The 288,358-nt window shown below is 38.4% G+C and overlaps 18 protein-coding genes and 3 pseudogenes across 18 annotated transcripts; 18 read left to right on the top strand and 3 right to left on the bottom strand.

The window, feature by feature from the left end:
• The first annotated feature begins 4,834 nt into the window (after positions 1 to 4,834).
• Positions 4,835 to 7,402, top strand: LOC146332295 (odorant receptor 131-2-like). Its single transcript, XM_084746113.1, has 2 exons — positions 4,835 to 4,996; positions 6,615 to 7,402. Exons 1-2 carry the CDS (start codon positions 4,847 to 4,849, stop codon positions 7,380 to 7,382), a joined length of 918 nt encoding a protein of 305 aa, XP_084602239.1. The 5' UTR covers positions 4,835 to 4,846; the 3' UTR covers positions 7,383 to 7,402.
• Positions 7,403 to 10,831: 3,429 nt separating this feature from the next.
• On the top strand, positions 10,832 to 12,276 carry LOC146332294 (odorant receptor 131-2-like). Its single transcript, XM_084746101.1, has 2 exons — positions 10,832 to 10,984; positions 11,509 to 12,276. Exons 1-2 carry the CDS (start codon positions 10,835 to 10,837, stop codon positions 12,274 to 12,276), a joined length of 918 nt encoding a protein of 305 aa, XP_084602227.1. The 5' UTR covers positions 10,832 to 10,834.
• A 3,670-nt stretch (positions 12,277 to 15,946) lies between these two features.
• Positions 15,947 to 17,326, top strand: LOC146332293 (odorant receptor 131-2-like). The gene is made up of 2 exons (XM_084746089.1): positions 15,947 to 16,111; positions 16,330 to 17,326. The coding sequence occupies exons 1-2, from the start codon at positions 15,962 to 15,964 to the stop codon at positions 17,080 to 17,082; spliced, it is 903 nt and encodes a 300-aa protein (XP_084602215.1). The 5' UTR covers positions 15,947 to 15,961; the 3' UTR covers positions 17,083 to 17,326.
• Positions 17,327 to 22,490: 5,164 nt separating this feature from the next.
• Positions 22,491 to 24,027, top strand: LOC146332292 (odorant receptor 131-2-like). Its single transcript, XM_084746078.1, has 2 exons — positions 22,491 to 22,770; positions 23,041 to 24,027. Exons 1-2 carry the CDS (start codon positions 22,621 to 22,623, stop codon positions 23,791 to 23,793), a joined length of 903 nt encoding a protein of 300 aa, XP_084602204.1. The 5' UTR covers positions 22,491 to 22,620; the 3' UTR covers positions 23,794 to 24,027.
• Positions 24,028 to 32,003: 7,976 nt separating this feature from the next.
• Positions 32,004 to 32,947, top strand: LOC146332291 (odorant receptor 131-2-like). The gene has a single exon (XM_084746055.1). The coding sequence runs from the start codon at positions 32,010 to 32,012 to the stop codon at positions 32,751 to 32,753; it is 744 nt and encodes a 247-aa protein (XP_084602181.1). The 5' UTR covers positions 32,004 to 32,009; the 3' UTR covers positions 32,754 to 32,947.
• Positions 32,948 to 39,488: 6,541 nt separating this feature from the next.
• LOC146332290 (odorant receptor 131-2-like) lies at positions 39,489 to 41,971 on the top strand (annotated as a pseudogene).
• A 1,873-nt stretch (positions 41,972 to 43,844) lies between these two features.
• LOC146332289 (odorant receptor 131-2-like) lies at positions 43,845 to 46,960 on the top strand. Its single transcript, XM_084746042.1, has 2 exons — positions 43,845 to 44,000; positions 45,800 to 46,960. The coding sequence occupies exons 1-2, from the start codon at positions 43,845 to 43,847 to the stop codon at positions 46,598 to 46,600; spliced, it is 957 nt and encodes a 318-aa protein (XP_084602168.1). The 3' UTR covers positions 46,601 to 46,960.
• A 1,599-nt stretch (positions 46,961 to 48,559) lies between these two features.
• Positions 48,560 to 50,209, top strand: LOC146332288 (odorant receptor 131-2-like; annotated as a pseudogene).
• Positions 50,210 to 52,549: 2,340 nt separating this feature from the next.
• LOC146332287 (odorant receptor 131-2-like) lies at positions 52,550 to 53,939 on the top strand (annotated as a pseudogene).
• A 4,117-nt stretch (positions 53,940 to 58,056) lies between these two features.
• On the top strand, positions 58,057 to 59,255 carry LOC146332286 (odorant receptor 131-2-like). Its single transcript, XM_084746030.1, has 2 exons — positions 58,057 to 58,209; positions 58,335 to 59,255. Exons 1-2 carry the CDS (start codon positions 58,057 to 58,059, stop codon positions 59,091 to 59,093), a joined length of 912 nt encoding a protein of 303 aa, XP_084602156.1. The 3' UTR covers positions 59,094 to 59,255.
• Positions 59,256 to 63,941: 4,686 nt separating this feature from the next.
• Positions 63,942 to 66,221, top strand: LOC146332285 (odorant receptor 131-2-like). Its single transcript, XM_084743564.1, has 2 exons — positions 63,942 to 64,139; positions 65,400 to 66,221. The coding sequence occupies exons 1-2, from the start codon at positions 63,942 to 63,944 to the stop codon at positions 66,219 to 66,221; spliced, it is 1,020 nt and encodes a 339-aa protein (XP_084599690.1).
• Positions 66,222 to 69,278: 3,057 nt separating this feature from the next.
• On the top strand, positions 69,279 to 71,901 carry LOC146332284 (odorant receptor 131-2-like). The gene is made up of 3 exons (XM_084746020.1): positions 69,279 to 69,326; positions 70,322 to 70,441; positions 71,086 to 71,901. The coding sequence occupies exons 1-3, from the start codon at positions 69,279 to 69,281 to the stop codon at positions 71,899 to 71,901; spliced, it is 984 nt and encodes a 327-aa protein (XP_084602146.1).
• Positions 71,902 to 75,607: 3,706 nt separating this feature from the next.
• LOC146332283 (odorant receptor 131-2-like) lies at positions 75,608 to 79,171 on the top strand. The gene is made up of 4 exons (XM_084745997.1): positions 75,608 to 75,806; positions 76,022 to 76,160; positions 77,291 to 77,716; positions 78,772 to 79,171. Exons 1-4 carry the CDS (start codon positions 75,613 to 75,615, stop codon positions 79,018 to 79,020), a joined length of 1,008 nt encoding a protein of 335 aa, XP_084602123.1. The 5' UTR covers positions 75,608 to 75,612; the 3' UTR covers positions 79,021 to 79,171.
• A 3,342-nt stretch (positions 79,172 to 82,513) lies between these two features.
• On the top strand, positions 82,514 to 87,460 carry LOC146332282 (odorant receptor 131-2-like). Its single transcript, XM_084746008.1, has 4 exons — positions 82,514 to 82,659; positions 82,886 to 83,026; positions 85,758 to 86,022; positions 86,579 to 87,460. Exons 1-4 carry the CDS (start codon positions 82,514 to 82,516, stop codon positions 86,984 to 86,986), a joined length of 960 nt encoding a protein of 319 aa, XP_084602134.1. The 3' UTR covers positions 86,987 to 87,460.
• A 3,621-nt stretch (positions 87,461 to 91,081) lies between these two features.
• On the top strand, positions 91,082 to 96,231 carry LOC146332281 (odorant receptor 131-2-like). Its single transcript, XM_084745986.1, has 4 exons — positions 91,082 to 91,227; positions 91,461 to 91,601; positions 94,483 to 94,747; positions 95,304 to 96,231. The coding sequence occupies exons 1-4, from the start codon at positions 91,082 to 91,084 to the stop codon at positions 95,709 to 95,711; spliced, it is 960 nt and encodes a 319-aa protein (XP_084602112.1). The 3' UTR covers positions 95,712 to 96,231.
• A 4,632-nt stretch (positions 96,232 to 100,863) lies between these two features.
• LOC146332280 (delayed-rectifier potassium channel regulatory subunit KCNS2) lies at positions 100,864 to 116,720 on the top strand. The gene is made up of 10 exons (XM_084745973.1): positions 100,864 to 101,222; positions 109,412 to 109,588; positions 109,703 to 109,836; positions 110,606 to 110,770; positions 110,887 to 111,058; positions 112,379 to 112,462; positions 112,568 to 112,729; positions 113,247 to 113,330; positions 115,701 to 115,793; positions 116,147 to 116,720. Exons 2-10 carry the CDS (start codon positions 109,418 to 109,420, stop codon positions 116,600 to 116,602), a joined length of 1,521 nt encoding a protein of 506 aa, XP_084602099.1. The 5' UTR covers positions 100,864 to 101,222; positions 109,412 to 109,417; the 3' UTR covers positions 116,603 to 116,720.
• Positions 116,721 to 129,521: 12,801 nt separating this feature from the next.
• Positions 129,522 to 168,973, bottom strand: LOC146332279 (serine/threonine-protein kinase 4-like). Its single transcript, XM_084741129.1, has 11 exons — positions 168,521 to 168,973; positions 161,867 to 161,947; positions 159,828 to 159,956; positions 157,858 to 157,972; positions 157,443 to 157,607; positions 156,503 to 156,670; positions 156,179 to 156,316; positions 155,962 to 156,093; positions 154,310 to 154,508; positions 136,988 to 137,139; positions 129,522 to 130,460 (listed from the first exon to the last, which is right to left on the bottom strand). The coding sequence occupies exons 1-11, from the start codon at positions 168,562 to 168,564 to the stop codon at positions 130,302 to 130,304; spliced, it is 1,482 nt and encodes a 493-aa protein (XP_084597255.1). The 5' UTR covers positions 168,565 to 168,973; the 3' UTR covers positions 129,522 to 130,301.
• Positions 168,974 to 170,759: 1,786 nt separating this feature from the next.
• On the bottom strand, positions 170,760 to 174,688 carry cox6c (cytochrome c oxidase subunit 6C). Its single transcript, XM_084741117.1, has 4 exons — positions 174,558 to 174,688; positions 171,833 to 171,946; positions 171,048 to 171,180; positions 170,760 to 170,891 (listed from the first exon to the last, which is right to left on the bottom strand). Exons 2-3 carry the CDS (start codon positions 171,935 to 171,937, stop codon positions 171,055 to 171,057), a joined length of 231 nt encoding a protein of 76 aa, XP_084597243.1. The 5' UTR covers positions 171,938 to 171,946; positions 174,558 to 174,688; the 3' UTR covers positions 170,760 to 170,891; positions 171,048 to 171,054.
• A 5,772-nt stretch (positions 174,689 to 180,460) lies between these two features.
• angpt4 (angiopoietin 4) lies at positions 180,461 to 252,809 on the bottom strand. Its single transcript, XM_084741139.1, has 10 exons — positions 251,721 to 252,809; positions 198,473 to 198,625; positions 198,275 to 198,396; positions 188,437 to 188,521; positions 187,806 to 187,953; positions 186,857 to 186,969; positions 186,089 to 186,190; positions 185,580 to 185,746; positions 183,578 to 183,711; positions 180,461 to 181,029 (listed from the first exon to the last, which is right to left on the bottom strand). The coding sequence occupies exons 1-10, from the start codon at positions 252,105 to 252,107 to the stop codon at positions 180,869 to 180,871; spliced, it is 1,572 nt and encodes a 523-aa protein (XP_084597265.1). The 5' UTR covers positions 252,108 to 252,809; the 3' UTR covers positions 180,461 to 180,868.
• Positions 252,810 to 272,147: 19,338 nt separating this feature from the next.
• On the top strand, positions 272,148 to 276,562 carry LOC146332276 (uncharacterized). The gene is made up of 6 exons (XM_084741106.1): positions 272,148 to 272,397; positions 272,523 to 272,831; positions 273,372 to 273,434; positions 273,529 to 273,612; positions 273,874 to 273,920; positions 274,993 to 276,562. The coding sequence occupies exons 1-6, from the start codon at positions 272,286 to 272,288 to the stop codon at positions 275,248 to 275,250; spliced, it is 873 nt and encodes a 290-aa protein (XP_084597232.1). The 5' UTR covers positions 272,148 to 272,285; the 3' UTR covers positions 275,251 to 276,562.
• A 1,310-nt stretch (positions 276,563 to 277,872) lies between these two features.
• On the top strand, positions 277,873 to 286,105 carry LOC146332275 (uncharacterized). The gene is made up of 8 exons (XM_084743553.1): positions 277,873 to 278,005; positions 279,272 to 279,564; positions 280,868 to 281,183; positions 281,288 to 281,605; positions 283,736 to 283,801; positions 283,991 to 284,083; positions 284,368 to 284,423; positions 285,850 to 286,105. The coding sequence occupies exons 1-8, from the start codon at positions 277,969 to 277,971 to the stop codon at positions 286,096 to 286,098; spliced, it is 1,428 nt and encodes a 475-aa protein (XP_084599679.1). The 5' UTR covers positions 277,873 to 277,968; the 3' UTR covers positions 286,099 to 286,105.
• Positions 286,106 to 288,358: the final 2,253 nt, after the last annotated feature.

The following is a 288,358-nucleotide window of genomic DNA, read 5'->3' as shown; positions in this document are numbered from 1 at the left end:
GTGAAGCTGACCTCCACCTCGTCATTTTATCCTGGCAGATGTATTGTGAATTCTGTCATAATTAGCACATGAATTCTGGAGTTCTGGCCAAAAACACGGTTTGTGAGGTCACAGTGACCTTTGACCCCCAAATTCTAATCAGTTCATTTTTGAACGTAAGCAGATCTTTAAGCCAGATGTAATGAAAAAAAAAAAGAATCAGTTCATCCTTGAGTCCAAAAGTGCGTTACATCCTATTGCATCCAGCTGTATTTGGTGTGTTAGCCAACAGGTTTTTCTGGCAATTCTGACCCACAATCCTCTGCACAGTCAAAGACACGTCACATGGACGGAGCAGCTGAGAGAGCAGCAGCTCATTAGCTGTGTGCTAAATCACATACTTTTTCTTTTTACTTCAAATTTAATTCAAAGTACTGCAATGCATGTATGAGCAAGAGGGTCAAAGTTTAAGATGCAATGTTATGATGAAGTAGTACGCAAAAATCACGTGCCTACCTCATGAAACAGTACTTATTTTATAAATGTTGCAGTGCGTACTAAAAGTGAAAAGAAAAACTACAATTCTAGCAGATTTGAAGAAACTCCTCCCTGGTGTTCCTGAGTCAGGACGTTCATTAGAACGGGGCGGATGTGAGGTCTCAGTGACCTCTGAGCCCCAAAATCTAATCAGTGGATATTTGAAGAAAATCCCTCAAGATGTTCTTGAGATCTGGCATTCATGAGAGTGGGACAGACGGATGGACAGACGGATGGACAACCTGAAAAGATAAAGCCTCTGGCCACAGCTGTTGCTGCCACAGAGGCATAAAAATGCTCATTACAATTTCCAAAAACTCAAAAATATTCAATCATCATTACAGAAGAGTATTAAAACCTAAATATTCACATTTGGGAGACTTATTCTGGGAGGTATTTTGTTTTTAAAAATTACTTAAATGAACAAAATTACTTTTTATGAACTGATTAATTGGATAAACAACTAATTGCATCATCTTGAATAATAAATTAATTCAATAGTACATTTGATAAATTTAAGATAAACACAAGTTACATGTTTCATAAACACAAATCTTTCCTTGAGCCTGTAAGAATATGAATGATGCAACAACCTCACAGTGAAGTTGTGATCATCACAAAAAAACTTTTAATTGCTCTAAAGGGAAGTTCAGGTTAATTGTTTTCATAGTAAAAGTTCATAAAAGGGCAAACAAGTCCGTCGTGTGAGGAGCAGCACTGTTCTCCATGTGGATTTCCAGCTCATATGTCCACAGAGGATTTTCATTTTTGTTTTGAATCAATGTTGTTAATGTCAGTGAACTTAATCACCTGTTGCTGTTGTTGTTTTTCATTTTCTAAAAAGGCCATTTAAAATTAACTGTCTTAAATATCATAGCTAATAGACTCAACGTCCTAATTACAAATCCTTTTAATGTCAATGATGAGAAACTCTCTCAGAAGACGTATCTAATAAATCCCTTTGATGCTGTGTGTGTGTGTGTGTGTGTGCGCTGCACGCTGCATGATACATAACAAGCAACCCCAGTGTGTGTGACCTTTAACTGAAGGGGTCTAATGAGGGCTGATGAGATGGCTGCTCGTTCTGTTTCCTGCTCTATGACTCACTTCCTGAATACACTGAGGATTGTTGAAAATGTCAGGAGGTCCCAAAAGTCACTTCTCTGGAAAGTTCAACAAAGTCCTGCTTACAGTAAGTTTACTCAGGCCAGTGTAATGTTGTAGGAGTGTGTGGTTTGGGCTGCCACACAGGAGACGTCACAAGTTCTGTTTCTTAACAGAAGAAAGTTCTAGACGGCAAAGCACTGTGGGATAAACTGAGTGATTTCATAACTAAATATTCTGAAAGATTAAGTCAAGTCCAGAGGCAGAACTTCCCCGTCCCTCTAAAATTACAGGTTATAATTTATATGATAATTACACAACTGTTCAACATTTAACCACTGAAGAAGGAAGGATCATATAGGATCAAAAGCAAAAGTAAACCATAAAGTCACACATTTAATCTTATCAAAATAAATTCAGATTTTGTTCTGATATGTGTTAAAGTGTAGTTTTGATGGACTTCAGCCAAATACTGGGTCTTTCAGAACAATAACTATCATGTTTTTTCATGAATATAAAGGACATAAACAAACATCACAAAATGTTGGTATTTTTTGACACATTTCTTGATGAAGATCCTTTAAATCTGGGGATTACAGAATGATGGCTAAGACATTATTGAACGGTACATTTTACAATGAAAAAGTTGTCACTGATGTCTCGCTGACAAACACTGTTTATTAATTATCCAGTTTATATCTTTGCTGTTTCTGTACTGCAGTATCATATATGCCTTTAGTCTGGACATTAATGGGGGAAGCTCTTCTTGCACACATATTCCACAACAACATCAAAAAATGTCAAAATGATCATGATCCAAAAACTACACAACATTAATCGAGACAGGCAGATTATAAGAAGCGTGATTTAAAAGGCCTCAAAACTCTCTGACGCCAAAATGTTGAACCTCAGATGTTTTCGAAACGCACAACAAAAGATAAGCATTTAAGTTTGTTTTTTTTTAATGCTCATCATCATAGGGCCTGTGTATGAAGTTCAACTCCAAACACAGGCCCCAGTTAGTGTCATCCACCAAACACATCTCGACAGTATGAAGTTTCTGTTTAAGTTCTTTATTTGTCAAATATAAAACAGGCTCCCTCCAACAATCCTCTGCAACAACCTTCGAACAATAAATAAGTAAAATCAAAAGAGAATCTAAAGATATTTTTGATCTTTTTGGGGAAAAGAACTATGCGACAACAAACTAGAGCAGTGAGACATTGAAAATGTTTGAAGATCTCTACCAGTTGTTCTGAACACACCTTCAGAGCTCGACCTGGGATGCATTCAGGTTCATCTGCCTCGCATATAATATATGCATGTATATAATCCTTTTCTTTTAAAGGATCTGAACACATCTGCCTGTATATGACTAGCGGGCAGGGGTCCTGAGACCTGAGACTGGTTTTCTTTATAGTCTGTGATAGTTAGCGTTAGTTTGGATCACATGTTTCTGGTGTTGGAGTCCTGGAAGTTGGACTCAGTTTTGTCCCTGTGATGTCTTTTAGCACCGCTGACATCTCTTCAGAGCGCATACCTGGACTTCCTGTATTGTAAGCGTCAGTCCGAGTAAGACTGGCAGACCTGAGGGGATCATGAATGTTAGTACTTGTTGAGACATGTCAAAAAAAATAATAAAATGATAACATCATGGTGGCGCTAGAGGAAGAAGTACTGTACATCCTCTGGGTACCATGAATGTTTGCACGACGTTTGATGGCAGTCCATTCAAAAGATGTTTAGGTTTTCCAGTCCAGACCTCCAGGCTGCTTTAAACATCCACCTTAAACCTAACATTGGAATTAATGTTTTCTTAAAGGACAAAAAAATCCCTCCCTGATGTTTATTTATTTATATATTATTTTTGTACAAAGACATTCATACTTGTAAGCCTTGAACTCCCGAGGCTTTGGCTGATAGCCAATCAGATCATATATAAAGGCCTCGCTCTCTCTCTCTCTCTCTCTGGTCTAAATGGATTAACTGAGGTGAGTCCTGTGCAGTCATTTAATCAGAAACATGTCACAGCAGAAATGAATGAAGTATTGAACCGACAATGATGTGACCTTCTCATCAGTTCATTCATGTTGCTTTGATAGCTCTGACCTGGACTGGTTGGTTGTGAATTGTCAGTTTCTACAGAATGCAATGATAATAATTTTTTACTGCTTTATTTTATTATTTAATGTTGAATGTTATTCTTTTTTCTGATTTTTTTGTGGACATTTTACACTTTAAATTTTCTTTTCCAGATTCCCAGAGCAACAGTCTTCAGTCTGCTGGACGAAGCAATAAGAAAATAAAAGTTAAAAAGTCAAATATAAATAATTTGACAAAGCAACACTAAGGCTAAAGAAGTATGATAATTCCTATGTTGTTTAAAGAACACTGAACGTCACAAGTGATAGACTGATTGAAGAATACAGAACACATACAGAGAAAATAATTACACACAGTACACCTCATATTCTTTTTCATCCTGCATGTTAATTGCTAGATTTTAAATGCTTTCACTTCAATTTAAAATAATACGTTGATTTTTATCTTCTAAGTTGATGCTTTGATCCTGAGCCGGAGGTGAGGTGAGTGCTTCTTTTTCTTGCTGATGGAAGGAAGTAACTTAATTTTGCTCAAGATACGTCCAAACAGTTGCTTTAGAAGTTTTGGTTGTAAAATATTGAGGTTGGCTTAAATTTGCATTTGAATATCTATGATTGATACAGATATAAATGTTACAGAGAAGTGAAAAAAAAAGTGTGGTACTGTCATGAGTTTAAACAGTGTGTATCTTAGATCCCTCTGAAACACATCATAGTATAATAATGTGTACTTATGCTTTAATGAAATTTAATGATTTACACAAGAGTGTGTGGTGAAGTTTGCACTTTTACATATATTCTAACAATTAACTTTATTTTAAATGTATAATGTTTTTTCATTTAGAAGCAATTTCAATTAAACTTTTTCCTCACTTAACAAAAAAGTTATTTTTTTTTAAATAATACTGTTTCTAATAATCAACATGTATATTAAAAATGTTTAGATAATATAAAATATAAGTTTGATAATTTTCCTGGGAATTTCTGATCTTTGAGTTTTGCACATGTTGCAGAAACAGGATTGTCTTACATGTGGGTTAGTGATGCATTTCCATACACTCTTTAATTATTGTCAATATTTTCTATCACCTTTTCTTATTTGTTGGATCTTCAGCCTTTAAGTCATGAACGTGTCGTCTGCCAATGTGACCGTGGTTATCGAGTATCGGGACTCCTTCACTAAAGCCGTGACCAAGAACGTGATCGTTGTGGTTCTCGGCATCTCCATCAACTACATCAATGCAGGCCTCATTCAAACCTTTCGCAAACACGAGGTATGATATCATTTTAATTGTGTACAAACACTTATGATATATTTAATGAATAAATATGCTAGAATTCAGGCTGAGGGACACGGACGAAATCAAATATCAGATATGTTGCATCAGTATTGGAGGGATGACTTGATGCTTTCACAGAATGAGAACACAGTAAGATTTTTAAAAAAAATAATCATCAGTAATGTGAATATAATGAAAAAATGTTTAAAGGCAAATAACAGCTGGAAAAGTTTGATAAGTTCAGAAAATTACATCACTTTACTGTAATGCAGCCTTAAAAATAACAACTCAGTCTAAACTGAAATAAATATATAGTTCAATGATGAGCTGATCCAAGTCCAGTCTGTTCACAAACTAAATTTATGTAGCAGCAGAAGATATTCAGTGTTGACTGAATAAATATCTGACACACTGAAATAACAGGTTTGGCCAATTAAATGTTTATTTCTTGTACTGTAAAACACTTTGAAGCAAAGCATCAGTGAGTAAGAATCAGAGCTATCAGCAGCCTTTGAGCAGTCCTTCATCTGTGTGATGTTTAAAGACCGACTGATAAAAAACTTTTCACAGATATACTGGTATATACTGGTATATACTGGTATATATATATATATAATCATATATACTGGTATTGGATGTGTTCAGTTACACTCAGGGCTCGAAGTCCTGAATTTTATCAACCATGTCAGACTTTATAAGCACTGTCCCAAACAGAAGTTTTTTTCTCACTCAGTACAATAGATTATAACATTACAGGTACAATTTCATAAGTTTTAACAGTGCAATTATTATTTAGACACTTTCATACACCACACATTAGATGACATGTAAGAGAACACTGACAATAGGGATGTAACAATATATCAAACCGAACTACAGCAATACTAAATTGTTAAATTTATTTTATTACGTTATTTTCTAAAATGAGTGCCTGTCATTTTGTTTTGCTTTGTAAGTGTACATTATAATTCACTGTCAAAGACAATTAATGCTTTAATGATTTTTTTGCACATGCTTAAGTCATGGCTGACTGCTTATATTTTAAATAAGAAAGAAAACAGAAGCAGTTTCTGAGTTTCTTTACTGTCCCACCTTTTTGTGTCCTAGGTGCTATTTTTATTGTGGGATATTTCTAATTTTGAGGCTTGGTCATAATGTCACCTTATGTAGTTTGTACATGTATATAGTGTTTAACTTCAAAATGATCTGCCTTGTTCATATCTCGGTCATAATTCTTTAAGCTCTCAAATATCAGTATGTGCTTCCAAAATCGAGTACTGGTCAGTCAATATTTACTACCAGACTAAATATAGTTTCATAAGACATCTGCAAAATATAATATGATGAAGTAAACTGTTTGGAAATTTATAGATATACATAGACTAATGGGAATAGCCTGGCTTTTGTTAATGCAGTCAATCAAATTGTGCCACAGTAGAAATTGTATCGGCATCTCTTCATATTTTTACTGCCTCTCAATGCATATTGTCATAAAGCCAGATTTACAGGTATATTTAATGATTTTTCAGCAGATTGTAAGAAACAGCACAAATATTAAGTCAATGTAATCATGAAGCCAGTATTTGAAAACATGAACTTTTCTTCCCTTCAGATCTTCTACATGAACCCTCGGTATATTCTGTTCTTTCACCTGGTGGTCAACGACATGATCCAAGTCATGCTGACCGTCATGCTGTTCATCATCAGCTACACTGTCTACAAAATAAATGTGTCCATCTGCAGCACCTTCATCCTGCTCGCTCTTTTTGCCACTGAAAACACTCCTCTGAACCTGGCCTGCATGGCCATAGAGTGCTACGTCGCCATCTGCATCCCCCTACGCCACGTGCAGATCTGCACCGTCAAGAGAACGTACGGGCTGATTGGTTTAATCTGGGCGACGAGCATGTTGTCCGTTCTTCCTGACCTGTTCATCACCTTGGCCACGCAGCCTCTGGACTTCTTTCACTCCCGAGTGTTCTGCCTCAGGGAAACTGCCTTTCCGAATCCCCACATTATTAAGAAGAGGGATATCACTTATATTCTATATCTGGTCATAGTTTGGTTTGTTATCTTTTACACTTACTTCAGAATTCTCTTCACTGCAAAAACAGCAAGCAAAGATGCTAAAAAAGCCAGAAACACAATCCTCCTCCATGGTTTTCAGGTGCTGCTGTGTATGGCAACATATGCAGAACCCCTGTTAAAAAATGGTCTGCAGCAGTGGTTTCCTAAGAATTTTTCTGACACCTTGTTTGCTTGTTACATCATCATACAGGTCCTGCCACGATCCATTAGTCCAATCATCTATGGCGTACGAGACAAGACTTTCAGGCAGTACCTGAAAAGGTATCTGTTATGTAAAGTGAGCCCACAGTGAGCAGCAGTTTATGGATTATAATACAGAGGTTTTTCTATTAAATCTATCAAAAATATTAAATGGCATCAGATCCTGGAATCAGATCCAGATTTCTTTTACTTTGTTAGAAACTACGTTTGATCAAAATCAGACTTACTGATACTGAATCTGCTCATTTTTGGTGAGTTTTGCTGACAGTTGTTTAAATAATGGTGCGTTAAAATTAGGGATGATATCAAACCTTAATTTTTTTGGTATGAAGCGCAACATGAGCAGGATATCAAGGGTTTGTCTATTATTATTATTATTATTATTATTATTATTTTTTAACTTAATCTCAGTCATATTATTCATTCAAACACATTCTGGTTTAAATCTCTTTCACTCACACAGGCCCATTTATGGTGTATTTTTCCATTTTTATGTTTGCTTTATGTTTTTTCCAGCTAAATCTTAAAACAATTTTGAATTTGTTCATATGTGTTGTTATCATTTGTCACAAGTATGAACAGTTTGAGAACAATAACCAGCCCTGTTTAAAATGTCAACACACATCAACAGAGAACTACTTTAGCTACAAAAGGTCTTATGTCTTGAAATGATACTTTCAGTTATTAGTTCAGTTATTATTATTACAGCTCCATCACCAAATATTGTTGCCCATTAATGGTAAATGGTTAATCAAATTTATTAGCCCCATTTATACACAGTACAACATATATATATATTTATATATATATAAATATAGAAACATGATCTGTGCCTTTGACCCCTCCTAAGTATTACTGTAGGCATCCAGGAACCAGCTCCAGGTGTAAGCCAGCGCCTTGGTGGGGGGCGCTGACGGGAGGAATAAAAAACAAAACAAACAAACAAACAAACCAAAAAATAAATGCTTTTGGAAAATGTCAAAGTTGTGTTTGTACATGAGGCCTCTGTTCACCTCAAAATCAATACTACATTTTTTTCACCGGCCTGTAGTTCTGTTTACCCCCCCCCAAAAAAGCAAAAAAAAAAAAAAAATCATACGTTACCAAATCTTTTTTCTCTCGATGGCAATAGCGGCTCAGTGCAGATGTTGCGGCAGGTAGCTCCTTCAAATTTTGTTTTGTTCTGTTATTTTTAGCTTTATTGATGAAACATATTCACTATGACAGAAACACACTCAGACACATTGGAAAAAGAAGCGTGGGGTTTGATTTAAGTGCAGTGTAACTTGAGATGATCATCAATGCACACAGGATCTTTCAGCCAGACCAGACGGACGCACCGCCTCTGACCACCCCAGGAGGAGTGGAGGAGAATGGGGACAAGACTAAGAGGGACTCGTGCTGGCCACAAAACTGGAAACCCATTAAATAATTCTGTAGTGCATTTTCTGAATTTGTGTCAGGTTGAGTATAAACAGCAACAAAAGCCCAGGAGTCATTTGGTCTTTTGTGTTGTTAATTCTTTGAGGGCACAAATGATGATAATGTAGTCAACATCTTCACAAGAATTAATGTGAATATGGAGTCCTCCTCTATTCGTGCCAGGGTCTTGCATGTTCCTTTCAGCTAGTATAGATTACCATCCGTCAGTCAAGTGCAACACCATGACCCAGGATGTGGTAGTGGAGCAGGTCTCTGAGGAATAGACTCTGGGTTCCCATTGTTTGGCCAACTCCAGTCCAATTCTGTCCATTTCATTTTACTGATTTGCATTAGCCAGGAGCAGCCTCAAGTCCACGCCGGGTTAGCATGGTTTTAATCCATGCTCTCCTGCTGGCCTGGCTGAGTGTCTGACAGATGCTGTGTGCATTGTTGTCTCAAGGTCCGCTGCTCCTTCATCCAAACCCCACACTTCCTTTTTCAATGCTTACGAGCATAATTCTGTCATACAAAAAATAAAAAAATAAAAACAGATTTAAAGAGAAAGTGGCAAAGTTTGAAGGAGCATCTACATGAGCTGCCGTTATCATGAATATCTGACTGCTACTGTTCACAACAGAAGTATTTCCTGGGTGTGTGTATATATTCATACATAGTATGACTATAAATAATTGTATATATAGTTTTTTTTTTATCTAAATTAATTTTGTACTTTATCCTTTTCCATTCTAAATTTAATTATCTGTATGTTCTATATGTGTGTAACATTAAGGGACTAAAACTTTTTGTGCAACCCTGTGTTGTATAATGTTAACACACACACACACACACACACACACACACACACACACACACACACACACACACACACACACATCAGGGAATTCTGGGATGTCCACACCACTTATAAAATCTGAGATTTTCTCTCGCCATATTGTTTCTTTCTAAATGATCTAACTAAGGTAAGTACCACCTGCTGGGACGTACATGATGCCTCTGAACTGTGTTTAACTTTATGGAAGATATTTAATGTCTGTTAATGTTTATATCTTTTTTTATCTGCTGACCTTTTCTGTTTTAATTTCCCTGATTCCAAGAAAATGATTTTAAATCTGTTCAGTCTAAGATATTTGTTCTAAACTGGAACATGGACAGTTTCAGAGACATGAACGCTGGGCTGATCCTACACAAACATTAATAATGCTGTTTAAAAAACATCTTTTGAATTTGCATTATAAAACATTTTAGGAGGGTTTGGAGAGTGTACAGATTCACTGAACATGAACTGATCTTCTTGCTGAGGTGAGAACTTGTTTCTCAACTTGTTTTCATTATTTGGATCTTAAGCAGGATTTTCCATAAACATTTGGAATTATGTCCAATGTATGTTTCTTTAAATAATCTGGAAATAAAACCTCTAGCTTTGCTGAAAACTGTAATGAAACACAACATTTTAGTGCCAATAAGCAGATGTAAGTCTATTCTCTGATCTTCTGATATTAGATTATAAAACACAAATGAATAATGAGCAGAAAACTTGTTGTAGACAAAAACATAATATGTTGATGAATAAGTTGAGTTGATCAAGGTTGTTTAAACATGAATTCATCAGAAATATGACCAGCGTACAGGTTATCATGCTCCTTGCATCCTTGTTCTGTACGATGCTCAAATAAGTCAAATATTATTGTTCTCATAGATTTATTTTATGTTTTTGATTTACTGAAAAGGTGTTTTTGTGACATTAGTATTCAAGTATTCAGTATTATTTAAAGCTCTGCGTGTTTCACTGATATAATTCTGATCTAAAGAGTAAGTTAACCTGCCTATATTTGCAACTCACTTTTAATGATTATTAATAATGTACATTGATGATGTTTTCCTGTCATTTCCTCAAAAATGCAGATGCATGCTTTTCTTTAAATTTGACAATAGGCCTTCATGTTATATTTCTCTACTCTGTTTTAGTGTTTTTCATCTTCAGGCAGCTGACGCTCTTAAAATCAGTGTCTTTTTATAAGGTAAACTGTTGTAGTTTATGATGACTGTACATATTTAATTAGAACTGAAGAAAATTCATCTTTTCTTTGCAGATTTCAGAAGATGAACGTGTCGTCTGCCAACGTGACGGTGGTTTTAGAGTACCGAGACTCCTTCTCTAAAGCCGTGACCAAGAATGTGATCGTTGTGGTTCTCGGGATCTCCATCAACTACATCAATGCAGGCCTCATTCACACCTTCAGAAGACACCAGGTCTGCTATTTCTGTGACGTGATCACTAACAATTCATTTAATAACAAAATAATCAGCAGCTCTAGAGGAAGCTGTAATGTTGAAGTACCGCCTTTTAAATCACATTTTGATTTAACAGAAATTTGTGGGTTTTAAGTTTGGGTTCATTTTGTATTTGATTCAGAAATCTGACTGGAGGTGAGTGACCTGACCTCCACACAAGGTGGGAGAAAAAAAAGTCCATTCATGCTCTTGAAAAGATTATGAATCAATGCAGAAGAGTCAACTGGAAATTTAAAAACACAATTCTCTATATTATGATCGCCTGCACGGCTGGATGATACACTTATCTTCTGATTCTGCACTATCATGATACTGGGATGCTGATTCAATATGTGTTGCATTGGGATTCTATAAGTAGTGTAATTATGATTAAGATTTATTGTGATTTGCTTTTTTAAGTTTGCATATATATACACATATATATATAGGATTTGCAAACATTTTCCGACACTTTCTAACACCTTCTTCTTCCCACCCTCCAGATCTTCTACATGAATCCACGTTATATTCTTTTCATTCATCTGGTGGTCAACGACATGATCCAAGTGACACTGACTGTCCTCCTGTTTGTCATCAGCTACACCGTCTACAGAATAAATGTCTCCCTCTGTTGCGTCTTCGTGCTGATCGCCCTTTTCACCACTGAAAACACTCCTCTGAACCTGGCTTGCATGGCGGTGGAGTGCTACATCGCCATCTGCGTCCCTCTTCATCATGTACAGATCTGCACCATCAAGAAAACTGTAATTCTGATTGGTTTAATCTGGACAACAACCATGTTTTCTGTTCTTCCTGATCTCTTCATCACTTTGGCCACACAGCCTCTGGACTTCTTTCATTCACGAGTGTTCTGTCTCAGACAAACTGTCTTCCCAAATCCTGTCATCATCAAAAAGAGGGATATGACATATGCAGTGTTTTTAGTTATAGTCTGGATCACCATCTTTTACACTTACTTCAGAATTCTGTTTACTGCAAAAACAGCAAGCAAAGATGCTAAAAAAGCCAGAAACACAATCCTCCTCCATGGTTTTCAGCTGCTGCTGTGTATGGCTTCATATGCGACCCCTCAGCTGAAAGATGCTCTGAGGCAGTGGTTCCCTAAGAATTATACAGACTCCCTCTTCGCTTGTTATATTATTGTACAAATGCTGCCACGATCTATAAGTCCAATCATCTATGGCTTACTCGACAGTACTTTCAGGAAGTACTTGAAAAGGTATCTGTTGTGTAAAATCAGCAAAAATTAATCAACAAACCAAGTTAAAACAAGCAAACTTTCCCTGTGCTTTCATTTGCCTTTACACTATTTAGTTCATTCAGCCAAGTCACATGCAGACAATGTAAAGTTCAGAGAGACACACAGCTCTTATATATGTGTGTAAATCCAAACTTAGAATTGTTAATGTGTAAAGATGGGTATCATTAGGATACTTATCAACACACTTATCAATATTACTTTCCATAATTTGATACAAAAAATAAAGACATCACATGCACATATGTGAAAACCTTTTAGCTGGTGTAACTGGGAACTGTGGTTACGGGCTGTGGTCGTCTTCTGAGCAAAGGAACAGCAGCTAAAATGAGAAAAGCTGTCCTGGTCCACCTTAAACCTTTTGTTTGTGTTGATGTGTGTGAGGGAGACAGAGGGGGAGAGAGGGAGTGTGCAGGGCACAGACTGAGGAGAAGTTCTACTGAATCAGAGAAATAAAACGTTATTTTCTGATTGTTTCACAGCAGTCATGCTCTATGCACAACTAAACGCCCCCACAGGATCCTGTGGCTCATGGCTGCAACCCCTGATTCTGTCATAATATGGCTTTAAGAGCGAATTAACGTTACATAAATACCGATAGCAGCACCATTTGTCCAGAAAAAAAAAAAAAGAAGAAGAAGCTATTGTGTTGCTCAAGTCATGTTTAAGTGGAAATGGCCTGTTGATGTTGTCATGGTTTGTAGTTCTGGGAGTCTTCATAGAACAGGACTGTGCAGGGCTGGTCTATAATACATTAGATATTTACATCTGTCCCAATAAATATAACCATAGATTAGCAATCGGTCCTTGTTAAATGAAATTAAAATGAAATTGTTCTAGATTTTTTGTAAATGTATTCGTACACTCTGTGGTTCTCATGTTTTCTCATGGTCTGTTTCTGATCTGTTTGGTGTCCAGCGTCAAACCAGTATCCAACCAGTATCCAACCAGTATCCAACCAGTATCAATTCAAGTATAATTCTGGTATCAAGTGTCATGACATTAAACTTGGTATCAGTAGCAAAGTTGAAATTATGATATCAGGACAACACTTCATTCTGAGGTAAAAAAAAATAAAATAAATAACAATAAAAGCATGATTTTTAATTTCAGGATATGATACACTAAATGAAAACACGTGTATGAATAATATATTCATTTTTTCTGTTCTATTCTGCCAAAAGACTTTCCTAAATCTTACATACTGGACCTTTAGTTTGCACACACACACCTCTGAACCCTGAGGTGTGTGTGTGCAGCACATTATATATAAAGTCAGAGATTTACTGGAACCATTTTTGTTGGTGTCCTCGTCTAAATGCATCGACTACGGTAAGCACCACCTCCTCCTCACTGCAGTCATATATCTATAATGTCACATCAAATATTACAAACTTGGATAATGAAATGTTCTCATCAGTTAAACTATGTTCCTTTATCATGACTTTTAACTTTCCAGCTGAAACTATATCATCAGGTTCTCATCAGCTCTGTTGTTTGTGCACATAAACAACAAACATGTGGCTTCTGTGTACAAACGCTTATTTATGACAGTTTTTCTTTTAGTGATTGTTATCTATGGTTATAATATTCACCGTTACAGAACCTGAAGCTGAGTGTGCCATTTAAATTCTGTTCTATAACACAATCATTTAACAAGCTGATCATGGAAGTGAAGGACTTGCTTAATTCCAAACATTTAAATTTTGTGATCATGTTGTTTTTACATTATCACACTGTTTTCTCCCATGAGTCTTAATGCATTTATGTCTATTCAAGCGAGTAAAACATTGTTTTTTTATATATATATATTTTAGATTGATGCTCTGATCTTCCTCAGGTGAGCTCTTTCTCTCCTGATATATTTCTATGCAGAATAAAACTTTTCTTTTTCTTACGCCCCACATGTTCTACCAGCTGTGTCTTGTTTCTTCAAATGATTTTTAAAAATTGATCATAAAAGTTGATATCAATGGCAGATGTTGTACTGTTTAAAAATCATTTGATATTATAACAAACATGCAAAATCACTCATTAGTATTTATTACAGTGCAACAGTTTGATGTTAAATGCTAATCAATCCTTGTTCATCAGCAGGTTGTTGCTTCAGCTTAATTTAAACACAGGAAGGGAGTCACACTGTAACTTTGCAAAAACAGGCTGAACCATACAAGTAGGTGATGAAAGACAAACAAGAAACCATCTGGGATTTATAAGAGTAAGTCTTTCTTTTGTAATTGTTGTCACGATGGATCTTATTCTAGATTTTCACCTCTTTGTATATATAAAGACAGTGACATGCACACTTGGCTCTGTGTAGTACAGCTGTTATTTGAACACTACAGGGACAGAAGTGAGATTTTCTGCTGCATTCAGCTGAGAGGAAATGAACTGACACAAACTGCAACTCTTTCAACTGATCTAGTCTCATAAATGTGTCATTTATAACAAAACAGAAGTCTTAAAAAAAAAAAAAAAAATAAATGTGAGACAGTAATTAAAAACTAATGTCCTCTGTTCTGACGTCCACACAAAAGGTTGATATGTTTATAATAGTTTTTTATGGTTACTCTTATGTACATAAGACCCTAACTTGCAAGGTTAGAAGACTATTGTGGATTTGTGTTTACAGAGGTTTTCACATGTTCAAGTTTATGTTCATGTTTCTTTGTGTCAATTTGGCAGTAACAAATATTTTGAACAGAATATAATGTGCTATTTTAAGTGCTTTTTAGATATTTTTTATTTGTCTATATAACAACATTAATATGGATTAGTGGCAATTTTTTATTGCCTTGTGTGCAGGAATACTGACATAGTGATGTTGATTTAAAAAGAGAATTTTAGGAACCAAAGAAATACCAGGATATAGTTAAGAAACATCTCTGAACCACCATTTGGATCTCTCAGGACTTTTTATATGTTATACAGGAGATACAGGATTTCTGCATGAACAGAAATCAGTTTTCTGTTGGGATTTATGGGGTTGACTCCTATTTTCTCACAAAAAGACTGAACTAGAGACGCATTTTTTGGGGATTACATTTAGGTGACTTACAAAACTTTCCTTTCATATGATTCCTTAATATACTTTTAAAGGGAGCTTAACTTCTGTGTAGATTTTTGTGCATGCATTATGAATATATATTAATAAGATGATGATGATGATGATGTGATGCTTTCATGGAAACATAATGATCACATACATGTGATACATAAAGTTTGTGTGTTTGCACCTTAGTGATGCAAATTTAAGATGCTGTGGGATGGAAGTAATGGAAGTAAATGTCTGACTTTCAGAAGAGTCAGTAAACTAAACTGTGTCAGGATGTAAATGTTCTCACTTTAACATGATGACCAGTGGATTACTTGTGTTCTGTAGATCAATAAAAAAAAGTAATTTAAAGAAAAAAGAAGGTAAAAATTGAATTAGAAATAACAGTAGAATATAGCTCTGTGTTCTTTGTAAATAATTAAATTAAAAATATTATTTAGCATTGAATTTATTGCATTTAAAACCAGTGTTGTTAAAATGCCCATTAACCAGTGTTGTCTTACATTTGGTCCAATAGAGTAAATCTGTTGTGTTCTATAATTATTGTGGACATTCTGTTTACTAATTTTTGCATAATCTTATGTTTTTCTTTTCTGTTAGGCTAAACTCCAGCTGTCAAAAGATGAACGTGTCATCTGTGAACGTGACGGTGGTCGGTCGGTACCCTGATTCCTTCTCTAAAGCCATGACCAAGAACGTGATCGTTGTGGTTCTCGGGATCTCCATCAACTACATCAATGCAAGCCTCATTCACACCTTCAGCAGACACCAGGTCTGATTCTCCTTTAATACAATGACACCAGTAATGACTCATTTACTGAAGATATTTGGTAGAATTTAACATTTACACTACACTACATTTACACCTGAGGTTATTTTGGACAAAAAAAATATTATTTGATATGAACATCACAGGGATCATTGTAAAAAATGTGCATAAATGGATATTTCTGTATTCACAGAACTCAATTTTTATGTTCTACCCTCCAGATCTTCTACATGAATCCACGCTATATTCTATTTATTCATCTGGTGGTCAACGACATGATCCAAGTGACACTGTCCATCCTCCTGTTTGTCATCAGCTACACCGTCTACAGAATAAATGTCTCCCTCTGTTGCGTCTTCGTGCTGATCGCCCTTTTCACCACTGAAAACACTCCTCTGAACCTGGCTTGCATGGCGGTGGAGTGTTTCATCGCCATCTGCCTCCCGCTTCATCATGTGCAGATCTGCACCATCAAGAAAACTTTGATTCTGATTGGTTTAATCTGGACAACAACCATGTTTTCTGTTCTTCCTGATCTCTTCATCACTTTGGCCACTCAGCCTCTGGACTTCTTTCATTCACGAGTGTTCTGCCTCAGACAAACTGTCTTCCCAAATCCCGTCATCATCCAAAAGAGGGATATGACATATGTAGTGTTTTTAGTTATAGTCTGGATCACCATCTTTTACACTTACTTCAGAATTCTGTTTACTGCAAAAACAGCAAGCAAAGATGCTAAAAAAGCCAGAAACACAATCCTCCTCCATGGTTTTCAGCTGCTGCTGTGTATGACAACATACGTCGCCCCCCAGTTATTAGATGTTCTGCAGCAGTGGTTCCCTAAGAATTACACAGACTCTCTCTTTGCTTATTATATTGTTGTACAGGTCCTGCCACGATCCATAAGTCCAATCATCTATGGCTTACGAGACAATACTTTCAGGAAGTACTTGAAAAGACATCTGTTGTGTTAAGACACCAAACTGTAAGCAAACATTCAAAAACTTTAGTGCAAAACTCCAGGCTTCACTCTCAGATCATTAAAATCTGTTACACCTTTGTGTAATTCCAAACTCATCTGCATATCTGAGGCGTTGCATTACATCCAGATTCAAGTCAAGTTAGATTTAGTGTCCATTCAGTGTTGGTCACTTCATTGTACAAATATAAAGTGTATAATAAACAGTGAACAGAGCCAACATGATGACACCCATTGATCTGTCAGAGTTTTCACCGTCTGAAAAGTTTTAAATTCATGCTCTGCCTCAGACTTGTGTAATGCTGTCCTCCAACCATTGGGGGCGCTGTATGACTGTGGTTTATGACATTTACATGTGCTGCAGAAAGTTCTTAAGAGACAGCCCTCATCTCCCATGATGCATTGCTTAGTTTAAGCTTGCTAGTTTATGTTTAAGTTTGCTAGTTCATGTTCCAAAATGCCAATATTACTTTTTGTGTTAGTGTTTGTAGTCTGTTTGTTCAGAACATGGTGGTTTCTGTTGGTATTTGTCATTTTTGTGCTGGTTTATTGTTACACCATGAGTGATGTTCACCCCAGCGGTGCTTTCAGTCCATTATTTTGGAATTTGTTTCTTTATGTTGAGTGCCAAGGTGGAAACACCATGAAGTGTGTTATTTAACTTAATTCATGCTGTGAAGCCCAATACAATATCCAGTGAGTGAAATATGTCAATATCGGCCCCCAGTACCAATATCGGATTGGCTGGGTCCCATATCTAACATGCGAGATTGTAGACTGCCACCAACAGAACATTCCTTGCCTCACCCTCCCCTTCCACTTGCAATACGGTATGAAAAACTACAGTGGCCATGAAACCTGCAGAAAACATGCTCAGCCCTCTCTAGAGCCACTGTTTGGTTTGTCTGTTCTGGGCTACTGTAGGAACATAGTGGTTCAAAATGGCGGCCTCTGTGGAAAATGACCTGTTCAGTCAATAACAGCTCATTCTAGAGCAGGGGTCCCTAACTGGCGCACCGTGGTCCAAGTCTGGACCCACACGCCGTCCTATACGGACCCGGACCTATAACCAATAAATTATTAATAAATTTTATTTTTTTACTGGCGCTGGTTTATCTGATCAGGAAACACACAGACCAACTCCAGAGAAGCTGCGTGTGGAGGAGACTGTTGTTAATGACGGAGTTTATTACAACAGAAACTAACGTGATGGTTAATGACATTGACACCAACCAGATGCACTTATAAGATTAAACAACTGTATAAAGAGGCCTGTACGTAAAACAGGAGAGTCTGTGTTTCTCTGTGAGAAACTTTCAGACCTTCTCACAGCAGAGTGAACAGGTGAGGGAGGAGAGGAGGGCAGACTGATCACTAATCAATCACTGATACCGTCGTCCTCTCGGACCGAGTAAAAAAAATAAAAATGCCAAAATTGGTGACAAACCAAACCTGGATGTCCACACAAATAAAGTCTTTGTGTGAAACACTGCAGAGTGAAACATCGTGCTGTTTACAGACAGTCTGCTGTCTGTAGTTTGACAGAGAGACAGAGAGGGTCGTGTCTAGAAGGGAACCCTAGACCTGCGAAAGATCGCGCAAGTTTGATTATTTTAGTAGAAATAACAAACACAAATCTCGCGAGAGTTGTGCAAATAAAGCGTTACCTTCTAGACACGAGCGAAAAAGGTGCGCAGCTCCGAAAATAGAAAATCATGTGGTGGTGTCGATGTTTTTAATGTGGCGGGCCGCCATAAATAAAACTATTCACTGATCCACAGAGAGTCACTGAAACACTGATCACTGACCTGCTGTGATGGAAAAAATACTCACTTACTTAGGTATTTTTTCATTGTGGTATTAGTGTTTTTACTTAATTACAATTTAAATATTTTGCATGTTATTGTTTCCTTTTTTGAAAAATCAACATTTTTATTGCTGTTGTTGTACTTTAATAGTATTCTTATTGTTATTTTTTTTATTACTAAATACAGACCTGCAGACTCATAAGAGGAGAAAAAGGTGTCATGTTGGTAAACCAGTCCCCTGTCCCCTGTCCTCTGGGGGTCTGGGAGCGTCTGTCCTGCTCCAGAAGAAAAATGTTGTGATTTTAACATGTGAACAAAACATCCTGGTGACTGTTTCAGTTAAAAGAGTTAGTTCCATCTTCTGTTTGTGGTTTCTGCAGACATTACTACCTTTACTTTTAGCAAAAGCAAAAGTAATGAAATAGGAAAAAATGCAAAACACGTATTTCTTATCTGATTACTCGTTTAATCGCCAGAATAATCAATAGATTGTGCTTTAATTTTACTGGTTCGGCCCACTTGAGATCAAATTGGGCTGTATGTGGCCCCTGAACCAAACTCAGTTTGACACCCCTGATGTAGACGTTGATACAACTACGACATTATTTCAGTATATATCACTGTCATAACACAAGTTAGACATGCTGTTCTGGACCTTTGCTTTAGGAAATTTTCTCTAACTGGACCTCTTTGAATTTTAGTTGAATACCCCTGTTCTCGAGTAACAGAAACACAACAATTCTTATTTTCAGATGATTATACACTACTGAAAACAGACTTGTCAATATTATATTCCATTTGTGACACAGTCTGCCAATAACTCCTCGTGAATTTTACACACTGGTCCTTTAACATGCAAACACACACCTCTGAATCCTGAGAGGTGTGTTCAAATATAAAACCTGAGATTTACTGGAGTCATTCTGTCTGTGTTTTCGTCTAAATGCATCAACTACGGTAAGCAGCACCTACTGTACACTGCAGCCACATATCTAAAACTGTCACATTCAGTATTACAAACTCTGAGAATGAAATGTTTTCATCACTTAACTGAAGTTCATTCATCATGGACTTTAACTTTATAATACTCATCAGATCTTCAGATACTCAGAGTACATAAAATGGAAAGGCAACAAACGTGGGTTATGTACACACAGGCCTGTCTGTCATGCTTTAATGGTTTCATTTCAATGATTATTAAATGCGATTAATGTCTGTATTGTTGCAGAACCTTTCATGTTGTCAGTCCTCTCTAACATTTATAGAAAACTGTTCTGACTCTGTTGGATGACACTTTTAAAGCTACTGAGTATGATCTTTAAAACTTCTTTGTTGATAAAAGTAATGAACAGGCAGCTCAAATAAATTAATGATCCTTTCTGTGGTTATATTTTTAAGTAGTTTAACTATTAGTAAAACAACAATAGCAAATATTGGACTGTTTTTAAAGCTTCTGATATCATAGATTACACATGCATATTTACTTTGTCCCCACATTTATTATTATACAGTGCAACAGTTTGATGTTAAACTCTAATCCATCCTCATTAATCAGTAGGTTGTTGCACCAGCTTAGTTGTGGAGGAGTTACACTGTCATTTTGTAAAAACAGGTTACAAAATACAAATAATGAGCAATATCAAATTTACATCTTTAAGTCTTTGTAACTGTTTTCATGCTGGATTGACTATAAGACTACATCTCTGTACATATATAAAGACTCTGATATGCACACTTGGTTCTGAGCCGTACAGCTAACATGATTTGAATGATACAGAGACAGACGTGAGATTTTCTGCTTCATTTAACTGAGATGTGAAGAGTTTCTGGAAACACTTAGTTTGTTATAAACATTGTTAATGTGTTGACTTCAGCAGAATCTGTGATGGAAGTTTTCCTGATAGTCTTGTTTGGATTTTGATAATTTATGAAGATATTAAAGTGTGACACTGCCACCCTCACCCCGGTGTAAATAATCAATGAGCAGGACAGAGACAATCAATAAATGATCACTTAATAATGGATGATGTAACAGATAAATAGGGACGTTATCACATGTTAGCTGGTTCACGTATGATAGCATTCATTATTTCTTCAACTAAACAGTCTGCTGGAGGTTGTTTAATATCTGTAACTAGTCACTTCCTCTCTCTTTTTATCCAAAAGATGCAGCAGGTGAAGGTAGTTTAATTTCTGTGTTAATATTTTCTGTGTTAAATGCATTATGAATACTCATATTGTGGTCTGGGTTGACTGGAGACAGTGACATGGCAGGAAAGCTAGTAATTCTTATTTTTACTCTTTATCAACCATTTCTAATGTTACTGACTTTGAATCTTTGTCTGGTATAATGTTCTATGAGCAGAGTAGTGAACAATGTGTACACTGCATAAGAACTTCATAAGATAGTAATGATTGTTCTGGGTATTAAACAAACTCCCTGTTACCAGGAAAACAGAGTTATGGCCTGTGGAAAACTTTAGATTCTGACTGCAAAACCCATGAAAATATACAACACCAATTTCACAAAGGTTGAGAAGTTTTGTAAAATGTAAATAAAAATAGGATGCAATAAAAGAAAAAAAAAAAAACTTCTCAATACAAGGACAAGACATATAAAGGAACAGTTCACCCTAAAATGTAAATTCAATCATTATCTGTCCAAGTTTAGTTTTTTAGTCCAGAAAACACTGCTGGAGTTTCACAGGAAAACAACACTGCAGAATCTCCTAAACAAGTGAAGTGAATGGTGACCAGTTTTCAAAAGGAAAAAAACAAACAGAAGGAAAAAAAAAAGCCTTTTAGGCGACTTTCAAAACTTTCCCTTCATATGATTCCTTAAACCTGGACTATTGCTGGGAACACTTGGTTCTTGGAACAAAAACCTCTGACTGTTGAGGTGTGACTTGAATTTAAAGGGGTTTTCAAGACATTTTATCATTAATGACCATATTTATGTGTAAATCATCAAAGTACAAGAGAAATTATGAATGAGGTAAATGCACAAATATGTGTTGTATTATATTACAACAGTCTGCTGTAGGCTGCTTCATTTCCATCAGTAGTTTTGGTGTTTTTCTCCTTATTTTATCCAAATGATGCCTTGATATGAAGAACAATGACACAACACTGACATTAATATACTTTTAAGGGGAGTTTAATTTCTGTGTAGATTTTTGTGCATGCATTATGAATATATATTAATAAGATGATGATGATGTGATGCTTTCATGGAAACATAATGATCACATACATGTGATACATAAAGTTTGTGTGTTTGCACCTTAGTGATGCAAATTTAAGATGCTGTGGGATGGAAGTAATGGAAGTAAATGTCTGACTTTCAGAAGAGTCAGTAAACTAAACTGTGTCAGGATGTAAATGTTCTCACTTTAACATGATGGCCAGTGGATTACTTGTGTTTTGTAGATCAATAAAAAAAGGTAATTTAAAGAAAAAAGAAGGTAAAAAATGGAATTAGAAATAACAGTAAAATATAGCTCTGTGTTCTTTGTAAATAATTAAATTAAAAATATTATTTAGCATTGAATTTATTGCATTTAAAACCGGTGTTGTTAAAATGTCCATTAACCAGTGTTGTCTTACATTTGGTCCAATAGAGTAAATCTGTTGTGTTCTATAATTATTGTGGACATTCTGTTTACTAATATTTGCATAATCTTATGTTTTTCTTTTCTGTTAGGCTAAACTCCAGCTTTCATTAGATGAACGTGTCATCTGTGAACGTGACGGTGGTCGGTCGGGACCCTGATTCCTTCTCTAAAGCCATGACCAAGAACGTGATCGTTGTGGTTCTCGGGATCTTCATCAACTACATCAATGCAAGCCTCATTCACACCTTCAGCAGACACCAGGTCTGATTCTCCTTTAATACAATGACACCAGTAATGACTCATTTACTGAAGATATTTGGTAGAATTTAACATTTACACTACACTACATTTACACCTGAGGTTATTTTGGACAAAAAAAATAATTATTGTTAAACTGTAAAATATTCTGCTTCCAACAAAAATCTTTGTCACGAGTGTTTGATATGAACATCACAGGGATCATTGTAAAAATTGTGCATAAATGGATATTTCTGTATTCACAGAACTCAATTTTTATGTTCTACCCTCCAGATCTTCTACATGAATCCACGCTATATTCTATTTATTCATCTGGTGGTCAACGACATGATCCAAGTGACACTGACCATCCTCCTGTTTGTCATCAGCTACACCGTCTACAGATTAAATGTCTCCCTCTGTTGCGTCTTCATCCTGATTACTGTTTTCACCACTGAAAACACTCCTCTGAACCTGGCTTGCATGGCGGTGGAGTGTTTCATCGCCATCTGCCTCCCCCTTCATCATGTGCAGATCTGCACCATCAAGAAAACTTTGATTCTAATTGGTTTAATCTGGACAACAAACATGTTTTCTGCTCTTCCTGATCTCTTCATCACTTTGGCCACTCAGCCTCTGGACTTCTTTCATTCACGAGTGTTCTGCCTCAGACGAAATGTCTTCCCAAATCCCGTCATCATCAAAAAGAGGGATATGACATATGTAGTGTTTTTAGTTATAGTCTGGATCACCATCTTTTACACTTACTTCAGAATTCTGTTTACTGCAAAAACAGCAAGCAAAGATGCTAAAAAAGCCAGAAACACAATCCTCCTCCATGGTTTTCAGCTGCTGCTGTGTATGACAACATACGTCGCCCCCCAGTTATTAGATGTTCTGCAGCAGTGGTTCCCTAAGAATTACACAGACTCTCTCTTTGCTTATTATATTGTTGTACAGGTCCTGCCACGATCCATAAGTCCAATCATCTATGGCTTACGAGACAATACTTTCAGGAAGTACTTGAAAAGACATCTGTTGTGTTAAGACACCAAACTGTAAGCAAACATTCAAAAACTTTAGTGCAAAACTCCAGGCTTCACTCCCAGATCATTAAAATCTGTTACACCTTTGTGTAATTCCAAACTCATCTGCATATCTGAGGCGTTGCATTACATCCAGATTCAAGTCAAGTTAGATTTAGTGTCCATTCAGTGTTGGTCACTTCATTGTACAAATATAAAGTGTATAATAAACAGTGAACAGAGCCAACATGATGACACCCATTGATCTGTCAGAGTTTTCACCGTCTGAAAAGTTTTAAATTCATGCTCTGCCTCAGACTTGTGTAATGCCGTCCTCCAACCATTGGGGGCGCTGTATGACTGTGGTTTATGACATTTACATGTGCTGCAGAAAGTTCTTAAGAGACAGCCCTCATCTCCCATGATGCAATGCTTAGTTTAAGTTTGCTAGTTTATGTTTAAGTTTGCTAGTTTATGTTCCAAAATGCCAATATTACTTTTTGTGTTAGTGTTTGTAGTCTGTTTGTTCAGAACATGGTGGTTTCTGTTGGTATTTGTTATTTTTGTGCTGGTTTATTTTTACACCATGAGTGATGTTCACCCCAGCTGTGCTTTCAGTTCATTATTTTGGAATTTGTTTCTTTATGTTGAGTGCCAAGGTGGAAACACCATGAAGTGTGTTATTTAACTTAATTCATGCTGTGAAGCCCAATACAATATCCAGTGAGTGAAATATGTCAATATCGGCACCCAGTACCAATATCGGATTGGCTGGGTCCCATATCTAACATGTGAGATTGTAGACTGCCACCAACAGAACACTCCTTGCCTCACCCTCCCCTTCCACTTGCAATACGGTATGAAAAACTACAGTGGCCATGAAACCTGCAGAAAACATGCTCAGCCCTCTCTAGAGCCACTGTTTGGTTTGTCTGTTCTGGGCTACTGTAGGAACATAGTGGTTCAAAATGGCGGCCTCTGTGGAAAATGACCTGTTCAGTCAATAACTGCTCATTCTAGAGGAACAGAAACACAACAATTCTTATTTTCAGATGATTATACACTACTGAAAACAGACTTGTCAATATTACATTCCATTTGTGACACAGTCTGCCAATAACTCCTCGTGAATTTTACACACTGGTCCTTTAACATGCAAACACACACCTCTGAATCCTGAGAGGTGTGTTCAAATATAAAACCTGAGATTTACTGGAGTCATTCTGTCTGTGTTTTCGTCTAAATGCATCAACTACGGTAAGCAGCACCTACTGTACACTGCAGCCACATATCTAAAACTGTCACATTCAGTATTACAAACTCTGAGAATGAAATGTTTTCATCACTTAACTGAAGTTCATTCATCATTGATTTTAACTTTATAATACTCATCAGATCTTCAGGTACTCAGAGTACATAAAATGGAAAGGCAATAAACGTGGGTTATGTACACACAGGCCTGTCTGTCATGCTTTAATGGTTTCATTTCAATGATTATTAAATGCGATTAATGTCTGTATTGTTGCAGAACTTTTCATGTTGTCAGTCCTCTCTAACATTTATAGAAAACTGTTCTGACTCTGTTGGATGACACTTTTAAAGCTACTGAATATGATCTTTAAAACTTCTTTGTTGATAAAAGTAATGAACAGGCAGCTCAAATAAATGAATGATCCTTTCTGTGGTTATGTTTTTTCCATGATCACACTTTTCCATCCCATGAGTCTTAGTACACTAATGATAATTACAGTAAGTAAAATATTATTTTTTATATTTTAGATTGATGGTGTGATCATCTGCCTGAGGTGAGTTCTTCTTTCTCTCCTGATGTATTCACTATGTTCAGTATTTTTATGCAGAATTAATCTTCATAAATTTACATTTACCACTCAAGTTCTAAACAGTCCAGCTGTGTTTTGTTTCTTCAGATGATTTAGTTGATTTTAAAAATGGCACCCAAATTCAGTAAAACAACAATAGCAAATATTGGACTGTTTTTAAAGCTTCTGATATCATAGATTACACATGCGTATTTACTTTGTCCCCACATTTATTATTATACAGTGCAACAGTTTGATGTTAAACTCTAATCCATCCTCATTAATCAGTAGGTTGTTGCACCAGCTTAGTTGTGGAGGAGCTACACTGTCATTTTGTAAAAACAGGTTACAAAATACAAATAATGAGCAATATCAAATTTACATCTTTAAGTCTTTGTAACTGTTTTCATGCTGGATTGACTATAAGACTACATCTCTGTACATATATAAAGACTCTGATATGCACACTTGGTTCTGAGCCGTACAGCTAACATGATATGAATGATAGAGAGACAGACGTGAGATTTTCTGCTTCATTTAACTGAGATGTGAAGAGTTTCTGGAAACACTTAGTTTGTTATAAACATTGTTAATGTGTTGACTTCAGCAGAATCTTTGATGGAAGTTTTCCTGATAGTCTTGTTTGGATTTTGATAATTTATGAAGATATTAAAGTGTGACACTGCCACCCTCACCCCGGTGTTAATAATCAATGAGCAGGACAGAGACAATCAATAAATGATCACTTAATAATGGATGATGTAACAGATAAATAGGGACTTTATCACATGTTAGCTGGTTCACGTATGATAGCATTCATTATTTCTTCAACTAAACAGTCGGCTGGAGGTTGTTTAATATCTGTAACTAGTCACTTCCTCTCTCTTTTTATCCAAAAGATGCAGCAGGTGAAGGTAGTTTAATTTCTGTGTTAATATTTTCTGTGTTAAATGCATTATGAATACTCATATTGTGGTCTGGGTTGACTGGAGACAGTGACATGGCAGGAAAGCTAGTAATTCTTATTTTTACTCTTTATCAACCATTTCTAATGTTACTGACTTTGAATCTTTGTCTGGTATAATGTTCTATGAGCAGAGTAGTGAACAATGTGTACACTGCATAAGAACTTCATAAGATAGTAATGATTGTTCTGGGTATTGAACTCCCTGTTACCAGGGAAACAGAGTAATGGCCTGTGGAAAACTTTAGATTCTGACTGCAAAACCCATGAAAATATACAACGCAAATTTCATAAAGGTAGAGAAGTTTTGTAAAATGTAAATAAAAATAGGATGCAATAAAACAAAAAAAAAAAATTCACAATACAAGGACAAGACATATAAAGGGACAGTTCACCCTAAAATGTAAATTCAATCATTATCTGTCCAAGTTTAGTTTTTTAGTCCAGAAAACACTGCTGGAGTTTCACAGGAAAACAACACTGCAGAATCTCCTAAACAAGTGAAGTGAATGGTGACCAGTTTTCAAAAGGAAAAAACAAACAGAAGGAAAAAAAAAAAAGCCTTTTAGGCGACTTTCAAAACTTTCCCTTCATATGATTCCTTAAACCTGGACTATTGCTGGGAACACTTGGTTCTTGGAACAAAAACCTCTGATTGTTGAGGTGTGACTTGAATTTAAAGGGGTTTTCAAGAGATTTTATCATTAATGACCATATTTATGTGTAAATCATCAAAGTACAAGAGAAATTATGAATGAGGTAAATGCACAAATATGTGTTGTATTATATTACAACAGTCTGCTGTAGGCTGCTTCAATTCCATCAGTAGTTAGTGGTGTTCTCCGGTTGTCCGGCCATATGTGAGTCCATGCGTCCGTCCTTCCATCACAGATTTTTGTTTGCGCGATAACTTTTGAACGGGTGGACAGATTTGCACCAAATCTTGTGTGCTAACACTCTATAACAGTTAATGAACTGATTAAATTTTGGAGACCAACGCTTTCGAGATGGCCGCAAAATGGCCGCCTGACAGACCTGTCTCTAAAAACACACTTATGCCAATAACTTGGTCAATTTTAAAGCTTTTTTTATATTTGACTTTGATATATTTTTGAATAACTATGTTGGATACTATTAGGTAATAAAGGTAATAACTCTTTCCTTGCAATCTTTTCTCATTAACTGTATACTGTATCAATAGAGCCATAATTCTCAAACTCCTGGGACACTTGCAAATAGGATTTATAATGAATCAATGGTTTCAATCAGGTGTAGGAAACACAAAAAGTCACAGTTGTATGAAACTGTTGCAGGCGGAGGCATCAGAATCGACGCTTTAGCATCAACTTCTACCCGTTTTCATTCTCCTTATTTTATCCAAATGATGCCTTGATATGAAGAACAATGACACAACACTGACATTAATATACTTTTAAGGGGAGTTTAATTTCTGTGTAGATTTTTGTGCATGCATTATGAATATATATTAATAAGATGATGATGATGTGATGCTTTCATGGAAACATAATGATCACATACATGTGATACATAAAGTTTGTGTGTTTGCACCTTAGTGATGCAAATTTAAGATGCTGTGGGATGGAAGTAATGGAAGTAAATGTCTGACTTTAAGAAGAGTCAGTAAACTAAACTGTGTCAGGATGTAAATGTTCTCACTTTAACATGATGGCCAGTGGATTACTTGTGTTTTGTAGATCAATAAAAAAAGGTAATTTAAAGAAAAAATAAGGTAAAAATGGAATTAGAAATAACAGTAAAATATAGCTCTGTGTTCTTTGTAAATAATTAAATTAAAAATATTATTTAGCATTGAATTTATTGCATTTAAAACAGGTGTTGTTAAAATGTCCATTAACCAGTGTTGTCTTACATTTGGTCCAATAGAGTAAATCTGTTGTGTTCTATAATTATTGTGGACATTCTGTTTACTAATATTTGCATAATCCTATGTTTTTCTTTTCTGTTAGGCTAAACTCCAGCTTTCATTAGATGAACGTGTCATCTGTGAACGTGACGGTGGTCGGTCGGGACCCTGATTCCTTCTCTAAAGCCATGACCAAGAACGTGATCGTTGTGGTTCTCGGGATCTTCATCAGCTACATCAATGCAAGCCTCATTCACACCTTCAGCAGACACCAGGTCTGATTCTCCTTTAATACAATGACACCAGTAATGACTCATTTACTGAAGATATTTGGTAGAATTTAACATTAACACTACACTACATTTACACCTGAGGTTGTTTTGGACAAAAAAATTTAATTATTGTTAAACTGTAAAATATTCTGCTTCCAACACAAATCTTTGTCACAAGTGTTTGATATGAACATCAGAGGGATCATTATATGAATGAATGATTTTTTTCTTCTTATTATTATTGTGTCATGCACCAGCAAGTGCCCAGACAAAAACAGGTTTACAAGACACCATTATTTAGATAAAACAGACCAGAAACCAGAAAAACAAAACAAAACAAGAACACAACATAGCTCACAATTAATGTTAATTAAATAAGCTTTCCTGACGCTTTTCCCAAGCTTTAGAAAAAAAAAATTGGCCAACTTATAAACATTAAAATTAAACAGCCATTCCATTCTGTCATCGTCAGAGCAACAGAACATTTCTAGATTTTGAACGGACATTTCATTAAATATAGGTTTTCTTAACTCATCATAATAACAAGGACAATACAAAAGAAAATGTAATTCACTCTCAACTTCCTCCAGATCACACAGCTCACATAACCTGTCATCCTCCTGGATGTTTTTAAATCCACCAACTTCAAGGTTCAGAGGAAGGATTCCTGTTCTCAACTGTGCAACGAAAGACCTCTGACTCCCTGTAAGATTTGCTGTAACATAAAGTTCAGGACCATAATTGTGCTTGATTTGAATATATGTGCGTAATTTTGGTCTTAAAGTATCATTTAACCATTTTGCCTCAAATTTAGCAAGTAACTTTCCTCTAATTATGTTTATGCTACATGTTAAAGTATTACTATACATATATTGTAACTCAGCTTCCTCAAAGATATCATTAATCTCTTTAACACGAGGAGAGTTGTGCAATTTACTCCAGAGAAAAACCTTCTTATTGATCCTGTTTTCTGACATATTAAGCAGACGATTCCAGTCTAATCATCTCACATTTCTGCCTTATTGAACCAGGAATCCAACCCAAATCACCCTGAACAGCCAAAATAGGAGCAAACTTATGAACACCTACAAAAAAAAAAAAAAAAAAAGTGCAGCTCTGTTCTGTATGGAGTCTGATACTTTATCATCTTTAAAGCCCCATATTCCTGAAGCATAATTTAATATAGGGGAGACACACACATCATAAAGTTGTGAGTATGTAGAATATCCAAGATTTTTACATACTTTGAATTTGTTGACAACAGACCCTAATGCTCTCCCAGCTGAATCCACCAGGACTTTAATTCCAACCTCATAAGTCATAAATTCATCAAGAGTAAATCCCAAATATTTATATACCGGTGTATATTCCAGTATCACAGTACGGAGATTCATTATCCTCCCACTTCTTGGAGTCTCCTAAAATGAATAATCTGTGTTTTACTTTGATTTATTGATAACCTCCATCTGTAACACCAGATCATTAGCAAGTTTAACATATTCTGTAAATCATCTTCAGATTCAGCCAGGAGAGCAATATCATCCGCATACAACAAAAAACCCAGAGTTAAATTATCCAGATGTGAACCCAAATTAGATTCTTTGATTTCAAGAGCTAAATCATTAACATATTTCATAAATAAAGTAGGATAAAGGATATCACCTTGTTTAACACCAAAAGGCGTACTAAACCGGTCCGTTTGCATATCATTTACGTCTATGCAAGCAACTGGACAACTGTACAATGATTTTAATGCTTTATAAAATCTGCCGTCCACCCCTGCATTTAAAAGTTTGAATTTAAGTAGATCTCTCTGAACCCAGTCAAAAGCCTTTTGAAAATCAACAAAACATACAAAAGTACATTTATTTTCAGCGAGCCTTGTTCTAACAATTGTTGAAATTGAGTGGATATGGTCAATGCAGGCTCGATTCTTTCTAAAACCATTCTGCTCATCAACTAAAGATTCTGCAGTTTCCAAGTATTTTGTCAGCCTAGCATTCAAAATACTAGAATATAATTTATACACTGTACTAAGAAGACTGATTAGTACTGTAGTTAAGAGGTATTCTTGGATCTTGGATTTCAGCTGATTTTGGAATGGGTTTGATGATGGATTTATACCAAAGAGAAGGAACAACACTATGTTTAAAACAAAATTTAAACAAACAAAAAAAGCACATTTAGAAGAGGTGGTGACTTCAGTGATTCGTTTGCGATGTCCTCCACACCTACGGCTTTCTTCAACGTTGACCTCTCTATAGCAGTTTTCACTTCCTCCAAAGTAATATTGGAATTCAGAAATACATTTGATGAATATCCATCTTGATTCTTAAGTCTCTCCAACTCATCTTTTAAATCACATGCTTCTCTTAAAAAAATATCATCAAAATTAGAAGGAATGTGATTTCCTGAGAATAAATCAGCAAAATTTTGCTCCCATTTTTTAAGTAGAATTCTTTTCTAGTTTGAACAGTACCATTATTTAAGACAACCTCCATACGTATTTTCTGCAACCTCCTAGGTCCCAATTTATTAAGCTCTTTCCAAAACTGTTGTGGATTATTAGTCTTTAAGTAATCAAATCTTATTGACTGACCTCTCCAAAACTTCCTTTTATAGAACTGTACATTCTTATCAAAAAGCAATTGTGCCTGTCTGTATTTATCTCTGAGTTGTTGTCTGTTCAGATAATCATTACACCTTAAAAATTTCCTTTCAGCCACTTTCCTTTCGTTCCACAGCTTTTTAAGATGGGAGTTCCAGTAGGGTTTAAAACACCTTTCTTTCTGATGGGCCTTATATTGATTTGATTTTCTTGATTGGCATTGTTAGGATGTATTTCTGTGACCGGTGTGGGATGTTGTACGCTCCTACATGAAGTGTATGGTAACAGATATATGGCTGGCAGGGTGCCAGTAAGTCTGGTGAACAAGACTTTGTCCATCGTTGGCATATTTGCATGGTCCAAAAATAAACCGGTTATGTATAGTTAGGTAACCCTATATAAGCTGTCACTGTTGGAGTGTTCTTTGTTCATTCCTTCTTACTCTGCATACTGTATGATGTGGAAGAACCCGAGCTCGTATTAAACATTGTTTTCGGATACACCTGTGTCATCTCTTCTTTTGGGGATCCCACGATAATCATCATCGTAACAGGCATGTATCCATTTCCAGAATTAGCATGTTGCAAAACTGATTATACCAGCTATCAACATATAAAAAAATGTGCATAAATGGATATTACTGCATTAAAAGAAGTCAATTTTTATGTTCTACCCTCCAGATCTTCTACATGAATCCACGCTATATCCTATTTATTCATCTGGTGGTCAACGACATGATCCAAGTGACACTGACCGTCCTCCTGTTTGTCATCAGCTACACCGTCTACAGAATAAATGTCTCCCTCTGTTGCGTCTTCATGCTGATCGCCCTTTTCACCACTGAAAACACTCCTCTGAACCTGGCTTGCATGGCGGTGGAGTGTTTCATCGCCATCTGCCTCCCCCTTCATCATGTGCAGATCTGCACCATCAAGAAAACTTTGATTCTGATTGGTTTAATCTGGACAACAACCATGTTTTCTGTTCTTCCTGATCTCTTCATCACTTTGGCCACACAGCCTCTGGACTTCTTTCATTCACGAGTGCTCTGCCTCAGACAAACTGTCTTCTCAAATCCTGTCATCATCAAAAAGAGGGATATGACATATGCAGTGTTTTTAGTTATAGTCTGGATCACTATCTTTTACACTTACTTCAGAATTCTGTTTACTGCAAAAACAGCAAGCAAAGATGCTAAAAAAGCCAGAAACACAATCCTCCTCCATGGTTTTCAGCTGCTGCTGTGTATGACAACATACGTCACGCCCCACTTATTAAATGTTCTGCAGCAGTGGTTCCCTAAGAATTACACAGACTCCATCTTTGTTTATTATATTGTTGTACAGGTGTTGCCAAGATCCATGAGTCCAATCATCTATGGCTTACGAGACAATACTTTCAGGAAGTACTTGAAAAGACATCTGTTGTGTTAAGACACCAAACTGTAAGCAAACATTCAAAAACTTTAGTGCAAAACTCCAGGCTTCACTCCCAGATCATTAAAATCTGTTACACCTTTGTGTAATTCCAAACTCATCTGCATATCTGAGGCGTTGCATTACATCCAGATTCAAGTCAAGTTAGATTTAGTGTCCATTCAGTGTTGGTCACTTCATTGTACAAATATAAAGTGTATAATAAACAGTGAACAGAGCCAACATGATGACACCCATTGATCTGTCAGAGTTTTCACCGTCTGAAAAGTTTTAAATTCATGCTCTGCCTCAGACTTGTGTAATGCCGTCCTCCAACCATTGGGGGCGCTGTATGACTGTGGTTTATGACATTTACATGTGCTGCAGAAAGTTCTTAAGAGACAGCCGTCATCTCCCATGATGCACTGCTTAGTTTAAGTTTGCTAGTTTATGTTCCAAAATGCCAATATTACTTTTTGTGTTAGTGTTTGTAGTCTGTTTGTTCAGAACATGGTGGTTTCTGTTGGTATTTGTCATTTTTGTGCTGGTTTATTGTTACACCATGAGTGATGTTCACCCCAGCTGTGCTTTCAGTTCATTATTTTGGAATTTGTTTCTTTATGTTGAGTGCCAAGGTGGAAACACCATGAAGTGTGTTATTTAACTTAATTCATGCTGTGAAGCCCAATACAATATCCAGTGAGTGAAATATGTCAATATCGGCCCCCACTACCAATATCGGATTGGCTGGGTCCCATATCTAACATGCGAGATTGTAGACTGCCACCAACAGAACATTCCTTGCCTCACCCTCCCCTTCCACTTGCAATACGGTATGAAAAACTACAGTGGCCATGAAACCTGCAGTAAACATGCTCAGCCCTCTCTAGAGCCACTGTTTGGTTTGTCTGTTCTGGGCTACTGTAGGAACATAGTGGTTCAAAATGGCGGCCTCTGTGGAAAATGACCTGTTCAGTCAATAACAGCTCATTCTAGAGGAACAGAAACACAACAATTCTTATTTTCAGATGATTATACACTACTGAAAACAGACTTGTCAATATTATATTCCATTTGTGACACAGTCTGCCAATAACTCCTCGTGAATTTTACACACTGGACCTTTAACATGCAAACACACACACCTCTGAATCCTGAGAGGTGTGTTCAAATATAAAACCTGAGATTTACTGGAGTCATTCTGTCTGTGTTTTCGTCTAAATGCATCAACTACGGTAAGCAGCACCTACTGTACACTGCAGCCACATATCTAAAACTGTCACATTCAGTATTACAAACTCTGAGAATGAAATGTTTTCATCAGTTAACTGAAGTTCATTCTTCATGGATTTTAACTTTATAATACTCATCAGATCTTCAGGTACTCAGAGTACATAAAATGGAAAGGCAACAAACGTGGGTTACGTACACACAGGCCTGTCTGTCATGCTTTAATGGTTTCATTTCAATGATTATTAAATGCGATTAATGTCTGTATTGTTGCAGAACTTTTCATGTTGTCAGTCCTCTCTAACATTTATAGAAAACTGTTCTGACTCTGTTGGATGACACTTTTAAAGCTACTGAATATGATCTTTAAAACTTCTTTGTTGATAAAAGTAATGAACAGGCAGCTCAAATAAATGAATGATCCTTTCTGTGGTTATGTTTTTTCCATGATCACACTTTTCCATCCCATGAGTCTTAGTACACTAATGATAATTACAGTAAGTAAAATATTATTTTTTATATTTTAGATTGATGGTGTGATCATCTGCCTGAGGTGAGTTCTTCTTTCTCTCCTGATGTATTCACTATGTTCAGTATTTTTATGCAGAATTAATCTTCATAAATTTACATTTACCACTCAAGTTCTAAACAGTCCAGCTGTGTTTTGTTTCTTCAGATGATTTAGTTGATTTTAAAAATGGCACCCAAATTCAGTAAAACAACAATAGCAAATATTGGACTGTTTTTAAAGCTTCTGATATCATAGATTACACATGCGTATTTACTTTGTCCCCACATTTATTATTATACAGTGCAACAGTTTGATGTTAAACTCTAATCCATCCTCATTAATCAGTAGGTTGTTGCACCAGCTTAGTTGTGGAGGAGTTACACTGTCATTTTGTAAAAACAGGTTACAAAATACAAATAATGAGCAATATCAAATTTACATCTTTAAGTCTTTGTAACTGTTTTCATGCTGGATTGACTATAAGACTACATCTCTGTACATATATAAAGACTCTGATATGCACACTTGGTTCTGACCCGTACAGCTAACATGATTTGAATGATACAGAGACAGACGTGAGATTTTCTGCTGCATTTAACTGAGATGTGAAGAGTTTCTGGAAACACTTAGTTTGTTATAAACACTGTTAATGTGTTGACTCAGCAGAATCTTTGATGGAAGTTTTCCTGATACTTTTGTTTGGATTTTGATAATTTATTTTAATTTATAATTTATGAACATATTAAAGTGTGACACTGCCACCCTCACCCTGGTGTAAATAATCAATGACCAGGACAGAGACAATCAATAAATGATCACTTAATAATGGATGATGTAACAGATAAATAGGGACTTTATCACATGTTAGCTGGTTCACGTATGATAGCATTCATTATTTCTTCAGCTAAACAGTCGGCTGGAGGTTGTTTAATATCTGTAACTAGTCACTTCCTCTCTCTTTTTATCCAAAAGATGCAGCAGGTGAAAGTAGTTTAATTTCTGTGTTAATATTTTCTGTGTTAAATGCATTATGAATACTCATATTGTGGTCTGGGTTGACTGGAGACAGTGACATGGCAGGAAAGCTAGTAATTCTTATTTTTACTCTTTATCAACCATTTCTAATGTTACTGACTTTGAATCTTTGTCTGGTATAATGTTCTATGAGCACTGCTGTGCTGAAATGGCCCCACAGTTTAGCCATTTTGCTGTGGCTTGTTTACATGTTGCCCTCCGACTGCACCTGTACATGTGCACCTCTCAACAGATATGGGATAAAAACGGGAAGATGGCTCACTCGCCACTAGGGGTGGGCATCGACACCCGGTTCTACTTTAGAACCGGTTCCAAAATTATAATTCCATTGACATCATTAAGAAATTGTATTTTCAGTTCCACTATTGATTCCCACATGTTAATTTAACTCATGCATATGCTTATAGACTTCAGGTTTGCACATACCACTATGAGATTTAACTCTATACAAAGTTATATACAACCCCCTCCTTGAACCACCACCTTACCGTGATGGAGGGGTTTGAGAACCTGAATGATCTTAGGAGCTATGTTGTCGGGGGCTTGTTGCCGCTGGTAGGGTCTCCCAAGGCAAACAGGTCCTAGGTGATGGGTCAGACTAAGAGCGGTTCCAATGCCCCCAATGAATGGTTTGAGATCAGGGATGTCTACATCGCCCGGCTTGCCGTTACCGGGGCCCCACCCTGGAGCCAGGCCCAGAGTTTTGGCTCGCAGGTGAGCGCCTGGTGGCCGGGTCTTTGCCCACGGGACCTGACCGGGCTCAGCCTGAACAAGCGACGTGGGCCCGCCTTCCCGTAGGCCCATCACCTGCGAGAGGGTTCAGAAGGGACCAATGCAGTGTGGTTTGGGTGGCAGTCATGGGTGGGGGCCCCGACGACCCAATCCCAGGACAGGGAATCTGACTGTGGGGACATGGAATGTCACCTCACTGGGGGGGAAGGAACCTGAGCTAGTGCGGGAGGTTGAGCAGTACTGGCTAGAGATAGTCAGGCTCACCTCCACGCACAGTCTGGGCTCTGGAACCCAAATCCTTGAGAGAGGCTGGACTCTTTTCTACTCTGGAGTTGCCCACAGTGAGCGGTGGCGGGCTGGTGTGGGCTTGCTTATAGCCCCCAGCTCAGCCGCCATGTATTGGAATTTTCCCCGGTGACCGAGAGGGTTGTCGCCCTGCGCCTTTGGGTCGGGGACAGGTGCCTCACTGTTGTTTCAGCCTATGGGCCGAACGGCAGTGCAGAGCACTCGGCTTTCTTGGAGACCTTGGGAGGGGTGCTGGAAAGTGCTCTGACTGGGGATTCCGTCGTTCTTCTGGGGGAATTCAACGCCCACGTGGGTGGCGACAGTGTTACCTGGAGGGGTGTGACTGGGAGGAACGCCCCCCCATCTGAACCCAAGTGGTGTTCTGTTATTGGACTTCTCTGCTAGGCACAGTTTGTCCATAACGAACACCATGTTCAAGCATAAGGGTGTCCATCAGTGTATGTGGCATGGGGACGCCCTAGGTCAATGATCGACTTTGTAGTTGTGTCAACTGACCTTCGGCCGTATGCCTTGGACACTTGGGTGAAGAGAAGGGCTGAGCTGTCAACTGATCACCACCTGGTGGTGAGTTGGATCCACTGGCAGAGGAGGAAGCTGGACAGACTTGGCAGGCCCAAACGTATTGTGAGGGTCTGTTGGGAACGTCTGGTGGAACCCTCTGTCAGAGGGGTCTTCAACTCTCACCTCGGGGAGAGGTTTGACAAGATCCCGAGGGAGGCCGAAGACATTGAGTCTGAATGGACCATGTTCTCCACCTCCATTGTTGACGCGGCCATTCGCAGCTATGGCTGTAAGGTCTCCAGTCCCTGTTGCGGCAGCAATCCCCGAACTCGGTGGTGGACACCGGAGGTAAGGGATGCCGTCAGGCTGAAGGACTCTTATCAAGCTTGGTTGGCTCGTGGGACTCCTGAGGCAGCCGACGGGTACCGGCAGGCCATGCACGCTGCGGCCCGGGCGGTTACAGAAGCAAAAGTTCGGGGAGGCCATGGAGGAGGACTACTGGTCGGCCTCGAGGAGATTCTGGCAAACCGTGTGCCGCCTCAGAAGGGGGAAGCAGTACCCTGCCAACACTGTTTACGGTGGTGGTGGGGAGCTGTTGACTTCAATTGGGGATATTGTCGGACGCTGGAAGGAATACTTCAAGGATCTCCTCAATCCCACTGACACGCCTTCCGTAAAGGAAGCAGAGGCTGGGGACCCAGAGGTTGACTCATTCATCACCCAAGCTGAAGTCACTGAGGTAGTTCAGTAGCTCCTCAGTGGCAAGGCACCGGGGATGGGTGGATAAGATCCACCCTGAGTACCTCATGTTGTAGGGCTGTCTTGGTTGACACACCTCTGCAACGTTGCGTGGCAGCTGGGGACAGTGCCTCTGGACTCGCAGACCGGGGTGGTGGTCCCTCTATTTAAGAAGAGGGACTGGAGGGAGTGCTCCAACTATGGGGGGATCACACTCCTCAGCCTCCCTGGGAAAGTCTATTCCAGGGTACTGGAGAGGAGAATCTGGCCGATAGTCGAACCTCGGATCCAGGAGAAACAATGCGGTTTTCGTCCTGGTCGGGGAACAATGGACCAGTTCTATACCCTCCGCAGTGTGCTTGAGGGTTCATGGGAGTTTGCCCAACCAGTCCACATGTGTTTTGTGGACTTGGAGATGGCATTTGACTGTGCGCCTCATGGCATTCTGTGGGAGGTGCTTCGGGAGTATAGAGTTCAGGGCCTCTGCTCAGGGCTGTACGATCTCTGTACGACCGGAACAGGAGCTTGGTTCGCATTGCCAGCAGTAAGTCAGACCTGTTCCTGGTGCATGTTGGACTCTGGCAGGGCTGCCCTTTGTCAACGGTTCTAGGCGCAGCCAGGGGCTGGAGGAGTCCGGTTTGGGGACCACAGGATCTCATCTCTGCTTTTTGCGGATGATGTTGTCCTGTTGGTGCCTTCAAACCAGGACCTTCAGCATGTACTGGGGCAGTTTGCAGCCGAGTGCGAAGCGGCTGGGATGATAACCAGCACCTCCAAGTCCAAGGCCATGGTTCTTGACCGGAAAAAGGTGGCTTGCTCCCTCCAGGTCGGAGGAGAGTTCCTGCCTCTAGTGGAGGAGTTCAAGTATCTCGGGTCTTGTTTACGAGTGGGGGGAGGATGGAGCGTGAGACTGACAGATGGATCAGTGCGGCGGCAGCAGTAATGCAGTTGTTGCTCCAGTCTGTCGTGGGAGAGAAGGAGTTGAGCTGAAAGGCGAAGCTCTCGATTTTCCGGTCAATCTACGTTCCTACCCTCACCTATGGTCATGAACTTTGGGTCATGACTGAAAGAACAAGATCTTGGATACCAGCGGCTGAAATGAGTTTCCTCCGCTGGGTGGCGGAGCACTCCCTTAGAGATAGGGTGAGGAGCTCTGTCACCCGGCAGGAGCTCGGAGTAGAGCCGCTGCTCCTCCACGTCGAGAGGAGCCAGCTGAGGTGGCTAGGGCATCTATATCGGATGCCTCCTGGATGCTTCCCTGGGGAGGTGTTCCGGGCATGCCCCACTGGGAGGAGGCCCCGGCGAAGACCCAGGACACGCTGGAGTGACTATGTCACTCGGCTGGCCTGGGAACCCCTTGGGATCCTCCCGGAAGACCTGGAGAAGTCTCCAGGGAGAGGGAAGTCTGGGCATCCCTGCTTGGACCGCTGCCTCCACGACCCGGCCCCGGATAAGCGGAAGACAATGGATGGATGGATGGACAGAGCAACAACAGTCCCCACCTCCTCACAGCTTCAAAAGCATTTATCCTAAAACAGGTGTTGTTAAATTGTCCAATAATCAGTGGTATCTTACATTTGGTCCAATAAGGTAAATTTGCTGTGTTCTATAATTTTTGTAGACTTTCTTTTCACTAAACCACATCTAATCAACATAATGTTGTGTTTTTCTTTTCTGTTAGGCTAAACTCCAGCTTTCAAAAGATGAACGTCTCATCTGTGAATGTGACAATGGTTGGTCGGCCCCCAGATTCCTTCTCTAAAGCTGTGACCAAGAACGTGATTGTTATGATTCTTGGGATCTCCATCAACTACATCAATGCGGGCCTCATCCACACCTTCAGCAAACACCAGGTCTGTTACTCTTTTGATACAATGACACCCATTTCCTGCTGAGCCTTTCTATGTTGAAAAGAAAACCATTTGAATTTGGTTAGAAGATGCTGCTGGGGGGCCTGTAAACAGGACATATATAGTCACATCTTAGAGGACCAGTGTGTTGGATTTAGTGGCATCTAATTGTGAGTTTGAAGATTACAAACACCACACGTCATCTTCCAGTTCCAAGTGTGTATAAGAACCTACAGTGGTCCTGAAACTGTAAAAGGCCATATCAAGAGCTAATGTTTGGTTTGTCTGATCTGACAGGGGACCTGTACCCCCTGTAGATAAAATTCTATGGAAAACAATGACTTTGTTTTTCAGGTGATTATACACTAATAAAAACATTTCTGCCAGATTCTGCCAACAAGTCCCCATAAATCTTGCACAGTAAACATGTAAGTTAGCAAATGTTAGCTAACAAATTTTCCACAAAACAGCACACTGTAAAGTCTCAGATAAATCAAACATATGATAATCTTACAGACGATGATGAATAATGATGCACTGGTGTAGACTGAACTACCCAACAGAAGGGTGGGGCAACATGGACCAAATCAAAAAAATTTTTGACCAAATAACTCAGTATTGATATTTACTGATATTGCAACAGTATTGTAATGGTGCTTTCACAAAATATAAACACACTGAGATTTTTTTTTTTAACATGTATTTTCTTCTGGCTTTTTTCCCATCTTTAACTGTAAATGACAGCTTAAGATATGACAGTAAAGTGGGAGAAAGTGGGGGAAGATAACAGTCAGACATCTGATGCAGAGGACTCACAGCGTCTGTTCATGGGGCGAACGACTAACTGGGCCAACTGAGCTACCAGGCCACCCACAATGAGATTTTTGATAAATAATCATCAGTAATGTGGATATAATGGCAAAGTGCGAAAAGGCAAATCATAGAAGAGCTACAAAAGTCTATTCAGTTCAGAAAATTACATCTCTTTACTGTAATGCAGCCTTTAAAACCAGGACAAGACAACACATCTGTTATATCATAATATTCGACCAATAGTCTAATACCATGATATTGATTAGGGCTGTGACAATAACCATATTAACGCAATACTGCAGCCATGTGATGCCTACCACAGGGGTTGAGCTCGTCACCATCATCACGGCAAATTTTATTTTGAAAGGTCAATCTCCCGTTGATAGACACCTTAAGATCAGAACTGTCACACAGGTCAGGAACACAGAGTAAAACATCTTGGGATTGATACTGGACAACTAATAACATGCTAACAACATTAATAACAACACTTCAGAACCATGTTGGCTGACAAGTCTGCCAGACAACTATGACAACTGATCACGGTGCAAATAAAATCAAGTTAACAAGAACACTTGGTCGTATCAGGTGTAAATGCAGAGACTATAGATCTCATGTGAGTAGTATCTGTAAATAGGAAAAAAGTTGCCACAAATATTAATCTGATATTTGCTCATGTCGGCGTGGAAAGAATATCCATTATTTTGGCAAACCGATTTTCCCCTTACATGTTGCTTTGTTCTTCCCTCCAGATCTTCTACATGAATCCACGCTATATTCTTTTTATTCATCTGGTGGTCAACGACATGATCCAGTTAATATTGTCCATCTCCCTGTTTGTCATCAGCTACACTGTCCGCAAAATAAATGTCTCCCTCTGTTGCATCCTCACCCTGCTTACTCTTGCCACCATTGAAAACACTCCTCTGAACCTGGCTTGCATGGCGGTGGAGTGTTTCATCGCCATCTGCCTCCCCCTTCGCCATGTGCAGATCTGCACCGTCAAGAAAACTTTAACTCTGATTGGTTTAATCTGGACAACAACCATGTTTCGTGTTCTTCCTGATCTTTTCATCACTTTGGCCACACAGCCTCTGGAATTCTTTCATTCCCAATTGTTCTGCGTCAGAAGAGCTGTGTTCCCAAATCCTGTCATCAGCAAGAAGAGGAATATCACATATTCAGTGCTTTTAGTTATAGTCTGGATCACCATCTTTTACACTTACTTCAGAATTCTGTTTACTGCAAAAACAGCAAGCAAAGATGCTAAAAAAGCCAGAAACACAATCCTCCTCCATGGTTTTCAGCTGCTGCTGTGTATGACAACATACGTCGCCCCCCAGTTATTAGATGTTCTGCAGCAGTGGTTCCCTATGAATTATACAGACTCTCTCTTTGCTTATTATATTGTTGTACAGGTCCTGCCACGATCCATGAGTCCAATCATCTATGGCTTACGAGACAATACTTTCAGGAAGTACTTGAAAAGACGTCTGTTGTGTTAAGACACCAAACTGTAAGCAACCATTCAAAAACTTTATTTGGGTCTTTTCCATCTACGTAAAAGAGAAAGGAGAGCTTTGCACGACTCCAGGCTTCACTTTCATGTAGACAGTGTAAAGCCGTTACACCTTTGTGTAATTCCAAACTCATTTTGGCCTAAAATGTGTTGTATTGTGAGGTCACTGTGACCTTTGCCCTTCAACCACTAAAATCTAATTACATTCTTGAGTCCAAGTTGTAATGTGTGCCAAATTTAAAGACATTCCCTCAAGGTGTTTTTGAGATATTACATTCACAAGAATGGTATGACCAAAAACAATGCATCTGGCCACAGCTGTCTCCAGAATAGAGCCGCATATGTACACAAAGAAAAAAATACAGGCTGATGGGTTGATTAGTTTGCCAGATTAGTTGCGGACAAGTTTCAGGTCTGTTGGTTGTGTATGCAGGCAAGCAAATGACATCATCCCCTCCAGGCTAACGGCTGGCTGAGAGAAATACAGATTGTACAATGAATAGTGGAGGGAGCCACGATGACATCACCCAGTGGTTTGTGGACAATCATTTTGAAATCTCCAGTTTGGCTTTACAGCCGCCGTCATCTTGTTTTTGTGGAACTACCAGTGAAAACAAGCGACCATATTTAGAAGAGAGGGTGGAACCTGAGGAGGATAAGTATTGATATGACTAGCATCATTTTCTCATTAGCTCTCATGCAGTCAGATTTCTTTTTGCAACCAGTGGAGTTGCCCCATGTTGGCCACTAGAAGAAATGCAGATTTAAGGCACTAAAGCATTGACTTTTCTTTTCAGATCCAGAGGCCATGTACACTTGTTATCCTGAGTATGAGACACAAAAATATCAACAAGTTCTGTCAAAATTAAGTGACATAACTTTCTTTGTTTTCTATTCATTAAATTGGAGTGAATAGGTCCAGTTTTTACTAATGACTAATACTGAGGATTTGTGGCTTTTCTCCGTTTTATATCACTTAAAATTGACAGATGAAAACAAAAATGATCATTTCAGCCCCATTAATGACAAATGTGCATCGTAATTGTGTCTTCATTGATGAACTGTTTACTGTTCGTTGGCACATATTTGGTTGGTGAGATTAGTCACCAACTAAGGTGACCAGGCCACTTGCCAACTGCAAAAATGTCCTCTTTTTTTGGACATGTTTTAATTTTTTTAAATTTTTAAACTAGATGAAGAAATGGTATGGTGTCTGCCAAATAAATTATTTCTTCCTCGTGTTCCCTCACCTTAAAAATCTTCTCCTGGTTTGGTTTTAAAACACTGTTGAGATGATCTTTCCTTGGCATCTTATTCATAATATTAGACTGAGGTAAAATTATTATGGCAACACTTGTTATACTGTAACGTCATTTATTCGCCTGCAGCATTGATTAATACATGTTCAGCACCATAGAAAAAGTCAGCTTCAACTTATGTTGTACCTCAGCAGCTCTCCCTTAGAGCAGAAACACTTGTAGGAAAAGAAGTTCCTTTGCTAATGCATACCTTAGAGACCTAACATACACTGAAACTAGGAAACGCAGACCTGGCTGATTCACTGGTCTAACTCTACTATGAGGGTGTGTTTTAGATCAGAGGTACACACGTTCATACTCTGTGTACTCTCTTTATATAAACTCCTGCACAAGCACAATCATATTATAGCAGATTAATCTCCAGATGAGAATCCACAATCTGAGTTCAGTATAAAATCATTTGCTTCACTTGTCAAATTCTAGTTTCATACAAAACGTTACACAAGGGCTTGAATAATTAAGTGTATGCGACCTTGTCAAATGTTTGCTTTGAGATGATCTTCATTTTATGATGTTATGTCTTTTCCTTTTTACACCAGTTCATCAGCTGATGACATGAATTTCACACCAGTGGACAGAAATGTGACAGGAGCTGTGAACTACTTGGACACGTTCCTCGCGGCTCTCGGCAGGAATGTGACCGTCGTCGTTCTGGGCGTCACCATCAGCTACATCAATGCCACTATGGTCCACACATTCAACAAACATCATGTGTGTATTGTGCTTATGTGCTTATGTGTATTATGTTTTGTTTAATGTTTTTTGTTCCATATTATGTCTCTGTTTTACTGTTTGTGCTTGCATCCTTTTGTCCTTTGCATATGTATATCTTTTTTGTTTTTAGTCTGCTTTTGTCTGTGCTTACCTGCTTCTGTGCTTTTGTAAAGTATGTTTTCTTTAATGTTTATGGTTATATGGTCAATGCTTTACTATTTGTGTTTATGTGCTTTTGTCTGAGCTCATCTGCTTTGCCCGTGTCTTTCTGCACATGTATTTGTCTTTTACATGCCATCAGTCTGCTTTTGTCTGTGCTTTTGTGCTCCTGTGGTTTCATAAAGCATGTTTGCTTTAATGTTTTTGGTTATATGGTCAGTGCTTTACTTTTTGTGCTTTTGTCTGCACTTCTGCACATTATCATTTAAAGTTTGAATATATAATCACCCTGCCAGGGACTGCAGATGAAAACATGGACTTAAATAAGATAATTTCTGTGCATTAAATAAAATAAACAAACATACTAGTTTTCATAGTTGGGTGAGGAAGGTAAAGAGGCAGTATGTGTACGATGTTTATGAAGTTGCAAACAGCTCTCTCTCATTTTTTTCTTTGCTTCTCTCTTTTCTTTTCACAAACAGGTGGTTTTAACAGTATTGTGCCATATGTTGAAATTCAAGACACTAAAACAGTTGCCACTCTTTTGCAGTTAATAGTGTTTTCTCACTCCTGCACTCTAAGAGTGTTTTTTTTCTAACCTGCATGTGTATTTGGAGTATTTCCTACAGAAAGCTGAGAGAGAACAGGAGAGGTGAAGCAGCACTTTCTCTCTAGTACAGAACAGAGATAACATGATGGTAGACTGATCTTTATTTACTGTTTGTTCTCATCCACAGTCTGTATGATGAAGTAACAACAGAAACACCAGCATGGTTGAATGTTCACACCCAAATCATGCTTTTTACATTATACAGTACAATGTGCCTCAAAGGACATCAGCAAAAAGTGAGAAGTACCTCTTGTCATTCCTCAAGCGACATATTCAAATAGTCTGATTGTCGATTCAAACTTCAAGATATTCACTTTTCTAGGTCTGCAACTAATGATTATTAACAGTCAATTATTTTCCTGATTAATCAATTAGTTGGTCCATAACATTGTATCAGTGTTCAGTGATATCAGTGATATTTAATTTATTGTCACAGAAGAAGAAAGAGAAGAAGAAATAACAGAATTCTGACCTTTTATTTTCTTAAAAAATGACAGTTTATGATTCTGAGTTTACTATGATGGGAAACAGAGAAAAGCAACACATTCACACACTGGAGAAACTGGAACTAGAAAATAGTTGGTATTTTGTTAATTTACTGAAACAAATTAATCAAAATAATCAATTTTCTAACAGTTGACTAATGAATTAATGGACATTATTTCATTATCAATTAATGTGTCAGTTATTTTCTTGATTAACTGATTAGTTGTTTGGTCTATAAAATGCCAGAAAATGATGAAAAATGTCGATCAGTGTTTCCAAAAGTCTTCAAATGTCTCTTTTTTGTCCACAACCCAAAGAGATTCAGTTTACTCTCAAAGAAGAGTAAAGAAACCAGAAAATATCCACAGCTAAGAAGCTGGAATCAGCTTTAAAAAATGACTAAAATCAATTTATTAATTATATATAAATAGTTGGAGACTGATTTAATAATCGATTCATATTCGATTAATTGTTGTGGTGCTTGAATGGAGTTAGGGATGTTCTGTGTAACGCAATCTCACTTTACATTTGTACAATTTAGATCTTCAAGTCAAACCCTCGCTTCATCCTTTTCATCCACCTGTTGTTCAACGATATGATCCAGCTGACGACCAGCATTTCCCTCTTCATCATCACCTACACCTTCCACACCATCTACGTCTCCGTCTGTTGTCTCCTCATCTTGCCGGCTGTTCTCACCACACAGAACACCCCTCTGAACATAGCTTTCATGGCAGCAGAGTGCTACGTTGCTGTCTGCATTCCCCTCCGCTACAACTACATATGTACAAGCAAAAGAACATACATCGTCATTGGTTTAATGTGGACAATGAGTTCACTTTCTATCATGCCAGATGTTTTCATCCTTTTGGCCACTGAACCTCTGGAGTTCTTAAATTCAAAAGTGATCTGCCACAGGGACTCGGTGTTTAGGAGCACCTACAGTTTAAAGAAGAGGGATGTATCCCACATATTGTTTCTGGTCATGGTTTGGCTCACTCTGTTCTACAGTTACTTCAGAATTGTGTTTGTGGCCAAAGCTGCTGAGGCAGCAGCTAAAAAGGCCAGAAACACTGTCCTCCTTCAAGGCTTTCAGGTGCTGTTGTGCATGATGGTCTATGTGCAGCCTATGTTACGTCAAGGTCTCATGTACTTGTTCCCGGGAAACTTGAGAGTCATATACTTTTTTATTTTCATCATTAACCAAATCCTCCCTCGCCTGGTAAGTCCTATTATCTACGGACTGCGAGACAAAACTTTCAAGAGCTACTTTAAAAGGTATCTTCTATGTACCGTAACCATGAACATCCATCCCACAACAACACTGAAGATAATATCCTAAAATAGTTCTAGGGATTGCAACTGGCAATTATTTTCTTAATCAATTAAAATTGAAAAATGCTGATCAGTATTCCCAAAAGCCCAAGATGACATCCTCACATGTCTTGTTTTGCCAACAACCCAAAGATCTTCAGTTTACTGTCAGAGAGGAGAAAAGAAACCAGAAAAGATTCACTTTAAAGTAGTTGGAATCAGACAATTTTAACTTTTGTTTTCTTAAAATAAGTTACTCAAACTGATAGATCAGTTAATTTTCTTTTAATGACGCATGTATGTGACATACTTTAATAAATGCTGAATGTGAATAATTAACAATACATAATTATTAAAGATTATGTTATTGGCTCAGATGAACCAAATTTGAAATGAGGATGATGCTTGCCTGCCTCAGCTGTCCTGTATAATGACATTTTATTGTTGGTGATCTAAACTTGGACAAGCTTAAAAAAATCAATTCTTAACTATCTCAAATAAACTAAATGGTTCAGTGTCAAATCATTTATGAAATTCTGTTTCTACCGGTTTATGCTGCCATCCAGACGTCTTTTTCAGAGACGTCCCTGATTATTTCAGCGAGACGATGCCAAGACACATTGTGGACGTGTTCCAACAGTGTGTCCACATAGTAAAAGAGTTCAGGAACTAGACTGACCTGCAGGCAGTCCAGACCTGTCTCCCATTGAAAATGTGTGGTGCATTACAAAGCACAAAATACGACAACAGAGACCCCAAACAAGAAAGAGAAAGAATTTCACTTTAAAACTTGTTTCCTCAGTTCACAAACACTGACTGAATGTTAAGAGAAAAGAAGATGTATCACAGTGGGAAACATGATCCTGTCACAACTTTTATGAAATGCCTTGAGTTGAGAATGTGTGTATATTTAAAAAAAAAATTGTTATTAAAGTTTATCTGTTTAAAGATTAAATATCTTGTCTTTGTTCTGTATTAAATTGAAAATATTCAAGAACTTTTTTCAGTTCATTTTTACTGTTTTTATTTTTGTCTTTCACAAAGTCCAAACTTTTTAGGGGTTGTATTTTGGACTGACAGGCTCAAATTATCTAAAGACAGCTGTTGCCCACCTATACACAGCTGAGTAGACGTCACCTCTGGTATTCTGCAGGACTCGTGCATCATCCTACTTAATATAAAGCCATGAAACTGATTTCAGGCTCAGTCTGTGATCAGTGAGGTGGTGACTGAAGTGTACTGACTGAGGTAAGAAAGTCTTTGATGCTGTCATACTGGATTGTTGCAGTACTTTATTATGATGTTGTTCACAGTAACTATAAGCTTTTTGAACAGTTTCTGCATATCATGCTCTTGCATATCACTTTTTATGTAACAATCACTTTTTAACTCCTTCATTTAACATCTCTCTAATTCAATGACTAGCTGGTGAATGTTGTCATTGATATGTCTTTTTAAAACTATAATTCAACATAACATTAGATTCATATTCATTTATCTTGTGTTTGACAATATTATTTTGTACTTGGTTATTTGGAAAACGAATGACATTTTCTCTTTCATGTCAGTGATTTTGCTTGTTGTCAAAATGTGTCTCATTATGAAATAAGATATCTGGGAAACTTTTAAACCCTCAGCTTAAGATGTGACTCCTCATACTAGTGCAGCATGTGATTAACTGTAAAACATTTAAGTCCCATGCAAATATTACAGTTATATTTTTGGGTAAATACATTAAAAGATGTATGTTTTTCTTCTAAGAAAAAAAAGTAGATGAGTTCATTGGTTGTAGGTTTACTTTACTCTCTGAGCATAATTCTTTTAATCATTAATCCAATTGTGGAGTAACTACAAAAACAACCAAATAAAAAGCGCATTTAAAGTATAAATTTAAAGTATAAATTTAAAGTACAACTTTGAACTGACAGTGAAATATTTTTAAATGTTCTTGTCTAACAGAGGCTTTCAGGATCCTCCAATCAGCCCAATGAATTCCTCGTCTCATGATTTTAACTCGTCGAGTCGTCTGAGTTTTCGAGACTCTTACAGCACAGCTGTGGCTAAGAACGTGATTGTTCTGGCTCTCGGCCTGATCATCAACTACATCAATGGTACCCTCATTCACACCTTCAGAAGACATCAGGTCAGAATGCTTTATTGTTGTTTTTATCATTATCATTACAATCATTATTGTTGAGATCATTACTTATCAGTTATTATAATTAGTAGAAGGCGACACCAGCTGAGACGGCTGCAAGAATCAGTCCTAAAACCTACAAATGAGTTGGCATATTAGCACTTCTGATTCCCTCTTCTGGAAGTCAGTGTTGTTTTTGTTTGAGTTTTTCATTATTTGCCTGAAATGAGGACTGTGGTTAACACAAGCTTGAGTGATTTTCACATTTTGATCTATGATATAAAATACGTCAGTAAAAGCAACACTGGTGAATTCTGAGGCTTTGTCTTAAAAGATTCAGTTGCTAATGAGAGGTTAAATGAGACAACATCAGTTGTTGTGGACATTAAACATCAACACACCGAACACTCGTCACTTTACGTTGATAACACAATTGTGATCCATCCTCCACATGGCTGCATGTCCCAGCAGCAGCGTTTCAGAAGTGTAGACATCATTGTATGACATCACAGTATGACATCATTATAAAGACTCCAGGGTCTCTGGTATTTAAAATGAGATTAAACAAAAAAAACGGAAGAAATTCACATGAAGTAGTTCAATTTTAGAACTGACCATAAAGATGTTTTCACTGACTGGTCTTTTCTTTTCTCCCATCCTTCAGATATTTTATGTGAATCCCCGTTACATCCTGTTCATCCACCTGGTGGTCAACGATATGATCCAGTTGACTACAACAATAAGTCTGTTTGTCTTTAGTTACGTCTTCTACAAAATTAATGTTTCTCTTTGTTGCCTCATCATTACCTTAGCGGTCTTCACCACCCTCAACACTCCATTAAATTTAGCTGTCATGGCGGTCGAGTGCTACATCGCTATTTGTTTACCGCTGCGACACGCCGAGTTGTGTACGATCAAAAGAACATATATTCTGATTGGTTGGATTTGGGCCATGAGCGCAGTCTCAACCCTGCCAGACGTCTTTATTATTCTGGCAACAGAGCCTGTACAGTTATTTTATTCCACTATTTTCTGTGGAAAGGATAATTTGTTCCGACATCCCATACACTTAAAAAAGAGGGACGTCTCCTATATAATTTACCTAATCGGCGTTTGGCTCACTCTCCTCTACACTTATTTCAAGATCTTCTTAGCTGCTAAAGACGCTAAAGCTGCAAAATCAGCTGATGGAGATGCAAATAAGGCCAGAAATACAATCCTGCTCCATGGTTTTCAGTTACTCCTCTGTATGCTAACATACATAGCCCATATGTTACAAAAGGCTCTGCTGAATTGGTTTCCTGAATATTTTTTAAGTGTAGTCTTTTTTTGCTATATCACCATCCAGATCTTTCCCAGGTTAGTCAGTCCTGTTGTGTACGGGCTGCGAGACAAGACCTTTAGGCAGCATCTGAAAAAGTATCTGCTGTGTCCAGCGAGAGCGAGCATCAAGCCATAGACTGCAGCAAAATACATGCTACTCTAGTAGATAACTACTAGGTAAATAAAGAAATCTTTAAGTATTTCCAGCTGTGAATGTCACTGAGGAAAATGAGGTTATTGGTATGAAAGAACACTGTCACACACTGAGTACACAACAACGTACTTTGCTGAAGTTTGACAAATTTAGACTGTATCCTATAATATTAATAAACTTTCATGATTCATGGTGACAGTATAAGAGATATGGATCCTGCACTTTGTTTCTGTATGATATATTGTACGCATGTGCCCGTGAAAAAAATTTGCCTTCAGGGGCATTAAACTTTTATTCTGCTCTCTAGTAGTTTGCATAGAAATCCATCCAGTAGCTTCTGAGACATTTCATCCTGAACCACACAACTGCTCCTGATCCATACACTTTAAACTGACTATTCTTGACTTGATTACTTTTAGTCTTCAAGGATGAAATGATTCAAGCCCCCCCCCCACAATTCCCAATTGCAATTTCTTTGTCGTTGCTTGCCGTTTTCTGAAGCCAGCTGAACTTGTTTAAACACTGTATTTGTAGTTTTTTTAATTGTGTATTTCAATATAAATTAATGTGCAATTTCGCAGATGATCATATCGTCATAACTGAGTTATCAGTGTTTGTGTTGGTCGCCACTGAGGGATGTTATGTTATTTTCATCAGCCATGAAGTGTGTAGATACACAGTATAACAGTCACTGAAAAGCTGTGTGTTGTGGTCGCCACCATAGAAAGGAAATTAAAAAATCCCTTCATTACTGCAGCAATGACACCAAAAATAAACGGCCTACCACAGCTTTAAACCGGCCAGTAGGGCCCATGTGATCAACAACGAGGCTAATCTCGTCTGTTGCAGGACACATTTAAGCCTTTAAGCTTTATTTCATGTTATCAACTAAATTTAGGCACAATGTGAGATGAAAAAAATGTTTTTGTTGTCTTTGCTGCCATCTTAAATGTACCTCACTGAGACTATACGAAAACACTTTATTAAAAACTTTGTGCACACTAGACAAGTAAACTTGCACTATATTATACTATGCAATAAAAAAATGTTAAAAACTTGGCAAATCTCCTCTGGTTGCATCCGGCGGTTGTGGCGGCACTGCAGCAGGTACTTCACCATATGTTGACTGGCAGTGATCATGTATGTGCTGCACTGGACCCAACAGATGACAATAAAGTCTCTCCTATGTTATGTCTTGTCTCATATGCATATGTGTGTGTGTGTGTGTGTGTGTGTGTGTGTGTGTGTGTGTGTGTGTTTGGTGGAGCAGCCTCAAATTCTCAAGCCATGATAATATAGTGTTTTTAGTCCTTTTTCAGATACAGTACGTTAGAATTTATGAGGATATATATAATATACATAAATAATTACACATTTCTATGTAAATAAGTATAGTTTTTAGAATTTCACATAAGCCTACATATAGTTAATATAAAGTTTGGACTGACAGGCTCAAATTATCTAAAGACAGCTGTTGCCCACCTATACACAGCTGAGCAGACGTCACCTCTGGTATTCTGCAGGACTCGTGCATCATCCTACTTAATATAAAGCCATGAAACTGATTTCAGGCTCAGTCTGTGATCAGTGAGGTGGTGACTGAAGTGTACTGACTGAGGTAAGAAAGTCTTTGATGCTGTCATACTGGATTGTTGCAGTACTTTATTATGATGTTGTTCACAGTAACTATAAGCTTTTTGAACAGTTTCTGCATATCATGCTCTTGCATATCACTTTTTATGTAACAATCACTTTTTAACTCCTTCATTTAACATCTCTCTAATTCAATGACTAGCTGGTGAATGTTGTCATTGATATGTCTTTTTAAAACTATAATTCAACATAACATTAGATTCATATTGATTTATCTTGTGTTTGACAATATTAATTTGTACTTGGTTATTTGGAAAACGAATGACATTTTCTCTTTCATGTCAGTGATTTTGCTTGTTGTCAAAATGTGTCTCATTATGAAATAAGATATCTGGGAAACTTTTAAACCCTCAGCTTAATATGTGACTCCTCATACTAGTGCAGCATGTGATTAACTGTAAAACATTTAAGTCCCATGCAAATATTACAGTTATATTTTTGGGTAAATACATTAAAGGATGTATGTTTTTCTTCTAAGAAAAAAAAAGTAGATGAGTTCATTGGTTGTAGGTTTACTTTACTCTCTGAGCATAATTCATTAATCCAATTGTGGAATAACTACAAAAACAACAAAATAAAAAGCGCATTTAAAGTATAAATTTAAAGTATAAATTTGAAGTATAAATTTAAAGTACAACTTTGAACTGACAGTGAAATATTTTTAAATGTTCTTGTCTAACAGAGGCTTTCAGGATCCTCCAATCAGCCCAATGAATTCCTCGTCTCACGATTTTAACTCATCGAGTCGTCTGAGTTTTCGAGACTCTTACAGCACAGCTGTGGCCAAGAACGTGATTGTTCTGGTTCTCGGCCTGATCATCAACTACATCAATGGTACCCTCATTCACACCTTCAGAAGACACCAGGTCAGAAATGTGCCTGAAATGAGGTCTGTAGTTAACACAAGCTGGAGAGATTTTCACATTTTGTTCCATCATATGAAATATATCAGTAAATACACCGCTGGTGAATTCTGAAGCTTTTACATGTCTTAAAAAAACTGTTTCTAACGAGAGGCTAAATGAGATGACAGTAGTTGTTGCAAACATTAAACATCAACACGTCAACAGTTTGTTCATAGCCTAATGCTTTTTCTTTTCTCCCTTCTTACACTTCAAAATCATGTGGTGTTTGTTTGTGAAGCTTATCTTGCTGAACGAAACGTGTCAGTATCAAAAAACCTTTGTTTGCCACAGAGCTTATTTTCTGCACCTAATCCAAACTGTTTTCACTGACTGGTCCTTTCTTTTCTCCTCCCCTTCAGATATTTTATGTGAATCCCCGTTACATCCTGTTCATCCACCTGGTGGTCAACGATATGATCCAGCTGACTACAACAATAAGTCTGTTTGTCTTTAGTTACGTCTTTTACAAAATTAATGTTTCTCTTTGTTGCCTCATCATTACCTTAGCGGTCTTCACCACCCTCAACACTCCATTAAATTTAGCTGTCATGGCGGTCGAGTGCTACATCGCTATTTGTTTACCGCTGCGACACGCCGAGTTGTGTACGATCAAAAGAACATATATTCTGATTGGTTGGATCTGGGTCATGAGCGCAGTCTCAACCCTGCCAGACGTCTTTATTATTCTGGCAACAGAGCCTGTACAGTTATTTTATTCCACTATTTTCTGTCAAAGGGATAACTTGTTCAGGCAACCTATACACATAAAAAAGAGGGATGTCTCGTACGTAATTTACCTAATCGGCGTTTGGCTCACTCTCCTCTACACTTATTTCAAGATCTTCTTAGCTGCTAAAGATGCTAAAGCTACAAAATCAGCTGATGGAGATGCAAATAAGGCCAGAAATACAATCCTGCTCCATGGTTTTCAGTTACTCCTCTGTATGCTAACATACATAGCCCATGAGGTACAAAAGGCTCTGCTGAATTGGTTTCCTAAATATTTTTTAAGTGTAGTCTTTTTTTGCTATATCACCATCCAGATCTTTCCCAGGTTAGTCAGTCCTGTTGTGTACGGGCTGCGAGACAAGACCTTTAGGCAGCATCTGAAAAAGTATCTGCTGTGTCCAGCGAGAGCGAGCATCAAGCCATAGACTGCAGCAAAATACATGCTGCTCTAGTAGATAACTACTAGGTAAATAAAGAAATCTAGAAAAAGTATTTCCAGCTGTGAATGTCACTAACAACAGTCAAACCCACACTGAAATTAGCAAATATATGTAGGTTATATTTAGGTTTAAAAGCAGCTAAACCTGCTAAAAACAGGCAACTGACCTTTTCCCACTTCCAGTAGACGAGTTAGCCTGTCAGTTTTGTGTTTTTCTGACGTGTGCTGGAGAGCTGAGGCTCAGCTCATGCACAGCAGCAGAACAGATAGAACATTTTCAAAAGTGACCTCATGTTCAGATATTAGTACTTTTGTAGCTTTGTAGCTTTTGTAGCTGAAACTGAAATTTAGTTTATTTGGTTTCTCTCTCCGTCGCTGTTTGCACTTTCAGATTTCTGCTTTATTTTAATATTTCATGCTCACTTTCAACTGGATAGCTGGTTAACATTTCCTGATTTTGCTGCTTCATAATAAAAGCTTTTAGATAACAAAACAATAGGGGACTTTTATTGTGAAGACAAGAAAAGAGAAGTCAAAGAGTCTCAGCCAAAGAGTTGCTAAAATAGTGTGTCCATGTGGTGTCCAATCAGCCAGTAAATACCTGTGACTACCCAGGAGTGAATGCTGATTGGACACTTTCCCGCCAAAGACAAAAGACAGATTTTAGTGGGTGTTAGTGTTTTTTTTGTTTTTTTTTTTGTTTTTTTGTCCAGTGTAAAAGGAGACTGTGGCCTCATGGTGACAGTGAAGGTGACACGGATCCTATGCTGCGTTTGTGTCTGTCTTTTTGTGCTGGACAACTAACTGTAAAGCAAACTGCCCCTCAAGTTTTGCTTTATTCTCTCCTCTATGAAGCCTTACAAGCATCGGAGTTTGCACAGAAATCCATCTAGTAGCTGTTGAGGCCAGAGCTGGGAATCTCTTGGCTCCTCACAATTCGATTCAAAGGGCTACAATGTGATTATAAAACGATTATCAACGCGTCTCCGTTCATCAAAATGTTGCTCACATTCAGTCATCCCCACCAAAACTCCAGAGGTAGTCAAGTTTACAACACAAACACGACGCAATGTTTACGTTTCACCATCCTATTAGTTCAGCCATAAGGAACATACAGCATGTCTTACAAAATTGCTACAAATGACCAAAATATTGAGAATTGGGTTTTAAATTTCCAACTATTCACTCTTCAGCACTGACTCATAATCAGAAGATAATCACGATGCAACTAAGAACTGAAGTGAAAGTTGGGGTCACCAAAGTCACCAGATTTTATCCTCTGGGCACAATGTACATGGCTACCAAATCCCACAAAAAAATGTTGAAATTGAATCAATCAGCAACTAATTAAGCTACAGATGGTAGAATTTTTTGGTAATTTGTTCAATATATACATATTCTCTCCCTCTCTCTCTCTCTCTCTCTCTCTCACAGACACACAGACACACACACGCACACACCTCATGTAATCATAAAGTCAGGTGTGAGTGTCCTGCTAACATTGCATGCATCATGTAATTTATGTCAGTTTTCTGTTTCAAAGTAAAAGCAGAAAAACACGTTTTTTTGTGCCGACATATTAAAATGTTGTATTTCTGCCTGATGGTCTGGTTATTTTAAGTTTTGTAGTAACTTTATACAGACGCATCTGCCAAATCAATCTATGGTAATTCAAAGAAGTTTTATGTAAAACTTACAGGTTGAAAAGAAAAACTTATGACACCTCCTGCTCAATCTGCATAATTAGTTTCAGGCCGTTGTTAATGCACACTTACTGACGTCTCACAAGCACGCACGCACACACACACACACACACATACACACACACACACACACACACACACACACACACACACACACACACACACACACACACACACACACACACACACACACTCTAAACCCGTGACCGTTCTTGATCCCATGATATTTGTATTTAACTACTATATATCAAGTAACTTCATAAACACGTAACTTACTGTATGTAGCATTGTCCTGAGGTGAGTACATGTTCTTTCTGTGTTATTCTCTGTGTATAAAAACATAATATCTTCATTTATTGCCAATTTTATTTCATCAATATATAAATAGTTTGTGAGTCTCATTCTGTATGTTAGATTTTAGATGTTTACAAGTCTAGGATTAAATATTCAAAATAGTAATGATGTGATTTCTTATTAACATTGTAATTAACATGTTTTATTGCTATCAAAATATTGATTATTACTGTGCTTTTTTCTACACTGTAATACACTACACTGTTAATAACAGCATATGTACAGAGAATAGTCCTTTTTAGACATTTTTACATGCAAGAGCAGGAAAACAGCAGGTGTAATTAAATACTGAATTCCAGTTTGCTGTTATCGTGTATTCTGGCTCACTGACAGCAGAGCCAGCATTAGTCACACGTTATTTCTCACTGTGAACCAGAAAAAGGTTTTATGACATATTTCTTGTTCACAGCAGACTTTATGATTTGTCCTTGTTGTGGCAGGACAGGTACAGGTGTTAGAAAAGTAACATTAATGACGTCTTTGTTCCGTTAAAGTGTCCCAGTAAAGTAATGACAGTGAGCCGTCATGAATAATACATGGACCCTAAAACTGCAGCCGCTAAATGGAATTTATGATTCATTACACTATTCAGACGTAATTTTGTCAAAACGTCTCCTGCGAAAAAGGTCTACAGCAGAGAGCATTAATGAAGCATGCCGCCTTGGCTTTCAAGTATTATCTTATTTAATTTTAAATTACTTCAGTTTTGTTTTATTCCATTTACAGCCATAAGTGTAGAAGACATGAGAAATAATAAAAAAAAAAAACACTGAAAAAATGAATACTGCTCTGAAACAGGAAGACAATACATGAGAAGTGAAATTATGTATCATTGATAAGACTGGTTTAAATGGAAGAGTTGTGTAAATATCAGTGAGAAACTAACAACATACAATCATAACATGACTAAAACTCTGTACTGTTAATAAATAGTCGATGCAAGTGGAATTTATTAATTATACAAGTTACATATAAGTTTTTTTGTTTAATCTTTTATGGCCTATATTAGTCCAAATCTGATTTTGTATTTGCGAGACGATTTCTTTTGTGCAGTTGAGCGCACATAAGAAGAGGGGAGACAAGAACAGAGAGACGCAGGAAAAGCCAAAAGATCTCATGCAAGTAAAACACAGACAGACAACAAAAACAAATGAGACAAAAAACAAAGAGAAACCAAACTACAAGACACAAGATGTCTCCAAACTGTCTTCATTCTTGATATGTGTGGCGTGTGTGTGTGTGTGTGTGTGTGTGTGTCTAGTGTTACACTGAGGCGATGAATAACGTTGGGTGGTAATACAGAATCTGCACAGAGAAAAAAATGCTCCTTTCCAGTTGGTGATTCTTTTCTGCCAGCTGATCTGTAATATTTCTATATTTCGGTTGTCAGATCAGGGTCCTTGGCACACAGCCAGGGGTTCAACGAAAACATTTCAGCCTTGTTCATTTAAATTACTGTGACATTAAAAAAAAAAGATATTTTTCTTTCCAAAAGGCTTCATAGTTCAACAAAGAGCATTTTAATTTTTAAATCCAAAATAGTTTATAGATTGTTTTCTAAGCTAGCAATCTATAACTCATATCCATCTATTTATCTCCAAGTCAAACGTGTTACTCACACGCCACCCATTAATGGTGGAAACATTTATTTTTTTTGTATTTTATGTATCACCATCCTTGAGAATTGGGACAAATCATGTCTTTAAAAATTATTAATACCACCACACTAAATCCAGTTTTTTCAGGTGAAAGTGTGCTCTTTAAGGATGAAATGTTTTCGTTTGCTTTGAATTTTTAAATTTCTAAACTCAAGAAAACACAAGAATTCACAACTTCAAACAATTTAAACCTAAAAACCTAAAACTAAGTACTGCTCAAGCACTGGCATGCTTTCCATTTTTCAACAAATTCATTAAATAATATTACTACGTCGAATTATTTTGAGGGACATACATGAGGGGGTCCGCGGTAGATTTCATTTCTTGCGAGGGGTCCTTGGCAGAGAAAACAACTGAGAACGTCTGCTAGAATTTAATATACGAACGCAGCCAACTGTTGTCTGTGTGTGAAACAGGTTTGAAGGACCCATGAGCTTTTCAAATACTGGCAGGAACGTCACAACATCCATCTATCGTGACACCTTGAGCATCGCTATACTCAAGAATGTGATTACTGTGGCTCTCTGCATCTCCATCAACTATGTCAACGGTACCCTGGTACACACATTCACAAAACACCAGGTCTGAATTCATTTGTGCACAGCTGGAAATTCATTTCATTATTCTAGAAAAAAGCAACATATCGTTTGTGATATATTTTATGATCAGTGACACCGTTTCTAATCACCTCTGTGTTTGCCCTGCAGATTTTCAACATGAACCCTCGATATATCCTGTACATCCACCTGGTGATCAATGATATTATCCTGCTGACCATGTTTACCCTCATTCAGGTCCTGAGTTACATCATATTCACTCTTAACGTCTCCTTATGTATAGTTTTGCTCATGATCGCTATATTTGCAAACCTGAACAATCCCCTGACACTGGCTGTTATGGCAGTAGAGTGTTACATCGCCATATGCTTCCCGCTCCGCCACTCCCAGATCTGTACTGTCAAGAAAACGTATGTTGTCATCGGCCTGATATGGACGATAAGCACACTTTCAATCCTGCCAGATTTATTTGACACACTGGCGACGGAATCCCTGGAATTTTTTCATTCCAGAGTTTTTTGTCTCAGGGAAAATATTTTCAGAAACCCCCGTCTCACAGTGAAGAGAGATATATCTAACATAGTGTTTTTGGTTATTATTTGGCTCACTCTTTTCTACACATACCTCCAGATTCTTTTCACCGCACAGGCGGCCACTGCAGACGCCAAGAAGGCGAGGAACACCGTCCTCCTCCACTGCTTCCAGCTGCTGCTGTGCATGCTCACCTACGTTTTTCATCTTATGATAGAAAGTCTGACGTACTTGTTCCCAAAAGGGGTTCTGGCCATTCGCTTCACGGTTGCAATATTTGTTCAGGTTCTTCCCCGACTCGTCAGTCCAGTTGTTTACGGGCTACGAGACAAAACGTTCAGGAGGTACCTCAAAAGATATCTGCTCTGTACGGGTTAAAACTCGTCCACAAAAAACTCAGAAGAGGTCGTCATCGTCCTGTTTTTGAGTTCATGATGTACGTACACTGTTTTATCTTAAAGTAGAATAAATGTTAAATTCTGTTAAAGACATCAAGACACTGACTGCTGCACTGATTCTGTCTGGATTCTCTTATATTTTCTTTGTATAACCTCCCTGTTTATTTTCATTCATTAAATAAAGTTGGAATTTGTTGTTACCGGTTATTTAAACTACAACAGGATAATTATTTTATTAAATTCTAATAACTGGAGACTGGCCCACGGAGAATATGACCAAAACTGACGTTCATAAAATGAGAAAGTAAATTAAGATCCAATCTCAAAGGGAATTAAGGATCATTAGAATTAATTTAAACTGCAGTCATATTGAACAGACAAGAATAGAAGGACTCAAACACCAGGAGAGGTGCAGAGTAACAAGCAGCAACAGTTGAAAAATCATTTTCTAACTGTGCAGAGCTGTAGTGCTTTGTTCTCTGCAGTCTGTTTGTGCAGTGTCGTACAGAGTCCCAGTATTTTTAAACTTTTCATCTAGATCAGAATTATATGAACAGGATTAAATTTCAAAACTGGGTATTTCAACAGCAGGAGATGTGATCCTGGGAAACAGGACTGGTGATCCACATCAAATGTTGTTTTCAGATATTCAAAACTCCAGGGTGCAGATTAAGATCTGGATGATTCTGAGCAAGATTACAAGTTTTAAAAAACTGTCCCCTGGTGTCCTGTAGTGGTTTCTCTGTAGATTTAGCACAGTTACTCAACATAACACATCATACGATTCATGCAACTTCCAACCCTGTTTCACAAAATTGTTACTGGTATTTTATGGATTAATTGTTTGTCAGTTTTATGACAACATCTCTGGACACGTCTGTTATTTCCTGACACAGTTGAAGTGGGTCATATTAAGCTACTTAATGTTTCCTTTTACCAAAATTCATCAATTAATTCATCTTCTCTTCCAGACATCAGTTCATTCTTTTTATTTATTACTTCAAGCACATTAACCACTGTGATGTCCAGGTCACATTAACCAAATATTTTCTGCCATTGACTGATTTTTCCTAACAATGACGAAAAAATCTGAAGGCCATTTTAATGGTTTTCAACACTGAAGCTGATCTAACAAAACAAGTAGTGTCGGTTGTAGTGAGGAAGAAACTGCTTTAAGTCATAAATAAGATAATAGATAAATATTTAGCTGATTGATCACAGATTCACTACAGGAACTTCATGTATTTCAAGAGAAAAAGGTTTTTTAAAAAATCCATGATGGGAGGGAGAAGCTCAAATGAACTATTTACGTATTTATAAGCTATAGGAACATCCTAATCCAGAGATCTGGAGGGAAAGTGGGAGAGATGAGAGAGACGCCCCACACACCACACCTGAAAGCCCGCAATAAGAAAACAGAGAGAAAGAGCCACTAAACTGCAGTGTGAGGAGTCCTGACTAAATACAGGAATTAGTTACCTGCCATATGCACCATTCACATTTACTCATGTGAAATGATCCCTGTTTGAACACCCTGATTGAACTAAATTGGTGTGTAACATGAAGCCTCACATGCTGTCTGTTCGCTTTGTGTTGAACAAGTGAGACAGATGGATTTTGAGCTGCTGGACTCCCTGATCCTCCCTCACACAAACACCAGATAAGAGGCAGTTTGTTTGAGACTTGAAGCTTGTGCTTTTCATTCTGTTCATTCATGCTTAATTACACACACACACACACACACACACACACACACACACACACACCAACTGGTACTTTATTATAGGGAAGTTGAAATTGCCTACCAGTGCGTCACAACAAATCAAAGTGAATTAAACTCAAATACTCAGAAGCTTGTTGGTATTTTGGTTCTCACCAGTTAAGACGGTTCTCCCAAGAAGAACAAGAGATATTTTTACTGTCCCCCGGGACAACAGGACTTGTGTTTCCTGTTTCCAAAACATTAGTTTCTGTTAATCATGACTACAGCTGTTCCTTAATCATAACTGAGTGGTTATTATTGCAACCTTTAAGTAAGAATTTTTATCCAAACGTTTTCCCAAACTTAACCAAGTTCTTATGGTGCTTAAAATTAAACAGACCTTAACAACAGTGGTGAAAGATCAGATTAGATTTACTGCCTCACACCAGTCAACCAGTCAAGTCTCAGTTTATATCCATGTCCAGACTCATACAGAGTAAGTAGTGAAGACTTTGAAGGAATTTAATAGGGAAGTTCTCACTATACATGTGTTTCCAGTGAATATTTTCCTGTGAGAAACATGCAGTTTTCACTTACAGACTATTTTTACACAGGAGGACAGACGACTGGATTGAGAGCTTCACATTTGTGCCATGTAATGAAATTCAATCCCGGTTTTCCTGAACTCATGCGTTCATGAGAATAAGACGGACACAAGGTCACAGTGACCTTTGACCACCAAAACCAAACCACTTCATCTTTGCGTCAAAGTGGACATTTGAAGAAGTTTGAAGAAGAGCCATTTTGATATACTGTGTTCATGAGAACGGAACGGATGGATGTACAAGCTGACGACAGCGTTTTTATTTTTTATATTGTCCCAGTGACAAATCAGAAAACATCCATGGACCAACGGTGTTGTTTAATTTGGAGGACCAATCACAAACGAGTATCGGTCAAATGACGTGTTACATGTGTGACATGTGAAAGGTGTTGACTGTAGTAACAAACACAATCCTGCAGTGGCTCAGGAGGTGCATTCATTCACTAAATAACCACTGAACCCAAAATTGTCTCCAGAGGCTGTTTCATCGGTGTGTGAGATTATGTGAGCGGGTGAATGTGACATGTAAAAAATAAAAAAGTGCTTTGTGTAGTTTGTGTAAGTCTATTACAATTCCCACAGAGCTTTATTGTCTATTTAAGCTAATTTTTGTGTCTCCCACCTACAAATGTACTTTGTGGTTCAGTATCACTGCTCTCAACAACCTCAGAAGAAGAATGGATGTTGGACTTACATTCACCAGGCTGCACGACTCCAGATGAACACTGCTGCCATCAAGTGTCTACGAAAGAAAGAAGAATGTAGCTGTTAGACTGGTTCTCAGTATCCGTCTCTAGTTACAGCACAGATTTAAAACAATTAGAATCAGGCATCAGACGATGTTCACAGGGATGATGATATTATTGTTGGGTCTAAAAGGATCTTCATCTCTGCACCACAAGTCTGTAACTCAGTTGTGCAACTCTGTGGGAACTCTGAGGGGACAAACTACCTCAAACTACCTCAAACTACCTCAAACACAGAAGGCTCTTAAATCAAGATGTTACCATGGTGGAGGGCTCAGCGGTCGACAACTGTCTGAACGATGCCATCATCCACTGGCCCAACCCTCAAAGAAACAGTTCAACATTTTGGAAAAATTCATTCACATTCTACTACAGTCTGGATTAGCCTAGCTTAGCATTAAAATTAGGAAAACAGCTATCGTAGGTTTGTGCAAGGTGAAAAAATACACGCACAAGCATCTCTGAAACTCACACATTAACACACTGTCCTCTTTGTTTAATCCAGGCCTCCCTTCAGAAGCCAAAGAAAGCTCATGGCCCCCCCACCCATCAATTATTATCAATCATTAATGATAACTGGGGAAGCAACTGATAGAAAAAAAGGGTCAAAGTTGAATTTTAGTGAAATGAAGGTCGGCATGACGACAGCAGCAGACTGCTGTGTGTTTATTTCCCTACATAAATCATGTTCATTTAACTTTGTTTCACTCCATGTTTCTCCCGCGGCCCCGCACCCGTCTGGGATCAAACAAGATCAGACTTTTTAATCCGTCAGGTTTAGAAGCGCTGAAGGCGCATAAATTTGATCAATCTTCATCTCATTCATGTAAAGAAAGCAAACGAGCATCTCTCCCAAAATGTGAAACTATTCCTTTAAAACAAACATACAGTTGAGGACAAAATTATTAAGCCCCGTATGAAATTTAATTTTTTTTTTCAAATTTTTCACAAGAGCTTTTTTAATTTTGACCCTAGTAGTTTTTGGTTTTTGTGAAATAATTTTGTTTCTGTATGCAAAGTAAAATAATGTAAGAATCCGAAATAAAGCTAAGATGTTTAGAAAAGCTCCTTGCTCTGTTAAACAGCACTTTGGAAATACTTTAAAAAAAAAATGAAACTTTCATATGGGGCTAATAATTTCTTCCTTATCTGTATGACAACATGAACACACACACAATATTGGTGAACAAACTCCCAGATGTGTTCAGTTAACAAATATAAACTGTGTGCATCAACACCCACCACACACTGGTGTTAATGTGACGTCCTGCTGGGTAAGTACAGTCTCATCATGCTCACTGTCTTATTGCACTGGACTGATACTGTATGAACTGTGTTACTGTGTCATTATATTAATGATTATAATATGTATTATGATTGTTTCTGTGATTAAGATGTATTATGGACAGATATTGTTGAGTTGCTGTCTGTGTCACACAGGGTACAACTGGAGAGAGAGTAAGTTCTTTTCTGTAATATAAGGAACATTTGGCCTCCTAAAGTGCTCCTGGTTCCTGAGGGGATTATGGTCAATTGTTTTTTTCTGATGAAACTGTACCGTCTGAATAATCTGCCCTGAAACAGAACATAACCAGAACATAATGAAAACTGCATACTGTGTTTTAAAGAAATATCAGGCTAGATTTAGAAAAGAACTATTTATTTCATTGTATATTTGTCACTGTCAGATTTTCAGAGCAAAGAGTTTTCTTTATTTTTGGATCTCCTTTAATCAAATTATTTTTAAACTTTAGAGGTAACAGTCTAATCTAGAAAATGATCTGTGCTTATTTCAGACAGGCTTCAGCCATTTTAGACATGAATCTTTCAGCTGTGAATGGCACCACAACTGTCACTGGATATCAGCGGGACACTTTCACCACAGCTGTGACCAAGAATGTGATCGTCGCAGTCCTCTGCATCTCCATTAACTACATCAACGGCACTCTGGTCCACACCTTCAGAAAACACCAGGTCTGATGGGTTTTTTTTTTTACAGTGAAAATGTGCGGGAAAATAGGAATCAGTGGTCAGCAGAAGAGGGGAATTACAACATGCTCAACTTTGTGCCTCTCTTTTCAAATCCTGTAATTTCACTCTCAGTATTAAACAAACAAGTGTAAAACTTTGAAAGTTATGTACATAACAGATTTAAGAAGTCGCTCTAAAAACTAAATGAAATTAGACGACTAAGACAGCAGTAATTGATGCATTATGTCCCATTTAAATATCTTTGTAAAAAACAAGAAATTTATCACCCTGACACATAAAACAGAAAATAATCAGGACAAAAAGTAACTCCAAGGCCAAACAACATGTCATAGCACTGTTGAATAATTAGCGGTAGAAGAAATATTTTTAAAAAAAGTAGTAATACCAGTGTAGAAATACTCTTTTAAAAGTAAATGTCCAGCTTTCAAAATGACAAACAAAAGTCTCAGCATTAAGTATAATTTAAGTACCAAACGTTCACGTGCTCTTTGTGCAGAATGACCCATTTCAGACTCTTCTTTATTAAATCACTGGTTCATAATGAGTCGTGCATTAATGTTGTCATCACTTTAATCTTGCAGCTTTATTTTTTTGGACTGATATTCTGACTCTGGCAAATAATGTTGTCAAATAAATGTAGAGTAAAAGTATAATACTGGCTTCCAAAATGCAGTTAAGTAGAGGCATAAAATGGAAATACAGTAAAAGTACCTCAATATTTAACTTGTATATAGCACTCTGGAAACATACTTAGTTATATTCCTCCCCTCTGCCACCATACTGTTAGAGCTGCAATGATTAATTGATTATGAATTGATTTCAGCTTGTTAAATGTGAACAGTTTATTTTTTCTTTACTCCTTTGTGACAGTAGACTGAATATATTTGTGTTGTGTGTAAAACAAGATGTTTTAGAAATGGTAGTTGTATTTGCTTGGTATTTGCTCATCATTTATTTATTTCGGGCAAATTTGCTGTAATCATCAGCAAGTAATTGGAATATTTTTTTAAGTTATGGGGTCTGTTGACTCATAACTGACCTCAAAGTCTGATTTTATTATCATTCAGTGCAATGTTTTCTTTTCTTTTTTCCCTTTTTTTTTATTTTTATGATAACAAAACGGCTTGACAAGAAAATGAAAGAACCAAAACTTAAGTTACAGAAAGCAACAAATGTTATAATTAACTAAATCATATACAATACTAATAATCTTTGTTCAATATTAATCTTATTCTCCTTCAGGTCTTCAATTCAACCCCTCGTTACATTCTCTTCATCCACCTGGTGATAAATGACATGATGCAGCTGATCCTGTCAACTCTTCTCCACATCATCAGCTACGCCTTTTACAAAATCAATGTATCCTTCTGCCTCTTCCTGCTCATCATCACCATCCTCACCACCCTCAACACCCCACTGAATCTGGCCGGCATGGCAGTCGAGTGCTACGTCGCCATCTGCATCCCGCTCCGTCACGGACAGATCTGCACCGTCAAGAAAACCTACATTCTGATCGCTTTGATCTGGGTTGCGAGTGCGTTTTCTATCCTCCCTGACCTCTTCGTCCTCCTGGCCACAGAGCCGCTGCAGTTTTTTCACTCTAAACTGTTTTGTGCCAGAGATTTTGTGTTCAGAAGTGCTTACAGCCTGAAGAAGAGGGATGCTTCACATATCGTCTGTCTCACTCTGGTCTGGCTCACACTCGTCTACACTTACTTCAGGATTCTGTTCGCTGCCAAGGAAGCGACTGCAGACATTAAAAAAGCCAGAAACACTATTCTCCTCCATGGTTTCCAGTTGCTGTTATGCATGCTTACTTATGTCCGACCCATGTTTGAACAAGGTCTGCTCTATGTATTGCCAAAACAGTACCTGGCCGTACGCTTTGCCTCTTATGTCATTGTCCAGATCATGCCACGGTTTGTTAGTCCGATTGTCTACGGCCTGCGAGACCAGACCTTCAGGAGGTATGTGAGAAGATACCTGCTCTGTAAAGTGAGCATAAGAAACCACCCAGGAACTGTCACCATGTCACACAGGAGGCCTTCTGCAAAAATGAACTGATTCCACAACACGAACACTACATGTATATTATGTAACACGCAGACAAGAAGACCATTTATCTCTAGAACTGAATGTACTATTGTGTCTAAAATTATTATTGTGCTTTTAATTTTTGTTTATGTTGCAGTCTTGATAGTATTTAAAATAGGTGTGTATCTCACTGACTGAGACGATTCCATACGTATCTTGATACAGAAACTGCCGTAACAGCGAACTGACAGGATTTATCTGCAGTGATTTTGCATGTTGTCATCTCTGTGTCTCACGTGTTCACAGGGCAACCAAAAAACACATGTAAAATAATTGGCTGTTGGTGTATCAATGTTAGCACTTAAGCTAACATTAGAGACTCTTGCCCTGGCTGTTTATGAGCCATGACAGGAGCAAACATGTGGTCTGTCTGTTGCTCCATTATCAAGGAATATATGGAATATGACTGTTTATAAACCGGGCATATTGGTTCCATACTTGCTTTGCATTTAATGCAGTCAAGTGAAACTACCAAACATTTTATCAAACTACTTTCTTATTGTTATTGATGACGTGTCTATTGTGGATCGATATCATATCCATTTAGCCAACAATAAGATAAGATAAAACTTTGCTGATCCCACACCGGGGAAATTCACATGTCACAGCAGCTCAAACAGTAGAGATAAAAAGGAGAGAGTGAAGATAGGATACTAATAAAATACAACAGATTAACAAGCAAACATCTGATTAAATAATGAGTGACTTCAACATTTCTTTTACATATTTGGAGGATATAACAACTTTGATAACTGGGATAGAGCTGAACAAGAAAAACAGCACTCAAGAATGAAGTGCCTCATCCTCTGAACACCACAGGATGGCGACTGTAACACACAAGCTGACAGAAGTACACTGCACCTCTGAACTTTGTCACACTTTGCATTTCATCTGGCTGCTATTCAACTCACTGCTTCAGGCTGCAGACAAAAGCACATATGGTGTTTCATTTGTGAAAGTCTTAATAATGATTGGGGGACAGCGACATATCTGGACAGCCAGTAATTCTTGTTAAGTTCAAATACTCATTACTCTGACAACAACCCTACTGCTGCAGTGTCCCCCTTTGAAATTTCTATTCTGGACCCGAATAACCGTTTGTGTTTCACTTAAATTACAGTTTAAATTAATGCTGACTATTCACAGAATGAGGTTCCTGGTTATGAATCATCAGAAATCATTTATAATCTTTCTTTAAACTGAGCAGTATGTTAATGGAGTTTAGCAAAGAGTGAGACAGGAAGTCACTGAACTACAGTTTGTATTTTCAGAGCAGTGTGCTTGTGTTTTCAGGAAAACAGGATTTGTTTTCTGTTGACAGTTATAAACAGCTGATCAACTTACAGTGGAGACTCGCTCCTGCAGTGTTCCTGCAGCCTAAGCTTCCTCGAGTCTGGGGAAAACAATTTGCATCAACCACAGATCGTAAATTAAATAGGATTTTAACTTATTTAATAAATTGTGTACGGCTCCAACTCATTATTTGGACTGCAGTACTCATTTTGCCATGTGCAGTTGCTACACATTGATCCTTTAAATATACAACCAAATTATTTATACAGTTTGTCAACCGTAAGCGGTGTTATTAACTATCGACAATCTTGCTAACGTGCATTAGCTTTGTGGCTCAAATCTATCTGAAGTCAAACCACAACAAGTGTTGTTCTATTTACTGGAGCAGTGAACATCATTTCCATTGCATGAGAACCTTATAAAATGAACTGATAAACATTTTACTTTATTTTATTTTCTTGTTGTCTGTTCTTCTAGATCAAATGGTTAGTTAACAAGAAAAACAGACAGATTAATAATTAAAATAATAGGCACAGCCATACATTCCTGAATAAATTTGATTAAACTGCTTTTATTTAAGGAGAGTTTTGTAAACAATGACGTCATGGGATGGAACACTGCTACTACAAGTCAAACAACAAAAAATCCTATCAGTGTCGTGAAAATATGAATAAAAGAAAAGTCACATCACAGGATGAAAAACGCTTTGACCTCACTGTCATCCACATCTTCATTAACTATCCTTCATCATCATCATCATCATCATCATCATCATCATCATCATCATCTTCTTCATGTTTTTCCTTTCCCTGACAAACTCTGAGGAGAAAATTAATTAAGCCCTGTTTCAAAGTGTTTATAAGGGCTCATGTGTCAAGCTGTCGGCCCTCTGTGTGTCTGACCTGGACTCAGGTAGGTGGAACAGGATGGAGACGGTGGTGAGGCAGAACCTGACTTTAAAGTCTTTAATATTTAACTCGCTCAAGCAATATGACACTGTGAGTTTGTTCACCTGTTGGTAGTTATTACATACAAATATTTGCATTTTAAGTTTTTAAATCCAGGTTTAAATAATTATAATTCAAATTTAAATGTTTCTTTTGTGTAACTGAATGTACATGTGCTGTAATACTTTGCTTGATTTGAGCAAAAATCTTGTCAGTTTTGTTTCTAATGCCAACATCATACTGCCAGTTTTACAACACTGAGATCATTTGTGATTCATTTCATGTGTTTTGCAGTAAAAAACAACGTATCGTCTCAGTACAAACCTGAAAGCCTTTAAGCACCAGCCTTTGTTAATATAAAATGAATATTCAACTATATTACATGTTTTGACGTTATGTTCAGGTTGGATTGTCGGTGAGGGAGAAAACAAACAGGCTTAGGATGAACAGGGAATAATGTCATTACTCTGCTTGTCATGAAAGTTAATCTGATATTAGATTTAACCTGAGCAATAGATTTAAGAAATGTTTTTTGACAGCATTTCAGAGTAAAATCTTAGTATGTGATTTTCTATACAACAATAAAGTTTACATGCTTTTGAGTTCTTAAATATGCAGTCAAAGTTGTATGCATGCATCATAATAGCACGGTTTTAATACACTGAATTTATTATTAAATTGATTATATTATGCATATTATCGTATCTATCCAGAATAATTCCTTATACATTTATTAATCTGTATTTTGTTTGTATTGTATACTCTCTCTCTCAGGTCTCAGTGAAATATGAGCTCATCAGTGGGTCCTGGAGGCAACGTGACATTTCCTCATCAGGTCTGATGAAAAAAAATGCTTTTTTCTGCCACATTTTAAAATTAATTTTTACATCAATGAAAAGTAGAACTATTTTTAATTTGCTTGTACTGTTACAGTGAAAGTTCCTAGGTCACTATTTAGATATAAATGTCATCACTGCAATTCAAACGTCTGCTACTGTAAGTTTTTTCTTCACTGAATGCATCACACACACACAAGACCCTTAATTCTTGTCAAGACTGAAGCAAACAATTGAAGTTAAATTTGTCATTGTAATTTTCTTAATTGCATCAGGAGCTGCGTGATATAGTAAAAAATCATACTGCAATTAATTTGACTGAAACTGAGATTGCGATATGATTAGTAGGAATGATATTTTTTTGCATCACAATTTTCATTTTTACTGAGAAAAAAAAATTAAAATCATGATGGCGATATATCTGTTGGGCTCTGCAGCAAAATCTGGAGAAGAAGATTTTAGGCCAGTGCATCTCTGCAGCACCACAGTTTCTCATTATAATCCTGTTTTCTCACAAATTTGTTATTTTTTCAAAAACTGCAATTTGGTGATGGTTCTGCGATCTGGATATTGCACTTGGACACATTGCAGTTTTAATAATATTGTGATTAACTGAGCAGCTCTAATCTAATATTAAAAAAATGTCTGATAAATTATGACAATAATCATCGATCCCTGCTGTTCCAAAACAGCTCATATTCACAGAAACAGTATGGCTCAAGATATGAGCTGATGTATGAATTCATGTGTAATTTTCATCAACTTTTACTTTTTTATTGTCTTTAAAAAAACACACATTGTGGCCTTATGATTAAAAAGAAGACATGCATGTTAGTGGACATAATATAAACCAAATATTTGATGTCTGATGCATTTTCAAGTGTAAATTTATAACAGCTGATAGAAACAGTGATGGAGTGAAGATAAATAATGTTTCATTGTATGTAAGTAAGTAACTTCTATTTCTGTCTCTTTGGCTCCCTCTGTTGATCAGTTCATGCTCATCAGAGACACCTACGTCACTGCATTTGTGAAGAACCTGATCGTGGTTCTGGTCTGGCTCGTCCTCAGTTACATCAATGGCACCTTGGTTGCCACCTTTTTCAGACACCAGGTACACACACACACACACACACACACACACACACACACACACACACACACACACACACACACACACACAAACAGACACACACAGACACACACACACACACACACACGCTAAATTAGATGCAGCCCCATAACAAACTGGTTTTCAGACCTGGTCCTGAGGCATTGTAGGGGTCCTCCAGCAAAAGGAGGAATAGACTATTTCAACTTAATCACATTGTTTTGGAAGTTTGAACAACAAAGCTACATAGAGTTGTTTTTTTTTTTTTAAAACACTTTAAAAGGGCTTAAGTTTTCATAAAAAAATAGATTTTAAACAAAGAAGATTATAATAGCACATTTTTATACTTATGTTATCAGTAGAAATTGTTAGTTTAACACGTTTTAAATATTTTAAAATTTAAGTTTGAAGTTGTGAATTCTTTGTTGTTGTTTTTTTATAAATCCTTAAAGAGTAAATTTTCACCACAAAAAATAGAATTAGAGCATTTAGAGTTTTTTTGGTAGGACATTATTTGTCTCAATTCTCAAGAATGGATGTTACACCACAATTAATAATTCATTTTCAGGATGATTAATGATCAACACAGAACTGTGATTGTTAATTAATTGGATCACTACATTTTTTACTCTTTTGTCTTCCTCCAGACGTTTTATGAAGACCCTCGTTACATCCTCTTCATCCACATGGTGATTAATGATGGCATCCAGCTGACCGTCACAATCACACTGTTTGTCCTCAGCTACATTTTCTACAAGATTAACGTCTCTTTCTGCTGCTTCTTCATCCTGGTGGCGGTCTTCACCACCAGAAACACACCAGTCAACTTAGCTAGCATGGCCATAGAGCGCTACATTGCCATCTGTGAGCCTTTACGCCACGCCCAAATCTGCACCGTGAGGAGGACTTACATCGTCATCGGCTTGATCTGGTTTATATGTGTGACTCCAGATATCACAGATCTATTTGTGACTCTGGCAACAGAGTCCCTGAGCTTCTTTCATGGGTCAGTGTTCTGCCTGCGCCAGAATGTGTTCAAAGACCCGATCCTGGCGTACAAAAGACAAGTATTTGATATCCTATACTTCTCCTGTGTGTTTCTGACTCTGGTCTTCACTTATTTGAGGATCGTATTTGCAGCCAGGGCTCTGTCCACAGAGAAGATGTCAGCCCAGAGAGCCAGGAACACCATCCTGCTGCACGGGGCCCAGCTGGCCATGTGCATGCTCTCCTACATCTCCCCCAGCGTGGAGGTTGTCCTGCGTCTCATCTTCCCCGGCCGAATCCTAGAAATCAGATTTGCAAACTACCTGATCGTTTACATCCTGCCCCGCTTCCTGAGTCCAATTATCTACGGTATCAGAGACCAAAAGTTCAGGAGGTACTTCAAGATGTACCTTCTTAACAGCAGGTGCAGGGTCAAACTGCAGACAGTGGAGCCAACGGACAAAGACGGCATGTAACAGAGGGTTTGAATGAAGGTATTCACCTTATTCTTTTTAATATAACTGTAGATTATTGTAAAGAAAATATAATTATTACATTTATTGAGTCATAATTAAGTGTATGAAAATGGTAGCCAGGTAAGGCTAAATAGGATTTATATGTTTTATGTGCATTTGCTGCAATAAAGAATATGGGAAATATAATTGTGCTGTCAGGCTAAGCTGAGCCAACAGAGAAAATTGTCAGATTTCATCTAACCAAGTCTGTAAATATAGAAAATAAACTATAAGATTAATACAGCCAACTGATCTCCAAGCCTGCGATTTGTTGTTGTGATTGTAACTCGACAAATTGTGTATTTTTGGGGCCAATACTGACATCAAAGTTTGGGCATTAAAAAATATGATGGTATTTTATATACACAAACTCATTACACAAACCATGTTGATGTGGATCCCTTACATCCCCTTTTTTGTGACAAAGATACAAAAAGAGGAGGCCTTTTTCTTTTCACAGTTAAGAAATCAATTTGTCAGTGCTCTGTGGTGGACAAACTAAGGTGGGAACTGGTTATAGTGATCATCTATTCTATTCTATCAGGATGAAATTTATGACTATAAAATGATGATTATGAACTTTTTTTTCTTTTTCTTTCGTTCTGCTCCCCCAGTCCAGTTGGTGGCAGTAAAACACAATACAACATGGATGGACTGGATATAAAAAGCGCAAAAACACAAAACAAACTACAGTTTGTACACTACAGGTGAACCCCCTCAAAAACATTTACTTGCCAGCTGTGTGATTTTACGTACTACAGCCAGAAATCACATTGTGTAAGAGGACAATAAACAAAACGATTCTTTTGGTGCTCTGGAGCTTGTGGGCTTGGGCAGAATTAAAGTATGAGGGTGTATCAGGGTATCAAGAAAAGATAGAGAGAGGCTGTAATGTAGTGAGCCGCATGGACCACTAGAGGCCATTTAAGTACTGGAGAACAAGGCAGTGCAGGTGAGCAGACAAACGTCTAGCTAAAAAAATAAAAATAAAAAGCATTTTAGATTTAGTCCTGATGATAAGGTGAGCCGGCAAACACTGACTGGTCAAAGGAGCGTAGCATGTTGATTGCATAACTTTACCAAGAATGAGCGAGTGAGTGGCAGACTGGTTACTGTCTGTGGGATCAACCTGTCAACCTGGTTGATTTACCTTTTAGCTTTGGTTGTGATACCAACTATCAATACAATACCAACAACTTCTATCCATACACAGTGTGTAGAAGTACAGATATCAAACACGTACCAAGTTGTTACAGAGGAGAAGAGGTTCTGGAAGCAGAACACACACGGATCTCCATCTGAAACAGAAGAGAAAACCACAAATTATTTTGTAACAGTTACACAGTATATCTATCACTCAAGATTAAGTTTTGTTCAACAAAATGCTACAAATGCAAATTGATAAAATACCACTTGATTATTAATGTCCTTCTCTATGTCATTTACCAGAGTAGACATCCCAAGGAGCAACATGTTCTGCTTTAGGGATCCATCCACTTCATCATTGTCTAAAATTATACTGCCCACATACAAAAATAGGCAAAAAACCAAATAATGCAACTGTGTCACACTTAAACCAGGGATACTATTTAAATTTAGACTAGTTGGCTAGTCTAAAATTAGGAAAACACTGCAGTAAACAATGTCATGTAGTGCCACCAGCAGCCTGCTCTCTCTGCAGGTCACACGTCGCTCTGCTCGACTGGTTATATACCTGCCCAGTTTACTCTACAACAGCCTAAGTACTTTTAATTTTCTGGATCAAAATATTACGAAATTACATTAATTCAAAACTAAAATCAAATCTTGAATGCACCTGGTTGGACGACACGTTGACCTTCTCTTAAAGTCAAATAGAAAAGAAAAACTTGGTGTGACCTAAAGAAATATGAACTAATGTGTTATTTTACTGCTCATCCTCTTTCCTGCCTGAGGGACCTAAAGTCACTTAAAGCTCATTACCAGGATCCATAACATAACCTGTGACATCATGACCCTAACCATGTCCCTATGACAACCTGATCAATACACACACAGATACACACAGAGGCATTCATACAATCCTTATATATGAGACAACAGGCTGCTTCACGAGGTCACTGACACTGTCAGTGACTCAACAGGTGAGAGGGGGATCTGTCAGTTTATTATCTGTGAATATATTCTCATTCTAATTATCACTGTAATTAATATAATAATAATGTTTACAGAACTTTGGGATACAGCAAATATTGATGTTACATTTTAAAGTCAATGTGTTTCTTTCCTCTTTGTTTTTTAAAAACTGTTTGAAATGGCTTTACACTGAATTATTATTATTATTATTATTATTATTATTATTATTATTATTATTATTATTATTATATTTTTCCTTTATTTCACCAGGCAAGACATTGATATAATAGTTAAGAACAAATTTTTATTTAACAATGGCGACCTGATAATTATGAATATTTAAGTGCAGAATGTGAATCTGAAGCCTTAACAGTGAAACGAGATTTTAATGAGATGTCATTTGCATTTCTCACTCTCATTACAGACTACAGAGCAAATAATTATGAGCTGCTGAATGAAGCAAGACTTAAAGTTTGTGTAAGATAAGTATTAATGCACATTTATACTAAAAAATGTTGTGTTACAGGAGTTTTATCATAGTATTTCTAGTATTACAAATATTAGTTCCACAACACTGCTATGTTAAGGTGTCTTAGATTTTACATTTTGCTATACACCTAATAGCGATTAATCAAACATTAGTTTACTGGTATCATGTCATTTGTCAAAATGAAACCCTCTCAAAAAGCAACAAAATGTGAAACAGCATCCAAATTCTCTGTGTGCCTCAGAGAGCAACTCCCAAACTAACACATTTAAAGTTCTTTAATGTTAAATGTGATTTCTTTGCTCTTCCTGCAGGTTTTGAAGCTTCATTTTAAATCACTGTGAGCCATGAACTCCTGACAAAGTGTGGATGGGATATCTGTGGGTGTAGGTGTGTGCAGGTTAGGATGTTTATATACCTATTATTACTAAATATGTCACTGTAGCTCTGCCTTTCAATTATAATTTTTCCATAACAAAAGGTAGCTAATTTCAGCCTTTCATGCACTTTATGTATCATCTACCCTTAATCCTTGTCCTTAATCTCTCCCTAACTGTACACTGTTTTATGCATACATTGTAAATGCATTTTGTGGGAAAAAAAACAGAAAAATCAACAATTGGCCAATTACCAGACTGAAAGAAAATTAGTTTGCAACTATTCTGATCGATTAATTATTTCGAGCACAGCTGTCAAACATTGACATGCAGCTTCTTAAATGTGAGGATTTGCTGCTTTTCTTTGTAAATGAAGAGTCTGTGGGTTTTGGACTGTTGGTCGGACAAAAGAAGCAATTTGAAGACGTCACTTTGAGCTCTGGGAAATGATGATGAACCTTTTTCACAATCTTTTCACATTTTATAGACTAAATCGTAAACTGTGAAAATAATCAGTAGCTTAATCAATAATGAAAATAATTGTTATTTGCAGTCCTACTCTGATCTGATGATCTTGATATGTGCATTATAGTGCATGTTTGGTATTAAAACACCTAACTAAAGAAAATTATTTGTATTTGTCCCTAAAACTTCAGATTTCATGTCTGTTTTCCTGCAGATTTTGAGGAGGAAATGTTGCTCAACTCGACCTCCTCTGGCCCTCTGGACCTGCTGAGTAATGCCAGCTCTGCACTGACAGGGGGCGCTGTGGCAGTGCCTAAAGACAGTTTCTCTAATGCTCTCACCAAGAACATAGTGGCCATGCTGGTATGGCTGGCCCTCAGTATCATCAATGGCAGCATGGTGCACACCTTCCTACGGCACAGGTAGACACACTGTGAAACTCACATTTCTACTGTTATCTCTGTTCACAGTTTATCTGATAACATCCCCTTCAACCAAACAATTAATGAATTAATGAAAGAAGAAAATGAGCAGATTAATTCATAATTAGCATGATTATTAGTGGCAGTCCTACTTTAATCATATAGTACTCATATTCACACAATCCTTCTCAGCTCTTGTTTATCTTTGACCCTAGTCTCTTCTATGAGAACCCCCGGTACATCATGTTCATCTCCATGGTGATCAATGATGCTCTGCAGCTCAGCCTAGTAACAGCTCTCTATGTGGTCAGCTACATCTTCAGGAAGATCCACGCCTCTGTCTGCTGCTTCCTGGTGAGTCTTTAACACATCAACTTTATGCCCACTGGGTTCTGTTTAACCCCTTTCACACGTTTTGCATGTCAGGTGTGAGCAGACCGGTTCTCCAAAATCACAACACAAGTCCAGACTCCTGACTAAAATCTTTAGGGCTATACTGAATCTTTTTTTTTCTGTAGATGCTTTTAAAAGAAGCTTAAAATGTTTGTCGTCATGTTTTATTATATCATCACCTTAAAAAAAATTTAATTCTTGAACAAAATCCTCAGTTTCAATACAGTAATTTATTGGATTGTAAAGAGCTTGTGTCCAAATAGTGTTTTTCTTAGAAAAGCACTGGATAGCACTGGGATGAAACGCTGGTGAGGTGAGAGAAACAAAAAACACTGCACAGGGTTTTTTGTTTCTATGACATCAATATTTTAGCTTCACAAATGACAAATGATCAATTTTCCTTCTGATTAACTGAATAATTGATTCACCTTTAGATTAAGCAGATGTTCTTCAGTTTAAAAGCATCAGAAAAATATTGGCCTTTTAATGACATCATTTCTATAACATAAATTTTTCAACAATTCAAACACTGAGCCATGGTTATGTGAAACAACAGCTGCTGACAAAGCAGGTGAAAGTATTGTTTTTCTACTTTTTCTCCTTTTTACTCAAGCTGATCAGCATTCGAATGTTGATTTAAAATTCAAATGTCGACTTTATAACCGAAGCTTCACACCATTCAAATACAGCCCTAAAATGTTTAATACGTGGAGGAACATCAAGAAAAGAAAGGAAATAGCAGTTACTATTTTCCCAAACAAGTCAAGTACCTTAAAACACAACATCGTACTACGCCTCACCTATACTGAACTGTCATGTGTGAATTCCTTTTAAACAGTAAACAATAACTAGTGCTGCATTTTCACAAGTTGTGTAACAATATAACCATTAAACACTTAAAAGGTTAAACACTACAACAACTGAGGAGTCCCAATAATAATGAACATGTTCATGTCTTTTATATGAATGTCATGAATTTGAGTATCCGTGGAAACTTTCTGAAACACATATATACAGCTCTCACAAAGCTACAGCCAGGATCTTCATCTCTCCTACTCCTCTTCCCTTAACTTTCACGTCTGACTACTCAGATCATGACAGCCGTCATCACCACCCGCTCCACCCCTCTCATCCTGGCCGGCATGGCTGTGGAGCGCTACATCTCCATCTGCTTCCCCTTGCACTACAGCCAGATGTGCACCGTTCCTCGCACCCTCCTCCTCATTTGTATCATCCTTGTCCTCACTGCCACCCCGCCCATCTCCGACCTCCTCATCACTGTTGTCAATGAGCCTTTTAGTTTCTTCCACACCACCATTTTTTGCGACCACCCGCTGCTCTTTCGCCACCGGTCCATCTACTACAAGAACTGTGTGTTTGATGGGGTCTACCTGTCCTTCGTGGCTCTGACGCTGCTCTACACCTACTGTAAGATCATGCTGGCAGCACGAGCTGCATCGACGGGCCTCGTCTCTGTGAAGAGAGCGAGGAACACTGTGCTGCTTCATGGGCTGCAGGTGAGTACGTCTACGAATTCAACTACACATCTTTGTCAAGAAGGACATTTTTATGTGTCATAACAGGAAAACAAAAGGTGAAACTAATAAGGTTGATGATTAGAGCAATAGCAATTATTCGACTGATCGCTTGCTTGAAATAAAATTAGAACTTAAAACTATTTTGATAACTGATTAATCGTTTCAGTCATTTTTAATGCAAAGCTGCCCAACATTTGCTGGCTCCAGCAGGATTTGCTGCTTTTTTTGGTAAATTCTTTGTCTTTGGACTGTTGGTTGGACAAGAGAAGCAATTTGACGATGCCACTTTGGGCCCTGGAAAATTGTAATGAGCATTTTCCACAGTTTTTGACATTTTATAGACTAAACAATTCATCAATAAATCATTAAATTAATCGGCAGATTAATCGATGAGTGTATAATTGTTGCAGCCCTATTAATGACTCTCTGTTACAATTTGGGGCAGTGTTTGGTTCACTGGAAAAAAAATGGCAGCCTGGTCTTAAACCTTCTCAAATTACAGCTAAATTCTTACACAAAACATGCTTCTGAAAACATTTCAGACATGACATGGTCAATGCAGTAACAGAAAACTGATTCATATTTGATCTGTGTTACCCAGTTTGACAGATTTATCTGAATTTTGTGGGCCTGGTGCATTGTGCTCAAAACGTGATGTCACTGACATGTGACTAACCACATCTGGACCACTGACGCGCCTGTCAATCATTGTAACCTGCCCCATATTAAATAAAAGGTTGTGATTGACCCAATGGGTGGAAATTTGTCTGAATGGGAGGTTGGCCAGACGTATCTGCCAGAGCAAATGAAACATGAGCTCACAGATTCGTCTGGTTCCCACGCTACCCAATGATATTAATTTGTTTAAATAAACTTTCACATTTTGTCTTGTTTGTTGTTTTTTTGCTTGTTTACAAGGTTCAATACTGCATGTTTGTACAAGTTGAAATACCTTAGCAACCTGAAACTCATACAAGTTAATGTTTTGTTGATCATTATAAGTATTATTAAGATTTTTCTGCCCTTTGTTTCAGCTGCTGCTCTGCATGCTTGCCTTTGTGGTTCCTTCGCTTCAGGCTGCTCTCATCTCCCTCTTCCCCCGCTTCAGTCTGGAGATTCGTTACATCTTCTTCCTGGTCGTCTACATCATCCCGCGTTTCATGAGCCCTGTGATCTATGGCTTTCGGGATGAGCAGTTCAGGAAGTACTGGACCCGGTACCTGGCCTGTCAGAGCCAAAGTATCATCAGGGTCAGACCGGTGTTACTGAAAGTGAACCTGTAGGTGAAATAACCACATCAGGTATCCACAACAAGACCAACTGACTGTTGCAGTCACTGCCTTCTGACTAATGAATCCACAGTGACAAGTGTTGAAACTACTGACGGTTTGTCAGAATAAAACTTCTATCACAGTTTACAGAAAGTCTGCTTTGAAAAACTTTAATGCTGATATTTAAATGATCTCAATAAGATCAAAAGAGAGATGGATGAATGGATGTGTGTCAAATATTGTCAAATCTGTTTATAAAGTACCTTCAGTGAAGCATTATAGTAACTGTGATGTTGTAATCTTGCAACTAGGACTGTGTATTGGCAAGAATCGGGATATGTTAAGTATCACAATACAGGGATTACAAGCCAATGTACTGTATTATATATATAGACATAGTAATTTAAATACTGATATTGTATTGCTGTCCAATGTACTATGAAAGATAAATGAGCATTTGGAGAGACAGAACTGGTCTTTTTTTTTTGTCAAACTCTTACATGCCTCCATAATTTTTACACTTCTTATAGTAACAAGAAAAAAATGCTTCTCAAAGCACAGGGCACAAAGTGACTGGACAAGACGTCCTCAAATGTCTTGTTTTATCAGACCAACAGCCCAAAACCCAAGACATTTCAAACAGAATGACATAAAACAGCAAATAATACCACAGGAAAAAGATTTTTTGCTTGAAAAGTAACTTTACTCTGTTTTCTAATCAGTCACTGATCAGCTAATGGTTTCAGCTGTAGAGTCGTCTGTCACTGGATATTATTACTCATCAAACAGCTGAACTTACAAGGAAGGGAACGATGAAAAAGTTTGGTACAGCAAATGGTTAAACTCAGTCCATGGTGCTGAATGTGCACACATTGACACAGCTTCAGCAGGTCCCACTAAAACAAATCTCAGTGAGGGCAAACAAGGCACAGAATAATCTGCATAATCTGTAATCTTGGTTAATTTTCATATGTTTGATTTGATTGGTGTGAGGTGAGAGTGCAGAGTCCAGAAAGGGCTCATTGGAGGGGAGGAACATAGCTTCAGTCAAAAACGTAAAATCACAGTATTCTTCAAAAACAATGGCATGACAACAGGTTTTTAAAATAGCTAATAGCTTCCAATCAGCCCTTCACGAGATGGATTAAGTACACTACACCTGAAGTATCCAAAAAAGCGCCTGACTTATCTTCACCTTTTCTCTGGGGGACTGACCATTTATTATCTGTGGCATGGTAGTGGACTCATCTAACTGGTTGATAATACTCCTTTAAATAAATCCTTATTTGGTTCTCTCCTTTAAGAGACACACTTAGATTAAGTCTAACTATGGACACAAACCACAGGAGATTTATGATAATGAACTTTCAGTTTTATGTTCATGGTAACAATGAGTGCAGCTGCCAGCTGCTTGTGTTGGATCATAATGGGCTGCAACTAACAATTATTTTCACTGTCAATTATTCTGTCCATTCTTTTCTCAATTAATTGTTTAGTCTAAAAAATGTGTGTAAAAATGTTCATTGTTTCCCAAAGCCCAAGATAATGTCCTAAAATGTCTTGTCTTGTCCACAGTCCAAAAATATTCAGTTTACTGTCAGAGAGGAGTGAAGAAACTTGATAGTATTTACATTTAAGAAGCTGAAATCAGTCAATTTTGACTTTTCAAAATGATTAATCGATTATCAAAATAGATGTCAATGGAGCCGCGTCAATTAATCAATTATTAATCAACTATTGAATCAATCAGCAACTATTTTGATAACCGATTAATCATGTTGAGTCATTTTATCCAACAAAAAATGTCCAAATTTTCTGATTTCAGCTTTCAGCTTCTGGTTTCTTTCATCCTTCAGTGCAGTAAACTTAATGTCTTTGGATTGTGGACAAAACAACATTTGAGGATGTCATCCTGGGATCAATCACTAATGACAATAATCAGGAGTTGCAGTCCTAGATGGCAATTGATTAATTAACTAATCAATTAATTGCTGCAGTTCTAAATGGATTAGAAGTTTATTTTATAGCTCCTAAATCAAAGTGTAATTGACATGATATCAGGGCCCAAAGGCTGGTGAAACATGCAAGTGGCCTGTAGATTTGCTTCACTCACCAACCGAAAAAACAATGGCAACCTGTCTGCTAAAATTTGAATATTCATTAGCTATTTGGCCAGTGGACAAACAACTGTGAAACCTGCATAATACATTTAGATGTCAGACTGAAATTGCGATCTACACTCTTCAGTATCTCCATCTCACTCCCCACTTCTCCAAGATAAGATAAGATAAGATAAGAGCATCTCATCTTCCTCCTCTCACTTCTAACGGACAGCTGGTCAGCCCACATCATCATCATCGAAGTAAGTTTAATTTTCTTTATTTAACATTCCCAGTAAAGTTTATGGATGTTAGAATGGCAAGCTCTTTCAGTATTTTAAAAAGAAATTAGACCATTTTTTTATTGGGTTTTAATTTTGAATAATGTAACAGCCTTAACCTTACTTAGTAGCCTCATTTTTATCTGTACTGTTTATTTTTATTTTTTATTCTACTTTTAATTATTGTTTTTTGTTGTTGTTGTTTTACATTTTATTGTTTTAATTTTAATTTTTGCATTTTTTATTTATTCTTTTTTGTATGTGTTCTTTTCTTGTCTGTGTTGTTTTTATGTGAAGGGCTGCATGTTTGTATTAAAGGTGCTATAAGGGCCAAATAAAAGCAGAATAATTTTATATCCTACTTAACACCTTGCCACATCTGAAACAGACAGAAGTGTTGTTATATTTACTATTATATTTATTTTTCTGTGTGAAGAGAAATAACAGTGAGGCTATTGTGCTGATACAGACACTATAGTTTAGAAACATACAGGAACACAACTGAACATTTAATGATTTGAAAGAAATGTTCACCTAAACCTTAACTTAAGATCTGCTACCTTATTCAAAAATATTTTTTTCTTTTTATTTGCTTTGCCTTGATTGTGTCAGTTATTACTACATGGAATGATGAAAAATAAACTGTGAACTCTATTTAGCTTTGGAACATTCAGACTTAACAAAAATATTTTATTTTTGTTCTTGGTAAATCAGAGATAACCGGTGGAATACTTCAATATAAAAATAATCATAGGCACTTATTTTTCTTTTTTTAATAAATCACAACTTAAGTTTTTATTTCAGTCATAGGAAATTATTTAAATTTTATTGTAATTTATTTAATTTTATCTTTGCCAATGTTCCTTAAAATCATTTTAGTTCTTATATTTCTTGTTCATTAGAAATGTTGAGATTGCCAAACGAGAAGTCTAGTCTTTACAAAACATTTTATGTGAAGAAATGAACTAGTAAATTATTGTTTAATCTTAATTATACTCCTTGATTCAGTTGTGAACCTAAACTGAAAAGCGTTTGAATGAGTTAACAGCTGATTTTCCATTTGATCTACGGATTGCATCTATGACTGACTGAACTGAGGTTTGGTTTCTCAGCACAAGGTGTGATATGAACGCATCCCAACGTCTGGACAATTTCAGTAATGCTTTCTCAAAGAACTTCATCACCTTTGCTCTCGGCCTCATCATCAACTGCATCAATGGTGCGTTTGTCTACACCTACTTTAAGAGCCAAGTCTTCCAGCGAGACCCCAGGTGATGCATGGATCGAGAAAACAGATGAGAGTTTAGGCCTTGTAATTTAATATATTTTGCCACATGCTGTGACTGATTTAGTGATTTTAAGTTAGCTGAGCACTGAGTACAAGTTCAATATGTTTTAATCTACTACCATTTTCTTTTCATTATAAACATTTTCCCCTGTCCCGTCTTGTCTCCCTGACTCTTCTTCCTCTGACTGCTCTGCTCTTCTCTCCTGCAGGTATGTGCTTTACATCCATTTGGTGATCAATGACATGATTTTGCTGACAGCCTCTGTGGCTCTGCAGATCATCACCTACACCACTAACCTGAACATGGTTCAATGCTGCATCATGCTGTTCATCTTAGTCACCACAGACAAGTAGGTGTGTGTTTAACACAATTATTTTTCACATGCTTTACGGGGTATTCTGCCAGCAGTACATGTTTTAGTATCTGTGTCTCTCAAGCCTGAATGTCCACTTGACAGGCTAAAGAACCAATCATAATGTTTGTTTACAATAACCTGCAAGTGTAAAATAGAAAGTGTAACTTTCTATTTTCATGATGCTATTTCATCTCATTCATCTAAAATGCATGTTTTATGTTTTCACTAACGTTATGTTGGAGACCTAATTTACCTGTTGGGCCACAGACTAAAAAAAAAAAAAAAAAATGAGCTCATGTTTACCAAAAATTACAAATAGTCTGACCAGTGATGAGATGTCGCCATTGGGTAGATCTGGCTTAAGTATGTGTCCTTAAATGTTACAGTTATGGCTGCAAATGACAACAGATATACATATTTTACTTATATACTTATTTATTTTACATTTACTTAGGCTATATACTACAGATTGAATTGATGAGTCTTGTGGATTTGAAGAGAGCAATATTTGGCTTATATGACTTTAGCTTTCAATCAAAAAAGGCTGTCTGACTGCACAGCTAACCGTGAAAATATTCTAAATACAACATACATTTAAATTGATGTTGACTATTTTTAGGTGTTTAAGTTAAAGGACATTTTTTCTGCTGATCCTGTCCACAGAAGTTCACAGATTAGCTTCCATCTAAGTAATGTCCTCCTCTCTGCTTCTCCAAACTGGAAGCATGTGGACCGCCATCTACTGTTGATAATACACTGACAATGGACAAGTGCCTCATACAACTCCACTTCAAAAAAACATCACATTGTACTTTTAACGTGAGAATAACCGGAAGTTAATGCAATACAATGCTATATTAGTAATGTTGACTGTAAACTTCATTTTAAGACGTTGTATTTAGGAAATTTTAAGATCGTTCAAGACCTGAAATAGAGATTATTGTATTTCAGACTTTATAACATTTTTATCTAGCATAGCTAGACTGACCTGCCAGCTAAAGTATTCTGGTATGTCAGCTAACGTTAGCACACACAGCAGATACTTACAGTAGTTTGACGGTGTGAAGCACTGATCCTCAGAATCTCAGTCTGGATAGTAAATCCTTTTGAAATCTTCATCGCCCTCAATGTTCTACAACAGGACGAGAAAACTCGGGTCAAGTATCCGTAATTACCAACAGATATCACAAACAATAACCTAACAGCATTACCGACCTAATTAACCTTAACGGCCAGCCAAAAAACTCATGGACATGACAAACGGTGGACCGTTAACATGGTTAAGCTAACGGCTGGCTAACAGCAACAGCAGGTGGAGGTAACGCAAAAACAATTACTTCCTTCAAAAAGTCTTCCTGGTTGAGGTGGCATGAGGAGACTTTTGGCGGGCGAGCTTGTTTCTGACATTATACCCTGGTTACATTAGCATTAGCATTAGCATTAGCATCAAATGTTTGCAGCAGAGTTCCAGAAAGCAGCCGATGGACCAAAAGCTGCCTTTACATTTAAGTTCATGTAAGTGTCTCGTGTCGCTGCTCTCTTTTTGACCAAACTTGTTTGTTTGTTTGTTTGTTTGTTTGTTTGAATACATTTTTTTTTCCCCTGATGATAAAGTCATGACCCGCCCTAGTCTGACTGATTGGCTAGTACTCATTGCCTTCATTGGTTTGAATCATTTGGGTTGGGTAGGCACGATGTGTGTGATTGGGTCGAACGAGGGTAAGAATATCAGCGTAAGCCAATCAGAGGCCGAGTAGGGCTAGACATGCCTCGCCTTTCCTGTCCAAGTTAGTTAATGTTTGCAAACGATAGTTAACTAGCCACCTACAAGTTGTTTTAGATTAGCTAGCTTGTAAGGTCGCTTTTTGCTAACATTAACTATCAGATGTAACAAGTCAGGTAATGATTGATGTATGTGAGCTAGCTAGTTAACTAGCATTTTGCTAACATAGCTTACTTAAAATGTAACTGTAAACAGTAACTTTCAGAGGTCCCCCAGCAACAACCTTTGATCATTTTAAAAATTTGCTTTTCCTGTCAACATAGATGAGGCTAGAACATAGCAAATCTAAGTACAGGAAAGAACAAAATTTACCGAGGTTCTCCTGGGAACCAAACTTTCTCAGCTGTTGCTGGAACACAGAGATGCCATGCCAGAAAAAGAAAAAAGATCAGTATCATGGGTGTAAGGTGAAAAGTTTGTTATAACAAGATCTTTTTCACATTATAATAATATTTTCATATTATAATGACATTCAATGGTTCTTTTTTTAATTTTGGGTTTTAAGCAAATTAACACACCTGAAACGGGAGGGCTTTTGGGTCCTCTCAGGTTTTGGGGCAGTTGTCCTCTTTGCACTGTGGTCCAACCTTGCATGGATGTAATACAGTGATTGTTATAGTAAATCACTATATATCCACTACACTAAACCTGTTTAGTTGGAGGCTGCGGTTGAGCTGTTTGAATGTGAAGATATGTGTAATTAAGAATGCAAAAAATTTAATGCACTGTTTAATTGTTCCTGATCAAACCAACACAACAACATTTGAAGCTTCATGTTGTGGTGTGGAATTAAATGAAAGGTCAGGCATGTAAATGTTTTACTGTAAATGTCATGTTCATGTTCTTTTAGTATTTGTAGGTTACAGTGAATCTGTATTTGAAAGAGCTTAAAAAAGTCATAAACAAATTGAATAATGTGTGTTTTTATTTGTTTTGCTCCAGGAACAGCCCTCTGAACCTGGCAGGCATGGCAGTCGAGCGTTACATTGCTGTTTGCCGACCGCTTCATCACGTCCAGATCTGTACTGTGCAGCGAGCCTACGCTTTCATCACGTTGATCTGGGTCACCTCCATCATCCCCGCCCTCACAGATATCATCATCATCCTCGCCACCCAGCCCCTCGCTGTCTTCTCAAAGAGGGTCATCTGTTACCCTTCCTACGTGTACAATACACCATATCACAAGACACAAAATTTGGTTGTTCAGGTGAAATATTAATTGTAATTTCACGGATTTTCTTTCTGATATCAGGCATTTCTGTTTATTGTGTTTTCCACTGACAAGTTTGTGGATGTTTTCATTCCATGGCTTAGTTTTATTGATTTTACTCATGTCAAGTGGCAGATTTAAGGGGACCACCTGTGTGCGGTGGGGTAGCACATTGGTGAAAAACACACATGAAACTATTTAATTATTTAAAGGCACGTAGAGGCCAAATAATTTTCTAGTATGTATGTTAGCTTATGGCATTAATTCTGTTTTCTTCACTAGATGGGCACTTTACTATGTTTTGTCAATTAGAAGGCCACTTTAAAGTGCACTTTACCATGTTTTGTGCATTAGGAGAGCACTTTATAGGTAAGTTTACCACATTTTGTCCACTAGAACTACACTTTATAGGGCACTTTGCCAGGTTTTGTCCAGTGAAAATAAACTTTAGAGGGCACATTTTATCTAGGGGTATCCAAGAGGGAACTTTTGTGTTGTTGTCCCCTTGAGTCAAAAGTAACTGGGCTTTTGTGTCTTCACATCTTCCCCTCAGGTGCTTCTGTTTTCCTTTGTGTACCTGATTCTGATCATCACCTACCTGAAGGTTCTCTGCACTGCTCAGACAGTTTGTGGTTCTAGCCGTGCCTCAGCCAGAAACGCCCGCAACACCATCCTGCTGCACGGAGTCCAGCTCTTCATCTGCATGTTGTCTTTCATCGCTCCCTCCATCAACCTCTTTTTAGTCACCACTTGGCCTCAAGACAGAACCAAGATCCTCTTCACCAGCTACCTGTTTAGCAATGTTCTCCCTCGTCTGCTCAGTCCGCTCATCTACGGCATCAGAGACAAGAAGTTCAGCAGCCACATCAGGCTACACTTTTGCTGTAAATCCTGCAACTCTGGAGAAAAGAGAGTGAACCTGATAGAGCCCCATAAAAGGTCCAAACTGGTGTGGCACTGAATGAATTAAAAGACTACACCTGGGAGTTTGCATGTTTTGGTCCATAACCTGCACTGACCACACTGATTTTGGTGTGAAGTGAAAAGAATGTTATCAGCAATATGTCAAAATATTCATGATTTTCTTATGTGCTAAAACCTGCTCTGATGCCTTCAGGTCCAAATATTACTTTTAAGGGGTAAAAAGTACATTTGGGTTTCAAAGAATTTGTACAAGTTACAATAACATTAATTGACCCTTACTAAGTCCCACCCCTTTTCACTCTGTGCTCCAATAACAGTTGAGCAGGCTTGGTTCCTGTCAGCTTTCTCCCTTACTGTTTCCTGTGCTTTGATATATCATGTGTCATGATGGTTAAAAGTTGTTGCTGTGTAGGGTCGTTACATTAAATGTGGAAATATAAGGAGCACCTTCCCAGCGATCCCGGGTGTGGAGTCACAAATCAAAGCAGGGGGTCTGGAGAGCCTCCCTCATGAGATTGAGTGAACCTGTAGGTGAAATAACCACATCAGGTATCCAAAACAAGACCAACTGACTGTTGCAGTCACTGCCTTCTGACTAATGAATCCACAGTGACAAGTGTTGAAACTACTGACGGTTTTGTCAGAATAAAACTTCTATCACAGTTTACAGAAAGTCTGCTTTGAAAAACTTTAATGCTGATATTTAAATGATCTCAATAAGATCAAAAGAGCAGGAAACACAGATGGATGAATGGATGTGTGTCAAATATTGTCAAATCTGTTTATAAAGTACCTTCAGTGAAGCATTATAGTAACTGTGATGTTGTAATCTTGCAACTAGGACTGTGTATTGGCAAGAATCAGGATATGTTAAGTATCACAATACAGGGATTACAAGCCAATGTACTGTATTATATATATATATATATTTATATGTATATATATATATATATATATATATATATATATATATATATATATATATATATATATATATATATAGATAGATATAGATATATACATATATATATGTATACATATGTATATATACATATGTATATATAGACATAGTAATTTAAATACTGATATTGTATTGCTGTCCAATGTACTATGAAAGATAAATGAGCATTTGGAGAGACAGAACTGGTCTTTTTTTTTGTCAAACTCTTACATGACTCCATAATTTTTACACTTCTTATAGTAACAAGAAAAAAATGCTTCTCAAAGCACAGGGCACAAAGTGACTGGACAAGACGTCTTCAAATGTCTTGTTTTATCAGACCAACAGCCCAAAACCCAAGACATTTCAAACAGAATGACATAAAACAGCAAATAATACCACAGGAAAAAGATTTTTTGCTTGAAAAGTAACTTTACTCTGTTTTCTAATCAGTCACTGATCAGCTAATGGTTTCAGCTGTAGAGTCGTCTGTCACTGGATATTATTACTCATCAAACAGCTGAACTTACAAGGAAGGGAACGATGAAAAAGTTTGGTACAGCAAATGGTTAAACTCAGGCCATGGTGCTGAATGTGCACACATTGACACAGCTTCAGCAGGTCCCACTAAAACAAATCTCAGTGAGGGCAAACAAGGCACAGAATAATCTGCATAATCTGTAATCTTGGTTAACTTTCATATGTTTGATTTGATTGGTGTGAGGTGAGAGTGCAGAGTCCAGAAAGGGCTCATTGGAGGGGAGGAACATAGTCTCAGTCAAAAACGTAAAATCACAGTATTCTTCAAAAACAATGGCATGACAACAGGTTTTTAAAATAGCTAATAGCTTCCAATCAGCCCTTACGAGATGGATTAAGTACACTACACCTGAAGTATCCAAAAAAGCGCCTGACTTATCTTCACTTTTTCTCTGGGGGACTGACCATTTATTATCTGTGGCATGGTAGTGGACTCATCTAACTGGTTGATAATACTCCTTTAAATAAATCCTTATTTGGTTCTCTCCTTTAAGAGACACACTTAGATTAAGTCTAACTATGGACACAAACCACAGGAGATTTATGATAATGAACTTTCAGTTTTATGTTCATGGTAACAATGAGTGCAGCTGCCAGCTGCTTGTGTTGGATCATAATGGGCTGCAACTAACAATTATTTTCATTGTCAATTATTCTGTCCATTCTTTTCTCAATTAATTGTTTAGTCTAAAAACTGCATGTAAAAATGTTCATTGTTGTTTCCCAAAGTCCAAGATAATGTCCTAAAATGTCTTGTCTTGTCCACAGTCCAAAAATATTCAGTTTACTGTCAGAGAGGAGTGAAGAAACTTGATAGTATTTACATTTAAGAAGCTGAAATCAGTGAATTTTGACTTTTCAAAATAATTAATCGATTATCAAAATAGATCTCAGCAACTATTTTGATAACCGATTAATCATGTTGAGTCATTTTATCCAACAAAAAATGTCCAAATTTTCTGATTTCAGCTTTCAGCTTCTGGTTTCTTTCATCCTTCAGTGCAGTAAACTTAATGTCTTTGGATTGTGGACAAAACAACATTTGAGGATGTCATCCTGGGATCAATCACTAATGACAATAATCAGGAGTTGCAGTCCTAGATGGCAATTGATTAATTAACTAATCAATTAATTGCTGCAGTTCTAAATGGATTAGAAGTTTATTTTATAGCTCCTAAATCAAAGTGTAATTGACATGATATCAGGGCCCAAAGGCTGGTGAAACATGCAAGTGGCCTGTAGATTTGCTTCACTCACCAACCGAAAAAACAATGGCAACCTGTCTGCTAAAATTTGAATATTCATTAGCTATTTGGCCAGTGGACAAACAACTGTGAAACCTGCATAATACATTTAGATGTCAGACTGAAATTGCGATCCACACTCTCCAGTATCTCCATCTCACTCCCCACTTCCCCAAGATAAGATAAGATAAGAGCATCTCATCCTGCTCCTCTCACTTCTAACAGACAGCTGGTCAGCCCACATCATCAGCATCGAAGTAAGTTTAATTTTCTTTATTTAACATTCCCAGTAAAGTTTATGGATTTTAGAATGGCAAGCTCTTTCAGTATTTTAAAAAGAAATTAGACCATTTTTTATTGGGTTTTAATTTCGAATAATGTAACAGCCTTAACCTTACTTAGTAGCCTCATTTTTATCTGTACTGTTTATTTTTATTTTTTATTCTACTTGTAATTATTGTTTTTTTGTTTTTGTTTTTTTACATTTTATTGTTTTAATTTTTATTTTTGCATTTTTTATTCATTCTTTTTTATGTGTGTTCATTTCTTGTCTGTGTTGTTTAGAGTTTTTTATGTGAAGGGCTGCATGTTTGTATTAAAGGTGTTATAAGGGCCAAATAAAAGCAGAATAATTTTATATCCTACTTAACACCTTGCCACATCTGAAACAGACAGAAGTGTTGTTATATTTACTATTATATTTATTTTTCTGTGTGAAGAGAAATAACAGTGAGGCTATTGTGCTGATACAGACACTATAGTTTAGAAACATACAGGAACACAACTGAACATTTAATGATTTGAAAGAAATGTTAATCTAAACCTTAACTTAAGATCTGCTACCTTATTCAAAAATATTTTTTTCTTTTAATTTGCTTTGCCTTGATTGTGTCAGTTATTACTACATGGAATGATGAAAAATAAACTGTGAATTCTATTAAGCCTTGGAACATTCAGACTTAACAAAAATATTTTATTTTTGTTCTTGGTAAATCAGAGATAACCGGTGGAATACTTCAATACATATTATTAATCATATGCACTTGTTTTACTTTTTTTTTTTAATAAATCACAACTTAAGTTTTCATTTCAATCGTGAGAAATTATTGAAATTTATTGTAATTTATTTAATTTTATCTTTGCCAATGTTCCTTAAAATAATCTTAGTTTTTATATTTCTTGTTATTATTATTATTATTAGAAATGTTGAGATTGCCAAACGAGAAGTCTAGTCTTTGTAAATCACTTTATGTGAAGAAATGAACTGGTAAATTATTGTTTAATCTCAATTATTAGAACCTAAACTGAAAAGCGTTTGAATGAGTTAACAGCTGATTTTCCATTTGATCTACGGATTGCATCTCTGACTGACTGAACTGAGGTTTGGTTTCTCAGCACAAGGTGTGATATGAACGCATCCCGACGTCTGGACAATTTCAGTAATGCTTTCTCAAAGAACTTCATCACCTTTGCTCTCGGCCTCATCATCAACTGCATCAATGGTGCGTTTGTCTACACCTACTTTAAGAGCCAAGTCTTCCAGCGAGACCCCAGGTGATGCATGGATTGAGAAAACAGATGAGAGTTTAGGCCTTGTAATTTAATATATTTTGCCACATGCTGTGACTGATTTAGTGATTTTAACTTAGCTGGGCACTGAGTACAAGTATAATATGTTTTAATCTACTACCATTTTCTTTTCCTTTTCCTTATAAACTCTGTTCTTGATTAAGTTTTTCCCCGTCCCGTCTCGTCTCGTCTCACTGCTCTGCTCTTCTCTCCTGCAGGTATGTGCTTTACATCCATTTGGTGATCAATGACATGATTTTGCTGACAGCCTCTGTGGCTCTGCAGATCATCACCTACACCACTAACCTGAACATGGTTCAATGCTGCATCTTGCTGTTCATCTTAGTCACTACCAACAAGTAGGTGTGTGTTTGTGTTCAACACAAAGTATTAACACAATTATTTTTCACATGCTTTACGGGGTTTTCTGCCAGCAGTACATGTTTTAGTATCTGTGTCTCTCAAGCCTGAATGTCCACTTGACAGGCTAAAGAACCAATCATAATGTTTGTTTACAATAACGTGTAATGTAAAATAGAAAGTGTAACTTTCTATTTTCATGATGCTATTTCATCTCATTCATCTAAAATGCATGTTTTATGTTTTCACTAACGTTATGTTGGAGACCTAATTTACCTGTTGGGCCACAGACTAAAACAAAAAAAAAAAAGAGCTCATTTTTACCAAAAATTACAAATAGTCTGACCAGTGATGAGATGTCGCCATTGGGTAGATCTGGCTTATCAAAGACGCTAGCAAAGCAGCACATACATAAAATAAGTGCAACATTGGATAAGTCAGACCATTTTGTTTAACTATGTGTCCTTAAATGTTACAGTTATGGCTGCAAATGACAACAGATATACATATTTTACTTATATACTTATTTATTTTACATTTACTTAGGCTATATACTACAGATTGAATTGATGAGTCTTGTGGATTTGAAGAGAGCAATATTTGGCTTATATGACTTTAGCTTTCAATCAAAAAAGGCTGTCTGACTGCACAGCTAACCGTGAAAATATTCTAAATACAACATACATTTAAATTGATGTTGACTATTTTTAGGTGTTTAAGTTAAAGGACATTTTTTCTGCTTATCCTGTCCACAGAAGTTCACAGATTAGCTTCCATCTAAGTAATGTCCTCCTCTCTGCTTCTCCAAACTGGAAGCATGTGGACCGCCATCTACTGTTGGTAAACACTGACAATGGACAAGTGTCTCATACAACTCCACTTCAAAAAAACATCACATTGTATTTTTAATGCGAGAATAACCGGAAGTTAATGCAACTTTAATGCTATATTAGTAATGTTGACTGTAAACTTCATTTTAAGACGTCCTATTTAGGAAATTTTAAGATCGTTCAAGACCTGAAATAGAGATTATTGTATTTCAGACTTTATAACATTTTTATCTAGCATAGCTAGACTGACCTGCCAGCTAAAGTATTCTGGTATGTCAGCTAACGTTAGCACACACAGTAGATACTTACAGTAGTTTGACGGTGTGAAGCACTGATCCTCAGAATCTCAGTCTGGATAGTAAATCCTTTCGAAATCTTCATCGCCCTCAATGTTCTACAACGGGACGAGAAAACTCGGGTCAAGTATCCGTAATTACCAACAATTATCACCAACAGTAACCTAACAGCGTTACCGACCTAATTAACCTTAACGGCCGGCCAAAAAACTCATGGACATGACAAACGGCGGACCGTTAACATGGTTAAGCTAACGGCTGGCTAACAGCAACAGCAGGTGGAGGTAACGCAAAAACAATTACTTCCTTCAAAAAGTCTTCCTGGTTGAGGTGGCATGAGGAGACTTTTGGCGGGCGAGCTTGTTTCTGACGTTATACCCTGGTAGCATTAGCATTAGCATTAGCATTAGCATCAAATGTTTGCAGCAGAGTTCCAGAAAGCAGCCGATGGACCAAAAGCTGCCTTTACATTTAAGTTCATGTAAGTGTCTCGTGTCGCTGCTCTCTTTTTGACCAAACTTGTTTGTTTGTTTGTTTGAATGCATTTTTTTTTCCCCCTGATGATAAAGTCATGACCCGCCCTAGTCTGACTGATTGGCTAGTACTCATTGCCTTCATTGGTTTGAATCATTTGAGTTGGGTAGGCACGATGTGTGTGATTGGGTCGAACGAGGGTAAGAATATCAGGGTAAGCCAATCAGAGGCCGAGTAGGGCTAGACATGCCTCGCCATCCTGGGACAGAAAATCATGTAGGGAAGCAGAACCTTGGCTAAATTTTGCCTTTCCTGTCCAAGTTAGTTAATGTTTGCAAACGATAGTTAACTAGCCACCTACAAGTTGTTTTACTTTAGCTAGCTAGTAAGGTCGCTTTTTGCTAACATTAACTATCAGATGTAACAAGTTAGGCTATGTAGTGATTGATGTTTGTGAGCTAGCTAGTTAACTAGCATTTTGCTAACATAGCTTACTTAAAATGTAACTGTAAACAGTATCTTTCAGAGGCCCCCCAGCAACAACCTTTGACCATTTTAAAAATTTGCTTTTCCTGTCAACATAGATGAGGCTAGAACATAGCAAATCTAAGTACAGGAAAGAACAAAATTTACCGAGGTTCTCCTGGGAACCAAGCTTTCTCAGCTGTTGCTGGAACACAGAGATGCCATGCCAGAAAAAGAAACAAGATGAGTATCATGGGTGTAATGTGAAAAGTTTGTTATAACAAGATGTTTTTCACATCATAATAATATTTTCATATTATAATGACATTCAGTGTTTTTTTTTGTTTTTTTTTTATTTTGGGTTTTAAGCAAATTAACACACCTGAAACGGGAGGGCTTTTGGGCTTTTGGGTCCTCTCAGGTTTTGGGGCAGTTGTCCTCTTTGCACTGTCGTCCAACCTTGCATGGATGTAATACAGTGATTGTTATAGTAAATCACTATATATCCACTATACTAAACCTGTTTAGTTGGAGGCTGCGGTTGAGCTGTTTGAATGTAAAGATATGTGTAATTAAGAATGCAAAAAATTAAATGCACTGTTTAATTGTTCCTGATCAAACCAACACAACAACATTTGAAACTTCATGTTGTGGTGTGGAATTAAATGAAAGGTCAGGCATGTAAATGTTTTACTGTAAATGTCATGTTCACGTTCTTTTAGTATTTGTAGGTTACAGTGAATCTGTATTTGAAAGAGCTTTAAAAAAATCATAAACAAATTGAATAATGTGTGTTTTTATTTGTTTTGCTCCAGGAACAGCCCTCTGAACCTGGCAGGCATGGCAGTCGAGCGTTACATTGCTGTTTGCCGACCGCTTCATCACGCCCAGATCTGTACTGTGCAGCGAGCCTACGCTTTCATCGCGTTGATCTGGGTCACCTCCATCATCCCCGCCCTCACAGATATCATCATCATCCTCGCCACCCAGCCCCTCGCTGTCTTCTCAAAGAGGGTCATCTGTTACCCTTCCTACGTGTACAATACACCATATCACAAGACACAAAATTTGGTTGTTCAGGTGAAATATTAATTGTAATTTCATGGATTTTCTTTCTGATATCAGGCATTTCTGTTTATTGTGTTTTCCACTGACAAGTTTGTGGATGTTTTCATTCCATGGCTTAGTTTTATTGATTTTACTCATGTCAAGTGGCAGATTTAAGGGCACCACCTGTGTGCGGTGGGGTAGCACCTTGGTGAAAAACACACATGGAACTATTTAATTATTTAAAGGCACGTAGAGGCCAAATAATTTTCTAGTGTGTATGTTAGCTTATGGCATTAATTCTGTTTTCTTCACTAGATGGGCACTTTACTATGTTTTGTCAATTAGAAGGCCACTTTAAAGTGCACTTTACCATGTTTTGTGCATTAGGAGAGCACTTTATAGGTTAGTTTACCACATTTTGTCCACTAGAACTACACTTTATAGGGCACTTTGCCAGATTTTGTCCAGTGAAAATAAACTTTAGAGGGCACATTTTATCTAGGGGTATCCAAGAGGGAACTTCTGTGTTGTTGTCCCCTTGAGTCAAAAGTAACTGGGCTTTTGTGTCTTCACATCTTCCCCTCAGGTGCTTCTGTTTTCCTTTGTCTACCTGACTCTGATCATCACCTACCTGAAGGTTCTCTGCACTGCTCAGACAGTTTCTGGTTCTAACCGTGCCTCAGCCAGAAACGCCCGCAACACCATCCTGCTGCACGGAGTCCAGCTCTTCATCTGCATGTTGTCTTTCATCGCGCCCTCCATCAACCTCTTTTTAGTCACCACTTGGCCTCAAGACAGAACCAAGATCCTCTTCACCAGCTACCTGTTTAGCAATGTTCTCCCTCGTCTGCTCAGTCCGCTCATCTACGGCATCAGAGACAAGAAGTTCAGCAGCCACGTCAGACTACACTTTTGCTGTAAATCCTGCAACTCTGTAGAAAAGAGAGTGAACCTGATAGAGCCCCATAATAGGTCCAAACTGGTGTGGCACTGAATGAATTAAAAGACTACACCTGGGAGTTTGCATGTTTTGGTCCATAACCTGCACTGACCACACTGATTTTGGTGTGAAGTGAAAAGAACGTTATCAGCAATATGTCAAAATATTCATGATTTTCTTATGTGCTAAAACCTGCTCTGATGCCTTCAGGTCCAAATATTACTTTTAAGGGGTAAAAAGTACATTTGGGTTTCAAAGAATTTGTACAAGTTACAATAACATTAATTGACCCTTACTAAGTCCCACCCCTTTTCACTCTGTGCTCCAATAACAGTTGAGCAGGCTTGGTTCCTGTCAGCTTTCTCCCTTACTGTTTCCTGTGCTTTGATATATCATGTGTCATGATGGTTAAAAGATGTTTCTGTGTAAAGTCGCTACATTAAATGTGGAAATATAAGGAGCACCTTCCCAGCGATCCCGGGTGTGGGGTCACAAATCAAAGCAGGGGGTCTGGAGAGCCTCCCTCATTAGATTTTGAGTGTCAAACATTTTATTTCCTGGTATTTTCTACTGATTTTGTGCTTTTTATGTATCAGTTTAAAAGTCCTCTGCTACTCTCAACATGAATGCAAAGGAAATAAAGAAACAACGAGAAAAGCACAATTGCATCAGTTATATGAAGGATTCAAACATCAGATCTTAGACATGTATTGGGGGCGTTTTTGACTGGTAATATGGTTGTTTGATTAAATTACATGTCTGTGCAACTACCACAATATCTGATGCTTTAATTTAAAAACTAATATCAGTTGCCTGATGTTACTTATTGTTAGTAAGTTTATTAACATGTCAGTGACGAGGGACTGTAAACTTCATATTCTCTACATAAATGACCGGTGAAGATTTTAGGACAAAAACTTCCAGCAAATGTCCTTCTATATCACTTTATTGCCATGAGAGAGAACACAACATTAAGAAACACACACAATGACAACAGACACTTTAACTGTCAGCATCTCTCCATTAAACAGCCAAACCTCGTATGAAAAAGCATAACAGATTTTTGACACGTGACTGTGAAGTAAATTGTTTAGGTAAAAAGTAAAGGAGGGGGAAACATCGGTCTCCATATTAAGATGCAAAACCAGTATCTGGCCACTAGATGGATCCATCATCACAGACATGCAGGAGTCGATGAAATGAAGCTTCCCCAGATGAAATATCAATTAATGGAAACACTATAGGGTAAAAAAAAAAAAAAAAGCTAATTAATAGATACCACCTCAGTTTATCACTGACATTAAGACACTTACAAAATGTGATCATTTGCATAAATTTCTGAAATGAAATCCGATAATTAAATGAAGGCAGGTTCAAAGTTCATGATTAATTTTGACATATTATCATTATTATTATTATGACATATTAGAAAGGTTTTTACAAAGGGAATTATGGATATCTCTTTTTTTAATCACACAATAAATCAGAAAATATTGTCATCAACTGTAATAAATCAATTTCACTATGTCCTCTTGATATTATGAACAAACCCCTCTGTAAAAACTTTCTGAATATACAAGAAGGGTTTGGTATATTTGGTCTTGGCTGGATTTCTGGCTCATAAATTAGGATTTTTTATGTTTTATTTGTTTGTTTGTTTTTGAGAGAGAGAAAACAGTCTTTAAAGATATACACTGTTAAATTCTGTCAGGTGACCAGGTTAAAAAATATGTGGTTATCAACATAAAATCTCCCCAGTTGATAACTTAGATTAAGACTTTTTTTAAAATGATAACTTTTATTAAATTTTTGCTTAAACATGCAAATGAGGCATTATCAAATCTAACTTTAAATGATGCAAATAGATAAAGTCTAGTTTTAAAAAGTTTTCTACACTAGTCCGTTGTTATGGAAGCAAATTAGACCAAAATCTCAAACTTGATTAGTGCATGAAAAACAATGTTTTGGCCAGAAAATCAATTTATTGTACAAACTGAAGACAGCAAATCATTTAGCTTCCAGTCAATAGTGAAGGAATTCAGTTTAGGTCTGACCTGACAATATATTTCATATCTGTCATTCCTTTACCACGTTTCAGCTGTTCATACTCTTACGAAAGGTTTTCTTCTCATTCATACTGCATATCTGAAACTCCATTCAAATCTTATAATGTTTCATAAGGTTCTTTTAAATCCCATTTATACAAATGAGACCTTTTTTTTCTTTTCCAACAATTCATATTAATTCAGCTGCATACAAAACTATTAAAGCCAGCAGTTCAGTTTGGTGTCACATTTTCAAGAAGCTTTAAAATATTCAATATCTTTCATTCAACTTTTAAAGCCAGGAATGCAGTTCAGTGTCAGCTTTTCAACAGCCAGCATTCACACTCAGTTTCTTCAGAAATGGCTTTCTCCACTTAACAAATACGTGTCTTGTTTTATTGTGTTTTTTTTCCTACTTGTATATTTTATCTTTACTTATTTATTTTTCTCAAATGGAAATTGTAAAATATAAATACATCTAATATTAAAAATATAAATAAAGAATCAATATCTGCCTTTTCAGGAATATTGTGCTGTCTTTTAAAACCTTATAAACAGTGCCTCGTGGTTTCCGGTGGTACAAATTACAACAAAAAGTGTTCAGGCACTTTTGGTGTTTATGCTCTTTTGAGTTTATCTTAGAAAAGTGAAAAGTCAGCTGCACAAGTTAGAGGAAACTTGCTTGCAATGCAGTTTGTCTCTATGGATATAAGCATATTACAGTAATTAAAAACTAAAAGAAATCATGGGTTCATTAAATGACACCTGAGATTTCACAAGATTTTCATTAAGGACCAAACATACACACACTCGAAAAATCCCAGATGTGAGATTGCAGGTATATTACTGTGTACCATAGGAAATATAAAATCCATTTAGAGCCACAGGGCAACTTAAAACTTATTATTGGCTGCAGCAGACTGAGTCTCTGTGGAGATATAAAAAATAAAGACTATAAGATATAATCAAACCTGCTCTAAATTAACCACTGAGTGCTGCAAACACATCGTGAAAAAATCAGTGGTCAGTGGTGTCCCGGACTGAGACCTGCCTGGTGGGTGGGAGGGGAACACAATAACACAAACAGACTAAACAATCCAGGGAGTCATGGACCAGCAACTCCCATGAGGCAACATGTTTTTGCCAGTGGAGTCTGGTGGCTTTGAAGAGAGCGATATAGAGAGACGATAGTCCCTCCCCTTCCGGTGGACCACCATGATGCCTTACGCTGGAAAAAATATGAATGGCCGTCAGTGGCAAGAGAAGATTTTTAGATCCAGTTTGACTTGTGCCACAAATTACAAGTTGTTCAAGTATCAGACTGTTAATGTATGTAATTAAAAAGAAGTAATCTAAGTTACATTATGATGTTTTCCCTCTAAATGCTACGATGCCTGCATGTTTTCGTACAAGGATGTAGTCACAAGACCAGCAGCTCTTACTTGTTCTTTAAACCAGGAGTCGCTGGATAAAACGCTTCAGATAAGATGAAGTTGAGGTGGGGTAAGGTGACGGCCATATTGGTGTTGATGATGTTAACTGTGCGAGACAAAGGTTGTAGTTCACTGAGCGCTTTCACATAAGACTAAACTGAACTACAACAAACCTACCACAAACTGCATTCTTGACTTGTAAAATTATCTTTTAATTTGACAAACATTATATCTGTAATCTATGACACAATTCAAACAGGAACAAAAAATTGTTTGTCTGTCACCACTGACTAACGTTGATGTTTTTTCCAACAGCAGGTCCCACTGAGCACACTGGAAGGGGGCGGGACCTTACCTTTCTATAATGGATGTTTCTGGCTCAACAAAAAGGTCTATCTCCGTAGGGATCCTTCCCATAATGTTGTTAGAAATGCTTGAATAACAATCTGGCAAAACAGGCGCTTTTAGTTGGCAAAATTTGAGCTCAAGGATTATGTCGTAACCGCAGCCTGTTTCATGGTCGATGGCTGAGGCGATCCACTAAACCAATCCCAAAACTTTTTGTACTTGCTTCTCATTTAGACCCCAAAATATGTAAAAAACCAACTTAGGCTGTCCTCGTTTTTAACTTTTCCACCTGGAGTAGTAGCTAACTTAATAACTAGCTAACAGTACTGTTAACAGTAGCTAACTGTAGTTAGCTGAAGACCACCGCTGAGAGCAGAAGACAGACCAACAGAAGTTCAGATGAACCTCAGCAGACGCTGTCGTCTCCTCTGGACTGTTTATTATTGATTTTAAAGTTTTCAACAGAAGAAACTCACTGTTATTCCTCATCATCCAACAGTTCATGTTTGATAGTTTAGTACTTTTCAGTCCTTTTCTACCTGTAGTGGTAGCTAAATAACTAGCTAATGGTAGTGTTAGCTAGCAGTAGGTAAGGGTAGTGCTTTTTTAATTGTTTTTACACAATGGATGATGGATACACCAGAGACTATGTCTGCAATCTTAACCCACTCTCTTTCTTTTATCTCCCGAATTAGCGTGGCTATAAATTTCCCAAAACATCTTTGAATTTTGAAGTTTTGTGCCCATTGTTGTTTTTGCTCCATTTTCATTGTGTTTTACTGAGAAAAAACAAGAGTTAAAAAGTTGTTAGCTCAATAAGATGAGAAAAGTAGTGTCGGTTGCTAAGTAACAGACATAAAAGTTGATAAGCGATGTTTGACTGAGTATTTAGCATTTCCTAGCCTGAGATATAGGATGAAGCTAAGATGCAAATTGGGGAAAATCTTATAATTAATATTAAATCTTTTTTTTTTTATATATGACGTTAAGGCTTAAAATGGAAATTTTCTCTAATTTGGCCCCAAGTTTACAAATACTGAAACTGATTTGAAAGGTATCAGGATGAAGTAAAGCCTTCATTTCTGAAATTCACACTAGAGTATATGCTATGGGTCAGACCACTGAGCAGGATATATGGGGGGGACAGAAACAAAACCTTAAAAAACTGTTGTATTTGTGTGTGATTTTTTTTTTTTTTTTTTAATGGGATGGTCTTATTGATTTTACATACTTTTAATTGGGCTTCATTATTTATTGAGATTTTTTTTTTTTCTTTTTTTTTTTTATGGTAGGGACACATCCTGTTTTTCAGAAGTTGGGGGCGGGACTTGTCCCCTCCGCCCTCGCTCTGATCTGCGCCCGTGCCGATATTGGAGGTATTTCTGGTTCGTGTTCCGGAATGTGACGGAAAAAGCCGAAGACTGCCGGTGAGAGGAGCAGAGCGACCGGCAGAGGTTCAGATGGAGGAAACCTGCGCTCCTACAGCGGACTCTGACATCTCCTCTCTGCCGTGTGTTGTTGGAGGCGGACGGAAGGTTTTTCTTGGAGTTTTTAACTGAAGAAACTCGCTGTGATTTTTTTTTCTCATCGTCCGACGCTTCGTGTTTGTCGCTTTGGTCCTTTTCAGTTGTGAAAGTGTGAAACTTATCAGCGGATCATGGGGTGAAGCTGACCTGTGAGGAGGAGGAGGAGGAGGATGCTGATCCGGTGATGACAGAGTGTCGTGACCAAACTTACAGGTGAGTCTCATAAAACACACAATACCCGAACATGTTCTTATGATCACCCCAAAAACTGTTTATAAAGAGACTTTTACCTCACATAAAGTTCCTCTGTTTCATGTTCACTTCATATGAACGTGTTCCAGTCGTTGTTGTTGTTGAGGTGGATGTTTCCACCGCTGTGATTTCAAGCCGCAGCGCTTCCTTGTGCTGAATTATAGATCAACTTTATTTCTGTATGTGCAGCCTGCAGCTCCCCTGAGAGCTCAGCATGGGCCCGACATGTAATTATAGACATACAGAGAGTCACACTGTCCCACGGTTATTTACTGTCCTATCACTCTTATTTAGTGCTTCTGCAAAATAAAAAAAAAGGGAAATAATAATAAGATGCTCCTAGTTTACCAGTACAGATAATATTGTGGGTCTAAATTGACTGATATCAAATTTTCAATTTCATGGTCATAGCAAAAATTCTCAATATGTACTATATTTTCTTTATTTTACATTATGTATGATGTATCTTGAAGCACATTGAGTTCACACTTGTTGTATGAAATGTGCTATATAAATAAAGTTGACTTGACTTATGAAATCACAGTCCAGACATGATTCAGACAGCCTGAATGTCTTTCCAAATGTAAAAATAACTCTCATAAAGTTTGTTAAAAGTTAGTAGTTCATTCTTGACCTTTGTGAACAGTGTATATAACAAAATAATTTAAATATCTGTGGTGCACTTAGTTCCTAATGAATGAAGAACATGGGATGTGGCTGAAAACTCTGGAAGATTAGGTTATTTAGTTACATAAAGCTGATTCATTTCCATTCATTTTCTCTCAACAGAAGACTAAATTTGTCTAAAATATCAAAGTGTCAAATAACAAATCAAATAACAATAACAAATAACATAATATGAGCATTTTATATATCAAAAGCACCAAAGGTATTTAAAATGTTCTTATTCAAGACCTCAGTTCAGTTCAGTCTTTATTCTCCTGCCTGAAATTTGTCAAGACTGTGTTCAGTGACTTTTTGTACCAGCACAACGTAACTCTGGATTTTTTTTTTCTATTTGCTGTGGTATCAAAAGAGGTATTGAGTATAATTTTTTGTATCAAAGTTTAAAATTCTGGTATTGTGACAACCCTAAAGTCACCTAAAACATTCTTATTAAATGTCTGACATATTTATAAAAGGTTTTGTAATGTTTACATCTGCTGATGATCTTCTTCTCATTCATTGGTGCACATTGTGTTGTTTTCAGAGAAAAAGCTGAGTAAGAGAAAACTGACTGTACACTACCTGCTCAGCAGCAAAGAGCAGACAGACACAGTTAGAGACCAGCTGGTGAACATAGTGGAGCATAAAGCAGCTAAAGAGACAGATATGTCCCTGAAGAGCTGATGGAGACCAAAAACTGAGCTTAAAGAGGGTAAATATTGGATGTAGATTCATCACAAACACAACAAATGAATCATCATGTTGCTCCGTAACTGCTGGATGTGTAAATAAGCAACTGTTTGATTACAAAATCACCATATCAGCTTCAAAGGTGATAATATGTATTGTTATTGCAGGTTTAAGTTAAACCACACTATAATACCACATTATATACAGCAAACTCTCCTTTGTGTCCTGCAGGAAGAATTTTACTTCAAGTATCAGAGTGTAGGACTTAGTGACAACTATAGTAAGTTTGCAGATTGAACTTCACCCTCCCCTTCCAAGCGTGCAGGAGAACGTGCAGCGTACATATACAGCGAAATTCATGCTCAAAGCAAAATGTGTTTCTAGAGCCAGCGTTCGGTTTGTCCGTTCTGGGCTACTGTAGAAACATGGCGGTGCAACATGGAAGTGGAAGAAGACCTGCTCCCTCTGCAGAAAAAAATAACTCATTGTAGGGCGACAAAAACACAATCAGTCTTATTTTCAGGTGATAATACACAAATGAAAACATATTTGTGAATATTATATTACATTTCTGGCTTATTCTTGCACATAAATACTCCTGGACCTTGAAGTAAAAGTACAAATGCATTCACAGAATGTGCAAATGTACATAAAATATAAAAATTAACAGTACAAGAGAATAACCCCATCAGAGTGTTATATTATTGGACTGTTATTATTCATTACTGTGTCGCAGGTTAAGGTGGAGCTGATTGTAACTAGTTTATATACTGTTGGGTCGTTCAGTCTATAAGATTGTATCATATTTTAGTTTGAATCAGCGAATCAGTGAATCATTGGTTTTATACATAAAATATTCAAATATTCAAAGAGATTAAAAAAAAAAAAAGAGCAGAATTTTCAGAGAAATAATTCCCAGCAGAATTCAAGTGTACAGCTGTGTATCATAGCCTGCAATTTATTTTAAAAAATGAATGATAAGTAATGAAACCAAATGGTTGTTTCAGTTCATGTAGCCTATATGAAAGGTTTCAAATCCAAATGTATATTAGCTTAGATGCCACTTGATGTATATTGACATCAAGCAGCTAGGAGCTTTCAGTGCATGGCTAACAAAATCGGGATGCATTCTGGGACATTAAGTGCATGGACACTTAACTTTGGTAATGCAGCACCTGGAGGAAGAGATTATGTAAACTATTACTCTTTTAGTGTGTAGCATGAAATGGAAACACTCAAATAAAGTACAACTATTGCAAAATTGCACTTAAATACACTACTTGAGTAAAATTACTTAGTTAATATTCACCAGCTGTATTTATAAATCCTAGCATGCATCCTACATGCACACCACCTCCATGAAGACAGATTTGTGCTGCCACAACTGTCAGCACTTCATGTGTCCATAAATCACTGAGCTGCAGAGAGAAAAATGTGATTAAATACGAGCAGGAAGAGCGTGAACGATTCAGAGGCAGATGAAGTCAGACCGCGCTGGTTAAAACACCATTAAGTCCATATTAGGTTCACAACTGTCTGTGATTCCTCAGGCCATTTCCTACACTCTGCAATTAGACACCACACATTACATTACAGCTACACTTTACCTGGAAGAAGGCAGGCACTTACTGCTGCCTCCAGATGGACGGATACCCTCAGTCCTGTCAGAGCGAGCAGCTGGGGATGTTTGGACGTTTACACCAGGAGGTATCACTCCGATCAGAAATAAACAAAACAAAAACGAACATGAAAATTATGATCCAGATATCACCTTCACTCCCTGAAACTTCACTTGTTGCTTAGCAATATAAAACCATTTGCCAACTGAACTAAACTGAATTATGTTTCCAGGCACCAATAATATACTGTAAAAAAAAAAAAAAAAAAAAAAAAAAACTATTTTAGGCAACACTGGAAACGTTTGAGGCCTTTGGGCAGAAAAACTCTACATGATGCGTTCAATCTTTGCACAGTTTTAGAGTTTAATGTGAACTTTATTATTTATTCATGTTGAGTGATTTCAGTGTAGTTTTATTGTGACAGTGTGTACACTGTGTGGGTGTTTGTACGGAGAGTACAGTAGATGAGCATGCGTGGGAGTGAGTTGCTGTTTTGGCTGCATCTACTGTATGTGTGTGCTTCTTTTTTTTTTCTCTTACTTGATCACATAGAAACAAGTTGCATCTATGGTTAATAATGGTATGATTATGTACATCAGAGGTTTTCAGATTGTGAAATAGACGACCCAGTTACTTAGTTTCACTCAATTCCTGGATGTCTTTCTGATTTTAAAATAAAAAAATATAGTTATCTTATCCCATACACACCCAACAATTCAACCAATAATATTGTTGTTTAACATAAAGTCAGACTTCACCAAATATATAAAAAAGTTCTTGCGTTTATTAGTTTTTGACTCCGGGAAAGTGGGAAAACCGGTAAAATTGACCAGTGTTAACATTTGCTATCAGATGTAGGGCTGCAACTAACTGTTATTTTCATTATCGATTAATCTGTTGGTTATTTTCCTGATTGATTGAGTTTGTTGTCTGGTCCATAAAATGTCAGATAATGGTAAAAAATGTTGGCCAAATGTTTCCCAAAGCTCAAGGTAACGTCGTCGAATAGATGCAATAAATAAGAATTCAAGGTACAATACAGACTACAGTAAATCCAGGAGCCTACCACAATAGAAGCAGTAAGAACACTGCAGAGTAGAAAATACAATATGAAATACACAATAAGTACCTAATAAAGTGACCAAGTTACCAGTGCAGATACAGATACATTTTTTAAAAAATGACAGCAAACAAACAAACAGACTTAACTAGGTTTTCCAACAGTTATGAACTTTTATTTTCAGATTTTTGTGGTTGCTTAAAGCTATAATATGGATCATTTTTGCTTTAAAATCGTAATAATATGTTATATATTTTGTTGAGTTGTTTACTTCAGTTATCCTAAATGTTTTCAACAACGTTCAAACACAGAAATCTGCAATTTATTCAAGGAAACAGACAAAATATTCAAACGTGGACTCGTTCAATCTGCAGAGATCTAAAGTCCAGTAAAAGCTTTTTGGCTCTCAACCAATGAACACTGTGTTTTGTAGTTAACATTAAAATGTCCAGTACATCAAATTAGTGTCTGCTGGTCTCGTCCTAGAAGTGCATTTAGCAGAGTAGATGAAATTAGAGCCACTACTACATCACAAAGAGGAAGCTCAGAAAATAAAACGAAGGCTCCTCCTTGTCAGAAAGTCTTCGTGGAGGTTCTGGTGATTGCTGACTCAGCCTGAGATGAAGAAAGATGAAGAGGACGACGTCTGAGTCACATCAGAGACAGAATCCAGTCAGAAACTGTGTTCCAAACTAAACTGCAAGCTCAGTGTCAAATACTGAAAATCTGTAGTAAAAGGAGGAGGCTGATATGATTCTGTGTTTTTATACTTTAAACAAATTTGATGAAAGGTCCAAACCAACAGTGTGTTGACTGGTTTCTCCACCTCGTCTGTGGCCCTCAGTCCAAAGACTTTTGGCTCCAACTGAGACATAATTCTTCAAGAACAGCTCAGAAATATAAGTAAATTAAAAAAAAAAAAGGTTCAGCAATTTCCTAAAACAGCTGCTCATGTAGTTTTTAACAAACATTACTCAACACCAGCCCATTTTTATTCCCAAGTCGTCAAACATCGGACTGCTGGGAAAAAACACAAACAACAGAACAACACCATCCTCCTGCAAGGAGGGGAAACCAAGATACAATACAAAATCCCTCATGACCCAGGTCATAACTGTTTATAACTGTTTATTAAGTCATATTTTGTCACATGTAATTTATAATATGATATTAGGTTGTAACCGTTAATTATTGTCCCAATGGAGTGACCTCGATCAGTTAGAAAAGTTATTTATTAGCATTAACTCGACCTGGACGATGTAGCCGAAGTACCTATCATGATAGTGAAGTTTGAGATCAGTCGATATGATAAGTTATTGATCGTGTAGGATGTAACTAACGACATGTTTTGTACTCAAAAGGATGGAAGCAACTGAGGTGATAAATGAGTGAATGTCGCAATATGTTTGATCAAATACCTCAATATTACAACAGTAATGTAGGGATGACTATTGGTGCTTTCACAAAATGTTAAACCAATGAGATTTCTTCTATAAATAATCATCAGTAATGTGGATATAATGACTAACTAGGCGAAGGCAAATAATAGAACAGCTAGAACAGTCTAGTAAGTTCAGAAAATTACTTCATTTTACTATAATGCCACCTTTAAAACCAGGAAAAGTAGCATTAACCCTCATAACAAGTCAGGTGATGCTTAATTTTAGAGAATGCAGCATTACAACCTAAAATCTCATAAACACACCAAAGACTTTTCCTAAAATATAAACCGAGTGGGTTTAGTAGTAGAAGTAGAGTTACCTTTCACGTTTGTTCAGGTAGGCTACAGGGAAACAAAAAGAGGTGGGACCCAAATACAGACAGCAGGAGCAGAGCTGAAGCAGTTCAATGAATTTAGTCCCAGAAGTGTAAAATTCTTACAGGGTGGTGAGGCAGGTAAAGGTTAAGTCCAGATGAAAGCTGTCCAATCAGGCAAACAGATCTGTAAAGGTCAAGGCAATATACAAAGTACAAAAAAAAAAACGAAAAAACAGGCCAAGGTCCAAGGAAACAAGGCAGAGATCCAAAAACACTGAGAAGTGAACACTAACAAAGGCTGGAACGCTTCACACGAAGGACAAGGACGAACCGGTGACAAAGAGAGGGACGCACACTGTTAAAAGACGGTTAATGACAGACAGGTGAAACCAATCAGCAATCAGGGAAACACAAAAAGACAGGAAGTAAAGCAAACCAAGACACATGAGGCTCTTTCAACATAAAACAGGAAATATTCTGATACCAGTACTGGAAAATGCCTCAGATTTTATTGACCCTGATATAGGACCCTCGTCATCCTGTGTAACTTTTTTCTGCCAGGATGGTGAAGTCATGTTTTATGGCGTTCACTCTCCAGGACAAACATCCATACAGGGTTGGAAAATAAAAATAAAAGTATTTTTTTAACACACTGGTATGTAATTTAATGTAATTTTGAGTTCTTGTAACATGTTATTTTGATGTACTGCCATGTTCCTGTAAAGCACTTTGAGCCGCCTTCTGTCTGAATGATGCTGTATTAATAAACTTGTCTTGCGTTTCATTTGCTCTGACAGACACAGACTTGCTGTTGTGAATTAGTCTGGTGATGTCAGGGTAGGAAATAACGAAACTAGAACCCAAAACCATGATATATACCTAAAACAAAACTGCAACAGCTTCGATGTTCACCGTGTGTGAAAAAGTCTTTTTGTCAGCATCTCATACAGACGCTGAAGTTGTGCATCAGAGTTGTGTCAAAATAAATGACAGTTTCATGGTCATGAAAGAAGAGAGAGATTTGTTTTCACAGCCAGCACAGCAGAAACAGGGCTTTATTTTCATACTCGATTAATCAGTGGATAATTTTATTGATTAATTGATTAATAGTTGCCTAAAAATGTCAGAAAATGGTGAAAAAAGGTTGATCAGTTTTTCTGATGACGTCCTCAAATGTCTTGTTTTGGCCACAACCAAAAGATATTCAGTTTACTGTCAAAGAAAAGCAAAGAGACGCTCTAAGCGGTTTATTGATTATCAAAATAGCTGGCAATTAATTTAATAATCGATTAATAATCGATCAGTTGTTGTGGCTCTACACAGAAACATCAGGTCAACAGCAGCATTTTCAAATGTGTGGCTCATTGATTGATGTGTTATGGACAACGATGGAGCTTTATGGCACAGAGGCTTTATTTGTCCATTTTCATACACAACATCTCCAGAAAAAGATTTTCAAAATATTGATATTTTGACATTTGTGTTCGTGACATGTTTGTGTCAAACTGTTGTATCAAATAAATGTCTGATATGACACAAAGTTGAAACGAACCACAGTTTCAGTGTTACTCACACTGTGGTGATGGTTTACAGTGTCTGTCCTGTAACTGAATCAGCATGAGGAGGATTAAATGTCCTCAGAACGTCCATCAATAAATACTCACTGAAATTTAAATATGAATTTCCCTCGTTGTGTTTCCCTGCACAGTGTTTCCTCGCTGAGGTAAAGTGGAGGGACACGAAAATAAAGTCAGAATTTCCTCCTGAAATGACTGTAACTTTGGAGGAAAAATGGATTGTAGCCTCATATAAACTTCATATTAACTTTGAAATATATTTTGACACAGAGGACCACCGGTTGTTTTGAATCTTCTCAGTTCTAAATACGGACATTTTCAGCTCGTACTCTCACAGTTTCCCAGAATCCAAAGCGGCGTCTTCAAACTGCTTCATTTGTGCAACCAGCAGCTGAAAACCCGATCTAATGTTCTGATGGATCAATCATTAATCCATTAATCATTGCAGCCTAATTTAGACTGAAGTTTTAAAAAGCAGAAACTTCTTTCACATGAATGTCTGTCAGTTAAAAAGTAACTAATAATTCAAGTATTTTTTTTGAAGAATACGTTACAGTTTTACTTAAGTATTTACTTGTAACTGAGTAATATTTTAGTCATGTAAGAGTACTTGTACTACAGATTTTCAGGATTCTGTCTGCCGCTGGTTTTAAGTTAAACTAAAACTTAAATGTCCAAAAACAAATGATCACTCCTTAAAATGTGAAACGATCTATTTTTTGCTTTGTCTGTGTTGCTTCTGTTTCTATATTCGTCTCTGCTGCGTCTCCGCTGCTGAAGGTAACCATGGTGAAGGAGAGTCTGCCCAGCTGGGTCCACCAGGACTCTGACGAGGGTCTCGTCCACGTCAACGTCGGCGGTCTGAAGAGGAGCCTCTGTTCCAGCACGCTGAAGAAATTCCCCGACACCAGACTGGGAAAACTGCTGGCGTGTGATTCAGAGGAAGATATTCTGCAGGTTAGCTCCACTGGTTGCGAGGAGGAACTTTCTCCCTTCTTTAATTTTTAAAAACTCATAATGTCCACCTTTCCTTCGCCCTCCTTCTCCTCCTGCTCTTCCTCCTTCCTGTAGGTGTGTGATGACTATGACGTGCAGGAGAAGGAGTTTTATTTTGATAGGAATCCCGGCCTCTTCCCTTATGTCCTCCACTTTTACCAAACCGGCAAACTTCACATCATGGAGGAGCTGTGTGTCTTCTCCTTCAGGTCTGTCCGTCTCATGTTTAACATCCATTCACCGGCAAACTAGTGACCACATTATCCCCAGACTGCCTGGAAAAATCACAGAATTTTGATAGTTGTTGAGTGATGAGGAAACTTTCTTGTGGCCTCTTGTAAATTCAGCATTAAATGCAAAACATTAAGATGTTTCTTTTCTTTTTCTTTTTCTTGTTTCATGTAGCTACTCCATGATCATTTTTAACCGATTTCACCATTTACACTGAATTTATGAAAGAACTGGTGGTAAACAACAAATTTTAAAAATACAGTAGACAGTAACCAACGTGGGTTATTTCCTTTTCACCCTTGGACAAAGTTGGTGAGCTCTGAAAAACTTCTAATTTATTTGGGCCTTCTTGTAAATGTGTTAAATATTATACATTTTAATGTATAAGTTAGGTTATTTCAAGTTATTTCTCTCTTTGTGTAAAAAACATTGCATCCTGCTGTTGGGCCACCGGTTAAAAACAACAAAGCACTTGGTCTTTGCAAACAGAAATGATGTAGCTGTGTGATGGAGCAGTACACAGAGCGGTCAAGGGGTCGGTCAGGTGATTTAACAAAATGGACAAGACAGATTTACCTTCTCAGCACCAACTTTACCGTCAGATGGTGTTTTTATTGACTGACTTCTTTATAGAGAATGGTGGGATTGTCATACTGTCGTATTCACTTTTAATTTCATAATTTAAAGCCCTGTTAAACTGCATCTGTTGAGAAAATGAACTTTATTTGACTTCTGTTCCCGACACAGTCAGGAGATCGAGTACTGGGGCATCAACGAGTTCTTCCTGGACAGTTGCTGCAGTTACCGTTACCACGACCGCAAGCTGGAGAGCAGCCGGCACCGCAGCTGGGACGACGAGAGCGACGTCAGCAGCATCGACACATCGATGGACGAGATCTCTGACCTGAACAGGTGAGAGGCCGTGGAAGTCTGTGGGATTGTCAGTAACCGTGCAGTCCCACTCACATCACTCCACTCCTCTGTCTTTGTGCGAAGAGTTAACCCCTCGTCTTCCTCCGCCCACACAGAGACATGCAGCGTTTCCAGGAGGTGCGTTATGGGAACATCAGGAAGTGTCTGTGGCTGACGCTGGAGAACCCCGGATACTCCATCCCCAGCAAGCTCTTCAGTCTGGTCTCCATCGGCGTGGTGCTCACATCCATCGCCACCATGTGCATCAACAGCATCCCAGAGTATCAGGTTGGTACAGACAGAGGTGGACAGATACACACCGGTGGAAGTTAGTTATTATACAACTCCAATTTCTAAAAACGTGTTTAAAATGTAAATAAAAACAGTATGCAGTGATTTGCAAAAAGCCTGAGCTCATCTGAGATGGAAAAGTGTGCTGTGGTCTGACGAGTCCACGTTTCAGATGGTTGAGGTGCAACAGTGACGATATGTGACAGGCAGCGGAGACCAAGTAGACAAAAAGGGTTAATATCCAGCCTTGATGTTAAATAATTGAAGAGTTTTATCATGCGGTGCTGGTGGCAGAGTAATATGTGAGGAGATTTGTCCCTGGTGGGACAGCAGGACGAAACAGTCTCATATATTAAAGTTGTCTCCCTCTGGTCAGCCGGAGCTGCAGGGCGGCGCAGACATTCGAAGGCCTGATGCAGGACATGGCAGGGGTCCTGTGTGATGCAGTGGGCTTTCAGGAGCGTTTGTGCTGTAAGATCAGAGATCAGACGGGGTTGGTCTGTGATTTTAGAGCAGGTTTTCAGCTCTGGAGGTGTTTCTTGTTTTGGATTGTGATTGAGAGCACAGCTGCTGCAGTTTGCTTCAAAAATCAAACAGCTTCTCTGAGTCTCATCTGAACACATGATACATGTTTTGAGATTCACTATGATCATCTTTATTAATGTACAACAACCATAAATCTGCTTAGAAAACTTAAAACTGCTCACAGTTTATTCAGCATGCTTTTAATGGTGTCAAATTACCAAACTGAGGTGGGATGATGGAGGAGCACAGCTGTCTTGATTTTGTTTAAAGGGAAAATTTGTCACTTTCCATGTGGATGTCCAGTCAGTGTTGGTGTTAAATGTCGTCATTTGAATCAATAAATTCTTTATTTCTCAGTAAATCTACATCCAGTGATGTCACAGTGATGTCACTGGTGTTAAGGAAGAACTACAGGATATTTCAGTTTGTATTCCAGGGTGCAATCCTAATGTTCCCATAAAGCCTTCAGGTATTCAGGAAATTAAAGGATAAGCAGAATAACAAGTGAACTGAACAAACTGTGCAGCATCATGAACCTCTTTAAATTTGACCCCAGGTCTACAGTCTTGATGTCTGACCACATTATTGATTTCATTGTAAAATAAAAATAAAAATAAGCTGAAAATCCTGAAATTATGAGAGTGTGTTCGTTCAGTCTGATTACAGTTCACTCATCCCAGACGTTTCAATGTCAGCTGTGAGGAGAGTTTATGAATATCAAGCAGGATAAAAACCAAATGTGTGACTGAAAACAGCTGCAGACGTGCTCGCTAACTTTCTCTTGTCTCTCAGACCTTTGACAGCGAGGGGAAGCCGCTGGAGGACGCGACCATGCAGGCTCTGGAGGTGTTCTGCACCTGCTGGTTCACCTTCGAGGTGAGCAGAGAAGCACGGTGTGGAGTGAATGTACTGCTGACGCGTGCAAAGATTTCAGTAAACACAGATGGAAACGGACTGCTGAGTATTTTCTCTGTGTTCGAGGTGGTGACGCGGCTGCTGCTCGCACCAAACAGGAAGAAGTTCTTCCATCATCCTCTGAACATCATCGACATGGTGTCTGTGGCTCCGATCTACATCATCCTGGTCTTTGACCTGACTCTGGGATCAGAGTCTGAACTGGGAGACCTGGGACGACTCATACAGGTTTTTTTTTTTCTACCAGGGTGGACGTGTGTGATGACCATGACAGGTTATCTGTTCATTTTCTCTGCCTGAGCTCCACTGATGCAGACAGGGCTGCGTGTCGTTTGAAATCAGACCGATGACGGTGGTGTCATCTGCAAACATAATTAAATTAAATGATAAGAGTTTTCTTTATGTCAGGGCTGCAGTCATGTGTGTCCAGTGTGAACATATACATATTTTTGAGCCTGCTAAGACTTTATTTTGATAGGACAGCTGAAGTTAGGGCTTGAAGGAGGAGAGAGTGTTGGGATGACATGCAGCAAAGAGCTGCAGGCTTGAACTGAAGCCACGGCTGCTGCAGACCGACAGCCTCAACGCACAGGAAGCACAATCTGTCCCTGTCACCAGAGTTACCGCTGTGTCGTCAAAGTTACCTTCTTTTTTTATGTTTTTATGAGAAAGATGGAAGGAAATGCACCTTTCTCTGTCTCTTACTCTTCATCATTTCCCTCACCTCTCTGTGTGTTTGTCTCAGGTGTTCAGGTTGATGAGGATCTTCAGAGTTTTGAAGTTGGCCCGACACTCGACAGGACTGCGGTCACTCGGCGCGACTCTCCGGGTGAGTCAGGACTCCCTCTGCTGCTCCCACATGTTTCTTTTATAGTTTCTGTAACCTCTGACTTCCAGACTCGAGGCAGAAACACACTGACATTAACCAACCGAAGGAAACTCTCAGGAAAATGAAAATAATATGATTATTTTTCATTTTCTTTGTGACATTTTGTGTTGACCTTTGTGTAGACGCAGCAGATGGATTGTGAGCAGATGTAGATCTGAAGGTCTGAGCTCTGTAACACATTTAAGGGTGGAAAACTATTATTACAGTTTCTTGGAAGAAATTATTTAGTTATTCATATGTATACACATATATGACTGTTTGCTGTTAGTTCAGTCAGACATTTTGTGGTTTGACGTGTGAAGAGTTTCAGTTGCAGCAGCAGATTCTGTGCAGCTCCTGCAGGATTTCATCACGTTCTCCTCCTGCAGGATTTCATCCCGTTCTCCTCCTGCAGGATTTCATCACGTTCTCCTCCTGCAGGATTTCATCCCGTTCTCCTCCTGCAGGATTTCATCCCGTTCTCCTCCTGCAGGATTTCATCATGTTCTCCTCCTGCATGATTTCATCACGTTCTCGTCCTGCAGGATTTCATCACGTTCTCCTCCTGCAGGATTTCATCACGTTCTCCTCCCTCGACATGAGAAGTAAATAATGTGAGAGCAGAGCAGCAGGTCGTGTTACAGTCTCATCTGTCATAACAGAGCGTTATCAGAGGATCACACGTCATTACGCAGGAGTTGTAAAGTAAATAGATAAATCATTGTCTTAAATAATTTGTTTTAAACTTTTTTAAAAAGAGGCTGATTTACTGGATTTAGGAGAAGATTGCAGCGGCCACTTTAGTAAAAGCTCCTGATTCGTGAGTGAAATGCTGAGAGGTTTTTAGTTTCTGCCCTGAATAACAACTAATGTAAAAGCCTAAACACAAGACATTAGTTTAAATTTGATCTAAAGTACCTCTGGACACAGTGACGGAGGTTTGAATCACGACTGATGTCCACACAATGATAAAGCTTTAACATCAGACTTTAAAATATGAATATTTAAAAGAATGAGGTTCATTCAGTCATAGATTTACTTAAATGTTGGTTGTAGACAGAGGAGCTCTCTCTCTGCACTGATAAAACAACATCTGTACAGATAAAGCATCAGGATCAGAAAGACTTTATTGATCTGTGGGGGGGGGGGGGGGTGGGCAGAGATGAGCTCATGTTACAGTTGCCCCTAATGAAGACTAAAAATATATATTAACTATGGAGAAATAAATGAAAATGATGTTAGAGTATGAACATCACAGGGCTGCAGCTAATAGTTGTTTTCGTCGTTGGTTAATCTCAATTATTCAACTATTTTCTCAATTAATCGATTCGTTGTTTGATCAGAAAATACTGATCAGTGTTTCTCTAAGTCCAAGATGACGTTCTGAAATGTCTTGTTTTGTCCTCAATCCAAAAATATTCAGTTTACTGTCAGACAGGAGTAAAGAAATATTCACATTTCTGCAAGCTTTTTTCTTTAAACAAATTACTTAAATTGATAAATCAATTATCAAAATAGTTTGGTGATTAGTTTTATAGTTAGCAACGAATTGATTAATAGTTGCAAAATATTAATGTAAAAATAATAATACAACAAAAGTAAATAAAATTAGAAGTACGTAAAAATGTTCCATTATAGTTACAGTACTTTTTTGTATCTTATATTTGAATCACCTGATTTAAAAATAACTATATAACTATACTGTATGAATTATTTTTAATTCAGCAGTCTAAACAATATGTTGTAAATCTTTTATCTCTAAGTGGAATTTTATAAAGGCCGTATAAAAATATGGAAATTTATTGTTTTTGTTTTACCTTTAAAAGGAAAAAATAAAGTAACAAATAAAGTAAAATTATCTGAAATATTTAGCGTTAAACATCGTGGCATTAATGGAATTATCAAGTCATTTTACTTTTAGGAGAGACTGAACTGAATGTTCTTCTTCTCTGGTGTCTTTAGAGAGTCTCTGGAGGGAGGCTGGATAACAGGAGGAATTATTTCAAATCTTCTCTTCTCTTCTCTTCTCTTCTCTTCTCTTCTCTTCTCTTCTCTTCTCTTCTCTTCTCGTTTTAAAAGAAAGACAGGACAAAAAGAAAGAACATCCCAACATGATTTCTTAAAAAGATGATCTGTGCAGCAGGAAGGAACATGAAACGTGGTCTGACTTATATTTTTGTGCTGAGGTAAAGACGAGCCTCACTTGGTTTATGATAAACATGCAGAGGGATCAGAGGAATAAGACGGTGGATTTTAAAATGAGCGTTCTGGTCACCTGCTCTGTTCCTGACCTGTTCTAACGTGCTGCGTTCCTCCATCTTGTATCTGCAGCACAGTTACCGTGAGGTCGGGATCCTGCTGCTCTACCTGGCTGTCGGAGTGTCCGTCTTCTCTGGTATCGCTTACACCGCTGAATATGAGGAGGTAAAGTTTGACTGATGATACTTGACTGTCTGTTCCTTCACACTACACAGGGTTTCATGTAAATGTTTTATTTTAATTATTTTTAATTTGTCATGATGCCTGTTATTCTTATTTCAGCCAGTGAGGTTTTGTTAGACTCATAGTTTCCTGTCTGTTTCTAAAACACACATGACACATATATATTGATTTTGGTCGGTGTGAACGCAGAGGTTTTATTTGTCTGCAGCTAATCCTGCATTTAGCCTAAAAGTTTTTCACATTTATGATTGTGATCATTTCTGAAACACCTGGACCGGCCTGTTTTCCACCGACTGCTGACTCCTCGCTCCTCTGTCTGTCTGTCTCTGCTCCAGGATGTGGGTCTGGACACCATCCCGGCCTGCTGGTGGTGGGGGACGGTGAGCATGACCACGGTGGGCTACGGGGACGTGGTGCCCGTCACGGTGGCGGGGAAGCTGGCGGCCAGCGGCTGCATCCTGGGCGGCACCCTGGTGGTGGCGCTGCCCATCACCATCATCTTCAACAAGTTCTCCCACTTCTACCGGAGACAGAAAGCTCTGGAGGCGTCGGTGAGGAACAACAACCGCAGGAAGCTGAGGCTGAGCTGCGAGAAGGAGCCGGAGGAGGACGAGGAGGACGAGGAGGAGGGATCGGACGGGGACAGCCGGTGTCTGGACGATGATGACATCGATGACATCGAGGAGGACGATATAGATTACGAGGATGAAGGAGGTGTAATCAATTATAGCTACGTTGAACATCCGTCATTCACGTCTATACTGAAGAGGAAGGAGCTGCATCAGCTGTGAGGAGCAGCGACAGAGTTTCAGACTCAGATCTAAAGTTCAAATCACTTTAAAACCAGTGTGATTCAGACCAGATTCATATTTGATCATGAAACTTCTGATCTGAGGCCACAGACAGTGTGAACTGGACTCCATGATGAAGACTGTCATCAAAACACTTTGACTGAACAGTGAAGACAAGAACTCAAGAACGCAGCAGTTTGTATAAATGCTTCTGAAAATAAAAGTTCGAGGCTCCGCAGTGTAAATGTCTAACATCAGCGAGGTGGACGATGACCCTGAGTCTTCCATGACAGACTGTTCTGACATGATGTGCTGCAGTTTGTTCTCAGTCGTTCGTGCATGTCGGATGTTTCAGGTTTGATTTATTTCTGTGCTTAAAAAAACATGAATGTGAAGAATCACAGAGAGAAAACAAAAGGTCAAAGACTGAAGTGAAATAGCATGTACGCAAATGAAGTTAGCAGAATAAAAAAAGATGATGATGAAAAAACTGTGAAAAGTACTTTTTGTGGGGGAGGTAGAGAGAAGAGAGATTTAATGATAACAGCAGTAAATTTTCTGCTGCACTGACCTGCTGCAAGTTTCATGTCTGTTACACTTCAGAAGACATTTATCATCATCAGGTGTCGCCTCAAATTTCCTGCATGAATGCATGCGACAAAAAGATTAAAGCTCCATTTATGCTCTACATCAGACACACAGTTTGTGGATACGGACCAAATGGAGCAGAACCTGTGGTAGACGTTTGGGCAGCGTAGCCAACAGTTCAAACAAGACACGACCACAGCACATGAAGAAGAGGTGTTGAAACGCCTAAAGTATTGGAAATGATGTTTGTTGTCAAGTAGTTATTGAAAAGAATTCTCCATCCACATGTTGTAATGTATTTAATGTCCGCACAGATCACGGCTTTCTACAACGCTGCCTCCATTTTTTTCTTTTTCTGAAGAGGTTCATCATTACAGCCTCCTCCTGCGTCACCGTGTTTGTTGTTGTCAGAAACTTTTGATTCTACTTCTTCTTCTTCTGGGTAATTTTTCACCCTGGGCAGCGCCCTCTAGTGGAAGCATTGCTTAACATTCATGCCAACGTAAAGGATGCTGACTGTGGACAGTGACGGTTACATGGTTTGAAACGTTCGTATCAAATGTTGGACATGAAGGGAGTTTAAATGAGCCTTAAGGGGCCGTTCAGGTGTTGCATCTAAAAATGGCAGCGGTGGCGAACCTGCTGTTGGGCCACATTTACAATCTTGCTAAAACGGAAAAGTTTTTCCTTTGCCTTTTTAAAAAGTTCTCAGTTCAGATGACAGTGTTGTGATTACGCTGTAGTATGGATGCCCGGCCAGTACAAAATGCATTTGTGCACAAATACTTTCCTCTAATGGATAAAGGTGAATATAATTATCTGCTCTTCCTTTCAAATGGATGTTGTTTAGTCCTGGGACTGAAATGGTGAAGCAGCTCCTGCAGAGCTGATCGGTTGATTCTCGTCACATGACCAGTGGCATCCATGTTGCTTTTCAGAAAAGTTGAGATTTTTCCAAATCTTTCAGCCACAGACATACAAAACATCTGCAACATCTGGACAGCAAGAGTCCACAGCAGGAGAGTTTCCAGACTTTTTTGACTGACTTTATGCAGGAGCTGCATGAAGTGTGTGCATGTTCGCATATGTGCACAGTCACACACACACTCACATGCCATTTTATCAAACATTACAGTTTCTTAGAATTTCTTACATTCCTGTTTTTACTGTAAAAAAAAAATAAAATAATTAGTCCAACAAAGACCAGTCACAACACAACAGAGTAAAAATATAAATAAAAATAGAATATAAAACTTCTATACTTTATTCTTTAAGTCCTTAAAAAGAAATAATGCCTTCTTTGTACGTCTTTACTCAGCTGTGAGACACATCCACTGAACTCCACCCTAAAAAATAAAAGCAGACAACAAACAAAACAATGTACAAAAATAATGCACATTTAAAAATACTTGTCAAACCGTTGGTTCAAACTGATGTCCCGCCTCTCACTGTACAGATAACCAATGGGGTGGCACTCTGGGAGGCCGGTAACCCCCCCCCCCGTGTAGAAACACCCCTGGTCCACAGTCAGACAGTCAGCGGCTCTGTGAGGCTCTTCTCAGTCAGAGTGGTGCTTTGAGCTAAATTCATGTCAGTGTTCTCACACTGTCAATACTAACATGATGTTTTCCATCAGCAGGGAACACGAAGTGCAGCTGAGGCCGATGATGACATCATTATTTATGTCATAAACCAAAATACCACGAGGCGCATTTCTGACCTGAAAATGGCAGAAAATGAAAAGTCAGGATCACCGGAGTAATTACCTGCACCTCATCCTGAGGCGATCACGAACGTCTGAACCCGTTTTCACGACAGTCCATCTAACAGCTGTTGACATGTCAGTCTAGACTAGAAGTGGTGGACGTATGGACAGACGCTGTCGTCCTCAGAGCTGCTGTTAGCAAACTAAAAACAGGAACATCATCACTGAACCTAATTTTACCACCAACAGCATCAGAGGTTTATTTAAAGAAAGCCTCTGAGAAAGAGAACCAGAAACAGAGGAGAAACTACAGGAAGTGTTTCACTGTCTAATGTTTCCGTGAAGAGTGAAACCTGACATATTCTGCAGGGTTTGACAGAAACACCTGGACGAGTTCAGTTCTGTCTGCAGGAAGCTGAAGCGTCAGTGGCGTCGTGCCACAGAGTTGGTTTACAGGATGACTTTGGGTGAACGTCCTCTGTGTTTACTGGATGATGGATCACACCTGTCAAACTGTCATTTAACATCATCCATGATCCCACAAACTGGACGGACGCTCGCTGTGGACGACAAGCTGCTGCTCTGAGCGTCAACCGACACAACAACACAACACGTCCTCCTCAGCTCACGTCTTTCGTTTCATTTAGTTTCTTTTACTTAAATCTGCTTCGTCAGTTTTACACTTTTTACTGAAGTGCTGTGAGCCTCAGTCAGACTCTGATAATGAGTCTGTTGTGCCCCAAAGTCATGACTAGCAGATGCACCAGAATGCTAAGTGTAGTTAGCATCTTTTATTTATTTATTGTTGTTTGTCACTCTCTGTTTGGGCTGCACAATTAATCACAATCGCAATAAAATCGCAATATGACCAAGTGCAATATCAAATCGCAGAACCAGAACCAAATCGCAGTTGTTGTTTTTTTTAAAAAGGATAATACATTATGAGGTGCTGTAGCTCTGCAGAGATGATCTGACATTAAAATCTTTTTCTCCAGATGAAAGAAAACGTGTTTGTTTAGTTCAAACCTCAATAAATATCACATCATCATGATTTTAATGTTTGTTTTTCAGTGAACATGAAAATTGTAATGATCATTTCCACTCATCACATATCGCAATCACAATTTCAGTCAAAATAACCCAAGTATGACTTTTTCTTTTTTTTTATCAAATGGTGCAGCTCTACTCTGAACTGATGGTCTGATCTGATCTGGACGTCTTTGTTTGTTTGCAGATTTGAGAGCGATTGGCTTTTGAATTGTGACAAACCAAATCTGCCTCCAGAGAATGTTTGAACACAGACATCTCTCTGTTCAGAAGAGGAATGTCAGTATAGTGAAAGTCAGACATTTTACACAGGGGAGAAAAAAAATACATTTTTGAGTGGAGGGGATCTTTAAAACCTAAAAATTGTGTCTGGAAACCACTGAGGAAAAGGAAAATCTGTTTTTTAATCTCCTGATTGGGGTGAACGGACCCTTTGTTGTTCTGAGAGATGATGATGAGGAAAACTATGATAATAAACCTTAATTATAAAGTGATTTTCTTAACAATGTTAGGAGGTGCTTCACGAAAAGACAAAATACAATAAAACTAGACAGAGAAGACGTGGGACTGAGAGACGAGGAGGACACACAGCAAAGGATCAGAGGCAGGAACTGAACCACTGAACGCTGCTGAGGACTGATCACCTCTGGACGTGGACTGAAGACTCAGCAAACCAGCTGAGCTGCTGTGGCACCCAGAATAAAACAATAATAAAATAAAATAAAAAATTAAATTCACACAGACATATTTTATTTTCAAATTATATTTTAAGAAGAGATTTAAAAGCAGTGACAGATTTAGGAACCTAATCTCAGCAGGGAAGTCATTTTTGTCTTCAGTCACCAGTCGGTTCTGGGAACCAGAAAGACAAAATCAGCTGATCGAACAGGGAACCCAGGGGTTAGTAACCTGCATCCTCGATATAATTAGTGAGCTGATCATGTAAAGCTTTCAGTATCAACAATGAAAATTTAAAAATCTTCACAAAAACTCAGTGCAGGGCGTCCAGAGTTAAAGCGATATGATTTTGTTTTCTTGCAGCATTTTGAAGCTGCTGCAGGCGACAGAGTGAAGCCTGAGCGACGCCTGTGTGGAGGTTATTACAGAAATCTGGGTGGGTGTAAAAATAAAGACGTGGAATGACATCAAGACGCTCTGCAGCTCAGCTTGTGTTTCACATAATGGATGTTCACACAGGGCGAATCTTCTGGCAGCTTTCCTTCCTATGTGAGAGAAAAGATGATGTTAAACCAGTCTGAAGCTCCGTCAGGACGAGTCAGAGCTCAGAGAGCTGATATCTGTCGGAGAAGGAAAAGAAGAAGAAGAAAAGAAAAGAAACCGAGCACTTTAAGTTTTTATTATGATTTGACAAACCCTCGTCTGATGTTTCTCTGCTGTGACACACAGCTCAGTGTGTCTCAAGATGAGAGAAAGTGTTTGGAATTATGTAGAAAAAATATATTTTTGTTCAGATAAACTCCTGCACGTTGAGAGCAAAAGAAATAAACCATCAGAATCACAATATAAAAACAGATCGAGGCGGTTTTAGACCAGCAGCTCCTCTGTTCTGTGAGGTGAAAAGGAGTTTGGTTGGTTTGGAGAGGCTCATATTTGGCTCACATGTATTTGACTTTTCCCAACAGAAAAAAAAACTTTCTGACAGGAAGGTAAAGCTGTGAAAATATTATAAATATAGCGCACACTTAAAAACTGATATTCACTTTTTTAGGTGTTGCTTCCTGCACTGGTTCTCCTGCTGCTTCTCCAAACTTTGAGAAAACTTTCAGTGCTCATCATCCGTTATTACGATGTTCATCGGCAGCGGTGTTACTGTGATTCACGTCTGTCTTCTAGTTTTCAGTTAATGTGCTGTGAAACCGGAGAACAGGGGACCTGGAGGAGGTCAAGTTCTGCTCAGGGCCCCAAAAGTGTTTGTTCTGGCCGAGAGCCTCCGGGGGCCGCGGCTCCAAACTGAGTACAGGAAGTTTTAAATGTCAGGTGTCGATATCTGAAGTGAGTCTCTGGTATTGATCCGCCTCTCTGTTAATACCCCGATGATACACAAAGGCAGTTTATTTTTATTGAAGAATGTGTTTACCTCTTTAAAAAACATTAATAAATATCTGCTTTCTGCCTCAGCTGATGTTTCAACTGAAGAGTGATATTATAGGAGTAAAAAAAAACACACCGTCTCTTTACTTCTTACAGTTACTTCCTTGAGTATTTAAAGATTCTCTCAGGTGTTATGAGCAGACGGATGAACCACCTTCATGTTGCATGAAGCCGCAGTCAAGTCTGAATTATGTCTAATAATGTCAATAAATCTGATTGTCTTTATTTAGAAATACACATTATGTCCCAAATATGGAGCTGTTTCCTGATAATGTTGTGGAAAAAACTTCTGCGACCACACACACACACACACACACACGCACACACACACACACACACACACACACACACACACACACACACACCCTGTTTTATTTTGGGTTGAGGGAAACGGCACACTGCAGATCAGATTCGTTGCCGGCTGATTAAAAATTCATCTCTGTTATTTTGGCAGACACAAACTCTCGACGTGGTGAAAAATAAGAAAAAAGGGAAACGAGCCTCAGAAGTTTCTGTGTGTTTGATGGATGTGATGAGACCAGAGGAAACTTTCAGAAACGACAGTTCAGTCGGTTTGTCCTCCGGTCGGGACGGAGGAAGAAGAGTGAGGAAGAATCACAGACAGAAAGGTGAAAAACACCGACTTCAGCTGCTGAAACGTCTCTGGTGTTAATATAAATATCTATGTAAGAAAAATGATCCAATCAAAGCTCCTCAGTTACATTTATCTGACAGTGATAGTTACTATTTACTTGACAAATAGGGATTTATACAAACAGCAGAATATATTATTATTAGACGTGTTTTAAAGTTTCCTCAGTTTTTATTTATTTCTTTATTAGACAAGCAAACAGAAACAAATAAAATACACAAACCAAACATCAGTGATCTCAAACATTTGCACGACTTGCACTGCATACTTTAAGGCATAATATAAACTTCAGAAACTGAGTGAAGCACGAGTCAGGCATCATACAGGAGGTGTGCAAAACATGAGAGGAGCTGACAGCAGATCAAACATGCCTGATCAAAGTTTGCACAGAGAAACGGGACGGCGAGACGTTTTTTTCACTTCCATTCACCAAAATCACGAAGCTGCGGCTGCAATGAAACAGTAAGCTGAGACCGAGGTTTACTGTAAATCTGTAAAAGGTCGAAAAACAAAGTTCTATCAATTTGTTCTGTTCATTATTTGTTCACTTTTTCAGACGTCACAGTTTTATATGGAACCAGATGACAGTTTTTATATTTAGACTGAACACAGAATAAAACATGAACAAGTGAAACACCTGCAGGGACGACGAGAAATAATCAAAGATATCTGAGCTACTGAGGATGTGCTATGATGAATAAATGAATAAATTAAACATTTAAGCAGCCTAAACAGTGGTAACACTTGACAGGATTAATCATTTCACTCCATGTTTCAGCAGGTTTTTAGACGGATACAGAAACCGAGAACAGCTGAGTTTGTAATCATCTTTTTTTTTTTTTATTGGCATCAATGTTTTCTCGTGAAAACAGATTCATTTATGTCGTTATCTCAAGATCACAGGATAATTATGTTTATCTTGTGATAACAAAGCTGGTTTTCTCTGGAACTGTGAAGTTAATTTATCTCATTATCTTGAGAAAACAAACTGGATTCTGTAGGATAATGAGATAATTTATCATAAGAACACTTGTTTAATAATTATGTAGTTATCTCGAGATAACAAAACTTTTTTTTTTCGTTAATTTATCTTATCGTTATGAGAAAACTTTTCTTCTTTTTTTGTTTTCTAGAGATCAAAGCATAATTATTTAATTACTTCAAAATAACAAAACTTGTTTTTCTCTGGGATTGACAGGATAATTTAGTTATGACAAAATAATAAAATTTGTTTCATTGCATTATGAGTTCATTTATCTGATTATCTGGGGAAAAAATGATTTCTCAGGATAACAAGACAGTTTTCTTGAGATAATGAGAAATGAGAACTTGACTTGTCGCCTCTGATCTGATAAATGTTACAGGAAAGACACAACCGTTAGTTTTCTCTCTTGATGTCGGGTTGATTATCTTGTAATCTTGAGACAACGAAGCTCGTTTTCTCTGGACGTTTAATTTCAGTATCTTGAGAAAAAAAAGGTGTTTTTTTTTCAGGACGAGAAAATTTATCACAAATAAACAACTTGTATTCTTGAGATCACTGGACGATTATTTAGTTATCTCAAGATTCACACCATTACAGGTTTATTTATCTCATAATCTGGAGAAGGGAAGGCGTTGATTTCTCAGGATAATAAGACAATTTATAAACGACAAAACAACTTTTGCTTTTTCATCTAAGAGGAAACAAGCTTTTGTTTTTTCTTGTGATAATGGGTTGATTATAATGTTATCTTGAGAAAACAAAGCTCATTTTCTGCACTAACAAAATAATTGACTTGTGATTTTGAGATTACGGCAATGAAAAAAAAGAAAAACACTGAACACGGCCGTCCTCGGCTTCTGTTTGTTGTAACCGATTAAATAAATCAGAGCCTCACGAAGTGGTTTTGCTACTGAAACATCCTCTTTATGAAGAAATCTTTTCTCTGTGTTCTCTACAAAGAACCATTTGAACACCCTGAAATTAAAGCACAGTTAAACGTCGTCCAGGTGTTTTCACTGTGCTGCTGGTTTTAGCACAGTTCGGTCATTGTTGGTCCAGTTTGCGGCTCTGAACTGTCCCGACCTTCCCGTCATGCTGCTGAACAAGAACTGAGGGTCTGAACAAACCTACAAAAACCTGCAGAGGCTTCATTTATCACCAGTTTATGAGGCTGTGTTCAGAGTTCAGACAATCAGAGAAAACATTTACAAGTCAACTTTGTCAAAAGAAGGCAGAAAACAAACAAACAAAGGTTCATGTTCAAATTGATTCAAAAACATCTGAACAGTTTCTGTTCTTCTCCAGTGATTTCGACTAAATTTCTGATGAGTCACTTTTCCATCAGCAGCACGACAATCAAACATTATTTTCAATATTCTTCCCTTTTTCATGATACCACACCGCAGCCATGCTTGCAATTATTCTTTATAATGCTGTTATGTTGAGATCACAAGTTAATAACTAAGTTTCTCAAGATGACAAAGCTTGTTTTATTGTGATGACTTGTTGAATCTATCTTGTTATCATGAGAAAACAAACAGCTGTGAGGCTGCAGTCAGGTGAATTTTCTAAAATGACGAGGACTGATCTGAGTTTGATCTCCAGCAGAAAGACAAAAACCAGTTTCTGCTTGTGTTCTTAACTGTTAACAAGCAAACATCAGATTGTTTCAGTGTTTCCACAGTGGGTTCTAACCTGCTCCTTATGTTCTAGTTTTGCAAAGTTTTGCACACTTGCTTCGACCCTGAGATCCTGGATGTTTCCGTTTCCCTCCAGTCAGCAGTTGACATGGACCACGAAAGACTGATTCACATCTTATGTTTAACTGCAGCCTTTTTATAGGAATATCCTCAAAAAGACGAGGTTGGGAAGGAAAAACAGGAGCCACTGCAAGTCTCAAGTAAGTAAACAAACAAATAAACAACTCACTTCAACCATAGACAGTATATTAAATACATTTTTAATATACAGTCTTTGGCTGCAGTAGTTACTTTTGGACGCTCAGTTGCTACATATCGCTACTTTAGCTAATTTTTTGTGCTCCATTTGCTTAAGTTTGCTCACTGTACACGAGGACGAGTTTATAAGACCTAACCTGAGCCGTCAGATGGTTTGTTACACAGAAACAGCTGGGAAGTCCTCCTTAGAAACTGTTTGGAGAAGGGCCGGCACTTTCAAATAAGACTTGGCAGGTGGCTGCACCACTTTTGGTGCAGAAACAAACAGATAGCTTGAAGCTTGGGAAGATGGATTCTGATCTTCTGCATCCAGCTGCCTGACAAGCTAAGACCCTGCCTGATGTCAAACCTTTTGTTTTGTCATGGTAACAGGTTGATTATATCGTTATCTCAAGGAAACCACATTAAAAAATAATTGCAGGCAAGGCTGTACTCGGCTTCCATCGTATAAATTCAGCAGAACCAGTTTCTATATTAGATCACTGTTCAAAAAAACAAAACAGCAGAACATCAAAAACTGACAAAATAAGGCAGAAAGAAAAAAAAATCCCTTTTGCTTTGCTTGTAACAAAGAACAGAAAATGAAAAATGAATTGTGCTCATCATGAGTCACAGAGTCCTGCACACAAAGAAGTCACAGAACAAGTCTGAGGGTTAATACAGCATTTTGTTTTCAGCTCTGGACTTTAACCACACAATGTGCAGCTGTAGGGTTTCTCCTCGATTCTGAACCGTTGATAACAGTTTAATAACTTAATGAGTCTCGTTTTTGTGGCTTGAACCCTTCAGCTGATCAAATGAATCACAATATACAGAAACAGTCCAGTGGTGCTCATATATACACGGACGTGACTCTTTGTGTGAAGGATCTCCAAACTATCTACAGTCATTTCTCATCACTACCGTCATTATTTTACACCCCTGAGGAGTTTTATGACCTGAGAAGCTGGTTTTCATTCTGACACACGTCCCTGTGATCAAAACTGAACCGTCTCCTAGCTGACGTGTAACCACTAAACCTATGTATAAAAATATAAATCCTCCCTTATGTTTTGTGCTGGATGGATGGATGGATGGATGGATGGATGGATGGATGGATGGATGGATATGGATGGACGGATGGATGGATGAATCTACCATGTATGAAAAACGAGCGGCTGAGTTGCTCCGAGGAATGTTTTCGAAGTAAAGTTGGATCAGACCTGGGTCGACGCCAGCTTTTAGCCCGCAGCTTCTTGGCACTTTATTTTTTTTAGGGGGCAATCTCGTTTGGTCCGCTGTGCCAAATCAAACTAATAAATCCAGGAAATAAAAGCTTTGTTGAATCCGTTCCATCTATTTGTCGACCCAGGTCTTTGTTTGTAGCTTAGTCAGGAAGAAAAACAGATGGTCGACACTAAAATGAAAACACAAATTAAACACTAAGAAGGACACAGCGGAGATTAAACGAAGGCAGGTCACAACGGGTTTCAGATCAATTTCCCTTAAAACATTTTGCTTCATGCAGTTTTATAAACTTGCAACTTCAACATAATTTAAAGTCCAGTTTGAGATATTAAACATTCAAACGCAGGTGTGTTTGTTTTTGTCTGTTTTGATCCCTTTAAATGAAGCAACGTCCACCGACACTTCAGTCGTTTATCAGTAACAACCAAATCTACAAAAAAGTTATTATTAGACTTGAGGAGGTAAAAATGTGCCACCAATTTAAGAAATTAAGTTTATAGGACCATCTGAAAAATAAAGGTAACCTTCCTTTTTAGCATTCATAATTATATAAACATTTATAACACTCTACATTGTCTTTAAGCAGACATGACTGTAAATGTCAACAAGTATAACTCCTGTGTAAATGGAAGCTGGTGTGTAATCAGAAAATGAAAGATAATACAGTAAAACAGTTTTCATCATTTAAAATATGTCTTCATATGAGAAGTTTTAATTGTTGACAAATACTGCACATTAATAAAGTCTTGATGTCTGTTTAAAACTACATTATAAAGTGTTATAAAACATTTAAATGTTTATATGCTGCTTATAAATGTTAGACGGGGACAGTTTCAGTTGTCTATCAAATTATTATTATTATTATTGTTCTGTTGTTCTTTTCTGCACTGACATTTCATCCTGTGAGATTCACCGACTGTTGGATACAAAATCAACATTTTCATTAATGACGACTCGACGTTTATCTGTGGAATCTGAATATTTGTCTTTAAGTCAGACCAGGACATCAAACCTCCAGTTAGATCCACGATGAGGAAGAAGAGGACGACATAATTATATAAAACAAAGTATTAATCCTCAACAGCTGCCTGAAAAGATCAATCATCATCATCATCATCATCATCATCATCATCATCATCATCATCATCATCATCATCATCCAGCCCTCAAGTGTAACTTGAGTAAATGAGATGTTCTAGAACAGGGGTGCCCAATACGTCGATCGCGATCGACTGGTCGATCGCAAAGGTAGTGCGGGTAGATCGCATGCCATTCAACAAGAAAATTAGATGTTAGCCTATCATCCATCCCCAGTATGGCATTTGCCACTTGACTGATGTACAGGGCAGCCAGTGTGAGACATAGCCGCGGGAACATATTCTCAGCAGGGGGGGGGGCTGAGAAAAAAAAAAGCTCTGCGCTGCACTCGCAACTCCCTGCATTGATAATAATGATTAAAAAATACCCGCACAGTAATTAAGACTGCAAAAATCTGTCTGTATAACTGTCCATGGTGCCGATCACCTTGTCAACCATAAACAATTTGTCACGGCTGCTGTCCATGTCACTGTGGTGCTGAACTCTGTGTGTAAAGGCGCCGTGTGCTGCGCGGCGGCAGCATTAGAAAAGAAAAGTGTCTGACCGGCGTCACACAACTCCAAATGTGGCTTTCCTCTCCGGGTTGGCGCTGATGAAGCTCCTCATTAGGCTGCCAATGTCCAGACTGTCCAAAACATCTCCATGAACATGAAACAAACAACGCGATCGCCGTCCTCAATATAATGGAGCCATCTCCATTTGCTAAACCAGCTCGCACTGAATGACCGACAAAACGTTTCTTTACCAAATGACCTTCCCGGAAATGTGAAGCTAGTTGTTTGGTGCGGTGCCTCTGAAATACTAGCATTTTGACCTGGGACGTTAGCTTGAGTTGCAGGTGCACAGCTGATGTCCCGGTCCCGGGGGTCACAATCTGGGGGTGCTGCTGGTGTCTTGATCATTTTCGGGGTGGGTGGACTCCTCATTTTTAATGTAGGTAGATCATTTTGACTTGGTCATTTTAAAAGTAACTCGCAAGCCGAAAAAGTGTGGGCACCCCTGTTCTAGAAGGAAAAACAGAATTATTCAATTGACTCTTTATATTAGCTGAACTTTTTCTTAAAACTGATGAAGCTTCATTTATCAGTCGTCTTTACTGAAATATTTCTGCTGTTTGGCTCAACGCTGTTTTCCACCAACATGGAACTGGTTCCATTATGGTCTGCATAACTAATTTTGGACCTTTTGGAGCATTCTGACCAAAAATAAATAGGTTTGGAACCTGAAAAGTTGCTTCCCTCCTGACCTGAACTGTGATCAGAAGTGAGCGAGTCGTGTTCTACAGGTGGTTCCACTTAAAACTGGTGGAAACGCAGGCTGGCTTTCTCGGTAGCACCAAGGTTCCAAGATTCTTGATGGAATCGGTTCAAGAATTTGGTGGAAAAAGGAAATCTGAGGATGAATTATTACCACAGACTTCAGCAACAGCTGCATATTCAGCACAGTGTTTAGAAAAAACAAGAGAACATGTACCGGATTTAAAAAAAAATTAGGTTTCAGAAGCAACTTTGACAGGGAAAGGTTCTAAAGCTTCAAGTGAGGAACCTGCTGGATGTTAAGAACCTCTCACATGCTAAATGATAAAGATGTTCTCTCTTTTGAGCGACTCACCAAAACTCAACATGGCTGTCAGGAAATCTGTGGTTCTAACTTTGATCCGTGTTTTTAGAACCTGCAGCTTCAAATTGACCAAAATATTCTAACTAGAGGAGGCAGATATGTGCTGGAACAAACTAATAATCTGCATTTTCAGCCTTTTGTGCGCTTCACAAACTTTCAGAATGATTGATTTTTAGACTAAACACGTCCAGACTGGAGCACTGAGAAGTCCAGCAGCAGCAGGAAACAGACGAGTACCTAAACTGAACACTCAGTAGTTAAAATGTTGTTGTACCACAAGATTAAGAAAAAAAAAACTAAAAGACATCTGACAATCATCACTGTGGTTTAAAAAATGAAGAGGAAGAAACTTGCGCGTCCAGATGAGCTGCTGATGAGACCAGAATGAAACCAGAAATACAAAAATGTTCTTGAAGAGTCCAGATGATCTCGAGAAGGCAGAATAAACATGGATCTCAAATCAAACAGACACTCTGATAATAGAACCGCTCTTTTTTCTTCTTCAGCAGTTTGACATCCAAGGTGAGGCTCATCAGAACCCTCGCAGTTTTCCAAATCACCACGTCACATCCAACCGTGGCGAATCGTCCCCATGTCCATTATTTTCATTATTTTTTTTTGTCTTATTGACATTTCACAGAACTTCTGCAGAGAACACGAGAGACAGAACATCCAGCTGTAGCTGCGAGGAGCTCGGCAGCTCCTTCTCAGAAGTTCTGCTGCCGTCGTTTTTTGGCCTCGATGGCGTCCAGGATGGGCTGTCTCTTGGCCTGGTAGCGCTGACGGATCTCCTCGATCTCCTGCTCCATCTGAGGGTCCAGAGAGGCCAGACGCAGACGCAGCTCCTCCACCGACCACGTACTCACCTGCACACAGATCAGCTTCATTATTATCTGTCATACAACACATCAAACACACAAACACTGAACAGAAGAGCTACAACTATACCATCAATCAATTAGTTGACAGACAGAACATCAATAGGAATTATTTTATATGAAATAAAACTTAATAAATCTTATTTCTAGCTTATCAAGTGTGAGGATTTTCAGCTTTTCTCTTTCTTACGTGATAATGAACTGAATATTTTGTGTTTTTACTGTAAATCTGGCAAAAAAAAACAAGCGCTTACAAGATGTCAACTTAAGTTTTAGGAAATTATAACAGATTATTTTTTAACTTTATGCTGAACAAATGAGGACATATTCAAACTTTTTCTATTTTTTTTTCATGTTGGTCACGATGTCGGTCGATCTATAAACAAACCCTGAAGGGCAGAAAATCAGTATCATCATTTTGATATGCTTGTTAAATATGAAATGTTAAGTTTTGTAGCTCAGTTTAGTATTCAGATGTATGTTTGTTGCATAAGAAACCAAGGAAGAGATTTATTCATCTTCACTCTCATTCGAGGGGAGACCTCAGTGTCCCTAAACGCAGCACCGCCTTAATATTTGTACTCGGCTCCGTGTTAATTCCTATGAAATGTGTTATTTGTGTGTTTTATCTTTTCCTTTCACCTGTCCAGGGACGACAGGTGGAAAGTAGCTCATAAGATAAAAGCAGGCTCAGGAAGTATCAAAGTATTACTGTATACCAGGTTTTTATAAATCCCAGAGGAATCATTTTCAATACGATCATCATGAACAAACCTTTTTTTTTATTGAGGGAAAATAAAAATATAAAATTAAATTAATTTATTACGATAGGGAACTCAGCCAACAGAAGATTTATGTGGAGGTGGAAAAGAAATAATCGGCTGGTCAGCCGAGGTCTCCCTGCTAATTGATTTAATATAACTAGATATGGAAACTGGAAAATGTTGCCACACATAACTTGATTTTAACATGACTTATTCCAGCTATAAAAGTAGTTTATTAGCCACATGATACATCTGAAAATCATCTCCGTTCAGACAATCGATGTGCTTGTATCCACAGTAATAAGTGCCATCGGGTCCTTTAACAATAATCTATGGAATAAGGGCGTTTATTTCCTGTGTATTCATTCATCTATGCACCATAGTATTTAAACGCAGCAAGATTTGTCTAAGAAGGCTGATTACATATGAGACACAAAGCATTATAAGCTAGACAATGTCATATGTATCATATGTGACTCCTATCACCAGCTTTTAATTTGTTTTTTCACACAAATACTGTCTGTATTTTGTACATAGTCTCAGGTAGAAATGAATTTAACAAACTAAACTGAGCTAAACTAAAACGCTACATGAGATCCCTCAGGTCCTGCTGTCACTCACAGCCGACCAAACTTCAGCTGTTACGTCTCCGGATGGAGACCAACAGTCTGTATTATCAGACGGTTACACAACGACTGCAGTCAAACAGCTTTACAAGTTTGTCGACGCGCGCAGTGAAGAATCACATGATGAAAATCTTTTCTGAAATTTTCAACAAATGTCTCACTTCCATTAGCAGCTGTTCTCTAGAGCTTGTTGTCACTTTCTGTTTTAAACGGCAAGAATGAACTCAACGTGGACGAGAGGTCCTTTAAGTGCTCAGACAAATTCAATATTTTAACATCTACATTTTCTATTACAACTGGATAAAGTCTCTCTGTGGATGAAGAAGATCATGTAATATGACAGAAAGCCTCAGAAAAGCTACACAATGGACTTTGAGATGAAATTATTTTGTCAACTGCTGTTTCTAAGGTCAAGAATGAACTTTGAAGTTCAGAATTACCAACACAAAGTCTTCTACAAACGAATACAACCTTTAAAATAAGAGGATTCTTTATTAAAATGTGCAGTTTATCTACTGTCATCATCATGTTTCATGTGGAGCTTCAACAAACTCAACTGGTATCCAAGTAAACACTGAATCACTTTCTCATATTCTGCTCACTGGTTTCATACAAGTTACAAATTCACAGATCCTGTTTCAAAAATCTTAAAAAGTGACTACTGGAGAGTTTATATCACCTTTAAACGAGACGTTTGTACCTCAGAAGAGGATATGAAGCCAGTTAAGCTTCTGATCTAATGACTTCTCTTCCTTGTTTACGATCCTGCAGCAGAGGATTTCATGACTTGGAGCCCAAAGATCAATCGGTACCGAGTCCATTAATGGACACTTAAGAAAATCTTTACCACGACCTAAGAATTCCTCATTCATGACGTGACAGCGATAATCAAGGTGTCTGATAAGTGGATCTATTCTCGTGGCTTTCAGAGGCTTCATCTATTGACATTTATTCAATCTCGCTGCCTCTGTGCTGCGGGCCTCAGATAGGGACCTGATGCCTGCTTTAGCTCTTCCCCGAGGGATTCCCCCTCTCAGCTTTTACCAGCAGCACTCCGCTCTACAGCTATTTATTACCCACAATCAATGGAGCTAAAATAACACTGGCGTCCTCGTCCACGAGACGGATAAGCGTGAGGACAGAATGGAAGATCCTACAACTGGACTACACCAGGGTCAAAGTAGAACAGACACCAAGGGACAAAACATCAGATCACTTTTAAACCGATTAATATTTGTGTTAACGTGTGGAAACTTTTACATTAATCACAATTTACACCATCAGTAACTCTGAAAGTAAAATATAAAAATCCTCAGGGCTGATTATAGATCTGATCTCTGTTACCACATCTACCCAATAAGAAGAAGCATTAGGACACTGTCAAAAATTTGAAAATGACCTCCAGAAATCCAGAAGGCCTGACAACATTAACATGATATCAATATTTCATTTTTAAAATATCATGAATACCATAAAAACTGATATACTGCGATACGTCTAGTTTGAACCTGCAGCCTGGGATTTAACCTTCAGTCAGGATGTGTTCCATGAGACTACGTCTCCTTGAGTTGTATTCTGAGGAGACATCTGAGGAGAGAGGAATGAGGAAAGGAGGAGGATGTGATGGTGGAAAAAGCAAACCAATATGGGAAAAATAAAAATAGAGAAAAGGAAAGAGGACAGAATGGACCGGTTGAGGGAGACTGGTTGTTGTGCGTCTGTCTCTCATAAATAATGGAGGTTAGTGCTTTTCCACCACATGTTCTGTGCTGCATTGTCACACCACTCAACCGGTTAAAGCATAAAGCACAGATACAATGGTAAATATTAGACAAGGCAGCTAAATGTAAGTTTAAAATGCTACAGAGCATAGAAACATATATGAAGGATTTCTCCTGGACTACACCCCCTTACCCTGACCTGAGAGTCTAGAGGTAAAATAGTGAGAGAATGAGACAATAGAAGTAAATTTATGAACCACAAACTGATGGAAATGAGTTTTCAACCAGCCCACAGGACAATGTTCTTGTTAACTACATTTAAAGACACACATCTGGTAGCGAAATATAAAAATAGCAACGTAGACGGATCTAAAATTAAACACTGTCAGCACGAAGCTGTCAACAAGCTGCCTCAAAGTATTAAACATCCCAGAAGAAATTAACTTCTTATCCTCACATTTGCAAGTCTAATGGAACAATAAATCCCCTCAAGTGGGATTTATGTCGTCCAGTGAAGCCTGTTTGATTTGACACTAACTGCCTGCTGTTCAAAATGGTGCAGTAAAGCACACCAATATTTTGGGTTTTACTTCCACCGTTAAACATTATTCCAAGTTCCTGCTGTCTTTGCACCGACGTCACAAGTTACAGCGGTAAACGTCAGACTGTTTCTGCACCAGAAAATTCATTTTACTCAACCGTGAGCCTCAAAAGAAAACACATAGTTTTGAAACAACCGGAACACCAGAAGATGTCAAACTTGAACCAGAACAAAAACATAGGAGACTGATTAGTGGTGATGTGAATAAACATCTATAACAGATTTGTTCATTACTACAATGCAATGTAACTGGTTAAGTATCTTTTTGTTGTTTTGCTGTGTTTTTGTTGTTTAAATATTTATTTATTTTACAGATTATACTAGAAAAAAATCCTTTAAATCCTGAAATACCTGAATACTGGTTCAGAGATGAGAAGCACTTTATAACTCTGTGTGTGTCCATACATATATAATTTATTATATAACTGAATATATAGTGTGGTGTGTGTGACACCTATTAAATCCGACAGTGTGTTGGTGTCACAGCAATGTGAGATGTACATATTGAAGATGATTCTGTGTGTGTGTGTGTGTGTGTGTGTGTGTGTGTGTGTGTGTGTGTGTGTTTTCACAGTGAACACTTACAGTATTAAAGATCCAGGAGAACAAGAGTAAAAACCAGGGTCAGCCAGCGGTTAACTGTCACTGTCTGTTAGTGTGACACGTTGAAATGCACACTGGCACAGATCAGTCTCAATAGGTCCATGTCACACTGCACACACACACACACACAAACGCAGGCCTGCACGCACGTACACACGCACTTTTGAGGACATTAAAGAGACTAAATGGCTGTCAACACCAAGAATGATAACTGACAATAACTAGAAAGATTGTTTGTTCAAACTCTAGACTGCAACTTTATAGTTCTGGTGCCATTATTGCTATTGCAGTAGAATCTGCAGAAAGAAAGTATTCCTTACAGGAAACTGCTCACATCACACACACACACACACACACACACACACACACACACACACACACACACACACACACACACACACACACACACACACACACCAATAACAATTATAAAGCTACACAAGTTATTTTACGGAAACATACTGATGTACTAATGACAACAAGCTGATAAATAATTGTAGAATTCAACATTTCACAGCCTTTAAACTCTACTTCACCACTGCTAAACCCCCAACAATAATTTCTGGAAAAATCAAGAAATGTTTTCGTTGTTGTTTTATGAACAAAGGTTTATTGTTCTGATATCTCTTGCGGCAGCAGCAGATGAGACAGATGAGGCTCCGGTGCCCTCTGAATATCTAAAGCTGAAGAGGCAGCCGGGTGGTCTGGTAAGAGCAACCACCTCGGATTTAAAGGTCACATATTTAATATTTAATTCCAGCAGCAGCAGCCATTAGTCCTGCTTAAATGTCCTTGAGCAAGACAAACAACCGCTGCTTTTTCACTCACTGTAATATGCTTTCTACAGAGGCATCAGCTTACTGCACCAAAATGTAAAAGCATAGCAGAGCCAGAGCAAAGACCGCAAAGTTAGTCAGACAGAGGTGGCATGTAAACAACTGGTTTTTGTTTTTTTAAACCACTATTCATATCAACAAAACTAAAACTGAGAGAGGGGCCTGTTTGTGGAATGACAAAAATTTATAGTGGAAAAATATTTCATTTAATTTAAATAATGTGATTTAATACGTTTTGAAGGTTTAAGATGTGTTTAGTCTGACAAATCAGAGACAAAACCACAGAAAAAAAACGGGACAGGAGCCAGAATCTGAACAGACATGAAGATAATTAGACCTGATCCAAAACAAAGTCGACCCAAACAGACATGTTGCATCCCAAACATTTTTCTGTTTTGATTATGACACAGTGTGATCAGAGGTTACAGCGAGTTCATGTGGATTTATTCAGGTTTTGGACACGCTGACATGAGCGAGACCTTCCTCGACCTGATTAGACTGAATATGAAGTTGAGTCAGTCTGACTTGCATGCCTGGTAATAATTATTCAGAATGAGGGATGTGATGGCATGAAATTTTCACACTACAACTTTTGTGGCCAAAAATATCACAGAAAACTGTACTGACTGTCCATATTTTCAGTCAAATCAGATGTGGCCATTCAGTTCCATAAAACTCTACATCAGCCTACATGTGAGTGTTTTACCAGCAAGACTCGGGTTTTAAAGCCTTCTTTGTCATCGGTGGTGTGAAAACATCAGATTTTCACAAAGTCAGAGAAATTATAAGTGTGCATTCTCCTATAGTTCAGCTATAAATTGTTAGAACAGTGGAAACATGAACCAAGATGTTTTTGTTTGTCTGAATAAAGATTCGATAGTTTGTCTTTATGTATTATAAGAAAATAATGATTCAATTTTAAGCCCACAGCCAAAATGTGGTAGCACAAACTATTCAACCGGTAATTAAACAGTTCTACTGAAATATTTTGTTTTGCAGAAATCTATGAGTGAGACATACAGGTGGAATTCACTGTAAACTAACCCGAGTCAGTGTTAAACTGAGTGACCAAGTAACAGTTTACCAACTCAACAAGTCCTTAGTTTGGAGATCTTTTAGTCTTAAACACAGAAAGACAATCAGCAGAAATCCAGTTCAAGGGATCAGAATTGGATCAGAACAGAAAAAAAGTGGATCAGTGATCTTTAAACACAATCAAGCAGCTAATGAAGACAGGAGCGCCGTGCTCTGTCGCCTGAAAACAGCAAGTAAAACTCTTGCTGATGTTGTTACCATCAGAATATATCACCATGGTATCCAGTAAACACACACACACAGACACACACACTGTATTTCTAACTCACCACTTGAAGGTCTCCTTCAGCGGGCAGTTTGCGGTTGTCTGCGTTGTTTTCTCCTCTTCCTCCTCCATCATTGTGACTGTTGGCCTCCTTCTCCTTCTGCTCAAAGTACTCGAGGAAGGACGGCTTGGCCGGCTGCATCGTCTCGTCTCTCCCTGTAACACATACAATCAACATTTACTTTGTAAAAGCAGTGATACTGGAGAGAAAACATGTTTACAGCTAATATTAATATTATTACAGAGGCACACACACAAGAGTTAAGGTTATGGCAGCAAAACATGACATAAACTTAACAGTGGACACTTCATAATACATTATTTATTTCAAATAAGTTTCAGAGTGAACACACAGTGACACTGAACCACAGTCCCACTCGTACATGGAGTCCCTGCTGCTTCTCTGCAGGAGGAGAGAGTTAGAAAAACAGGTTGGCTGGATTTAATACTTGTAGATGAGGTGATAAAAGGCTCTCTGTGTTCAAACATGGGAGATATTTTGTCTTTAACAGCAGTGCTGTATTTAGTTGCAGCTACATTGGCAGCTATAATTAGAGTGAAATATTTTTGATCACATTATTTGTGCTTCTTTTCACCTACTCTGCTCTCTCTCTCTCCTTATTTAGAAGCTTCCTGAAGTAAAGGATAATAAGGCATTCCTCAGTCAAACAGTCACATTATGACTCAAGATAAGAGAAAATTATTTTGAGATTACAGAGTACATAATAATTCAAACAAACATGGTGCCTATAAAAAGTTCTCCTGGTCTCCCTCTGACTTTTTATAGTTTTATGGTGAAGACAGACCTCCTGTTGTTTGCACTCAGCATTTAATGGATGTTTGATTGACCTGTCATTAAAATTTTCTTCCCTGTTATTCAGTATCAAAAACTCTAGTTACATCTACTGAGATTTAATGTTGTAACAAATATAAAACATGAAAAGGTCCAAAAGGTGCTGAATATTTTTATAAGCACTAAGCATGCTTACATGTCACCGATCTACGGCAACAGCTAAGAGCCGTCCACACCAAGATCGAAAAATATTAACAACACCAATGACGGAGTGACAATTCACACTGATGAACAGTAACGGTCTATAAACAGTGATACCTGCGCCGTGTGCAGCAGATTAGGAAAATGAAATGACTGGTTACTGCTGTACGTCGTGCAGATAAACAAAAACAAAACCAGAAGAAGATGAGTTTACAAAGTTCTTCAAAGACAAGAGAAGTTAGGAAAAACTTGAGCTGCAAGGATTAATTGATTATTAAATTAATCCGCAACTATTTAGGTAATCTATTGATCAGTTTTAGTAATCTTTTAAGAAAAAAAAAAAAAAAGAAAATTCTCTAATTTCAGCTTCTTAAAAGGGACGATTTTCTGGTTTCTTGAATGACATTTCTTCATGACATTGAGCTGAATATTTCTGGATCATGGACAAACCAAGACATTTGAGGACGTCAGCTTGAACTTTGGGAAACATTGATCAGCATTTCTCACCATTTTATGATATTTAATAAATCAACCACTACTAAATTAATCTAGAAAGAAATCAACAGATTAATTGATGGTGAAAATAATCTTTAGTTGCAGCCGTTGGAAAAACCAACGCTCTGTTTTGAAAGTTGTCGTCTTTTGAGGATAAATGCTATTAATACTTTCATGTGAGTCGACATCAGTTTAACGTTGTCCTGTAACAGTCAGAGGACATCAGTGAGGACCAAATGAACTTCAGAGACCCCAAAGTAGGTCACCTAAAGAGTTTCCTAAATCCCATCAATCATCTTAAATAAAAGAGGAAGCTTACAGTCATAAACTGATATTATGAGCATTTCTGCAACATTATTTCATAGAAAAATGACCCTGAAATGAAACTAATTGATGCTTCCAATCCAAGTCACTGATGCAGTAAATGCAAATTCAGATGGATTCTGAATGGATGTCAGTTTTTTCAATCACTCTGTCATTCTTTCATGGTTGTGGCGTGGACCCTGCCATCGACTTTAATTAGAATGATTTTTTAAAACAATGTATCTATGGTTAATGTTATCGTTACTGTTCTTGATGTGGACGGTCCTTCAGTCCCTTTCCATGTCAAATGGTGAGATTATTTTCCTCTCTGAATGTTTTTTCTGTTGCTTTAGCAACATAAACACAAGTTTTTGTATACAAGTACACTCACTACAGCCTCTGTATGTCTGCTAAATATCAGTTACAAGCCAGTGCTTCGCATCTAAAAAAGTACAGTGATAAATGACAATACTGGCAAATACTGAAGGGGAGCAGCAGCATTTTACATAAGCAGACTAAAATGAAATGTTGAGTGTTTAAATTAAGACAGCACAGTGAAACAAGTGTACAAACTTTCTTCAACCAAAAGATCTGAGAACAAAAACAAATGTCAGTAAGTGTCCCTGAATCCTCAACAGTAAGTCTTAACACTGCAGTCCAACCTGAGCAGGAATGGGCAAACATAAAGACAATCTCCCTTCTGGGATCAATAAAACGTTGCATTATTAAAGCCGCGATAAGTACAAACTAGATTACCATAATATATCTGTGCTAACTTGATACATGAGTTGATCAATACCGGTGAGTCCTTTGACCAGCTGCTGAGATCTGAGACTTTTAAAACTCATTTTCAATGAAAAAAAAAGTCAATAAAGGCTTCATCATATCAGTGGTCTACAAGACATTAAACAGACACACCAGGTCAGAGTTGAATTCATGCTGATGTGAGAGGACAACATGTGACTGAATCAGTTTGGAAGTTAACAGAATGGGTTTTCTGGTACCTTCAGCCTCTATCCTGCTAAATGAATAAAATACAGCTTATTAATAATAATGACATGGTTTAAAAATGACTCTTAATCATCATGTCCTTTCAGCTGATTTCTAATAATCGACAACTGTTATAACGGTGCTTCATTCAATTATATTCACAAAGGTGTTAAAACTCAGAACTACAGTTTGTCCAGTCTGTCTCACTTTGCAGTAACTTTCATGACATTTTAACTGATATTTATAATCAAACATACAATGGCTGCACTTCCCCTTTTTTTTTTATAATCAATAATAATTATAGGGAGGGTCAAAAGTACCAAACTCTCCCAAAAAACACAACTAAGAAGAGAATCGGCACAATGGGAGGTACAACTTGTTCAAATATGCAAAAATCATTCATAACAGTGGTTTACTTGAAAACTATATGCCTAAAAATATTACTTTCAGTCATGTCTCTTAATAAAATATGAGAACTTCAAATAGGATAACATCCTAAATACTTAATGAAATGGAGAAGTAAATATATCTTACTACAATGTTATGTTTGTTTTTCTCTGTGGATGAGTTTAAAGTCGAGATGAAATGAAAAATGCCCTTTTAGATCACATTCTCACTTATATTGTGCACTCATTTTAACAATATAGGCCAAAAGATAGAAAAAAATCAACTTTGTATTCTTACATCAAAATCCATCAAGTTTTCTGGCTGTAAAACAAAATATGACTTGTGCCTACAAAGGCTTGACCAGCCAATCATATCAGACATCAGTCAATCTTTGACACAGAGCTAAGATTCATTAGTTAGTGAACTAGCAACAGCATGGAGGTAAGTGGGGTTATGACACGCCCACGTTTCAACATTCAAATCAAATTCCTCCCAACGTTATGCTCCATCTGCCTGTCCTGATTCTGATGACGTGGAAATGTGCCATGATACAGAAGCTAAATATGGTAGAAATGCTGTTTCATCTGCACAGAGGAGAGGAAGCTCCAGAACTTCCAGCCGGTTTCACCAACAAGCTAACAGGTTAACCGCAGCAGCTACAACATGTAAGGTGACAGCCAATCACCTGCATAATCAGATCTTGGTACAAACATGCTGCATGCTTATTTGCTCACTGACACTGATGAGATTTACTCTGCAGGTAATGAAATTCTGTTTTGAATGACGAAAGATTTTTCAATACTCGATAAGATCAAATTCAGCACTCAAGTCTGACACATGAAGAAGAGTATGTATGTTTGAGTGTGTTGATGTATGTAAACATGAACGGAAAAGACACCGACTATAGAGATAATTAGTGTGTAAAATTACTGAGATAATACTTGGTTCATTGAACAAATTCAGCTTTAATTTTACCTGAGTGAGTTCATGAGTGTGTGTGGAGTGAATCGATGAGAGCATCAGTGTAGTTCGGTGTTTGATTCATGGTTTTAATAAGCTGCTGTGGTGTTACAGAGGCTGAAGTTTTCACTCCTACAGAACAGGGAGCTCTCACACAGCCACATTATGAATGGAGTGAAAACAGGTGCCGTTTCTATTTTTTCATATGCTTGACTTTCTATTATGGTCGATTAGATTGACCCTCACTGTATTATGTAATGAACTTATTCACAGATTTATTGCATCTCACTCTCCCCAGCGTTGTTTTAATTTGACAGTATAGCCCTCTGTTAGCCCACAGGAGAGGGGAAAATCTGATGTCACAGCGAAAGGAAATTACAGCTGGTTTATGTGGCAATAAAATAGATTTATTGCCAATAATCGGGTTATATAAATGGACAAGGAATAACTGGATTGTGACTCAAGAGTTCAATAAAAACATACATTGTGATCCATCAGATTGTGCAGCTTTTACATTAGATAGATCAAAAGCACTTAAATGGTCTTTATTGCATTAAATGACTAAAATCTCTTTTGTTTGCTCCCTGAAGAGTTCAGAGTGTGGGGTCCACAAATGATTCACGAGGCAGTTTCTATATCCTCATCATGGACAGTAGATGCTTGTCAACACAAGCTTTTATAGCCTGGACTCTCTGTGACCAAGAATGTCTAAATTTTGTGCAGAAGTATGTGCTTTCAAAATAAAACTCCAAAAATTCACAAAATACAATACTTGTTTCTTTCAAGGTTGGGGCTGTGTATTAGCAAGAATCTGGTGATATGATACATATGATGATGTCGAAGTTATGATTCTATCGATATGATTCTAGAAATTACTAATAATATTACATACTATGAAAAGCACACCATCATATGTATTAACATTTGAGTTTAAAAAGTTTTTTAATGCAATCAGCAGTGGAGATAAATGAGAAACACAACACGAAATGAACCACTGTCCTGAATCTTTTCATTAGGGCTGCACAATTAATCAGGATTTTCTCAAAATCACAATATGGCTTTTTGCAATTTTCAAATCACAGGAGGTGCAACAGTCGTCAAATAAATGAATATCATGAGGCAGAGATGTTCTGTGCTACGAATCAGATTCTACAGACTTCAGAAAACATCTTTATTTAGTACAGATTCCTGCAAAAATAAAAATCCCACCACAGTCATTTTAACGTTTTTCCATCAAAATAAGAATAATGATCTAAAAATTATCATTACCTCTAATATCGCAAATCATATCTAAGTTGCTATATCAGTCGAAATAATTGCAATAAGATATTTTTCTAAAAATCCTTCAGCCCTACTTTGCATGTATCACAATATCATGATACAGTGTTTTTAGAATCGATACAGGATCACAATACGCAACACCATGATACTCTGTATTTAGCCATATTTTCCTAAACCCCAATTCAAGGGGGGCTGCACCCCAAAAAACAATGGCACTCAAACATCTTTACAGAGTGATAGATGCCAATGCATCAGCACTCGCAAATGTATGCAACACCATTAATGTTACAAATGTCGCTGAAATCCTGAGGAAACGTCTGTTTCCTTCTGCTGCTGTGTACCATTACAAGAGTTAGATATTTATTTTTGAGTGCTGATGACTTAATTTTCTGTTTTGTTTCATAGTCTGTCGGCACACTGGTGATCAAAGCTGCTTAATTTGTTGGAACCTTATATTTGTCAGAATCTGTCAGCTTTGTGTATTCTTATCTCTGTAATGATGATTGACGCAGACACGCTGTCCCTCATCACATCTCATCACTGATCTCACTCGTGGCTCTGCAGTTTGATTTTGTTTGAGCACAAAGTTAATTTAAAGTCTAGTATCCTTCTGCCTGTAAAATTATCAACAACTGTTTATTCTACATTTCAGCTGCCAGGTGCCTCTGTACTGGACCTCGGAGAAGTCACTGTTTATGGAAACCAGTTACAGTTTTCCCAATATGGAGTTTTTTCCCCAGCGTAATCAGATAAAAGAAGGACAGACCCATAAAAATCTAACATCTCTATGATTCTAGTTCGGTATCTGCTGTTGTTGGGGAACTTGAGCAATTATCTGACTGGTCAAAGACTTTTTCCAACTGTGCTTCGCATTCCTATAAACTGTGACCTGCTGTGCTTGGTTGGTTGCTATGCCAACTCCCATGTGGAGGCAAGCAAGCTACTGATCAGTGTGTCTTCTGTTTTTATACTTCTGCATGTATACATCCTTGTAATATATTCCTGTCACATGTTGGTAACTGCTATACTGGTGTTCTCATTACTGTGATGATTAGTATGAATGTCACACGTCTCGGAGAGGAAAAGGTTAAGGGTAAGAAAAGCCCACACGGTTATTAAAGTGAGATCAACCATGTTGTAAAGACGAGCACAAAACCATTCTGCGTCTTTACAGTCTCACAGTTCCAGAGTTGGGAAAGTTACTGTTTCCTTCTTTCAGATAATTTGTCTGTTATGTAACTTAGTTAAAGAAGTGTTAAACCAGCTTCTGTTCAAACAGGCTTTGTCTAAAACCACATAGCCACAACATGAGTAAGTGTTAGACTGCTAAGTTTTTAAATGGACTCCCACACTATGAGAAGTTTCGGAACATGATTTTTCACTTTAAACTTCAGCCTAAGACATCTCTGAGAACATAAAGTTAAGCACTTTGACTTGCGAGTACGTTAAGGGACACTTGATCTGTTTGATTTTACATGGTACAGGTCCAATTTTAATGCAGCCTAGTTTAAATCATTTATAACACCCACCAGGCAAACTTTGAATACAGCAAACTTGAGCAGATACTCTAATGTGTTGATTCCACCAGGCACGACCGGAGCAGACTGTGGCCGCTGACGACTCTCGTGAGTCCATCAGAAGTGCATTCAAGAAGTGTCCCAGAAGTCTCTCTGCACTCTGCTTCAAATACATGCCTTGTCTATTTTTGACAGAAACTGCATCAAGATGCACAGAGCAGATCGAATGGGTCAGGAAGTCAGACAGACGATGGCACAGAACATCTGGACAGTTTTCAAAATAAAACACCCTGCTCGCCAGACCCGACTACAAAACAAACAAACAAACAAAAAAAAATCTAAAAAGTTAAGCGCCTCTGTGACTATAATGTGACATTCAGATAATCGGCCGATTCCGATTTCCGATTTTTTGAAGGGTCTCACCTACCGATTCCAATTTTGGCCGATTTTCAGTCTTTCTAAGAACTGTAAATGACAGCATTCACAAACATTTTTGCAACTTTTCTTGTAAAAATTAAATTGGATGTTCATAATAAGACACTGACTATTAAATATTCATTAAATACTATTTAAATTTTCTCCAAAGTCCTCCAGGTTACAGCCAGGCCTTACTATAGTTTTATATTAAGATTATGAATCGGGTGAACGTGACTTCGCAGAACGCGATTTCACATGATCTCCTGTGGAAGCAGATGTAAACAAACCGGAGACTGACGCAGTGCAACAGTTAAGACACAGAAGTTAAACGGGTCTGGATGAGAAAATGTTTGAGGAGACACATCAACACAGGTTGTTTATTCTTCAGCCAGAACAGGAGGTGAGATTTTAACTGTCCCTCTGTGAACAGCAGTCTGCTGCTGGCTAACATTAGCCTGAAGAACTAGAGAGTTTATGGCTGTTCTGCGACATTGTCAGCTGCTCTGTCTTGTTGTAGACTGTCTGTCTTCTCCTTATCCTGTTCTTAGAATCTGTCACTTACACCAGCTTTAAGCAAGCATGTGTCTGAGTGTGTGTAGCTGTTATCAGCGCCTAGTCCAATTACTAGTCTAATTACAGATTTATTCTCAGTAGCTGTAATGTTTGCTTCCATGTATTTTGTAATTTCATTAAATATCCAAGTGGACATTTGTGCCTTTTTTACAATATTGCAGTGTGTGCCATTTGGATATTACACTTTGCTATATTGAGATTTAGACAATATATTGATTAATTGTGTAGCCCTACCCTCAACACATTTGGTCCAAATCCCATCTCTGTTTAACTGAGAGACACCTGCCTTTTGATGAGTGAAGGAACAGATCTATATTTGCTAAAGCAAACTAGAAAAATAAGTCTGTGACGTGACAAACTGAGAGTGCCGAGTGAACTGAGGAGGAGGGGAAGAAATGAGACTCCTCTCTCAGTTGCATGAATACTTTCCGTGACCTTTTCTCAGTCTGCAAGTGAATATTCTATTTTTTCTCGCAGCATATGTTTGATCAGTAAACAGAGGAGACGGACAAAAAGATGAGGGGAGCTGAAAGATGCTTCAAAAGTCAAGAGGTTGATTCAGATTTGTGATGTATTGATTTACCAGCTGAGCCACAGCCACACCATTTCCCCCCTTTTTTTTTAAATAATAAAATCATCTGTTTGACAGATCTCATTCAGGCCTTTGTCCATTTTCCACATTCTTACAGCAGACAGTTAAGACTGCATGATGAGCGAACGGAAAACAGAAGCGCTCGAGTCTTTTTACTGGAAGCAACTATTGACAGTATAAATAAACAGTGACAGAGCCTCTGAAGCCAATGGAGACGCACCTTAAACCTGCTTTCTTTCTCATGGCCAGCAGGGGGCGACTCCTCTGACTGCAAAAAGACTGATGATACAGTTTGTACCTTCATGAGATAATTAAGCTACTTCTCAGTTGATTTATGACCTCAGTAAACAGTTTAGTCTCATGTGCTTGTTTATGAAAATAAATTATGATCCCACTTAGGGTAGAGCTAAAACAATGAATCAATTATTAATCAACTGTTAAATTAATCAACAACTATTTTGATAACTGATTAATTGTTTTGAGTGATATTCTAAGAAAAACACACACAAAATCTCTGATTTCAGCTTTTCAAATGTTATCTATCTATCTTTGGGTTGTGGATAAAACAATACATTTGAGGATGTTATCTTAGACTTGATCAACTTTTTTTTCACCACTTTCTGTCATTCAACCAAAAAATTAATAAAATAATTGACAAAATGATCAAAACATTGATCGATAATGAAAATAACTGTTAGTTTCAGCGCTAATTTACAGTAAAATAGACAATAAATCAGGATATACTTTAGGGTGGGGCTACCATGTGACTGACAAGTCATTCTCTGCGAACACACAGGGCTCACAAAACTCAGATCAAACTCTAAAACATGCAGACTGTAGGACGTGTTGACCACCTTTTTCTCACTAATATTTTCAGAAACATACTTCAGTTTAGTTGTAATACAAGAAACTTTGTGACCAGGCAGACTGTAATTTTTTCCTGCTGAACAGATGAGCCAAAACCAAACAATGCCCAAGTCACAGTCTGTTAGTGACAAGCTCCACACTCTCGTTTGTGCTGCATGTACTCGGACTGTGACCCCCATAATGTCAAACTCGGCTTCAAAATGGTAGTTCACAAATCAATGTGAGAGGTCACGGTGGGTTTTAAACTTAGAAGCAACATTTAAGAAAAGTATTTTATTGTGGATGGGTTAGTGCTGTCACAGTACTGGAATTTCTAACTTCAATACAATACCTTGAAAAACATCAATATTCAATACCATTTTTGATATAACCATACCAAAATTGATACAACTTTGAGGGCATAAAAGTTTTTATTTTTAGTAAAAGTTAAATATAATAAGGCTTCTTTCTATTTAGATTGAGCCTTTAAAAATAACTACATTACCTAATTATTAATAAATCTTGGAAATTACAGCACACTAATTAATGTACTATATCCCTGCACACTAAGGTTTTAAAAGACCACCTGATTAATTGATTAGACCCATGCCAAAGGGCCACAACAAATAAAAAAAAAAAAAAAAGTTTTGGTCATTACTGTTTGTCACCCACTGACAAGCCCATTATTTTGTTGTCTCTGCTCAGACACCGACTCGCTCTCCTCTCCGTCTTGCTTTTTCCGACCGGTCACCTCACAGCAGTCACGTCACTGTGGGGAGCTGACATAGTTGCGTTTACTTCAATTAAAAAGTATAAATGTTGCTTTATCTTGGTGAAACTTTTCAAGGTTTTAAATGAAGATAGACCCCGTGCTATGAAGACATCCCAAGCGACTCAGATGAAGCCGCCTCTTTTTTTTTGACAGGATTTAACACTTATAATGATGCAGACAAATGAGGTGGCGGACATGTTCAACCGGAGGAACTACAGGGTGTCAGCTGGACTCATTAATATAATTTTGATACAAGCCTCCGTATGATTAAAGTCTGCAACTCCAGCAGCGTTACTGTTTTGTTCTGCAGTGTCTAAACCAGGCTGAACATAAACCACAAGTTTAGGAAAGTACAGCTTCTACACAGTTTGAACTTAAAATGAAGGAGGAACCAGAGTGGACTCTAGAGAAGACGATCATCTGCTCCTGCTCCTTCAACAAAACAAAGTTAAACTTTAATAAAGTAAAGAGAGCTGTGCAGGTACATGAAACTATTAAATCGTTTTAACTAGAGCCCCACAAGACGAGGGTAAATGAAAATACTCCACTGCATTTACACTGAGGTTGTGCAAAATTCACTTTACTGTTTGTACTTGTTCTGTTTATTGTAAAAACAAAGACGGTGTCATAGCAGAGTGAGACGTTTAAGCATTTGAAGATTAGAGAACTTTGTCGAGGCTCAGAGAGATGGAAAACTCAATTTAAATAATTCATTTATGTCAATATAATAATTCCATCTACGTGCATCTCACTTCACTGATGGCTGCTGGTGTTTGTGAAAGAGTAACATCAGAGAAATGACATAACTGCGTCTACATTTTTGCTTTTGCTGCTGTTTTGTGCGTCTGTCTCACTGTTGAAGCAACAACAGAAGAACAAAACTATATTTTTAAATAAAACCCTAAAATATAACCTAAGCTTAGATTCTGTAAATTTCTGACACTTTAAAATAAAGTAATACTTCTCTCATTAACACACATCAAAAGAGATTAAGCTATTATTACTTTTTGAGACCAAATCAAAGCCTGTGACTGGACATTTATAAAAAGAGTGTCTGACTCAGCAAAGAGACGTGGTCTTAATCAGATCTGTGACATCTGAGAAAACTTTAATAATCAGAGAAGAAAACACCAAAGGAAATAAATTAAGTGAAATAAATGAAATGTTCAGTCGCCTGCTGGTTGTTCAGACACATTCAGTTATTATCCCTACTGCTATTAGTATTAAACAGGCCGGTTTCCTTTGTGCTCCAGAAATATACATTTAAATAACTGAATGATTATAATAAACATAACGATTTATGCTGGTCAAAGAGGAAAATCTTTAGTCGTGTCCTAATTTTTTAGACAGGAGTACAGAGGACTGATATTGAGCTGAACACTATGATGTCACAATGAAGGTGAACTTTTTTATAACAAACGTCATCACCTGATCATTTTATCCTCTTAGATATTTGTGTAAAGCTGCATAATAATTAGAATCTCAAGTTATGGGAAAAAATGTGTTTTGTAACACTGATCTTTGACCACCTAATTCTAGACCAAGTGAACGTTTGCACCAAGTTTGTAAAAAAAATTTCCAGGTATTCCTGAGATATTGTGTTCCCAAAAATGTGATAGAGTTGAGGTCACAGTGACCCCTGACCTTTAAGAACCAAAGTGCCATCAGTTCATCATTATGTTCAAGTGCACATTTGTGCCAAGTTTGAAGAAATTCCAGTAAAAGGCACCGCTGTTCTGTTTACGGTCATAGAGGGTTAGAAATCTCTAATCGATTGTTAGCATAGTTGGAGATTAATCTAAGAATCAATAATAATGGATTATTTGTTGCAGATCTACAATGGATCTGCACATTTCATTGTACCTTAGACCTTGTGTTTACCTACATACATGACTAATAAAACCCAATTTGAACTACAGTTGAACATCTGTACTTTAATTTTAGATACTTTTAGATGCAATCAAAACAGAACTTTAACCATTTTTAGGGCATATAAAGCTGTTTCACTAAATCAGAGGTTTTCACTCTATAATGAGCACCTAATGAGACGTGAAATAAATACACTGTGTGATGTGAAACCAACAAGATGAGTGGAGGTGTTCTGAAAGCAACTGGAAGTCAGTAATGGTGGTTTGGCGTTCATTTTTCCCTCTTATCAGCACAGTGGGTGGCACCAGCAGCAGCAGCGATACATCACTAATGGAGGTAATTTCTCATCATCTGAGGCTAGCATGCTAGCTAATGATAGCACGCAAAGGTTCCACCTGGAAACCTTTCAGGGGGTTCTACCTCGACCCCAACATCATACCTTAAAACATCTGTGGAAACATCCTGTGAAAGATTCCACAGAGAACAATTCTGCGGTGTAATGGTTCCACCCACAATCCTCTTTGGGTGCTTTATCTAGAACCTTTCTACATTCTAAGGCGGCAACAAGAACCTGCCCAGGGGGTTTGATTAAAAACCCTTTTATTCCAATGGTTTAATCTAGAACCCACACAGTTTATATTCCAGGGGTTTTATCTATACTTTTTACACAAGTTTAACCCATGATCATTTTGTCTTCTCAGGGTTCTACAAAAGAACCAGTTTATATTCTACATATAAGGCGAGAACACATGTAAAATGAACTGATTAAAGAGATTCCAGGTACATCTGGATTTAAAGTACCATTTGAAACACGGGTTGACATTTGAACATTTGACAGTGAGAATCTTTTAACACTCATGCCTTCAACAATCCTTGAATAACTTTTTTCAAAAAGGGTTCTTTGGATGAAAAGCGTTCTTAATGAAAATTCTGATGAACCCTTTCTTCAAATAAGGGTTCTTCAAAAGCAAATGGTTCTAGGTTGAACCTCAGCCCATTAGGAACTCTTATTTCTTGGAGTGTATTGCAGAGGACAGTGAGAGATGAGCGTGACAGACCATGGTTCCTAGTGAGTGAGGGTTAGAGGCTAATCAGTGTAAATTAAAAGCCTTTTTATCATTTGGTACCATTAGGGAGGATCAATATCTGATCTAATGTCTTATCTCAATCCTCAAGGCTCCTTCAGCATCAGATTGTGGTCATTAGTTTGGGACATGCATGCACGCACTCAGGCAACACAGGCATCACACAACAGACACACACACACACACACACACACACACACACACACACACACACACACACACACACACACACACACACACACACACAAACAAACACACAACTGAAGGGTACAGGGGTTCTAATGAAATTATGAACTCTAAGTGTTCCTGTGTTAATGCGGTTTGAACTGCCAGCAGTGGAGATCCATACTAACTCAATAGAAGGACATCAGACAGCAGACTCTGTGTGTGTGTGTGTGTGTGTGTGTGTGTGTGTGTGTGTGTCTGTGTGTATCCACTGTGTTTGTTTTGTGTATGTATGCATCTCTCTGCGTCCACTGTATTCAGCTTAATGTCTCATATAGATCATATAGATCTATAGATGTGTAATATTGTGTCTCATATGTCAACTAGTGTGTGCATGTATGAGTACATTAATCTGTTCTTTCTATTCGATCATCCTATATGTGTGCGTCCATTTGAAACCAGTGATAGTAATTAGAGCCAGATATATTGATCAGCCGATGTCCTCAGCCTGATATTGGCCTAGCACAGCTGTATCAGTACTGCTGTATATGTTATATTTTTTGTTTTTAACATTTTTTTTCATTACAAATTGCAGCTTCTGTGGAATTTAGCATGGTGAACATGAAAGCAAGCGACAAGAGAGAAACTTAAATTCACAATTTGAGCTGTTGTATTTCTCTGTTTGAAAAAGGAAAATAGGTGTGAGAATATTTAATTTCTTGACAGTTTGTAAGTTTATTTTGTTTATTGGGTGTAGTGAACATACACAGCATATGTAATATAGTGAATAAATAAATCTCCCAGCTGAGACTTGAGAGGATGGGAGGAGGTGGGAGGGGGGATGAAGATAACGCCAATCACCGATGGACAGGCTGATGATGGTCTGTTGGAAAACTTTAACATATTGCCCAACATGACCAACTATTAGCCATTGAAAAACCCATATCGGTTGATCATTAATCACCCTCATTAATTACCCAGGTGTTTAGCTCACCTGTATGTTTGGCTCGTTACACTGTGGTTCAGCATTACTTCAGACTATCTGACTGTTTCAGCAGGGCGGGAGATTCCCCCCACTCACCATCCAAATGCTGCTTATTCCTGTCAGTGGCTGTTACGAGGCCCATGTGGCTTAAACATAAATCACTAGATGTCGCGTAGGAGTTTCAATATTGTGACATAAACTTACAGAGTAGCTTTGTTTTTATCAGCGAAGTGCAACAAGCATCAGTTGTGTGCATTACTGGAGTCACAGAGAGCAAAAGAAAATATACACACATCCACAAACTCAATGTGCTGTAGTGTCTCGTTGGGGTTAATTCTTTGTGTATAAAAACAAACACATAAAACACACCCACAGACTGCCAGCACTGATGAACACAGTCCAACTCTTCCAAAAGCACCCAATACATCCAACGCTTACAACTCCCACGCTGCAAAACGGCTCCAACAGACTGAAGCAGCACCAACATTAACTCTCAATAAATGACACACTCCGGCAGAAGATAATGTATTCGCTGTATTAAAAGGGATTCTAACATAAGTTTGTCAACTCTGCCAGACACCAAATCTTCAGAAGGTGTTTGGGCTCACAGGACCAAAGCTGGTTTACTATTAAAGTCAAGAAATATCACATGATCATCACATTTACCAGATGTTTACATTCATTTGGAGAATATATCAGTGAAAAGGGTACTACAATGTGTAAACCATGTTTGTTGTTAATTACTATTTTTAGTTGTTACTATTTTTACAGTGGGATAAAAAAAATGTACCATCTTGAATTTTCTTTTATGTGCTGAAGTGAAACTTTGCTACTTGTACTGTTACCTGTTACCATCACGGAACTTGCTTAAGGTAATTAATCACACAGGAGGTGGTAAATGTATTACGGCTGACAACCTTTGATTGGTCATTATGTGTTTTCTGTCCAAATTCTCATTGGTCAGACAATCGCTGGTGTAACTTTAATAAGGAGAGAAGTGCTTCTTAATCCATTGTTGTTGAGGGTGGGACACACACGGACCTGATGTGTTTTATTTCAGAGTGATAGGCTGTTTACTGAACACTTACTGGCTCCAGACTAATAGACACCCTGTCAGAGAAACAGCACAAATCACTACATCAGCTCTGACCTCAGAAGAGCTGGGGGGATAAAAGTTTATTTCTGATCATAATGTGTGTTGATTTTATCAGTGAGGATGGCTGATAACTGATAGATCAATATAAGCTGTCTGTGACCCGACGTCAAACTTAAAGCTGTAATTTTTTTCATGTTTCATGTTGAATTAAAGCTTATTTTGCAGGTTATCCTGTAATTTGGCACTAGCATGTTGTGAAGGTGGCTATACTCCCACAAGATGAGACCATATTGGACTATGTGACATAAATATAATACTGAGGGACGATTAAAAGTCTTATTTGAAACAACTAAATAATGAGAGTAGGTTGGATGCTAACAACTCTTTTGGATGTCGCTTTTTGTGGAAGCTTTTACTGCAGCATGAGCTGCGTTAGCTTTGTTTGTATATAGGAGCCCGTGTGACTCTTGTCACCAGCGTGTATGTGTGTGTGATGATGCTGTATGTAATGCTAAGTTTATTTGATACACATACCCTGAAGGTAACGCTGTAGCTACATGTGTAAAAGAAATGGTCAAACTGCAGGAAATCATTTGCTTGGCAACACCCTGTAACTTTGATTAGCACCATTTAGGCCTCCATGTAGAGTTCACTCAGTGCACTGTGGCTGATTTAGTTCATACAGACATAACATGACAAGGTTTTGTTTGATTGACTACAGCTTTATAATGCCTTCATTACTGACTTAGAAGTTGATGACCTAAAGTGAGGTGGGAACTCCAAACAAATTCACCAGCCTCTGTCTTGGTTACACAGACTGAAAAACACCAACAGCACTCTGGTCCAGGGGACAAGAGGTCATAACCACTAATCTACAGACTCCTTTCCACCCTGAAAAACATTTTTCAACTTTTGGTGAAGACAAAAGGTGAGAACAGAAACAACTGCGGAAATGATCAGCCACTGTTGCTGGTGGACCTGCTGGCTTGTAGCACACGTACATGAAGATAAAGTACAGTCACACACACACCCCAAATTGATCCTCCAGTTCACAGGTAAGTCGAGGAACCACCCTGTGTGTTATGGCCACAGTGTGCCCTCTAGTGGATACAAAAGAACCTGCACAGCTGAACTTTTAAAAACAGACTATATCATACACACCACATCAACAGAATATTTCTCTGTTTGTGTTTCTATGTTCTGGAAAAAAAATGATCCCAGTTAAAAACATTTACTGCTAGAAATGTTAAACAGCTATGGACTGTTGCACTTATTGAATCTCTTTGATTAAGAACATCAGACTGTAATTATAACATCTATTTTAACTAACTGAACTTGATTTTCATTGGCTCTTGATGGTCAGCAGTGCACAACAACTACAGCACTTGTTCAGTAATATGTTTGATATGATTAGACCAACTCCAAACAGTGTGTGGACAAATGGTGGCAATTTAAAGGGCGGGTCCATCATTTTTGGGGTTTTTGAGGGTTTTATTTCAATCTTCAGATTCTCAGTAGTATTCATTATGTGTTCATTTTGGCATCAAAACGCTATGTTTCTGAGCTGTGATGTGACGTAGGTGTCTGCATGATGACATTGTTATATAAACCCCCGAGATTGAGGAAGCAGCACATAAAATATGGGAGGAGAGCATCAGCTGAGTGAGCGTTTCCATTTGAAAAACCCAGAAAAGAACAAAGATGGAATCACCCTTTCAGTGACTTAGAATTAAATTCAGACCTTGAATTTCAAACACAGATTTACACTCTATCAAAAGGGCCAGATGAGGTGACAATCATTTGTTTTAAATAGTGTCAGCATGTTCCTCATCAGCTGGTTCCTCTTACACTTTTTTCAGTAAACTAGAAGTCAATTCCTCATCGTTTGTCATGATGACCTATATTTGTGTGGAACATCTCTACAAACATACATCTGCAGAGGATTCATTTATGACACACATGATAAACACAGCATGAGAGTGTACCTAAAGGGTCTTACTTTTCATAGTACCAGCTTCTTCCTCATCCTCATCATCAGAGTTGATGACCATGGTGCCCAGTTGTGACTGCATGGTCCCCATGTCGTCGTGTTCCACCATAGTCCGTGCCGTACTACCCAGTGAACCCGCAGCCCGGATGGTTCCTGAGTCGCCGCTTCCTGCCCGCACCATCGTCCCCTGGTCCACCTCATCCTCGTCCTGAAACACAGACGGTAAAACAACACCTAAATAATAACACATCGAGTGAACACTAATCATGACGTGCTTTCATGTCCTGTTTCTTACAGAGCATCTTCTGTCTGGACACTAAACCCACAAAAATCTGAAAAATTTAAAGTAGATTTTCTCAAGTCACTAAAACAAAAATATGTATGAATCTAATATTTTTTTGTTTTTCTTCAACCTCTTTGATTGTTTATATTTTCTTGTTGTTGCTATTTTTTGGTGACAACTTAGTTTTTGTTTTTATTACAAGCTACAACTGTATTTTCACTAATTTCTGATCTTCATATTTGGCCTTTTGCCTTTTCTTGTTTTATTAATACATCTAATTCTTCTTTTGATTTTGTTTTTTTCACTCTTATGTTTTCCTGTGGGCCCCAACAAAAAAAGCAGCTAATTTAATTTTCTGAATCTACAACTACTATCAAGAGCAAATATCATTTTATTAAAATGTCAATTTGTTTAAGTGTGAAGAGTTAAAAAATCTGCTGCAAATTAACTATGATTGTCATTATCTCAATTAAAGGACAAGTGTGTAGGATTTGGTGGCATCTAGTGGTGAGCTTGCAGACTGTAAACATCTTGCCTCACTTTCCCCTTACAAACATGTAAGACAAACCACAGTAACCACAAAAGACGTGGGAAACACAAAAAGCCAGAGTTTGGTTTGTCTGCTTTCGGCTCCTGGAGTAACATGGTGGTTCCCTCTGAGGAAGAGGACCTGCACCCTCTGTGGATACACAGGTAACAATACCACAACAATTCTTGGTGATTATAGACCAAGGTGTGGCCTCGAGCCACAGATCTGATGACTTGAGACTCTACGTTAATGCTGCAAATCTGACAGCATCCAATCAAGTTGCAGCAGACAACCATGAAGAGCTAAAGTTACTGTGCTCTACTGATAAAAAAATGATACCAAAGCTAATTTCATAAAAAAAAAAAAAAAAAAACCTGTGGGTCAAAAATTACAGATGGCGACGCAACAACTTCCAAATTTGTTTCACATTTTAAATTGCATGAAGAACCTAAGTCGAGGCTAATATTAGCACAGAAAGTTAATTCTTAGGTAATGCTAGCTTAACAGCTTTGTAAATTTTCAAACAAACGAGGCTGGAAATTCACTGTTACATTACGACTTCAGAGTCAAAACTGAAAGTTTAGGACGCAAGACTTAAGTGCATGGACGTGAAAGTTACCTGTGATGAGTTCTAGTTACTTGTTTTATAAACTTATTCAGGTAAACGGATGTAGTTGAGAGCTTGTTGTTTTTCTGTTGGCATTTTAGCGTGGAGGCAGAACATTTTTCATCAACATAAAAGAAAATTTTGCATCAGTTTCAACTTCTGTTCTCCACCACAGCAGACGACACCTTCTCGATTCAACAGTTTTACTCCTATTTCATTATTATGATTGTTGTTGTGTGTACCGAATTGTCATCATCCTCTGCATCCTGTTCTCTCTGTTCTGCTTCTTCCTGTCTCTTCAGTTTGATCTCCATGGCGTCTGTGATCAGGGCTCTGAGGATGGAGTTGGGCTTCGCTGACTTGATGAACGGATGCTGAAGGGGAGAGAGAAAGATTAAATTCAAGAGAAAGGTGCAAACACATTTTTAAATTTCCTTAGAAGCAACTGAAGATTGTTACCTGTAACAGCTGCGTGGCAGTTGCCCTGTTTTCTGGGTTTTTCACCAAACACTGGCTGACAAAGTCTCGAAATGACTGAGACCACTGATCTGGGTTCCTGAATGTTGGGGGAGGGTTGGTGGGAATCATGAAGATGGCCTGGAAGAGGAAACAAAATTCAGTACACCCAAGACAAGAGTGAAGCACTTACCATAACTAATAATACATTTTTCCCCTCACAAAACATCTCTGCACACAAATATACAGTAATTTGTCTTTACAAACACTGAACGCCAACACAAGCTCTTTCATTCACACACAAAGACACTGTACAGACTCTCTCACCCTCATGGGATGTATGTCAGCGTAGGGCGGTTTCCCTTCAGCCATCTCTATAGCTGTTATCCCCAGAGACCAGATATCAGCCACACAGTTGTAGCCGATCTCCTGTATGACCTCTGGAGCCATCCAGAACGGTGTACCGATGACCGTGTTTCGTTTCGCCATGGTGTCCTGACAAAGGGAGGAGGAGACAGAAAATGATGGAGGAGAGATCTGGTCATGCTGTCACTACTGGTACAAAAATGATACCTGATACCTCTTTCAATTCCACGACAAAAAGAAAAACAGAACTAGGTACAGAAAAAATGATATGCTTTGCTATTTTGCTATGCTTCAAGTCAAACTTCCAGCAGGAAAATAAAGACTGAGCTGAACTGAGGTTTTAAATGAGCCCTTGGATCTTTTCTTTTTTATAATTTCAGTATTTTCAATACTATTCATGGTTAGCATTAGGGATGTTAATGATTGATCATCAATAGTCAATTAAAATGTATTACTCAATAATTAATCAACAGCCTAGAAATAGTTGTAATTGGACCTCATTTGACATTGTTTTGTCTGGAAAGTTAAACTTAAAATGAGAAAACAAAATGAGAACAAATGGAAATGTGTATTTTGCATCTTAATAATTAATTAAATATCAATTGTTCAACTGTCAGTTAAGAAGAAGGCAAAAATTTTGCAAACCTGGTAATGATGTATTGTTTTAAACAATGTGGTGTGGAAAGGTATTGAAGGTACTTTTGACAACTTTACTGTGGAGAACTTCTCAAGATGTCAACAAAACAAAACAAAAGGACACAGGATATGTTTACAGAAGATAAGTGACTGATGTTGCACGACCCGACACACTGCTGCATCTATTTCTCCTCTCTCACTAAGCAAAATAAAATAAACACAAAGTATACATACATACATACATACATATTGAATTTTCACTCACTGTGAGTTGTCCAGCAACTCCAAAGTCTGCCAGTTTGGCCTGACCCTCTGTGTTCAGCAGGATGTTGCCTGCTTTGATGTCTCTGTGGATTTTTCTCATGAAGTGAAGATACTCCAGACCCTTCAGGGTGGACTGCACGATGGTGGCTATCTCCTCCTCTGTTAGCTACAACACACACACACACACACACACACACACACACACACACACACACACACACACACACACACACACACACACACACACACACACACACAATGAGTGACATATCAAAGTACTGTCAGTTACATCAAAGTATGCAAACAGACACATAAACACACACTTCAGTACAGTAACACTCACTTACAGATATACTCTGGGCTCTATACAAACTGTGTACATGAGTGTATGTGTGTGTGTTTGAGTATTATATTACCGTTTTGTTGCGTATTCGGATGATATCAGACACCGATCCAGCTCCACAATATTCCATAACTATCCACAGGTCACTGTTTTTGAAGTAGCTGCCGTAGTACCGCACTACATGGGGACTGAACACACAGAGATATGATGAGATGACAGTTAGATATACTGTTGAAGACTGTGGTCATTTTTTATTCATTTCAGCCAGTTTAGTTGGTTGACTACAGAGCATTGTCATCCAACCTTCCACCACACTATCAGTTATATTTATTTGTATATCAACAACAAGACAAATTCAAAGTACTTTAAACAGGACATGCAAGGCAAAAGATATGAAACAAAACACAAGGCAATATAAAAACCTACAGTGAAGCACTGCACTGCAGTACAGTGCAGTGCAAGATATGAATAAATGCTCCCAAGTTTAGCTTAATAAAAGGCAGTGGCAAACAAAAGTTTACGCCCCAATATAAAGGAACAGAGGAGTGGGAGTTTGTTGCAGAGATGTGGAACATAAAAAATGAATGCAGCTTCTTGTTTAGTTTGAACTCTGAGGACAGTAAGCAGATCTGATCCCAGAGGTTGAGATGATTCATTATTACAGCGCAGTGGATCAGAAATGTATCTGGACCAAAACAGTTCAGTGTTTTATAAGGTGAGTATCTGGACTGAAGATAATATGATCCCAGGGCTCAACAACAGGCCTCACCTGTTTACCTGGGGCAAATAAAATACATGTCGGGCAAGTAAATCTGGCAACTTACTTGGCTGGCAGGGCATGTGGTTAAAAAGACAAACTATTTGATAATATGTTAAGATTTCTTGTTTTTCTTTGTTATCATATCAAACAGAATATGTTTGGGTTTTAGACTGACAAAATGAGACATTTAAAGACATCACATTGGGCTTTGAAAAACTAGGATGGACATTTTTCGCTAAAGAAAAACAGTTCAGACCTAAATTAAACATGACAATTAACTTAAACAGTCTTCTTGATGTGGCGACTGAACTGCAGCATGACATGGCTGCAGCTCGTTAAAGGAAAAGCTCACAACTTTTCAGGTCTGTCTTGAAATAATAATCAGGTGCTCACATGAACATTGCACAAAGTAGATACCAATAATATCTTTCAAGTTCACTGTCATTTTAGAATAAAAGTGTTTCCCTTGAGCTGTCAGTACTGTAAAAAGTATCTGTTTCTTTCTCTTGAACTAAAACAGCTGACAAATATGTGGAATAAGTTTGTAATTTAAAGGACAAAGTCACAAACAGCAGTAAAAGTGTAGCTCAACAGTATCTTTTCCCGCTGTGCTGACTAATGTGCAACATTCCTGCCTTGAAGAGGTTGTGCAAAAGGTGTTTGTGTTTGTGTTGTACATGTCATAGTTTAAGACTAGTTTCTCCAAACAATAAAATGAGGCATGCTGTTTCAAGCTTTTGGTTTTACTTTAAAATTACCATCAGGGAAAAACATCTGATTACTTGGTAAACCGAAGTTAAGCTACTGGTCTCATAGAGCGACACAAGTCATCACCACACCTAACCAACATTCACAGCATTATGTAAGCCGAAAAAACTGGTTTTAAAGCAAAACTGAAAGCTTCAAACAGTTTGTTAAAATCTCTCTGCCATTGTTGGGAGATTCTTTTCTCACACAAATAACTTTGCTTCCTTGGTACATTTACAGCCACAATCAAAGACACTGTGCTGCAGTGTTTCCCCTAAAGGTTTACTGTAATAACAGCCACTTGGTTGGGAGGAGTTGGGGATGTTCGCTTCTGGGAAAACCCCAAAAATAACCGAACGAGACTGTTTGTTTGATGTCTGATTCCAAGTCTGTGATAATCTACAGTTCGACAGAGGTAGCTAACCTCTGCAAAACGTGAGCGGAAAACCTCCAACAACATATAGTGCAAAGTTTTGTCACATTAGTGTTGCTGAACGTACACATTTGTTTTCACATAAAACCATTCATACATGTACCTGTTACACTGCTGCATGATGGAGATTTCCTTGATGATCTCCTGAAGATCAGACTCCACAGGAACTTGTTTGATGGCTACAATCTCCCCAGTCTCTTTATAATTAGCTTTAAACACACAGCCATACGACCTGCAGAGACACAAACAGAGAGTTTAAACAGGTTGTGTTGATGTTGTGAATGGACCTGTGACCAATAAAACACTGGTCACACGTCAGTCTATAAGCAACCTGATCTTGAGCTGGCAACACTGGATTATACACTTGAATCTCAATGATATTCTGAATTCTCTGTAACTTAAAAGCAGCACAAATCTTTTTTTTTTTTCTGAAATCCTACTGTCAACCAACAAATAAAACTCATAAACCCTATGACAATAACAACTATTACTTGTTAAAAGTTTCCATGTAGCACAATTGTTTTTATTAAGCACATGATTTGAGTTACATTATTGCTTTAAACAAAATCAACTACAGCAGGAGTAACATTCGAAGAAAACAGGAGGAAAAAAATGTTTGTTCATTCATTAAGTCTATAATGGAGACAGAATTTTCTCTGTAGCCGACAAATATTCATGTATGTGTCTGATTCCCAAAATGTGGGCCCATCATCTTACAGTCATCGGAGCTGTGATTAAATGTTTGGACGGGCCTCAGAAGTTTTTCAGATTTCAAACTGGGCCGTGACATTCTTCAGTTTGGGACTGACTGATGAAAGTGGTTAGGGTTATTATTATTTTTACACAAGTTTACATTTGAATTTTAAAATGACCATACTCATCATACACTGTGAAATCAACATTTGTTTCAAAATTATTAAGTTCTCTATTTTAAATATTACAACATTCTCATTGACTAAAGCTTAACTAAACTTGACACTAATCCCATGATCAAAAATGTGACAAAGTCAAATCTACCATATTGACCTGAATATAAGAAGACGACATCTTTGTCTTACATTTAAAAAAGTGGCGGTGGTATTATATTCAGGGACAATATATTTATACAATTCACAACAGCAGATACTTATTCTTCAGTAGAAAAGGCAAATGTTTGTCAGCCCTGTAAGTTTTTATTTAGTCCAGTTGAACTTATAGGAGTCTTTGAATGAATGTTGTTTTTGGTGGAGATAAATTTGTGACGAGTAAAAATGGGTCTTAAGTGTGTCTCTACATCTTTACTGTCTTAACTTAAGTATTGCATGTTTCACTTTCACAACAGAAAAGGCTTCGAGGAGGACTGCTTGTTAATATCTATTAAAACAGGTGTTGGAAAAGATTTTCTCATATTCAGTCCAATATGATGTGTTTTACTTAAAGGAGTAAATCAGGATGTGGAGTAAACCTGAATGTGAGCAGCAGTCAGTGCAGAGGTCTTCCTTTATGCTGTTAAGCTGCTGTGTGTTACACAGGTTTTATGCATGAGGAAGTAACTATCAGTTGTGAACATCTGTCACTTTGTCCTTTCCTGTAGCTGCTCTGGATTATTCTCTCACCATTTTCATTTTCACACATCTTCTGAGTTTGATCTCACCTGCACAAACTAAGTGAAAGTGTAATAATGCTCAAAGGATCCAACAAACAACTTTAAACAGACCTGGTGTGAATATCAGTCTCATTGACATCAGTGTGGATCATGATTGGCTCGTGTTACAGACTGAAACTACACACAGAGTGCGAGCTACAGTCACTGCAGGGTTTTTAATAGTGCTAGCTGTTAAAAAATGACAACAGTAACACACACGCACACAGCCACAGCGTCAATCAGCCGCTCAGAACAGGAAGTGCGTTGAGAAACAGGATATGAAGAGGCAGTGTTTATGTTGATGGGCACCGGAGAAGGGAGGAGCTGAACGAAGCGGGAGAAGAAATGAGACAGAGATCGAAAGAGAATGAGTGACAGAGAAAGTTTGGAAGAGAGAAAGAGGAAATACGAGTTGATTAACACAAACACTGAGATCCCATTTAAATTCAGACAGACAGAAATGTGGAAATACAGGCGTTTCCATCAATCAGGACTGTGTCACCCATTGTCTGACTCACCCTTCACCCAGCTTCTCCAGGACATCAAAGACTTCCTCTGGCTGCTTGGTGAGACTGTCCTCACTCAGCTTCTTCAACTGTCTGTGAGGACAGAAAGACACAGGAGATGAAGGTGGTGAAGAATGGACGAGAGAGGAGACTGAAGAGGACACTGTACCTTTTCAGTTAGGGTTGTAACTAACAACTATCCTCACTGTTGATTATTTTCTCGATTAATCGATTAGTTATTTGGTCAATAAAATGTCAATAAAATGGTGAAAATTGTCAATGTTTCCCAAAACCTAAGATGACATCCTCAAATGTAATCTGAGGAACAAGATAAATGAAGGTAAATGAAGGAATTAAACGGTCAATAACACCAACAGATATTCTTGTTTCAAGAGTCAGAGAGTTACCAACATTATAAATATTAGCCAGGCAGAAGATTTAATTCATCCTCCTTTTTCAGGTGCAGCCGTTCACATCTGCTGTCTCCTGGAGTGTGAGCGGAACAACAAAATGCCTCCAGATGTTTGATAAGCCAAGATAAAAATAGTCTGCGTATACTAACAAAAATAGATCTAAACGAGTCTTAGATGCAGGCTGTGATAAGCCAGTCTTAGGATGACTACAGGAAGACAGAAGGAAATATCAAATTAACAAAATCAAACTGCTGCTCCACTTGTTCTGACTGTCTGATTGTAGAAGCCTGTTATTTCAGTATTTAAGTCTCCCTTTTTCCCCATATGTACAATGTTAGATATTCCTGCCTTTTCGTGACAAAAGCTTGTAGGAAGTAACAGAAAATGTAGTTAGAGAAGAGTGGAGCAGGTGAATTAAGGATTTATTTTGACCAAACAAGAGTTGATGATTGTTGGAAGAGTGGACAGACTAACAAAGACAGTTTAAGTGAGTTTTAATGTTGAGTTTAAATGTGTTTTTGATGAAGGGTTAATGAGCCAATTAAGCTCATGTTAGTTTGGTAAAAGAGAGAAAGTTAAATTCAGAATGTGATTGGTTGTATTTTTTCTGTTTAAAAAAGGAAAATAGCTGTGAGATTATTTAATTTATTCAAAGTATGCGGGTTCATTTTGTTTATTGGACTCAGTGAACGTACGCGACCCAAATGACAGAGGTGACATCACTCGATTCAATATATCAGACTTCACACAGCTCCCTCTGGAGACACCAAAGGCTTTAAACTTTTTTCACATATACAGTAGCCCTGTAAGCAGACTTTAATGCTTCAACTTCACATTTAAAGATGAATACTGCATGCTTTTCTGTTTTCTATCTACCAGTTACCTGGGATTATAGTTACTGTTGTTGCTTTTTAAAACAAATTAGTATGCTTGAAGAAGAAAAATGGAAAAGGAGAAAGAAAAAGAGAGTGCAAATCTGAAATGCTCTGAAACCCATCTGTCATCAACCAGTCTTTTTATTTATCTGTCAGGTGGTCAGTTGATAGCAAAGCTGTGTCAATTGGACTTTCTTTAAAGGCCCTGGGTTATATTTTATACTCTGTCCAGCGCAGCCGTATGCCAAACTGCTCAGTGTATCAACCTCAAACCACAAGCCACAGAAGAAAGAGAGAGAGAGAGAGTTGAGCATTGAAATGCTAATCTTCCGGAGCAGCCCATAATCTGCATTTCAAGTGGACTCTCTGAACTTCTGCAAATGCCTGTGTGTATCTGCTGTGGCTCAAAGCGCTGGACACACCAAGTGTTTACATTTCTAAATATAAAATGCTCAAAGTTTTTCTTGTTTCTGTTTCAAGTTCGTCTGTCATACTTCCAAGAATTCTGCCACATTTCCATTGATCCAACTCTACAGTTAGTATCTGATGGTTATAATACTGTTCCTCTATCATACATGAGTCAGTAACACTGGTAAAAATACTAAAATAAAAAGGAGCCATTTGAATTTTTGGATGACAGTAATGTTAATTTACTAAAATGTTAAACTGTGATATAGAAAAATATCAATGTCCTGGCAAAAACAAAGAATACCATTTATATTACAACTCTTAATCTATGGATGATTTAAGCCACTACAATGAGTTTTTAACTGGTTATAAAACACTAGTTAATTTAATGTGAACACATGCAAACAAGACCATCCACAAGAAGACTGGCTGTTTCTGCCTGGTTATTCTTGACTGTATAGTTATTCTACCTGCTGCCAGATTGAATTCTCCTTGAAATCAGATAAAACAAGCTGTGTTTACATTTTTCAGCAGAAGTTACAGTTAGTATGTTATCCTGGTAAAGGGAGACGGGACGAACAGGATTTTTATTTAGATAATTTTATTTCTGATGTTATATTTTGTGGTTATTACAGAGGAAAAAACGTCACTTTGGTCTCAAAAATCAGCAAAAGATTAAAGTTCCTTGTTGTAGCTTCAAAACAAATAATATTAGTGTTTGAGAAGAAGCTCTTCAGACATTGAAAAGCACTGAGGGATCAGTGCCTATTATGGCTGCAACTGAGGATTATTTTCATAGTCGGTTAATTGGTTGATTATTTCCTTGATTAATTGCTTGATACTTCTTTGTTTTAAATGTCAGAAAATCGTGAGAAATGTCAATCAGTGTTTTCAAAACTTGAGATGACATCCTCAAATGCCTTGTTTTTCTCACAACTCAAAGATATTCAGTTTGCTGTGACAGAGGAGTGAAGAAGACAAAAAAAATGTTCATATTTAAAAAGCTGAAATAAGATCATTTGGACTTTTTACTCAAACCGATTAACTGATTCTCAAAATATCTGGTGAATAATTTAATAATTGATAAATCCCCAAAACTTCTTTCCATACATTAAGACTTAAGTGACCAGACTGAGGTACAGCCACTGTTTAACTTGACTCTTTAAAGGCCTGGAAGAAGCTGCTGACTGATATTTTGGGCCATTTAAGCATTCAATCCCCCCCCCCCCCCCCTTTTTTTTAAATATCGCTTTACCTTTTATTAAAACAGTTTGGGCGAGGCGTTTCAGGATGCAAACAAATTAAATTAGGTATATTCGATATCTAAATAAAGCTCCCTCAACATAAAGGGATAAAAAGATGTAAAACCTCCTACATCAACTTCATGAGGAAACAGTGGAGGAGTGAGTCGGTATGATAATAACAGAGCAGTGTGTTTTACTGGCATCCTCCTGATAAGTGGACAGAATAGGAACTCTTCAGTTCCTACTGTCAATCACAATGAAACAAACTGAGCAAACAAACAAGTTTCTAAACTAAACAATAAACTGGCAGTACACCTCTTTTAATGACCCTCCTGTCACAACTTTTCAATGCATTATCATCAAAAACTTGGCTTGTTTTTAGTGTTATTTTCTTACTTTTGTGTCACCAATCACCATACTAATAATTTTCATGGATTTCTGATCTGGATTAAGCATTTTGTGGAGTGTCCTGAAATCTTACGTTTGTCCTGTTGTAGTCTTACCTTCTTATAAAAATAGAAATTATCAATATATTTGGTTTATTTGCTTAAATAAAACACATATTTTCTCTTAGAGCCCAGCCAATAAGCAGGATTCTCACAGTTTTAACAGCAGAGATCACACACACACGCACACACACACACACACACAGCAAAAAACATTTATCTACTGAGTCTACAGTTTAAGTAATCATCTCCTCACTAAATTGCTCATGAGGTAAGATGTGTCATAATCTTACCACCTCCGCTAAACAATTTCCTGGGGGAAATCCTGACCAGGGCGGCAGCTAATGATTAGGCTGATATTCATGAATGTTTGACCTGCCAATTGTTTTTTGACTGACTGTTTTTTCCCTCTAAATTTCTTCTTTTATGCTTTATGATGCCTCATATAATGTGACTGTCTAGCATTGTGTAGCATTGTACCCGAGACAAATTCCCCCTCTGAGACAATCAAGTTTATTCTATTCTATTTTGTTTGATTAATATTTTTAAATCAGACTGATAGACCCAGATATTTAGTTTGCTATCCTGTATAACAGACGTTTTTTATTTATGGGAATAATAGCTGCTAATTAATTTTCTACCAGTGCGCTTACACTAATCATGAGGATTAACCCGCTGGTGAAAAATCCCAACAACAGTAAGACCAAAAACACCAGGATGATTTTGAAGTTAGTACACTGTATTCATATAATCAAGAGTTTAAACACAACACATAATGAACCACTGCCACAAATCTTTGCATGTGTCCTGATATCACAGTGTTGATTCAATATGTGCTGCGATTCTATAAGTATTGTTTACGATTTATTGTGATTTTTTTTTTTTTTTAACATACCCGAGTAATCACACACCACACATGTGAAGTCAAATGGATCCATTTCTAAAGATATTATTAAAGCGATGCTTATTTTTGTCAGCGCGTTAAAAGAGACTTCTGATTATGAGTTAGCATCCAGCTAATGGACTAACTGCTAGTTAATTATATATATAAAAAAACTGATTCTGCAATCCAAAAAAAATCAATACAGGAATCATAAAAAAGAATCACTTTCTTCCTCCAACATCTGATAAAACTGGTCTTAAAAAATTACAATATCCTAGAAAAGTTATCATGACAGGTCTATTTATAGTCTTGTCTTGGATTAAACATCTCCACAGGAGCGGTGTTGCACACATGACAGCTAACTTAGTCACATACCAGAGTACAAACTGACACACACAATGCAGGGATGATAAGTCTCAAATCCATTATTTATACTCCGTCTGATTCAATTCAGCTGTTCCTTTATCTGAACTCTTTCCGCTGCCCTAATTTTTCTGCCACAAAACCTGCTGTGGTCTCTGATGCCGTCGCCATGGAAACCCATCAGACAACCTGTCAGACCCATGGCTTTAAACACATACAACACAACACATGCAGCTGACTGATGAACGTGAATTACTGAGCCTCTGTGCACTCAGAGCTGATTCAGTTTAAACCTGTAGAGATTAAAGCAGCTCAGTCAAACAGAGTTAAGGCATTAAACTGGATCAGCTGAGCTTTGACAGTGACAAAGCTCAGGGATTTGACACAAGAGATCAAGAAACATGCTGACTCAATAAGAGGTGGACTTGTGTAACTTATAACAGGTTTTTATCCACTTCTACTTTTTTATGTCCAAGAAAAGAATGAGACAGAAACTAGACCAGTTACCTGAACACTGGCCTTTAATGGTATTTATACATCTAGATTGTTTTGGTGTGAGTTGAAAGGTTTTGGAGAAATTGGCTGTGGAGATATCTGCCTTCTTTCAATATAACAGAACTAGATGGTACTCAGATTCTGGTGCTCAAAGCATCAAAAAATACATTTATAAACTCAAAAGCATTGTCTCTTTCCAGAAATCATGACCTAGTTACTCAAGATAATCTTGAGACCTTGTGAGCAGTTTCATGTAGGAACTATTTTCTGTCTGCCAAACTACATCCACTAACCGTGCACTGGGCAGAAGAAATCATGCACCTACTCATGGATGAGAGGCTCCTGTTCGTGACAGTGCAGGATGTTATCATTAATTGTGCTCTCCTTGGATGAGCTGTAACCTCCCCTCCTCTTCCTTCTGCACAGTGATTCGGTTGGAAAGTTTTGGCAGAACGAAAATAGTCCCTTCATGAAACTGCACGCAATAACGTCTGAGGATTGGGGTTGCTCTGATACCGATGCCAGTGTCAGAAAATGCCTCAGATACAGACAGCAGGCATCTGTGCACTGATCTGATACCACATGATTTATTGGTACTGAAACAGGACCCTGCTACTTCCCAATGAATTCCCCTATGTCTAATTTTCTGGTCAGTGGAGAAGAGAAACGGCAGTTTTACTTCGGCATCAGATCGCCTTGCAAATTCCATGTTTTTGTAGGCAGCTTGTGGCAAACAGAAAGTCCCCGGAGACATAGTCAGGAGAAAAATAATCCACTTGATTCTGCATTTCCCTATCAAAGTTTCTCCAGAAGTTCCTGGCTGATGCTACATACCTGACTGATCAACCATTAATACTGTAAATACCCAATAGATTTATCAATACATGTCAATCTAAACATTTGAAATGGTTTCAATACAAGTTTTCTGCAGTATCAATATAACAATACCAGCTGCACTTCCTCACTCTCTCTTCAAATGCACTTTTTTGGTGCTTAAGAACAACAGGACTAGTGCCATTTAGTCCCATTATACTGGAGAGAGGGCAGACAGCTGATATCTCCAAAACTCTGCAACTCACACCAAAACAATCTAGATGGATAAATAGCACAACAAATAAGAGAAAAATGATGTATTTTTGATTTGGGGATGAGCTGTCCCTTTAAATCTAAGGCTCTCGTGGAAACCTGAAGTGTTCTGGTAGTAACCTCAGCTTCATGACAGCTGTCATAAAATATTAATTAAATAAAATATATTTCATTCACAGAACAGCACAACTCATGAAGTCTGTGTTAAGACAACTCGAGATGAACTCAAGAGAAGAACTTCTAAAGATGATTCAGTTTTACATGATTTTCTCAATAACCAGCCTGTTTTCTTTGGGACTCAGTTATATAATGTAACAAGCAATGAAGTGTCTATGAGCAGCTATAAGGCTTCAGATCTTCAGCCCACCACCATGTACCTTCACCCAGACAGCAGACAGATAAAATCAATGAAGATGTCAGATATCAACCCGTGTGTTTTTAGCTTCACGTTACCTGCGAGGGTGATTCCTCATCTGTACTTTGTCCTTGTTCTCCATGTTGTCCTCTTCGGTAAACTCGAGAGTCCTTTCAACCGTCTGTGGTCAAACGTGACCAAGCTTGTCAACGTTAACAAACCTCACACTCACAGCGAACAGTAACAGACCTCCGTCTGCTAGCTCGCTAACTGGCTAACAGCAGCTAGCACGGCAGCTAGCACAGCAGCTAACAGCCGTTAGCCCGTCGGTTCAGTTACAGCAGCGTCTCTCTGGTAGCCGCCAAAAACACACCGTCCGTTTATCATTTTGTAAGACGAGATCTACACACTGAACAGACTTCTCCCGGCTGCCGTATCCTCCCCGCTGGGATCATCCTCCTCCCGTGTCCGGACAACTTTGGACTTGTTTGACAAACCGCCTGGCAGCCGCTGTGACATCCAGTTGAACAAACCAGGAAGAGTAGTGAAGACGAGTGGGCAGGAAGGCGGTCCAGACAAAGACTGCAGTGAGGGACACCGGCAACAGGGGGCGACACACACTGACAACAACATCAACTGTGAGTGCACAAAGGTTATTAGAGTAAACTAAAACTAAACTAAAACTCATTATGACGTGGCTTTATTTAACACTCGATTCTAATTGGTCAGTTACAACATTCTAAGGTCCGTTACTTCTTTATAACAGACCGTTGCTATGAAGAACAATCCGTTGCTATGGACACAGTTCTGATCATAGACTGTGAAGGAACAATAAAATCATTGTTGAATCAACAAAATCATTTTTAAATTAAAATTTTGTGTCACATTAATGGGTGCCATTTTTTTGTAAGTAACCATGTAATAAGCAGGATAAACATACAGTGAGCAGATCATTATTGCAGGACTCTGAAAACAAACAAACAAAAAAACCCCAAAACGATGCAATGCAGAAAGGAAATTTAATTAGCAGACCTTTTTTCACAGCATCCTTATTAATATAAAATAGTAAACACAGGTGTTACCAGTGGCATTAATTAAGGTCTAGTTCCAATTAGTGTAGCAGAGCCTTTCCAGTGAAACAACATGCACAATAGCAGCATCCTGACTCTGTTTGACCTGCATGGAACAAAATCTTAATGAGTATCCTTGGTAACACCTGTGTTTACTCCACTCTTGCATATCAAAATGGCTGCTGTGAAAAAGTTTTATTCATATAAACAAACAAAAAGAAATTTGCTGTTTGAATCTGTTTATTTTCATTGTATCACTGGTGTACACTATTGCCCAACAATGCACAAAGGTAACACACTCACAGCTGCAAAAATTTAATTAATAAAAGATTTTAGTGCAGCACAGCTCCACAAAGATCTAACAAAATATAAAATGGTGCCGTTTTTACTTGTTTTCTGAATTTATGCATTTCTTTTATGTCCTGTTTTTAACACCATTATGTTGTTTTTAGAGCACTTTTGGTTGCGTGTAATGGATGAAAGGGACAATACCAATAAGTTATTGCAATAAATCTTTGTGTCAAGTATAATTGGAATTCCAATTCCAATTAGAAGACATACTTTGGGGATAGTTTCTTGATGTCTATCAATAATAATGTTATAACAGATGTATTTCAGTGTATAATAGAGTGAAATTTCTGGTTCTGGTTTTCATATTATTTTTACCAGTACTAACTAGAAAAAACAACAACATATTCAACACAAAAAAATTGTTTCTTACTGTACACTTTTAATATGCTGTATGGCATTAGAACACACTACTTGTTGTGAATGTTGTCAGTGCTGCACAGCCTGGACGTTCTTATTCCTCTATTTTAAGTTTTAATAAGAAATAAGTCAGCTTGATGTAATATTTCGCACCACTATTACACAAACAGTACATAATCAGTTATTATGTAATAGACACTGTAGCATATAAGGCACTAAGAAGTACGAGAAACCTTTTCCACTGCAGCCAATTTGACATTAAACAAGAGTCAACAGATGTTTGCAATGACACAAATCGCGATTCAATTTAATTCAGGTCAAACAGTCAAAGTGCTGCTGTTCTGCATGTTGGTTCACTGGAAATGTTCTGCTACACTAAATGGAACAGGATCTTCATCAGTGCCGACAGTAAAACCTGTGTTTATACTACTATATCATATCAATATGGCTGTCGTGAAAAAGCCATATTGGATTATTAAACAACACCAGATTATTTGAAAATGTACCACTAGTGTTTCAAAAAAAAGAAAAAAAAAACAGGACAAAGACAGAGGGGCTGTTACATTAATATAATATTTTATTTAGAGGAACAAAACAGCATAGCGATGTTCACATCTAACCAGTAAATAATATCCAAGGGGCGAGAAGGAACTTCATCCTCAGACCAGGAATGAACCACGGTGAAGAAGAGCTGGAGAAGGAAACACGACAATCAGATACAGAAAGATTCAACTGGATGCAATACTGACATGTTTACAACATGATCTGAATCTTGCACTGAGTTCTGGCACTGCATGAGACTCTCAATAAACTTGAACTTCACTTCACAGATGTTTTTGTGACTCACAGGGGTCTTACTCCCCGGAGGGCCGCACGCTCTCAAAGATACCAGCTTCTCTCATGGCGTTGAACTCTTTGACGGCGTCGTACTGCTTGTAGAAGTCAGCGTAGGCCTGTTTCCTGGGCTCTGTCACTGTGTACTGTGAGAAACAAGAGACATGTCTTAGTCTGTTTGCAGTTTAAATCAAAATCACAAAAGAGGGCAGAGCTAATATTCTCAAACAGAGGAGATCTGTGAGTGTTTCAGACAGTTTTCCTGCATTTTGTCAGCAGCCATTTCAAGATCTACGACTGGTCAAATGATGATGGGGGGGTTCAACATGTAGATTGTATTACATTCTTCAGGTGTACCTAACAAACTGACAACATAGTATGTAATAATTTGGTCAACAAAAACTACTAAACAGCAACAATTTCAAAACAATTTCTTGCTTTGGAATTTGTCTGCTGAGGTACAGGTTGGCTAAGATGTTGATATTTGTTAACAAAACTGAAGTAGGGCTGAACAACTTTGAGAAAATACCTGATTGCAATTATTTTGGCTGATACTGAAATTTAGATATGATTTGTGATATTAGAACGTTTACATTTTATTAATATTCTCATTTTCATGCAGAAACATCCACAGCAAGACAATATTTATTTAAAACAACATTTTGACAAACAGTTTCCCTTTTCAGCAATTACTGTGAATTTGAAGCACTCCCATCATCATGTCCATCAGGTGACATTTTTTAATCTGAACAGCTTCATCAGAATGATGGTTTTAGTGCATTTGTCTCCTCCTCTCACCTTGAACGCAACTGCAGTCACGAGAGACAGAGTGAAAGCAATGGGCAGGTGAAACCTCAGGCGCTTTCCCAGCAGACCCCTCATCACAGGCTTTGGCAGAGACATGGTGGATCACTAGTAGGGGACACAAAAAGACAAAAATCAAGAGATCTGTGCAGTCAATATTACAACACCAAACCACTCAGACACAGAATGACTGGACTCGCCACTAACTGTACTGTACAAGTAATGGTGAAAATTCTGTCAAGATGTTATCATATGAGTTGCAGATTACAGATAACAGCTAGCAGAGGTGATGTTGTCAATGACCTAAGATTCTAGTTAAAATGGTAAATGGACTACACTGATACTAGGACTGAAAAAATATTTAATTTCGATTATTTTGACCGATATTGCAACTGTGATAAAATTTGCAATATTGGAGGTAATGATCATTTTGACACTATTCTCATTTTGATCGAAAAACAAGTCAAAATGACTATGGTGTCATTTTTTTAGCAGGACTCTGAAAGAAATGAAGATTTTTGTCTATAGAATCTGATTTGTAAGACAGGACATCTTTGCCTCATGACATTCATTCAAAAGTTTTTTGACACACATTTTGCCTTTATCAAATATTGCACCTCCTGTGATTTTAAAAAAATGCAGAAAGCCCAATTGTGATTTTGATAAATTTTGGATTAATTGTGCAGCCCTAACTGATAAACTGCTTTTCTACCTTAAGGTAAATAACACTCTTTACAACAAGCATCAGCCTCACACACACACACACACACACACACACACACACACACACACACACACACACACACACACACACCTCCAATGTAAGGCACTGTCTGTCTAGTCTATCAGGAGCAACTTGGGGTTCACTGTTTTGCCCAAGGACACTTTGTGGACGGGAGGAGACGGGGATCAGTCAGCCAAGATTAGATCAGTTAACATCCCTGGATTTTTGATCCCAATACTCGGATCAATATTTGCAGGTTTTAAAAAGTTGATAATGACATAAACTCATTGTTTTTCTTTTAAAACATGAACACTCTCAATATGGACCCTTGTTTGTTTTTATTGTGGCGAAAATATTCACAAGGTGGCGCATTTTACAGCTTAAAAATGAACTTATCAGTGCTCTACAGTGGAACATATATAATAGGGACACTATTTCTAAATTTAATCAGACCTAGTTTGGTATTATTGTACTGCAATTTCTTGTTACCTGTCAGCCAACATTATCAACAATGTATCTACAAGTGGTTCATTTATGGATCTACCTCTGTTTAACAAAGAACATTATATTGGTTTCAAGTTTTGCATCACAATTAAGACACAGGAACGCAGCAGTGTTTTCCATCTCATTCTGTGTCAAGAGATTTATTTCAATCATATGCTCTTTAATTAAAATGTTGCAAAGTGTCACACATTATTGCCTGAGTAACAGTTTGACACAACTGACTGTCCACTTGTTTTCTGCAGTGACTGTGGATGAATTTGAGATAATGAACCCCTGAGTTTGTCAAATCTGCAGTCAGTGTTCTAAGTTGAGGTAAATGAACCTGTGAAGACATTTCATCTGTGTCCCGCAACTAAGCCTGTCAAAAGTATTGATACTTAAATGCCATGTGTTTAAGACCTCAGAATATTCATTAATAATATTATTGATTGACCTCAGTTCAGTCTTTTTGTAAACAATATTATTGTATGTCTACTCTACATATTTTAATATATTTTAATGTCCAGCTGTGAGTGACTGCTTCTTCATGCCTGGCCATCATTTTCACATTACACATGATTTTTTAAAGATCATATCATCTTCTTCCGACTGAATTTTGTGTGAAATAGTCCAATAGTGACGTCCTAAATATCACAAAATTATGAAAAATTAGTTAGTGCATCACATGAACTGATCGTGGATTTTCTTTGCGACATGACTTTGCAAACATTCAGGCACTGGCTGCGTCCCAAAGGTCAATTTAACTCTACTTACCTCGAAGTAGGCAAGGCATGTTTTTAAAATTCTGATTGAACTACATTTTATTTTCTTGAAACACTTACAGGACAGTGTTACAGTCAGATATCTTGCTGTGATTAATAACATATTAATATTGACCGACAGAACTAAGCAATGTGTCCCTGACGGCAGAGCGCCATCAAACACCGTTGCCAAGTCAGGTCAGCAACTGTCGTGGGACCTTAACTTCCTGGAACATGTGTCCTGTATTACACGGTAGTATTACACATTATATACAAACCGTCAGTTTGATACTAACAAATATTAACATGAAGGGGACACAGCGAGTTATAGCGGTCATAGTTGTGGTGTACGGTCAAAGTAACATAATGTCATACACAAAATCCGATAGTAAAAGCTTCATCTCATCGTGTTATATTAGCTTTTTTATTCATTAAAATAAATGCAAAATTAAAACATCGTTACTAACGTACTGCAAACGTAGCACTGTCGTTTCATTTAACGTTATAGTTAATAAAGGCAGCGGGCTTTCAGTTAGCATTAAGCTAATGTAGAGTAACGGACAGACAGCAAGATAAGCTAACATTAGCTAGCTCGACACAGCTAAGCTAACAGGCTGCGACACAAGAGGAAGGACGCAAAATTCCGGAACAATGTTCAAACCCGGAGTCCATCGCTGATCTGAAAAGGCTATAAGCTATAATGTGAATTCAACACACATGTCTTAATAGTTTAATTTGATGGAATACTCACAAGTTGGACCGACGACCTTCACAGAAACCGCTAACACACAGTTCGACTGCCTTTCTCTACCGGAAGAGACTCTACTGGAGCCACGGAGGAACAAAATTAAATACTGAGAAAGCGAAGTCATGTCAGGGCAGCTGAGGTCATGGAAACCGAAGACAGGCTGCATTTAAACAAACAAACTCCTGCGTTTAAATAGACGAAACAAGTATTCAGAGTGACAGTATCAAAACCATATATACGTGTTTGTATATTTAATCATGGGTTTTTATCAGTGGTCGACATACTGTACAATGTTGACGTATTTGTTCTTGACTTTAGTATTTACACTATGTGTTGTCTCCACGATATTTCATATAGAAATATTGTACTTTTTACTGCACCACGTAAATAATATTTTATGATGCAGCACTAGTAATTCATACATTTGTACCCTTAATAAGTCAAATTGGTTCCACACAGACAAACTATAACATTAAAATGAACTAAAAATCAGCCCAATATAATATTCTATAATAATGTGACACTGAAATGCGCCATTTTTCATCACAAGTACTGAGTAAATGAGTAATATTACTTGTAATTGGATACTTTTAGACCATAGTATTTCTACTTTTACATAAGAAAATACATACCATACATGCCATCATGGTATGTATACCATTAGGGTTGGTTGTTGCAGGTAACTGTACATATATTCCAGGGTTGGAAGGATTACTTTAGAAATGTATTCTGATACAGTTACTATTTACCTGTGATGAAATGTAGTCAGTAATGTAATTAGAATATCACAATATTAAAGTAAAGTAACTTGATTACTTTCCATTACTTTTGGATTACCTGAATATAAAATATGGTGAAATTGTTTAATCTAATATAGTTAGGAGTTGCAACTAATGATTATTTTCATCATCAATTAATCAGTCGATTATTTTGTCGAGTGATTGGTTAGTTGTTGGTTCATGAAATGTCAGAAACTGGTGAAAAATGTTGATCAAAGTCTAAGATGACGTCCTCAAATGTCTTGTTTTGTCCAAAACTCAAAAATTTTCAGTTTACTGTCAGAGAGGAGTAAAGAAACCAGAAAATTATCAAATTTGGACTTTTTTAAATTAAAATATGACTCAAAATGATTATTTGATTATCAAAATAGATGCAGATTAATTTAAGAATCTATTAATAATAGATTAGTTGTGTTTTATGTGTAAAAGTGTTTTGAGTTTGCTGTTAGATTTATTATTTTGTTCACTTGTTCCTTCCTTTGTAGTGTGCAAATTATTGATTTATTGATTGATTTAAAGTAAAAAAAAAAAAAAAAAGGAATAATTTTTCACTGGAGGCCATGATAATGAATTGGCAGCTGTGTGTACACTGTGCATCTCAGTATATCGTTTTTTATAATAAAATTCTAATCCTACTAATAATCCCCATCTGTATTAAATGTATCTGTAATTTGACTGGATCTTTTTTAAAATTTTTAATTGTAATGGAATAGTTACCTTTTTGTATCCAGATTATGTCTTCCTGTAACATGTAATCTGTTACTCCCTAAACCTGATCTATAGACACATTTGTGGCCAGAAATAAACTGAGATTCAGTTTTGCATCCTGCAAACTGGATGTGTGATGTGCTGTAATGACACAGTTTGACCACAAGAGGGAGGCAGAGTGAAACTCAACTGACCTCAGAGTCACACTGACCTTTGACCTGTTTTTTACTAAGTCTTAATTGATGACATGCAAGAGTGTGTGTTTAAAGTGTGGATGCACTATAATGATAAGTCTCTTCAGGTGATAACTGATACCAATATGTAAAATATCAGAAACTTTTGGTAACTTTCTGCCTCTAATTTCTCTCTGTGGTTATTTAAAATGTTGTAGTTTTAATAACTGCAATAAACACATTGAAAGTGTTGCTTTATCAATATTTTGTAAAGTTATTGATGAAAGATTGTTAATCATACATGAAATGCATTTGTGAGGTTAGCTGAAATGTAATTACACGTGTGACAAATGATATTGACAATACTGCACACATGTAATATACTGTAGCTTCAGGATAGAATACTTATATTTTACATAAGGAAATAACATTGGTTCAAAAGTAATTTACTTACCTCCAATTTATCTCAAATATCAAATATATTCATGATAATACTTAAACTGCAGCCTCCAAATGTTATATGAGACATGTATCATATACTCTAAAGGACAAAATGCCATCAGTAAATATTTATGAAAACTGATTTTGTGTGTTTAACAGTTATCAGCTGAGAGAAGGAGAAACACTGACACACGACACCACGTCAGACCGACTTTATTAACATATTTTATTGTACAAAATACTGCAGACTGTTTACAGTTGAGTGGACAAGCTTTGCTACAAAAACGCAGTAAAGTAAAAAACACAAGTTTAAACCTGAAAAAGTTACATTTGTTAATGTTCGCAGTATTTAAACAGCTTCGACACAGAACAACAAACAACCGACTGTAACAATGAGAGCAAAGATTATTTCACTCCACCTGTCCGCAACTTCACCACCTTCTGTTCCATAAAGTGCATTTTAATACGGTGAAGAACAGACGTCTTTATTCTGACAAACAACCTGCAAAGAAGTTCACAGGCTTCATGAACAAAACTGTGCTGACGGCTGTTTAAACGAGAATGCTGCAGGATTTCATCAAGATAATTTAAGCTGATGTGGAAATGGCAGTAAAAATGGTTCAGAACATTCATTTATGCACAAATGAACTCTTCCCAGAATTTATTGATAAGGCCTGTTGTGACTTGGGTCGTGAAGGTTTTTAAAAAGTAGGTCCCTGGTAAAAAAAAAAAAAAAAGTTTTGGAAACACTGCTGTAGACCCTTGCAAGGGTAAGGAAGCCACACACCTCAGTGAGAACTACAGAGGAAGACTCATCCTCCCAGGATGGACAGACAGGCAACAGATGTCTTGTGTACAGAAAGCAACTAACTTCACCATTTGGACAAGTGTTAAAAAATAGTTAAACACAGTTAAGGAGTTACCATTCATACCATTTTCAATATGTAAAGATGTTTGTTGCTTCACATCTGTGACACTCTGTGTCTTTGTTCTGACTCATTTACTTTTTATTAAACATGACAATTAACTTTAGTTTTGCTACCAAAAAAATACAACTATTTGTATTTGGGGCAAGTAAAAAGTGACTTTGGGCAAGTAAACGAATGTCATAAAAGTTAAAAGAAGCACACATTCAAGTTTCCCATAAGATGAATCCTACTGAACATCATTCAGCGCCACCTGCAGGTTGACATTTCTGGTTTTAGAGTGAAATGTCTCAATAACTCTTGGATGAGATGCCATGAAATTTTGTACATTCATATTCTCCTCAGGAAAAACTGCAAGAACCTGGACCTCTATCACTATCATCAACACTGTAGTATTGTAGAAGTATGGAGCTCATTAATAGGTGCACCCTTGGCTTAGGTTTAGGAAGAGTTTTCTTTACATTGAGACACCGAAACTACTTGGTTAGGTTTAGGAAAAGATCAAGGGCTGAATTAAAATAAGTATGTTGCATAAGTACCAGTAACCAAAGGATGAACGGTGTATAAACAGCAACAAAAGTCCATGTTGACATCAGGGTGGAGGACAGGTTCAAACGTGGGACTCTTCCACAGGAGCCTGAGGTTTGACTCCTGTTTGAAGCAAAGTTATTTTAACTCAAAACATGATTTATTTCCCTGTTCTGCCATCCATGAATATCCCAATCAATCAATCACTTTGCGATCTTTTGCATGTGAATTATGAACAGGAACACGGGCACAAAGAAAGTTCCATCAACCTCAGCTGTACCTTTTGCTTAGTGCTAATTAGCAAATGTTAGCATGCTAACAGTCTAAACCCAAGATGGTGAACAACCAATATTATATCTGCTTCATATCATATCATTGTGAGCATATTAGCATGTCAATGTTAGCATTGAGCTAAAAAAAAAAGTGCTGTTCATGTAGCTGCTTGCATGAAGGTAGAGTCTTTGTATTTGTTTTGTTTGGTTGACCACAGCACCGTATACAATACATTCAAAAACATGTTTACCTTTCATGGTTAGAAAACCTGCTGACACCTTTAATGCTAACTGTTAGCTGATACAAGCAGAATATGGTGTTTCTGCCTCCACTGACGTTGTGTATTAACACGCTGAAGTTGTTGGTAACTGTATCAGGCAGTAAATATCTGTTTATGCTCTTTTTTCTGTAATATGAAAGCAGTTTGATAAATGACACAAACAGTCTGTCAGTCACTTAATGGATGAGTGTGTCAGATTTGTCAGTCCGTCCTTCTGTAAACTCACCAGAGAGAGAGAGAGAGACCGAGCTGATTATTGAGTCTCATTCCCGCGTTGTAAAATATCAACGTCTTGGGTTGGTAAAGCGCCCGAGCTCAGCAAAATAATGAGAAAACAAGAAGGTATGAGCTTCCTATAACTCATTCGTATGAGTTCCATGAGAGTGTGAGTGTTTGAAAAGATAAAACATAGAGTCCAATAAAAAAAAAACAAAAAAACAATGAAATAATCATGTTGTTTGGATCAGGAAGATAATTTAAACAACATTTCTCTGCTTCAGAATCCGGACCCCTGTGGTTTGATTTCTTCTTGTGTTTCATTCCTTTTTTTTTACAGCTTTATAGCTCATTGTCCGGACAAACATCCAAGTAATGATTAACTTGAATTTTTCTGTCCATTTCCTCCTTTCTTTCTGCCTTAGTTGCTTCCTTCCATCCTTCTGTGTTCATAAATACAGAGCAGAGGCTGCAGTATGTTGATTAAAAGTGAAAGTGTTGCTTGCTGTTTTTTTTCCAGAATGATAATTAAAACCATAATGTCAAATGTCTCACCAACTGTCCGTCCTTCAGTCATTCATCATTTATTTTGTACAAGTCTGTTTGTCTTTGCTTTCATTAACAGTCAGGAGAATATGAGCTGTCGTTTGTTAAAGCATCTCAAACATCCATAAATCACAATCATCTCTGTGGTCGAGAGAAAAAATTTCGGGTCGTCTTCAGATCGATCCTCAGCGTGGCTTCGACTTCTTCACCAGATCGATCAGATTCTTTTATTTCTGGAGCTAAAAGGATTCACACACCGCTTTTATCTTTCACACATAAAAATGTTAATTAATGTGCATAAAGTTTCACGTCTGTTTGCTTCATTAAAGGAAGTCAAATTGAAAGTAAAGCATTGTAGAGCATCCAAACAGCACAGTTCACCTTTTATTATTGATTCCTTTGCTTGAATTTCTGTTCTTTGTGACCTGTCTCACTTTCTCATGTTCAACCATTTTATTATTGTACACTGAATGAAAGCAAGACAGAGAAATAATCCACAGCCATCGTCTGCATCTGTAACAGCAACCACCATATTTGTCTGGTTGTTTTCCCACACTGGTCACGGCGTTTTGATTCCCATGGTGTCATCATGGTAGACAGACAGGTTTCAATGGGGTGGAGGGACCACGGTGCGTTCAAACCCTCGATCCCCAGTGGAAGGACCATCCAGATGTGGGACAAGAGGACTGTTCTGTCTGTGGGTCGTTCTACGTCTAATCCAAGAGATGCTTCACAGTCATGGAACCATGAAGCTGCCAGTATTCTCCATCAGAGGTGCTTGTTGGATTGTTTTTATGACTTCAGAAAGTCCACGACTTCCAAAACACCTCTGAAGCAGACACTCTCCTGTTTGTGTGCTACGTGTGAAAAATGGCAAATTTAGAAAATGTGTCAGGACATTTTTCAGAGTGCTTCTGCTGTGGCTGCGCAGGGTTTGCAGTTCAATCCCAAACTGTTGAAGTGACACTGACTTTTGCTCCAGATGGTTTGACCAGAATCTTTGTGTGTGAATAGGTGAATAAGAGAACAAACGTCTATATAAAAACAGCCTTTTGCTGTCCAACAACATGTGAATTTGTTCTTTTCTTCCATAACCAGACCCTCGTGGATCCAGTGTCGGTTATGGAAAGGAGGAGACAAAAACAATACATCCAGTAAGACTTTCAATGGCATGAAAGTGGGACAGAGGGGCGTTCATGACTCAATATGTCCATAAATCTGAGGATCTGCTTTGTTTGAAGTTGTGGGGTTGTACCATTGAAGGGTTGTGAGTTTTGAAGTCAGACTGTAGGATCATACCATTGTGTTGCTGCAGCCGAGGCGTGTTTCACATCATCAGGACGGTATTTTGGAGGGCTGTTGGAAGCCATAGGGTCGTACCATCATGATACTGGAGGGTCCTAAGGCTGAGGAACATACCATTATGGGGGCGGAGTGGGTGTTGTTAGAAGTCATAGGGTCGTACCATCATGGAGGTGGAGTGCAGGGAGTAGCTGGGGCCTCTGAAGTGGTGCCACTTGATGCCGTTGAGCTTCCTGATGTTGTGGCCGACCGTGTAGTAAATACCGTTCAGGTTGGAGAAACCACAAGCGTCAAACCACCAACCTAAAGAGAGACATGGAGGAGGACAAAGAGGACGATGAGTCGTGTGAGACGACGAAGGACACGAAGAAGAGGAGGGGAAGGAGGGAGGGAGAAGAGATGGAAAAGGAGGAGGGATGAACGGACAAATGAGAGATAATAAAGAACATTTGGCTTTGGAAAAAGAAAAGAAGGAAGAATATTGTGATCCTGCTGAGATTGATGGATTAGATTCCTGTGGACAAAACAACAGGGATCCAAAAATACAGAAATACAGAAAATGTTTCTCTCATTATCTACATTTCTCTGGCTCCAACACAAACTCTTGTGGTCTCTCTCTGTAGTCATCCCGTACCTCTTTTTTTTTTTGTCTGTTTCACTCTTTTTGACTCTTATTGGACCAAATGAGTGGAAGAGAAGACTCTTCCACTCATTTGGTATTTTTCTAACTGTCATTTCCTTTCCTCATCACCTTTCCTCCCTCTTTTCATTGGCAATTTTCCGACTCTTTCTGAATTCCAGGGTTCCTTCACATTTTCTGAAGAAAATAGGGTCAATTACATATTTATATACATAAACATGCTCAAACTGTTTAAACCAGATGTTATTGTTCTATAAACAACCAAAATTATGTTTAAAGACAGAATTCTACAGAAGGGAAACAAGTTAAAGGAAAACACAACAAAGTTTAATGTTTCAAAATGTGTCACCTGTCTGTAAGAGGACGTGGCCTCCTATCAGAGCTGCAACTATTAATCAATTAATCAGTTATTTATTGAAATTAAATTAATCACCAACAATTTTTCTAATTGAGATATAAGAAAAAAAGTCCAAATTCTCTAACTTCAGTTTCTTAAATGTGAATATTTTCTGGTGTCTTTACTCCTCTGTGACAGAAAACTGAATATCTTTTGAGTTGTGGACAAATCAAGACATTTGAGGACGTCATCCTCAAGACTTTATGAACCAAACAACTAATCGATTTGTGGAGAAAATGATCAACACATAAGTCTACAGTTTTTCAAGTGACAAGATTGTGATGGGCTTCATTAATCAATTAATTGTTTTGAGTCAGTTTTTAAGGGGAAAGAATTCTCTGATTTCAGCTATTTCTTAAAATAATGCAATCAATATTTCAAGCAGTTTCAAGCACTTTATCCAAAATCCAACCCCTGACAACACTACATTAAAATTCAAGCATTTTCAAGGATTTCCAGCACCTGTAAGAACCCTGGAATTCAGTTCAAGACTCTATTTAGATTCAGATTATCCATGTAATGAATGGGTACATCAATCAAAATAGATTGTTTGTCACTGCCTGTAATTACGACCCAAATGTTTGTTACAAAATCGACTAATGAGGGTGATGAGGATTTAACCAGGTAAAAGACAACTGTAGGGACAGATCATGGGACAGTTAACCCCGAAATAAAAAATACACATTATCCATCTAGATTTTTGTGGTGTGAGATGCAGAGTTTTGGAGATATCTCTTTACAGAAATAATTATTCAAGATAATCCACAGACCTTGTTCTGAGCAGTTTCATGTAGGGACTACTTTTTTCTGCATTAGAATCTACCAGAACTACTTTTTTTTTATCTAATAGAAAGAAAGTAGTTCCTCCACTGCTCACAGTGAGGTCTGTGGATGATCTTGATTAATCGGGTCATGATTTCTGGGAAAGAGACACTGATGTTGAATTTTTCACACGTACTCTCTTGGCACTTTGAGCACCACAAGCCGAGTTCCATTCAGTTCCATTATACTGGCGAGAAGGCAGACATCTTTATGGCTGATATCTCCTAAACTCTGCGACTCACACCAAAACAATCTAGATACATAAACAGCAGATTTCAAACGACTCGCTGACTAATGGTGACCATCGGAGTCTGTTCCCTCAGAGAGCTCTGAGGTTTTGCTGGAACAATTAGCTGTAATTGTCGACCGCGGCCCGTCGAGGGGAGGCTGAGGAGAACTAAAGAGCTGTTTGTGTTGGCGCTGACACAAGGTGGAGGGCGACAGAGACGGATGTTTGACGGACCAGAGCTTCTGAGAACTCATGTGGCTTATTTTGATCCTCCAACAGCAAAATATGCGTTTTTGGAATCATCGATTATTTTCTTATTTAGTGTGATTTATGACAGAGAGATATTATTTAATGGCTTTTTAATAAACTTGGACGTATCATTTTTGTGGTTCCACCCAGTGAAATCACATGTGAATCAGATATTTACTAGACATTTTGCCTCTCTGGGGGACCATCACCTTATTGTGGTGGAGAGGTTATGAAGAGGAGAGGCCATGAACCTGGGAGCTGTATTGTCTGGAGCCTAGTGCTCCTGGTAGGGTCTCCCATGGCAAACTGGTCTCAGGCGAGGGTCCAGACTAAGAATGGTCCAAAGACCCCATGGAAAAGCAAGGAAGGAGTGCTGTGACCCTGCCTGGAGGAAGCCCAGGGCCCCCGTCTGGAGCCAGACCCGGAAGGGGGGCCCGACAGTGAGCGCCTGGTGGCTGAGCACACTACTGAGGAGAGGAGAGGAGAGGAGAGGAGAGGAGAGGAGAGGCGTTACCTCCAGTGAGCATCAGGGCACATTTGCAGTGGTCACAGTTGTCGTTGTCCTGGTCTCGGGTGCTGAAGCCGGTCCCGTGGGTCGCCAGGCTGCTCTGCCTCCCCGCTGTGCCGCTATAACCTCTCAGATACAACCTGAGAGAGGAGACGAGGTGAGAGAGGAGCTGGCTGATGAAAGGAACAGACTGTTTCTATGGATAACAGACCGTTACTATGAGGAACAGACTGTTGCTATGTATAACAGACTGTTGCGATATACAACAGACTGTTGCTAAGTATAACATACCGTTGCTATGAGGAACAGACTGTTTCTATGGATAACAGATCGTTACTATGAGGAACAGACTGTTGCTATGAGGAACAGACTGTTTCTATGGATAACAGACCGTTACTATGAGGAACAGACTGTTGCTATGTATAACAGACCGTTGCTATGAGGAACAGACTGTTTCTATGGATAACAGATCATTACTATGAGGAACAGACTGTTTCTATGGATAACAGACCGTTACTATGAGGAACAGACTGTTTCTATGGATAACAGACCGTTACTATGAGGAACAGACTGTTTCTATGGATAACAGATCATTACTATGAGGAACAGACTGTTTCTATGGATAACAGACTATTACTATGAGGAACAGACTGTTGCTATGTATAACAGACCGTTGCAATATATAACAGACTGTTGCTAAGTATAACAGACCGTTGCTATGAGGAACAGACTGTTTCTATGGATAACAGACTGTTGCTATGAGGAACAGATTGTTGCTATGGATAACAGACCGTTGCTATATATAACAGACTGTTGCTAAGTATAACAGACCGTTGCTATGAGGAACAGACTGTTTCTATGGATAACAGACTGTTGCTATGAGGAACAGATTGTTGCTATGGACAGAGTTCGGATCATAGAATCTTGAGGAATAATAAACTCATTTTTAAATCAACAAAATCAGTTTACATTTAAATCATGTGTGTCATTTTTTGTCAGTAGCCATGTGATAATCAGGGTTATGTGCAGTGAGCAGGTCATTGTTCTGAAATACATCAGCCTGTCAGGGTTTAGGGATTTTTCCATAACGACCTGCTCACTGTACATTATCCCTTGTGTTTGAATGTGTATGATGTGTATGTGACTGTGTGTATGTATAACTGTGTTAGCGTCTGTATATATTCTATAAATATTCAATCATGATTTTGAGTAAAAATGTGTAAAAATTGTGTCTTTATATCAGCATGTGTAAATGTATCAGTATCAGATGAACATTTATGATTAGCTGATTAATAGATTAGTTGATCAACAATCAAGGAGAGAAGCAGAGGGAGGATTTGCTGCTTTTCTCATATGTGATAATAAACTGAACAGTTGCAGGCTTTAGAAAACTGTACATTTTTCACTACTTTCTGTCATTTTAGACCAAACAAGGAATCGTTTAGATGAAAAATAATTGGCAAATTAATCAATATGAAAAAAAAATGCTAGTTGCAGCCCTGAACATCAGAATTAATAAAAACAAGAATCACCACAAGTAAGTTTAAAAAGTCCTGCACATTAAAACTGACACATAATAAAATAAAAATACTGAAGTCTTTGCAGCAAAACAGGCTTAAAAAATAAAAGCACTCATGAAACTCTTAACTGTATTACTGGATTATTATTACAGGTATGACTGATGCATTGACAGGTAAGTAGCAATTTAATGTTTAATGCGATTGAAGTGGAGTTAATTTTAATATATGACTGTACACAGTAGGTAGTATAGTCTTTAATATTAAATAATAATAATTATACTTTAGAAACTGATCTGATATATTAAACATCATAAACGTGTGTTGACAGTGTTTCTCTTGCTGCCACAAGGGGGAGACAAAAGTTACACACTGCAGGTTTAAGCAAAACTGTATTTACTTTCCACCATCGGTGTGTTTGTTGCCATGTCTGTATCGGTTTGTGGTGTGTGTGTGTGTGTGTGTGTGTGTGTGCTGCTGATGTCCGTTACCTGTACTGCTGTCTCTCACTGGTCAGTGTGAATCGGTCGTACTGGGAGTAGGCGGAGTTTCCCTCCCAGTCCTTCAGCTCCACCCTCAGAGAGTACTGACTCTGACTGGTCAGCAGGTGCAGAGCTTCATTACCCAGCCAGTGTTCACCCAACACGTCCCCGAAACCCTGCGGGAGGAACACACCTTTACCACAACAGCTCTGACCTCAGTCCTGTTCCCTCCCAGGTTCTGTTCTCCCACCTGTCCCAGTTATCAGACTCACACATCCACCTGCTCACCTGTTCCTCATTCTCCAACCAACCTGCCAGTATTAAACCAATAACTTTTCACCAGACAGTCTCCAGTTGTCAGTGTTGTTTTGTGTGTTTGAATGAATCTGTACTGGTCTGTCTGACTGGACCTTTTATCTGCCCCGTTCCCATTAATCTATGGATTCTTGGCTGCTTCTGTTTGGACTGCTGCCTTCGCCTGTAAATAAACTTTCTGTATCAACCAGAGACAAACTGACCATTTTGTATTCCCTCCAGCTCCTCTGAAAGTCCACACTGCCGTTAAATCTCTGCTGGAAGACCGTCCAGCCTCCACCGGCTGTCTGCATGTCACAGTACACCTTGAAGAGAAGACAAAGAAAGTCTTGATGCTTTGAATTTGAGTTAATTACTTGTTAAAGTGAGCTGGGGTCATCTAGATCATGTCAAAATTAAATTAAAACTGTTTTATATGATTGTATCAAATTGCTCCTTCCAATAATCATCATCATCAGCATGCTGTATCAAGTTTCACAGTGTTGAGCCTCCTGTGAGGAATCAGCTGGTTGAATCAGCTGACTGCGTTAAAAAATATTAAAACTTTATTTGATCACGAAGCCTCGTGTGTCTCCAAACATCTGTGACTATGGAAGCATATTTCGGCCAATATGATGGAAAAAAGAGCATCCTACAACTATAATGAGAAACTTTGTTGAAATAATGGCTTAGAATCCAAAGTAATGTTTTAGTATTTCAAAATAATGGTTTCTCAAAACAACCTGCATGCTAAGTCATTATTTTGAGATACTAACTCAAATATTTTTAAGATAGGGGAGAGCGGGGGCAGCTGTAACCTTTTTTTTGTTTAATTTCCATTCATAACTCTCAGACTACTTGAAATACACGAGTCATCTTTTGATATGAGAAACATATTTGTACAATAAGTGATAATAAAATGAATATTCTTTCATCAATAAGGACAAAACTGAAATATTAAATGTGACTGGAATGAGTGACGTTCATCGTACCTGAACAGGTTCAGACCGGTTCCCGATGTAGATGTGATACAGACCGCTGACAAAGTGACCGGCCTTATAAGCATCTGCACAGTCTCTCCACATCTGGCTCCTGGGAGGAGATCCTGAACACACACATGAACACACACATACATTTAGGGACAAAAGACAAAAGTCCATATTTGACGAAAATTAGAGTCTGTCTTCAAGAAATAAATGTGAGTCTCTGTAATGTCAGTAAAAGTGACCTAAATCATTGTGTATGTGTGTGTTCAGGATCCACAGAATCCAAATATGTTATTCAGGAAAGCACAGATGAAAACAGATATTTCTTCTGTCCGAACTTGCTTGTTATTATTTGGGAAAAAAAATACATGCAGAAGCAAAGCAGAAGTACAAATATTTGTGTAAAAAAAAAAAGACTCTGGCAGAAGTATTGATTCAACTTCTTTACTGCGGCAAAAGTGAAAAAGTTCAGACTCTGAAATAAACTCATAGTATAAAAGCAAAAGAACAACTTAGCTAACTGACCCTTGTCTTTTCTGTTCTGCGGTCGAGTCTCCTTCTGTTTGTAATTTTTTGGATTTATAAAAAAAAAGTTAAGCCTCTTATTGTACAATTCCCTCCAGTTTAATGGGTGACTGTGGGATTCATTTAATTAAATGTACTTAAAAATAAAAAATAAAAAAACAGAAAGAGTTAAAAATCAGTATGAGGATGTGGAGACACATTCTGTTAAATAAATTAATTATATGTCAACATTAAATCAACGTGATGCTTTGAAGGAACAACAGTTGGACTGCTGGTGAATATTAGGTTAGAAAATAAAACATTTGCCTGATTTAACGTGACTTTTATTATAAACCACGCCCACTTCTGGTCTTCAGTCCGAACACAGACACAGATGATGTGTGTGTGTGTGTGTGTGTGTGTGTGTGTGTGTGTGTGTGTGTGTGTGTACCTGTAGTCGTGGCCACCATGTTAATGAGTGTGTGCACAGACTCCATCAGCTGCGCCTGCTGCCTCTGCAGAGCCGTGTTGTTGCTGCTGGCGACTCTCAGCTGACGCTCCAAAGACTCGATGGCCGCCATCTGAGTCCTGACGACAGACTGAGGGAGAAAGATTCACTGTGTGCCGACAGTCTGGACCTCAAACATCAGATTTATGACCGTAACACACCAGCTGTTTCTTTAATCTGTCTGCTCATCCACCCGTGAAAGTGAGGTCTTGATTATCCTTTCTGGCTTTTAATTTTTCATATTTTATGTCTTCTACTTTTACAGATTTTATATTTTGTTTGATTTACACTCCAGCCAGCTGTGGATAAAGTGGTTTGAATTCAAACAATAAAATAAATCTTCTGCACACTTCGATCTGTACAATTTACATTTATGAGGTCAGACACTCGCTCTTCATCCTGTTCACTGAAAACTTGGCCTCATAAATGTAAAACACATGGTGACTGATTCAAATAAAATGTCCCTAAAGTAATCCTGACAATATTTATAGCCCATAATTAATATATACAGTTATTATTTACACAGACACCTGTGCAAACAGACATACAGATGTGATTTCTATTGACTGTCTACCTGCAGCCTGTTCTTCTCCTGCCTCATGTCCTCCAGCTCTCCTTTCTGCTGAGACTCCAACTTCTGAACTTTACTCTCCAAACGACTGAAATAAAGACACACAAAGACAAAAACACACAGACCTTTAGACAATCACAGTAGCAGATTCACATGATATGTGATTGAGATGTTTTCTACTGTAGATCACATAAACATCCACTCAAAATGCTCTTCTTTTGTGTGTTTTTAGTGTCACTGAGCATTTTTCTTCTACAACATGATATGATATCAAGATACTTTGACGTTTTAATGATAAAACCATTAAATTCTACTTTATTGAAATATGTTGTTTTGTCAGCACCACTGTCAGCGGGACAACACTGTTTGTCTGTCTCTTCCAAAACTGTTAAAAGTCACTTTTGGAAAAATAAATCATTTTATGATGAAACAATAGAATGGTTATGGTTTGGTTATGGTTCAAGCACACTGTGGTTTTGGTTAAAACTAAAAATTTGTTGTGGGGATCTTTGCTGTCATGGTAACAATAACAAACTTGTGGTTAAAGTCTCCCTGAAGATCTCGCCTCTGCTGACCTCCAGTGGTTTAACTCTTCACCTGGCTGCAGTGATGTGACCCTCTGTGACATCACTGCTGGGTGTGGTCACAGGTGCAACAAAGCACATTTCTCATCGCACACATCAGTGATGTTGGGTTTTGCCGGAGGTGAAACAGCTACGAAACTTTCAGCAAAACACCTGGTGCTAAAATTCTCTTTAAATGTTTTTTTTTAACCTATTTTCCCATGTTACTGCGTCTAAGTGACTCATGGGAACAACAGTTCAACAGTTTTTGACACTGATTCAGTATTGAGGGAGAGACCTGGAGCCAGCTGAGATGAACCTGAGATCATCCCTCCAGGTAACTGCACATCATCAGATTACACCCACCAGAAGACCAGACTCCATTAACAAAAAGCAGTCATTTTTACCTCTCTTTACTGGTACTTTATTGGTACTTCAACCAGTTTTTAATGCTATAAGTCTTTCCCTGCCAATGATGAGATATTCCCTCAATTGCTGTTTTCACTGCCAGTTGGTAGGTGACAATGTGACAGATCATCTGACCACCAGAATTCAGCAGCAGAAGAAGAAGATGTCATGTAGAATGAAAACACAAACGAAGAGTGAGGCTGCTGGCGCTGCAGCCGAGGCAGAAAGCACTCCAGCCCCAAGGCCTCTCGGACAAAGTGTTTCGGGGGGGGCCCGAGCACAAGAACAACAAGCAAATGTGCCGTTTTGCCATCTTCGTTTTGCCTTCATTTTTAGACCTCCCACCCATGGCCACACAGAACAGGCGCAAGTTCATTTACTACTTTGCAGACGTGGCAAAAATGTCAACTGTGCCGGTGTAAGACAGCAAAGCCACCTGCGCCTCCAACGCATGACTTTGCACCAGATATAAGTTAGAGCCCAGTGTGTTTGACGCTGAATGTAAACAGAACTTTTGTTGGTTTATAAGAAAAGGACCTGAGTTTTTTTTTAACCTGTCCATCCAGTCCGACCTCCTCCCTTTATCGCTCTATAAAACCATCACTGGACCTCCGCTTTTGTTGACCGAAAGAGGGTTTTAACACTTGAACATAAGCGTATGTCATGTTCGGGCACCTGCTGAAATCACTGATGCTGTTTCATCAGTAAACTGATTTTAGTTTCAGTTCTGCAGAAGAAAAGAGAAAATTATTTTTTCTAGGTCTTCTTGTCTGATGTTCAACAGTCATTCATGTTAAAATGCAAAACCATAGAGGAGACAGAGATACTTGTTTTTACACATGGAGAAGTAAAATGCTAAACGGATGCATTATTCTCTCTCATCTCTCACTAAACTTGTAAAACGTATTATATTTATCCACTTGCTAACACACAGTGCAGACAGACACTCTGTGGCAGCTGGATAAAGGCATTCTGTGAAATGTAGGAAATAAATTATGAACAAGTGTAGAAGGCAGGTTGGGAGAAAACGGGTACACCAAAAAGTAAATCACAGTATGTCATCACAGAATCCCTCCTGGAATGTATCATATTAACATTAAATTGTTTAACATGAATGCTGTGTGTGTGTGTGTGTGTGTGTGTCAGAGGGAGGACACACACATCCCAACTATTTATACAACAAATCTGTCTGTAATGGAGCAGAGGTTGTAACTCCAGAGTTACTCCCTCTTGTTAGAGAAGCCGTAAAAACAGCGAAGTAAAGATTAATAACCTGACCATCATTCTTTCTGCCAGAGCGGACCACAGACCACGTTATCTGTGCAGCTGAACCAGCAGAACAGCTGCTGAAAATAGACTCCGGCCCACAGTTAGATCAACAACGTCTGAGCCAAATGAATGAAACCTGATGAAGGAGTGGCCGACGCTTCACAGGAGAATATGGGACACTGAAAGTGGCTGAATGTCCAGTTCACGCTCGCTCCTCTGCCTCTGAGTGCACAGAACAGAATTTAGGGCAGCGGATCTGCAGGAGTTGGGTGGGAAAATTTCTTCTCTAACGTTTCCCAGAATAAGTCACAATCTGTGTGTGTGTGTGTGTGTGTGTGTGTGTTTTAAATATGGCTTAGACTAAATTAGACTGATTTATTTTTAAGGAGTCATGTGGTTTACACTGATTTTCACGCAGATTCGATCCAAATCCTCATGCATCCAAAAGTTGTTTTTTCCTGCTGCAAGTAGACAATAATCACTGGTGTTTACAGTAAACCAAGTGTCTATTTGACCGGTTCACCCCAAAAATGCTTCCTGTTGAAGGATGAATGTGCAGAATTTAGCGGCATCTAGTGGTGAGCCTGCAGACTGCAAACACCTCTCAGAGATACTGACTGTAGTTGCACTACACAGAGATTTGAGACTTGACCTGGATTCATCCTCAAAAGACTTCAGAACTGACTTCAGACTTGAGATTTGGGACTTGTAAATAATCTTTATATGACACATGAGCAAATCTGCAGCTGCTGTGAGATTTGTCAAAACCTTTGGCTTTAATAACTTCACACACGTCCCAAACAAACAAGCCACTAAATGCAACATCTGCAGGGCCAACGCATGTTGGTTCGACCACATCAAACCACGTTGTTAGCTGAATATTTGGCAAAGATTGAGTGTTTCTTTGTTTGTCACACTTGTTCATAGAGTGCAGCCTTAATTTCACCTTCTCCAGCTTTGCACAGAGAAATTACAGCAGCTTCTTGTTGTAATCCTACTCTTTCATTACCTGGTTACTCAGACTTGACGTGGACAAAAAATTACATGAAAAGGCTGCATCTAAAACCAGTGCTTGGTCTGTCTGTTCCGGGCTCCTGTAGAAACATGACGGTGTAACAAAAAACACAACAATCCAGCATAATACTTATGCAAATTCTGTCAATAAATACCCTTAAATCTTACATGGTAGACCTTTAAGATAAAAATGTGCTGAAATTGATCTTCTGATGCTACACCAAAGTAATTAGAACAAGACTGAGAGTTTACAGCCATGCTAGCATCTCTGCAAAGCTGTGCTTTGCACTGAATGACAACACGCTCACAGTGATGATGCTAACATGTTGACATTTAGCTGGTAAAATGTTTGACATTTTTATTGTAGTTTAGCATGTTAGCATGCTAACATTTGCCACAACAAGAAGGCATATGGTCCTGGGCCATTAAAGAGTTACGTCAAGCCCGTAAATACAATCGGCCAGTTGCCCAATTGGTGCTCAGAAAATTTTTTAAAAATCACTTAATTTCAATAATTTTCCAGGCATCGCTCCAAGAGTGATGTTACAGGGTCTACTCATGAATCTGTCTTCATGCAAATGTGTTTTAGGCAAAGTCACACAGACAGGAGTTGAAAGACAAAAAATATTCACCATAAATATTCAAAGTATTCATTTATCAGAAAACCATATGATTTGATACGTCCAGATTTACCGTGCAGTTAGCTGTAAGTACCCAACAAATCCGACAACTTGGACTGTTTCTTAAAGGAACAGAGAATTATTGGAAAATGTCACTTGAAAGCTGAGAGAAAAGCAGCCACATTTCTGTGTCAGATGGCAGAAAAGGCAGCTGAAAACCTATTGGCAGTTTCATATAGAGTGAGTTAAATTTTCCTCAGGGACAGTAGAAGTTTTGTTTGGGCAGGTAGATTCTTGACCCACGTTGTGAGTGGCAAAAAAGTTTTACTGTTCGACCCTGACTTGGGATTAAACATAAAGTCCAGATGAGACTGATGGGAACGTGATTAGTTTTGCAGGAAAAGTTGGAGGATCACAAAGTTATTACAAGTCATCCTGAGGGAGACGAGAAAATCTGAACCAAATTTCATGTCAATCCATCTGATAGATGCTGAAATATTTCACTCAAAACGAACACACATTTACAGTAAATACAAGGTTTAGGTCCCATTATCCTCCTGTAGTTCAGTGATGTATGTTCAGTAGATTAACACCCAGAGATGTAATGTGAGATGTGTTAATAATAAGAACTTTTCTAACTGAACTGTACAACCAGTTTGTGTTGAAGTGTCGCTGACGAGACTCAGACACGACCCTCCATCATCCTCTCATGTGCAGCTGTATCACGGAGCTCTTTTACACGTATGAGTGATATCATTTTACATCTGTAGGTGAGACTTTGGTCAAATTAAGAGCTGAAACTCACCATCAGCTCCTGGTTCTGATCGCTTCAATATGCTGACCTGCACGTGAACGAGGAGACGTCGTTTACCGTGATGGAGACTGATGAGGAGTCACTGATCGCTGTGCTGCTGCTGCGGTTTGTACGTGTGTGTTTGTGTGTAGATTAATGAGTGTGCACGTCACCAACTACATGCAGACTGCATGTGTGTGTGTGTGTGAGTGTGTGTGTGTGTGTGCAAGCTGAGAATGTAAAGTGTTTGTTTCATATTAGGATTTCAGAAGTTTTAACTCAGAACATCTAAACATTACAACCTGGAACTTTTTAAATATAAAACTCCTTGTAGAAGCTTTTAGGACATTACATGAGTCACATAACGTTAAACAGGGTTAATGTGGTAAAACAGTCACAGCCTGGTGAGTTTTAGGCAACAAAACCACTTGGTTAGGTTCGTCACGTCACGTCTGGCAACAGAGGTATGATGGACCACAACAGCTTGTCAGTCCACCAACAGTTTTGATCGCGTCCTGAGTCCAGTCAACGTGTTTAATAGCTTGCAGCCACAGATGCTGCCGATTGCTCTTCAACGGTCGTGATCCTGTCTAAAATCCTGTACAATGTAAGTCGGCCAGCAGAGTACCGATTCTGACAGCTGAACACACAGTAACCAGACATGTTGGTGATTTTGATGCTGGTAAAACATCTGATTCAAAGTTTGCAGGTTGGTAACTCCTCTGGGCCAGAACACTAGTTCAGTTGCTGAAATGTGTGCGCAGCTTTTTGATGACGTCTGCTGTAAAAAGGCCTAAATGCCAGTTTATTCTCACACAGCCGACATACGACCTTATTATCATTTTATACATGAAAATACTGAAGCAACGCCGTGATTTTAAAATATCAATAAACAGATTTACTGACTAGTATTTCTGGTGCCGACAAGCGAGGGTTGTGATGTTTAATTGATTTGACGACTAATTGTAACCAGATGGTTTGTTACACAGAACCATCTGGGAAGTCATCCTTAGAAACTGTTTGGAAAAGGGCAGGCACTTTCAAACAACACTTGGCAGGTGACTGGATGAACCGTTTGTCTCTCACGTCTAACACAGGGGCTAATTTCAACCGATCAGATCAACAAAGATCATGTGTACCAAACATCAGGTAAATCTGAAGCCGGTCTGGAGAAGAGTGAAAACATCTTTTCCATGGAGGAGTCTTCAGTTTTGTTCTTCTTTCAATAAAGAAATACTCTCCAGTTCTGATATAACTGATGCAATTACAGTATCTACGCTGACCTCTTCGTGAGCCGTCATTTATTCGAGACGAGTCGTTTCCATAGATACTTCTCGCTGTCGTCACACCTAAAAACACACCTGTAGCTGCAACTAGTCCCTCCAAGGATGCTGATTGGCTGCACCAGTTTTGGTGCGGAGACAAACTGATAACTTGAAGTCTGGCAAGATGGATTCACAACGTCAGACTAGTTGCACACATCCCTAATAATAACTACGGCCACTAGAGTTCACTGCCAGATGAATATGTTTTTCTGATGAGAGTTAAATGTTGTAAAACTACAACAGGGGAATGAAAGAAAATCATAAGTCCAGTGTGTTCGGTAAAGCATCTAACTTTCTAAGTAACTAACTAAAGAGCATTTTCAGATTTTCTACAGACTGAGTGTGTTGGACATTTCCAAGTCTTTGTCCCCTTTTATCTGGAAAGAAAAACTAAAACCTCAGCAGAGCCGTCGGGTTTCAAGAGCACTACTGAGAATTTATGTATTCACACACATTTTAATAGCAGTGTTGCAACTGTTTCATAGCTCAATAAAGAAAAAAATGCAAGATTCTCAGGTGAAAATCCTGTAGCAGCCCTCATCATGTGGGTCATCACACAAAGACCTGGCTTTTATTTTGGAAACAGTTTAATTGACCCGTTCCACCAAATTTAATTCTGGTTATGTACATGAAATAATCAGAACCAGCTCTCTGAACAGCAGCATGTTATAAACAGGATTTCGTTTTTATGTTTTCAGGTAAATTAAAGGATTAAATTCTCTGTGGTTGAGAAAATGTTCCTACCTCTGAGGCTTTTACAGCCTTTTAAAACACACAGGATTATCTCAAGAATGCTAATCCGAATTAAAACGAGACTCTTGTTCTTATTCTCTTATTTGTTGATTTTCAAATTGCAGAAAATTGCACATGCCTGCTCGTGAGCTGGAGCCATATTTTAGTGAAATATGATGAGAACAAACTGGACACAGAGAGAGAAACTTCATACTGAATCATCACAGCTATGACTGATTCCCGGCCGAGATCGTATTCAGTCCAGCAGCTCTCCCTCGAGTGGGATGTTGCTTCATCCAGATAGAAACAGGATCCCAATATTAAATCATTTTGATCCTTTATAAGCACAGCAATCCCACTGCAGTCTGAAAACAGAGACAGATAATTTTATTGGTTTAACAGATACAGATACAAACAATGACGCCTCTGTCTGCCTCTAGTTTCTGCCCAGGATGACAAACCAAACACTGCTTCCAACCAAACACTGCTTCCAGACACGGCCTTTCGTACTTCTCATAGGTTTCGTGGTCACCGTAGGTTCTCCAACACATTTGGAAGGGGAGGGTGAGGATGTGTTTGCAGGCTACATGCTACTAAATCCCACACACTGGTCCTTTAATTTGCTTCCCTGTTGTCTCTGAAGGCGTTTTCACACCTGCCTCGTTTGGTCCTTTTAAAACGGACTGTGGTCTGTTTGCCCGTTTAGTCTGGTTCGTTTGGGCAAACCTGGAACCCTGGTGCGGACAAAACAACTGGACTGATTCCATCTGAAAAGGTGGGTCTCTGTGCGGTTTCACACGGACTTTGGTGTGGTTCATCTGTGGTTTTGAAAGCAAACGAACCAACAACAGGACTTTATGACAGCAGATGTGATTTTAGGTCGATTTCAAGAGCGAGACTGCCAATAAATCCATCAGCTGATCGCTGATGACTCCTTCTTTTTCATCCTGTTTCTATCTGTCAGTTATTATTCATAACATGCCACGATTTGCTTAATACTGCTTATAAATGGTTATTTTCTTTTGAGCTGAAATATACACATCTGAAGCATTAAAGTGCTGCGTAAACCTCGTCAGTCGCGGGAATCTGATTTTCCTATGTGGGTCCTGAAGAGGCAGGAAGACAACCACCAAAACTGTCCAATCAACAGGTTACCTGTCAGTCTGTAAAACTGCATGTTTCCTCTTCTTGGACTGGTTCTAAAAACTCTTTTTTTCCCCTATTGATCAGGACCAAATGAACTGAACGCCCTAAAACAACAAAACAACCCCGAAACTTGTGCACACATGAAACGTATCAAGGTTTTGATTCCAGCTGTAACAGCAACATTTAAATATCATAAATACAACAAATATTAAAACGTATTTATTTTGGGGTGCATATTTTGCTGTCCTTATTATTATGAAAAAAACCAACAGTGGTGGCAACCAAAGACTGAGAATTTGGTACCAATTTCCCAAAACTGTTACGGTTGAGCCCCGACAACCGCAACCATCTGTTCAGTCGGTATGTTAGGAACAGACAATGACGGTAAAACACCCACCGATACAAGTCTGAGTCTGAATGATGTGAGACTAAACTTCCCCTGAAATCCTCTGCAGCTGCTGTTACTCTGTTCTTACCGTACATGAAGACGTGTGCTTTAATTAATGAAGTATGTTTGTATCCACTGACACAGAGAGGAGACACTCACACACAGTGAAAAAATACCGTTTCCCTCTTTCTGTGTCACTCTCTCACACACACTCACACACACACTCACACACACACTCTCTCTCTCTCTCTCTCTGTGTTTGCATTATATCTGTTACTGTAAACAGAGAACACGCTTGATAATTACTCTGCGTGTTTTACAGCTCGGTCCAAGTTCACCTCACGATGAAAAATAGTGAAAATATTGTGATTCCAAATACTGGCGTGTCTCGCAGCAACAGCTGTGGACGTATTTCCATCATCTCTAATGACTTGCTTGTATTTCAAATAGTCTCACTGTTAAGTTGTGAAATAAAGCTGATAAGGCTCTTTTCTTTTTTTTCTTTTCTCCTCTCGGGGTCGACTCATATTTGGGTCAGAGGAGGGGAGATGTAATTTTACACAAGTAATTCAACTTTCTAGTGGAAAAAAAAACATCAGATACAAATTAATGTTTAAAGCAGAATATTTGTAAATGTCTAAAATATATCTGGCTGGGATTTTTTACAATACAAGCTATCTGTCAAATCTCATTTGACCTAAAAAAAAAAAGCCCTAAAATCTTCTTCTATTAGTTAACAGTATCCTGGCTGCAAAACAGTGCTGCAACAATTAATTGATTAATAATTGATTATTACATTAATCACCTACTGTTTTGATAGGCTAATCAGTTTGAGTAAATTAGCAGAGAGATAACAGGAAATTGGATAGGGAAGATTATTTTTTCTTCAGAAAAATAAAAAAGTAAAATATGTTCTGTTGTTTGTTGCTTGTCCACCAGCTGATTTGAGTGTTTCTGTGTGATTCTGTCTGCAACTCAATTTCCATGTAAGCTACAATCAACTTCATCATATTTAATTCCTGTATATATATATATAAATAAATTCCTACTGTATATTCAATTGTTAACATTTTCATATATTTTTTACTGGAGATGTTTAAAATTTCAACAAAAGAAAAATATGCTCTTTCAGAATACGCATCACTGAATGAACATGGCAGATGTCAGCAGATGCATCTAAAAAAAAAGTCACCACAAGTAGTTTTTAACTGATTATCAAACAGTCTCAGTTTAATACTGATGCCTCTATACGACCTACGACCTATGAGAGGATTTCCATATAGTTATACTTATTTGCTGCCACTGGGTTGGATTCTCCTTGAAATCAGATGAAATCTGTTTACATTTTCCCAGTCAAATGTTATGGTGAGTGGTATGTTAGCCTGTTGAACAGAATTTTTGGTTATTACACTGGAAACACTACGGCGACAGGAAGTCATGCTTCCACTTGGCAGTAAGTAGGAGAAAGACACCTAAAACAGTGTCTCATGCTTCACTCTGTTACTCTTAAATTGTCACTTTAAAACATTACTGAGTGTCTCAGATCCAGCAGGACTCTGAGGTAGAAACTTTTACTGTCCTACCTGTTCTTGGCTCGTAGCTGACTGATCTCAGACGTCTGCAGCAGCAGCTCTTTCTCCAGCTTGTTGGTGGACAGAGAGTTCTCCAGGAGCTGGATCTCTATTCGAGACGTGTGGTTCAGCACCTGGTGCAAGAAACGACATTAAACCCAAGAGTTCTGCCTTCGAGTCACAATATCAGACAAACAGGCAGCTCCTTACTTTTGCTTCGACCACGTTGAGTTTGCGCGTCTGCTCCGCCGTGTGTGTGAGGAGGTTCGTTCCGATCTCCAGCATGGTGGCTGTTTGGTTGTGAACGTGTGGTGGTATGTTAGCGACGTCCGGCTTCATGCTCCTCTGAATGACATTCTCCAACTGAAGAGAAGATAAACAGAGGATTGAAATTGTGTTTCTCTCAGACCATCTGACCAATGTTTGCTGGGATGTAAGCAAGCTTTAGTCTAAGTGAAAGTTATATAATGTATGCAGCTGTCAGGTAACTTTACATAAACACAAGGTTCTTGTTTTAAAACGTGTCAGATGGAAACATTAAAACAGCTGGAGACAGACTTCTCGGCTGACTCAAGGAGTTAGCATTAGCTTACATCAGCCAGCTACACGAATGAAATCTGCCTGTTAAGACGACAAAATCCACCGTCGTCGGCTAGAAATGACAAGCTGCTTTTGTTTAAGTCTCTAATGTTTCAAAGACCTCGTGTTTCAACAGTTACTCCCAATTTTGATGTTAAATTTGTTTGAGTTTGGAAGACAGTAACTAAGGAGGGCGGGGCTTAATGAAGGGTCATTTGTGATCCCTCAAATACTTCAGCACCCCAGACATACAGATAGACATGTAATATTTACATGGGATATTTGGTAATATTTTGTGGTCATATGAATCATGGTTAATGTTGAACCTGCACAGCTCAGGAAAAACAGACAAACAGAACAAAGAAGAGACTTTATGATGTCTAGCCACAGTACATAGTAAATGTAGTGATTTGAGTCTTTCCAGAAACTCAGCATCGACATACTGCACTCTGAGCGCTGAAACCACCCACTCAGTTCACCAAATCAAACATGTATAATCAAACATGTCAGGAGGTCTGGTATATAAAGATGTAGGTCTCTCCATCTCTGGGAATATCAAGCCATGCCAACCCGCAGTGCCATGCTGCGACCTTTAACAGCTGAAAAATAAATAATCCATCCATCCAGCCATCTCTTCGTCCCTCGGACTCCACGTCTTCAGGATATCAGTGCCACTGAGAAGCACAGGGAGTTGATAAATATACCGCTGCACCAACAAACAGATTGGTCCCAGCGGGACGGCCGGTCACCAATGAGCCTGTTTGATGAGTCAGTGGGAGGGGAAGTTCAGGACAGAACACATTAGAGTCTGGTGTGGATCAGTTTTCTCTAATGAATCCTGACACAAAACTCAAATTTAATCATTTTAACTTTGAGGAGCAGAAGACGTTTTGTGAGAATTCACCACTTTTTTAAGTCAAGTGTTGAAAACTGAGTCATCATAGAGTCCTCAGTCCACTTTTACACTTAACAGACACTTAACATTGTGTGGAGGCAATTAAGGCTCGTCTTGGGAATGAAGGCGGCCTGTGTACACTTTATAAATCTTACTGATAGTCGACACGCTGCTGCATCAATAACAAGCGTCCAAAATGAATCACGAGAGCTGGACTCCAGAGTGAGATTCGTGAGCTCGCAGCCAGTAACATGTATAGTTTATTATATCACACTGACATACGTGCCACTGTGATTTTTATAGTTCTTGCATTTTCTTCTTATGACTATAATTAAAAGGATAGTTCACCCAAAAGTGAAAATTCAGTCATTATCTACTCGCCGTCCTGCTGATCAACGGACGGGTTTAATTCTTTAGTCCACAAAACACTGCTGGAGTTTCACAGGAAAACAGCGTTGCAGAATCTCCAATTTATGTGAAAGGTGACCAGTTTTCAAATGTAATGAGGGTGAGTAGATATTAACTAAATTTTAATTAACTATCCCTTTAACAACATAATCCTTGAATCCAAATGTTATTAAATTTGGACTAGACTCCTCCATGATCACTCTCAGGGGTTTGCCGGGTTTGTGCATGCTGCACCAGAAAATCACCCAATCATGTTTCAACAACAAAACAAAACTTGAAATGCAAATATTTAATTAAAAAAAAAGTATTTTCCAGTCGTCTCTCTCAAGTGAAAGTCAAGTCACAAGTCTTGAATTTCAGGTCATGTCTTTTAGGTCAAGCAAGTTTCAAGTCCTCAAATTTGTGACTCCAGTGAAGTCATGTGACTCGAGTCCCCCACCTTTGCTCTGTAGCTATAAATGGCTCTTTTTAAGGTAATGAAATCACAATTATATTTATTTTCAGGTGATTATACACTAATGAAAACATACTTCTGAAGATAATTTTCCATTTGTGCAATATTCTGCCAATAAATCCCACTAAATCTCACATGCTGGATATCTAAATGTGTTTGTTATGACTGCTGAAGTCTGACAGCTGATTCATTTTTCACAAGTGCTGACTAATCCTACGTTGTTTTCATGGTTTTATTCCTTTCAGCCGCTGATCTTATCCCAGTTGATTGACTTTATCATATTCATCACTCTTCATGCACGCTGACGGCACTATTACTCATTTTCACCGGCCAATTAAAGTTACTCAAGAGTTATTATGTTTAGTCTGCTTCAATTCAGCTTCGGATCAAAAAGCATCGCTCTGTTCAATCAGAAAATGATTTTATGAGCAGCGAGATACGCATCACAGTGGTCGCAAATCAAAGTGGCCTTTTGGAAGGACTTTTGTGTGAGTGCATAAACCGGGCCAACCTGGAACAAGGACAGGAAAGTTAATCAAACAATCACAAACAGGGAGAAAATAGCTGGAACGAGCCGGTTCGTTTCTCCCTCCTGCTCTGCTTCCTGAGATGCTGCACAGATTAAACTTTGACGAAAGCCAAAATCTCCACCTGGCTCCAACCAGCAGAGAGACGGAGGGGGGAATAAAGGCACAAAATAGCTGCAACATCTCTTTGAATATACAGAATGAGCAGAAAAATGCTACTAGAGAGGGAGAAAATAAAGACTGAAGATACAAAAAGGAAGAAAAGCAAAGTTCAGCAGATTCTTGTTTTGGTCTTTCTTTTGTTATTTTTTTTGTTGAGTCTCTGGAGATGCAATGTGCTGACTTTTTAATTGACCCTTATTTCCTGCTGCAGGATTAGAACTACACACTCACACACACACAGAGAAACTGGCATACATTCATACACACATGCACACACACACTCACAATTATAAACTCCACAAGCCGACCAACGAGCTCTGCTGTGACTACGCAGACGGGACCACGTATGGAGGGCTTGTTTCTGAGATGCTAACTCAAACCACATGTTGGCTTCGCTGTGATCTGGCCCTCTGGGTGACTTCACAGAGGGAGGGGAGGGGTGGGGGGGCCGGGTCACCAAACAGCCCCGATAACAAGACTGACGCACAGGCAAGTAGCACCGATAGGGATCTGGGGTAACAAGTGCATGGTGGGTTGCTGGAGTGTGTCGTGATCTGAGCTGGCAGCTCTGGACTCGGGAAGGTCAGCGTGAGACTGAACTCGCCACACAGTCAGTGGCAGTTTGGACAAACAGCTAAAAATGACCCAAGTTTATGTTTAGAGCCAAACAGAAAGTGGAGTGGAGGTCAGTTTAGTTGATGAATTTATGAAGTGTTACCATCAGAGAGCAGCGTTTTCATCCTGCTTATTTTCCCACCGCCGTCAAAGTAACCCCTCATCTAGACCGCAGTAACAACCTCGTTCACGCCACACTGAAGCATCTGTCTATAAAACACCAGCAGCAAATGAGCAGCCAAACTTTCTGTGCAGTTTTCCTTCAATATGTGCATATATGCATATGACTGTGGTATAATCACAGCGGTGAGTGTTTGCACAGCGGGCGTGGATGTGCATAAAAGAGAGAAAAGAAAAAAGACAGTGCTGGTTGCTGCACTCAGAACAGGCAGGTGATGGCGCCCGAGCAGAGTCATTAAAGTTTAGCAGAGAAGTTGTCTAGTGGCAGTGAATGTACAGTTTGCTCACAAAATAAACACCACAGAACAAGCTGTCTGTTTCCCAGCTGCTGGGTGAAGTGAAGGGAGAGACTGTGGGATTAAACCAGAGCAGACGGAGCTGCACTTTACTCTGCCCAGGTTACAAAATGTGGATGTTTTCAGTGCCTTTTATTGGGCACCAACCTCACGTACTGTCGAAAAAATAGACTTGAAGTCTAAATAAATGCTTCTGGTCTTGTGAATGGATGTGGGATGTGAAGCACACAGAGCTGGTGCAGATGGATGCGTGGAATAAAATGAGTGTCTTTCTGTTGTGTGAGACATGCAAGTGAAAAACGTGTCTGAAACACTCGCGGTCGAGACAGATGCTTGTTGCCTAACTAAATTTTTTAAAGGGTAAAACTACCCAGACTTCCTTTGCAAAACTGTAATCTTTATGACTTTATTATATTCTTCATGCAAACTCAAGAGAAGCAAAATAAAACTCACCAAACTCATCTTGGTTCATCTTTCCACTGTTCCAACAATCACCACATTTAGTTTGGTTGGTTTTGGTTGTTTGGTTTATTCACAGCTTTAGATGTGAAAATATCAGGAGATGAGTGAGGCGGAGTTTGGACATCAGAGAAGCAGCGGGGTGAAACGGCGTGTTGAGACAGAATATTTTCACATCCAACTCTGTGAATTAAGAGTTTATTTAAACCAAACCAGAGTTGGTGATTGTTGGAACAATGAAAAGATAAATATGCATCAGTCACATACCAGCCAAACCTGCGCGCACACACACACACACACACACACACACACACACACACACACACGATGGCAACCTTTGACACATTAAAGTTGAATGTGTTTGTTTGAGCGACAGTGAACCGTCATCCTGCCCACGTCTTCTCATTTCATCTCTTGAGAGCCATCAGCTTATACAATTATATAATCTGACTAATATGAACAAAAAGCACATGGATACTTGCAGAGTTCATTATTTTATTTCAGCGTGTCTCTGAGTGTCAGAGGAGGGTCCAGATGTTTTGGCTGAACCTCAGAGTGTGTTGAAGCCAACAGCCTCAGGCTTCGTTTCTGAGCGGCGCTCCACTTGACACACTGAAATATCTCTCTGTATGGTGCCTGACTTTCAGACTCACGGGGACGTTTCTCCATCACCCTCAACAACCTTCAGTCCTCCTCTCTCCTTTCTTTCTGTACATCTCATGGACTTATCTACACGCATGAAGCCTTGATTATTGTTTTATGAATGATTAATTATCCTTAAAGAACAACAGAATATAAAAATTATAAATGCATAAAAATAGTGAATAATTGCTGCAGGGGACTGCTGTGATTGGTCAGATTTGTGGAAAAGTTGCACTGACTTTGGACAAAATTGCAAGGTCACACAGAATTCATGGGAATTGGTTGAATTTGCCTTGATTGAACACGTCTCACATCATCTTATCCTATTTCAGTGGTGCGATTAGTCTCGCGTGTCGATAAGAGTTGTGTTTAAAGGTTTGGGTGCCTCAGAAGATTTTCAGATTTCAAATTGGGTCGTGGCATTCTGAAGTTTGCAAATGGCTGTTCTGTGGCGTCCATGTCTCTGTTTGATATTGACAGAGTATAAACCTGAGCCAGGCCATGCTAATATGATAGCAATCATATCACATCCTTAACGGATCGGTAGTTTGTATCAGTCAGTATGCAAAGTTCAGGTACAGGAATCTGTATGAGGAAAAAATGGAAGCAGAACATCTCTACTTATGATACTCAGGTGCATTTTGCATATAATACTTACTTTAAGTAAACTTTTGAATGAAAGTCTTTTACATATATATATAATAGTATTTTACATTACTGTATTTGGTTCTTTTACTTAAAGCTGCTACAAGGAACTTTTATATTTTATTGATTTTGGAGGCCCCACCGTAAAAACCAAAAAATATAACGTCAAAATAGGATTATCTGAATAATAATCTCCTGCTTTATTTTAACTGGCTAACGTACCACCCATCTGACTTTACACGATTTCACAGAGAATCCTGGTGGCAGACACGAAGAACAAATACACAGAAACAGCTAGTCCTCTTGCTGATGGTCTCGTTTACTTATGTAGGTCACATAGAGGCATCAGTATTAAACTGAGACTGTTTCATATCCAGTTAAAAACTCTTTGTAGTAGTTTTAAATAAATCATCTGAGTATTTCTTCCGTGCGGGGTGTTTTTTTCGTGTTCTGACCGTCTTGTATGAGCTGACTTATGAAAATTTCTGCACCGATGACGGGAAACCTTCAGACTCACTGCAGACCACATTAATGGTATTTACTTTTAATTTATTCGTCTCATATCTCCTCCTAACCGCACACATTCCTCACTTGATGTCTGTCACGCAGATACTGATCAAATGTAAGTTGTGCCGTGTTTTTTCACCTGTCAGACTTAACCTGGACAGTCTATTTTTAGGTTACATCATAAAACTGACCTGCTGTTTTCATTCTTCGTGACTCATATACTCCAACACGATCACGTCTCCTGACAGGTGCTTTCTAAAACTCCAAACCACTGCAGAGCTACTTCACACGTGTTCCTCTGGGGAATATAAGATAACATCATCACGGTTAAATCGCTGTCAGTGCAGAAAGTGTGACTCGGACTTTTTATTAGATTGAGAAATTTAAAAAGACACTTAACACCCCATTTACAAATGAGAGATTAAACCCTGACTCCTTCGCAGTTTTATCAGATCGTTGCTCCAGTGTTATTCCCTCTCTGTCCTTTTCTAAACCGTTTTAATGTTTTCTGTTTTTTTAATGCTTCATGTTAAATCTGCAGGTCATTCAGAAGTCACAGAACCATAGCTTTTAGGACTGGGTGCTGAACTTTGATATGTTTATCGCTCTGATTGAATTGAAATGTCTTGTCATTTGTTACCAGATTTTGGTACCTACACAAGTATCTCCTGGGCCAGACTACAAGACTTTCAGACTCGTCAGATCACTGTGCCGTTCACACCACACCACTCTGTCTTGTAATCATGAGTCTTGAAGTTGCTTTGCAGACTAAATGACTGATCAGAAACAGACGACAGATTATTTTTTTGGTGCCTTTATTTGATAGGTGACAGCTGAAGATATGACAGGAAAGTGTGTAGAGAGAGAGGGGATGACAGACTGCAGGTGGGAGTCGAGTCTGAGCTGCTGCTGCAGAGGACTGACAGCCTCAGTATGTGGGACGCATGCTCCGCCAACTGAGCTACAGGGGCGCCCCTTTTTGCTCATTTTTAAAAATAAATATGTATAAAAGCTGTAGAAGTTTTATATTTGGGCTCTTCTGTCTGCTGACATCTCTCCTTCCTCTGTCCTCCTCTTCATTCCTCTCTCAGCCTGGTGTGCCGTGTCTCTCACCGTCTGCTGACTGGCTGCTCGAGTTGTAGATATTAAACCTGTTTGACATCTGTCTCGGCAGCAGCGAGTCACTGCTGAGCTCTCGCCCAGCTGTGGATCACGTCTCTGAACAGTTCACACATCGCAAGCCTCACTCTCGGGAGCGTGCAGCGTTTTGCCTCTGATCAGGGAGGTTGTCGTTGATCTCCAGAATTTGTCGGTGCGTCAGAGATCCGGGCTAAAATCCAGTCGTGCGTCCACCTTTTCCACCTTGAGGCATGCAGCATGTTTGTACCAAAATCTACTTTCAGGTTTCTGCTTTAGTTTACTATTTCATGTTCACTTTCAGCTGATGAAAATACAACATCTCCTGATTTTGCTGCTTCATGATAAACAGCTAAAAAGCCTTCATAACCTTCTTTTTATCTTCTTCATCCAAAGAACCTTTTTTAGAAGACAGACTTGTTGATTGTTGAAATCCTTGAAGAACTCTTTCATCAAAAGTTTGTCAAGGGTTCATTGTACCAGAATATAAAACAGCTGTCGTAGAACCCCCTGGGTGTGTCCTAGATAAAACCCTTGGAATATAAAAAGGTTCTCAGTAAAACCTCCTGGGTGTGATCTAGATAAAACCCTTGGAATATTAAATGTCCTGGTAGAACCCCCTGGTTAGATTCTTGTTAGCACCCTTAGAAAGGTAGAAAGGTTTTGGATAGAACCACCAGACCAGATTCTAAGTAGAACCACTGCACTATAAAAGGGTTCTCTGTAAAAACTCTCACATTAGGTTCCAGGTGAAGCCTTTCACAGATGGTTCTAGGCATAACCCTTTATATTGGGTTCTAGGTAGAACTCTTTGAAAGGGTTCCAAGTGAACTTTTGTAAAAAGTTCCTGCAGGAACCAACAATGGCTCTCCTTTGGGGACAAGCTAAAGAACCCTACATGGTTCTACTTAGTACCTTTATTTCTAAGGGTGAATGTGATGCTGTGAGAGAACGTGTTGCCGTGGAAATACAGCTTTGATTGAGGAAAAAACTGCATTTGGTTTTGTTTGGTATATGCAAAATGTTTAAGATTTTATAATTGTAATTAATCGATTGATTGATTGTAAATTTTTATCAAAGATCAATGAAGGAAAGAGCTTACAGTTTGGGCCCCTTGAGTCTCGAAAAATGATAATAAAGCACATAAAATGGGACGAGGATCAATTAATAGAGTGTTAAAGTGACCGTGCATGTGGATTTAGAGTCATCAGTAGGGTGTCAGAGTCGCTCTGGTATCTTTTAAATCCTACACAGAATTGACAGTTGCTTGTTTTGGTTCCGTGCAGGGAGTGCAATGGAAAAATCCCCAGGGAAGACTGTCACTTTAGTCCTCTTTAACAAGCAAATAGTGTGTGTATGTTGGCCGCCTGTCACGCCTTCAGAGGAGTGTGTGAGCCGCAAGTGTATAAATGTTACAGATACGAGTGTGATGATTTACACGCTGAGGTTTGAAACTTGTTGAACACATAACTTGGCATTTATACAAACTTTTGCTCTAATTCAGTGTAAACTATTGCTTCATCTGTCTCACCCTTCATTTTAATGGAATCGGTGGCCTTGTTGATACTTTAATGGGTCAAACTTTGCTCAAGAATCAACCCCACTAAAAAGTCTTGAAATGACTCAATCAACACACATTTTTAATTTAATGTACGCTTATGCATCTGTTCAGGCAGTTAGTTCATGGTCCAGTATTCATTTCTAGCATGCAGGATAAAATGAGAAACAGATGCATTTTTAACTTTCACTTTCTTTACTTTGGTGCTTTTTAATGCTTTTTATGGGAAAACTAAATTTGTGAAAGAGGTAGGAGTGGGAAAGAAGTGGAGAGGACCCAAGCTGGTGCAGTTATTTTGAATCTTGTTCCCACAGGACGCCGGCATGAGGACCAAACACAAACAAAGTTTGGGCCTGATTCAAATCTTCTCTCTGTTACAACATGTTCCACAATCTATAGTCATCAAAGTGGAGGGTTGACTCATGTGTGGTCACTAAAGAGATGCTCCCAGCTAACAAAAAACAAAAACACACACACACACACAGGCATCGACAGACTCAATGGGCTGAAGCTGAGCTAAAGAATTGGTAATTGGGCAGGAGCAGTAGGGCATAGAAGTGTAGAGTCATCGCCCTCTTCCAGTTTAATCCTGGGATGACAATTCTCCTTTATTTCTCCTAATTTGTGATAAAGACTTGCACATTTTTCTTCCTTTTCTTCATCACAAGAATGCATGTTTCTTAAGGAAACTTTTAAATGAAAAGGGTATGCATTTTATAAACGCTGCAGGGGTAAGTTCTGCCACTAGAGGTCTCTGTTGTGTTTAAAACAAAAATCATCCACCTTTGCAGATGAATATACTGTATATCTAAATGACTCAGGTAGAAATCCTTTTCACAGACGAGGAAATATATTAAAGTTTTATTCATGTTACACTTAGTCACGTTTGTTAACTTCGTTCTTCACTCTCTGACACAACAGACTTATCCTGCATTTTCCTGGAAGTTACAGCAACTAGCTGTTAACACACTGATACCTTGAATAAATTACTCGAATAAATTTCTCTCAGTTTGACCATCATTGGAAACATTTGGGATAATATAACTCGTTATATTGTCATGCAAAAATTTTACATATTGTAGCTTTAACTCATTGCAATTCAATTTTACTTTTGTCTGTTTAAAAAATCCAGCTGTAACAAATGTTAAATCTTTGTTTAATTTATTATTATTTTTTCCTAAACAGCTTTTCATTTTGTTACATTATGATTCACTTAAAATTCTTTCCACGGACAGCAGCTCTAAAATAAACAGGCACGTAACAGGAAAAGAAAAGAAATAAGAAAACTTCCTGCACCTGTTTAATATACATCTTGACGTATCTCTCTGCTGTGTCACCAACTGAAATACAGTCTAATGACCGTCTAACCGTCTGTTGTGTGTTAGATCCCCGACAGTGAGTAAATTCATGAGTGAGTGAGTGTGTGTCAGTAACTACAATATATGTGTGTGTGTGTGTGTGTGTGTGTGTGTGTGTGTGTGTGTGTGTGTGTGTGTGTGTGTGTGTGTGTGTAAGTTAGACTGCTGGGTCATGACTACAGCCACGACAAACATCTCAATCATCTCACCACAATCAGGACCAGATGGGCTAAGTCAACACAGTGGTGTGTGTGTGTGTGTGTGTGTGTGTGTGTGTGTGTTGTGTGTGTGTGTGTGTTCTACTATTTAACTGTCACTTGTTTATTTCAGAGAGGCCTATTTTAATGTTCTGTTGAAACACAGTGTGTGTGTGGGTAATTCAGGTTTTATGAGGTTTCTTACTGAAACTAAACTTCTTGGTTGAAAGATCAGCTTCATGGTTTAAAAGAAACTAATCTTTCCAAACACTGTTCTCCATCTGGAACCCTGTGTCTCACTTCCTATTCACACAGTGAACTACATTTACTGTCATTTTATTATCCCCACCGGGTGAAAACTGGGAGGTGATCATGTAATCACTTCTGTGTTTGCGTGCGTGACTCAGTGAAGCCCGGAACTACAGATTAGGGTCGCCTCTTATAGTCGAGGATTCAAATCTTCAGTCGACTGAGATTCTTCCAGTTGAGCATTTGTTTTTTTGTTTTTTCCTTTGTCAGTCAGTGTGCATCACAGTTATAAGATAAAACTGCCAGAAGCTTAAAAAATGCACAGGGAGAACATTTCAGCGAGGAATTAAAGGGCGCATTGTTTGTGCTTGTTTTCACCACCGACATGCTCAGATTGCTTTTGTTAGTGTCTGACAACATTATGGAAAGGACCATGACTGTGAGAGACCTTATTTTATAGTGTAAGATGCATTTTGATTAACTAGAAACAGCTGTCTAATTGCCAAATCCTTTTGCATCATCGTCAGCTACATCCTAACTTTACAGAAACTAAATAAAACTCACCAAAGACGTCTTGGTTTTTATTTCCACTGGCCCAGAAATCACCAACTCTGGTTTGGTCCAAATAAATCCTTAATTCGAAGCATGAAGAAGTGTGTAATGTGCAGCGCAGGTGATGCTGAACAGCTGCTGCAGCCTCGGGAGAGAAGCTCTGCAGGTGTACTGATTTTATAACTGAACTGTGGGAGGTAGCACATTTTTATTTTCTGACTGCGAAAATCTGAGATTTTCTTCACAGATGGCAAAGAAAGGTGTTAAAACGCGAGTCTAATTGGTAAAACATACTCATGTAGACTCGCAGAGGAATTTAGTGTGGTGCACTGCACTGCAAAAAAAAAAAAACAAAAAAAAAAACAAGGACAAACTGTCAACTATTTGTACAGGATGGCCAAATTTGATTTGGTTAAAGAAAATGTTAGTCGAGGACAGCCCTGCTACAGCTTGTCTGCACACATACTACTGGACTGATCAGCCTAAGTTTTTTATGCATATTCATGACTGTATGCTGAAGAACCTCTGTGACTGAGAAACACTGAAAAACATTTTTATAAATGACTTTTATGTCATTATGTTTTCAGGTCATCACATTGTTGGGAACGTGATTTCTCAAGAACACCTTGAGAGAATTTCTTCAAACTTAAAAGCACAAATGTTCACTTGGACTCAAAGACTAACAAGAGACTATCTGGTGAATTTTTGGTGGTCAAAGGTGAAAGGTTAAAGTCACAGTGACCTCACTAAACAGTTTTTACACACAAATATCTAATAGGTATAAAATGATGAGGTGATGACATTTTATATCCAAAAGGTCAAAGGTAAACTTCACAGTGACATCATAATGTTCAGCTCTGTATTTATTGCTAAAAGACTGAGGCTAAAGCTAGCTTACATCTCAGTAAACACCAGTCAGACAGTGAAATAGAAAACGTATATGTATATGATAACAGAAATACACTCATTAATGTGCAGTGCAGGGACTCGATTAATGCAGCGGACCCTGAGACGGTCACCCAGCTCATAACCACCTCGGGATAAAAGCTAAGCTAACCCGGCTAAGAACTGAACCAATGTGAGATGCATCGTCACCGACCCACATAACAAGTTTGGCTGGAGGTAAAGATACTGCCCCTAGTAAGCTAGCATTAGTTAGCCGGACATGCTAACATTTACAGCTTACAATACAGCAGACATAGACAGTTTCTACATGTAGAGAAATGCAAAGCTTGACAGGCCTATGGCTCCCTAACTACAGATGCTACTCTATGATTGGACAGTTGCTGATTGTAGGCGGGGCTTAGCAAAGGGTCCATGCCCTGAACACAAATAGAAACAACAAATGGTTTATGTCTGAGTTTTACCTGCACTTTTGAAGTTCGATCTTTAGCAGACTTTTGTCAGACTCAAAGTAAACACCGATCTCATCCCGTATTTATTTTTATAAAAAGAGAAATTTAGGAGGCATCTTAAGACCTCTGACTTCTGCTCAGTCGAGAGAACATTCAAGTGATATTTGTCTTCTTTCTGTTTTCAGTGTCACTAAATAAATGAGTCCAACATTTTCACATTTTCTTCAATAACATGGCCTGCTTTTTTTTAACCTGCCAGACCTTCACAGACAAAAAGCTCCTCAGAGAGTTAAAGTTTTAGAAAATAGCTCCTTGGGGAAATCAGCTCATTAACGTGGGTTTTTTTGTTTTTGTCTCTTTATCAAAGAGTATGACAGACGGATCCGAGAGCAAAGGCACAGCACAGTGAGTAATGACTGGTTAGGAAATATGTTTTTGGAGAATTACTGTTGCAGTTCAGGGCCTTAACCTGTCCTGCTGTGTGACCGTCTGGTTCAAGGAAAAAGTATGAAAATGGCCGACAGGAGGTTAATGCTCTTATGTTAAAAAGAAGATTTAAAAACCAGGAAAAGAATGCAAACAGAGAAATAGTTTGATTGGATTCAAATGTAAGAATTAGATTTGAGAACAGGCTGCAGGAAAAGTGTAGGATAAATAAATGAACTGTTCAGAGCAGTATGTTCACTCACGGATACAGAAAAGACATGTGAGTCTGTGGTGAAAGACAAGTGTGTAACGTTACCTGTATGTTCTAATCTAGTGACTATGACAATAAATAAAGTCTGACAGTGTTTTATGAACTATTATTGGCGCTGCTCTGTCAGCGTGTTTGAACAGATGGTGCTGGACGGACGCCACTCGATGATGGAGTCAGCGACCGGATGATGGACAGTGTGGTTGAAACGAGTTTGGTAAGACAGGAAGAAACAGCGATTGCGGTCGAGGATGTTTCGGTTCTCGGCGGAGAAGAAAGACAGACGGCTGCGATGGAAAGAGGAAGAGAGAGTGAGACTCTGCGGTTTTGGGTTTCATGATCAGAGAATAATAATCTGACTTTGAGAGAAAACCAAAATGAGTCATTCATGAGTGCTGATCATGTTTAAAGGGATAGTTAAGATTTTCTGAAGTGAGGTTATATGAGGGACTGACACATATTCTACAAGTACTGCAATTTGACATTACGATTTATATTTGTTTGATTTTTGCTTTTTAATCTGAAGTTAGAAGCTATTAGTTTGTTTCTACAGACCAGATGAAATATCTGCCTGAAAGTCTGAGCAAACATGTTGTTTTATGTGAAGCATGTGAACTCGATCTGTTTGTTTACTTTGCTGTTGACTTTTTCTTTATATGAGAAAAAAGTAGTTCCTACATGTGGATTATCTTGGGTAACTGGGTCATAATTTTTGGAAAGAGACATTCTGTTGAGGTTTTTTTTTTCATGCATTGAGCACCACAAGCTGAGCGCCATCTAGTCCCATGATACAGGAGAGAGGGCAGACATCTCTACAGCTGATGAATAAATAACAGGCCAGGGGAAAAGATGTATGTTTGATTTCTGGGTGAACTGTCCCTTTAAGACAGAACTGCACTATTGGTATAAGTACAACACTGGTTTGTACTGTTTGTGTCCTGCTTGCCTATTTTTAGCTCTATTTTTATTGTATAAACTTGTAATCATTTATTTATTTTAACTTTTCTCTATTTCTTATTTCTGCGCTTGTGCTGCTGCAACACCTGAATTTCCTTTTCTTCATTAAAGTTTGATCTTATCTTGAGTTTTGTTCTCTCCCTCATGCCCTCATATCCTTCCTGCTTCTCTTCATAGTATTAATAAAATCTTAAATGCATCACAAACAGTTGTGAAAGTGTAAAGATCAAAACTTTCTCTGTCTGATTTCAGTGAGTTTTAACTACCTGCTGTCCCTACAGATCCGAGGGAGGAGAGATGACAGAGAGAAAGTTTCGATATTACTCGTTTTAGGGCCGATAAAAAGGGAATGTTTGAGCCCCTCAGTGGCCGTGGTGTGTGGCCTCATGCCAGGATGTGCGTGTGTGTGTGTGTTTACTGTACATGTGTGTGTGTGTGTGTGTGTGAACAGTGAGAATCAGAGAGAGAGAAAAGAATGAGAAAGAACAAGAAGAGATTTTCCAAGAAGCTCTGCGTGGTTGTGGTCAGTTTGGCACTCGGCCACGAGTCACTGGGAATCTCTCCCTCTTTTCCTCCCCTTCTCCTCCCCTCCACCCCCCCACCAGCCTCACCTCCTCACTTTCATCTGTTATTCATTCATCTGACGTCTCGGCCACCATCTTTACACTCCTTCACCACCTACTGCTCGGCTTTTTCTCGCCATCCATCCTCTTCCGTGCCCAAATTCTCTCCACAGTATTTGGCTCTCTTTCGTTCTTCCCTCCCCACCTCCTCCTCCTCCTCCTCCTCCTCCTCCTCTTCCTCCTCCTCCTCTCTGTTCCTCTTCTTCATCTCTTCCACCCCCCCATCAGCCTGTCCTCCCTTCGCCCCTCGGCTTGTCAACTTCTATGGCAGCTGAAATCTCCCACAATGCCAGCTCACAGCTGTAGAGTGATGAATGACTCTTTAAACTGGGATTTGAAAACAAAATGAACCACCATTCACTCTCATTCTCTCTGTCTGACACACACACACACACACACACACACACACACACACACACACACACACACACACACACTGAGGAGGAGTATTTTATCTCCGTCCAGCTGATAACAGCCTGTCTGCTCTGCTAACTAATTTGGTGGCCTTTTGAACAGAAGATAAATCTCACTTACGGTCTCCCTCTGTCTCCTCCTCTCGGCTGTTAGTCATCTAATGTGTCGGGTCTCAAATTGTGGTCCGAGGCCCCAAAAAGGCTTCACCGAACGGGAGCACTTGGACAGGACTAGGGCTGCAATGGGCAATTATTTTCATAGTCGATTTATCGATTGATTAATAAGTACTTAAGTACTTCCTAGAGTTTAGATATCAGTCAAACAGTGTGAACGCTCTTTTCATTGTTTCAGCCTGATCTCTTTCTCAACATCTTAAATACAACAGCTCAGTCAGCCTGACTGACTTTTCATTTTCCATTAATCTGTTGATTGTTTATTTGATTAACGGGTCAGTGTTTGATCAATAAAATGTCAGAAAACTGTCGAACAGTGTTCAGTTCTGTTGAGGATTCGGTGTAAAACTGTGCCAGACAGAAGCAGATCAGAGTGAAGGTGTTTGTTGGAGCTACACAATGTTGTGCCGTCTGATGGTTTTGTCATATGTTGAACTCCTGCTGGGTCAGATTTCCTTCACGGAGTTGAGGAAAGGAAAAAAAATAAAACCATCAACTGCAATCAAAATCACAGAAAGTCAGAGTCTCGGAAATTGTCTCAAAAGCTGTTTCTTATTCGGAGCTTGTTTGTCTTTTGGCGCGATCTTTTTCTTTTATTTTTAAGGTATTTTAATCTAAACCTCACATATCTTGATGATGGCTTCACATCTAGTCGTGTGAGGTCCAAAACTTCTCACTCCCCAGAGCCGCATATGTGTGCTATGTTCAGTATTTGTTCAGTGAAAGCTGTTATCTGAGTGTAACTGACATCCATAAAACTCACACATCAAACTCTCATCATGAAAAACGTCGAGGGTTTGAACACAGTCTGGGAGCCGCTGTGTGTTTTTCAGTGCTTACATTGGATACCGGACATATGTTGATCCACTTTGGATGAAAGACAGAAACATGAATCCATGATGCTCAGCATGACGGCTGTTTATCTGTAGGATGGATCAGGTGAGGCTGCAGTGATTCAGATGCTTTGTGGAGGACAGATCTGTCCTCCAGATGAGAAGCTGCCTCAGATACAAAAGTACATCTTTTTTTATTGTTGACACGGTCTGTTGGTCATTTTATCTAATTGATTTAACTCGATCTCCTAGAAATTATGTTTATATACAACTAATCTGCAGCAGCAGTACTGCACTGAAAGTGACAATAGAAATGCAGTTTGGCACGGTACGGTTCGGCTTGGCACGGCCAAAAGTGCAGGTGGAAAAGGACCTGTAGACCCATTAGTCTGCAGTCAGGGAACTGTACCAGACAGGGATTATTGAACCCCAAATTCCTTCAGACGACGCAGAGCAAAAAGCTTCCTGTTGGCTCGAGGTCAGCATATGGTCCACCTGACTGTCCCATCACAAACTGCTCTGGATGGTGACCCCGCCCCCCGGACTCTGACTGTGTCACAGACCTCCAGTATGTTTTGATCAGCGGAGAGAGACGGCAGGGCTGGTTTTTGTTTCAAGTTAGTGACACGTAAAACTTTCAAATACATTTCCTTGGGCTGAGTTTCATTTTATGCTCCTATACCCAGATGTCAAGACCATTCAGGGTCTGTTGGGGAGTACAGGGTACTTGAGGGAGGGGGGGGCGCTACTTCTGGACCAGAGTCATATCATCCACATATTTCCAGTGGTCTGTTACATCCTGGAGGGCACTGTAAATCAGGAGATCAAGGGCCCCCTGTGTAACTCCACATGTGGGATATTCCCAATCAGAAAGATGCCCCTGGTAGTCCAATCTCTGATGATGATTGGTAATAAAGCTACAGATCCATGAAATAAGGCCTGGTCTCACTCCCAGATCAAGAAGACACTGTTCTGCCACTGTGTGATCTAGACCATCAAAGGCCTTGGCACAATAAGTTGTAATCAGTGTGAACACTGAGCCTGAAACATAACAGGTCTTGCACACAAAGTCAATCAAACTGACTAGACTGTGTCTTGTGGAGCGCACAGGATCTAAATTTGGTGTGATGTCATTCATGATCCAGTGTGCAGAAAACTGTTTGCATATTTTTGAGAGCTGAGCTGTAACTTAACTGTAACTGTAGCCTCTTTCCATTGTCCAGGAACCTTCATCCAATGAGCTGTTGATGATGTCACGTAGAGGGATGCTGATCTCACACACAAACTCCTTCGATATTCTTGCAGGAATCACGTCTAGACCGGGGGATTTGTTGCAGTTAAAGGAAGACATAAATAATCACTGCCTGGATTAGCATGTCGAAAGTGACTGAAACACTACATGTGTGTATCATGCTGCAGTCAGAGGGACGTGACGTGGTCGGCGTAGATGGTGCACGACTGTAACATCAGAATCCTGGGTTTGTGTTCAGACTCCTGTCTGTGGTTACATTCAGGCAACAAGCACTTTGGTTTAAGGTAGAGAAAAACTGTGATTTCCTTTAAATGTTAATAAAAAATCTTTTGTCTCAAGTCACTGCTTTTTCTGTGTTGGTGTCTGTAACCATAAAAAGGTGAACGATGCTGTGGTTGTTATGGGTGGAGAGTGTATTAACTTTTTCATGAAACATTGTCACTGCATCTTTTACGGCTCGACTGGACATCAATTCATAACCTGTCCTCATTATGTTAACAGAAAATGTCAGTTCCCTCAAAACTTGAATGCTGTTGCAAATTAGTTGTATGTTAACTAATTTCTAGGTGACAGGGCTGACTGATTGGTTGCTGAATGTCGAGAAGGCGGGATCAGACATGAGGGCAGACGCCAAAACAAATAAAGGGGAGAAAGAGAGAGGTGGATGAAGTATTTTGGTTTAGTTTCTAGTACACAAACTGAAACCAGCGCTGAGCTGCGAGCCGTTGCTGCATGGTTTGGCGACGGACCAGAGGATCGGGGCGGCCACACCGCCTGTCTCCAGGGACACCATCAATGATCCCAACAAAACACTGAACCTGCACTCTGTCTGTTTAACACTCTGCGGGTTATTCAAGCACACCACTGTAAAAATTCAGGCTGTAGTAGCGCTGAGACTTTCCCATCCAAAGTAATGTTTGTAAAGTTGAGCTTAACCAAAAAGCTTTCTTTCCCTGGAGAAACAAACTTCGTTCATATTCACCACTCTGACCTCCACAACCTTACCTTTCACCACTCTATGGTTTTCTCTTTCTCTCTTGCTGCTCTCTGCAGTGTTGGCACTGGAATTAAATCACATCCTGCAGAACTGTCAAAGATGAAAGTAATTCCTGGGCTGGGAATAATGTGCAACCACTGGACAGAACTGTCAAATGCAAACAGACTTTAAATTTACTCACCACCTTCTGCTTAAAAATCTCTTACTGTAAAAAAAAAAAAGTACTAGAGATGCTTTTATTTATTTAATAACTACTTTAATTTATTATTTTTATGGGCTCACCTGTATTTGACAGGACAGCTGAAGCAAAGATCGGTCAGAGCTGACATGCAGCAAAAAGCAAACTATAAAGGTATAATTTAATTCAAACAGAGTGAACAGAATTTCTTCACTGCAGAGAAAAATGAAAGTACAGACCACAGGAAGTCTTCACTGCTCTGTCAAAGCTGAGAACCGAATGATAAAAACAACAGCAATAAATGTTCTCTAAGATGGTGGGTTACAGTAGGACATCTAAATAATCATGTGTCCCTTTGTAGCTGTTATCACTGTGCTGTTGTCTCATACACTTGTTTATTCTCAAGCATTTTGTTTATTCCTTGTTTACTTGTAGGATGTTGGTGGTCTGCTGGTCAGAAGAGAAGATTCTGTTTGCTTTACTACAGCGGCCAACGGATGGACGACATTCCTGGACCCTCACCTGCTGCGAGGATGCTGATAACATCAAACAACAAATCATCACTGTGATCAGAAAAAACCTAAAAGTTAATTAAATCTGCAGGAAGGGAAAATACACCTGTCAGCCTCCAGTACAAAATCAAACTACAGTGGACTGAGACTGCAGAGACTCTGTTTACTAAAATAAAGTTTTATTTTTGGTTATCTACATTTGTCTAAGAAGAAAAGAGCTTGAATAAGAGGCGAGGACTTAATCACACAGGGACTGGAACTCAGAACCTTTGATTTCTCAGGTGAGGAGACTTTCACTGTGAACCATTAAGGACATGCTTTTGCTTTTGTATTCTCACTTTTTAAGAGAGCAAAATAATACGGACCGAACAGGAGCATTATGGCCAAGTTTGAAAAGCCTCAGTGTTGTGGTGTAATGGTCACCAATGATGCTTCATATGAAGAAGGTTCTGGGTTCAAAACCCTTCAGTTAAAGATGCTGCATTTTATTATTTTGCTATTTTTTTGGAAGAGACTTTATTTTAATGTCAAAAAGTACCTCTTCTTCATGAGATGTGTGGTATTACTTTTATAGCTGATATTTATAATGGTTGATTTTATATTAATGTTTTTCAATCACTTTTAAAATGAATGTGATCCTACTGGAGTTCAGACTCAACTTTCTTCAAACCTGCTCAAATTTAAAAGCTAACTGATCTCATATATCTGCAGCTACAGACTCCATTAAAGCTTTAAAATGCCTCCGAGACTCTGATCTGTCAGGGTTGTACCGAGCGTTTGCTAAAAATGTTTAGTTTGGGAGATTTTTACCTCTAAAGTTAAGGGCTTTACAGCTTTTTGGAGATCTCATCAGTGTCACATGACCTGCTAGAGTGTGGAGCTGTGGTTTTTGGAGAACAGAAGCAAAACTGTAAACTGCTCACAGTGGCACAGGTTTATCTCCACAAGCAACCTTAATTAATGGGTCACCCGCCGTCAAGCTCTCATTCACTGTGATACAAACAGCAGACTGACTGTCTCCCCAGGCCTCCAGCACTAAAACTTAAATCCTCCTTCATGTTGGAGTTTGAACTTATGCAATATATTCTCATACTCAGCTACTCAAACATTTTGTGTATCAAACATTTTACACAGCTAAAAATCTTTGTTCTTAAAGCAAACACACTTTTCTTTGACAAAAGGTGACATTGTGTCATGTTCCGGTCAGGGAGAATGGCTCAGTGGTTAAGTTAGTTGATGCTAACGCTTAATTTTAACATGCGCAGGGTTGTGAATTCGATCCTGACACTTTGGTGGTGTGGTGTGGCTCACACAGGTGTAGGGTGTTTGCACTTAAAAGTGCCATTGCAATGTTAAGGTCCTTCTAATTATCATTCTATTCTATAAAACCCGCGATCGCCTTTCTAATTTTAATCACCGTCTACGGGGACATCAGAATTTCTTAAGCAGTATGCTGTTTTTTTATTTGATTAACTTGTTACGTCATTTTGTGTCACTACAACAGTAGACTAGACTTCACAGATATTACATTTATAATCAAAATAAAAATGTGCCAACCATTTGTGGCCATCAAGTGCTTTGATGGGATTTCATGTCACAAAACTGAATTCAATCAAGGAAAAAAAAAAAGTGTTTTGGAAGTCATTTGTGGTCTTTGAGTGCCCTCTTTTGGTGCGTCAGCTTCACTGCAGCAAAGCCAATAGAGAGAAATAAAAACTGATGAACCACAGGTAGCATCAGGTGACACCTGTGGCTCAGGTGGCTTGTGTGGTAAAGGTGTTGGTGAGCTGGTTACAGGGTTCATGGTTCAAACCCAGTTTTGCCCCATATTGTGTCTGTGCAGCTGGTTGCTGTATGTGTTTTTGAAGCAGAGCAGCTGATCTTTATCACACAATCACACATGTTGGTCGCTTTTCTACGCTCATCAGCTTCCTGAAGGTGCTACAATACAACAAGCCACAATACTTTCCAGCTCTTACACTTCTTTTCTTGTGAAAATACACATTAGTTTTCTAGTAAATATATATTCTCAATTACATTATTTATGAAGAAATAATTTAGGTGAGGTGAGGGTGGGGCTTTGCACAAAGTGTTCAGGCTATATGACAAAACTACACTAGTTTGAACAACAGTTAAAAACAGACAGAGATCTTATCTGTTTTGCAGCCTCAATCAGCAGACTGACAGCACCTGTGTGCATCTGCATTCTTTTCAACTCTGCACTGATTGCTGACTTGAGCAGGGTTTGAACTCACAGCCTCTGGATCTAAAAGGGGAACTAAACTCTAAGAGAAGGCAACTTACTGATTGTGCTACAAGCAAGACAAGTTTCCTCACACCTTCGTACAAGATGAGGCAATAACATCCCATCAGAGCAGGGATGTTTCAAAATGTTGGTGAAAAAATTCTGAATAAATAAATAAAGTCTGACATCATTCTGCTGGTTTTGGGTGTATTGTCAAATAATTGTGGTTCAAAAGTTTGAGGCGAAAACTCAGAGTTTGTTATTACAGCTTCACCATCTGGCCAACTGCTCAGATTTCTTCTGTCTGAGTAATGGGTGAGATTTCCAAACTTTCTGCCGAGTTTGGGAAATGTAGCTGTTACGATACTTTTAGGGCACAAGAAGAAGAATCTCCAGCAGCAGGTTCCAGCAGCCCTCACTGCTTGGACCCCTTAAAGTTTCAGAAAGCTCATCTATCCAAAGTTTTGTCTCTCTGGACTGATGGAGGTGAATCCTCCTTCAGTCTGAGCCTCTTTCTCTCTCTGGTTGTACCTGTTTGTCAGTACTGAAGACGGTCCAGTGGGGAAGGACGCTGACTGTGAACCTGGAGACGAAGGATCGAACCTCGGCTCGGACGGTCTGAGGTATGTGACAAAAGTGTGTGTGTGGTGTGTGTGTCTGTGTCCAAAACAACAAAAAACAAAAGCAAAACTCAAAAAACAACTAAAGCCGTTTGCGTTTGCGTTGCGTTGCGTTGCGTTTGCGTTTCTCGTCGTGCATTTCCACCGATTTGCGATTTCAACACTGTGGACTTTCAAGGGACCAAGGGATCAAGCAACAGGTAAGCAATGGTGGGTCGAGCTAGCTGGCTTGATAAAAGCCAGCTAGTGAGACATGTGTTTTTTGAGGGATGAACTGTCCCTTTAAACAAAATCATTCAATAATGTGATGGGACATAAAAACATATTTTCATCTCACCTGTGATGCTTTTTATCCATCTGGATTGTTTCGGTTTGAGTTTTGGAGATATGAGGTAAGAAGGTAAGTATGTATTTTTGTGATTTTTCTTTGGTGAACTGCCCCTTTAAGCCTGCAGCTAATACTAACACAGTGTAAAAGTAAATGATCAAGTTCATTTGCAGTAAGCAGTGAAAACTTAACTTTTGTTTAGAAGTTCTACTAACTTGGAAATATTGAGTGCCAGTAGAATTTTCTCAGAATTTCACTAATCTATTTAGTATGTTCTGTTTACTGGACATGTGTTTTTCTACTTAAAATTTATTCAGCTCTGTCAACTTATTGCAAAAGATGTGTGGATGAAAATAGTGAGCTGCAGTTACTGAAAATATTTGAGTTGGCTTAATAAATAATTTCTAATCAAAGAGTGCATGTAACACTACGTCAAAATATTTAAGCTCTGATAACTTCAGAGACGATGAGCTCAAGAAGATTGTGACGACCAATTTTTTTGAATACTGCTAACTTATTTGTTTTTTACAGGGCAGACAGGCTTCAGAAGGCACCGCTGCAGGCTGAACATGATACTGACACTTACTGTCCAGACTCGACCTCCCCTGAGATACTCAGAGTGAAGCAGAGACACCGAACCTCTCCACCGTGTTTGTTTCCCCTCAAGAGAAACCCTTTGGTTGCAGACAGAGTCATGAGCAAATCAACAAACTAAGCATCCCACAATACTCATAAAAACTGAATACACAAAACATGTCAACATTTTGTGCCCAGACGTGCTGTAAACACTTCCTCTCGGTTGTTTGTTCATATGGAGCGACTCTGAGTAAAACAATTTCCCCTCAAAACACCCTTCATATTCTCTGTCCTTAACTTGTAATTACACGGAGGTGCGGGGTTAAGGCTACATTTGATTGCGCCAGCGGATTCCAGCCGATTAATTACGTGTTATCATAAAGTTCGGACTGTGCCTGAAGTGGATTTTCTGTTTTCTTTGCAATTCAGATGGTGCTGGCTTCCCCCAAACTGTGCCTGAGTGCTTTGACCCGGCTGCTCAGAGGGAAAGAGCAGCGGCGGGCCAAAAGGAGAGATTCCTCTCTCAGGCTCACATAAACAAACACTGAATGGGCCAACAGCAGAGTAAAACAGGACTGAAGCACTGAAAATACTCAGAAATAAGAAGAAATGTCACCTTAGCTGACCAGAGTTTTGTATACTGCACATTTCATGGCATAAAATGCACTCTTAATAATATGATAAAACATACTTAGTAGCATTATTGAAAGACTTTCATTTAGATGAATTTATGTTAAAGATTCAGGAGGATGTATTCATATTTGTAAGTATAATGCCTCATGCACTGCAACTCTGCAACTACGTAGAAACTAAAAGGAGGAGCTGATTGTGTGAACACAAATATTACATTTTATTTTGGCCAGGATTTAACCCTGCCGTACAAACCTTAGTCCAAACTCCAGGTGAGCCACACGCCTGAACAGAGCAGCTCAGATGATAGTTTTGTTTTCATATAGACTATATGCTGACAGTATGAGCTGACATAAGTCTAATTTTTCGTGTTTTAATGCCTTTCTTCATCATCTGTGACGTGACGAAACCAGATTACGTCAGAAAAGTAAAAGCTTGAGTCCTTGTCCTTGAGTTTTACAAAGTGAGAGTGTCTGTGTCAATATTCCTGGACAAAATACTGTAGAGCTGCTGCTGATGCAAACTAAACACTTCCTCCTGCTGCAGCTTCACATTAAAATCATTTAACACAAGTTGACTTAGCAGTCACTTGACACTAATTGTTATTGTTCATCAGCAATGCATCTAAAAAACAAGACAACAGTCATTTCAGTCATTTTCTGACTGTGGATCAGTTTGAAATATGTCAGAGAGTGATGGAACGGTCAGGAACAGTCAGGAACAGTCGGGAACAGCCACAGTGAGCTGTCGGATGAAGAGCTGCACACCTGCAGCCTCTCAGCCAGGTGAACAACTCCTTTCACATCCAGGAAGTGCGCGCTGCTCATTTGGTAAGAGGGGCTCAGGACGGAAAAAACAAAAGCCGACTCAACAATCAATCATTTTTAGGCTTTGTACCTACTGCAGCTTTAATCAGTTTCACCAGATGTTAGATGACAACTGAACTAAATGTGTTATACATCTAAACAATGTTCTGCTTGTCGTGCGTGTGAACCAGCCACATGATCCAGCAGAAATGCTTTACTCAGTGTGAATCCTGCGTCCTGCTCGGTCATTGGGTGCCACGGTGCTTATTTGTGATGCTTTAAAGGTCTGAGTGTGTTAAACTGTAAAAACAAACATCCCTGAGGTGACGATGTTCAGTCTCTGATGTTGGTACAGACGACTGTGTGCTGGCCTCCAACTATGACACAAAAAACACAACTGGTCTCATACCACCAGCTGCCATAGTGTCAGAAACAAGACACCGTCTAACCTCAGTAACGTATCAGTTATCTGGCTGGTGAGATTACTGGTGGTCAAAGACAATTTTACAGTCAAAACTTGTTCTTAAAACACTCACAAATAGCCCAGCTACAGTATTCTGCATGGTGATAAACTACTTCTTCACTGGACGTCTCTGTTGAATCCCGGCTATATTTAGTAAACTCAGGCCAGACACCACCAGACGTCGTTGTGTAGGAGGACGTTTGGCTTGTCCGATTATTTCCATCTTAAAGACGGGCCAAAGTTTGGCTTGTCTGACCACTACAGTGAAAGAATCCAACATGTTTGACGACAACAGAGAAGTATCAGATGAGTTCAGAAACTCAGGGACGTCCCGACCCCAACAAGATGAGTCCGTCCTGACCCTGTCAACGTGCCAATCCTGAATTACTGTCTCAAATGTTACGTTAAACTGTCCCAGACTTTAAATTTACTCATTAAAATGTCCAAAAGTCCTCCATGTCTCTCTCTCTCTCTCACTCCTCCTATTCACACTTAATCAGCTGATTATAGGCTTTCACTTTTCTAGTAAACCAATCAGATTTTGCCACAATCTCCACCAGCCAATCAATTTCTGCTTGCAAACTTTACATCTGTTCTCTCGTCTGCTGCTGTCAGCCGTCACTTTAGACAATCGTCTCAACCCTTCTCCACCCCAGTCACCTCCATGTCATCAGATCCAGTCCAGTCCAGTCCTCCTCGTGTCCAGTCTTCATCATCTTCGTCCCATCACCAACAGTGTCTAGACCCCGGGATGGGCGGTGGGGGTGGGGTTTCCTGTTTGACCACAGAGTACTAGTGCGCCGTCCCACCTCTCCCCACATCCTAAAACTTCAGTGAATGAAGACTTAATTACTTCTGGCACAAAAACTACAATTATCTGTTCTTAAATGTTGTTATTTTCTAATAGGGTTTTAGTGTGTTTATAATTTTCTAACATGTCTGAGGGTTTGTGCTGGTTTGTGTTTCTTTCACACTTATTGAGCTACTTTTTGCTTACTTGAATCTTTCTTTCTTTATATTATATGTCCATATGTATATAAACACCTCGATGGGGTCTAACCACCAAAGATTAATCACATTCTTCGTTTTTCTGTGCACGTGTCAAATAAAAATTTTGTTCACTCAGAAAACGTCTCAGTCCACAGGTGCCTTAAAAATAAACAAAATAGGACGGTTCCTTGGAGTAGCTCTAATATCTCACAATAAAACGCAAGAATATACACAAAACGACTGTAGGAAGTCAAGTACATACATGTGAAATCGGTGGGTAAAAGATGCCTGTCAATGTTTGGTCACATGTTACTGAGTCAGTTGCTATGGAACTGTGCCAGCAGGGGTTGCTATAGCAACAGGATGTCCAACTGAAACTAAGTGATGTTGGCAGACAGTTTATAATTAATTCGTCTGAGCCTTTGAAATCCAAACTTGTGAGATTTACTACCATATAAATATACTGAAGAGTATTGGGGGGAAACCAGTGAAGCACGTGGACCGTGAAGCTGTGAAAGTTTCCCGTAAAACAACCTAAATGAGGTCATTTTCTGTGGTGGGGTGGGGGCAACATCAAAGTAAAGGATGGTGAATCTAAAGTGTCCGTATAGAGTTTGTACTGGAATAAACACACGCCCCCGTTTAAGTGTCTCTGATGAAACTGAGATTACAGAGTCACCATGTGAACTGGAGCTGTTTGAAGAAAATGCATGTTTCTGGAGGTGCATAAAATAAATCTACAAAACTGTTTTATCCACTTCCAGAAAAATCTTTACCTGAACTTCAGTGTTTTAATATGTATGAAATATAAAGATCTAAACCAACAAGTGCATGTATTTAATACACTGAGGTTTAAAACTTCCCATCAAACTATTTATCTTCTATATTTATAGATGTGATGAAGTGTTATGATGGGCTACATTTTACACTTCACCTTCTGTATATTATCAGCTCCACTTGACATTTTCTTTGGACCAGAGGGGTGAAGACATTTTGAAAGCAGTCAATGTTTATCACAAGACCTCCTGAGAAAACGGAGTAATGGCAAAATAATGGCTTTCCAATCCCACCCGAGTGTGTGTGTGTGTGTGTCAGCGTGTGTTAATGTGTTTGGGTTGCTGTGTGTTTATGGGTGTGTTTTTGGCTCTGCATGTGTTATCTGAAAACATGTATGTGAGAGGTAATTCATCATCACAGAGCGCGTATTCATACTGCAAGCAACGTATCAGCGTAGGCTCATGATTTGGCGTGTGGTGCGTTTTTATAGTCTTTCAAAAACAAAGAACACAGGAACAAAGTTGTGAGGAAAGTATTAAACTTTGTCTTTATCTGCTCTAATGTAAGCTGCAAACGTTAGCATGCCCGGCTAACTATCTTACTACCTGAAATAACGTTACCTCCACCCAAACCTGCATTACATACTGCTGCATTTGCCAAACATATGGCTAATTCCCTGCAATTAATCTAATCCCTGTGCTTCCTTTTCCAACTTTCATGAGTCTATTTCTGTTGTCTATCATATACATAACTGACAGCTAATTCTGACAGCTACTACCACTACTTGACTACTTCTCATGAAGGAGTGGCTTTGATTTTTCCTCTTATTTGGTGTGAGATTTTACAGATTGATTTGAAAGAGATGAGATCATGTTTGCACCCAAATTTAATTTGCAAATTTGACCAAAATTTAAAGTGATCTCAGATATCTTTCAGCATCGGAGAACACTTACATTCATGATTTTGCATCGGAGTACTTAACTAAAAACCTCTTATTGGGAATCATGATAAAGTTTAAGAGCGACAGAGACGCAGGGCGTCCCTGTAACCATCCGTGCATACGGCACAGCTGGAGAGGAAGAGATGCTGCGCTGAAGAGCTGCTGACTCTGAACAGTGTGCAGGAGATTAAGTCACAGTATAACAGATTTGTTTGCAGGCTGTTCATCGTTTTCCCCCTGATGGTTTAAATAACTTGCTGATGCACAGTTCTGCCTGTGCACTGAGCTGATCTACCTGTGCGTTGTCGGTGTCTCTTTGCACTGCAGCGTTATCACTTATGAATTTCTTTTGCACTGAGAAACTGGGCGAGTAAATACCAGTGGGGATATTTAATAATCAATCAACTACTGAACTCAGATCATTACTATCTTACACTCTATCTTGCTTTTAGGATGCGTAGGTGCTGTTTGACCATAATACCTTTGAACATTACTGTAGCTGATGGTGATGAGAGCATCGTTTACATGTTGCCATGACAACACCTGAAGTCATACGTGAGATCCTTCTATGATACTTGAGCGGTTTTCTTAAGCTGTTGAAAAAGGTTTTGTTTACTGTCATTCCAGGATACTTCATGAACTAAAGTTATTTTTAAATTGTCTTTGTTAAATTCATGATGATGAATATTTTTTTCTTGGTGAATCACATGACCATGACCTGGATGTTTAAGCGGGGAAAAGGTCAAGCGAAAACTGAAATGCCGAGTGTAAATGTGCATCGGTATGAAGCGTGGACTCTTTCATGACCAGTGTGGAAACAGTTTTCACTTTATTATCATAACACCTGAAAGTGAAGGGACAAAAAGTCTCGTTGTCCCCCCTGTTCTGGCATTTGATGCGACCTGTACCACAGTGCACACAAACCGCGCTCAAGATCACCTTTTCAAGTAGCACTGAAGCTGCTCTGGAGACATTTCTGTTTCCAGTGTCCCTCTGAATAACCGGACAGTTCTCCTATGATCTCTTGTTTATATTTTAATTTATAGCCTTTAGTGAGTTTTACTATTTATTTTTTTATGTAATCTCCCACGTTGCCTCTGGGGAGTCAATAAAATTAGTCTGATTTTTTTTTACATCATTATCTACTATTTAGATAATTGGAGTTAATGAATAAAAGCAGAGCTTGCTGCTGCTGGCGTTGTCATACAGCACGTAGCACTAAGTGGACTGAATTAATGGCAGCAGCCTCAGCGCTCAGTGACAGGCTGAATAATCATTACAAACACAAACGGCACGTACTGCACTCCAAGAACACTCAGAAAGACGTCACTGATGAAATATCAGTATCCATCTTGAGGCTGTGTGTGTGTTTTATTTGTATACTACTACTAGTAGTGATTGATTTTCACTCATTTAAGAAAGAATTTGGCCTACGGCATCAAATAAGATCACTTTCACCCTTAGTGCTGCTCTCACTCATTATTAAATAACATAATATCGTTGTTTGACTTGGCCACCTGTCTTGGCAGCAGAGTGGTTTCATGAGACCAGGGCTCCTTTATCCAGTTTGAGATCAAATTGAACAATTTAAAGCTCTAAAAGTCAGCGCAAATGATTCAGAGTTAAATGCAGAGGGGATTTGCAGCACTTTTGACTTAAACAGCACAGATTTACACAGGTGCTTATACTGTCTGTGTGAGCTTCAACAACCTTCAGCAAATTTTTACCTACAAAAAGTGAAAAAAGTAAATATATTATCCTGAAACTTCAGTGATCGAGTCCTTTTTACAGAGAAAACTGGAGTCAAATAGCAGAATGTCTTGTGGCCAAACGTCACAGACGAATATCTAACTAAAGAAAGTACAGTTGTACAAATCCATCCTCTTTTCTGTGGAGAAAATCCTTCAGTGTCATTCTTCTTTCAATGAAGGAATACTCTCCAGTTCTGATACAACCGATGCTATCACAGTATCTACGCTAACCACTTCGGGAGCCACCATTGTTTGTTCAAGTTGTTTCCATGGACGCTTCTTGTTGTTGTCACACCTAAAACCACGCCCATAGCTGCCAGTGTTTCCTCCTGGGACGCTGCATCACTTTTGGTGCGCATAGAAACAGAAAACTTAAAGCCTGGCGAGACGGATTCTCACATGATCTCGTGAATCCAGCTGCCTCGCAAAGTAAGAAGGATCATGTCAGCAGTTTGAGTGGTCCTTTGCAATGTGAATGTGTAGTTCATTGTATGTATTCAATACTTTCTGCACCATCAGCCTGAGGCTAACGTTAACAGAACACAACAGCGATCGGCAGTCAACGAGACCAGTTGACCAACAAAAACTGCAGAATTGAACTAAAACAGACTCTGCAGCCCCTGCAGCTGCTCTGCATCTTGGACAGAGATGGTTTTCTTTACTGCTCTCATAATGTTAATAACAATACAGGGACTAGGGATGCATGATAAATATTGGGGCTGACATTGGCCTGCATCAATCTATATCAGTATATGTTAATTATCAGCTTTAATAATATCTGATTTCACAGATTACGTCAATGCATTTAATTTGAATTCTTAGGCAAAATGTTCTATAAAACATCAGTTAGATTTGGTTTGGTCAGAACTGTGGAACATTAAATCATCCATCTTTGCTCCCTACATCTTACAGCTCATTCACACTACACACTGGAGCAGCGTGTGTGTGCTGGTTTTCATTTTGGCGCCTGTATTAACCTGTCTGAGTGTCCATACAGCCCGCTCGAGCAGCGCGACTCATGCGCATGTCAGGTGCTACTCTCATCACACTTCATCTAGAGATTCAAAGGCTTGCTTGTTTTTTCCACATGATGCACGCGGTTCTTGGCAAAAATACACGTTAAAAATGATCCGCTGACAGCCGACATCGTATCAGCAACAGGATGCCGCTCACTGCAGTTTCATTGTCTTCATCTGTACAGGATGTCAAAGACAATTGGGTGCAGTTTTTTTCTTTCTCTTTTCTCTTCTTCCTCAGTCCATTCATCCCTCCCAGAAGCACAGCCGCCACAGACTCCTGCACGCTGTGAACAAGCTGTTAGCCTTTTTTAACCGTCAGGTGTGCATAAATTACAGATTGTATGAACTTGGTTATATTATCAGTGAGATGCAGGTAATTATTGGTTATCATCATCAGCGGATCAGTGGTGAGACTGTTGTCTCACCTGTCATTCATTGATGCAGTTTACTCTTCAAACTAAAAAAGGCTGACCACTTATCTTACTTGCCAGCATTATTTCATATCGTGTTCCAGTAACACTGGAAAACTGGTTTAGCACACAGAGACTGAACCAAGAATGGCTTCTGAATCATCCGCCCCTAGAAACGATTCCTTCAGGGAACATGACATCACAATTCATGAGAAAAGTAAACAGTGAGTGTCACAGTTAAAGACGGCTGTGTTAAGCTGCGTTTAAGTTTACATTTGACCACCAAAAATGTTCTGTGGCCACCAGATTTTGGGGCTTAGAGGCTCGTGGGGCCACTGGTTAGAAATATTAAGATCTATCCCTGCAGTCTCTCTCTCTCTCTCTCTCTCTCTCTCTCTCTCTCTCTCTCTCTCTCTCTCTCACACACACACACTGACACACACACATACATAGAGCAGATTACATGCTCAATTAACAGCTAATCCATCTGATATCTGACATCCACAAACATACTGTCCTCTCCTTTATCTGGGGTAAATATGCAAACACACACATATACTGTACATAATATCCTCTTATGTACACACACACACACACACACACACACACACACACACACACACACACACACTGAGCTCTCAGGGCAGTAATGGGAAACTTGCTGACTGTGGGTTTGTTTCTGCTCCAGCTGTTCTGCTGACAGCAGTGTTTCTCTGGGAAAACATAATTGACAAATGAACCCAGTAAATATGGACATCCAAAGGGAATCAAAGCAGCTGATTAGAGAGGGATGCAGTGTGTGTGTTTCTCAACATCTGTCTACTGAATAATACATTATTTTATCAGAAGAGCATTGACTGTTTGTTTTCTGTTTTATGCATGTTTGTGTCCTGTGTGTATTTCACGTGTACATGCAGCTGTCGACTCACAGTATAGGCTGGATTAAAGAGAGAAAAAGACGGAGAGTTTTACTGTTTTACTTTGTTTTCATATATGCATGTAATCAAGGTCTCTCAACGGTCAATAGATCAGCTGATTGTAAGTGTGTGTGTGTGTGTGTTTATGTAACATATCTCAGTATCTGGGTTTACTTAAGTGCTATTAAAAGGTCTCAACAATTTGGGAAAAATCAGTGAGACGAAAAGCAGCTGCAGAGCAACAACATGGAGAAATTACCATAAATTATGTTATGGATTTGTTCATGAACTTGCCGTGTTCAGCTGCAGTGTGTATGCACACACACACACACACGCACACACACACACACACAGACACACACACAGACACACACACACACACACACACACACACAGACACACACACACACACACACACACACACACACACACACACAAGAACAAACTGAGTGTTTGTTGGCTCAGAGTTCAACCTCAGACCACAATTTGTTAAACTGAATTTAACTTTATTTCTCTGCTCAACAAATTGAACTGGATGGTGACAGAAGAGCTGAGATGTTAAACAGCTGGTGTGAGACGGATGAAGAGTCATGGTGCTGCCATCACATCTGTCTGACAAACTGAGACAGAGAGACAGAAATCCCCTCCAGTTTCTCTTCATCTCTTCTTCATCTTTCTGTCTCTTTCTCTCAGATCACATTTGCACTCCAGAAGCAAGCTGACAACCAAATATACCCACGAACTCACTCCAAAACGTCGGACATTAACCTGCTTCTTTAACAGCCTCCTCTCCTCTGGCTTCAGTCCTTCCACCAGATGTTGAACGTTGAACTGCAGGGATTTGTTCCCGTTCAGACACAAGAGCATCAGCGAGGTTAAACACTGATGCTGGATGATAAGATCTGGTTCACAGATATCATTCCAGGTAGTGTGTGACAAAGTAATGCATTAGAAGTACTCAGATTACTGAGGGTGTCTTATTTGGAGTTGAGACAGAGGACAGACAGCCTGAAATCATGAAGTATGTCAAGTCGGGTCTTGAGATGTGTGAAGCCCACAGTACTGATGGCATATTAATGGACACTAGACATCCCTCATATCTCATATATTATTTTTATTGTTGTGGAGTAACACTCACAGAGGCACCTGGAGCAGGGGACGCCTGTGTCATTCAGTATCTGTGGCCTGCAGCATGCAGCCACGTTACTCTGGTGTGTTTCTGTATTTCCAGGTGAACAAAAGTGATCTAAATATGTATTAAAGTAGCGTCACAGATGTGAAATGACTGTGTGCAATTGACAGACTATCGGTAATGCAAATATGAGATTTATATCTGAGTTTTTGTGGGTGAAAGTGAAAGTAAACATATATCATGCTTCGGCTAGTGATCCGCTACTGAGGAAACCACTAAAATAACCACCTGTAACCTGCTCAAGCATGAGTTGTATGAATGTGCAGAACATTATCAGTGTGTTTCTGAGGCTTACAGTGTTACTAGATATTTTATGAGTCATGCAAATCTGAGAATGTGTGTGGATGTTTATAGAACACCTGTGTCAGTCAGTATCCGCAGCCTGCAGCCACGTTACTCTCATGTGCTTGTGTTTCTGTATTTTCAGTGAAAGAGAAAGAATAAAAGGATTCTTTTAAACTTACGTGCCTGGAAGTCCGCTCTGTGTCCAAGTGTGCAACAGATGTATTGAACAAATTCCCTATGATCAAATCTGTCTTCGAGTCAACACCACCCGTCTGTGGAGAGGCGTTTTAGTCTCGGACGTGTGGTCAGATGAACTACAGAGAACACTGGCTGGGTGAGTTCACGGTCAGATCCTCAGAACAATATAACCAAAATGCACAAGGAATTGGAAAGGGGTTTTCATTTTTGGTAATGCAAAAGTAGTCTAACAAGTTAGTTTTCTCAGTAGGTAATGCTGTCACGTAACGTTCCTCGACACTGATCCTAAAGCTGTTGGATGTGAAAATCACTTGTTCATGGCGCTGCTTTGTGCAGGACTTGTAATGTTGAAACAAGAGAGGCACAAACACAATCTGTTGACAAAGCTGGAGGCAGACATGACTGAAATACATCTTTGCATGCTGTGGCATTAAGATTTTCCTCAATTGGATCTCGAGGCCTCAGCCCACGCCATGAAAAACAGCCCCAGACAGAAGTACAGAGAGCTGTGTCCACATACTTCTGGCCAAATAGTGTTTTTCTTTTCTCTTTTAGTGAGATGTTGCCTAATATTCCTCTGCATTGTTGTCTGTCCTGCACCACTTCTGTGTACTTTGGCTCTTATAGACTTTGAGGAATTTGTAGCTTTTCAGGAGGCAGTGATGAAGTGCTTTTATTTGAGCAAAAAGTTCAGCAACAAGCACAAACACTGGAAAATTAAAATCTAGTTAAGTCTATAGAGTGAAAAATACAGGATTCAAATCACTCTAATGATACTTTCTGTCAATAAGGATCCATCAAACTTCTGCTATACACATTTTTTGAGATACACTTCACAGACTCTCCTCATCAGAAAGACGACAACACTGGTCATTTGTCCAGACATTTAAAACAACAACCTTTATGTTTTCCAAAAAGGCCCCTTGTGGCCACGTTGTCTCTGAGAGGCAAAGACATACGGGACTTGATGTTGTTACAAAACCACAAAATCGTCTTATAGATCTGGTCTCGATAGCTGGATGTACAAGGAGACAGAAGCAGTTGACTTTCCAACACATGATGCTAACATGTGACAGTAGTATTTAAACCTGACAGTTAAAAAAACTTATTTTCAGTTCTCGCTGAAGAACAACTGTGTCTCCTCCTTCTTATCCAGACTGAGCACTTCTGCTTTTGTTCTTGTACCTCACTGCAGAGCATCACTACAGCAAGTTGTTGCAGAACGTCACATTTATAGCCGCTTCCCCCGTGAGATTCGTGCTGCCTTTGACACAATCATGCTAATAATATCCTGTAGTCTGTTTTGTGCAGCTATTTTCACATCTTGTAGCGTGTGAATTCTGAGCTGAGACAAGAAAATTTGTCAAGTTCCTCATATGTGTGTGTGACGCAACCTGACTTCAAAATGCATTAGAATTTTAAAACTCCTGTGGTCTGAGCTCAGCTTAAATTTAGCCATCAGTGTTGTGGCACCAACAGCTGGTTTCAGTTGAACGTTCTGTTGTTGTAGTAACTTCTCCTAGAACGGTTCTGCAGCAGTTAAACTGACAGTGTTACATCTGCCCTAAAATGACCTTGTTGGAGCGTTATGTGTAGGTATTCATTTGTTGATTATAATTTGTTAATTTGTTGTTTTTCTGTGATCGTTTTACTCCTAACCAAGCTCACTGCAGATTAACAGAGGATATGCAGACAGTGCGGCAGTAGGCAGGTCGCTATGGTTACACTCACTGAGTGGCAAAAAGATGACTGAGAGCAGCGTTAGCTTTCAGCTTGAACGCCACGAAAACACAAACAACCCATCTAAAATGGAAAAGAGTTGTGTGACTGACTGTATGAATAATGTCATGTTATGTTGTTACAAACTACTGAAAACTAAAGAGAAGAGAAGCAAATGGGTCGAAGCATTTCAGGCACTGAAACGTGGATTTGTGGGTATCACCATACCGTGTCAGATACCTTAAGTTATATACTGTACTGAATTAATTATGAACATCTTCAACACTGCTGCTGAACGTGTCTCTCATAAAATAAAAATATGTGTATAGATCTTCCACAGTAGGGGATGATTAGTCGGCTACACGATAAACGTCCCCACCAACGGTAGTCGACACCAGAAATACTAGTTGTTTAAACTATTTATCAATATTTCATTCATGCACGATGCCAGTTAACTGTTGCCTCTAAGATTTTATGCACCACTATTCAGGGCTGCGGCGCTGTCAGACGGCCGCCCCTCTCGCCCAGAGCGTTTGCCTCGATTGCCCTGGCAACCCCAGATGTTTATATCGGCAAAGCTGGACAGATGACAGCTCATGAAACCAACGCAGTTTGGCAGTGTTTTAATCTAGAAAATGGAAATAAAGTTGAATGTAGACGTGACAGAATAAGTTGATATATATTCACTCCACTGGAGCAGCATGTGACCACATTCAGCACAGACAAGGACATAAACCTGCTGCTAGCACAGCTAACGTTAGCTCTGGGTCCTTTTCCTGCAGACACTGTGACCGTCTTCGGTCTGAAAAGGTGAAGCGTTTATTGAGTTGTTGTCATGTTTTGTACATTAATGTGTAAGGTTTGTATTGCACAGCGCAAAGTAGCGCACATTTCAGCTGCATTTAAAGTCTGATTTGGTGATTGTAACTGTGACTAACGGCTTCAAATGACTCGTAATACACAGTATTTTTTCAGACAGTGTTAAACATAAATTAATAAATTCTGCTAATTTTGAACTGCTGTCTGAGTGTTTTCTTAGTGTTAGACTAGTCAACGAGTCTAAATTAAATTTTGCATTTAATCAACAGTGAAAATATTTGCCAGGAACAGAATACTCTTTAGCGTCCTCCTCACTTTAATTTCTTCAACAGTTCCTGAAGTAACATCACAACCAACTGACCGTTGTTTGCCTTCTTTACTTTGTATATTTCACTGGTATCAGATCAGGTCTATATAAATGTCAGGAAACAGGAGTCCAGGCCTCATGGACCACGGCGTCTTTGGTCAGTCATCAGGATCCCTGTCGAGTCCGACTGACTTTAATTTAAGCAGATAATTGTCTGTTTTAGTCCCAGTGTCACAGTTTTGTTCATGTCGCAGGATGTTCTTCCACTCCGTCCGACTGAGTGGGCGGGTCCCGGTGGGAAAGTGACATCAGTGCATGACTTCCGTTACTCTGTTGTACTTCCTATGGGCCCTATGTGAAGCTGATCTTTAACATATGATACATATCACTGAGTTTATTTGGTGTCTGTTGTCAGTTTGACAAGTCAAACTCCTGTTCAACCTTTACAAAAAATAAAAAATATTCTGTCTATTTATGAACCTAAAAATGCCACTTCAGCATCTTTCTGCACTATTAATAACAACTTTTTATTCTGGTTTTCTAATTTAATATATTTTCAGTTTCTATAGTATAAATATAAGCTGGTATAAATCCAGTTCTCCACACTGTGTCTCTTTCCTCCCGTCTCGTCTTTGTTTCTGTCTTATATTTCCTCTCACCTCCCCTTCATTTATCTCAGCTAACTTTATCTCTTTCACCCTCTTTGTTCCTCTCCGTCCCACTCGCTGTAGTGATTTATGGGTTAACAGGCGACGCGTCTGGAAGTGCTGAACTATTTCTTCCTCTCTGTTTCATCCTCCTGTTTTTTTCTTCTCACTTGTCCGACTTCACGTACTCCCACTCTCTGTATCTTTTTTACCTGATTCTTTTAGACTCCAGGCCTCCTTTCACTTACTTTGTCTTTCTTTCCCTTGTGCAAAGTGATGTTTTATCTAATAAAAACATTTTAAATCAAAATATTTAGTCACAATCCTGCCCACAGACTTCTGGGAACGATGACAAAAACGTACTGGAATGGATTTGGATTTTTTTAAAAATCCAATTTAATTTCAACAGCTCCAGCACTTTCTGCAGGGACTCTTCACACTCCTTCATCATTACCATCATCATCATCATCATCATCCTGGCTTTGACATAGAGAAGCTGCTTCCCATCTGTTTTTATTTGAACTGGCTTCAATACATATTCTTATTGTTGTAAATCAAAGCTTGTATCAAATTAGAACAGCTAAGAAGAAGTAACAGAAAATCTGAGAAACATCTTCCATGAAAGAGTCACTGATATCTAGAACGAACCGGAGTAGAGTTTTATATGTTGTCCATAAATAATTGTCCTTTATCCAAATATCATGTCCAGTTAACAGGATGATTTTTAAGTCAAAACAAGAGGTTAAAACAGCAATGTCATGCAAAATTAGGTAAGAACTCACAGAAAAAGAGAACCTATTTCAAGTTGCAGTGAAGCAGCATCATCACGTCATCTTGCTTTTGTAATTTTTTGGTGTTTTATGTTGAAACAAGATGTGAAAAAGCTTTGAACACGATCTTGAGTTGCTGTTTTTATGTCTTCAAAGTGAAGAATTTTACTTTAAAGAAGAAAAACACACATTTGGTTGCTAAAAATGTTAAAGTAAATATAAAATATCAGCTGTTTTAAATGCACAGTATGTAATTTCTCTCACATCATAACAACGACTGAAGATGTGGTTTGTTGATGCTGTGAAGTAGCGAGGAATCATGGGAGTTGTTGTCTGCACTGTTAAAGACACCACAGATCTGATGTGACTTCCTGTGCAAAGCTAACTGAACCTCTGCAGTCGAGTCTCCCTTTCTCGTTTGTTCTGTATTTTTATGTGTTTTAAGTCATTTTCTCCTGGTTAGGTCTGTCGTTTGAGATATGCACTGATGGATACACCAAGGAATTGTTTTTGATCTGTAATTGTCTCATACACTCAGGTTGAAATCAGTCTTGATGTTGAGAAGGTGGCGCACAATGATGCAAAACAAAAATAATAATAATTTTGCTGAAATGCATTAAAAATAAATGAGCAAACCTGTTTTGAAAATGTAAGAAATAGAAGGTAAAGATCTTTGTTACAATGTAGGGAGTATAAGTATAAAAGGTGTCAAAAAAAAAACTCAAGTAAAGTACAAATACCTGAAAACTGTATTTAAGAACACTAATGAAGTATTTGTGCCTCGGTACTTCCCATGCAGACCTTTGGTTGGAAACATTTGTGGTAATCTAAGTACAGAACTCAACAAAATGTAAAAACTTCCTTGTTATTTTAACGTGGAATCTGTCTTTCTTTCTTCTCTGAGTCTCTGTCCGTTTGTTTGAAGTGTGTCTCCAGCAGCCAGTCAGATTCAGAGTCTTGATAACAGTCCAGTAATCAGCGGCGGTGATACCGGATTGCGACCTGGCTCCCACTAAAAAGAAACTCCCGTAAACCGGTTGGTATCTCTTTTTTTTTTTTTTTTTTTTGTCCTCTTCCTCTTTATAAGGGCAGTTAAATCAGTCAGTAACCAGGCCTGAAAATTAGCCACATGTGGTCAGAAAGCAGCTGCAGTGAGATCATCCTGCGGCCCGTTAATACATGAGAGGAGACGCACGCAGTGGCAACCAAGAAGACTCATAGACAGTACATGGCTGACTCGTGGGTTTAAGCTCTGTAGTGACCATTTAAAGTCTGTCTAAAGTCTAAAGTCTGATGTTTTATGACAGACTTTCTTCAAGTTACTATTGTCCAGAAACAAATATAAAGTAAGATGGGCGATATGTTGGCCACCATCAGACCATCAGCAAAAGAAAAGGCCAAAAAAACAAAACACCCTGAAAAACAACCTCTGCCTCTGCCAAGTGCTGATATAGCAGGTATGTTCGTCCAAGGGCCAATCCAAATGTAAGGTGCAAAATATTATCCTTTTAACCACAGATGCAAAGACTCAAAAGAATCAAAAAGACGTATAGCACAGCCAGAAGAAGGTGAAACTTAATATCCCTTCAATATGAGAATAATGTAGCACATGTTCAGCCAGTCTCTCCTGTAAGGTGTTCATAGTGCTTCATTCAGGTGTTGAAAAGTAACAGAAACATAGTATTTCTGTCAAGAATGAAAGGAGAGAGAGCTAAAGTTCAATCCCAGGGTTCCCCCAACGTCCATCTGACACTGACTGGGTGACATGACGATAAACTAATGACATCGCTGTGACAAAGCAGTTCTGCTCTCTGTGTTGATGGCCGTCTGTGCTTTTTACGTGACCTTTTACTTCGCACTGAGAGAATCAGAAAACAGCCCCATATATCTTATTGTTCACGACCTACTGTCATAATGTTTTTCACCATAAGAATGAATTCATATAGTCATAATGGCAATATTATGACAATATTGTTATGTTGACAGAATCACCTCACACACACACACACGGCAAGAACAAGCGTGGCTGAAAGTGAAAGTTGCTACTGGCAACACAGTGGAGGGGTTAGTTCGAAAAGGTGAAGCCACTTCAGTACTGTGGAGGTGGTTTGGCTACAAAAGATAAGATGAACAATACACCACAGTAATAATATGTAAGATGCACAAGAAGACTGTAACAGCACAACAGGGAAATACAACAAACTCATTTCACTACCGCAAGCAGAAGCACCTGGTACACAGCAAGGAGAGACAAAAGGAGAGATCAACAGCTGCTGTGAGCTCTAAACCAAAAATATTTGTCAGTATTTTGTCGTATCGTCAAGAATACCATTATTGCAGAATATACCTGGACTATTGTGAGATTATTTTAGAGCCCAGTCGCCACCACTAAGGCCCACTTCCCAGGTGACTTTATGCTGTTTACAAGGTTCATAATTAGACAGTCCCTCCAGGATTTCACACGCTGTTTTGGAGATTATTGTGGCCTAAAATGCCGTATTTCACAGCAGCTTTTCTATAAAATTGCGATGTTTTAAAATTGCAAATTTTGGTGAGAAAAAAAGTATATTTTGTTGAGTCTTCAACTTTACATAAAGTTATGGGCTTAACTTTGCAAAAATTCTAACAAAATCTGTTTCATTTGTGAATGAAGACGTGCACCTGGGGGTTATTCCACAAAGAACCAAAATCTTCTTGGAGCTCAAACTAAATCAAGCACAAAATTCTAGAATATATAATATATATAAGATTACAGAACATTAATAAATGGCAATGCTATGATTGGTGGAACTACAGGAGGCCATGATGATTGAGCAAATTTGCTCAAAAGCTGCAGTGAACAGAAAAAATTGCAAGGTTGTGCAGAATTCACGATATTGGTTGAATTTGCGCTGATTGTTGCGATCGAGACATTTCAACTTCCTGGAGGGACTGATTAGAAGGTCAGTCAATGTACTGCATGTGAATTATCAATGTCACTCTCTGTTCCCTGCATCCTTTCAAGTGGACGGACTGTTAAAACAAACGCCGTTCTAAAAGCAGATCTTTTACGGTAGAGACGTATTTTAACTTTATTTGAAAATCATTTTAGCTTTAGTTACACCATCACTAAGACTCTTTTCTGAATAAAGTTGATCTACAGGCACACCTGTCATTTATTCATTCTCAGTGTTTGCTACAGGTGTACATGTATTAACTGGCTGTCAGACTCCACAGTTCATCATTTTCATCTTCTCTGCAGTCTGAAGCAACAGATCTCTTCTTTTACTGTCCTTCACTCTCAAAAACTAACTTTTTTTTTATTTGGTGCCACCACTTTTACAGCACTTATCACTCAAAAATAAAACTAGTGTAGAAGTTGAAATGCAATATCTAATTTTCAAGGTTGTATGAAGATGCTGTTAGCTGCCAAAAGACTCAGAAGTCAGCATATAATTTCTGTTGTCTATAGCTTTGCTATGAAAACAAAACCAAGCAGGGTTATTTAAAAAAAAAAAAACTGTGACAAATTAACCACACGGACATGAAACTGGAAAATGTGAGAGATTAATTTAGTGGCGATAACCACGGATCCATGTATGGACGCCTGCTTCAGTCTGCAGGCTAACGTGTACGTTTATCTGAGTGACGTCTGCGTTAGTCACATTCACACAGAAACATACAGCACCCACAGACACACACACACACACACACACACACACACACACACACACACACACACACACACACACACACACACTCTCTCTCTCCCACTCAAGACCACAGCCACTTCCCTTGTGATTCCATTTCCTGCATTAGTATGTTTTTAATTTCTACTTTCTACGCTTTCCTGTTATTATGCTGCACAGTTCAGCCTCCTTTCTTATCATATTTTTATCTCACATGATCAAATTTAATGAAACCTCCAAACAAAAATAATCTTTAGTTTTGAGTCATCACAGCGCCTCTCTGCTTGAGTCAGTATTACAGATGTTTAACTGCTGTACAGCTGCAGCGTATAACAGAAGCACACGGCTGTGAGACTCTGGTCTTTACATTATCAGATCATAAAGCAGCAGCTCCTCAGCCAGAGCGCAGCAGTCAAACCTTTTTATGAGACTCTTTAAAACACCCCACAAACACACTCACAGCTCTCCACTGCAGATCTCCACGAAACACAATAAAACAGCCTGCTGCGGTGAAAACCATTCCCAAACATTCCCACTGCTCTCCCCAATCCCCAATAATCATTCCCAACCTTTCCCAACAGAGGGATAAACTCAGAGAGAATCCCAGAGAAGAAAATCTATAAACCGTTCATTCAGACTGAAGGGAGCAGTGAATCTGCTGCTGGTGAACATGATGAGAGACTAAAGAAGAGGAAGTTCAACCCGTCCGACTGTTTGACAGCTCATGTTTCTTTTGTTCCATCAGACTTTGTTGTAGCAACGGGCCTCATGAAAGAACCACTCTTAGGAACAGATTTGTTCTGAAGTGGTTTGTACGAGTGATTCAGGAGAACTTGCTGCATTCACCTGTTTTCTCGTCTTTTGAATTTTAAGAACCTTTTTCATCCAAAGAACCCGTTTTGGAAGAAAGAGTTCTCCAAACATTGTTAAAATAAGATTTTGTTTTTGTCCAGGGTTCTTTGTTCGATAATGTAAAAGGGCTCTCTCTAGAACCCCGAGTGTGTTCTAGATAAAACCCCTGGAATAGAAAAAGGTTCTTTGTAGATCCCTCTTCAAGGGTCCTCTTCACTGTAATATAAAAGGGTTCTCTCTAGAACGCCCACAATGTGTTCTAGATAAAACTCTTGGAAAAAAAGTTCTTTGTAGAGCCCCCTTGGTGGGTTCTAGATGAAACCCTCCAAATACAAAAAGGTTCTCAGTAGACCCTCTTAAAATGACCAACAAACCTTGTCGTGGGTTGTTTCATGCAGGAACTATTTTCTTTCTGCAGTAGAATCTACCAGAACTACTTTTCTACAACAAATGTAGTCATGTACAATTAGACTGCTGTTATCTAAACTTCAGTTCATCACTAATTGATTACAAGAGAAAGTTATGATAAAAATACAAAATGTTTTTGCATGAAGCCAAATATTCTACTGCATATTAAAAGTATAAAAAAAGGCACATGTACACGGAAATGATCCATTTAACTTTGCTGTGCCATTAGAACTTTAACGAGGAATTCCACTTTTCCTCCTCTTTTAATTGAAGCTGAATTCAGTTTTCCTGGTTTCTGTGTGTATTTAGTTGCAGCTGAATCACAGCTGAGTTGTGTTTAGACTGAAGCAGGCTGACTAGCAGATAATAGCAGTCATTAGGCTGTTATTAGTGCTGTCAGTGCGGTCGGCTCACAGATGTTTGATGTGAGGCTGTAAAGGATGATGGAGCACAGAGCAGCGGCTCACAGACCAGGTGTTTCTCCAGACTGAGGTCAAACACTATCTGCAAAAACTCTCAGTATAGTTTATTATTCTAATCATACCGTCTAGTGCCAGGAAGCTAAAGTTTTGTACAAGTTAACACTTAATTGTTCGATAGAGACTACATAATATCCACAAAGCTGAAGAAGAAGAAGAAGAATTCTATAACGAGATGAAAAACACATCTCTGTCATGTTAAAGCTTTAACCTCCTGTCTCAACTGCAAGCATGTCAGATATATTTTTCGCTTGCAGGTCTCATTCAGCCGAAGCACTCTGACTTTAATCTATACAGCTTTCTGCACCAGATCTGAGCAGGGTTGTGCGACCTGAAGGGTTTATTTAGTCCTCAAGTCTATTTTATCAACAAAGCGTGCAATGACATGCGGTTGATGCCCAAGAAAAGGCACTGAATAAATAGATTTATCTACATTTTGCATCTGAGTCAGACAGCAGCTCACTCTGCTCTGGTTTATTATCCCACAGACTCTCCCTTCACTTTATCCAGCAGCTGGGAAACGAGACCTGGGGACGTCTTGTAACGTCGTGGAAACTGTAACCTTCACTGTACGTTCACTGCCACAAGACAACTTCACTAAACTTGGCTCAACAACACTCACTGCACACACACAGTGAGTCTGAACAAGATGCAACCAGTATAAACAATCACTTTAGTGTTTTCAGTGTGATTTTTCACATTTTAACACTCAGCAGATACAGAGGAACATTAGCAGTCGTGTTTCTGCCCACTACATTAAAGAAACTCAATTTTTTTTTCCATAAACTGTAAAATACTCTGCACTTAACATTTGACAGGATAAACCTGCTGCTTCAGAATAGGTTAAATTAAACTATGCATCCAGTGTTGTCTCTCTCTTTTCCTCCCTCTTTTCCAATCAGATTTGTCTAAGTTGGAGCCGTCCTTCTTTCTCTTTGTCTCTCTGCAGAGGGTTATCATCAAATAACCTTTGAGCAGATCAAAGCGTCGTATCGTAGCAGCAGTTGATAGCTGCGCTGTGATCTGACCACAGTGGCTTTCCTGTCTCTCAGTCTCTGAGGCACGGCTCCATTTGAAGTCAGTCATTTGGCAGAAAACTAAACAAGCCCCCTGTTAACTACCTCACTTACTGCTGTTTACAGACCGACTCTCTCCAAAACCACCAAACCGCTGCAGAGGCCGCGCTGCCCCATGAAACCAAAGCATTACTATAACTGGAGGAAAAACAACTTTAGTCTGTGACCTGGGGTTACTACTGCAGGCACAGAAATAGATGTGTATTAATTCACCAATGATTCTGATTGTTGATATTTAAGGTGAAGACTTGGTCATGAACTTCAACTTTCATAACAGAGACACTTCAAAGCACATCAGACTCACACAATATTCAAACTGAGAGCTGTTTAAAATTGCAGTTGGTGTTTTTTTCAGTTATTTCTTCTCAATTCTGGGGTTGCAATGCCAATGAACACCATGAAGTTGACATTTGAGGCTTTAAATGTCTCAACAACTGTTGATAGATTGTAATGAAATTTGGAGAAGACATCCTTGTCTCCCTCAAGATGAATTGTAATAACTTTGGTAAACAATAAACTTTTCACTATCGCCATCATCGGGTCTTTATTTAAGTTTGTCAAATACTTTGGTTTATGACAAAATACTTGCAAAACTAATGACATTCCCATCACAAATGTTAGCATTCTAACACCAACGACAGTATGTAAAGATGGACGACACACAGATATGAGTGCTACCATGTTGTGTTAGAGCCAGTTGTGACCAGCGTTGGAGCCACAGTATGGAGTTCCCGCCCACGCAGCCGGCAGACTCAATCACAAGCACTGCTCGGCTGTCAATCATGGAATAAAACCAATTTCTACACAATCTAAGTCGGTAAAATCAAACTGATCAGAAAAATGAACTCTTGAACAAACATCAATGGGATACGAACTACCTAAGATGACAGAAAAAAATCCCGGGGAAAAATGTATTTGATGTGTATTTTGATGTTTTGTCTGGAGGCAGGATTTATCACCTGCACTTGAGATGCTTTGGTTTCACTTTTGGGGAGCTGTGATTCTGACCATTTCTAACACACATTGTTGGCTAACAATGATAGGTATGCCTATTTATTATTAGCATGTTAGCACTGTCTCTGTGAGCATATTAGCTTGTTGATGTTAGCATGCACAGTCGGGGCCATTAGCACATTTAGGCCCTGTTCACAGAGCACAGTTTTTGTAGTGAGAAGCCTTTTTTTTCGAGTAGTTTCTTGTTGGCAGTAAACATTTTGCACACCCGGGAGAAGCGCTCTGAACGCCTCAAGTGGAAAACACTTAAACTCAGAGCAGAGAAACACCTGATATCATCTGCATTTTTTTCCCCATCATCCAATCGGATGAATTGAGAGACTGAGAAATGGTGCTTCGGTCTGTCAGATCTGTCAGATCTGTCAGGTCACAGCTGTTTGACTTTGTCCCCTGTAGTCCAAAAACAACGAGGTGAAATAACTTCAGAAATGACACAGCAGATGCTCCGTCATCTGTGCCCCAGTTTGAACCTGACCAAAGTTAAGGACTCTGGCTTTAAGATCTGATTTGTGACTTCCTGAGCTGTGAGAACATTTGCTACCAGTGACCGCATGAGAAACGCAAATATTGAGAAGAATTTGAACAAATGGAGTGAATCTACTGTTTCCCAGTGAGGGGGTTGGGAAATGAGACACTTTACTGCAGCCAGACTGTAGAGACAAGACAGCTGTGGTTCTCTTTGTTCACTTTTGCATCTATTTTATCATTTCAAAACTATTATTTTGAGGTTATTTCCAGAAAAGCTGTGTATGCAGCATCCTTGGTTTGTAACAAACTAGAACTACTGTAAAACAATTAGTTGATTAATTAATTAATCTACATGGATCTGCGTAAGATGAATCAGCAATTGCTTTAATCATTTTTCAAGCCAAAAATGCCAAATATTAATAAGAATTTTGTTGGCTGGCATTATACTTAACAGAATATCATTACATTATAATAAAAGAATATTATAATAAAAGAATATGTATGGGTTTTAGACTGTTGGTAGGACAAAACATATGTTGCTTTGGGATATAACAGCATTTTTCACTGTTTTTTTTTTTTTTTTTTTTTGAGTCATGTTTGTATTTTAAGTCTGAAAATAATCTGCAGATTTATTATTAATGAACACAACCAGTGGTTGCAGCTGATTATGTCAGTTGTTACTGCACGGGAAATTATAGCAAATTATCAAAATGATAAGTAGTGATAGTGATTAACATGTATGTCCAGGCATGTACAGTATATTTGTATATAAATATGTGCATATATGGGTAGATGCAAAACAAACAACAATAAAAACATGACACAACAAGGTACAGGTGACCACAACAGGAGGTCACGATGAAGGCTGTTCCCTGGACAACAACTTGCATAAACCAGTTGTTAAGATAAATTAACAAGGATATTATTTGACTACATGGATAAAACTTGAATTATAATTCAAATGCCAAAGTCAAACCTGACAAGATTGACATAATTATGAAGCATAATTTAGGATTTTCAAATTAAATATACAGTCATTAGTGAGAAACTTTGGTTTGGATGACAGCAGACTAACTGCATGACTCCTGCAACAATTCTGGTCTTGTAAATTGTGTTCAAAAGAAAATTCAAAATACCAGAAAATTTGTGAATGCAAAAGTTCTCAAAAATAACTCGTATGAACCACATGAGAACAAATAGGTTATGAGTGGTTCTTGCATGAGGCCCAGTGTTCATGTCAGAACAGGAGGAATATCTCCTTCACCATAGGGATGATTTTTTTACAAAGAATATAATTTAAAACCCTTCAATTCTCTGATGCTGTGGTGCTAGAATTATCAGCAGAGAGGAGGGAGATAAAAGAGGTGAAAAAGAAGAAAGAGAAGGGAGGGACAGAGAAACTGAGACAAAGACAGCAAAGCAAGGACAGAAGGAGGAGACGTGGTTATCTTTTTATCTGAGCTGAATTAAGCTCTGGTGAGAGGATGCTAACAAACGTGTGGCCTGATGTTTTGGAGTCAGAGAGCGATTAGAGCGATGACGTCCGACCTCGACTGAAGCCTGAAGGGTGAAAGGTCAGCTCTCTGTCTGTGTCGGGGTGCTGCAGACCTCAGCTCTGGACTTGACCCGCGTCTCCTCTGAGGTTTAACAGTGTGGGTGGCAAAGCACACACACACACACACACACACACACGCACGCGCGTATGCAGGCGCTTGCATACACAATAATCTCACATATCCACACGTACACTCTCACATGTTGACTTGTAAAAAACTCCTGAAGTCTCAGCGAGTTAATCCAGTGAAGCACCACTGTGAATTTACTCTCTCCGCAGATTAAAATCTTCCTGGTAAGTAACTCAATCCCTCCTTCAGATCCTCGGACTCACAGAGCAGAAGAAAGAAATCAACTCTGGCGGGCAGCAGAAATAATGAAATTCTTACTCGCTCCATTTACACTGGAATGTATCTAAACCCACGTAACATATCAGCCGCAATCTGAGCCGCCGAGCATCAAACTGTTAAGACGAAGAGAGCTAATTTGAGGACAGTTTCATTTCTTCACGTTGCAGGGGTGTAGAGTTTAAGCAGGTATGCAGCACAGTATCACACTCCCTGACCAAAAACTGCAAAAATAAGTGGAGAAACTTGAAAACCATAAAATTTAAAGCAAACTTGAGAATTAAATCACCTTGATGCATTTTTAATGTGTCACAATTAACGAAATACTTCTTTTGTGTGAATGCACAGAAGATTTTAGCGTTTTGTTCTGTTGTTTGTGGCTCCACTGATGGCCATGTTAACATAAAATCCATTCATATATATTAGATTTAAAATGTTCATATTTTACATCCGTTTACTTAACAGTCCCGCAAGTAACGAGTATTTGCATTTTTAACTGGCTGATTATTTTCTCAATGATGAATCATTTGCTCAATAAGATTTCAGACAAAGTGGAAATCTGAGATTGTGACTGTTGCAAATGTCGAGGTGATGTCTTTAAATTTTGCCTTGTTTTGTCTGAAAACACAAAGACATTCACTTAACTGTCACAAAAGACAAAGAACAGCAGCAAAACCTCAAAGCTGATAGTGTGGGATTTGGGAATGTTTGACACTTTGATTGATGATGACTTAAACAATCACAGTTATCAGATTTTCTGTTGACAGTATCTGTCTGATTACTTGAACTTTTTGTCTACACTTAAAAATCTGTAATACTCAGCGGTCGTCTGTCATCAGGACCTTCTCTGCTGGCCGCCTTTTAAGTGTGATTCGAACCAAAATTACAAACCTCCCCTGGACCTGTACTTGTGTCCAGACCATAAAGCTGAACCTTGGTCTGACTGAGAGAGGTGGTCTCAGTCCAGATCAAATTTAACCGTGATTTGGTTCGTTTCTTATCTAAAATCTTTTTTGTTGCTTCGGACCAATTACAGGAAGTTCTGGAAGGTTATCGTCATGACCGGAAGAAGGAAACATGAGGCAGCAGAACAAAATGAGCCACAGTCATACATGAGGGGAGGACGACGACAAAGAATCCATTGGAATAATTCAAGCATTTTTCAAAAATTTTCATACTACTACTACTACTACTACTAATAATAATAATAATAATAATAATAGAGACAGAGATAGACAACACGCCCGTCTGCAAACCAATCAGTTAGAAGCAGCTCACACAGGTGATGACAACAGGACGCAGGTATATACTCGTGTGCCTACAACTCTTGTATTTAGTTAAAATCAATACAAAAGTTAGGAACTGTTGACAGTTTGAGAGAAAGAGATTGAACGAGAGAGAAGGAGCAGAGGTAGAAAAAACAAAGCTAGTAAATGAGAGGAATAAAACTTTTGATTGTTTCATGGCAGAAATAAATAACCATAAAACATTCAGCAGATTATTTACAGAGGAGACAGCCTCCTTTTCATTCATTAATTACATCAAATTCAACAACATCGCAACATCAGGCAACAGTAAAATCTCGAAACAACAGAAAAAAAAATTGCATTTCATTTCCGCTGTTTAATCCACCGAGGATCTCATTTAATTTTCTTCAGATGTGTTGGAAACAGGAATGTGCAAAAGGAACTTTTATTGCCTACTTTATTTCCTGAGTTCGGGTTTCAGAGTTCCTGCAGCTTTTTGGCTTAACACAGCATTTGGTTACTTCTCAGATTTTCAGGATACCACCCTGCTCAAAGTTTTTTTTTTCTTTTTTAAACACCATCTACAACACGTGACAGCTTTTGGAAGGACATGATGGATAGATCTAACATTTAGAAAGTCAAATAAATCAGCTGTTCACTCAGCATTCCTCCTGTAAGAGTTATGATTCATACAGGAACCGACTTCTGAAACAGAAGCATTATTCATGCTGCGGTGGCTCCCGTTCTTCTGTAACATTTAAATTATTCTAATGATGATGAATGGGGGCTCCTCTCACACACACATTCCTTTCAAAAATGTTTTCTTTCGCTAACCTGATTTCATGGATCAACATCACCTGCTGCACCCAAATGACTTCAGTCTGCACATCAGCAGGAGTCTGACTGGACGGTTGAACCATCAGGAGATGACAGAGGAACCCCAACAACTGCAGAACACAGGGAGAACCTGTGTGGTCTGTACGTAGAGGCTACCGTATCGGTCCACATCGTATCATCTATCTTTGATCAACACTGCTGCACACAAATGATATTAAGTATTTATAGTATTTATAGTGTGAAAATATTTTGTAATCCATTTTGGGGAGTTATAGATTATATAACAGGATTATGTAGTCTGGATTTTTTTTAAAAAAGGTCACCATTCCATTTCAGTTACATGTAAGAAAGATATAATTATATTACAGATATAGTTTGTGGAGTGTGAATAGCATACTTACTTTTTTTCCTCACTTTTAAATGCATAATTATTGATTTAAACATGCATTCATGCAAAACAAAGGGAGGATTATCTGAGCAAACATTTAATAAACCTAACAACAAATATAAAACATTATATTAGATTAAACAGTTTCACCATATTTGGTATTGAGATAATTGTCATGTTGTGTGCTGCAACATCTATAATAGTGAAAAATGTGCATCCCTGTTTCTCAGAGTCTTTAAATGTGTTGTTTTGTCAGAACAAAACCCAAAGACATTCAGTTTAATATGACAAGCAGAGAAAAGTGGGAAATATCCAAATTCGAGAGTCTGAAAACAACATTTTTAGCCATTTTTAATGATTAATAAATTGTTCAGTAGTTCTCTTTTACCTTTTCACCATTTTCCCATTTCCTTTTTCTATGAATTGCTAGTGAGCAATCCTGCAATGACAGCTCCTGAAGAGTTAACGTAGATTCTGCTATAGCATCAGTTATATCAGAACTGGAGAGTATGTCTTCATCAAAAGAAGAGCAAAAAACAACACTGACAGTTTTTCTCGATGGAAAAGATGTTTCTGCTCTTCTCCCGACCGGCTTCAGTAATAGTCTGACTCCGCCTCATGGTTCATTGATCTGATTGGTTCAGGTAGCCTGTGATAGACGGTGACAGACATGTTGTTCATCCAGTCACCTGCCAAGTAGTTCTGAAAGTGCCTGCCCATTTCTAAACAGTTTCCAAGCACAACTTCCCAGATGGTTCTGAGGAACAAACCATCTGGTGGGTCAGGTTAGCTTATCACTGGCAGGAGAAAAGAAGCGGCTTGTTGATGTCATGTTGTGTCATATCGGTGGTACGTGTCGGTCTGACGGCCTTCACAGGACAACAGAGGATTTAACAATGACAGGAAGTACAGAACCGATGGCACTAAGCAACGCAAACTGAGGGAAAATGGAGAAAAATACTAAAGAAGAGAAATTATTTCAAAGAGGTAGACGTACGCCGGTAAAAAGTTCATGCAAACAAGAGAGAGAGTATAAAATCCACAAGGAACTTTGTACAAGTCATGATGAATTAGAAAACTGTCATTCAGGCCTTCATCAGAGACGGCTTAAAGGGATATTTCTCCAAAAAATTATCTACTCACTGTCATGAAAAATACCTCCATACTGCTCATCTGGTTTAATCCAAGTCTCCTAAAGCCTCAACATGCTGTTCACTTGTGCCTGCATACTGTCACACACACACACACACACACACACACACACACACACACACACACACACACAGTTCAGACGATGTGCACGCGCAGGTGAACATGGCCCCAAGCTGATCTACAGTGAAGATTCAGGCTGAAAACATGGTGTAAATGACATCTCTCAAGCCAACTTAGCATGTTGTGGCTTTAGATAATGACTGAATTTTCATTTTTGGCTGAGCTATCCCTTTAAGACTTAATCTTGATACTTCCCATCTGGAAGATGTGGTCAGTTTTTCATGGCAACATGCTCATTACTTTGTGCTACAAGAATTTTCTGCAGGATAGATGCGAGTTAATGGGGTAACAAGGTTTTACAATGGCTCTCGTTACGCTCTGTGCAGTCACAGCTCCAATGAAACCACTCAGAGATGAATTATAGTTTGTTAGGACAACAGGAGGGAAAGCTCTCACTGCTTTTCTCCTGATTGAAACCAGCTGCCACTCAACCAAAAACTTTGATCTCTACAGATCACCAAGCAACAAAATCAAGCTTGTTTTTATGAACTAAAATAACTGTGTGCTCACTTCAGGCTGAACACTGCACTACACCGACCTGGACGACCACTGAGGCACCTACAGCTGGTTTATAAGTCTTTCCAACTGTTTGGAAATATTCTGAAAGTCACCTACCAAACTGCTTGCTGAATACTTGAAAAATGAGAATAATGTAATGCACAAAGATAATGAAATGTTATTCAGCATAATAACTAAATATTTATATGTTGTGTTAATTCTGAAAAAGCCAATGACTATATTCAATTAAAAAATGCTTACACAGCAACACATTCTCTTATTGTAATACTCAAAAGAAAGCTCTACATAACCAGGATTCTTTTACGTGAACTGCCTCGACAAACTCTTAAACCACAGTCAGAGACAATTTACGTCACAACGATGGTGATCAACTTTCCTTGTCAATCCAGACGTATTCAGTTTCTGTGCACAGTCACATAAATGGAGGCATTCAGTTCATCATTTGAGGTTTTTTCTGGACAAACTTGAGCGATCATCCCACCTCAGTCACGACAGACAAAAAAAAAAGTAAAAGAAAAAGTAACACTGTTGCTGCAAATAAGGCAAGAGAGGATCTCTAGCAGAACATTTCTAATCAACTTAATGAGCTCTTAATGCTGCTGGTTATTTCTAACTATCGGTCTGACGCTGTTTCATCATGAAGGGGACGTGGAAATCACTTTAGTTTCTGCCCAAGTCAAAATGAAATCATTGTTTGTGACTGAATATTATCCACGATAAATGAGGCAGACTAATCAGTTTTCTGATCAGTGTTCTGAGCTGCAATATCAGCAGCGCAAACAGACTTGACATCAAATCAGGATCAGGAAGTGTCTGTACTCAGTTTACTGTCACAGAGGAGTAAAGAAACAAAAAATATCCACATGTAAGAAGATGAAATCTTAAAAAACTACTCAAATTGATCAATCAATTATCAAACTAGTTGCCAATTAATTTAATAATCGATTGATCGTTGCTACTTTGCATCTTCCTTCAACTGATAATCCATATCACTCATAAAGAATATCATCAGGAAAAGAATTAGATAAAGTTTGTCACTTTTTACAGCGGATTTAACGATACTTCCGACCACGTTATGAGATCAATCATGGTGATCTATTCAGGTTTAAAGAGCGCCACCTTCATGATGCTGAAAACTCCGACTTCAGACTCAGCAGACCTCACTAACACATTAATCTTGCTTCATAGTGCACCCCTCAGGTCAGACCATCTATCACCAGCATGTGACAACACACACGTGTGTGTGCTGCTTCAAAGCTCCAACACACTCTGCTCTTCCTTTCTGTTATGTTCAGCCTCTGATCGCTGTGTGATGTTTCATCACAGCTACTGATGCACCTCCATGCTTTGCAGTTTTGGTGTGACAGAAAAGTCTGGAAGAAAAGTACCAAAACTGCAAAGATTCTTCTGTAACTGTTTAACTATCTGTCTCTTTCGACACGAGTTGCATTAGAAGTTTGCAAAAGATCTACTCTCTCCAACCAAGAGAGAAGAGGGCAGCTTGTCTCTTACCTTCTGCAACCACTGCGTGTTGTTCTCCATTGTGGTCTCCAGGCGCTGCAGTTTCTGAGCTGGCCACTCGCCGTCGACCGGTGGGGAATCTCTCTGCACGACACGAGAGCCACCATATTGTTCGGTCTGTGACGGCAATCCTCCGCCCTGGCATCCATCCAGCTCCGGCAGGATGAAGGTGTAGCTGCACTGGCCATGCTGGATGCGGTGATACCTCCTTCTCTTCTCCACACCTCCTCCTCCACCACCACCAGCGCCTCCTCTTCTCTGGCTTCTTCCAGCTCCTCCTCGCTCTGCGCTTGCAACGCCGGCTGCATCAGTGACAACTGACAAGGTCCAAAGCAGCAGAAGCAGCAGCAACCCCCGGCTGAGATTTAAAGCTTTCATGATGCTCTGTTAAACTCTATTTTTCTCTCAGTGTGAAGAGGGTCAAGAGAAGCTCGTTCACGCTTTGACCCCAATTCACTTTATGAAAACATCTGTGTGCAGGATGCAACACGAGTCATGCACGAGTCTCTGCACCTACCAGTCTGTCCATGAGGTCTAAGGTCCCTTGAGCTTGTCCTGTTGAGCTTCAGAAGATAACTTCTCTAGTGAGTCACACTTTTTTTGAACTGCAGAAACAGAAAGCAACACCTGTTCCAAGTCTCACACTGAGTCGTCTCCTGTTCCCTCCTCACTTGTGAAAACGTCCATCAGATGAGCTGGTCCCGAAGTTTTCAGGACGGGTCCATTGGCTTGACCCTGGGCAGGTTTCTCATGATCGTCATGAAATTCACTCCTGTCCTTAATGCACCAGGTGCAGGTCCAGACCCACCCAGGATAAAATCTGAATGGAGAGAAGGCTAAGGGGTGAAAATAGAGGTTGTGGGCAAAAATCAGTGTGAACAAGGGTGTGGGAGAGTGAATGTCCAAACTAACTGGGGCAGTGAAAAAGACATGACAATGAAAAAAGAAGATTTAAAGTTGCACATAAATGAAAGATGAGCAATATGGACCTCTAAATCCTCAAATGTCCAGGAATCAAAGAAAAAAGAAATGAGAAAAAATAGGGTCTTTTTTTCCTGCTCATCCTTCTCTGGTGGCTCCAGTTTCAGAAGTGGCCGGAGAGAAATACTTCTACCCCCTTCTTATCTGGGGCTGGCTGAGAAGAGGAGGAATGAGCAAGGGAGGGAAGAGGAGGAGGAGGGGGGAGGAGGAGGAGGAAGAGAGGGAGGAGTGGAGTAGAGGGACAGGAGACCTGAGGGAGGTCTATTAGAGTACCCTCTCTATTTGTGGGCTGAGGGGAAAAGAAAGGAGTGAGGAAGGACAGAAGGAATGAGAAGGAGCCAGAAAAAGGAAAAGAGGGGAGATTAAGGGAGAGAAGAAAGATATAACAGGCAATCAGTGAGTAAGAGAGGGCAGAAAAAGAAACTAAACTGCTGACAGATAGAAGAAAGACAGAAAGAAATGGGCAGATAGAAGAAGAAAGAGATCTAAAAAGGGTCCAGTGTGGCTGTAATCTTCTTCGCTAACTGATCTTTGGGTTCTGAGTAAATCCTGATGCCTTGTATGGTCATTCATACTGAGTCAGCAACTGGAAGCTGGAGGTCTCACTCTGTCCTCTAAACACAGCTATGCTCTGGGGCATCATCGGAGATCAGGGGGCCAAAGCAAACCACGCAGTCCACGAACGTCGGGTTTAAAGCCACATTATGCAACGATACCACCTTAAAATATGAGCTTCCAAATGATTTTGATGCTACACTGACTTAATTTGGGGCACTTTCAGCAGCACTTTAGAGCAATGGGTTTCAGCAACAAAGATTAATTTAATGTGAGATTAGTTCTCAAGCAGAATTCACAATTTAAAACTAAACTGTTTAGTGATTTAAGGTGAAACTAAACAGAGTTTCATTGTTCGCCAGCTTGTTAAAAAGTTGTCACATATGTTACAAAACCCCCCAAACATCATATTTTTTGCTGGCTAGCTAAAAAACAAAATGTTACATCATTTGCTAGTTAAGACACTGGGAAAAAAAACAACTAACAACAAAAACATGTCATTGTTTGCTAGCTAGCTAAAAGGTTATTTAGCCCAGTTAGTCTACTCAACATGGCCTGATGATGGCTTCTCGTTCTTTGAGAAAATTTGTTGGCTGATTATTTTTCTCAGTCCATCTCAAAAATATTTGAAAGGTTGAGCCTCTTGAAGTACAAGTTTAAAGTTAATACTGGATCACATTTTAAATCTGTACAAAAGGTTTGGAGTGAAAACTAAATTGAGGTTTAAAAGTTTAGGGCAACATAGTTTAAAGTTAAACCCTGATTTAATCTGGTTTAAAAACTAATCCTATGACATCACTGAGTTTGGTGAAAGTGACTCATATTTTATGGAGGAAATATTTTCTGCTTATCCATCGGATGTCCTCTGCCTGCTCTGTCTCAACCTTGTGATTTACAGACTTGCCTGATGGACAGTGAAGTAATGGTGTGTTCCATTTATCTTGCAAACATTGATGGAGCGGGCTACAAAGAGAAAAAGAAAGTGTGACTGAGCAAGAGGCCGTCAGACAGGATGGTCTCAGACCGCCTGATACGACACTCGCCCCGCCATCGGAGCCACATTGTTCAGTCTGTGATGGCGATCCTCTGCTGTTGCATCCATCCAGCTCTGGTGGGATGACGGTGCCAGACTGTCTTTTAGTCGTTGATGAGAGCTTTATGAAATGAAAGGATGGCGAGCTGTCAGGAATATTAGCTGTTGTTGCTCTTGTCTTGTTGCACTTCCTTGACTTTTGGCTCTGTCAGCCAAGTTGTCAACTCTCTAGTTCATGATCATAAATAACATAATCATAACAAATGCACATTTACAGCTGTACACACTTGTGACAGCGGTGTGAAACAGAGGGCACCAAGTCACAAAAAAACCCCAAATCTTACATAATGTTGCTTTAAAAACGGTTGTACAGGACGTACCTTCTCACTGGCTCTCGTCCGTCCTGCTGCTCTTCACTCCACACAGAAACACATACAAAGATTAGTTCCAGACAGATGGCTTGGTCCCAGGCTTATGAAACACAAGCTCTACATGTGGGGGGACAATGTGAGTTGTCAATTATTGAGTTTATTTGCACAGCGATAAACTGTTCTGCAGAAGTTGACTTGATACAAATACAGATAAAATTCTTTGATAAAAGCAGAGCGATAAGAGACACTTACAGATCTGTGCAAGAACATGAAAAAGTGACAACTTAACTTTTAAAAAAATATGAAGGAAACAAAGATACAGAGAGTTATACAAGATTTCTGTTGATTCTGTTGATTGAATTGTTACTGTACCATCCTCTGCTGGTCAAAGAGGACACGAGGATAAAAAAGCTGCTCTCATCGTCTTACCGCCACCCACTTATTTATGTTGACATAATGCAGTCTTATTTTCAGCGCGACCTGACCTCAGTCTACTGTTACTGTTGTGCTGCGGCATACATCTTAATTTTGGCGGGGCCGGGTCGCTCATTCAATGTTGGCCAATTGGTCCTTTGGGGGAGAGCGGAGGGGTTACACAGCCAGTGGCTTCTGCCCCAACCGGAGATCATTCTCATGGGAACAGGAGAACCCGGCACACAGAGCTGAGATACACAGAGCGGGCGTTCCCGCTCACAATCCTCTTATTGCATCATTTTGTATTTGTGTTTTACGAGGGAGGAAAGTTTGATTGTGGGAATATTTACGTTCTTGCATTCAGTCTGAGTACATGTGATGAAACTGTGTAGAATAAGCCTCTCATGTCAAGTTAAAAAGCCTCCATTTACAGTTCTAATGTTAACATCTGATGTTCATTTCTTCATCATCTGATTTTTAATTAATCTTTATGTCCCTCACCCAAATGTGCTGCAGGTTTTAATTATGTCCTCATTTATGTATGTTTTATGGACAGTTTTTTATTTATGTATCAGTGATGTCTTAATGAGCTCCAGCACAGTTCTGGATAAAATGCTAATGGTTGTTGGAAAGCATCAAACAATAAAATACAATGACTGTACTTTAAAAAATCAGCACTGCAAACTTTATCAGCTTCTTTTCAGCCTTTGTCTCTGTTTCAGTGTTCCCGAACGGTCAATAATCAACAATAATGCTGTTAGGGGAACAACTATGACACATCTTACCTTTTGCATGGAGAATCGTTCTCCAAAACACAATACAAACACAACACACACCCTGAGTTCGAATTTGTTTGATGGGATTGTCAGTATTTTGTTACATAAGTTAAGCGTCTGTCCATGATGTAAAACTGCCATGATTTGTTTATTTTTTGATGATTTTCATTTTTTTTTTAAAGAAAATTGTCCAAATTCTCTGATTTCAGCTCCTCAGATGTGAATATTTTCTTGTTTCTTTACTCCTCTTTCATGGTAAACTGAATATCTTTGAGTTGTGGACAAAACAAGACATTTGAGGACATTATTTTGGGCTTTGGGAAACACTGTTCAATATTTTCTGAGATTTAATGGACCAAACAACTAATGAATTTGTCATAAAAATGACTGACAGATTAATTGATAATTGATAATGCAGTCCTACGGAGACATTTTCTTAAATTTGAACATGATGTGTTAGGCCAGCACACAAACAAACATTTTACAAACAAAAATCTGGTTTTATGAAATATTACACCTCCTGTGATTTTGAAAATTGCAGTAGACCATGTTGCAATTTCGAAATAAAATTTCAATTAATTCTTCGGCTCTACTTGATGAACTGACTAAACTCACACTGCATCTTCCTGCATAACTGCAAGAATAAACATGAAGTAATTTTTTTTCACCTGCTCAGATCTTTGTGGACGTTCCTGTACGGCCCCAAATTTTCATCTTTATGATGATTTTGTTGCATTCTTGCCTTTATTTGATAAAAGACAGGGTGACACAGAAAGTGAGAGGTAGTATGGCATGCAACAAGACCATTCAAGTGTCAGGACGCCCTTGGCCAAAATTAACGGACTGTACTTCCTGACTGCACCTGTGTCTCGTGTCCACAGTCCGTCCTGTTGTCCACACCCATCTGGAGAAAATTGGGGCTGTAATTTTGTTTCCCGTGCAGAGGACAACAATGTGGGCGAGGTGGCAAAAAAGAAACAAACACATTATTTTTTCCAGAGCTTCATTTCTTGTCGTCTCACATGTGATGAACTGATCAGGAACTCACACGAAAAATGGCAGCAAGTAAAGACAAAGTTTATGAGTTGAAGTGCAATCGAGCCTTTTCCCTTGTTTTCTCTTTTCAAACTCTGTTATTATCATGAATCCCACAACATTCAGTTCTGATCACCGTATTCTCTGTTTAGTTGTTGTCATAGTAACGGTCGTTGTTGTACGTCGTGCAGAAGTGATTGTGCTCTACCAACCGCTGTCCAGCTTACGTCCCCTTTAGGTTCCTATTGGCAGTGCGAACAGTTCTTGGGGAGCTCCCTGGTGGGTAGTTCCTCTTCAAAGAGTCCCCAGAACTGTTTGGTCTGAAAACACCAAGTAACAGACCAATGCTCCGTTTTGCTGTAGAGAGACTCCATATCTGTAGCAAATGTGGTCGGGAGACGCACAATCTGTCATGACACAAAGCTTTTTTGGTGCACGAGTATCCAGACACTGATGAGTTAACGTGGGAAAGTTCTTGTTTATTCTCCTGTTTTCGTAGATTTTTTTTTATGACGTTATTGAAATCAGATCATGTCCAATAACTGTTATCATTTTTGAGTCTCTATGTGCCAAAAAACATGTCAAAGTTTCAGCTGCGGCCGTCCTGGGATGCCAAAGAAGATTAGGAGGAGACATTTCTGTGCTCTGCAGTTCTGTGTCCTGGTGATGTCTGTCCTCTCTTCTATTCAGGCTGATATCAGGAATAACAGAGGGCACCCGAGTCATGAACCAGAACTTTCACCTTCCCTCTGTGGGAACGGACGGATGGATGAGAATGTCTTTTCTTTTTTGTATTCAAGGATTTGATTTCAGTTGTGACTGTTTCTGTCTTTTTTGGTCCCAAACTTGATGTTTGTCTATTTATTCTCTCCTCTTTCTCATTCTTTTCTGGTTATATTGCTGAATATTTCAGATTGTGCAGAAACTCAGAAGTGTTGACTGTTATTCAGTTGACTGATGCAAAAATAGTGGGTTATTTTTTAAAATAATTTATCCTTTAGAGGGTAAAATGTAAAACGCATGAAGAAAAACTTATTGTGTGAAATTAGTTTGATTACTATGAACTGTCATGTTTTATTTGTACTTTTCTATCAGCGCTGACAGATAAATCACCACTGCGATATGAACATGCATTATAAGCACATTGCAAAAGACGACCTCAAACACACTGAATAAGAAATTTTTTTTTATATACACGTGATGCAGAATTTGGCTCATCAGACGGATCCCTGGATACATGGGCCATGCATTTACACAGTTTGCCCAATCAGATGAAGTCACACTAACTGCTAGCTACCTTTAGATTAATTATTGTCAATTTGGTGACGATTACAATGTTAGCGAGCACAGAGGAAGGAGAGAAGAGTGTAGAAGACCCTGCTGTGCAAAACATCATCACCTTTACTATTTGGAATTATTTTGGATTCAGGAGAGATGACGTGTTACAAACCCAGGTACTGTGTAAGGCCCTGGGTTTTTGTTTCTGGCAGAAAGGTTTGTTTCTATGACAACAGCATCTTAAGAGTTCTTGAATCAGACCTGCATCCACCTCCAGAAGAATGTTTTTGTGATTTAACATGTATACAAAGCATTCTGGTGCTCTCTCTTCAGGTCATGTTTTCTGCAGACATTGCGACTTTTACTTTTACCCTCTTGCTTAAGTAAAAAGTACTAAGTAAGGGACTACAGTTAACTTAAAGTTACTTTACTTTACTTTAGTGCTTTACATAGGACTTTAAATGCATATCTGTGACATCTTACTGATAGCAGCATTATCTAAAAACATTTAAGGACTGTAAATGAGATCTGCATACTCTCTGACTGTGAGAGTACAGTGTTTTATTTGTGGTGGCCAATCACAACAAAAACATAAAACAAGGAAGCTGCAGACCTGTGGACAGCAGATCTTACACTCTGCAGTGTTTTGCACACACAGACTTTATTTAGGCGGGCACTTGAGTATATTTTGTGACCGTTTTATTTTTTTAATCAGTCTGTTTTTGGTTAATGAATGATCTGCCTTCCTTCCCCTCCATCACCTGTTCATTCTGCTGTCTGATAAGGTCTGAGAGTTTCTGACAGAGAAACACACACAGAGAGAGACTCATTCATGTGGATTGCATTTTGAGTCAAAACAGCATATTTGACTGAAAGGCTATTAGTTTGGAGGTATGTTTAATGCAGGCTCATATAGAGTCAAGCAGCTGGGTAACCACACAACATTTCCAATAGATTCTTCACAATAAAGGTCCTCTAATATTTAGTTATCTAAAAGCTTTTACTATGAAGCAGCAAAGTCAGGAAATGTTAGTTTTTCTCCTGCAGTAATTTGACACGACTCCTTTCAACTGAAAACAAACATGAAAACAGTAAAATAGAGCAGATATACAAGAGACTCTGGGGAGAAACTCAACTTCAAACCACAGAGATTCAGTTAGAAGCTACAAAAGTACTGAGAGCTGAACACATGGAGACTTTTAAAAACATCTTTCCCTCTGGGCTCCTGCACAGGCATGAGTCGAGTCTCTGCTCTCCAGAGCACACAGATCTGTAAGCTCTCCTCCATTTTCTTGGTTACCAGGGTGACGAGTCCCCATCACATATAACATTGGTTGCCTGAAAAAAGCGACTGCAATGACACCAGTAACTTTCTGAAAACTTTTCAACTCAAAATGAAAAAGGCGAAGCAGTGAGAGAAAAGACACCAGGCACAGCGTCTTCTCTCCAGACGCTCTCTACTCTTTGGAAACAACGGTTAAAAAGACGCTTGTTCCCAGAAAGAACGCTACATGGACACGGGCCCTTAAACATGCCCAACAGGTGTGACAACTTCCTGAGAAAACACAACCAACCTCCGTTACCACCTGCAATAGAACCATAAAGAACTACACAAAAAAACACAAAGGTCAGAAAGACTCACTTCACTTTACTGACACACTTCAGTACATATCAGTATTCTTTTATCATCCCAAGTCCTGTCGTCATCGCAATATTTAACATTGTTATCACACATTCTCCTCATATTGTGCAGGGCTATTTCCTATCTCCATGATATACTTGCTTTTTAGATATCTAATGTTGTTTAGCAATATTGTTTCTCTCCCATGTGTGAAGCCAATAAAAGATAACTACAGATAAAGTGTGAATGAGAGATGGGGGTGAAAAATAGATACAGTGAAGAAGAAACACAAAATAAAGAAGACTGTGGAGACAAAGAGACTTAGAGTGAGAGACAGAAACAGACACAGAGAGAAGGACAGAGGAGGATTTCCTGTCGTGAGGTTTCAGATGACGGCGTGTCTTTGAGAAAATAGCCTTCATGGCTCTAATAAAGTTTGTCTGCAATCTGGAGAATCAATTATTACTCCAAACTAAAGAGAGTAAAGTATTTCAGGTACAGGTGAGTACAGAGACTCATCGAACTGATTCAGAGTTAACAGGATACAACTTAAATCTGACCTCCCACCTGAAGCATCACTGTTTTTAAAGTTATTTGTCAAAGTGCTTCCTTAGAAGCTGATAAGTCAGACTCAGGGTGCGGTTATACACGCGTGGTCACTGAGTATCTTGTCATGCTGAATGTGGGCAGTGCAGGATGTGACTGTGTTTTCTGTTTAACTTGTTGTGGTTGTTTAGTGACTGTTCATAAATCAGCCAAAATTAGTTGGAAAATATCTGTATATCATATCCAAAACAGTGCATCCTCATTTCAGAGTTCTTGTACATGGAAATAATCCATTTATTTAAATCGATTTTATTTTTTTTATAAGATTATGTGTGGGATGTAAAGATGTCACAGATTATCATGAACTGTATAACTTCTGGGACACTTCAACAGGACAGATGTCTGCTGAGACACGATGGTTTGAATTATTGTATTAAATGTAAACCGAGTGGCACATTCAGTGTCCAGGATGTGAAATAATGTCTGAACCTGATAGTGTAGCGGTGCTGTGATGGATGAGGTCTTGACCCTCCTCTCACTTTGTAATTCTCAACACCTGCAAAAACACGTGATGGGATGTAACCTGAGAGGATTTTGGTCAGTCACAGAAACAGACGGAGGGTTTAACACTTACAGACTGAGTGGACAGACAGACGACAGGATGATGGATAGAGAAGATGAAGGGATAGTTTTGTCTTTAAAGGGATGGTTCTGAGTTTTTGAATGCGGTTGGATGAAGTACTTCAGTGTTACCTACAGTGGACGGGTCCAGACCTGGTTTTACTGAGTCATTACAGAAGCAGAATTCTTCAGTTAGTTAAGTTCTAGGGGTCTCTCACATCAAAACAATAACAAAAGACGTAGTTTGATGACGTTGTTAGGCAGCATGGGAGCTGCTCTCTTCACTGAACTGCATTGAAAATCTATCTGACATGACTCATGCAGAAATCATCTTCATGGAACAGGTAATGTATTAGTTTAGTCATTTTCACCAACTTCTTTCCTCACTCTCTGATGTATCCTGTGTTTCTCAAGAAGTTAATAGCACCTTGTTGCCAGCGAGGAAACGCAGCACTACCTTGAATAAACTGAAGATTTCTCTGGTTTGAACATTGTTGGAAACAGGATCCGCAATTAACACCTGCCACCTGACACCTCGGTGGGTAGGGTTGGGTACTGAACATTAAATCAATCAGTGCCAAATTTCAATACCTGGCATCTGGGAGGGAGAGTATCCCAGAGTATAGAGAGAAATAGAAGAGAGTGTCATGGTTGTAGGCTTTTGGTTTTTGTCTGGTTTGCTTTGTGTTTCTTTTTTTCTCTGTCTCCCCTTCCCCCTCCCTTTTCCTTCCAGGGCACTGTGTGTGGCAGCGGCGGCAGTCATTGGCTGGCTCAGCGCAGTGAGACGCACCTGGCTCTCATCATCTCATTCCCCCTGCTATATAAGCTTGGCCAAGTCACCACTCCGGTGCCGGACTGTTCAGTCGCAGTCGGTAACGTTGTGCAACAAGTCTCTAGTTCCCCAGTGGACTTCTAGTGTTTTTTCGTGGCTCTAATCATCAGTGTTTTTTGTGCAGCCTTCAGTTTGCCTCCCGACCGTGTGTGCAGCTCTCGTGCTCCTGAACTGATGCCAGCTCGGTTTCCTCCCTGTCTGCTCTGCTACACCGGCCAGACGACCGCGGCCAGCACCTGCCCTCGCCTTCAGTTGTTTCTTGTAAACTTGTCGAAAACTTTCTCAGTCTCTGCATCCGGGGTCCAGGCCTTTGTTCTGAATGTAACAGAGAGAACAGTATTAGAGCGAGCAGCAGCACACAAAGCATTGATTGGATAAGGCAAAACAAATCATTCATCTCTTTGAAATCACAAATCTGCCAACATGACTGTGATGTCAGGCAGAAATATTGAAGCGCACAAACTCCTCAATGTAAACTTCAATATATTCTTAAATAGTACAAACAGGCTAAAGCAGAACAGAAATGTTTTGACCAATCTGAGTTCAAATTTAACTTTAAATCAGTGACTCTGAGGCTGATGATTTTTCAAGTGGACATCAAGGCCTCAGGACATGAGAGTCGAGTCTATCTAACAAAGCTGAGCTCCAGTGTTTGTCTCTGCTGTGTGTTTATCTTGAAGATTGTAAATGCTTTTGCTTGACTTTTATTATGGCCATTAAATCATATTTGTTGCGCTTTTCTGACATTGAGAAAAAGATTAAAAAAGATTAGAGACTTTATTTATCATTTCACGTGAAGCATCTCGGAGATGAACCGAGCAGCACTTTAAAGGGCCTCAAACTGTCGACGGGAGATTTTACGGCTCCGAGCGAAGCCTTCTATCTGCAAGAGTCATGACATTATGATGGTTTTGATCTTTTTTAAGCCTCAGTGATCAAAACTTCCAGGAAATGTTGTTGCTAAGTAACATTAGGCGAAACTGACAAATATTATTAAACACAAATAAACCAAAGTCAGCACACTGGCAGTGGTTTATTATTGTAGTTTCATTCCACACAAATTTCTCTTCTTGAAAAAAGTGATGTTAAACAATGTTTTTTATAAACGTAGACTACTAAGTGTTAAATGCTGTGCCAGTAAACTCTGTCTAAGTGTCCTTGAGCAGGACATTTGTTCCAGGTACAGAGACAACAGTCTGCCTGTGACCTCTGACCTCTCTGTGGAAGAGGACAGGAGCAGAAAGAAACAGAACAGTCATTTAGTTTTAAATAAGTTTTACAGATTAAAAGATGCTGGATGATGAATGATATGGACTCTGTGAGTTGAGACGTTGAGATGGGGAGTTGGGAAAAAGATATTTATTTCTATAATGTCGTCCAGTGTTGGGAAAAAAGCGGTAACAACATGAACTCACACTATTTCTAAATAACAGCCTCACTGTCAGTAATTTTTAATAAGTTAATGAATGATTAAATCTGCATTAAGGCTGGCTGACTTTCCATAACTTTACACAGAGAGGTTGACAATTAATTAATGTGAATTAATATGCAGAAAATGTAAGTTGTGACATATGAAAATCATCACTGTCACTGAAATTATGAGGATGTTGGTTATTCTGAAGAGAGCATGAACTCTTTTATGCATAATGCACAAAAAATGCATCAAAAAAAGCATTTCATTGTTGCCTTTTTAAGCTGTAATATTAACATTGAAGCAATGAAATGTCTAAAAATGCTAGACATGTTATTTATTTTGTTATGTTGTGTATTTACATTATCCCAAATGTTTGCATCAGTGCTCAAACCCAGAGAAAAATGTAATTATTCAAGATAATGCTGCGTTTCCTATGAGCAGCGTATATAACATAACATGAATTAAAAACTGAAAAAACTGCCTCATCAGTGAACATGAGTCCTGCCTGCATCACATCAGATTTTCATCCACAATGAAAATAATTGTTTAACATCGACGACAACAACTCCCATGATCCCACGCTACTTCAGATGTCATCAAAATTGCATCTTTTGTTACTGTTTTGTTATTGTTATTGTTTTGCGGCAGAACTTACTATCTGTGTGTTTAATAAGCTTAAAGTTCATATCTGTTAAGCGATTAAACCTGATTAATTCCCGTTAGCATGTCAACGTCAGTCACAATACACAGACGTATTTGACAGAACGTCACACCTGTTACTTGTTGTAACGTCTTGTTTTGAAACAAAATTCTTACATATCGCACCTTTAAGGGAAAGTTGAGATGTCTAAAAAAACTTCTGTGGAATGAACATTACAGTGATAATATCTGTTTACGAGGAGTCGATTAAGATTTTTTTTTAAGCACTGTGGAGGACCTGGACTGAAAAGCTCTTCTACACATACAAGGGTTTTTCTCTTTTTCATTAGGAGATAATAATGCTTTATTTATTGAAAATGTCTCATAGTTTATACACAGTAGCGTGTCAACTAATCTCCTTGTCAAGTGTTTCTGTCCAGAGAAAGAAAAGGACACAGGAATGCTTTCAGGGAGGGAATGAAAACATTCATTACTTTGAAAAAATGGACTTTACTGCAGTTGTTTCTTCAGAAAGACTTGAGCTTTTCAGAGATTTTAAAAACTTGGCTTTAATGGAGGGAGATTTCCCACCATTAGTGATGATCGTGTTTATATTGCATTATCTACTTCATTCTAACTGTATCACAAAAGTAATTCAAAACCTGATAAGAGCAGCTATGAAGATTAACAAGGTCACTCAGTGAAGCACTCTATTAAAAAGCAATCCTCAATGCAAGTTTATCTACCTACTTCAGTGGCATTTCAGTGATGAAATATAGCATTAATAAGAGTCAAACTGCAGGATTATTTATAAAGGATGAATCACATTATTAACCAGTTGCAGAGCATGTTCCCTTGTTGTGGGCCAATCAGTGTCTGGGTTTAGGCCAGTGGGCGGGATCAACGTGTGCCCGACTGTGGAATTTGCAGGAGGTGACCCTCCAGCCGGCGTTACTGACAGGCTTTTAAATCCTTGAGTAAACACACTACAGCTCCCATAACTCCAGGGTAACATTAACCCTCATCAATCAAACCTAAACTCTCTAACACAACAGGTTCATCACAACCGTGGATCACGTGTTTCATACCATTACAAATGATCTACACACAGTTTCAAGGCCTTTACACATACATACATACATACACGCTGATAATTATGACTGATAATTCTGGCAACGCATAACAAGCCTGACATGATTTTCCAAATAAACTATTAATTCTGTAAACTCTATATTGAGAAAGAGAAGAAACCTTGGTGAGTTTCAGCCACAGCAGCAGCTAAAAAGCAAAGCACCATACGCAAAACATTTGAGTTTAAAAAGTTCACTTTTGTATGCAATAGTTTAAAACAGGCTAACGTTAGCCTACTCAGATTATTTTGTCCAAAAGTAATGTTTACAAAGATGCACTGAGTTTAGTTTACTTGGCTAGCAAGCTAGCTGCACCCTCTGCAGTTAGCTATGTTTGCACCTTAGCTAATCTCAAACTGTACACAGCTGCTAATGCTACCTAGCTAACAACACTTACTTGTCAGGTAAGTCGGGTTGCCCTGACAAAAGCAGCAAAAGAAAATCAGACTGCAGCTTCATTTTTTAAAGTACCCAGTCAAATTCATACAGAGGGTGCAGATCCTTTTCCAGCCATGTTGCACTACAGTAGCCCAGAATGGACAAACTGAACACTGGCTCTAGATAAAGAGTTCTGCTTTCTATGTGAGTTTTGCAGCCACTGCAAGTTCTCAGGCTTGAGAAGAGGGAGAGTAAGATGAGGTTTTTGCATTCTGCAAACTTACTGATAGATGCCACTATATTCTACACACTGGTCCTTTAAACAAATCTCATGACAAACAGTGTCTCAGAACAACTCTGGAGGTGGTTTAAGTGATCAGATCTCTCTCCTGTAATAAATCTCAACATATTTACACCTGGACTTCCAAGACCTGTAAGATGCCTTCATGGCAACAAATCTAACAAGTTCATGAAACAGACAATAACAAATCCACTCAAACCATCACATCACATGAGGTTGTTTCCTCTTTAAAGTCTGTCGTCACTCAGATCATCAGCTGAAGCAAGACTTCAGCTTTTGCTCAATCACGCTTGTACATTTTCTTCTCACCAGCGGGTCAGTAATAACCAATAAATCTGAAGAAATCACAGTCTTTATACACCAATCAACTCAGCATGTGTGTGTATAGGCAATTTCTCTACAGACCCCTTACCGTATAAAATCTCTATCTTATCTGTGTTTTCTTTCCAGATTAGCCGTCAGTCCCACCGATCGCAAACACACACACTCAGCCATTGTTCCATGTTTCACTTGGAGCAGATGACGTACGTTATCTGACTCAAAACCCACGGCATTGGCCAAAAACCATTAGGGTTTCGTGAAATGAGGCGGGTGTCCCTCCCAGTCTACACAGCCAAGATACCCGGAGAGGATTGTCGGGGAAAATGATCTGTGTTATTAGCTGTGAGAGATGGCCTTAAATTGTAGGTTTCAACACAATCAACACAATCTGATGGTGTGTGTGGAGGTCAGTGTGAGGACTCTCTGGTATTCACACACTGCAGGATGCTACTTTAATGGTTTCTTTTGCAACCATTGACATCATATTTTGTATTATTTCACACTTGTTTTACTCCAGTAACGCCCTGATTCACACGTTCACACGATGTTGTTCAACTGTGGTGGAAGTGGAGTCACTCACATTTTCCCAATCAGTCCTGTGCTTCGACATACCATCTGTTTGCCGCAACACGTTTGCTTCTCTAGTTTCCCCATTTTGACTCAGGATCCTCTTCAGCCAAACAGCTATTTAACATTTATTTGTTGCAGATCACTGTGGCTAAGTTACATTACAAGATGCTGATGTATGGAAGCTAGGGATGCAACTAACAAATATTTACATTATCCATCAATCTGCTGATTATTTTCTAGATTAATCAATTGATTTTTTGGTCTATAAAAGGTCAGACAATGGTGAAAAAATGTTGGATCGCTGTTTTCAAAGATGTCCCCAGAAACCAGAAACAAAGGCAAAGCCTGGGACATGGGTCAAACTGTAGCTTTTATCACACTGATGTTTGGTCATTTTTCTCATCAGTTAGGTTTTAACCACTCATTTGATCATATACAAACGGGGTTTCATGCCATGCTTGACTCAGCCCGCTGTGTGGGCGAGACCTTGATACCGCGGCTCCAACTCTGGTCACCACAGTGCAAGACTCTGGCTCCAAACGATGTGACTGGAGGATGGCAGCACTCCTATCTGAGCTATTTTGGCTTCATTTTTGTACTGTGGGAGGAAGTGGAGAGCCGTCATCCTTCTTTATTTACAGTCACTGGTTGTGAGTTGCTTCACTGACTTTCATCACGTAATTTTCATGGTCATGGTAACCCCAAACACGGTTTTATCCTAAACCTAACCAGGTAGTTTCAGTGCCTAAACATTACCAAACTGTGATCCCTTCACTGCGTTCATCACGTGTTAAAAACGTCTTTCTGACCACGTCAGATACAGCAGCTAAAGGATTCCTTCTGCCTCAGTATCAGACGCAGAGCGGCGGTGACTACGGTGTTATTGTAAAAAGCTAGACATCACGTGTTACATCAGCAGGTTATTCTTAAAAAGGTGAAACGGACAACCATGCGGAAAATATTACAGATTAATCAATTTAAAAGTTTGAATATCAAAACTAATGAAATATGAAACATTAAGTATCAGATGTCACTTCATCATCAGCAGTTTCTTGTGGTTTTTATGTTGTTGGCAGAGAATTCGATGTGATTCACATCCTGTTGGCTCTACATAGCTTTTGAGACTGATGATGCAATTCTGTGAAACACAACACCGTGTAGACAGCGGGGGGTGGGCGGTGTATCATCATTACAATCTTTTACAAAGTCATACTTGTAGTCATCAATACTGTTTCCATATTTCTCTTTGTTGGCTTATAACAGCGTCTGGTTCAAAAAGAAGTGTGTCTCCTGCCACGAACACAGCTGAAACTTTCCCACAACTTCCCCTTTGTGGATTAATATACATCTTGTTTCCATTTGTCATTTTATTCCACAGTCATTTGTTTTGACATGTAGAAACCATGTGGATTCATGATGTTCATACAATTTATTTAAAATCATCATGAAACGGAAATCAGAGTGCTATTTGCATCAGCATATTGACATGTTTCCTATGAAAACTGACAGCCTGAGAGCAACTTCTCACAGTAACTGAACGTCATCCATTAACCAGCAGACTCTGAATGGGACTTTATTTAAGAGCGACAGTAATATACAAAAGAGAAAATAAGACAGGCCTTTTAAATGAACAACTGATAATTTCCTTTTTTGAAAAATAAACATTTTTATTGCTTTTATTGCTAACATATCACTAACTCTTTCCCTGCCAGCATTTTATGAAAAAAGCATTTTTGACAAAATTCACAGATTTTTAAACACCCACAGAATATTAAGCTCTATAAATATGTTAACATGGAATATATCAAAAGAAAGAACACGTCATCTAGTTTCAGACACATAAAAGTGTTTCATTATAGCTTCATGCATTGTTTTTTTAAGCACTTAAATGTTGGTTGGTTGCATCAAAAAATATCAACTTTACATTTTTATTTTTGTTTTTCATCACTTCATATTACGTGTGTTACACGGTCACCAGTGTGGCTAATGTTAGCTGTATGTGTCCCCCGTCACCTGCCTCTTCTTCTTCAAGTTGTGATGATCTGTCACAGCATCTCCTACTGTCCGGCAGTGAAAACAGCAACTGACAGAATATAAAGTACTAATTCTGTTTTAACAATAGTCAATTTGCAGGGATCCCACACTTCATTTTTTCTATTGCTTTTTCTGGGATGTCTTTTCTTTCTGCCCTTTGCTATTCTCTTCCTGTTCTTCCTCTATGATATTGCAATTCGCACCTCACATCCACGTTAAAGTAGCTTATCCACAGTGGAAGTGAGCGTGTTGTGCAACGTAAAAAAACATCTGTGTGATGTAAAACACAGTTCTCTGTACAGCAGTTTAAACAAAGCCTTTTTAATAATCCAGCTACTCCAGGAATCATTTCAGCACTAATAAAAATACAAAGAATGGTTTATTTCCTGGGTGTTTGTCATATATTGTTAAACAGATACACAGTGTGAATGTGGCTGTGATCTAAAAGGGTTAAAAAGACATTTTTCATTTCATCTCAACTTTAATCCAAGCTGAATAATAAAAAATGATGATGCTCCCTGTCTCCTCATCTGATATAAAACAGAAAGTTACTTTCTATTAAACTAGTATTCTACTATTTCTGACATGCTGTGTTCATGTCAGGTACTTTATGTTAATTCAAAGTGTATTTTTATTTTTCTCTCTCTCTCCTTCTCACCTCCTCTTCACTGTCTATGTACAGAATCAAGGTAATATGAGGAAAGAGTTATGATGACTGAAGAAAAGAGGAAGGGTAGACAAGAAAGTGGGAGTGTGAAGTTTTTTAAGTGAGATAAGACAGAAATTGAGGAAACACAACACTTGAGACCAACCAGCTGAAGACACAAACCAAAACGACCAGCTGGAGTTTAATAATCTGACCAAAGATCTCAGCATCCAAAACCAACATAATGAGGAGTTTTCTTCTGCTCATCTTCTCACTGATGACAGGTAAGACAATTATTAATACCTGATTACTGATGTTAAGGCTCTGCTTGTAAAAAAAATAAATAAATTAGAATATATTCTGATGTCTGGTTTGAGCTAAATGATTTGTGTTAATGAGTTTTACTACAGATCAATATGAGAAGAAATCCCACAACAAACATGTAGAGCTCCACAGCTCCAGCAACTGCAGCAAAACACAAAGTTCAGGTTCATAAACTTAAAGCAACAGAATCAAAACAGTTTACTACATTTTCTTTTGACACGTTTTGCTCTGATGACTCATTTATGTGTAACACAGCAGGTAAGAAAAGATGATGGATACATAAAAATCCTTTGGTGGACAGACAGTAACATTTCAGGATTGTTTTTCAAGACTGAAAAACATTTGGATCAAAATTCTTAATATGTGTAATGGGTGTTATTGGAGCTGCAGCGATTAATCGATTATTAATTGACTATTAATTTAATCGCCAACTATTTTGAATTCTCTCAAATGTGAATATTTTCTGACTGAATATTCTTGGGTTATGGACAAAACAAGATGGGTTTTTTTTATTTATACTTTAGAAGCAGAGGCTTTTCCAGATGTTTCCCAGAAAGTTTCTAAAAATAAAACTAGGAGTAGGTGTGAATGAAAATATACAATGTGCAGAACTCAACAGTAAGGCTTGCCTGCTTGCCCGGTGCAAGTTAAAAATGCCATGTCAGGAAAGTAAATCTAACAATTCACTTGCCTGACTGGGCAAGTTAAAAAAAAGAATAAAAATATTAAAGTATTTTGATAATCAATTAATAATTAAATCATTTTTTATGTGAAGTGCTGTTTTCAGGCTTTCAAATATGAAGATTTATTGCCTTTCTTCATTTATTATTATATTAAACTGAATATGTTTAGACTGGAAAAATGAAACATTTAAAGACATCACCTTAGACTTTGAAAAGTTGGGATAGACATTTTTTACTACGCAAGTTATAGACCTGTTTCTCCGAAAACCCACTTTTTAAAAATGACCAACCATCGCGACCTGAATGACACATTACTGCAATTTCCTCATCCCCCTATATTATCCTGAAAATATATATGTGTTAAAACAACATAGGACATTTTAGTCTAGTACATAAATGAGACAAAATAAGTACATATCGGTGGAATAAAATCCCCTGTGACCCACCCGTGGGCCCCGACCCAACCTTTGGGAATGACTTTTAAAGACACTGCAGCCTTACATTAAATATAACAATTAGTTTTAGTCTGTATTGAACCCTGATCTGTGAGCCACTGATGAATCCTGAAACTGTTTCCTGACGTTATCCAGACAGTGTGTGTTTTGTTGACAGAAAGTTTTCAGAATCTGTCATGATGTGAACTTTTCTCTTTGCTCTACAGGCTGTGGGGCCTCGTTTGAAGTGAAGGGATGCTCAGGAGGCTGGATTGAATTCACCTGCAAATATCCAAAACAATCTAAAAAATACGAAAGTATTTTTGTGTATCATCCAAAAACAAAACCCAAAAGAACCTCTCAAAAGGATCGGTGGGTAACCACAGACATTATGTCCCTGTACCATGATACAAAAAATAAACAAGTCAAGGTGGTCATCAAACAACTTAGAGAGGAGGACTTTGGAGATTACAATTGTAAATTTAACGAAATAAAAGAATCATCAGAGGAAGATGAAGGCAAGACACATAAAGTCAAAGGTAAGAAATGTTACATCTTTTTTTATTCTCTCTCTTGTCCTACCAACTAAATTCTTCTAAAAGCCCTCCTCCCAGCATATTTAAAAAAGCAACAACTGTAGGAGATTAAGCTTCTTAGACGAGTCTTTCTGGGTTTAAATACTTATGGTCCATAGATTAATGAAAACAGGAAATAAACAGCCTTATTCCACAGATTCTTGTTAAAGGACCTGATTACACTTGTTGCTGCAGATACCAACATTTCATCTGTCTGAACAGAGACGATTTACAGATGTATCTTATGGCTAATAAACTGCTTTTATAGTTGGAAGAAGTCATGTCAAAATAATAGTTTTATGTGGCAACATATTCCTGATTGCATATCAAGTCATATTTAATTAATTAGCAAGGAGACCTTGGCTGTAGAGCAGGAATGAAAAGCTGATTATTTCTTTTCTACCTCCAAATACATTTCCTGTTGGCTAAGTTCCGTATGAATAAATTAAGCAGTATTAATTGCATTTTATATTTTTATTTTACCTCAATAAAAAACAAAACTTTGTTCATAATTACGGTGTTTAATCAGGCCTTTGAGGTTTCTAAATACCTTGGTATACTGTAATACCTTGATACCACCCGAGCCTAGTGTTCAATGAAAGACATTTCAGAAATATGACTATGAGTTTTAGTTTAATATTATATACATCTATCCCACCCAACAACACAAACCACTACTTGGTGAAAACAATTTGATAGGATTTTGATAAAACAGCAAATCAAGTGAGACGAATGTTAATCAATTTGCCATAAAGCACACATTACAAGTCATGATTAGTAGATATCATGAATTGATTTGGCATTTTTTCTGTTTCCATTGTAGTTTTAAAGAGACACAACTGCCGGGGACCATTTCTTCAAACTGCCTACAGAACAGCCAGAACCACCATCACATGTGATTATCCAGAAAATGAATACAAGTCCAGTGTCAGGTTTTTCTGCAAAGAGAAGACACATTCCATCTGTGAGGACATTTCATCAACAGAATCCTCTCCAGAGTCGAACGGGACATTCAGTCTCACAGAAACCAACAGCAGCTTCAGCATGTCCATCAGTGAGGTGTCCTCAGAGGATGCTGGTGTCTACTGGTGTGGAGTGAAATCAAAAGATGGAAGCTACAGAACCGCACTCCGAAAAATACGACTGGAGGTTGAAAGTGAGTAACGCACGTGTGACACTTTTATGTTTGATTTACTCACATATATAATTAAGGTGTATCTGAAATATGTCGTCAAATGCAGTCACTGATAGGCCATCCTGTGTCTGTCTGTCGCTCTACAGATATTACTGACTTGATGAGGTTTCCAACTGTTGGACAGACTTTTATGTACTCATGTGAATATCCAAAGAGTACTTCAGTAACTAAATTCGTCTGTAAGGGAGAAGATCCATCTATATGTAAAAGTCTAGTAAGCACTTCACTGAAGGGGGACACGGGGAAGTTTTCCATTAAAGACAAAAAGGCTGGGAACATGACCATCACAGTGAAAGACATAACTTTAGATGACACTGGGACATACTGGTGTGGAGACAGAAGCACTGACAAAAGACGCAGCAACCTATTCTTCAACAGACTTACGATGACTGTTGGTGAGTCTTCTCATTATTTTGTTCTTTGGATGCAATCTGAAGTACTGCATCACGGCCCAGCGGAGGGTTAATCTGGGGTGTGATGTATTTTCCTGCCTGTTTCTACGCTTCTCTGTGGGTTGAAACAGTTGAACAAATTAGAAGTTGATATCTAAACTGTCTGTATCATGCTCTGAACTTTGTTTAATAAGCATCTGGATTAAAAACAAAACCTGGAGCTAGCGCTGTGACAAAAACCGCATTACCGCAATACCGTGGTCACATGATGCCCTATTATCGTCATCGCCACTGACCGAGCTGCTGTATTTGACGAGTTGGGAGTGAGAACATTTTGAGATGAGAATCATTTGTGTTTTTCTATATGTGTAGTCTCAGGTAACACATTTCATCCAAAGAGATATTAAGACAGCAGAAAAAAAACAGAAACATCCTCATTTGAAAATACAAACTGATGGCTCCAAAACTAAAATAGTTCATTTTAGGGAGGGGGTTCCTGTATTTCTTTAATCTGTACCACCTCTATTATCTCATTACCATCAGAACAACCACATCCTACAACCTTCGTTTCTTCAACCGATGTGAGTGAATCAGCTGACAGTAATGGTGAGAAACCTACTGCAGTAAAAGCAGAAAGTTCATTGCTGGTGGTTTAAATAAGTCTGTTCATCATTTTGTTTTGGGGTTTTGTTTGTTGCAGGCTTTCTGTTGCCTGTCATCATTGCTGCGGTCGTCTGTGTAACTGTGCTGGTGCTTGTGCTAATTGTGGTTCTCGTCTGCAAAGGTAAGAGATTTCTTCAGTTTGCACAACATGAAACACACAAGTTCACACACATACGAGGAGACACACTTTCCTCACGCTGACAGTAAGTGGGGGTGGCAAGCCGTCAGGGCTGGACTTACAAATGTTATCTGTGGATCTTTTTCTTCATTAATGCATTAGTTCATAAAATCCATAAAATGCTGAAAAATGTTTCTTTCCTTCTGCGTGTAAATTTCTTTTTCTCTCCTCTCTCTCTTCCATTTTCACATTTTTCTCTGCTAGGATTTGATCGTACAAAAACTACCGACAAGGAAGTACAGAACAAAGAGGTAAGTGTATATATTTGTGTAAATGGCTGTCCTGAGTGTGTGTGTGTGTGTGTGTGTGTGTTTGTGTGTGTGTGTGTGTGTGTGTGTGTGTGTGTGTGTGTGTGTGTGTGTGTGTGTGTGTGTGTGTGTGTGTGTGTGTGTGTGTGTGTAAATGCTCATAGTGGCAATAAACCTGTAATGAACATCAACATAAAAGCCACCCGTGTCTGATATATAGTATCTGTGACAGATACTTTAGACATACCAGCAGTTTTTTTCTTGATGTTTGTGGTTAATTATCATTATTTTTATTGTAATTATTATTATTGGTAAATCTAATATTAGTAGTTCGATTACTGGGATTCTGGCTGTGACATTTCCATGTGCAGCTGACAGACTGACGGCCTTCGCTTGCATATTTTTCCATGATGCACTGCAGAGAATTTAAGTTAAGTTTATTTAAGTGATTTTCTGTTCCAAAAAGCAAGAAAAAAGGAAGAAAAACTCAAAGATTTCAGTTTAGCCAGAGAAGAAAAGGAAACAATCTCAACAAAAGATTAGTAGTTAGTGGTGGGTAAAACTTTTTCATTTGATTTGGGTTCAGAACTCAAAAATCTATTGCAGTTTGTCGCCCTGAAATTTTGAGTTGTCTCATCTTTTTCATAGACCTACAACAACGATAAATTAAAAGTCACGGGGAGCAACTGGTGACGGGCTAAAGAGCCACAGGTTGCAGACCCCCGGTCTAACCCAACATAAATGTCCAGCTGGTGGCGCCAGAGGAAAAGTCGGGGGATTTTAGGGGAAGTCTAGGATTTATCACCTGGGAATCACGGATGTCTGTATAAAATTCCATGGAAATTCATTTATCAGTTGTTTATATATTTTTGTCTTAACTTAAATGGTGTTCTGACTGAGTATCTGACAGATGATGATGTCACACACTGCACTGTGGGACAGCTGAGGGTATTAAAGAACAATTATTAGTTTGGGGCCAAACCAGGTGATGATCACAGCCTTTTATCATCAGTGTGGTCGGTGCTTTTTGTCAGGACTGAATATTAATCCTGTGTTTTTCATTCTGCTCTGCTAGGACGGTGCCTATGAGGAGATACAGGAGCTCCCCCCGAAGCCACAGCCAGGAACTGCAATGAAAACCATTTATGCCACAGCCAACGTTCCCACATACCCCTTTCCTGCCCCACATCACACCTCCTACATCAATTTTCAGCACAGGTCTGCTGTAGTCGGCGCTAAAACACATCCTACTGCGAGAGACAACAACCAACACCCCACCTACTCAACTGTCAATCCTTTCTATTCTACTGTCAACATGCCAAAGCAGCTCTGAGGAAAGTCCTGACAGTTTACACGTCATTCATTTTTGACTGGATATTTTTTTTTCAACCAGGAACAGACTTTAGTTATCAGAGGATTCATTCATTCATTGTTCCCTTGGTTTGATTCAAGGTTTAGTCACGGGGTGAGTTACCAAGTTACCAGCTCTTCAACATCAGCTCAAAAAAAGACCACTGGATTAAATCAATAACTCTGAACAATATTCAGTGAAATGATTAATATGATAGTTATGTTGTAGCTCTAATGTTTTATATTCATAATAATCATATGATAGTTATAGATGGTAAAATAGTTAAAAGCATTATTGGATTGGATTGCACACAAATGTGACTGATAATATGTAAGAAATAGACTGTTTTATTCACCAACTTTGTTTTTGCTGTTGTTGTTTTTGTTTATTGCTGTATTATAGTATCATGATAAGGTGCTAAAGGGCCTGAAGTAACATATAAATGTCAGTCCTGGCTTAACTGATCTGGATGATGGGCAACATTAGAGATATTGTTTCATGAATAATACTGTAAATATGGGTTTAGATAACTAGTTGATGTGAATAACAGACTGGATGGCAAAGTGTGGATCTTAGTTTTCTAAATGCTTATTCTCACTTATAAGCTCTTGGCAAAAATGTAAGTTTCCTTTACACAAATTATTTACACAGCTGTGCCACAGATGGTCCCGTCTTTATGTATCAGTTTAACTGCTACAAGAATATCATGAATTAAATTTATTTTAATTTATTTATTTTTAGATTTAAGTATTAACCAAAGCCATTGCTTCACCAATTTGCACATTTACATCTGCTGGTTTTGCCTTTTTCTTTTCAGCCTTGATGCATAATATCTCCCCACACCATCAGTTAGTATATCACGCACAGCGTGTTATGCAACATGTAGTTGCTTCATTATCAAAGATAAATCTTTCTAAAACCCTTCCTTTTTTTAAACTAAGATTTGTTCATATATTTGTAAATATTGTCACTTTTTTCATTTTGATCTATTTCTACATTGTATTTGATTTACCAAAAATGTTTTTTTTTACAGTGATTTTAAACAAGATTTAACTTTATATTGAGTGGTCACCTTCAACTTATTATTGCTATATTATTATTACAAATTGTGTCTGTTTATATTCCACAAATTTACAAAGTGCTTTGCAAGAGACATCCATCCTCTGCCAATCAAACAGACCTCTCTACTCTTCCCAACCAAAGCCGGCGCCGCTGGGTTTACGCTTCTGTCAACATAATGACAAATTATTATGAATGTATCTGCCATGTCACAAAGCGTTTCTAATAAACATCAGTAAAAATATTCACTAATAAGTGTTTTGTTTCATATACTGACAAAAAAGATCACAATCTTGGTTAAATATTGAAAAACACTAACTTGAAGCACAACACATGATGTATTTACTTTATCAATCATTTAAATGATGTGCTTTGCCTTAACTCAGCCAAAATGATTTTGCTGCCTAAATGTGACCACAAACTGAAACGAAGACATGAACTGTGATCTACAGAGCAGACGGCACATTTTGTACACCCACCTTCTCACAGCTAATGAATGCTCCACATCCTGTACTGAAAAAAAGCTGCCATGAAACATAACGCGGACAACAATTGCATGTTCTTACAAAACATGATTGGCAAAACAAATTGTGAAACTAATTTCTAGAAGAAAAGGATGAGTGGTAATATTCAAAAATTAAATCATTCTAATAACAGGATATTCTGTAATAATAAAAATATTAAGTAGTGTGAACACGTAAGAAGAGCAAACAGATTAAGACTAAATCAGGAGCAAAGAACACAACAGGAACACACACTCGCTATAGAAGAAAGTATAAGAAAGGCAGAAACTTTAAAGCCTCTGGAAACGTGGCTTTAATGCAGATAAGATGCCAAAGTTTTGGATTCTCATTAACCATCCTAAAGATCTGACTGTAGATAAATGTTCATAACTATTAGGAAACCTGGTTCAAAAACAGCTCATTTTGCAGAAAATGAATGAATGATTATATCTCTGACTGTGTGTCAGCTCATGTTTGATTGACAGCTGCCTCAGGACTCCCAACACAGGAGCTCAGTAACGTCCTGCTGCGTGTGAAGATGCAGGCAGCAGCAAAATGTATTTCAGCCACCGAAACAAAAGACCACCTAAAAAATGTTTTAAAAAAGGAAAGGAAGGGAAAGACTGGCCACAAGCAAAGTAAAGTGGGGAATATGTTCTAAACTATATCTGATATTGATTGATATTGATTGTTTACTTGGGTTTTACTCAAATCAAGTCATGTAACTAACCTTTCTGACATCTTTAAGGTCACGGGTTAACACCAGGCCTGTGCATAGTTCACTAAACCATCATAACCAAAAGTGATGCTCAAATGGAATTGCTATAACAGCATGCAAAAAGAAGTTATAACCAAGTATAACAGTTAATTTTGCCCATGATGACCAGTTAAGTTGTGAACGGTTGGGGCTGTTAGTTGATATGATATACATGTACAAAAACCCAGTGAAAAGGAACGAAAGATAAAGGGAGAAGACAAGAAAGGAGGCGGGTCATTTGTAGGTAACCCAAAACATAATTTCAGGAAACTCGGCTGTGCAGATGTTAATGTCATACCAACAGATAGAAAGAGGAACTGACAAAACCATCTAGAGAGGAGAATCAATACTCTGAGGATTTCAACATTCAAAACCAACAAAATGCGGAGCTTTCTTCTACTCCTCTCACTGATGACAGGTAAAAACTGCTGCCTGATTCCTGATATTAGAGATTTGATAGATAACTATTACACCTTGTTCAAAACTAAACTAGCCTCAGTACATCCTGTACAGTGGTTTCAGCTGCTATTTTTACAGTCTTACTGCAGCTGCACTGCACTGTCAAAAACAGCCTACATTTAAAACTCAACTGAATTCATTTATTGTTTCTGTTTTTTTACCGTGAGTGTTTCATCACAACAGTGATACAACCTACAGCCTGCTGAAACAAGGTTAATTACACAGGTTGAATTTGTGATTTAATGTGAAAATGCAAAAGCTGTTGTTGAAAACTTCTGACAAAAAGCCCTTTGCACTTTTTCATTAATTTATGTTGATGTTTTATTGATGTATCACTGAAATGTTACAGCAGAATTAGGAGTGAGAATACAGGTAGTACAAAAAAACAAAGTAAAACACAGGGCTGTATAAATACTTCCTAATTTACGTGAATATGAAACTATCAGACCCGTGTTTGTACGCTCTTACATAACTTATTCCCCACATATCTACCATGGCCTCTATGACGACTTGCTGATAATAATGAAATGTTCATAGATGTTGTGGCCCACACACACACACACACACACACACACACACACACACACACGCTGAAAAGTTTGGCACTGTGTCTTAAAATGGCTACCTTAAGATTATTACAATAGAGCTGGACGATATGGTAAAAAAGTCATATTGTCATATTCATTAAATTCTATTAAAATCATGATGATGTGACATTTGTTGTGGTCTGTACCAAACAAACATGTTTAATTCATCTGGAGAACAAGATTTTTAGACCAGGACATTTCTGCAGCACTGCAGTCCTTCATTATAATTGTTATAATATTGCAATTAATTGTGCAGCCAGATTACAAAACTCACAGTTCTGTTGGTTGGCTCAAGACTATGAGCAACACTTTTCAGATAAAAATATTGATATCTAATTTGACAAATTGTTTATAGCTAATCGACCTCGATTGGTCCAGACAGCCACAGATATAAAACAGCAGATGAGTGGTTTTCTGCAGCATTATTGTAATACAACAACATAAACATAAAATGGTTTTAAAACACATCATTTAAAGAAACACAATTATACTGTGAAATACTGTAAAAAACACTGATAAAAAATACTGTCAGATATATTAAAATACAAAATTCATTACTCTTTTAGACTAATCCAGTAACTCTGGGATTGTTTCAGTGTCTGACATGATGTGAACTTTTGTCTTTATCTAATCTGCAGGTTGTGAGACTTCATCTGAAGTGAGCGGATGTCCAGGAGGATGGGTTGAATTCACCTGCAAATGTCCAGGGAGATGTGACAGTATTGTTGTAGTTAATCCAAAACAAACACCCCAAAAAAGTACTAAGAAGGATGTGTGGGAAACCAAAGGCAACATTTCTCTGTACCATGATACAAAAAATAAAAAACTCAAGCTGGTCATTAAACAACTTCAACGTAGGGACTTCGGGCAGTACAGGTGTAAATTTTACCAAGACCCTAAAACCCTCCTTGACACAGAGGAACTACATTTGGTAAATGGTAAGAGACTCACTTTTAATGTGTTTTTAATCAATTCAAATTAAAACCTAATCAAAATTGTTCAGTAAGAAAATAAATGAAATAAATAAACATCACAAAAATTGTTTTTGAGGCACATGAAACCATGGATTGTTTATGATTTAATCCTAAAAGACCTCAGATATCAGATTTTTAACGTTTGGAGCCATTAGTACAAAAATAGTGATGTTCTTTCCAAGAGCTAAAAGCTTAAAGTTCACATTCTCTAGTTAAGTTAAGTTAAGTTAAGTTAAGTTAAGTTAAGTTAAGTTAAGTTAAGTTAAGTTAAGTTAAGTTATTAGGCCCTATTTAGACAATCTATAGCACATGGTTTAAAGTTCATAAACCAAAAACCAGGTCATAACAATTAACATTATGATTAAAGGAACAGTTCATCCAAAATTTTAAATTCAGTCATTATCTACTCATCCTCATGTTGACTGTGGGTCGAAAACAGCGCTTCAGAATCTCCCAAACAATGGAAGTGAATGGTGACCAGTTTTCAAACGACTGGAAAAACATATAAAATGCCTCCATACTCCTCGTGTGGCGTAATCCAAGTCTCCTAAAGTCCTGACATGCCGTTCATTCAGTGCTTCATCCTATTTCATCCACCTGCAACCGTTTGCTTTTTATTAGAATTTTAATTTTTATGACCTCTGGATTAACTGCTGTGCCTTTGAAGCAGAGTGTGTGACGTGAACCTGCCTGTGTAGACACATCTTATGAATAATGCATCTTTTAAATAGCAGGAAAACACTGAGCCACTGACTTTAGATCAGGTTTTAGTTTGTCAAAGGTTCAGTCATGTTCCGCTGCCTCAAGGTAGCAATGTTTCAACACATGTTGTGCGCTGGGAAGAAGACAGAGCCCTTTACGTCTTGAGCTAAACAAATGATCAGAAACCAATCCATCATAAAGAAGAAATTACAAAATTAACTGATATATTAGGTAAATAAATCAGACTGTACTGTATGTAAGTGAGATGACATACATTTCCATCTATACAACAGAATTAGTAATACACTTTGATGAACTGAGTCAGTGTCACAAAACCTCATTTTTACAGACTGGTATTTCCACAACCTTTTTTATAATTTCTATCCAAATGATTTTGTGATGTTCTTTTTACTAGTTTTATTTAGAAAATATATATATACATATATGTATATATGTATATATATATATATATATATATATTTATATATATATATATATTAAGTTTATTCACTTACTTAAGAGTTTACATGTTTTCCTTTTACTTTTTCATTTGCAGAGAGAGACGGCTGCCAGGGACAGTTTAATCAAACTGCATACAAAACAGCTAAAACCACCATCACATGTGATCATCCAGGAAAGAAATCTGAGTATGATATCATGTTTTTCTGCAAAGAAAATAAAACATCAATCTGTGAGGATATTTTATCTTCTCCAAAGTCAAACATGACATTCAATCTCACAGACAACAGCAGCAGCTTCAGCATGTCCATCAGTAATGTGTTCTCACATCATGCTGGAGTCTACTGGTGTGGAGTGAAATCAAATGATGAAAGTTACCAAACTGCACTCAGAAAAATACAACTGGAGGTTAAAGGTGGGTAACACACTTTTATGTTTGATTTAGTCACATTTTTAATTAAGGTGTATCTGAAACAGTCATCGATAGGATGTTGTAGGATGTTGTCTGTCTGTCTACAGATATTTCACGTGACTTCACAAGGTCTCCAACTGTTGGACAGACGTTTACATACTGGTGTAAATATCCAAAACGTGTTCCAATAAAGAAATTCATCTGTAAGGGAGAAGATCCATCTATATGTCAACGTCTAGTAAGCACCGCACAGCTCGACATGACCACTGGGAAGTTTTCGATGGAGGACAATAAAGAGAAGACAAACATCACCATCACTGTGAGAGAAGTTACAACAGAGGACACTGGGACATACTGGTGTGGAGCAGAAAGCACTGACAAAAAACGCAGCAACCCATTCTTCCACAGACTCGTGATGACTGTTGGTGAGTCGTGTTATTCTGTTATGCAGATTTTATCATTTTATCTAACCCTGGTCCAGACTGGAGGAGGGTAACTGACTGATAGCAGGCATGAAAAGAAATATACAGTCATTTTAATTAATGCTGCTTATCTTATTAAATTACTTTAATAAACAGTGTTTTTGATCTGTTGAGTTTCAGGTAACAAAACTCATCCAGTGTGACAAGTAGCAGTAGAAGAAATGAGCCCATTCATACTGTATGTGAAAAACAAAATGGGATTCTAAACCATTAAAAGCGTTACAGAGGAGAGATGCAGTAACAGGAAGTGGTTTGATGTTTATGGTGGGAGGAGGTGAGACAAACATGTCTGATGATGAAGGGAGTGAAGTTTAATACAACATGTACCCATAAACAAAAAACATATCTACAAACTTAACCAAAACTTTATTCGTCACTATTTAAAACATCAGGTGTTTAAACTAAATCAGGAGCAAAGAAAACGTAAAGTTGCAAAAAGCTATTTGCATCCCTACAGCTGTGTAATTTCTATTCCAGAGCCGAACAAATCAGCAAAACTATACAATGCATACATATATATATATGTATATACAGGCTTTTTGTGTTACATATTGTACATACATAATAACCAGGGTGGGACATTTGAACCAACAAGGTACCATTACCTGGAATTTGGTACCAGTACCGAATAATTATTTTTTCCAGGAATTTACTCTCTCTGTAATAACAAAAAAGTATATATTTTATTAAAAGAAAACATTGCCTTTAATTTTTATTATTATTTTGTTATTTTTTAGAGCATGTTACACACCTCACAAAATAAAACCCCTGTCTCATTTCAAACTGTCAGTCAGTCTCCAGGGCAACACTCTTCATGTAGCAGAGGAAACACACAGGATGTCCTTCCTGCTGTTTTATTGTGGTCATTAGCACCGCTGTGCTTCATACTGAAATATTTTCACACTGACAGTCTGCAATTTACAAATATTGATTTCATAGTATGGTTTCAGATATACTAATAAAACTCACACTCTGTTGTGTCGACTAAATATATTGGTGAGGACTTTCAGATGCAGCTGAGTGTTGGCTAACTTTTCTAAAATACTAGGCAACCAGGACCTGATCTGTAGTGCCAACAAGATTCGGTCAGTGCCATTTCAAGTACCAGGTTTGGTACCCAACCCTACCTGCCAAGGTGTCGGGTGGCTTCCAAAATCAACACGCCAAATGAAAAATCTACCCACATTTGGAACTTGGCAGGTGTTAGTTTTGGATGCTGCATGTTTATAACAATTACACTGAGCAATATGTTAATGTAGTCTGGTAGACACTTCTCCTTCACCTTTTCACTATTTTCAAGTAAGTGTTCCATTTTATGTTATAATTCACTCTTAAAGGAGAGACTGACAGTTTTAAGTCTTAAAACAACATTCACAGTCTCTGATATGCATCACTGTAAAAGTGTTATTTATCTCTATAATTGTGACCCATACTGGCTGTGAAGAGTTTCCTTCCAGTCTCAAACTTTTCCTTTAAAGCCCCTGCAGGGACTTTTTAACTGGTTATAAAACAGTCTTAATTTAATACTGATCTCTCCATATGACCTCCATTAGTTAATAAGACCATCCGTGAGAAGATTAGTTTATTTTTGTATAATTGTTTTTAATGGCGGCCACTGAGACGGATTCTCCTTGAAGTCAAATGAAACAAACCTGTGTTTACATTTTCCAGGCACAGTTACAGTGAGTTGTATGTTTGCTAATTAAAATGAAGCAGGAGAAGATTTTTATTTAGATGATTTTATTTTTGACATTATATTTGGTGGTTGTTACGGGGAAACACTACTGATTTTGTCCGCAGGAGCTAAAATCAACAAAATATGAAAGTTCCTTGTTGTTGCTTTAGATGTGGTCTATTTTCATTGTTTTAAAAATGTTATTAGATGGCATTTAAGGAGGTTTTTGTTTCTGTATTAAGAACCAGTTACAAATAAGAATTTTAAAAATATTTTTGATATAGGTGGATTTTTTTAAGAAAAAAAATAAGAGAAAATGATCACATTTTGCCTTTGATGAGATGTTGTTAATTTATAAATGCTTTACTGTACAGCAGCTCAAATTTGTTTCCTTTCAGTGCCGCCACCAGCCACATCTCCTGTTTCTTCAACAGTTCCTACTTCAACATCAGCTGAAAGTGATGGTAAGAGCGCATGTTTGAAATCTTCAGTCTTCAGGCTGCTGATGACCATTTAAAAATTATTTGTAGAATTCAATTTCTTAAACTACTGAACACACATATAGACATTTCTGGGTGATAATGGCATGTGTTGACTGTGTTTTAAACAATTCTGAATGTTTTCTTGTTGTTGTTGTGTTGTTTATCTTGCAGGAGGCCCTCAGGTTGTCATTATTGTGATCGTGTGTGTGGCTGTGCTGCTGCTGCTGCTGCTGCTTGCGCTCATTTTCATCCTTATCTACAAACGTAAGTTTTATTAGCCTACATCTTACAAGTTTGTTAACAGGAAACACGTAAACACACAACCACATCCACAACTTCTCCATCCTGTGCAGAAGTGATGTCTAAAAAAGTCAAAGCAGACGTGCTGAGTGATGTTAGTGACTAGACATAAATTCTGGAAGATATATATTTTTTTCTAGCTTTTATTTCTTCATTTCATCACGGTGGAATTTTAATCCTGTTCAGTTAAACCAAACTGGAAAACACAAAACCATTAACACATACAACTCTGCATTTCTTTCTACCAGGATTTGCACATTCAAAAAACACAAGAAATGCAACGACAGCACAGCAGATCAGAGAGGTTGGTATATGAATGTGCATCTGTGTGTGATGATACTGCATGGGTAGAATTCATGTTGCTGGGAAAATTGAGAAATAGATTACTCATACTTGATTGATGCCATATATTGAAATATTTGGGTTGCAAATACACAGAAGAATCGTGAGACTCTTGCTTCATAGATGTAAACTGTCAATATTGGCCAACAGTGATGCAACTTTATGTCCTTTTTCACAGCATGTGTTGATCCTGTTATAGGTTAAATATTCTACTCACAGTGGTTCAGTTCAGGTTTAGATTCAGATCCATTACAACTCCTGACACCCAACTGGCAAACACATGTCTTCTGTGTTTTCTAGAGGATGCCTAATAAACAAAACAGTCATACTTTTATACTACTACACTGTTATCACATGATAAAACTATCATGAACCGACTGTGCAGCTACAAAAGGAAATATGCAGCTATATGATATATGGAAATGTTTTGGGACATTTATTATGAATACAATATTAATAATACAATTTATCTTCTGTTGTATTTACAGAGAGTGTGTTCTCACATAATTATTAGCATGACAGTGATGCTAATAATGACATGAAGCTCATCCTCAAGTGTAAAATGATTATACAACAGGATACAGAAAACTAAAAGATACAATCAAGATTTATTCATATTGTGGGGTAATTTACCTTCAAAATAAAAAACTTTTTGTTATTGCAATCTAGCAACCTTGAAACAGAGATGATTTGTAGTCCCTGTTGAATCAGCAGCCAACTTGATCTAATGATAATGCTTTTTAAAGCTTGTGAGATTTCCCAAACGACCAAAATACCATATATACAAACACTAAACTGCTTTTTAAAAACTGTTTGTTGTAAATCAGGTATCTGCTGAAGAAGAAAAGACTGCATGGGCAAACTTTACATGTAATTTTAAGCTAGTGGCGCCTTGTCACAGACTCACTGGTTACAGCTGATGGAAGATGCTGAACAGAGTTTGTGAGAGAAACATATTGAACTTCAGAGCGAAATTAAAAATGTATTGAAAAAGACAGATTTCCAACATTTTTCCATATTTGTTGGCGTTTATCCTCTCAAACAGTTTCACTGCGGTCACAAAACCAGAAAGTAGGGGGAAGCGCAGAGGAAAAAAAAAAATACTGGGACAATCACATATTCTTTCTTTTGACAGATCGATGATATGATTATTAAAGCTCATTTTGATTTAATATCAAATTTGTGATAAAACATGGCAAAAACTTACAGCTTTCAAGTCTGAAGTTGGGTCACAGACTGCAGGTATCAGTCCGTTCATGAGCTTGAACTGTTACCAGCCCTCCTTTTTAATCTACACAGAACAACTGAGCACAATTTGTATGGATAGCGCTTAAAGTTAAGATTGTATATGATTTGTTCAGACTGTATTTTTCATTCTTCCCTGGAAGGATTATGTCTACGAGGAGATACAGGAGCACGTCCAGAGGTCAGACTCTGCCTCGCTGCATTACTCTGCCGTCAAGTTTCAAAAGAGCTCTGACAAAGCTGGTGGTGAGGCACTGATCCTCAGACCCAGCTCCTCTGCCTGCGAATACTCCACTGTGAAGAACAGCCAAAGTCCAACCTACTATACTGTCAATGAACCGTCCAGATCTTCACACGATCCTCTCTACTCAACAATCAACAAACCACGGTAGCAACGAGGTCAGAAGTCATAACATTTATCAAATGTATGGTCAGGTCAGGTCAATCATTTCTGATGTTGCTGTTTTCTTACAGCTCAGTGTTTGGACAGTTTAAATCAGTGTTTGGATAGTTTAAATAGTTTTAGTCACATCACCTCGAGCATGACTTTGGGCGTAACTGGTGTAACTATGCTGTCGTCATAGAAACAGATCATAAGATTGTGATATGTGGTGAAACTTTGGAGGTATCTGCTGTCTTCACTTCTACAGCTCGTCTCTGCTCAGCAGTGCAGCTGTCCGTCTTCCTGTCTGTGACACAGTGTGCCTGTTGATTGGCTGTTACACGTGACTTCTAACCAATCAGATAGTGCTGTAAGTTATTGAAATGTGTTCAAATGTGTTCAGAATACTACAGCCCACAGAATCTGTATCTGAATCAGAAATACTTTATTGATCCCCACGGGAAACTGTTAGTGTTAAAGTTTCACCCAATCAAGAATAGAATAGAACAGAAGTATATGTGTATATATAAGAATAGAAATACAGAAAGATAGAAACCTTATGTGGAGATAAGATTTTTAAGAAAATAAAAATATGTGCATTATACATTAAACTACATACAACAATAGAAAGAAATAGAAATAAGAGGTATAAAATATGTAATCAACAAAAACTTACAACAATATATACAGCAGTGGTACAAATACTAGTATAAAACAACAGTATGCTGAAGTGTGATAGGATACCCTTATTGTAATAAGAGTATATGTTGATTTAAATGCACAGTATAAATAAATAAGTGTAGTGGTGATTTCAGTGTAGTTTGTTTATTGCACTATTGAATTGTTATTACTGCAAAAAGTAAACCGTAGAAATTATTGCACATATTGTTAGGCCAGTATTGCACATATGAAGATAGATGAAATATAAATAATTCTCTGATGAAGATTCTTATGATGGGCTTCTGATGATGACATGACATAAATAAGTAATGAGTAGTTTCTGACAGTGTTGAAGTACAGTTCTCTACTGTAGCTCACTCGTAGCACAAGATTCACAACTCAACCGACAAAAACAGTCGACTACATGCTTATTTGAATATATATTTAAAAATGCATCAATCTCAACGTACACTTCCTAAGTCTGAAATTCTCATATCTTTAGGATGACATTTAAGATTTTTAGTATTACAGAAACATGTTTCTTAACTTAATTTAGGAAAATAATATTAATCTTATTTTAGAAGGAAAGTATTACAGAACCATCCAAAATAAACAATTTCCTAAATTACAGCACCAGTTGTCAGGTCTCTATGATCATTCTTCTCAAACTGTATCTTGATTGCATTTTGAGATGATTTATTTTGATTTTAATTTGATTCTTTATCCTGGGCCAAAAATTAGAAAGAAAACTTCGCAAAATGGTGGGTTTTCCTCTTAACCGTCACACGACTGTTTCCTGTCTGTGCCTTTCTGCCAATAAATATCGATCTGAGATCCACTGATAGATTCAATGCGTGACTCACTGACAGATAACAGATACTAGAAACAGTCTGTGTTGTACTGATAGAGAACAGATTCAGACCACTGCAGTCTGTCTTATCATTTCATGTCTGACATGATGTGAACTTTTGTCTTTATCTGATCTGCAGGTTGTGAGACTTCATCTGAAGCTCAGCGTTATGTTCAATCAGGAAGACCTTCTATTACGCTGCCTTCATTCACAACTTTCCTTTACTCCGCCTCTCTCCTCCTATTCCCTCTAATCAGCTGTTTGTGGGCGTTCACCTTCGTCTTTACTATCCAATCAGATGTTGCCACGGTTGCGGTAGCCAGTCAATTTGCTGCTGCCAGACTTTAAATCGCCTCTATCTTTGCTCCATCATCATTCAGTCAGTCGCGTGATCCTCCTCCACCCCTCTCTCCTCCAGTCATTGGACCCAGGTAGCAGAAGATGTTCACCTCGATCCTCCCTGACGCCCTCTCCTCCAGTCTTCAGGTCCAGGCAGCAGGAGTCCAGAGCCACTTCACCTCACCAGTCTCTGCTTTGCACCTCATCATCACCACCACCACCAGTGTCCAGACCCCGGGGGGGTTCTCTTCATCACAGCTTCATCACCCCCATTTATATATGTGCTTATTGTTTCACCTCAATGGGGTCTAACCGCCAAACACTTCATGTTTCATATCTCATGCACGTGCCAATAAACCATTTTCTTTTACTCTTAGTCTCTCCTGATTGAACTGAAGTGAGCGGATGCCCAGAAGGATGG

The sequence above is a fragment of the Lutjanus erythropterus genome, chromosome 2 (assembly GCF_056507025.1).
Source record: "Lutjanus erythropterus isolate fLutEry1 chromosome 2, fLutEry1.hap2, whole genome shotgun sequence".
Classification (NCBI taxonomy): domain Eukaryota; kingdom Metazoa; phylum Chordata; class Actinopteri; order Lutjaniformes; family Lutjanidae; genus Lutjanus; species Lutjanus erythropterus.
Note: the sequence above shows the minus strand (reverse complement) of the source record. Positions and strands in the feature narration are given on the sequence as shown.

Excerpts from the sequence above, each read along its gene's own strand:
- LOC146332295 (XM_084746113.1), top strand. The coding sequence starts at position 4,847 with ATGAACGTGTCGTCTGCCAATGTGACCGTGGTTATCGAGTATCGGGAC. Across the intron at positions 4,997-6,614 it reads AAACCTTTCGCAAACACGAG|ATCTTCTACATGAACCCTCG; the intron begins GTATGATATCAT and ends TCTTCCCTTCAG.
- LOC146332294 (XM_084746101.1), top strand. The coding sequence starts at position 10,835 with ATGAACGTGTCGTCTGCCAACGTGACGGTGGTTTTAGAGTACCGAGAC. Across the intron at positions 10,985-11,508 it reads ACACCTTCAGAAGACACCAG|ATCTTCTACATGAATCCACG; the intron begins GTCTGCTATTTC and ends CCCACCCTCCAG.
- LOC146332293 (XM_084746089.1), top strand. The coding sequence starts at position 15,962 with ATGAACGTGTCATCTGTGAACGTGACGGTGGTCGGTCGGTACCCTGAT. Across the intron at positions 16,112-16,329 it reads ACACCTTCAGCAGACACCAG|ATCTTCTACATGAATCCACG; the intron begins GTCTGATTCTCC and ends TCTACCCTCCAG.
- LOC146332292 (XM_084746078.1), top strand. The coding sequence starts at position 22,621 with ATGAACGTGTCATCTGTGAACGTGACGGTGGTCGGTCGGGACCCTGAT. Across the intron at positions 22,771-23,040 it reads ACACCTTCAGCAGACACCAG|ATCTTCTACATGAATCCACG; the intron begins GTCTGATTCTCC and ends TCTACCCTCCAG.
- LOC146332291 (XM_084746055.1), top strand. The coding sequence starts at position 32,010 with ATGAATCCACGCTATATCCTATTTATTCATCTGGTGGTCAACGACATG.
- LOC146332289 (XM_084746042.1), top strand. The coding sequence starts at position 43,845 with ATGAATTTCACACCAGTGGACAGAAATGTGACAGGAGCTGTGAACTAC. Across the intron at positions 44,001-45,799 it reads ACACATTCAACAAACATCAT|ATCTTCAAGTCAAACCCTCG; the intron begins GTGTGTATTGTG and ends TGTACAATTTAG.
- LOC146332286 (XM_084746030.1), top strand. The coding sequence starts at position 58,057 with ATGAGCTTTTCAAATACTGGCAGGAACGTCACAACATCCATCTATCGT. Across the intron at positions 58,210-58,334 it reads ACACATTCACAAAACACCAG|ATTTTCAACATGAACCCTCG; the intron begins GTCTGAATTCAT and ends TTTGCCCTGCAG.
- LOC146332285 (XM_084743564.1), top strand. The coding sequence starts at position 63,942 with ATGATCTGTGCTTATTTCAGACAGGCTTCAGCCATTTTAGACATGAAT. Across the intron at positions 64,140-65,399 it reads ACACCTTCAGAAAACACCAG|GTCTTCAATTCAACCCCTCG; the intron begins GTCTGATGGGTT and ends ATTCTCCTTCAG.
- LOC146332284 (XM_084746020.1), top strand. The coding sequence starts at position 69,279 with ATGAGCTCATCAGTGGGTCCTGGAGGCAACGTGACATTTCCTCATCAG. Across the intron at positions 69,327-70,321 it reads ACGTGACATTTCCTCATCAG|TTCATGCTCATCAGAGACAC; the intron begins GTCTGATGAAAA and ends TCTGTTGATCAG. Across the intron at positions 70,442-71,085 it reads CCACCTTTTTCAGACACCAG|ACGTTTTATGAAGACCCTCG; the intron begins GTACACACACAC and ends GTCTTCCTCCAG.
- LOC146332283 (XM_084745997.1), top strand. The coding sequence starts at position 75,613 with ATGTTGCTCAACTCGACCTCCTCTGGCCCTCTGGACCTGCTGAGTAAT. Across the intron at positions 76,161-77,290 it reads CCTCTGTCTGCTGCTTCCTG|ATCATGACAGCCGTCATCAC; the intron begins GTGAGTCTTTAA and ends CTGACTACTCAG. Across the intron at positions 77,717-78,771 it reads TGCTGCTTCATGGGCTGCAG|CTGCTGCTCTGCATGCTTGC; the intron begins GTGAGTACGTCT and ends CCTTTGTTTCAG.
- LOC146332282 (XM_084746008.1), top strand. The coding sequence starts at position 82,514 with ATGAACGCATCCCAACGTCTGGACAATTTCAGTAATGCTTTCTCAAAG. Across the intron at positions 82,660-82,885 it reads GTCTTCCAGCGAGACCCCAG|GTATGTGCTTTACATCCATT; the intron begins GTGATGCATGGA and ends TCTCTCCTGCAG. Across the intron at positions 83,027-85,757 it reads ATCTTAGTCACCACAGACAA|GAACAGCCCTCTGAACCTGG; the intron begins GTAGGTGTGTGT and ends GTTTTGCTCCAG.
- LOC146332281 (XM_084745986.1), top strand. The coding sequence starts at position 91,082 with ATGAACGCATCCCGACGTCTGGACAATTTCAGTAATGCTTTCTCAAAG. Across the intron at positions 91,228-91,460 it reads GTCTTCCAGCGAGACCCCAG|GTATGTGCTTTACATCCATT; the intron begins GTGATGCATGGA and ends TCTCTCCTGCAG. Across the intron at positions 91,602-94,482 it reads ATCTTAGTCACTACCAACAA|GAACAGCCCTCTGAACCTGG; the intron begins GTAGGTGTGTGT and ends GTTTTGCTCCAG.
- LOC146332280 (XM_084745973.1), top strand. The coding sequence starts at position 109,418 with ATGGTGAAGGAGAGTCTGCCCAGCTGGGTCCACCAGGACTCTGACGAG. Across the intron at positions 110,771-110,886 it reads GAGATCTCTGACCTGAACAG|AGACATGCAGCGTTTCCAGG; the intron begins GTGAGAGGCCGT and ends CCGCCCACACAG. Across the intron at positions 112,730-113,246 it reads ACCTGGGACGACTCATACAG|GTGTTCAGGTTGATGAGGAT; the intron begins GTTTTTTTTTTT and ends TGTTTGTCTCAG.
- LOC146332279 (XM_084741129.1), bottom strand. The coding sequence starts at position 168,564 with ATGGAGAACAAGGACAAAGTACAGATGAGGAATCACCCTCGCAG. Across the intron at positions 156,094-156,178 it reads CTGCCACGCAGCTGTTACAG|CATCCGTTCATCAAGTCAGC; the intron begins GTAACAATCTTC and ends TCTCCCCTTCAG. Across the intron at positions 154,509-155,961 it reads CAGAGGATGATGACAATTCG|GACGAGGATGAGGTGGACCA; the intron begins GTACACACAACA and ends TCTGTGTTTCAG.
- cox6c (XM_084741117.1), bottom strand. The coding sequence starts at position 171,937 with ATGTCTCTGCCAAAGCCTGTGATGAGGGGTCTGCTGGGAAAGCGCCTG. Across the intron at positions 171,181-171,832 it reads TGACTGCAGTTGCGTTCAAG|TACACAGTGACAGAGCCCAG; the intron begins GTGAGAGGAGGA and ends TGTTTCTCACAG.
- angpt4 (XM_084741139.1), bottom strand. The coding sequence starts at position 252,107 with ATGAAAGCTTTAAATCTCAGCCGGGGGTTGCTGCTGCTTCTGCTGCTT. Across the intron at positions 187,954-188,436 it reads AGGAGAAGAACAGGCTGCAG|TCTGTCGTCAGGACTCAGAT; the intron begins GTAGACAGTCAA and ends TTTCTCCCTCAG. Across the intron at positions 186,191-186,856 it reads ACCGGTCTGAACCTGTTCAG|GTGTACTGTGACATGCAGAC; the intron begins GTACGATGAACG and ends CTTCTCTTCAAG.
- LOC146332276 (XM_084741106.1), top strand. The coding sequence starts at position 272,286 with ATGTCCATCAGTGAGGTGTCCTCAGAGGATGCTGGTGTCTACTGGTGT. Across the intron at positions 272,398-272,522 it reads AATACGACTGGAGGTTGAAA|ATATTACTGACTTGATGAGG; the intron begins GTGAGTAACGCA and ends GTCGCTCTACAG. Across the intron at positions 273,613-273,873 it reads TGTGGTTCTCGTCTGCAAAG|GATTTGATCGTACAAAAACT; the intron begins GTAAGAGATTTC and ends TTTCTCTGCTAG.
- LOC146332275 (XM_084743553.1), top strand. The coding sequence starts at position 277,969 with ATGCGGAGCTTTCTTCTACTCCTCTCACTGATGACAG. Across the intron at positions 281,606-283,735 it reads CAGACTCGTGATGACTGTTG|TGCCGCCACCAGCCACATCT; the intron begins GTGAGTCGTGTT and ends GTTTCCTTTCAG. Across the intron at positions 284,424-285,849 it reads CAGCACAGCAGATCAGAGAG|GATTATGTCTACGAGGAGAT; the intron begins GTTGGTATATGA and ends CTTCCCTGGAAG.